The sequence below is a fragment of the Alligator mississippiensis genome, chromosome 7, assembly GCF_030867095.1.
Source record: "Alligator mississippiensis isolate rAllMis1 chromosome 7, rAllMis1, whole genome shotgun sequence".
NCBI lineage: Eukaryota > Metazoa > Chordata > Crocodylia > Alligatoridae > Alligator > Alligator mississippiensis.
Window position 1 is genome coordinate 79926912 of NC_081830.1, and position 261093 is coordinate 80188004.

Consider the following 261093-nt stretch of genomic DNA (forward strand, 5'->3'; position numbering starts at 1 on the left):
TTTATATACTTCAAGAGCAGGGGAGGAAAGGAAGGGAAATCTCATGTACAATTCTAAATAATGTCACAAAGGAGATGAAATGCTTAGCCCTCTGCAAATCAATCTCGGGGATTTCAGGTTGGCAGTTCGAATACTGAGGCCTCCAGCTACAGAGGCCCTTTTTGAAAACATGGTGCTGAACTACCTTGCATTTCTTTTCGCTCCTCTCCATTACGTGTCCTAATGCTTGCCGCCTTTACTGTGCTATTGTGAGCCTGTATTCACGAATTAATGCTTCTAAGGTCCTTTTATATCCTAGGATGAAAAATGCTAGACAGGTGCAAAGCATTACCATTGCCCTTCAAAATGCAATCCTTTGGGCCCTGACATTTGTGGGATTCAGTTTCAGGTGCTGAGTCCTTGGAACTGCGGCTCCCCGGAGCAGGGATACTTTGCACCGGTCTTGGAGAATGCAATGTCTGTCTTTGTAAAGAGTGGGGACAACTCTGCTGGGCTCTAGTAGGACCTGAATCTAACATCTACCAAAAAGACAGTTGGTCCATTCGGGGTCAGACAAGGTCAAGTCCAGTAGAAAGGTAAAGCAAAAAACCAAAACTGGGTGTGCATTTATCTGGGGATGTTAACTCGTGAGTTAACACAACTTATATAAAATTTAAGGCTGTAAGAACTTACATTCATCTTATGAGGAAAGGAGAGCTTCAAACCACTGCTAACAATGACACTGAGCAGAGGTCAAATCCTTTGCCAAATTTCTTGTGCTAAATCAAAGCCCTTTTTAATTAAATAAGCCTATAAAAGTCCTACATCCAACAAACTACTATTTTTATACTCGTGCTATTGAAAAATGGCCAGGCACATTCTAATCTGTTTCAGTTGGCAAAAAAAATACCAACCAAAAAAAAAAACCCTTGCTCTTGGCCTGAGATCTTGCCTGCCAAGTTTCAGAGCTAAAGGCAAATTTATGCCTGAAGGCTTAATACACACAAAGCCCTGAATTAAAAAAAAAAGTGGAGGAGGGTTGACCTGGGCTCAATGACTGGCAAAGCTGGAAAATGCCTCAGATTTGGAGGCAGTAGGGAAAGAAGAGAGTTCGGCAAGGCGCCACCAGAGCAGTGAAGCAGTAAGGAATGAATAAAGAGGTGGAAGTCGACTAGATGGGCCACTTTAAAGGCAGGAAGAACACAAAAGTGTGCGGATGGCGAACAGTGGTAGATAGGATAGAGACTGATAGTCATTGGCAGTGGCAGCAGCTGTATCTCAATACGAGGATGACAATCTTCTAGTATATGGGGAAGCCATCAATGAGTTGGAACAACGCATTGCTCCTCAGGGACTGTTTTGTGTATCCATGAAGATCTTGTCCCATGCAGGGAAGAACAGGGGAACGATCTATATTAACAAACATCCCCTAACACGGTACGGTACAAGCAGAACAACATGAAACAATGCAATTTGGGCATCACCGTCTGCTGACAGAGTGCAGAAAATGCATACAGATACTCAAGGCAGGCAAGGTTCTTTGAGTAGGACCAGCAGAGACTCCCTATGCCTGAAGAAGGGTGACTACACCCAAAAACTTGCCTAGAACTTTTTTCTAACTACTCAGTTGGTCTAATAAAAGATATCACATCTACTCAAAGAACCTTGCCTGCCTGTGTCCTTAGACCAACATGGCTACAACCCAAAACCCAACTACAGATACTCAACGCACAGACTAGAAGGCAGTGCATCCAGTGGATTCTCTTGGAGGTTTGAGTCCAGGCCACTCAAACTTCATTGGGACCCCACGTCTGTGCATCTTCCCCCACAACCACCTCAGTTCCCAACAAACATTGAAAATCCTAATTCCTCAAACTCATTGCTGACATGGTATATGGTAAGGAAAGAGGAATATTCAGTTGGCTCCCAGCTCTTCAGATATCCTTAGCTCATATTCACCTGCATTTCATGAACCTGGGCCGAGGTACAAGGAACTCGTGGAATTTCAGACCCAAGGTTTATATCTAGCAGTTCCAAGTGCTTGATGGGACTCTTTCCTACTAGTCAGGGTAGTTTGCTGTACTAGTTAGAAATAGCTGGTTTGGTGGTTAAGTTAATTCCCAGGAACAAAAGGGGAGGGCCTCTCAGATACCAGAAATACCAGAAGATTAACAGAGTATGGCGGATAAAACAAAAACAGTGTCCTTTATGGAAGAATATTTGGCATACTTCCAGATCTTAGTAAATACAAAACCCCATCAGCCTGAAGAAGTATTAGGAGTTTATGATGCAGAAATAACTGGCTAGTGCGTGACGCATTTCCAGCTTATGGTAAGCTATTTATTAGGAGAGAATGTTTCAGACATTATGTGGCTGGATTCGACCTCCTTACAGCAAGCCAAATGCCACGAACATGAGACAAGAAGCAGGATAGTCTCGTACATGAAAGCAATCAGTAAGCATTATGAGTAATTACCTCTCAGCCATTTGCTACTCAAATGGGGTGATGGAAAAAATACCTGCTGGAATAGCTGACTTTGGGGCACGAACGTCCCCTGCCGGTGTCATCTCTGCAGTTTTCATCTAGTTCCAAGGTGTCTCCCAAATTAATGCAATCCTTTTATGATTTGACCTTTTGACTTGAAATCAGCTCTCAGAGTTAAAGCGAGTGACTTGAAAAGGCAAGAGAGGGTGAAACGATTTCACCGGTGTTAACAGAAGGAGAAGGAGGCTGTGTTCTCTGACAAACAAGGCTGGCAGCCTTGGTTTGGCGTGGCAGCATTTTACCCAGTATGAGACAGGTGTTCCTCACAGTCAAGGATGCATGGTGGGTGCACAAGTGACTGCCAGCAAACCTTCGTGACGGCAAGCAACAAGTGATGGCAAGCAACCTTCATTTCTACATATCCTGTAACCCAGACTACTGCTGGTGTCATTCTTTTTGCTTTACACACTTCTGCAGCTTGTTGACTTATCACTGTTGTTCAACATGCACCATGCCTTCATTTGCCTTGGCCTTGATAACCATCTGTAGTGAAAGGCTCAAGTGGTCTGCTGCTATGTTTCTTCGTGCCAGGTGCCACTTAAAAATGTCCATAAACTACTTACTCTTGCCAAGCTCTGGCTCACTGTACTGCAACGGCATGGCCATTCACATATCAGCCAGCCCCGTACAGCTGAGCCCTCACAATAAATGCCTCACTACTCAAGCAATCCATCCACTACAAAACTTCAGCATTCATCACTATCATACTAGTTAATACAGAGCAAGACAGGCAAGAATCTTTGGCGCAGTCTTTCTAGCTATTGGAGGTATATATCAAACAAGGCTCACATTCTTCTAGCAGTGTCGTATTATGGATCTGTAGACCTTCAACTTACATGGAGTTTGATATCCACTGACTCCTTACTCATTTAATGAGCCTGTCAAAGACCATACTAACTTTCTGGATATGAGAGCTCATCTTTGCATGGGAACAAGCAGAGTCAGGATACTCCCGAGATGGTAGAGTTCATTAATACCAAGCTGTCCCTTTCTGCCTATGGTTACAGAAGACTCAGCATAGCTTTTTTCAGGAGATGGCCCGTTTTCTTCAAGTTTGGTTGTTTTTTGAGACATTAAACTCTGCTTGAAGTTCAGATTTTTTTTTTTGAGAGGTTTGCTAGTGGCACAGGAACTTATTCCAGCACCTGCTTGGAGAGCACTCCTCACCCAGTCAGAAACAAGCTCGTAGACCAGTTGTGAAGAATGCTGATCCAAGAATGCATCCCTGCTTAACTCTGTTTATAAGGAGAGGATCGTTCAGATGGGTGGTGACAGTCGGTTCTGATCCTGCCAATGAAGGCCAAATAACCATCTTAGTTTTGTTCTCAGTCCTTTTCCAGGATTTGCGGGCAACGAAAACCATATCTGTTTTTCTGGGGGAAGCCCTGAGGGCACGCTAACTCAAGAATTTTCCTGTCCACTGTGCACAATAGCAAACAGTTGAGTCCAAGCCGAAATCTTGCAGGTCCCAGCCAGGAGAGGCATCCCCCAATAATTATTACAAAACTATTAATATATTATAAATACATTTTTGCTGTTGCTGATTCTAGGCATGGTTGTATTTTAAGACCCTGAAAACAAGGATGCAATTCTATAAGGGCAAGGATCTCAAAGCTGTTCCAGACACTTATTAATTTCCCCATAATCTTCTGAACTATAAATACACTTATTTTTAATGGACATATCGGGGCATAGTGAAGTTAGATGGCTTGTCCATGCAGAAATACTAATGATTTGCACCAGAGGTACTAATGGATTCAGTGAAAAACAACCAAGAACCTTGATTCCTGGGTCCTTATTTTAACCATGAGCAACGCTCCCCTCCCCAAGTTAAAACATGAAGGAAAATCTCATTCCGCATTTACATATATAGCACAGTGATGAAAGAGGACAAAGCATAACTAAGCTGTGGGGCTGCCGCCGTATAGCTTTTGTTCACAAGATCATCAGTCAGTTATATTGTGGCACAGTGGTAACTCTTCTTAATCAGAGTGTAAAGATGTCTCTGTAAATGGATGACATACCAGATTATTTCAAAACAGCAAGCACACTTACTCCTTGCAAGGCTGGAACTTCCAAAAAAAACCCATTTTATTCAGGTTGGCTTGAAAAAACAACTATAGTCTCTATTTCTAAAATGTCCTAGCATATATCAAGACAATGCAGTTGTACAAGGCAAAAAAAGCTAGTCAAAGTGAATAATAGCCCAAGTTCCTTAAGTACTGACTCTCCCATCTTCTAGGTCCCTTTCATTCTGCTATTTACTATTTTTGGTCAAAGTGAAGTTTCATGCACTTATTTGGCACAGGCTTTTAGATTCCTCGGACAAAGCAAATAAGCAGCTTTATCTGGGGTCCTGGGAACCAGGGAAACTGTAGTCATGCTTCTCCCACAGCTGGGAGCCTGTCCGGCAGCCAGAGTGTGGCTCCAGCCAGCCAGGCTCAGGTTTTGGACGGCGCACGCTGTTCTCATTTCACCACCCCGCTTTTTTTCTGTGCAGGTATTTTTTGTGCAGGATCTCCAGGGGTCAAAAATAAAACCCCGCGTTGCAAGGTAGCAGCGTGGGAAACGTCTGAATGTGTGGTATGTGGCGCTGCATGGCCATGCTCATCTGGACATGGCCTTTTGTTCCAGCAGGCAGGATCTGTTGCAAACTAAATTGGAGAGGCTCGTGTTCAAATAAGGACAGGTCCTCACTGAGTGGCACCTTTCATACTGCAGTTTTTCCCACCAAAAGTCAAGAGGTACTGCAGCAGGATCGCCCGATAATGTGGCATTTCAACCCAGCTATTTGCTGGGATTTCTTGCATGACATAATCCAAAAGGGCTCTTTATGCCCGTGGAATCGGGAAGCTCCTTTGCTTCACTTCAAGAAAATGATGCTTCATTCTTGTAACGCACTGGCCTCTGCCACCAACATTCATTTTAGGCAGCTCCTGGAGCTCTTCACCCCTGGATTGTCTGCACATTAATGCCTGAAACTACTTTGCAATACAGTTTAGGTGACTTAAAGTTACATGACTCCAGAGCAGGTTTTTTTGATCTGTGTTACCTAGCTTGTGTTCCACTAATGTGTGGCCACTCCCTACAGAAAAGCCACCCAGGATGCAGGCCTCCAGCATCCCAGGATGCAATGTCCCTCCCCCCCCCGCCCTGTTCTGTGTGGACAAACTTTCCACCCCCTGAAATCTACTGTCCCTGGAGAAGGGGGGGTTGGTACCAAGCCAACTCCCTCTCCTGCCCCCAAGGATGCAACCTTCCCTCCCCCAGGGGTGGACCCCCCTGCATGCAGCCTCCAGAGCACATGCCAGCTAGCCAGGGCACAAGACATGAACAGGTCTGGCAGTGGGGTCTAGGGAGGAGGGAACTGGTAGGGGGCTGGATCAGGTCCCCATGAGCTGGGGCTTTCTTCTCAGGACAGGGGCAGTAGCTCCCCCAAAAGTGCTTTCCCTCACCTCCCCCCAGCTCCTAGCCACCCCAGGGAGCATGACCAGCACCCCCCACCCTCCAATCCCCACTTATTAAAACATGAGACCTTCTTTCATCGACTTCCTCTATTTCTTTTTCCATTCTTTTCTTTTTACCTCTTTTAATTGTATCCTTCAGTGGCTGACAGCCTTCATTCACCACCTGTCCCCCACCCCCATTTCATTACTTACCCCTATCTCATTAACGCTCCAGCTCCCAGCTTCATGTTCCTGCCCCCCACCCCATCTCTCACACCCCCCCACCTACAGCAAGGAGAGAAGTCTGTCCTGGCTCACCAGCTCTCTAGTGCAAACTCACAGCTACAGCCCCTGCTCACCAGCCCGCTAGTGGCAAGGCACAGCTGTGCAGGTGTGGGACCACTGGAGAAGTTTTTTAGCTTGAAGGTGTGACTGCTGCATACTCAAGCTAGCATGAACACCAATTAACATTTGTGAGACTCAAAATTCAACGTGTAACAAGGCCCGGAGAAGAGCAATGGCAAGGGCTTTAGACTGCAGCAAAAGTATACCCAGGACTGCAGCTGCTCTGGAACATCGGTGTCTCTCTAATTAATACCCAGGTTTTTTCACTGCTGTCTCATCAGCAAAGGCCAGGGAAGCACTGTTTGGCTGGTGGTAAAGTACTGTCATGTAACTAAAGACAAGAGATTGGGAAGCAAGGAGGAAAAATGTGCTGCTACTGCTGAGGTTAAGCTCATTCCCAGCTGCTGCTGTGTGTTCCCTCCATGCCTGGTGCTACTGTTTTCCTAGGCACCCGCTTCAGATCAATCATATTTTATGGGACTTGGAGAAAAGAGCTTGTTGTTCACAGGTTATCAATCCCTCAATGGCAAAGAAGCCAGGCCTTTTTTATTCCTACAGTGCAGGGCACAATACAACAGCTTTTCTGCTGTGCCTGCCAAGGTGAATGCTGTTGGCTGGACTGCCAGACTGAAAAAGCTGATTCTTTCATCCTGAGGTCACAAAGTTGCTGACACTTACTAACATGCTCACCAGGGATATTCATACACAGACGTATAGAGCTGGGCCGGATTTGATGTTTTCTGTAGTCCTGTGTGACTTCCGCGCTGAGATCTCCTCAGCCACGAGGGGGAAATTTTACAAAACCACTGTTAATCCTGAAGGTTGCATTAAGGGAACACAAACACAAGACTGGGAGAGAGGTCCTGGGTCCTCCAGTGCCAGTGCCCTGCTCTCACAAGTCACCATATCCTACGCGCTTCCATTTAAAAAATGATTAAGCTCCATCTCTTTCATTTACCCACACCACTCCTACCGAAATACTTTGCCAAAACCTCATTCCTCTGATGCATAGGACCTTCCTTCTATTCCCAGCCAAATCTTATTCACATCCAGTTCATACTCAGTTTGTTTTGTGCCAGTGTTGCTCTTTAGCTTAAAATAGCTCTTTACCCTCCCTGGTATTTGTACACCAGATGTATTTATAGGCAGCAATCAGATAGATCTCCGCTCAGCCTTTGTTTTCCTAGGCTAAGGAAGCTGCACTCCTTTTGTAGCAGTGTGCAAGGCATAGATGGCCCCCGTTTCTCTCCTACTCCCTATCTGTGCCACCGTGTAGGGTTTGGGGGTGTTCTTGGAGGATGCATTATGGACACTAGTAAACTTCTCCCTGTCCAACACAATCTGTTGCCATCTTCACCTGAAGCATTCAGGTATCTACCTCTCATTTCTTGTACTACTCACCATCCACCCACCGGTCTGCCTGCCTTGTTCCTGGGCAGCAGCAGCACTATCTGCCCACCGGCTCACCTGGCGCACCTGCCACTCTGCCTCCCCACCGGACTGTGCCCTGCACCCCTGCCTACTCTGCCTCTGCATGCAGCGGTGCTGCTGACTTGAGGGGGAAAGAGGGGACAGTGCTCTGGATTTCCTTAAAAATGATATGGTCACACTAGCTATGCTGCTTCTGGTTTGGGAGCTTACTCAGCCTGTTTCAGCATGGCACTGCCTTGCCCCATACAACGACTTTTAGGTGTGCCTGCCTGAGAGATCATCTCTCCCTGCAATGGCTGTGTTCCACTGAAATGCCCAAGAGGGTTCATGAGCATGAGTTATAGGTCTCTTATAGAGGGTGGATGTAGTTGTTATTCTTCCTGCAAGAGGCAAGGAAGTTTATGGGCTTCACCACATTCAGACTTAAGTGTAAATCTCTCTGCCTTAGCTCTCCCTTGTTAGGCCCTTTGCATAAAGAGAAACAGCTATAAACTCAGACCGCTATTTCTCCTGTAGACTGAGAAGAGCGAGAACTTGTCTTTAAAGGGGAGGCAAAGTAGTCTAGTACACTGGGCACTGGCTGCAGAAGTCTCTTCCCAGCTTCGCCACTGTCTAGCGGTGTAACCTTATGCAAATCATTTCACTTCTCTGTACTTCTGTTACCCTTCCTTATGTCTGTCTGGGCTTTTTCAATTGTCTATTCCTCAGAGCAGGTTCTGTCTCTTCGTATGCATTTGTACTATGGCTAAAGCAATGAGATTCTAATGTGGTTGAGGCCTCCAAGTGCTAGCGCAATAAAAATAATGATTTCTGTTTGTACATCTTAAGACACATGCATGACTACCGTAGAAATGGGTCTATTTAATAGTAATTAAATAGATCTCCAAACTGTATCTTACAGGCGTTTACTATGGCATTTTACTACTGTTTATAATCCACGCCATGTTTAAAATTGATGAAATTATGGAAATTAAGACAAACAAGGAAACTACTTCTCCCCTGCTTTGGGATTCTCTCTAACAACATTGCATGGGCAATTAATCTCCTACTGCTCTTGTACAAAGCAAATGAATAATCAGCAACAACTTGAATTAGAAAAGAAAGCAAGAAAATAGAGAAATGATTATTACAAAAAAAACATACTCTAAAAGAACACACTTCTGGCTGAAAGTAAAGCTGAACTTGAAACAAAGCTGCCATACCCCCAATTCCTTTTTTGTTCTCATAGAAGGTTGTTATGAACCTAGCAGCCAAATTGATAGCAAATCTGATTAAGCAGAAAAAGGCTCTTGTCAGAATTAATCCAATTTAGAAATCAGATGGCAATGACGGATCAAGTTCTCCTCCCATCACCCCACTGAATCCAGGAGAGCCGCGTGACTTTTAAAAAACTTTTTTTATTTACATTTAAGACTTGTCATTTAAAGGGGTGGTACTAATGCTTTGTTTTAGCTTTCCATCCTACTCAAAACATAACCTGAAGTTAAATACCAAATAGCCAAAAGAAGTGGAAAGCAGTAACACATTTAAGGAGTCTGGATTTTAGCTGTGAACAAAACCTGTGCATTTCTAAACCGCGCCACTTACAGACAACGGTATAACTAGACTGATTCCACCTTGTGCTTTTTGAATGTCTGTGCCTAGCCGTACAGTTCAGAGGGATCTCAGGAAAGTGTAACAATACAGTCCTGAATATCTCTTGATATTTTACTAAAGATGTAGGTGTAGAATCATGAGCTACCTCTTTAATTCATTCGAGATGGCCAGCCTTCAAAACTCATAACACCTGGAAAGAAATTTGCCCCATTGCTTCCCAAATGTTTCCATCTATTCCCTGTGAGTCCAAATGGTTCTATGAATTAATTTAACTACAATTTATAAGCATTTGGGGCCAAAGCGGACCTCTTTGTTTTGTGTTTGTGCAGCACCTAAACCAACAGAGTCCTGGTCCACGACTAGAGCTCCTAGGCTCTACCATAAGAAACCGTGCTAATTAAAAGCGCCCAGCACTGCATCGGATGCAGCTGTATAAGTGGCGCCGTGCCAAAGTGTGCTGAGAAAATGGCGACGGTGCACTTTGAACTAAAGCACACTGAATGTGTTTTAGTTCAAAGCACGCTGCCCACCATTTTCTCAGTGCTGACGCGCGCAGCACCATGTATACACGTGTAATTGACGCAGCACCAGGCGCGTCAATTACGTGCGCCAGCAGACTCGATTAATCGAGTCCAGCTCCAACACCCTGGATTTGCCAGACCAGACTCACCGCATGTGTGTAAGTGCCCATAAATAATATTTAAAGCACAATACATCTGTGGACCAAGTAGCAATCAGGCTTTTGGATACACAGCTGGGTTGCCTCACTTAATAACTGATATTTTTCCCTTGGACTATCCATGCAATCAAATGGTTTGTTGGGCCTGTTAGCTAAGAAGGCTGAGGTGTGGCATAGCAGGCCAGGATTGGAAAGCTGACTGAAAAGAGCAAGTCTTGAAAAGGCATGAGCTTCCACTTCCTGAGCTGCTAGAAAGTCATTCTTCCATTCTCTTTATTAGTGGAAGATTACGATGACTTCTGGTACCCCGGCTTTACTAAGAGGGGGAAGAAGGAATCATAATTAGCGTCTTCCACAAAAACTCTCACAGGACGGATTCGGAGAACAAGTTCTGCCGGGTTCTTCCATGTGAATTTTCCCCCCTGGGGGCTATCTCAGAGCTAAGGTCAGCAGCAACTTCCAATTGCCACGGCACCTCCAGCGTGATTACACATCTTTGGCTGCAGCCAGTTTTTTCTGTGCTGTCCTCCTCCTCCCCCACCAGTAATAGCCCCTGTGCACCCCACACTAGTTATTCCCCTGCTCAGAGTCCCCAAGACTGAGCTCCCTGCTGGAGTTTCTGGGCAGACCTCTCCATACTGGTTGTGAGGCACTTTCCACTCCTCTTCCCACTCCATCTTCTGGGCAGCCACTTCCGTTCCACGGAGCTGCATCACCTGGACACTCCTGACTTGGATCATGCCTGGGATATTTTGCCCAGGGTCTTGAAAAGCCAGGACCGGTGGAACAAAGGCATCTGTCTCCCTTCTATCCTACTCCATACCACTGAAGACCATCCCATCACAAATCTTTTACTTTACATCTCCAGTTGGTTCATCTGGTTTGAGCACTGCCTGAGTATTTGTTCTGTGTGCCACTACTAAAAATGCACAGAAGTGGAAAAGGCAAAGCACCTTTCTGAAAAGAAGTACGTTTAACTACTCAGGAGAGATTTTGTGAGCACTATCTGTGTGGGCATAAATCTAACACTGCCTATTTCAGTGTTAACAGCAACCAAAAAAAAGCCCAGCTGCAGGATTTAAGTCATGGACTGTGATGATTGGCAGGGAGTGACTGGTCATACATATCACTTTAGTAAAACATTGTGTAGAGATGCAATATGTCCTTAGAAAATCAACTGCTTCTCTCTGAATTGGCTCCAGTCCCTGGTTCTTCATCTTACACCAGGTACAACAGGGCCAAGGTCTGTGCAGCTATGCCAGTGGAGTAATTCCACTTATGTCGGTGAAATTATTCCAGATTGATGCTGCTGTAATAGAGAGCAGAGTTTGAGCTCTGCTGTCTTTATCCATTTGAGGGATGCAATCTGGATTTCCCCTACCTTGAGAGTCTCTCTTGACAAATATGCTTGAGATTCTCATTACTAACCTCATCTAAGAAAATTAACCTTTTGGCTCCACCCTGGGTTTTTCCTGAAAGAGGAAAAAAGGATGGCAGCTACAGGTTGTGTATTCATTTCAGAAAAAGCCACGGCAAACACTCTCTGCTATTCATCTTTTTTGCAACGAGCAGCCAAACCGCTACACACTAGGGGCCGAATTCTGCCACCAGCTGGGAGACATGCTGGCTCTTTCCAAACCAGCTGACTAATCTCTACATGCAGGTATTTGTAAAAACTGCAGTTGGTGTGTCAAGCATGCACATGGTGATTATCCAGGAATTTAAGCCTTAAACACAGCTCTGATGTTAGAGGGAAGGTTTTAGTGCATTGTCGCTTTAAGTGTAAGTTCAGTGATGGGATGCTGCTTGCCTGTCGGAGAGTATTGGAGGCACAGAGCAGCAGCAGTGAAAAAGGCAAGTGTTTGAGTCTGTTTGATTCTGTATTCTGCCCTAGATGTTTTTAACAGTGCAGCCCAGCAGTCTCAAGAAGACAAACTTCAACAGCAAACTTATACACAGCCCTAGGCTGTCTTTCCCGCCGTATGTTAAAGGTGAGCGAGTTTTCCTTAATAAGCTAGTTAAATTGTGGACTAAATTAGCTCCTACCTGGGAAAGGGCCAGCTGGCAACCTGGAAAATCAAGGACCCTCTGTGTGCCTCTTCAGAGAGAGCTCCACGTACCCGGTCTAGGGCAGCAGTCACTTAATTCCCTTCCCTCTCCAAACAGCAGTCCCCTTCTACATTGATTGTGTCTTGTGAGTGATGTCGTGGCATCTACGATGCACAGCTGCAGTGAGACAGGAGAGGATACAACTTGATGTGATTTGATACCCGGTAGCACCTTCCTGCGCTGACAGATCCCCGAGCACTTCACAGACGGAGACTTTGTCAGCTACTTTAATGCAGGCCAGCAATTAAACCTGATTACAGTATAGCTTTGTATTTGGCCAAGAGGGACGGAGAGCTTGTATTTGTCTGAATCACTACTGCTAATATTAGTGAGACAGACGAATGCCAGTGATTCTATTACAGCTATTTACTTCCGTGGTCTGCAGAGAGAGGGATATGTCTAGGGAGTCTAGCAATAGCTGTGATGAGTCGCATTTTCTTTGCTGAGGGATTACTTTGCACGCACTAGTGTTAGTGGGGGAGAGTTGTTTCAGCACACTGGGCCATTAAGGGTTAATGAGCTGTTTGACTGTGCTGCCTGTCAAGGAGGGTGAAGGGGGAGGCAGTGGGCAGCGGTGGAAGGATGGGAAACAAGCATTTTAGTCCTCTGTGCAAAAATAATAATGGCAACGCTGTCTGGAAAAAAAATAAGTAAATAGACGTGCTGTGCGAGATAAATGGTACCCTGGGGATATTTGTTCCTGCACTATCAGATCCGTCATGCGTCCCCTAGAGGGTATAGCATTGGGGTTTTTTTACTAGCTTACTATACCAAGAGCTATATAGAACATAAACAAGAAAACTAAGTCAAGAAAATACCTCTTTCTTTTGGTGTCCAGTGACTGGGAGAGGGTGGGTGAGAGGAGTGACTCAAGGCTTTGAAATGGAGTGTGTCTGTATCTGGAGGCATAGATGCATGTATTTATATCATAGAGCATAGACAGCTGTGTACCTGAGACCAGAATCCCTTCCACGGAGCCTGGTCCTAGAAACACTACCTAATCTTCCTGATGTCAGGGGGATGACTTGTTGTGTGAAGGATTATTTGCAGTGATAATGGTTTTGCAGGATTGAATTCTTGGATTGTTTTATTTATTCACCATTAAAAGATTTTTAAGGACTGATGCACCATCCTGAAAACCTTCACAATGGGGAGACAATTATCTGTGAACTACGGGACTGTGTTCATGAGCAACGATTTCCAGGGGTCAGGCCTTTAATTCAGATGTCCTCCTTAAATTGTAGATGTACTTTTTAAATGCTGTGTATATCTTTAAGTCCAGAAATCAGTTTAGCATGGACATTAAGACAAAGAAACAATTATAAACAGCTCAGAACAAAGGGAAGTTTAGATTGTACAGACAAATCCACTGATATAGTTTATTTTTTTTCCCCTCCTTTCCATATTAGAAATAAAATACTTTTCAATAACTTGCCCTCTTAAGTGGAAAAATAAGCCTCTTTGGCAACAAAGATCAAGATACAGAATTAAAATGATTAGAAATAAATAACAACAAACAAGATAATGCAATGTAAAACCTAGCTAATTACTTAGATACGTACTTTCATAGTTCATTTCACTGCATCATCTGCAGTGAATTTTATATTGTCATGCATATCAAGTTTGGAAATGTAGTAGTGAAAATGGAAGCAAAAATGTGTTTTGTCAACAGGAACTGTATGTGTGCGCCCCGGGGCAGCATATCTAGTCTGGACTAAGGGCAGTGCTTTATCATGCTGCCTTCTGTGACAATTTCTCTTTGAGAATATTTGCCAATGTTGAGTTGCACGTCGACTGTTTCCAAATACCTAATTACTTTTTGCTTAAGTCTTTTTACTCATAACCACTTTCCAGGCACTCTCTCACACTGTGTGGTAAAGGAGGGGCTGGCATTTTGTACCTGGACTCTTGGAACAAGTTTTTAATCAATTAACATCTGAGAGTTTTGTATTTGGATATAGGTGCTTCTCAAAATTTAGTAGGATTAGAGTGTTGTTGTAACCAGGATGGTCCAGGAAATGTACAAAAAGCAAGGTTTACTTGTGATATCTTTTATTGGACCAACTGTATAGTTGGGAGAGCTGTTGGACAAGCTCAGAACTGGCTAAGTTCCAAGGTCACTTGAGCCATAGAGACCTCTAACTTCCTCATTACCAGGCAGCTATGAGTAACATATTGTCATCAGTGAATGAGACAGAAAACTGGCTTAATTCTAAAAACAAAATGAAACAGAAGAGTTAAGATAGTGTTGGATGGTGGTAGGGAAACAGTATCGGTATGTCAAACTGAGCTATGCCAACATAGTCTACACTTGGTGGTTCAGCTCTTTTTCCACTTCAAGAGCCCTCTGCTGCAGTCTTTAATCATAATTCCTGTGACTTCAGTAGGAATTTTGCCTGAGTGATTTATATGTATAAATATAGAACCGTTGCTCTGGTCCTAAAGACACGTCAGTGTTCAGTACAAGTGCAGAGCCCCCCTCTCTGGTGTAAAAGTGGTACAGAAGGCTACATGTCTGGTTACTACAGCTCCACTTCATCCCATTCCTCCCCCCTACGCAATGTTACCACCAGGGGAATCTTCCTAGAGGTGCAAACAAACCAGGGAAGCAAATTAATATCAGGCACAATCCCATCTGAAACGCTGTGGGCACAACACCATTCCTTATTTTAGACTACTAACAATTTTCCTCCAACCTTCCATATAACCTTTATAACTCCTTGTGCCTATAAACTATGGTTTGTCCACCTCATCTTGTAGGCATTGGATTTATGACCCAGATACCTTATTCCAGACAGACCCTCAGACGACCACAACTTCTTCCATTTGATAATAGGTAAATTTTATTGATACACAATGATAGCAGATAAGAATATTGCAGGCAAGGCAAACAAAATAACCCTCCAATTCTGTATCTACCAGTCCTTGGTTTCACAGACGGTACTGGTACATCTGGCCAGTACGTGAGCTTCACCCTGTGGTTCTTTCTTGAATATCAGATGTCAGCAGCCTGGAAGTTGAGGGCTGAGTCCCCCTTCCCACTCCCAGTTGGTGGATGAGACAGGCTGTTGGTGCATCCTCGGTCCATGGTGGCCTTGGGTCCCCCACTCGGGGACCCTTTGCTGCTCTTAAATCCCTCATTTTGTATTCTTTTTCTCCTCTGATGAGTTTTCATCACTGGGTACCACTGATGGTTTCCCTGTGGTCATTATACTGTCCACATTCTGTTCTGTCAGCATATTCCTTTGTTTCCCAAACCCATCACATACACACATTTTAATGTGGTCATTTACTGGTGTCTTAATTTGGGTATGCCACAACCTCCTAATTTGGTCTGTCCACCAAAACTGGAAATCCCAAAGGCTCTGCAGTTGGTCACTGTGATGTAGCCAACACAACAAGCCTATCTCATGTGGTAAGTGTCTTCAGTTTCCCAGCCTGTGGGTCTGCTGGTTCGAGCCACAAGGGCATTGAAGGAAATTTTGTCACAAACAGACTTTTAGAAACCAATTAACCCATAGGCAGATTAACACATGGGCCAGCTAGGCCTGGGCCCAGGAGCACCCCTTCTCCCCCAGTTGCCTGAGGGGCACAGTGGTGCCAGGTATATGATAGTTATTCATTTCTCATTCACTCACCGGCCAGCCATGGTCAGCAATGCAAAGCAAACAAGACGGCCTATTTGCGTAGGCCCCAAAACATCTTAATCTGCCTCTGAATTAACCCTTGCTGCTGCTCTGGACCACTGTTCTATTCTACCTACAAGCAATTATTTAAACAAAATTGCTAAATATAATTTTCTAACCATCAATCTCACTCAAGTATTAGTTTTAATAACAATTTTCTTTCTTATGTAGCGCTTGGAGACCAACCAAGAAAAGAGTTGTTTTGTGTTGGGCACTGCACAAAGGCAGAGCAGCAGACAGTTCTTGTTCCAAAGAGCTGACAGGCTAAATAGATGTGGCAGAAAAGTGAGACTTAAAAGTACCCACTGTCTAAACATCCATATTAACAATTAATTTCCATATAGATGGTGAAAAACTAGGAAAATAGTGAGTATATTATGGTCGGATTGGACCCATGAAATCCAAAAGAAGCAAAATTAGTAATAAACTGCATGTGTTCCAATTCAGTGAACATGAATTCAGTGAAAATGGTGGGTTTGAGAAGAGAACTAAAATTGGAATCCATCTCTAAACGCGGGATCTGATCCTTTCAGGTACTGACCACCTCTAGCTGCCTTCAGCAAGTTTGACAGCAGCTCCTCCCCCTTACCCTTGCATGTTTACAGATGGCTCCATGGTCCTAAGTCTCATTGTCCAGGGCACTGTCTCCAGCAGCCATGGGACAGAAGGAGCACATCAGAGCACACCAGTGAGACAGCTTGCACCATCTACCTGTAGAGGTTCAGAGAGAAGTCAAGACATTGAGTGGCCCAGAGAATAGTGTTTTGTCTTTGCTACGGATCTAATTACTGTGAGGTGCAGAACGTGATTCGGCTCCTATTGTGGTAGTGCTTCCTGGTCTTTTAAAATCTCCTTGGTATTTAAGGAGAGGCAGCTGCTTGGGCATCTGCATTATCAAATATCAAGAAACTCAGGCTGCTAAAGCAGTTTGTTTATAAGGCCATGATTTTATAAGGCCCACGTCAGGGCATCTCAAGTGATCTTATAAACTCCAGACTGTTAAAACATAGTGCAGTGTCCTGAACTGATGTGTTGCTGCTGAGTTTTACCACTCGGGGTCGCGGAAACGCAGTCACCATAGTTTGGGTATGTGTTTAAACACCTAGCTATGTTGAATAGGTCTCTGTGCTTAAATAGCCTATTGGACTGCCTTACCCACTTTTGTGCTGTCTTTCAATGCTTGATCATTTTAGGCTTCTATTCTCTTTTCCTGTTCGTTCACCTGCAGAATAGCACAATGTACATACCTACTCATTGTCACACTGCCAGAGTAGCAAAGCAACATCTTTTTGAAGATTTAGCTCCAAATGGTCAGATATGAATGCTAGCTCTGTCTGAGCAGGGCATCCCCACCAGATAGAAGCCTTTACCACCACCCCCACTTCACAATGAAGTATCATCATTGTGATAAAAATTGTAGCCCATGAGGTGAAGTAATGTCCCAGGACCAGGTGTTTGGCCACTGGATCTGTTTTGTTATGGGCTATAGACAAGTCCCCAGCCCTTCTTTGGCCTGTATATTGTGGAAGGCAAGTCCTCAGCTTATATAACTTGGCATAGGTCCAGTAGAACCAATGGAGGTGAAGATCTGACCTGTTCAGCTTTTTGTACAAATCCCAGAAACTTGCCCTTTCTATCAAACATCCTTTATTTTAGAATAAGAAAAATGGCTGTATTAACAAAAAAAAATCCAAAGGTGAGGTCTGTGAGCATGAGCGCATGCATGCACACACTCAGTAACATGCTCCATGAAGTCTGCCTTACAAAGCCTCATATTCTGCAGATTGCCTGACATCTATACTACTGTATGTACAAACCACAATAAAAGTTATGGTCAGGCCATAGTTCAGATTTGTATGGTACTTTTTATTTATACATCTTAAAGCAGTTCCAGAAGTAGATACATGTCATTTTTCCCATTTTACAGAAGGGAATCTAAGGCACAGATGTGAGGCATCGCGTAGTCTTGAAAATATGCCTTGCTTTTCCTCTCTGAGTCATTCAGAGTCTCCAATCCAAATGTATTGACTCCTTTAATCCAGTCGGCTCCCCAAGGCACATCACCTTATCTAAATTCCCACCCTCTGAGCTAGCTCTGGAGCAGGGCTGGCATAACTGAGCAGGCAGCATAGGAAGCTTCCTAGGGTGGCAAATTGTAGTGGGTGGCAAAAGCAATGCCTTGGGCAGACAAGCATCTCATACATTCAGCCAGGCCTTAGCTCAGCATGACACTGCCTAGGGCAGCAAAAATCCTTGCACTGGCCATGCTTGGGAGGTCCCTGCAGTGCTGTGTACTCCATCATGGAGCCTCTTCCTTCCTTTTTGCTCCCTGACTTTTCCACATCCTAGTCTTTCATATCCAGCATCACCATGCCAGCAGCTCTAAAGCATTTCTTTGGGCCCATATCTGGGTGGGAGGCATTAGCCCAGGCCCATGACCAAGCTTCCAGATCCCCCAAAAACAGACCACGCACTTTAGCTATGCAAAATCCCTTGGAAAATATGAGAACAGGAAGCAAGAGTGAGCTTCAGCAAAGGAAGAGGATTCCACTAAGGCCAAGCAGTAGCTGAGTAAAGAGGCAGAATAGATTAAAGGCGATACTTGAGCACTGAAGAAAAAGCATTGTACTTCAAGTGATTTGGGGTGGGGAGGGGAGAAGATAAGGACAGAATTAGCTAGTAGTATCTTGATAAGGGTTGCTAGGTGAAGTTAAATTAATGTAAGAATAAGTGCAAGGGCTTGAAATAGCTGTCAGGCCTGATGGAGAAAACAACTAAGACACTGTATACAAAATCAGAAAGCATCTAAATGGCCAATTTACCTTCTGCAGAAGGTGAATAGCAAAATGCATTACCCATCACAAAGAAAGGAAATCACAGTAGCAATGATTGGGGCAGCGCTTCAGAAAATTATTGAACAAGCAAGAAGCACCTCTGATCACGGCTCTGTAAGAGGATAGTAAATTTGGAGAATTGCATGCAGAGATTAGGCTAACCTGGGCTGAGAATGTTTGAACAGTAATCCATTGCTTAACAAATGGGAAAGCAGCAGGCAGCAATTGCAGCTCGGCAGAAATGTTCAGAGTGGGAAACAGAAGTCTCTGCACTGTGGCCACACAAAATCAGGCTTTCAAAGCACCAGTACTGAGACCCAGCCCAAGAAAAGTAGAAGCATGGAAGCACGAAATCCTGGCAGAGTCTTCTCTGGTAACATATTTTGCACGCTCCCCGAACAGAAACATGGAGAGGAGCTGGCACCAAGCAATTGTGCGAGCAGTTTTGTTTGCCCGGTTTTCTTTTTCTGTTGTTCCAATGTATCTTCAGCCTTCAAGGATTTACTAAGCAGTGTCTGTCACACCAGAAATCATTTAATTTCATCATTGCTGCCAGAGAATTCAGAGTTTACACTACCCGTCACTGTGAAAGATGCTGCGTGAGGCTGGATTTCCCCTCCAGCTAATCAAAAATAATTCACATCTTCAATCCAAGATGATGATATTACGAAGTCAGTGGAGTGGCACTTGCTTATGCCATCAGTGTGTATTTGAGCAAATGAACAGAAATAGTTTGGGGGCTCACTTGAATCGCTGTTGATATCTATCTGGGATATTTCCTGTCATTGCTGTTCTTCAGTGCAATTTAGGGCCAGACATTGTTGTAATATGTGGAAGGCCTGATGTTTCTGGAAATTAGCTGTTCTTGGTGATGTATATGCTTCTGTGAAACAATGCAAGTGGCAGTCATTAATTAACTGAGGCATCCGTAAGTGCAGCAAAACAGTAAGAACCTGGAAACTGAGTGCAAGGAGCAAAAAGCGTTAATTGATCATCTTTACTTTTGCTGGAAAGTGTACATATTCTCTTTCCCATCCACCCCCATAAAGTACAAAATGTAGCAGATGTTTTGAAAACAGCTAGCCAAATCCATTAGACTCTATATAAATAAAGGTTGAGTTAGTGAAGAAGAAGGCAGAATAATGTTTACAAGAGAAGAGCAAGAAGATTTCCGACACCTGGGCAACTTAATGATGGCAGATGGCAAAAGCTGAGGGAAAAGAGAAGGAGCAATGTATACCAGCAGCTGTTGAACAAATGGGGTAGTAGAAAGACCTCCATTGAAACTCTATGGGAGGAATTTAATGTAGACATTTCTAGAGAAACAGTAGCTTAAATATGCAAGAGCGAGAAGACTGCTTTTTAACTCTACAGACAAATATTGTCAAAAGTACCCAATGGGTTGTCAACCAAGAAGATTTTCACAGCAAGCAACCATCCATTTGCATCAGATACCATTGGTGTGGGAGACTCCAGTTTCTGGGTCACTTAACAAGGCTCCTAACACAGCTGTTTTTTCTTAGACAAATGATTCAAAAAGGACTAAGTGAAGAAAAGGCAGGCAAGTGACATAATGGAGGACAATTGAGCAGGATGTGGAAGTGATGAGTAACTCACATGCAATACAAATCAGTTAAATGAACAGATTTCCCAGCATTCTGCTGTCCAAAGTCAGAGGACTAAAAAGATTCTGAAATGAAGTCCATCAATTCAGGGGTGACTTTTGGACCAGATAACTTCCATTAGTGTTAATGAGAGCTTTATATGTAAATCTCCTTCTTCATGGAACACAGACCACTAAAGATGTAGGTCATAACCATTCACCCATGAGATTATGGCTTCGTCTTTGCTGCTAAAAAAGTGGGTTTTTACTAATGCCCACTACCTCTCACACTATAAAATCCTAGTGGATACAAGGCACACCTCAGAACAAACTAGGGAAGGTAAACCATGGGTAAAGGGTTGACCTCACCCCCTATTAAGAGCTGGTCTAAGGACAGACATTACACACAAACTAGTTTAAGTGATCAGAAACTAATTCAAACCTGTAACAGAACAGAAGTTCAGTGCACATAAACCAGTTTCAAAATGACTGGAACTGGTTTCAGACAAACCTGGTTGAATGTAGTATCAGACTTAACTGATTTGGGTGAAACCATTTTATGCAATGTCTGTCCCAGACCCCTTCCTGGTTTAAATTAAACCAGAGTCCCCCAGCATCCCAGATACTTTGCAGCCCTGAGCTGGGATGTCTGCTCAGAGAACAGGGCTGACCCCGCCCATCTGCTTCCTAGCCAGAGCTTCCACAGAGACTGCAGGCACAGAAGGATCTGCCTGGCTTCCCCCTGCCTTCTCCCCACCCACCACCTCCCTCCTCGCTGCTCAAGCAGGAATCTCCTCCCTCCCTCCAATCTCCCACAGCATGGACCCCAACCCCATGGACCGTAGGCACGTGGTATGCTAGCTAATGCTGAGAGGTGTCTGTGTGTGTGTCTCCGCTTTCACTGGGACAGGCAGACAGAACAGTGTCTGCTCAGGGCTTTTTGGAACTAATCAACAGGTCAGCTGCTAATGCCCCTCCTTTCCTTCCTTGGAAAAACCTGTTTAGGAAGAGCTTGAATGAGAGAGGCTAGAGAGACAGGCTTTTGTTCTGTTGATGGGCTGATAAACACTGTGTTATAAGCCTCCTGCTGGATCCCTCTCCTGTAAGGTTTGCAGACAGTATGAAGAAGCAGGGAGAGGGAGATTGAAAAGCTCTTTATCATCAACAGATGCACCCCCTGTTTGCCTCAGAGTGCTAGCCAGGGGCTGAGGTCTGGCAACGTTCCTGCCCCTTGGGCAGTAAGCGAGGAAAAGCCTGGGACAGTGCAGGCAGAATGGGGGTTTACACCCCTCCCTAATCAGAGCATCCTCTGGACACCACCGCCCCCCCCAGCTCAGCACTACGGAAGGGAAGGGAGAGCTGGTCTAGTGCCTCCCGGCTTCTAGCCTGAGCCACTGCAGGCATGTGCCTGAATTTCCTTAGTCCAGAGGGAATGTCTTTGCAGTTGCAAACCAGTTCAACAGAGACAGATTAAACTAACCAGCAAAGATTGAATCAATTCAGGCTTAGTCTTTTTGAATGTCTGTCCCTAGCCCTGCAGATGGGCCCAAAGCACCAAAGCACATCATTGAGATATGCCTCAGGATTTAAAGATCCCCAAAGTTGAAGAATACAAAGTTTCATGTATTCTTGTTCCCCCGGCTGGTTCCCTAAAAAGCACAGACTCCAGTCTGAATTTAGGTTCAAACTACCACAAATTTCAAGAGTGTTCAGGTTGGAGTTCAGATTTTGATCTCTCTCATTTTAAGCAGCACATTCATTATTTAAACTTACTTCTCCTTCTACAACTTATTTTATGTTCACAGTGCAATCTGTGCTGGTGCTACCCAGACTTTGGGTACTTTGACAACGGAGACTGACATTATATAAAAAAAACCTAACCTTGATTGGCCATCAGTGGATTATTTCTGTGCTTCTTCCATAGCTGATCATACCAGACCATCTACTGGATTAGTGAAAAGCTTCCTGCTGCTGGTTCAGATGTGGATATCCTTTGAAAGTGACTCAGCATGGGGCTAAAAAGAATAGTACCTAATAAATATGCAACTTCAAACCAAATTCATATGGTTCTTAGGAAATTTTATCACTGCAGGAGAAGAAGAGGTTGCTGCATTTGTAACCTGCAATATTAATTATATTGTGAACTTCCTTATGTAATTAGAAATATGTATTTGTAACAGATAGTTACACTTTCTAGTTATGTATTTATCAAATCTTTATAATTAGGATGACTCATAATGAAATTATGCATTAGTTGTTCTATTCATTATGCTGCTTGACTTACAGTCAGCATGCAGACTACAAATCCTCTGAATTCCTTATCTCCTTCATCTCTCCTTGTCCATTTCAGAAGCTAATGTTGGTCAAAAATGGAAAAAAGAGTGCAAGCTAGTTTATGTGGGATTTCTCACAAAGGATCAACTCTTGCAAACTGCAAAGCATCATCAGCTCCTAGTAGTGTTGATTTGATTTTTGCATGTAATTTAAATTAAGAACACATATGAACTGTCTATTTTTTAGGACATTTATGCTCTGGATTATTCAGAAAGTACATACTTTACCTAGTCATATAGGAATTATCATATTAAATCAGGTTAGTGGTTCATTTAGTGTTGAAGGGTAGTGGCCAGACCAGATGCTTCTGAAGAAGATAAAACACATCTTCGGTAGACAATTATGAACTAACCTGTCTTTGAAGATTCTTATCAACCCCAGTCAGCTAGCATCTAAACTTAATGCACGTTTGTCTAATGTGCATTAAGGTGATTTAGTCACACATCTGCATGTGCACACACTAGAGTGTATTAACATGGTGTGCGGACTGACTTGGGACTAAAGTTAGTCCCAAGCAGGGTTGACATACACAGCGTTAATGCGCTTTATTGTTTCTGCATGTGCGTTAAGGCACTTTAGCTATTCATGCCTAAATTTGATACGTGCTTTTGCAGGTATCAAATTTAGGTGTCAATAGCCTAAAATTTCCATTTTAAGGCACGTTAAGGGCACACACTTGTAAACCCACACCCTTAATACACCTTAAAAATGGCTAATGCTCTTTACATTGGCACATGTAGACACATCCACTGTTACTTAACTCTTACAGATAGTTTTAACTATGCATCTCATAGTACTAATATTTTACCATTTTCCAACCGTGTCTAAGCTTTTGGTCTCAATGGTGCTTTGTGGCAAGGAGTCCCATGGATTACTTATGCATTGTAAAGAAAAAACTAATGCTTCTGCCTTTCAAACTGGGTGTTTTTCACTTACAAGTAGCATCCCTCTAAAGCTGTATCGTGAGGAAAGAGAAATGGAAACTAATTATTTCTCATTAGGGCTTCATTTTTCTTAATTTGTAGCAAAAACAAAACCATGTCGATAGAGTTCTGACTTCCTGTGGCTTTCACCTGCAAAATCTTGGGATGATTAGCATGTGAAGATGGGAAGATTTGTTCCCTTCCCCATCCTATTAATTCCCTTCTGTCTCCTTTCAGCTGAAGCTCTTCTTCAAGCCTGTTTCCTCCTGTTCTGTGACCAAAGGGGATACTACACATCTCCTTGCTGGTTTCTCACTCCGAGAGCTGGAGAATAGTATCTGCCATCCTCGCTTTCTTCACATGCCTGTCAGCCCAACTGCCAGGCCCGGGGTGGTCTTCCCCTCTTTTCCAGTCCTTCTCCCATTCTTCCTGGGAATGTGTGCCACTGTCCTCAAAGGCCATGGTGTTGATCTGAAAGCCATCAGTGAAGGAGTGTCTCATCAAGGGTGGATCCAGAGGGGTGCAGTAGGCTGGCTGCAATGATGGACCAGATCCTGTGTTTGATCTACCCTGGAATGACTCCCATCAGGTTTCAGGGATGTACACTGAGTCAAAGAGCTCAGAATTTCTCCCTGAGGATGTGAGAGGCCAGTCTTTGGGCAGTAAAAGTAATTTGTTCTAAATGGCCACTCAGATCTTGGCTGTTTGGGAAAACTCTCAGCAAAGTATTCAGCTGGGGCTCATTGTGGGATGGGGTTTTGTGACATGGCTATTTTCCCTTAGGAAGTGGACACAAACCAGAAAGGCTACCAAACTCCTTCTCAGCATTTCAGATGCTTGGCTGAAGTCTGTAGACCGGTAGAATGGCCCAGATTCAAGCCAATGATGTACACTGAGGAAAAGGCTTGTCCCGTTTCCTGTGCCATTAGGTTCCTACACATGATAAAGCTAAAACATATTCTTTTTTCTTAGCATGCTGATAACCTTCTTTTCCAAATTATTTTCAGGAATGAAGGTGAAGGGTTATGCCAGTACATCCCCACAAGTCTAGTTTTTAGCATTCTTGCAAATGCTGTAATGATCTGCTTTCCTGCCTGATCTCTCTAATCATTATTTGTTTCCCTGCTTGCTCGCTGTCATTTTTATTTTGAGGCAGTGGTTATGAAATGTGAGAGACAGTTTGCCTGTTCATACTCTTAACCATTGAACAGATACAACGTGAGCAGCTAGGGTTCTAGCTTCCCAACAGATCTCTACCAATGTGCCTTCACAATGGTAGGCTCCTTCAGGCCTTCAGCCAATTTCTTGCTACTGGTAGCAAGATGGTGCTTTGTGTTGGTGAGTTTTGAAAACTGAGTGTTCATCTGCTAGGGACGAAACTAGGACCTGCAACACTAAACAACAAGCCGATGTTAAAAGTCTTTGACCTGCTTTAACCAGGGCTGGCTTTGAGAGATGAAAGGTTCCATGGTCCAATAAGTTAAATGAGATCATAAAACTGGACACTTGGGATTTAGGTTTGCATATAAAAGTTTTATAAAACAGAGATCTACAAGCGCACAACCCAGAAAGCCCACCTTTCCCACGAATCTTTGGCACTACAAACACCAGGCAGCACTGTTTCTTTCTGCTCATTACCATTCTGCATTGTATCAGCTTGTAAACATAGGTTTAGAGCCGAGACATCCTTATCTGGGAACCACAGTTGCTTTTTGTAAAGATTCCCTTGCCTGGGTAGCATTGTATGTGTAATTAATAACATGGTAGAAATGTTTCATTGTTATCCCCATAATATCACGCCTTCCTCCATGAGTTTCAGAAAGTTTTAGATGTTGATCAGTGTTTTGGCCGGTTCGTTAGACAGCCTGAGACTGGGGTGGGTAAAAATGCTGTTGTGTTCATTTTTCTATCTACATTAGCCTGAAGAACCGACAGCGCCTTCCACTCCAAGGAGTTATTTTTCCCCCTTACTTTTGAACCCGTGCGTGAAATCCCGTGCTGCAGAAACAGTAGTCTGAATCTCTCTCCTCTAATGTGAAGGTTCAAACGCTGTGCGGGGGAGAGAAGGAGTTAGACCTATCGCTGCTTTTCTAACAAATACCCTATTACAACACTTAATAAAAACAGAAGCAGCATGCCTATCATAGGTTAATAAATCCTACCTAATGCATGCTTTGAAAACAGTACGAAACAGCCTTAACAGAGCTTCAGATAACTAATTTCAAGCATGGCTGTCTAGTGTGCCTGTCATTCCTATTGTCCTTCCAAACTATTTCAGACATTTTGAGCAGGGAGTATTAAGCTATGAGTTAGCCGGGGTTGTGACATGAATGGTCCAAAAAGGTTTAAGCACCAGGAGGTAATGATGACAGCGTTTAACAACTGGTGGCAGTTTGGAGGATTCCACTGGATCCCTGTTTATTAATAATTAGGCTTTGCATCGGAAGAAGATGTGACAACTAGCAGAGGTAGGATTTGCATGTGAAACAAAGGAATCTGTTGCTGTTTGATGCTTATTGTTGATGCTTTTGCTCTGTGGGCTTCCAAATGCAGGCAGGTGCAGAGTCAGAAACAGTAAGGGGAAGGGGGTGGGGGTAGGGGAAGCCAGGACCGCTTATAATAAAAATACTGTTGATAGTACTGTGTGTTTTGTGGCAGAAATGCCTCGAGGACAAACTGGTTCCAATCTCCTAGCCTGCTGAGTGTGCATTCCACGTTGCTTTTCCCATGGAGTAAAAATGCATAGAGGTCATGTAGAAAACCCTTCACCTCTTATCTTCCATGCCAGCTGGGTTGTTTCGGAGGTGGGGAGGGGGGAGGCAGGGGAGAGGGTGTCCTAAAAAGAGATGGGGAACGGGCATGTTAGAGTCCTGAAGCCGGTTAGATAAGGAATATATATGCTATTAACATGGAAAATGTGCCTTGAGTGTCACTGCTGTCATTTAAATAGGGGGAGTGAAGCATTAAGAGGTGATTTCCCCGATTTAAAAAAAAAAAAAATAGTTCGACTATAACCTATTGCAAAGGAAAGCATAAGGTATCCGTCCATTTTGCATAACGAAAGCTTCCTCTGCCCTGTTTACATTCATTATTTTGGGAGACAAGAATTGTAGTTTCAGACAGTCGAAGGTTAGCTTTCTCTCCCCCCCGCCACCCCCCGCCACCTCTTTCTCTGAAACAACTCTTGTGGCTGAGATGTAAATGATGCTTAGTTGATGGCTGAAAGGGCTGGGAGAAGGGCAATGCAGGGATTAAAACTAAGTAGCATCAAAGGAAATATTCCCCTTGAAAAGAGCTGGTTTTCTTTGAGAGAGAGAGAGAGTCCAGAGGAAATATGAGGTGATATGCAAAGTTATAAGCCTCATACCCTTTATGATGTGCTTGGTTTAGCATCAGACAAGGAAATATCAGAAAAATCACAGGCTGGGTTTCTTGAGGCACAACAGGGCAATGTAGATTGTACGTGTTCTTCTTTGGAGCAGGGCTGTAAGTTTGAATATTTGTCATTGAACGTGACCCTCATCAAGATAAGTAGCGGGAACTTAATGAGCAAATACCTTATATACGTGCATATGCAGCATCATTATCATTGGACCTTTTAGTCTCTTTGAACTAAACATGTTGCTTCTTATTTTGATAAACTGTTCCTGCTGATGCATTAAAGCTTCATTTCTATACAATGATGGAGAGACTTTGATTGTTAGTAAATGCTTCTTATTCTAATATTCTGCTTCTGGTAATTCCTCTCAAAGGGGCAATTAAAAATATGGACTTACAGGAACAGAGACTTGCATCTGGTAGGGAGAGGTGCAGTATCTCTTGGTTTGCTAAATATTAACATTAAGGTTACAATACCACTTTAAATCTACTTTAATGTGGTTGTCATTAACATACTTTATGATACTGTTGTCAGAAGTTCACAACTTGGAGAACTCTGTTCGACGGATTGTTTTCATTAAATCTTCATTTGGAAAAACATTCCTATACAATAGAGACTTGCCAAGTAATTTGATTTCACTTATCATCTCAAACGTTTCCTTTAAGGGAAATTTCATTACATTAGAGTACATTATAAGTGGCTTGTGATGGAATTCATTTGATAATGATATACGGATGACATTTTAACAACAAAAGTACTAAAACTTGTTCGGCGATAGCAAATGCAGCGTGTGCAAAGGCGATGCAACATCAGACCCGGCATATTAAGAATTCCTCCTCTCTATCTGTATCACCTTTAAAGAAATATAAATCATGAATATTTGTCATCTGTACTAGACAGTCATATATTCATTTAATTGCTTTGCTTTAAGTTAAAATTGGGACAAATATTGCTTTCACTTATATCCTGTACATAACTCAATAAATAAGAATGAGAGCAATGAAAACTTTCCTCCAAGAACTATTTTCCAGTACTTTTTGATAGGCATCCGAGGCCTCATTAGCCAATTTAAAAATCACCACATAAATGTTAGAGACTGGACAATGCTTACGGAAATCAATTGTGTTTAGTTCCTTCCCTACCTGACTGTTGTCCATTGCTAGAATCAGTTTCTTGCCCTGCCACAAACTGGTGGCGTGATGCTGGACCAGTTCCCTAGTCGCTCTGTCCCCCAGTTCTACACCTGTAAAGTGGGTATAGTAGCACTGCCTTCCCTCATAGGGGAACTCTGAAGATAAATGCATTAAAGACTATGAGGAGCTCAGATGCTATGGGAATGAGTGCAATAGAAGTACCCAAGATAAATTTGTGGTTCAGGTTGGGAAACAGAAGTGAAATATTGCAGGGGAAGAAAGCTTCCAATTTTGGCATTTCCAAACTTAAGCAAGAGTCACTGAAAATCTCGTGAGCCAGTTTGCTTTTGGAAATCTTCCAGGCAAATTCTACACTATCAAAAGGTCAATCTGGCAATAATTAACTATATGTCTGAGTACTTGTCAGAACTCATTCCCCAGCCTCTAAGCTTCCCCTCTCATTAATGTAAAGCAGATAATCAGGTAAATCGCATCAGATTGACTTCCAGTTATGGGGCACAGTCTCGTTTCATAACTTGGCCAGAGGCTGACTGAATAACTGGTTTCATGAATTTCATCTGCTTTTCTGTTTGTGAATTGTCCATGCCGAGTTCATCATGCAGTTTGCTAATTTATATATTATTTGTTCATTTCTCCTGTAAATAATTCTTGGCTTGCAGATCATTCAGGAATTGTAAATATTTGCACATTCACGCTGTTTTGCTCAGTTACATCATGTGATATTTCTTATTTAGTGATCTGTTCAAGTAACCTTCCCAAAGTGAATGGCAAGTTTCACAACCAAATGCACAGTTTAATATTAGACCATTTGAGCCAGATTTAAAATTTGCTAGAAACACAGAAGCACTGATGTGTTCATAGGAGGCAAAGACAAAGGCTTGTAAATAGGTTTACATCAGAATAGCTGTCAGACTGCTATGAATATTTATGGGAAACTATTTTAATTCTTTCTGCTCTATTATACCTAATAGTCAACATCACATCTTGCATGAAATGCTCCTTCCAGCCAAGTTCTCCCTACCACCAACCTCTTTCCATTAAGACCAGCTTATAAATTCCCCAAGACCTGCAAGAAGTCATTTAAAAGAAAAGACTCATCCCACCTTCCAGATTTCCCATTTCATCTCCTCTCCTTTATGACTAACTTGCACGCTGTAAGACTATAAGAAGGAAAGTGTGGAACTGGGAGGAGTTCCCAATGTCTTTAATCTGGGATAAAAGTGGTTACAGAAATTACATTTTTCACGCAACAAGTCCCCTGAAAGCACCCTGCAGGGATAACAAAGCACACATTCACGGCTGCAGAACGCTTTTAAAATGGCCAATCACATGAAAATGTAACCCTCATATGATGAAGTATAGGACAGGGGCACCCTAAGGCAGATCGCCTTAGGAAACCTGTACACAGAGGGTTAATTTAGGGTGATTCTGCCTACATCCCATGTGGCTTTACAGGCTGGACTTGGGGTTCATGTGGGCAAGCACCAGCCCAGTCCCACCCTCAGGGCTCTCACAGAGAGGAAACAGTAAATCTTGGTGTCCTTCCTATGCAGTGGGGGAAGGGAACCCCCCCACACACACATGTGCCCCCCGCCCCCCCCGCTACCCCTGCTTGAGGTCTTGCAGGGAGTCGGGTCTGGCCCACAAGCTGGGGGGAGGGGAGGTTCCTTTCTCCCCCACCCCAGCAAGCATTTTAATAGCAGCAGCATCATGGCTACCATGCCTAGAGCTGGGGAGGCTGGGAGTTGGGGGGGAATGGAGCCCCCTCCTGCCTTATGGACCTGGCCCAGCTACCCATGCTGGGGTCCTGGGGAAGCCAGGATGGGCCCATGAGGTGGGGGGCTCTATTCCCCTCTCCCACCCCAGCTCTAGGCATGGTAGCCATGAAGCTGCCACTGTCAAGATGCTTGCATGGGGGGCAGAAGTGGGGGAAGGAATTCCCCCCGCCACAAGTGCTTCCCCACCCCAGCTATCCCTGCTAGGAGGGAGCCAAGCCAGGCTGTTCTTCCCCTTACCCCACTCTAGTCACTGCTGACAGTGCTACGCTGGCTAGCACTACGGATGAAAGGGACTTGGGGGTCATCATTGACCACAAGATGAACATGAGCCTGCAGTGCGATGCTGCGGCTAGTAAAGCAACCAAAATGCTGGCTTACAGCCACAGATGCTTCTCAAGCAAATCCCAGGACGTCATTCTCCCATTGTACTCGGCCTTGGTGAGGCCGCAGCTGGAATACTGCGTCCAGTTTTAGGCTCCACAATTCAAAAAAGATGTGGAGAAGCTTGAGAGAGTCCAGAGAAGAGCCACGTGCATGATCAGAGGTCAGGGAAGCAGACCTTACGATGAGAGACTGAGAGCTATGGTACTCTTCAGCCTGGAAAAGCGCAGGCTCAGGGGTGATCTGGTTGCCACCTGTAAGTTTATCAGGGGTGCTCACCAGGATCTGGGGGAACGTTTGTTCACCAGAGCACCCCAAGGGATGACAAGGTCAAATGGTTATAAGCTCCTGCAAGACCGTTTGAGGCTGGACATAAGGAAGAATTTCTTTACTGTCCGAGCCCCCAAGGTCTGGAATAGCCTGTCATCAGAGATGGTTCAAGCACCTACTCTGAATGCCTTCGAGAAAAAATTGGAAGTTTATCTTGCTGGGATCCTGTGACCCCAGCTGACTTCCTGCCCCTGGGGCAGGGGGCTGGACTCGATGATCTTCCAAGGTCCCTTCCAGCCCTAATGTCTGTAAATCTGTGACAGTTGCCAGCTGTTGGGGGAACAGTGCCCCCGCCTGTTGGCCAGGGCTGATGCAGGCAGGCTTCAAGCCCCGCCCCCCCATAGGTGAATACCTATTGGGCTTAGTGATGCTCTAACTCATGATGCTTTGTGTAAAGTGCCATGAGTTAGTGCACTTCTCCAACAGGCTGCCTGCACTTGTGTACATTCCCCAAGATTGAGTATCAGCAACAGTACAGAGCAGGGTGTGGGCACAGGGCTGCAGTGGTAGTTAGAAGGAGGAGTGGCAATAACAGCAATGTATAGTGAGAACTGGAAGGAAATGGCACTTGAAGGGTTCATGGATCAAAAGTCAAGGGTCAACATACTATATGAAATAAAACTGCAGGACCATCTTGAATCATTGACTTATGGTTCTGATGTTGAGAGTCTGGTAACTTTGGAGGGGGGGGTTTCTGATGGTCTGTAATATTACCAGATTTTTTCAAAGCAAATAAACCTTCATAATTCATCATTCCCTGTTCCTTACTCTCTAAGCAATCATGGATATTTGTTTTAATTACAGTGCAAGCAGAGATATAATATGCTTCAGCCTTCATAATCCATGGAACTAATATCATCTTTTAGGAAGCATGTGACAATAACAGAGTAAGCAGGAGAAGAAAATCTTGCATGTGGTTAAAAGGCAGCAAAAGCAGGTCTGAGTAAAGATTTTTGTCAAATGGCTTCTCTCAAGGAAGAAATTCAGCTGTCAAAATGTCAAGCTGTTTTGACTTTGTAACAAATGAGGAGAAAAAGTTTGTGAAACAAGCAGACAGGAACACGTTTGATTTTGATTTATATTTGCACAATGCTTATGTCAAATTGGAAGGAAACAAATCTCCTACCAAATGAATTTCCTTGTCCAACCCACTCTCTGCTTTACATAAATATGCAACAAGTGGGTCATGAATCAACAGGATTCCTGTGGCTATGCAGAACAGCAGAGCTCTGCTCTCACAGTTAACAGTCACCCCAAACCCTCACGATGGCATTTCTGGATGCCTTTTTATTGATCCCATTGCCTAAAAATGTCAAAGGGCACTGCCACAAGTGCATGTGCAGTATATGCCAGTGGCAAACATGCAAATTTGCATGCGCATTTGCTGCAGGCAGTTGTCACATGTATGCAAACACATTTTGCCAAGGTGTTCTTTGTACTGGATCTACAGGTGTCCTAGTGGAAGAATGAAAAAACCTAGATGGATGAGAGGAACTACACAAATATAAAAGGATTTTGCTAGAGCAAAGACTGATTCACTTGAGATGGGTTTGAAATCCTGGACTCAAATGTCCCCGTACATTAGTGAGACTTAGATCCTGTAGGGCTTTTCTGCCAAAACCATCTATATAAAGCGTTCCCCAGATGTGATTGACTCCTAAGTCACCACCCTGGCAATACCATTTGGGCTAACATGGCTTGAGCTATATATTCTTAATAGTTAATTTTTTTTTTTAACTGGAAGACACAGAAAAGGTCAAGCAATAGACTCAGATAACTCACACTGTCCGCTTCAGTGGCGGGCCATCTGCTCAATGCTTTGCTGCCTCTGGTGCCTGGAATAAAGCAGACAGACTTACAGGAGTGAACGCCCATTGGCAAGCTCAGCAAAAAACACCCAGAAGCATTTTGGAGCTCCGGAGCCTCCTTCTGCCCAGGTGGGAGGCCATGGCAAGGTTGCTAAACTGCTTAGGGATCTTGGTCCCATTTATTAATTTAGATTTTAACAGCTCTCGTCATATCCAGCCAAAGCTCAGGGAGTCCACAGCAACCTCTTAAAAGTACAATACCAAACAGACCCATCACTCACTCTCAAGATCAAGCAACCTACCAACTATGTAGGTCATTCTCACCATAGTCCTACATCATAAGTACCCAGGCCTGAAGGACAGTTGTCAGATCTGTGTCCAAAGGGACTGGAAACAGACTTCCGGCCATTCAGAGTAGCTGCCCAGCAGGAAGTGAACTGCTAATTTGTTTTTGGAGTCACAACGGAGAGTCTAACCAAAATCCTGGATTCTGTGCATGCAGAAATCATCCCTGCCACCTCCCAGGGCCCAGCATTTCCAGTAGCTTACTCAAGTTCAGTGTTGATCACTCCTTGGCTTAGAGCAAGTCTGCACCCAAACCAGCTGATGCTTTTGTGAATTTTATCCAAATCCGTTGGCTTCACAAATCCCTGGAAGAGTTCTTATGAGTGGGTGCTCTTCCTCTTCCTCCTCTTCTAAATGGATGAAGGTTCAAATTTGGAGTGACCGTTCTGGTTTTAGTCACCTGGCTCCCCTCATCCCAGGTCAGTATTCTCGAACGTAAAGACCCAAAATGGACCCTTTGCTGGCACAGCTCTCCTTGGGCTGAGATACCTCACCAGTAAAGGGAGAAGTGACAAAATCACTTAGCCTGAAGAATGTTTTGCATTGTCCTATATATTTTCCACCTGTCCTTGCTAGTGTGCAAATTATTTTCTGCATCAGTGGAGTGGCACCCCTTGTTAACAATAGTTTCTTGCTTGGAAGTGTAGGTTTTAAAATGGTACACCTCAAATAAACTGGTTGGGGAGGGGGGGTCCTCAAAAGAAATATATAATGTTTTACTAGAATAAGCCAAACTGAGAAGGGAGAAGAGGCCTTTTTGGGCACTGCTAGCTCCAACCTATGGTATTCACAACAACCAAGTAGAGTCAAATCAAGACAGGAGGAAGGGAGAAAGCAATGTAACATGCTTGCTGAGCATGCTATGTTCTTCTGCATGCATAGAAGAACTTTCTATTGAGCTAAAATGAAAACTGATTGACTGTTAGCTCAGTTGTGCTCTGAATGCTGAAGGTATAAAGTTCACGACCTGTCGTGGGGTTGTTATAGAAACACACTTTGAAAAATTCAGTTCTGGGACTGGGAAAGGCTTTTGGAGTTGAAGAAGTGAGCAGGGATGAAGGAAAAAGAAGGCACGAACGTTTGTGATCATTGGTTTTCAGTTTTGCCTTGACCTCTGGGCAGTTTTCATGTCTGTTCCTTAAGTGGGAGAGCTGCCGGTGGTGTTGTAGAGAACAATAGGAAACCTGATGCGGCTGTGAAAACTAGTCCCCATGGCACAGGCTGTCACAAAAGGTGCATGAATATTTGTTGTGATTCACTAAAGATTGCTGATGTCGGGAGTTAGCATTTCAGGAAAGAATACAGGATGGAAAACATCAGGGAAACTAGGCAACCTTTCAATCCATTTAATAAAATGCATGCCCTTCAAGGCTTGGGAAACAATAATCTCCACGTCAACAAAGAAAATTCATCTGTAACCATAGCATTTAATTGACGAAAGAGTCAGCAAATGGAAAGCATAGGACTTTGGGTTTTTCCAGGCCCCTGTTAATAATACATCTGGGTACAGCCAACTTCTGACAACTTCTCAGTCTGCATTTACCGATTTATCTTGCGTTGATCTGGCTGACATCCTGCTCTTTGAAAGTAGTTCATGCTTTCTTAATTAATAGATAATCTTTTATATTTCTACCCCCTTCATTCAAAGAGTGTCACCTTGATCTGTCAGCGTGAGCAGGCAGTTTCCCAAGACATTCATGACAAAATCTTTTTTTGGTAAATCTATCTATTGGTAGGCAGCTAATTTGAAGCAATTTGTGTTGCCGGTGAATGATGTTTGAAGGAATTGCTTTTATCTTTTCTTGGTTCCTGTTTTAAGCCTATTTCAAGCAGTTGCGTGTAACACTTCCAACACCCCCGAAGTCTAGATTGATGTGGTATAACAAAAGGAAAATGACTAAACAATTAATTAAACCTCTTTGAAGAAATACATGTGGTTGTATCTACTCAGTGAGTGCTCACAGAATAAACCTGCTATTTGAGAACAATGTATCCAGTTTCTCTGTCAGGCATTGTGTGCCTTTATCAGTTACTCTGAATGAATACTTCCGATATGTATATGCATATATATTTAGAGTGACCCACGTCACGCAGAGCAGATCTCACATTTAAATCACGTTTGAGTTTCCATGTCTCTCCCCTCTCTCTCTCTTGCTATGTGCTGGCATATTTAATGGATTATGAATGAGGAGGCTATCCCGGCTGGGGCTGGATCTAGAAAATGTCTTCCCAAAACTTAGAAAACTCTGTCAAAAAATCAAGCCCTAATAAAAACATAGAAAACTCGAATTGGTCTAAAAAAAGATATCATCTCTACTACAAGTCCTGTTTGCCTTTTCCTCGAGACCAATACGGCTACAACCTGGACACCAAGCCCTAATTCTGCATTTTAGTCATTTGAGTTGAAGGAATATCTCCATCAATTGACAACAGCAGCATGAGTAGCACATTTTGACAAGCCAGGGCATCCTCTTATGGTTTTAGCCCCTCTGTAGTTTAGCCCCTCCATCTTTTTATAGTTTTAGCCCCTGGATTCCTGTTGTATGGGACTTCCACTTTAGCACCAGATCTGAAGTACTCAGCAACAGTCCACTGATACCAATGGAGTTGGATTTAATCAAGAATATGTACTTATAGACATGTCCAAAATAAACACCTGGACAATATCTTTCATGAGCTTTAGGACCACTTAAAATCCAGACCCAGATGTTGATTAATGCTGCTCTAAACCACCCCCACCCCATTTCTGAACACTCAAAATTGGGGGTCTGAAATTCAAATCTGGATCCAATCGTTATGACTCATGCCAACCCCTAATATAATTCAAGCAGCTGCATACTAAGGATGCAGTGTACAGCCAGTGACTTTCATAACTGAATGCATTTTTCTAGCTGTTTTCCGTCAGATGCCAGCAGTGCCACCAAGAGCCTTTTCATAGCTTGAGATGCCACCCTCCCCTGCCTTCTGCCTGACTTCAGACTAACATGACTGATTACCTCTATAGCTTAAAGAGCAAGACCGTAGCTATGTTTTTTGCACAGTACCCAACCCTACTACATAAGCACATTTCCCACTTAAATCATATCTGGATAAAAAAATCCCTAAAAAACTTAGATTAATCTGCTCTTCTCCATTCCTTGACTGGAAAGCCTCCCAGCTTGCCAGGAACAAGCAGATCAGTGGCCTTCTTGAGTCCACATTGTCAGAGAGTAGCATGTGTTATCTTCAGACCACACACAAATTGGTAATTTTCTAACATTTTTCCCATTATCCAGAATCTCAGCTATGAGGACCTATATATAAAGTCTCACGTATGAACCTGTTGGTCACTTGCCAAATAACCAGATGGCACTAATGTACTACGGTGATAGGTGCCTTAGAAATAGTAGAAAGACAGCAAGGAGTACCACAGCACACTTGAAGATTTCATATGTTCCTTTTGATGAACAGCAATTGTGGCCAGCTAATTAGTCTGTTCTTTCCCATGGCAGTCCTGTAGGGCTGAATTAGAAGAGGCAATAGGATCTACCTCAGAAGCAGACTCAAAACAGGCAACCCACTAAGAGTGAGCCCTGTAAAGACAAAAATATCAGTAAGCAACTGCCTACAGCAGCGGTTCTGAACTGGGGGTACATGTACCCCCAAGGGGGTACATGAAGCCTCATCAGGGGGTACACAAGATGTGTTTCATACATTGTCTAACACAGGTTGAAGGGGTTGTGTTAATTAATTTCCCATTGAAAGGGGCTACGTGAAGTCTCACTCTGAGACCAAGGGATAGCTCGACTGAAAAAGGTTCAGAACCGCTGGCCTAAAGGTAGGCAGCAGGAAATGCCATAGATGGGGGTGCATCTATATGAGACGCTAACTGTGCAGTAGCCTAATAACAGTGTGCAGTAGCGTGCTGGGCAAAACCCATGCTAATATGCTACTGGGCAGTGCTATTAGGCTGCTGCACAGTTAGCATCACTAAAAAGCCATGTGCCACAGCCCCTGCACAGTTGTGCCAGTCACTGTGCATTGATTTAGTACTTGACTTTGCAAGCACTAAACGTAATGCACAGTAACTACAGCAATCAGAACTCATGGTAGAGGTGATATCTTTTATTAGACCAACTAGATGTTGGCAAAAAAAAAATGCTTGAATTGCAAGCTTTCGGAGGCAAGCACCCTTCTTCAGGCATAGGAGACAAGATTGTAACAGTTCTCCTGGGTAGAAATGACAGTTCATATTTCATAGGAGAGTTAAAGGTGTGATAAAATCTCCTGTTTGAAACAGTTCATTTTATGCAGGTTAGGCTCAGAGAGAAATTGTAATAGTCTGTTGACCCTGATACCAGGAGCTACAGCACATTAATGAAAGTGTAGATGCACCCAGGGTATATCAGAAATCCTACCTGTAAAGCCCTTTCTTGAGTCTAGCCTCTTCTCTCAGTAACCCCAGTGAGTTACAGTCTCTGTTCTTACAGAAGTCACCACACAGGTCCAATCATGTTCGCTGTCAATCTCTTCACCCCTTTTATTTCTGGTATAGCCTTTATGAGATAAGGTGACCAGAAATGAGCACAGAATTCCAGGTGAGGGCATGCCATTGATTTATATAGTAGCTTTATGATATTTTTTTCAATGTTGTTTCCTTTTCCATTTGAACACAGCCAAATGTTTTGATTGCCTTTTTTTTTTTTGGCTTGTTGCTGAGTAGAGGTTTGCATTGAGCTCCATACATGTACGCTCAGGGTTTTTTCTGAGTGATTATAGTACAATTAATTTAGAGCCCAATCATGCATCTGAGAAGTTGAAACGCTTCCTTCCAATAAACCTTACCTAGCTTTTGTCATCAATGAATTTCATCTGTTGACATACTGCCCCATTCATCTATCTTTGCTAAGTCTCTCTGAAGTTCCCTACAGCTTCTCTAGGTTGGACATAATTTAGTGATTCTAATACTAAAAAAAAAAAAATCCCCATAATTTGAGTTGCATTGTCAGCCTCAGCAGGCTCCTAGATGTGTGTGAATAACTATCACAGTCACCTCTGACAGTATCCTTAATGATTTTTACATTTCTCTCCTCTGATAAGTTCCATCACTTATGTGTGTTAGAGATGCAATAAAAACTAAATGTGCCAAGATGTGTTAGTACTTATAAAGATAATCAGGGAATAAAATTTACTGCTTTAAATATTGGCCGTTATGATGTACCCTGGCTTGAATTCTACATCATGTTAAATTGCCTCAACTGAGAAGGAACTTCTGTAAGTGAAGTGTCCTTCAACTCTGAGACCAAGGGACCTAACTACTTTTAACATGGAAACTTGATCAGTTTACGAGAGGAAGGATATGAAGTCACACCTGCAATTGCCATGAATTTGGAGACCCATGAAGTGCCTTCCAGTTCTGTGTTTCTTTACATAAGGAAGAGCAAACTGGTTTGGATAAAAAAAAATCTGAGTTTTTGTCTAAATTGCAAACTAAATCAGCTCTGAGAGTTTTATTGGAACTGTGTAGGAGCTTGGTTGGCTTTCTCTCTCTCTTTTTTTATTATTTTTTACATGTATGTATCTTTGTACTGCATTATTTGGTGGGGGGGGTGGCAAGCAGAACATACTTTAAATAATGCCTTTTTATTTTCAAAGTGCCTTGCAGATGTGACAAACTTGATTCTTCAAAGGCACTTAGTACCTTCATCCCTATGAGGACTTAGTAGGAGCTGGCTAGCACAGAATATCTGAAAATCAGGCGTTAAAACATTAATCCTCCCAACAGCCCTGTTAAGGAGGCATTTTCCCCATTTTACAAGTTAGACAGCTAATGTTAAGGGACTGGTAGCTTCTAACTCTCCACTAAGTTAAGACATCTCTTCCCTACATTGGTCACCTAAACCCATGTTTTTCAAAAATGTCCCCTAATTTGGGATATTTCCATTCTTTTAAATTGAAACAACCAAATTTATCAGACATGATTTTTTTTTTAAAAAGCACAGGCTTAAATGATAGAGGAGGTCCATTATATCATGCACATGGCTTCCTAAATGTAATTTAGTTCCAAGTATGAGCCATTATGCAAAGTAGTTGATGGCTGGTTTGCATAGATGGACCCAATTGTAATATTTACTGATGCTATTAACAGTTATACAGCAGTCTCGGGCAGGTTTGACGCTGCTAGGTTCTGGATAAATATATCCAGATACATTTTTAATTGAAGTTTGTCGTTTCCATAGCATGAAAGTTGTTGGGCTAATGTAAGGTTTCCCTAAACCATGAGGGCAGGTGTGGAAGCACAGAATGGTCATTCCTGTGAAGACAGTGGGAGGGTTTGTTTGAAAGCCAGGGGAGTTGACTAGCTGAATAGAAAGGGGCCTGCTACAGCATGACGTACTCCACTAGCCCCACAACAGTTTCTGTTCCCTCCCTACTCCATCAGTTCCATCTTTGCCTTTAAGAGATCCTTGCCCCCCCACCTTCAAGTGACACCTTCTCAGCTGCTCCATGTAGCTGTACAATGGGTACAGTGGAGAACAGCCAGAGAGGGAAACCAAAAGCTATCTGTCTGCTTGCTCTTGAGGCCCCACAGCCACTTTTGGTGGTAGCCAGGATGTATTACTGCCTCCTGCTTCTCAGTGCCCACCTGAATATGTGGTGTTCAGTCTAGCAGTGACAATGTAGGAAGGGGCAGGGCCTGCATGCATGGCACTTGGCTGACAGGCATGTTGCTACTCAGAGACCTATGAATACCAAATGAAGATGGTCATTTCCATTGTGATCCTTTACTGAAGAAAGAACTCTCCCCCACATGGCCACACAAGCTGCTCTTGACTATACTCAAGAGCACTTTTGTCCCCTTTGTTTTCTATTCCCCAGTCCCTTTCCAGCTCCATCATCCTGTGCCCCAATGAGTGGGAAAGGGGACTCACATTGTAATATTACGCTATAGAAGCCAGGAAGTTTGATGACTCCATAGGATCTGTGGTGGGCCAGTAAGGGGTGCTCTTGCACTGAGCCACTCACCCCACTGCGCCCAACCACCTTCCAGGCTGTGAATGCCTCCGTGCGGGCGCCTCACATCTGGCCGACCCCCTTCCTGGAGCACACCCGCTAACCTGGGGGTTACAGGTAACACTGCCACCACCCAGAGTCTGGACTGATCCTGGACCTATGCCCTCTGGGAAACACAGGCCTATTAGCCCTTGAGGGTGCTTCATCCACTACAATAACTTGGGCTGCTTCCCTCAGTCTGAAGCACAAATAGTGGTCTCCCCTAGTTAGCCAAGCCAAGAGGACCCCGAGGCATTAATCTAGACCCTCTCCCAACAAGTCTCCCACGCTAGGTACAAAGGAGAACTTTATTGGTTTCAAGGAATAGGTTTGGAATAGGGTACAGGGTACAGCAATATCAGAGAAATCCCATAGAGCAACAGGATGGCTGGGTAGCCTTTGATCACACATCTGAGTTACTGCAAGCTATATATCTAGCTAGATCTCAGGAAGCTCACTCACGAGTATCATCCAGAGGCAGGTGGAGATTCTCTCTGGAGGCAGGCAGTTCATTGAGCATGAGTTTCAAGAGAGAGCAAGTTTCAGATGGTCTAGCTTCTGTCTATGAGTTTTCATCATGGCTACTGCCCCTCCTCCTGGGCAGTACTTCACTTGTATAGCCCTTATGGCCTCATTTACCTGGTCCAATTAAGGCCAGCAACTGTTGGCTGCCACCCAACCAATTTGAAATGCATCACTGGTTGCCAGGTAGACTGGCAGGGTCTCTAGCCCCCTCCCAGTCAGGTTGGCATTGCTAAGAACAATAGGGATCTTAAGCCCTGACCCAGGTGTGTGAGGCCAGTCACATAGGCAGAGGGAGCAGGTTTCCCCCCTCCCTCAGGAATGTATCCAGCTCAGGTTACAACTCAGGGTTACCTGAAGAGATGGGGCAAAGGAGTCTGTCCTTTGCAGTGACCATGGAAACCAAATTGTCAGATAGCAGAGTTTGGGGAGAGACAGAGATGATATTCTGCCACAGGGTCAAGCCACAAAAGGAGTGTCAGAGCCATAAGACTTGGACTGCTGTACCCATGACATAATCACTGTCTAGCCCTATCCAGTTTGCTGACCAAAGAGATCTGGAAACATTAGCATAAAGCATTGTGCCTTGGACAGTGGGAGACGACTAGGTAGACAGGGTGTCTATTTATTTATTTGTATTATATGACCATTTATTCCTTATTCATTTACTTATTAACTTTTTTCTCCCAGGGAGTCTTCCTCCCTTCTGCTAGAATCCAGAGCTTCCTTCTCATATTTATACCATGATTGTTCCTCACCCCCAGCAGAGTCCCACATCTCAGCTGGAGAAAGGTAGGTGTGGAGAACTAAACGGGAGTGCAGATCACTATGGGCTAGACTCCAACTTGAGGCTGTGGCCTGGGGAAGGACTGATACCTAAACTGACCTTTCTCTCTGGATTTAGCCCTAAAAAGCCTTGTACCTCAGAGAGACCCCACAGGCTATTTCCCTCCATGTTTTAAAGGATAGCAATTTTCTTCTAGGTTATTCATCCAGCCATTTGTACTGCTATGTGTGCTAGTGTGCATACTGGAGGGGTGGAGTAAGGATTTGCCCATATCCTTCCCACCCCTGCTTCTCCCTGCCCATGTTCTCCTACAAGAAATATGAAAATGCCTGACTCCTGCTCTCACCTGTGCACCCAGCTTTGCCTTCAGGTAGCCCAAAGGAATTAGGGGAGTTCTTAATCTCTCTGGCTCCCCTGAGCAAGCATGGATACAATTCAATCTTAGGCTGATGGACTCAATTCTATATTTTAATGCAAGAACTGTAACTTCAGTAGGTGTTCGTTCTTGCAGTGCAAAATAGGAGTGGTGTATTTGAAATACCTAAGGCAGAAAATGTGGTGGGATCAGTCTTACTGTGCAGTCTTTGGTGAATTGTTGCTAACACCTCCAGGATTTCTGAGAAAATGTACCTAAATGGGAAGAGTTGATGGAACCATACAGATCTCGCACTGTGCTGTTCATGAACAACTAAGAGCTATAAATGAAATACTTTATGCAGTTATGAAGCAATAACCTCCTAGCCACCACCTTCCTTAGTCCTTTGCTCTAGGTAGACTGTTGTTTAGCTTGCAGAGTCAAGTGCTTTGACCCAGCACCATGTATATCCTAAGAGTGTGTGTGCTGACCAATGTGCAGTTTTTGTGCCTTTACCCAAAAGGTTGCATTGTCCCCAGCACACTCTCACACATGCTCTCTGGCAATTTCTCTTTCCTAGAGGGCCGTTTCCATATTTTTAAATGGTTTTAGATTGAACAGCAAGAAGTGATGAAAGGAGTGGGGCATCAGCTGCCTAAGAATTGACATATCGCAGGTATTGAATGCTTATCTTGCAGCAATCTGATAGCGATCATACAGACAACCTAATTGACTCTAGATAAAGAAAAGCCAAATATTTCCCTGGCTAGGTAACTGAAAGGGTAGAAGGGGCAAATAAGAACTGTGCAATTTTTTTCTAGCTCTTTCATTGTCACAGTCTTTCAGTGGTGTGGGGGGGTATATTTACAGTGTCACTGGAATCAGACTATAAACTGTTCTTTCAGAGTTTATTACTTGCAATTAGGATTCTGTGTATTACAATATAAATCCTGAAGCATGACAATTTCATTCAGAACATTTCATGCAAATTACTGAAAAATCTTCATTCCCTTAAGTAGTCTGCGCCTTACAGACTCTCAGACATATATTTCCCAAGATAGATCTTCATTCCCCTGGTATGTAGTATTATATTTTACATTTCTAACACTTACACATGCACGGATAGAAGTCATTGTTTAGGCAAATAGAGTTCTGCTCAAATAGAGTTTTCCTCATCTTTTTTCCTCCAATACCTGCTTTATTTTCAGACTTCAGAAAACAGTCACAAATTAGATCTGACAGCAACTCACCAACTCCTGAGATTTCAGATGTGTGCTGTTTCATGCTGTATCGTCTCTGCCAAATCTTTGTGCATAAGAGGAGCGCATAGTTCATGAAAGCAGCGGTTCATCGTTAATTAACCCTAATTTACTCTTTTGGGTTAGGCCGACATCGTGAAAAGATCTTGCCTTATGGTAATTCCACATTCTCCCCTGTGGTTTAAAAAAAAACTACCAAGGCATGAAGATGAATTATTTAAAAGGAATGAATATGAAACTTAAATACACAGAAACCAACAGCCAGAAAATGCAAAGTAGTAGAAATTCTGATCAGTTCAGCCTAGATCCCTCAGCTAAGATCAGGGCTCTGTGGGGTTAGTCACTATGCAAAATGTGTACAAAGAGAAAGTCCCTGCTAAGAAATATTCATGAGCTGGTGGGAACAACATTCTCTTCAGATCATAGATGGGTACAAGGACACACAAACTAAGCAACTTGCCTGAGGTCTCATTGGCAGGTCGTAGCAAAGGCAGGAATTTAGGTTGCCTAAATTCCACCATAATCCACATCATCCTTCCTCTTACATTCACCCAGTTCTTACAATTTCTACCCTGCCATAGTCCACCAGGCTGCAAACCATTCTTGTTGAGAAGTTGCTATCTATGATCAAACAAAGGATCCTAAACTAGATGGACTATATCTTCCACATTGGCCAGTATCAACCTCAATAGAAGGATGCTAGTAATCCCACAATTGCCAAATCCAGGATCACCTGCCCTTGTTCCTAACATCCAGGGATTAGCTTCAACCCTGAAGCATGTGGTTTTACATATCCCTTCCAAAATCTAATTTGTTAGCATGAAATATTATTCAGAATATTCATGTTGCCCGTGTAAATCTCCACTCCCTCTCTGAAATGCGAGCCCTGTGTAAAAACCTTCTGTCGTTGCTCTACTTAACGCAGTTTTTGGTGAGGGTGATAACGTGCCGATAGCATTTGGCAGGTGTGTTTTAAAGTGGCAACTGAAGGGGAAGATGGTAGGAAAGTGGTACATGCGTTTGTGAATAATACTGATGTTTGCATGCAAATCATTAGGCCTGTGAAAATCTTTCCAGACTTGTTTTTCTGGTTTGTTCTTCTGGATTTTGTCTCCACATTGGTCATTACCCTGCCATTTTTATATTCACTTTGACATTATCCTTATGTAGTCAGAGTCACTTGTATGAAAACTAGGACAAAGTCTGTCTTCCCTGGTACGGGTAAAAATTGAACTTCAGGTTTTCAGGCATGACTACTTAGCATTAAAACTGCCTCCATGCTCATCTAGCTGGGAAACAGGCATAGTGACATGGAGTTTGTCTGAGTAATTACAACTAAGCAAAGCAACACACTTGGAAGAGTAGATACTATACAGGGCAAGAACCGTAACTCAGATTTGTTTTTTAATGTGCAATAAGGAAAGTAGAGCTTTTCATTTTAAGGAATACACTTAGCTCCCTTTTCAAGACCCATTTATGCTGGGGGTAGTAGGGCAGGTGAGAATTTATTTTTTTTAAGTACTAATGTAACTACTAGGCTAAAGCTGGAGGGGGAGTATGTGTCCGTGTGCATGTACATGCATGTGTGTGTACTTACACAAAATTAAAAATGCACATATGTAATTTTCTTCTTCTTTCGACTGTAAGCACTTCAGAACAGGCACTGTGTTTGCCTCTATATTTTTAGACCAGCCAGTACAATGACATCCTGTTTTTGACAGGGACCTTCAGATACTGTTGATATATAAATATTAGATGATGATAATAAGGAAAGCAGGGTCAGCCCATGGACAATCTGTGAACAGCAAATGGCAAATTCTTCACATAAATTATTGATTCATAACTAAATTTACAAATTAAACAGCACAAAAATTAGCTACGCGTAAGTGGAAAAAGCAGGTCCGTTAGGTAAAAGTGAGTGCAATGCCTTGTATAGGAAACAGCCCTTGGAAGCCAGGATGGGCTGACCAAAGGGTTAAAACACATACCCCTTCCATCCCTTGCTGCAGCCTTCCTAAGCCGTCATCAATCATTTCTGCCCTGTGTTGCTCTCTATATTCTACCTTTTTAAATCTGACCCTTCCTTCAATAGGGAGTAACTTCATCAGCAATATTTCTGCTCACCCTGTCTTTTATTGAAATATAGTAAACCAGAGTTTCAGAGAAAAGCATCTGCTTCCACAAAAAAGTTGTCTTCCCCCCCGCATCTGCTTCCACAAAAAAGTTGTCTTCCCCCCCACCCAAAAAAAATCCAAACACCTGAAATGTATATTTTATGGCCCCAAACTGAAAAAGTTCCTTGTGGAGATGCTGTTGTGTTGCCTTCTTGATTTGCAGTTTGGCAACCTCATACAAGTCTCCTGTCTGGGCTGGATTCCCCACAGATGACATCTCTTCTGCTGCAAACGGCCAGGGTCTCTGTGCAATGCACCACAGCACCTCAGCAAGAGGGAGGCAACTATGGTGCACCCCAGGAGGTTTCGTTGATCTAGAAAGCTTGGTCCACAGAGGAATAAATGTACCAGATGCTGAAATTATTGCATCTGTGAGACACGGTAACAGCATTTCTGAATCTAAAGCAAATATTCATTTGTAAAGAATATGAAAAGTGCCAGACTGGTTCAGAGCAATAACCAAGGAGCCCAATATCATGTCTCTGACAGCGGCAGGAATAGTAGATGCTGTGGAGGAAGAAGATATGAACCCAGCATTTTTCTATTCAGTAGTTTTGGTCTTCAAAAAAGTCAAAGTTTTCTCCAGGAGAGAACTCGTTTTCTAGGAACAGCCAGATTTCAATGGAAGTGAGGTGACTTGTCTCCCTCCTCCTGCACTGCTAGAAAGAGCATGCAAAACCTAGCCGGATGCTCATCCACCTCCCTCAGGGCATGTCCTCGCCTCTCCCTGCAGGCCCCTGTCCAGCGCCTCTCAGGGACCAGCCTGCTTCCAAACAGCTGTGACCCACCACCTTTGAGCTACTTGCCACAATCTCTCTCTGATCTCTGCCGCTGTGTCCAGCTTGCCCCTGGCTGAGAGAGGGCCTGGACCATCCTGGCCAGGGAGAGCGCCAGCATGCAGAAAACAGGGGCCATGGTGCAAAGGCAGGACTGCACTTCTTCCTGAGCAAGCTGCATCAAAACAGAAGTCAGCTCAGCTCCTCGCTCTTGGGCACAAAGCTCTGGCACGACTGACAGTCTGTCACTTTTATAAACACTAATAGCCCTCCTCTCTCATGTTCCTAAACAAGAAACAGAGGGGAACAAAACAATCGTCATATATTATTTACCCAAATGACTGCTACAGCTCATTTGGAGGCAGCCCAGTGTTTTCAGCTTTAACCCATATTTACACTCATGCAAATGCACATTTAGCCTTTTTATAAACACGCCAGTAAAAGCGAGGAACGGACCCAGCCAGCATCCTTCGCTGCTGCTCAGGTGAAACACCTGCTGGTTGCTGTGTTGCTGGCAATAGGAGTGTGGCCTTGATAAGGACTTCAGGATTCACCCACCAGACTCTTTCCAACTCTCCTTGACTTCCCTCTGACCCCCCCTGAGCACCGGACCTTGCTGCCACTGTGTGATCTAGGCAGAGGCATACCTGTTTTGTTACTTGGAGGGGAAGGTTGGGGGATATTGGTGGGGGGGTGGAGAGAAGGAGGGGTTCAGAGCAAGTCTTACCTTACCTGGAGCCCCACTGCTGCTACTGCTAGTGACAGGGTCACTGTCTCCTGCCCTAGCAGGGACTCAGGGATGGCGGTGCTTGGGCTGCTGCTCCTGCTTGCTGCAGCACAGATCCCCCCGCAACAGCTTCAGCAACCCCCGACCGTGTCCACCAATGCAGGCTCCCAGAGGCCTTTTCTCAATCTGCTCCCTCTTTGCCCACCTCTAGTTACAGCAGTATCAGAAGCCGCGTAGCCATGTTAGCACAGCCCTCTACTGGGACTAATTTACCCTGAAAAGCTCGTTGTGCCACATAGACATGTCTTAGCATAGAAACCACTACATTTCTTCTGTAAAAATATAATGTCTTATAAATGTACCACTCAAGTGGTAATGGGAACATAAACTCGCCTGGCCCCCGGGCAGTTCTGCTCAGGTGAAGGCAGTGTTCCCATTTCTAATCACACCCTGTGATATGCGCTATGCAGAAAGGTCCCAGTAAGTTTACAGCCTGGATTTCACAGGCGATTCGGACACAGACAAGGCATCGCTTGGTGGCACTATAGCTAGGGACAGAAATTACACAAAAACTGGTATGAGTGATTGAAAATCGGTTTGAATCTGTAATGTAACAGAAGTTCAGTGCATGTAAACCATTTTCAAAGTGGCCAAAACCGGTTTAAGATAAACCTGGATGGATGTAGTATCAGACTTAACTGATTTAGGTTAATTCAGTTTATTGCACTTCTGTCCCAGATCCTGCTCCAGATTCACTGTCTCTCAGCATCCCAGGATGCATTGTACCTCTGCTCCAGCCGAGCAGGGAGGCACGCTCTAGTAGCCCCCAGTTTCTGGCCTGGGCCACTGCAGGCATATGGCTGCATGTCCAGTGTCAAAAGTAAAGGTCTGTTCACTTGCCTATTGGTTCAATCTACGCAGCTTAGGCTAAGCTGTGAAGGCTGAATCGATTCTTCCTCTGGCTTTTTGACTGTCTGTACTTAGCCTATGTCAGCATGTCATGCCAGGATGCTCCACAACACATGGGGGGGAGTTCATAATCATTTTAAACTATCCCAGCCTTGCTCACAGGCATACTGTTCATTGCCAGAGGACATCTGATTGACCCAAAAGTAAGCCAGGGTCATTTTCTAGTGCCTGTGCATGTATCTATGCAATATGGACTGGGAATCAGGAGATTTGGGGTGTCTTCCAAACTCTGCTACTTTCCTGCTCCATGGTCTTATGCTCTCTCTTCTGTCTTTAAAATGGGGATACTGAAACATACCTTCCTGTCCCAGGCACTATGAGATCTGAGTGCCATGTAAAACTATTCTTTCACCGCAAATGTCCTTTCAACTTCACGGACACTATGAGAAAGACAATACTGGGCTAGCTGGACCCCAGGTCTGACCCAGTATAGCATTTCTTAGATAGGCCGTGAGAGCTGAAATCTGTCAGCTGGTCTGCTGCGGCTGGGCAAAACATCATTAAAAACAGCTCAGCGACCATTATTTTTATTTAAAATAAGAAAGGTAGCGCCGCTCCATTTCACACGGGCAGGGGCCTGACCTTGCTCATTCAGAGCACGCCAAACAGCACTTCTTTAAAAAAAAAAGAAGAAGAAGAAAAAAACCCAAAACCTCGCCTGCTCTTTGCAGCTTTCATGTCAGTGTCCGGCATCCTGGCAGGAAGAGCCGGTCGCCAGTGAAGCCTGACTGAGATTTCTACCCACAGCTGAGCTAGTCAGCGAGGCGGCACTTTGGATTTGGTTCATGGCTCTTGTTCTGCCTGTTCACTTTGAAGTCCAGGTGTGAGGCAATCAGCACTGTGATCCAAACTCGCCGCAGCACATTTTCTCCTGCTCCAGGACGTCTATTTTATACCTCCTGCTTTGGGGGCTATCATTAGGGTTTATTTCCAGATAGCACAGGGTTGCAGTTGCAAATATTCCCTTTTTCCTCCCATATCTAATCAAGACTTTTTAAATGAAATATTTAGAACAAAAACTGCGAGGTCATTTGCAAAGAGAACTAGCCAAGGGAGTGTGTTTTCTTTCTGGTTCTTCCTCCAGCTGGTGATGTTTACTGAGCCTGGTCATGTTTGCAATTTTTTTTAATTCTGCCATTTAATGCTCTACCCCCCTGGTGGATCTTGTGGCCAAGTCTACCCAAGCCAAATCGTGGGATGTAAGGATGGTTGAATACAGCTGCCCCAAGGTGCTCTTCACTGATATGCTAATCAGTTATATATGATTCTGCCATAGTAATTGCTCAGCAGTTCAAGAGATAATGAGAAATGACTGGAGCTGCAGATAGTTGTTCGCCAGAGTTGCAAGTAGTACATGCAGTGCATCCACTGCAATGTGCATCCAGACTGCCAGGCAGAGGAAAACAATGGCATTGTTGGAATCAGCCCTTTGTTCAACCCCCTGGCTGAGCAGGATTGTTTGCTGCTTTGTCGGCCTTAATTATAAATGACTTACACTTTCCCACCACATGCCTTGAAAGATGTTCCCATTGAGGAACATGTCAGATATTCCAATGAAATTATCTTTCGGTCACTTTCAACGTGTTCTTCCTTCTTACACCCCTCCCCTGATGACTTCAAGCAGCTAGTTCTCAGTTTTTAGTGGTCATATCCTTTAGGCATTTGTAGATAGATATCCCTTCCATAATGATGGTCAGGTTAAGTATGTTCCACTCTTTTTGTCTTTGTTCACACCGTGGCCACACCAGAGATCAGCTGTCTTTGTCGCCCTTCTCTGAATTCCCCCCAGTGTGTCCTGATTCTCTGGCACTAAAGTGTCCAGAAATGAGTAGTACCTAAAATCCGGTCTCTCACATCTCAACCATTCCTGTATTGCAGTGAGGTACCCTTACCTATACAGACATAAATTCTTTGTTCAAAAAGACAGGGCCACGAGTCATGGAAGATAGTCCAACCTTCAAAAGAGATACAGCAGATGATGCACACAGAAGGCAGAAGGCCTGAATATATGAGAATAGCTAGCTGCTTCTGACTTCCTGCAGAAAAGCAATTGCTCCCAAGTTTCAGAGAAGTTTGGAAACTCCTATGATGGCTCAGGAGTTGTGAGAGTTGTAAATTTATGGTAGAAGAGAGTCCTAGAGACAATTGGGAAACATAAAATTTTCAAACTGCTCCACAGAAAAATGGAGGTGGCATGAAGGGATTCAGTGAAATATTTTAGGCTTCATTGCCACCCACTTATTTTTCAATAGGCTCTGAAATTACCCTGGATTTCTACCAGTTTGAGAAGAGAGAGGGAAAGCCACATGCACATACTTGTGATTAGTTTGTTGAGGGTTTTGTTCTATAAAAGCTATGTTTGTGACTGGCTAAATAGCAGCTCTTGGGACAAATATAGGCCTTGAAACAGTAATTTATACAGGCTTTTGCACCTAAATAGAGAAGCCCTAGAAGTCTGTGTATACAGATTGGGGTTGCATTGTTGTATTTCCATATGTGTGCTATTGTTGGCTCAGCTGAAAATCAAATCAGTCAAGTCAGTCAGCCTGCTGCGACTGTTGGGGCACTGCCCAAAGAATCACCGCTGATGTACAGCATCTACAAAGTGACCTGATGATGCCCATCTCCTCTCCAGGTAAGGGTGGCTGTTGGTTTGCCAGGAGCTCATACACCTTTTGACAGGTCTTGTTTTCAGTCCTGCTAGGTCTCCGCACACCATCCTCACCCAAGCTAGCCCAGGCAGCGGTACCAGTTTAGTTGCCAGCAACCCAACCATGGAAACAGGCTGAACTGGTTTACATGGTAGCAGATAGCAGACCAAGAGAGGCCTGGCCTGCCAAGATCAACTGTAAACAAGGCAACATATCAACTCCATTTTTATTCAGGAAGCAACAGGAAGAAAATCTCAGACAACAATCCAGTGAAAAAGCTAAGCATGTACTTTAAGCATTTGAATTGTCCTGGTAAGTTATGCATTGGAAGTGCATCTTTGAATGCATCTCTGGACCACAGTATCTGGTTGGTCAGTTAGCCCATCCTTTTCAAAGGATGGATTTATTACTCCATATTGTATATTTTCTATTGCCTTATACAACTCACTGTAGGACAGGGTCCCATTACAGAAAAATCCTCAGTCCAGTTTAGAACCATGTTATTTTCATCCTCGCGGTTGTCTTTTCATCTCCTCTTGCTAGGGAGATGTAGTTGTTAGCTTCACTTCTTTACAGTATTCATTTCTCCATTAGCTTTAAGGAAACTGTCGCTTAGCTTAGCCTTTGGTTTGGTCATGATTTAAAAACTTCATCTCAGTAACTTTATTATCTCCCTGGCAATATTTCATAGATATTGCCCTCCCAGCTAGGCATTGTTTATATTGATATCTTAACTAGTGCCTGGCTGGCAAGACAATCACGGTAAAATATTGCCAGAGATATAAGACAGTTATTAAAGTACAAGATAAATAGGGGGCTTTCGCATTTAACTGGTTGTTTCCATTTGCTGGAATCATAGTGATGTTTTCTGTGCATGGAGCATCCACTTCCACAACAAATGATGAGATGGAAAGTGCCCCTAAATGTAGGAAATAAATCCTATAGAGAGTGGCTGAATAACCGCTTCATTCTGATCTGAAGTTTTTCATGTGCTGCTCTGAATTACCTAGTTTGCCAGAAGTGAGTGACTGCTTCTGGGACTGTGGGATAACTGATAATGCACTCTGGAGTCGTTAAAGTTTATCATGTAAATCTTTATCTGAGCATTTTTTTAAATGCATATTACTTCGTGATAAACTGTGATGGCTCCTCTGGAGCCGTTAATACGAATTAGGGTGCGTACTAGGCATAGTAGAAGGCATTGTGAAAAGTAGTTATTACGCACGCAGAGTAATCGGCTTTTGAAAATGATTTAATACCGCGGCTACAATTTTCTTCCCAACACCATCAGTGATCAGATTACTTTGATAAACTAATCAGTTGGTAAATTTCATTTTCTTACATAAAAGCCGGCTTTGAGTTAAAGAACCCAGAGCAAAAAAAAAAAAAAAGGCTGAGACTGAAAAGAATTTATAAAAAGCAATTTGGAGATTTTAAATTTGGTATAAAGGAAAGAAGAACCAATGTCAAAATAAAAGTCCTTGTAAGTGTGGGGTAAGTTTGAGCCTTCTGCTTACTATACTAATACCTCTTCTTCCACACACTCTTCTCCCCGCACCCAGCACACACACGCTCTCATCGGTGTCTTGCACCTGTTGTGCCTTGTCTTTATCCTCGATTGCTTGCAAACCATCAGGACCACGCGAGACTTCAGAAACTACAGGGAAATTCTGGACAAGCTGAACTTTTCCACCCAGGGGAACTTATAACATCCTTCAATTCCTCTGTGCAATATGAAGTTTCATTTCTACCTAGGAGAAATTTTACAATCTTTGCATTCTCCTATGCCTGAGGAAGGGCACATGAGCCTGAAAGCTTGCAAAAAAATAATACTTTTTTTTTGCAACTATCTAGTTGGTCTAATAATAGATATCGCCTCTAACAAGAGTTCTGTTTTGGGCAAGCTGAATGCATTTACCCACCTGGGATTTGACACAGTCAGTGCCATTAGCCAAGGATTTTTACTTGCCACAAGTCAGCAAGGCTTGTTTATACCTGATCCAAAGAATGGATTAAGTTAATGCAGTGATCTCAAGCTGGATCTTAGTGTTATCATCACAAAACCACAGGCTGGATCTTACTGTTATCATCACAAAAGCATCACCTTTCCAGGTGATTGTGAGAGATGCCCAGGATCAAGCTAGTTGTGAGGGGATGAAAGGGGAAGGAGCACTAAAGGGATCCTACAGATTAGGAGAGCTGTAAACTCACAGAGCTCTTGTCTCTTCCCAGCACGGTCAGCTTCTCTTTCTGTAAAGCTAAATGAACTAAAGCTAAATGAACTAAACAGGTTTGTAACACCGTGGATACAAAAAAGAAAAAGCTCGCTCACTGCCTCAGTAAGTACGGTTTTCCAATCATCACTTACATTTCTCTGCCCTTTTCTGTTAACTTAGTACCATCCATGCAACTGCAGGTGCCCTGCTGACAAAAGGCCATTTGTTTCCGTACCCGTTATTTTTTTCTTTGTTGAAAGATTATACCAGGCAGAAATAAACTGGAAGAAATAATAAGTTTTGTTCGTGCGTTATGCCCACGTGGATCTACCTACAAAGCTCTTTCTTCGCTGGTGCTGTGTCTCTCTGCCGATACTCTTTGCATCAGGCATATATATTTTATTGACAGACCAAGACGGAGGGAGGATTCAGGTAGAGACATTGTTTTTCAAAACCACATTAAGTAAACAGCAAACTCCCCAGATACGATCCACTTTCAGTCACTTGTGGTTTTTCTGAGCAGACAATGGATGATCCACCCCTGCGTTATTCTAACGTTTAAAAAGGAAGCTTGTGGATTTTAAACTTTGGCAAGATCTGTTGACTCCTAACTGAGTTGTGTTAAACCCTTTTTCAATGGCTCTTTTGTCCCACATGACGCATGATGAAATTTCTGAAGGAGTGTTTTCCTCCCCTGCGGTGCTTACCATTTATTCATATAGCCAATCTACTTGTTTGTAAGAACAAACTTTTACCTTCTCACCCCCTTTCCATGGGAGAAGTTTGTTTTTACTATGGCGACCATACATCAAAGGTAGGCACGCTTTTTTTCCCCCGCTCTTTCTTCTAAACAAAGATTTCAATATCTGTCTCGGGGATGCCTGTAAAAACTTGTTTCTGCAGATGTCAGTCTGAAACGTTTCTTTATTTATGAGCGACATCGGACGTAGAATAGACAGATGCACAGTTAGATTAGGTCTGCTCATCTCGCAGGTGCAGGCTAGAGTGCCTTGGATGTATTCCAAGCATCGGGGCATCAAACGGAAAGGCTGTCAGAATAACGTTGCACTTTTATTATATGAAAAGCAATGTGTAGGACTGGGTTTCACAATGTTCCAGCAATCTTACGCACACAGCCAGGAACAGCTTTATTAAGCATGATAGGACCGTTGGGAGGTATAGCAAAAGTGATAATTTATATGATAATGTAAGATGATAATGTATGGGGTATTCATTTACATAAATGAACGGTATAGTTTATTGCTGTCTGTTCAGTGCTAGTCTCTATACAATTTCACATAGTACAGCCTTCAATATTCTGCATTTATTTAATAATAAAGAATCAGCAAGCTTCTGTATGATATCCTACTAACCCAAGCTAAATAGGAGGCTTTAGCATGCTATGCTCTTGTTGCTGCCCTTTCCAGTCTATCTGGTCATACACTTTGCACCTACATTTCATGTGACATGGACATGGGGTTGAGACAGTCAGTCACAGGCAGACAAATTAGGGGGCATAAATTAACACCTCTGATGTCCAAGAGAGTATTACAACTGAAGCTACCAGCCATGCACATATTGCTCAGCACATCACTTGGCTTTCAGACAACATTTAATGTTAGCTCAGGGCCAGCTCCTGCACAGCATCAACAAAGTCCGCTTGGCCCTGGGGGGTGCTCATCCCCCAACTTTCTTAGATGACAGTTCCAGTTCGTTCTTCCTTGTGCTGCTGTCCAGCTGTTCATGAAAATCATTTGCTACTGCTACAACATTAGTGCAGCCCTATAGGTGCTCGGGAGAATAAGTACTTGAGCATTTCTGCAAGCTCTCATCTAGATGCAATGATGGTGTAAAATTAGTCTGTACCACTATACCACTACGCTACTCCTGTTACAGTTCCTATCACTGGTAGAGCTGCACCAGAGCTAGAGCAGATAGCTGTGATTTACCCCAAAAGATGTCTATGATGGAGAACTGACTTTAAGAAACTGTGCCAGTAGGATCTACGGGGTATAACGCACAACAAGCGTCCCAGTGGGCTACAGCTTTCTGAGAATACTTTCTTACCACGTTTGTGACAGATTTTTGTATCCACGTAAAGTGTTGAGGCAAATATATCACAACTGTTCTGGGCTGCGACTGCGTTTGAAAACAGCTTTGGAGAGGACTGTAAGCTCGTCTAGTTGGCATTTCAAAGTAAACTTTGCTGCAGTCCGGTGGTATTCATAGGAAGAGCGTGCACGTCCAGGTTTGGCAGGGCAGAGTTTTGGTTCTCCTTTCTGCAAAGGGGAACCGCTGTGACTTTCATTTGAAGTTGTTGAGGCAAAGAGTGAATTTTACCAGCAGCAAGGGCAAAGGAAAAGTTGCTAGTAGCCTCAAGCTCATGCTATAGGGATACACTATGCCAGTAATTGAATTGAATTGAATTGTCTTCCATTAGAGAAGCTGATAGCAATGCAGCATGCTTGAGTTAACCTGCCAATGCTGGAATTTCCCACCCCGCACTCAACTTGTGCCCCATACTAATGAACTCTGCATTAGGACTTGTCAGCAGAAAATCCCTATCCCGGTGCCAAGGCATTCACTTCCTTGAACAGTGAAACAGTTATATGTGCTAGATGCAGTGTTCCCCTCCCGCTGAGCATTGTGGTGACCACAGGGTCCCAAGGGAGTCTGATGGGATCCTGGGGCCGCTGTCAAGAGATTTTCCTCTCTGTCTCAAAGCTCTTAGGAACGTCCCCAAGGTACCGGAGACTTTCTCAGCACTCCCATGGGATCTGGTAGTCAAGGTGGTGCCCAGCAGCCTGGAACTTGATTTCCCTGGGCTGAGTGACTCTACTTCCAGAAGTACATAAACAAATAGGGCTGTCAGGAGACTAAGCCCCTTATGCAATTATCTCTCTTTGGGGAAGAAAAATCTAGGCGCTGTGTGCTGCAGTCTGTTTTTATCTTCTCTATCTGAAAATACTCTGTTCCCTAAATTCAACTGAGATTCTGCCTAAAAAAAAAAAAATTGGGGCCTGCTACCAACTTCACTTGAGGAATTTCACCCTTTCTGACCGATTAAGCAATCAATTAATGGTTAAGAGGCTTTCCCTGAAGCAAAAAAAAAAAAAAAAAAAATCAAATGTTAAATAATTATTGGGGGTTTTAAAAAAAAATAAAACTTACACAACCTTATAAATCTTTACCTAGGCTTCAAAAAAAACCTTGTTTAAAACTAAATGTCATTAGGAATACTATTTAACAGGCTTTGAAGGACTCTTTCCTAACAGTAGTGACTTATCCTTCATCATCAAGTACAAAGGAGAAAAGTGCTTAGCCCAGATCTCAGACACACGCATGCATGCACAACTGCATAGTTGTAGAATTAGCTGCTGCATGTGCTGGGGTGAGACTGGGGATGGGATGAGTTCCTCTCACCCAGATTGCTGTATCACAGCTGGAGCTAAAGATGCAAAGTGGGGATCTCCTCCAAGCTTTCAAAACACATCTCCATCCTCTAAGTAACAGAGTGTGTGTGTGGCAACCAAGATTTTGGTTTGGGAGATTGTTTCCTCCATGTTCTTGTCTAACAACATTCATGTGCAATAGAATCTGGGATAGGATTCAGGTTCTCTCTTATAGCGATCAAAATCCTCAACAGCTGATGGCACTCCAGTAACAAAAACTCAGGATCTTTAGTTTTTGATGAACAAGCCTCTCCCTCACAAAACAATTACTAGCGCTGGTTTTTATTAGCACCTGGGCTGACAGTCTATATGAACATGTTAAGGACTCAATGGGATGGGAAAGAATCTATTGTCGTGAGATACTCCTTCAAAAATGGAATGAATGAACATTGATAGAGCAAAACATTTGCATTGACCTTTGTGGGGGGAAAAACCCAACAGATAATGGGAGTACAGCAAGTAGAAAGACCATGTGGTCAAACCAGTATCTAAATTAAGCTTGTAGAACCAGTCTAACTTTGGGTGCAAGTATGCTTTCTTGGGGGAGGCCATTAATCTGTCACCTCTATCTGCTTTGCTTCCCATCCAGTTAGACAAAAAACATCTATTTTCAAGCAGGGTTTGTATCATCTCTGTTAGGTGTAAATCTTTTGTTGTTTCTAGGGTCCTGTGGAAGAGTTGTCAGTGGTTAAGTGTATCGTAAGCAGCTGTTAGGTCGATGAACACAGCTCTGGTGATTTGGCCTCTTTCAAAACTGTTCTCCATATGTTTAGTTAGATTGAGCATCTGGCTCATTGTTGATTTTCCAAGGCAAAAGCCACCCTGTTCAGGGATTCAATGTATGGGGCAGCTAGTTCAATATCAGCCATTCATACAATTTATATATGTGTGGCATAGCAGAGAGAGAGGTCTGAAACTCTTTGGGTCAGATGGATCTTTCCCTGGCTTCAGGAGCACCACTATGGCTAAGTACAGACAGTCAAAAAGCCCGAGGGTGAATCAATTCAGTCTTTGCAGGTTAATCTAAAATGCAGAGATTAAACTGAGAAACACCTGGACTTGTGATTCAAGAAATGCAATCACAAACCTACAGTGGCTCAGGAGAGAAGCCAGGGGGGCTCACAGGGTGCTATAGCATGGCTGTCTGGCACATAGCCAGCATGGGCTGTGTGTTTGCTTCCACTTCCTGTTGCCCTCAAGGGATTTGCAGTCCACAATCACAGCAGCAGGACTCTGCAGGGTTGGTCATCATTTCTTCTTCCTGCTTCCAGGGGCCTCTGAGATTTGTAATCCACATCCGCAGCCAGCAGTAAGTTTTTAGCAGGGCAGAACAGCTCTCTACTCAGGGGAAGGGAAGTCTAACCCCACTCCCTGGCCCCAGACATTAGCCAGAATTTGCTGGGAGGGCAGTCCTTGCCTGACCACTTCCCTCCCCCCAGCCCCTCTCTGCTGAAGCAAACAGCACAGCACAGCACAGCCCAGGGACAGACAGCATGCTGGGATGCTGGGAGACTGTGATTTAACTTGAACCAGGAAGGGGTCTGGGATAGAAGTTTCATAAACCAGTTTGACCCTAATCAGTTCAGTCTGATACTACATTCATCCAGGTTGATCTTAAACCACCTTCAGCCATTTTGAAACTGGTATATGTGCATTGAACTTCTGTTCTATTCCAGGTTTAAACCAGTTTCTGATAACTTAAACTGGTTTATGTGCAATTTCTGTCCCTACCCTACCTGAGCATGTTGCCATATCTTTGGATTTTTTGACTGGCTGCGGATGAGCTGTATAGGCAGCAGAGGCATTATTAGTCTGGGGTCTGAATTGTTTGGTTTGTCCAGTAAGTATGTTGTCAAGGCCAGCTGCTTTCCTGGCCTTCAGTGCGTTAATACCAGTGTTCAACTCGGTGATTAAGAAGGGGCTTGTAAAACCCAGGCATTTAAAGTACTTGTACATTTCCAGTCTGGTTTTTTTGGTTTGTTTGTTTTTTTGGCTTTGGGGCTTTTTCCATTGAGAAGCATCTGGGAAGCAATTTGGTTAGCAGAGACACTATGATATTGATCTCCCTTTCATGGATTGTCGCTTAGTTTACATATTGGTATCCATGCCTTTTTATTATTATGTGTCATATCAGTTGACTCAATCCGGGTCTGCCAGGATTTCCTGCATTCTTCTGTGATGGCTAACATGAGCTCCTCACCTGTAGTGATGGTGTTTGAGGAAAAAAGGGTCTAGCTCATACCATCGCCTGTAGATTGTATATATGCCATTGGTTTGTGGAGTGAGGCCTGGGAGGTAATTCATATGGCAGCCCCATGGGATATTCTTCCTTGTAGATTTTTGTACAGCTTTTATGAATTGGTCATAGTTCTCATGTAATGCTTTGATGGTGTTGACTGCAGCATTGAAGTACTCTGAAAAATCCTTCCAGTTTGCCTTTTTAAGGTTGAAACATCTGCAAAATGGCACTGTTATAGGTGTTACTCCATTATAGACCATTTTGATCTGAATGCCAATCTGTCACTGTTGGGAATATGGGATAGGATCTAAGACCATTTTGTTACTTAGCCCAGAGATGGTGTTGCTGGTGAATATAAGGTCTGGGACCACATAGTCTCTAGGCTCTGGGGTCTCTTCCCATAGCTTAACAATCTTGGTGTGCATATAGCTAAAGGTCCATTGATGGGAAATCCCTGGACCTGGCTGTCCACACAAAAAGCAGACCAAGAGTCCCCCTTTCTCTTAGCACTACCTCCCAAAGGAGTTCCTCTTCTATTCCTGCATCAGTGGCCCAGTACTGTTGAGTCCCCCCTTGTCTCCTATGGGATCAGGGCAGGATTCCCAGGTTGGGTGTAGGACCTTCTTAAAGGGACAGAGCATCCCATTACAACCCTCTTTTGTGCATCTCACCAGGGATCTAGGTATGAATGGGCACACTGATTGGCTTACCCTCCCATCCACAGGAAAGAGTTCTTCCAGAACATGGTTGTGCAGTGGTAAAGGAGCCGATACAGTTGTTTTTCTGTGCTGTAGTCAGTAGTTAATAGTCATGAATACTTAATGAATAAATAATATATTTGTCTCAAAGTACGCCATGGTCTTCGGGCATCTCAACAGAAAATAATTAAAACAATAGATTACGACTAAAATGGCAAGTCTCCAGGCAAGTGGAGGTAAATAAAAGCACAATGGTGCTAAAACAGTGCAAAGGAAATTGCCTGATTCTGAAGCTAAAAGATTTGGATTTGGAAACTAAAGGATCTTGAGCAATGCCTTGCAGGACACAAAAGCTAGCTCTTGGGGGCTCCCATCAATTTGGAGGAGCTAGAAATGAATAAGAGGTATCCACTCTATTTCTAAAAGGGTTTCTAGATCTTTTCCTTCCAAAAATAGCCCAAAGAAATTTAAGTGGTGAAAACGTGAGTTCGGTGCTGGAAAAGAATGAGTATGTGTTGCAATTGCAAGAAGAGGTAGGATAAAAGGTAATCCCTTGGTCAAATGAGTCTTACTATTTAACGGTGTAAATACTAAATCTAAACATCACCCATATGATAAATACATGAATTGCACACATGCCTAGTGTAACTGGTCTTCAAACCCTTGATGAGTAGCCTGCAGCTCTTGTACATGTAGATTCCCAGCACCTTCCAGGCTAAAGGTCACAGCAGCACGATCGCTCTGACAAAGTATCCGTCTGAAGGAAAGTTGCACAGTGCAACTTCTGCAATGTGTAGCAATACAAAAAGCCATTCCTGAGCATTTCCGGACCTGGGTATCATAAACAAAAGTAGCTACATCATCCAGCTACTAACAATAGATAATATCTGGCAGCCAAACGGCAGGTGAAGTGGAAGACTTTGATCTTCATGGCAGCCAAGCACCATTCCCAATTAAAACATTTATTCACAATGATAGCAGTGAAACTGGGTAAAGCCTGCTTACCTGAACCAACCACACACACGTGCACTATAAACTGTTCAGCAAATATCTTCCAGACATACTTGGTCTTGGATAATTCAGTCTCCTTAGCCAAAAAAAAAAAAAATGGATTAGGGACCTCTCTTGAAAATAACTTGTTTCTTCCTGCAGTTTAAGCAGCCAAGGAATTACATTTGAAATAAAAGAAGTGGCAATTCAAGCATTTATAGAAAAACATCTTAGAAAAATAGCACTGAAAGGGACATCAAGTCCAAGGGACATCTAGTCCAATTCCTAGGTGTAGACAAGATACTTTAGACAAAAACAATCTCAGTCAAACTGTATAAGCAGGAATACAGATTTGTTCTTAGAGTTGTAAGTACTTTCCCAATTCCTTCCATGGAACAGAATTGGGTAGTGGTTATATATAGTCTGGGATGTTTCCATTCTTACTATACAGATGCACAGAGAAACCTTAACTCTAAGTTTCTTGCTTGATAGTGCACTATATTGGTGTTTGAAAAATAATGCCTTTATAATCCATTCCTTCAGTTGCTTGAAAACATGACAAACTTGATTCTATCAAAAGTACAGTATAAGTGCGGCACACAGACACAGATGCCAGTAGGAGCTATTAAAACTGAGGTGGAGATTTAAACTCTTAAGAAGGTGAAGAGGGGTTTCAAAATAGGGCTGGGACTTCCTGCATGTTATACCAACAAGGACTTTCTGATAGATGCATTGAATCAGTTTGTCCCTGAACCCCTGACTATATCCAATACTTGACCATCAACACCTATCTCTGCCTGTCTCTTGGATTTTTGTCACTGAAAGCCACACATCCTTGCCATAGGGCTAAGTACAGACAGTTAAAAAGCCTGAGGCTGAATCCATTCAGTCTTTGCAGTTTAGTCTAAGCTGTAGAGATTAAACTGAGAAGCAAGTGAACAGACATTCACTTTTGATTCAGGAAATGTAGCCACATGCCTGCAGTGACTCAGGCCAGAAGCCGGGGAGCACTAGAGCATACCTCCCAGCCTGCCAGCCACTGCCAAAAGGAAGGGACTGAAGCTCCAAGGTTTTTCCCCCTTCCCTGCTTAAGTGGAGGGGGTATGGCCAGGCCCCAGCTGGGGCTAGCATGCTAGAGGGTGGGGGTTTAAATCCCCTCCCTGGCACACATGGGACCCCAGTTCAGGTCTGCCTAAGTTGGGGGGCAGTGCCTGCAAGGCTTCTCCCCCTCCCCTACCCCTACTCCCCACTGTCGGGGAGGGGGAAGGGCAGCCTCTGCCAGGTTGAGGAGGGGATGGGTGCGGGAAAAGGTAGTGGCACTGAATTCATAAAAGCTTGAATAAGAATAGTTCTTTCTCTGAAGTGAGCATGTATTGAACACAGCAATTTGCAACCTTAAGCACACAACAAAGAACAACCAAAAATCTTTGCCTAAGCTAAGATACAGCCCAGTAAAACACAGTGAGAGCACACACAGCTTAGTCTAACCTAAAATGGAGTGTAACAAACCAAAAAGAGAAAGCCTGCATAAGTCTTATGTAATCCTTGGGGGCAGAGTGTCTCCTTGCAGCCAGGTATTCAGAAAGTCCTTCTTGAGGAATCAGTAGGTGGTCTTAGGTGTTGGAGAGAAGATCCACAGGCCTCCCCATTGGGTGCCTTGACTTTAGTATCACTTGTCACCTATAGCACCTTTGGCAGGACTCTCATGCATTCATTGTATTTTGTCTCAGTTTAGGTATTCCAGTCTCCCACCTTTTACAAGTTCTGCTATGTAATGCAAATGTAGTTCTCTGCTTTCTTTGGTCACACCAGTCCAAGCAGTCTGGGACCCTCTCCTGTTCCCTTAGCTCTGTGTCCAACACATATATGTGATGATTGTGCCAGGTCTTTGCCAACACCTCACATCTCTGGTCCTGCAGGTCTTGGCCCTGTGCTCACAGGTGGCAGGGGACCAGTCCCTCTAGCCCCAGTTTCCCAGCCTTTTCTCTCTTCCCCCATGGCCTGGGATTGCTGAGGGGAAATATACCCCCTTCCTTTATCAACTGCTTACCTCAGTCTGTGCTAGAGGTGGGAGGGAGTGGAGTCTGCTGGTCTCCTGCCAGCCCCCTGCCAAGCAGACCCTGGATCAGTCCCATGCTGGTGGACGAGGGGATTTCATAGAATCATAGATGTAGGGTCGGAGGGGACCTGAGCAGATCATCAAGTCTGACCCCCTGCCCTGGGCAGGAATGAATATAGGGCTCATATGACCCCTGGTAAGTTTAAGCTCAAACGACCCCGGCTACGTAGTGATCAAGCCTCCTTTTAAAGACCTCCTAAGGTAGGAGCCAGCACCACTTCCCTTGGAAGTTGGTTCCAGATCCTAGCCGCCCTGACTGTGAAGTAGTGCCTCCTGATATCTAGCCTGAACCTACTCTCAATCAACTTGTGGCCATTATTCCTTGTTACTCCGGGAGGCGCTCGGGGGAACAGTGTCTTACTCATTCCCCTCTGGTCCCCCCGGTAAGTTTATAGACAGCCCCTAGATCCCCTCTCAGCCTTCTCTTGTGAAGGCTGAACAGGTTCATGTCCCATAGCCTCTACTCGTAGGGCCTGTCCTGCTGCCCTCTGATCATGTAAGTGGCCCTCCTCTGTACCCTCTCGATGCTGTGCACATCCCTCCTGAAGTGCAGCGCCCAGAACTAGATGCAGTACTCCAACTGCGGCCTGACCAGTGTTGCATAGAGGGGGAGGATCACCTCCTTGGATCTGCTCATGATGCATCTGTGGATGCGTGACAAGGTGCGGTTAGCCTTGCTGACCGCATCCTCACATTGGCGGTCCATGTTCATTTTAGAATCAATAATGACTCCAAGATCTCTTTCTGCCTCTGTACTTTCAAGAAGGGATTTCCCCTGCCTATAGGTATGCTGCTGGTTCTTTCTGCCCAAGTGCAGTACCCTGCACTTGTTAGTTTTGAATCCCATCCTATTCACATTCGCCCACCCCTGTAACCTGTCCAGGTCCAGTTGTATCCTGTCCCTCCCTTCTAGCATGCTCACCTCACCCCAAATCTTGGTGTTGTCAGTGAATTTGAACAGGGTGCTTTTCACCCCCTCATCCAAGTCACTAATAAAGAAATTGAACAGTGTGGGCCCGAGGACCGAGCCCTGGGGGACTCCACTGCCCACTTCTCTCCAAGTCAAATATGACCCATCCACCACCACTCTCTGGGTGTGGCCCCCTAGCAAATTTGTGACCCATCTGGCTGTGTAGGCATCAATGCCAGAGTCATCTAGCTTTTTAATGAGAATGGGATGGGAGACAGTGTCAAAGCCTTCCTGAAGTCCAGAAAGACTACATCCACCGCGACACCTGCATCCAATGATTTTGTGACCTGATTGTAGAAGGCTACCTTAAACCTCCCTCCCTCCCTTCCATCTATGCCTGTCTGCCCACACCCTGTGCCCCCTCTTGTCCAGTGGGGAAAAGTTTGGCAGGGGCTGCCCACACCCCAGCAGACCTGGCTGTGGTTCCCAGCCAGGTTTCTCACCCCTACCCCTTTGTGAGCCAGCCCTCACTACTCCAGCTAAGAAGCAGAGGGGCAGGGCCAGCCCTGCTCTCTGGAGCAGACAGCACAGATCAGGGCTGCACAGCATCCTGGGATGCTGGAGGACTGTGAGTTAACTCGAACCAGGAAAGAGTCTGAGACAGAAGTTTCATAAACTGGTTTGACCTAAATCAGTTAAGTCTGATACTACATTCAAACAGGTTTATCTAAAACTAGTTTCAGCCATTTTTAAACTGCTTTATGTGCACTGAACTTCTGTTACAGGTTTAAACCAGTTTCTGATCACTTAAGTGGGTGACAGGTATCATGCAATGAGAGATTTCACATTTCACTCTATTGTTCCTTCTCAAATTGAAAGGATGTATCAAATGAGGTTCTCCTGGGGTTGTTCTAAATCTGGTATTAGTCCATATTTTTATTAATGACTTGGATAGTGGACCAGAAAGTATATTTATCAAATGTGCAGCTGATACCAAGCTAGAAGGAGTTGCAAGTACTTTAGAGCAGTGGTTCTCCACCTTTTTCGTACTAGGACCCATTTGTAAACATCAATGGCCAGCCCCAACCCAGCACCTCTCACTCTTGACCTGCTTGACCCATTTGTAAACATCAATGGCCAGCCCCAACCCAGCACCTCTCACTCTTGACCTGCTTCCCCACAGTGTGTGGGGTGGGGGGTGGGTGTATGGGGCATGGACAGGCCCCAAACACCCCTTGTAGGCTGGAATTCCTAACAGCTTGCAAGGAAAAAGCCACGGTTTCCCACGTTTTTCTCCTGTAAAGGAGAATCCATTTTTAAAGTTTGTTCGCAACCCTATTCATATTCACTGAGAATTTGCAACCCTATTTATAGGTTTGTTCATGACCCTACTACTCAGTTTCATATATTCTTGTGACCCACTTTTGGGTCACAATCCATGGGTTGAAAAATGCTGCTTTAGACGATGAAATTAAAATTTTTGACCACTTGGAGAAATAGCATGAAATAGGAATAGGAGGCAATTAAATAAGGGCAAATGCAAAATACTGTGCTTCAGTTAGAATAATCAACTGCACAAAAACAGAATGGGGAACAAGTGGCTAGACAGTTCTGCAGAAGAGGATTTGGGGGCTACAGTGGGCCACAAATTTAACATCAGCCAATAACATCATACTACGCTTAAAAAAAGCATACACTATGCTGAGACGTGCAAACAGGAGTGCCATGTGGAGGATATAAAATAATCACTCACCTCTTTTCAGTCCTCAACAAGATCCCAGCTGGAAACATGTGTCCAGTTTGGAGCACCTCACTTCAAGAAAGACTTATACCAACCAACCAGAGTACAATAGAAAGCAACAAAAATAATTAAAGGTCTGGAAGACATGACTTTGAGACAAACCCTTAAAAGAATTTGAGACAAGAAGAGATATATGATATGATAACTGTGTTCAAATAAGCAACAGGTTACTGGCAAAAAGAAAGTTATAAACTGTTGTACAGGTCTCCTGGGGATACCACAAGATAGAAAGGTTTTCTTAATGTCTAACCTAAATCTTTCTTACTACAATTTAAGACCATTACAACTGTAAAGATAGTTCATTGCTGGCATAGATTATCCACAGAGGGTGCAGATTCTGCATCACTAAGAATTAGACAAGCATCTGCCAGCAATGGTTTAAGTATAATTAACTGTGTCTTGGGGTAGAGGGTAAATTAAATTTTCTTTCAACACATCTATGTCTATGGTCCCTAGAATTTATGTGCACAGCAAAACCTATTTGTAACGGCCACTATAGGAACAGTATATTTTTTCTGGCCTTTATAACAGAAGGGCAGCATGAGGATAAAACCAACTCTCCACACTCCTTCCCCTTTGGTTGTGTTACTACTTTCAATTAAATTTAAATAATTTTCACTAACATTTGAAAAACCTGTACTTACCAAGGTGGAAATTGTCAGGAGAGGATCAGACAGATACAAGTTTCCCTTGCTTTATGCTGTACATATGTTCCTAGAAAACGGAGCATAACCCGAATTCGCATAAAGGGAACCCATTTTGCAATGTAACAAATACAGATATGTTCCAAGACCTCAACTGTACTGACCTCCAGACCTATTTCTACCACTCTTACAAGACAATTTTGGTACTCGCCAACAGCAGACAGTACACACAAGCACTGGACAGTGGTGAACGTTACCATAATGGGGATGGCAACTACAGAAATATGTCACAGACAACGAGCAAGGAGCACAGATCCATGCAGGGGTCTATATTTTGGTGCGCGTCACTCCCACAATGCACGGCACAAAGCAGCAGACTGCGGGCTTCCACCACACCAATCACATATGAGTGAATTTACCTCACGTATAATTACTTTTTGGTACAAAAAGAGTCATCACATAAGGGTGAATTTGCACATATAAAAGCAAGGGAAACCTGTATTATGCAGGTCACCAAAAAGCTATTGTGTGGGGTAACACAGGAAAATGGGAATTGAGACCATGCCAGCCATTTTGAAGTGCTAGTAGGCCTCACTCATGAAGGATTTTGTTGCCTAGAGTTTAGGGACCAATTGACTCAACTTTGAACCCTATACTCCAAGGTGCAGAAGGTCTATACATATGTTCTGCCAACAGCCACATGGCAACAGAAGCCTTACTCCGCCGAGCAGAGGTGGTCTAACTCAATAGTATAAGTAAGGGGAGGGCACATGACTAGGGCATCAACCCCAAGTGGTGACTCAGAAGAGACACAAACATGGCAGCCACTGCCTGCCCAGCCGCCACAGCCAATATGGCACCTGCTGCCCGGGGCACAGAACCTGCTTCTTACGTTTCCAGTGTTAACTGTGTTCTGCCACTTCAGTGGATCTCTGAGGATGAGCACACTCAAAGTTTTACTGTAGTTATATTAGGCCCAAGATGCATCAGACTTAGCACTGGTGTGCTAGTGTCACATCATTGGGTCAAATTGTATCTTCAATCACCCGACTCAATTAAAGTAATCGAATCACAGCAGATAGGCACCATTTTAAATGAGGACAGCAATCAGCCCATTGACTTCAGTGGAGCTGCTGCTGATTTTTGCCACCATAAGTATCCGTCAAGATGACTGCAGACTGCATTCCCTTTCCCACTAAACTTGTAATTGCCTTGAAGAAGCTTATCATTAGGTTTCGCTGTTGTGTCTGAGATCACTCCCCTGGGCTCAATGCAGTAACACAAGCATGTGTGAACTTTCTCATTCATTAGTGTAATGGAGTGTCAACAACACAACCTATCTGTGTCTTCTGAAATGGTAACACTTTTTAAAGGGAAAATGCAAATGCCCCGGCTGAACCAATGTATCTCTAATTGTTAAGACAGACCAATATAAGTTTCAGGTCCCACCAACCCAGGAGTAGATCCGGGGGGGGGGGGGGGGGTGCAGTGTTTCCTGCTCCATCCAAACATTAAAACTAACTACCTGAGAGGGGCAGTGGCATTTCTATTCAGGAAGTGCTGAGATAATCAATTGACTTCAAGGCTCATTATCATCTCCTTGATTCCTGTTAATCTCTCTCTACTCCGAAGTCCTAAGAACCCTCTATTCTTTTTAATTGTCTTGATGCTTCACTATTCAAACTATCCCTTCTTCTGCTATACTGCTGTTGGTAAGCCAGTCCCTGGTAATGTCCCTCCTCTATTTCATAACCCTGTAGACTGTTTTGAGCTCTAGCTAAAAAAATTCACCAGTGGTAATATTAACTCAGGTGTCGAGATGACTGACAGTGAAGTATTGGAGGCACTTTCAAGATTTTCAAGAAGGCTAGATTTTGTTTTATGAATCTGAAGAAGAGATGTACATTTAACTATAATGACAGCAGGACTGATGATACAATACCCTTTGACTATTTCTGTCTAGCTTGTTGTGTTTTTTTTAAGCTGCATATATATTCTAGCATATTAGTGCACATTCCAATAGTTATATTTGTTTTTCCCTGTGATCTTCAACTGAATAATATAATGCTAGCTCCCTACCATTTTAGTTTCTCTTCAAGTGGAAAAAAACATGTGTTGTGTTATATATTATGATGTACCACACCATCTGGACCCTCCTTTTCAAAATCCTAGATCCACCCATGCACCAACCCAAGAGAGAAAGTAGGATTTAGACACCTTGTCTTTTTATCTACATTAGAGTCAGAAGTTCTATGTGGGTAAACTGTCACTCTCCAGGGAGGTAAGGGCTCCCTTTTCCCTCATTGTACCTATACAAGAACATGTTCACTCATTCTTCTTATCTGCAGATCCATTGTAGGAAATACAGCAGGGGCCAGGGAAGATAAATTCAATCTCCAGAAGTGACAAAGAAACAGCTCTAGGGATAATGCTGTTTTTCTTGGTCTAATAAAAGTATGTTCACTGTTAGAAGATGTAACCTTTTTTGGGCTGGACCTTAGAGTAATGGAACTAGGTAGGTGCCAGGAAGCGTTGTATCATATGCTTTCCACATACCTTTGATTTCCAGAATTGTTGGTGCAAACACATCACGCAGTTGATAGGAGAAATTGCGGGTGCCCGGCACTATGGAAAATCAGTCCCTATAATCCTATTTTGCTCTCAACTGTCCAGGGCATTTAAAATCCACAACTGGTGGATAATGGAGTTGCTTTCTCATTGACACTATCTGAAGCTCACCAAAATCAACTGAAAGATGCTCATTGAGGTCAAAAAGGCCATTGGCCAGATTTCCAGAGCTGTATTCTTATATTTGTACTTAGGTAGCATTTTGTTGCTAGCTATTAACTCCCCCCAGTCTACTGTGGAGTTTGATACTACCCATCATGAACAAGAATATGGGAATCCATCCCACTGTATTGCTTCATACAGTTTGTTTCTGAATGCAATACAAGCTCATTGTTCTAATGGCCCCTTTAAGATTTGGGCCAAAGTACCTAGGTATCACTTACTGTGTCTTATCTTGAATATAGCCTTCAAATGGCATATCCACATTGACAGTCTCCCAGCTAGACCAGGGCAGTCACAGCAGGCTTGGGGACCTTCCAGACAAGTTGCAAAGTCCATGCATTCCTTCAGGCTAAGGGAATGAGTTGGATCTGAAGCATTTCACTGCGTCAGGAAGTTCTTTTGCTATAAATCTGTCATGTGAGATTGTTAGGACCTGTGTTTCATTGTCTGTGTATCTAGAGAATGGAGAAGGGGTCATATTATAAATGCAAGTTACTTTACCAATGCTACTTTACCAATACATGCAAATTACTTTATCAATACATATACCAATAACGCATAAACGTTACTTTACCAATATTGTTAAGCCAATTTGTCTCAAATGACATTTTCTTTACATGTAGCAGATTGAGGGGTTCTTTCCATGGGAAGGAGTCATCTCTGTAATAATCAAAAGAGTGTCCTAAATGTATGCCGAACAATGCATTTCATGCACTGCAACGATACTCATCATTCATGCTACTGAATGATGAATGAACAACAATATCACAGATACATCTGACATTATATTTGTTTAGGTTCCTTATAGATTAAGTAAATCAGAGATGTATTTAGTTAGTTATTATTTAGTTAGTATATAAGGTGCAAAGCTACCCTGCCTGCTGCTTGACTTCAGACTAACACAGATAACTACCTCTTCTGTCAGAACTGAATTACTATAAATATAATAATAAAATACTATATAATAATAAATTACTATTAATATATAATAAAATATATGACAGGAGAAGGATTCAGAGAAACACAGTCGAGAAAAAAGAAATCAAATGATTTTGTCTCTCAAAAAGCACTGAAATCTTCCCTCCTCCTGTTCAGGGGCATATCCTTACATAGGTTTTTACTAAAAGTGTGGGCCACATCTGAATGTTTGGACACAGATGTTGAACAGAACATCCTGGAGAGACTGGAGGGGATTGGACTTTGGTTTTTGTTCAGGCTCATCACTAAGGCTTGCACCAAGCCGTCACCAATTTCATTGGAACTTTTGCATGGGAAATGATGGCAGTGCATTGTACTCAGTGCCTGATACGCCTTTCACAAGGTCAGTGGGAATTAGGCTAGCACCAGTCAGAGGAATAAATTGTTCCTGGCATCCAGTTGCACCCTTCCATCCCATGCTATTTACTATTTAGCCCACAGATATTTATCCATTGAGCTGTTATTACCTGCCATACCCTAGTTATACTAGGCACTGTACCAAGGTATAGTAAGGCAGTGTTCCAAAGAGCTTGCAGTAGACAAAACAAGCAGCAGATACGAAGAGAAACAGGACTGGCATGAATTGCCAACTACAGTGAGTGACAGAATCAGAAATATCACCCAGGTCCCCTGAGTCCCTAGCTACTCCCTTGCCCTATTCAGTGGACTGTGGATGGTGCTTTTTGTTAGATAACTACTTTTGGCATAAGAAACATCTTTTCCAGTGGTGTCCCACCACAGACATAACTAGCAATTTTGGTGCCACAGGGAGAGATGCTGTTAAGCACCAGTGTCAGGGTAGAGGCCTGTTGAGCTCTGGCAAGTGGGGTCGTAGAGCACTGAAGGAAACTGCTGATGCCCCCTCCACTTTATTTACCTTGCCCCAGTTAGATTACTGTCCTACCATTACAGTATCCTTGCCATAAATGAAAGCTTGCAGTACGGTGGGCATTATTAATGCTATATACTTTAAACTGTATATAAGTAACTATATATAACTAACTATATATAACTTTAAACTATGTATAACTAACTATATATAACTAACTAGATGCTTTCTGGGAAGCCTGGCGAGGTCTGGAATGACTCCTGAAATCAAGACACATCTGAGTGACTAATCTGAGTGGAGTCTAGGTTTGAGCATGAAACATTATGTTAGGGAATCAATTGTTCAGCCCTAATGTAGTACGTCTCTATTGACATGTGACATCCTCTCGCCTGCAACAAAAGCTAGAGCTGAGTATTGGTGAAGCCCAGAATGAATGTTAGTCAGAGCACTATGCTCATGTTGGCTATTTCCTTTAAATGGATTTGTGAATACTTCTGGAGGGGCTGGATTAAAGTTACAGGGAGACACTGTTCACCTTGCTAATTGTCAGCCTATTTATTTTTTTTATTATTTACTTGTCATTTCCAGGCCAACCTTCTTCCAGAGCAGAGTTACATTAGACAACATCCATTTCACACAGGAAAGCAAAAGGACCTGTAACAGGGCTCCATCTCCAGGGGTGGCTGGAGGATGAGCAAATTTCTCTCACCTTGCTCTCAGGGCAGTCCATCCTTCTTTTTCCTGCTGTGCCTTGATGTAAATTGTTATTAAAATATGGGAGGCTGCCCTGATCTTACACTAATGATCCCCAGGTGTCAGGGGTCAACACCATAAGGGCTAATTGCATGGCTCCATTCCAACCCTACACCATGCCCCATGCCTCACAGGTGTTTTGAGTCACCAGTTGGGTGGGATACTTGTCCCTATGTCTCCAGGCCTTGTTGGGATTTTAGCCTTCCTGGCTTCTGCTCTGCTTCTCTGGCTGGGTCTGTAGCCAAGGCCCACTATTCTAGACCAGTCTGTGGCCCCCAGCCCTGATCTTGCCCTCTCAGGCACCAGGCTCCTGACCCCTGTCCCCACCCTGCGTCAGGCTGTGGGCTATGTGTCCCCATGCTCTGCCCTGCTCTAGGCTCTGGGCTCAAGGCAATCACATGCCTCTAGAATACTAATGGGACCTCCAAACCACCCCTTTAGTCCCAAACTCAAGCCACCAGTGTAACTTAAATCAAAACTAGGCACTGCTAGGCACTCATACCCTCGCTGGGCTTCACAAAAAGTAAAGGCCACTTGCCTGCATAATGAGTCTCTCACTCTCTGCCCCAGGTAACTCTTCCTTGCTCCCAGGTCTGCAGAACTGCTTCTTCCCAGTCCTACTGTCAGTGACCTACCATGGGTCTCCAGCACCCAGGTGCCAGTGCTTGCATTTGTGCTCCTCCCCACCCTCATCCTTCTTGTAGCAATACTTTAAGTCACATCACATGATAAAAACTTAGAAGGGCCTGGCCAGTGCCCCCTGTCAGGCCAGCACCCAGGGGCCATGGTCCCCTCTCGCTCCCCCTCGCCCGGCAGTCCTACTGGCCTACTGTAGATTCAGGGGCCCCACTGTGCTGTCTGCCCTTAAAGGGGCCATGCCAGTCTTCAGTAACACAGCCAAAGTTCCTTGTTACAGGACCCCCAAAATTCTAGCTGAAAATAAAGTTGGTTTTTCATTATTGTTGTTTTAGCCCTGGGGCTTTTTCCTAACATTGGCCTAAAGAAAAAGTGAGGGTACTCTGCAACCCATGCAAGTGACCCAACATCTTTCTTGATCTTCAATGGTATGCTCTGCGTGTTATGAAGAACGTAGTGATCACCATCATCTGCCTGGTGTTCTTTCCTTCTAAGGCCACGTCTCTACTAGGGAATTTTAGCCCTCATCCTCCTAAAAAAAGCATAATGGAAACAGCAATAGGAAGACTAATATAGACAAGGTCCTGGCATTTATATTGTGATGGCTGAGAATCTCAAAAGAGTCAAAAGAGAAAATGAGTTGTCCAGATGCCATTCACATTCAGTGGGAGTCAGGCATCTACCCTCCTTGAAAATCCAAGCCAATAATTAATTAAATCTACTCCTTACTTATTTTCTTTTGGCAAATCAGTTGGCAGTAAATAAGTGAAACATGGTGGGGATTTATAGCAAGAGCAGTCATTAGAATTAAGGTTGAAATGCAAGTTCCATTATAACCCTCTTATTTCAGTTGCTTATAACTTAGTCTCCCTAGCCAAGTCACTTGAGTAAGAGATATTTCCCATCTCTAATTTTTATGACTGAATTTATTTCTTGTAATGTACAACCGAGATTACTCTCTCAGATATTTCCCCCAAGAAAAGTGGTATTTCCAGAAATTAAGACTTAGCATCTGCTAATTGGGTACATACTCCATTCTTGACAAACCACCCTTCACTGCCGTAATGACCTCTTTATGCTTGATATATTGCATCACCATTATTTTATTATACTGTTTTAACTCAAGTCCAGACCGCATATTGCGGGGAAATCTTTCTGGGATAAAAGAGCAATGATTATTTTAATTGCCTGATAAATTATTAAGAATGTGCCTTTAATGGAGTAATGCAATGTTTACTTCTTTGCAGCAGATACTTATGGAAGCTGTGTGGGTGCAGAGAATTTGGCTCAACACAGCTACAAGGAGTAATTTTCCTCTTGAGGACATTAATTCTTTTCAGGTTGTTAAGAGTAAATGTTGCACAGGATAAACTGTACCTGGCATTGGGTCTGATCCTCAGCTGGAATGAATGGGAGCATGACCAGGGCTGGATTAACCCTGTAGTGGGCCCTAGGCAAACTCGTGGGCCTCTACTTAACACTGTATATTTATATTACTTTTTTTCACTCAGTAATTATAATATGTAAAAGAAGCACAATTGGTCCATTCTTCACTTAGGGCCCTAGTCATGTGCTTAGTTTGCCTATGCATTAATCCAGCCCTGAGCATGACTCCACTGAAGTCAATAAAGGTGCATTGATTTCCTCAGCTGAGGTACCGGTTATTGGTATCCAAAGAATTGTCAGCATTTAACTATTTCTCTTAGTATTAAAATTTTCATTGCTTGTCAAAGAGAACAAGATGAATGTCAAGCGCACATCGTACAAGACCAAAAACTGCCATAATAATGTTGAGTAGTAACTTCCTTAGAAAGGAGGCCTATTGATTACAATGGACACATTCCCTGAGTAAATTATTACCTATCGTAAGGTTGGGAGAATTCGACCCATGACCGTTAGCTATACGGCAATCAAGCAAATAATAGAGACAGGCATTAAAACGTAAGTCTTAAAAGATAAATTGACACACACTGAAGAGTGGCTTTAGTGGCAACTGTCACAGTAATGAGACTGCAGAGAGGCTTCGCACCAGATAGGGGTTTAGAAACCCTCTGCTTACAAAAATGGTACAAATAAAAAATACTGCTGGATGCACTGAGAAAATGCATCAGGAGTGACAAGGCAGACAAGGTTCTTTGGGTAAATCCAATATCTTTTATTAGACCAACTCAAATGGTTGGAAAAATTCTTCTTAGCAAGCTTTTGGGCACAAACAGAAGCGTGTGAGTCAGGCTAAGGAAGGAGTGACGACTGGCATGTTACGTTTGTACAGCACTTCGCACACATTCAGAATATGGCCCTTGCCGTACCCCTGCTGTAATTTTGCTGCTTGCTTGTCTACGTGATCCAGCAACTGAAGTGTCTTGAAATGTTGCAAGGCAGCTTGTTTCTTGAGCCTGTGAATCTGGAAGTATTTGTCACATACTTTGTTCATTATTTTCCATCTATTATGGGATATTTTTTGCTTGTTAAGAAGTAAAAGGAAGAAGCCTGTCTGGCAAACAGCTTTGTGTTGCTTAGAGGTATTCTGTAAACAGACTTCCAGGGATAAATTAGCATACCAGAGGTTGCTTGGCTAGTAGTTACTGCCTATTTCCAACACATCTTTTTTTTTCCCTGGGCATTAATCCCATATTCCTTGAGAACCCCACTTTCCTTGAATTGCATTCTTATCCCATTCTCACTTGGCCCTTGTGTGCTATTCAGGGTTGCATGCAAACTAAAGCAATGCTACAACTAACTGCCACCAAGCTAGAGATGGCAATCACACAGCAGGAAAAGGCAAGTGCCCCTATACTTGGGTACATATCTCAAGGTCCTGTTCCAGATGGTATATGACATATTCTCATTCTGATTCAAGGAACATTTTCATGGCAATAATAGGGGTGAATATGAACAGGAGAATGAGGACGGCAGCAGAATCCACAGAGCATGAAGAGAAGAACTGAGAATGTATTACTATAAATATTGGCCTGGTGGTTATGGATGCCTGCTCCTTCATGAGCTGGGCATGGTGGTGGAGGCAGAGTGATCAAGGTACAGTGGCAGCAAAATTAGATTAGCTGGAAGTTGGGCAGCGCCGTCACAGGAATAGGCATATGCATATATCAGAGGATTTATTCTCATTTGTTGTTTCTTGCCCTGGATCCCCAAAGTCTCACACACCAGAACGGTATTGTCTGAGAGATCCTGGCTTTCCCACCACATTGTCTGCTACTTCCCACCACATTGCCTGGAGCCAGAACACACAGGACCAATTTGTAGAGGAACTTCACATATGTACAGAAACAGATGGAAATGTGACTGCCTCTGAGAGTAGCAAAAGGCTCCCAGTCACTTCCAAAATGAGTGAGGATGACTCAGTCTCCTATACCATAAAATCATCCCATGATTGACTGAACTACAAGTGTAATGTTTGGGAAAGTCCTTCCACTTTCTCATCCCTGGAGTGTCCGGTTGCAATGGTCTCTACTGTTCAGCTCTAAGCTCAACCACCGAGGGCTACGTGCACTGTGCAGCAATGAATAATTTGCAGCACGGAGAGGATCCACATGCACTTTGCTGTGAAGCATCCAGGCCCTGTATGCAAAACATCCCTGTGATAAGCAGAAATGGCTTAATTTTACAGAAGGATAACTGGGGCACAAAGAAATTGCCCAAACGCACAGAGGGAAACTAGGGCTGAGCCCAGAACAAAATTTAGCTCTCCTGATTTCCAGATCTGTCCCATAACTAGAGGACTATCGTTCCTCATAGAAATATAGAGCTAGAAGAGACATCAGGAGGGGATCTCTAGTCCTGCCCCCTCCTCAGGACAGGGTCTTCTCTGTCTTAACATTCCTTGATAAATGTAATCTCACCTACACTTAAAAACATCCAGTAACAGAGACTGCACAACTTTTTCTGGTAATCTGTTCCCTGATGCATATATTGCGATCCACTGATCTGCTCCTGGGAAGCAGTCAGGCAGCAGAGCACTGAGCTCCTGATAGATCCCTCCTTGCTATCCAGCCACATAAAAATTACTTACCATGTACTCCAAAGTCTTTATCACTAGTTAGTGTGATTGGATTCAAAACATCAACTGTTTTTTACAGGTTGCAGGGTTCAGCCCACTGTCATGCCAGTGCAGTCCTGCCGAGCCAACGAGTTTGCCCAAATACAAATGAAGGTCAAATCTGACCCATCCTGCATAATATTGTTAGAGTCAGAATATGGTAAACCTGGTTATGCAGCTCCCTTTGAGAGAGGACCTCCCTGCCTTTCATGCTGAATGTCCTCCCCGTGAAGGCTCTCTGGGATCAGGACAGCCACAAACCTATGGCTTCTGCCGGTGAATCTTAATAACAAAGTCAAATTAGGTGAAATCCCAACTGATATCTTTTTACAAGAGCCAAGGCTGAAGGAATGCGCAAAATGTATCCACAACACATCTAACTCAATGTACAGCGCTGAAAAATCGATCCCTGGGAACGTCCGTCCAAATCAAAACAAGTGCAGATGCAGAAATTCCTCAGGTTAATGCCTCCAAAACAAATCAATTCTCTTGAATGACTGGGGATTGATTTCTTGGACATACACATTAACCCTTAGGCCCCCAAGGATGGTTATAATCAGCCAGGGGTCTATAAGGTGAGGAAGTGGTGACAAATTAGCTTACCTCCCGTCTCTCTCCTTCTCCTTCTGCCTGCCTCCTAGACCCGTCATCACCTCCTTTGCTCCTGCTCCTTTCCTCCTCCCTCCCACCTAAGTGGGCCAAGCATAGTTTTCTCCTTGTTCATGTTATGTCTCCCTTCACTCTGGCCTCCAGCACAGAGCTGCTTCCACTGCTTTTCAAAGTGTTACTATCCCTCAAAACAGCTGTTGCCATGTGTGTTGGCACTGGATTTATGACCCAGATACCCTGTTCTGGGTGGACCCAAACCCTCAGACCAACCACGACCCCTCCATTTGATAATAGGCAAATTTTACTGATACATAGTGATAGCAAATAAGAATAATGCAAACAGTTCTATATCTACCAGTCCCAGGGCTGTCATCAGAGGGAAAGTACATCTGACCTCTTTACTCTGAGGTTCTCTCTTGAATATCAGATGTTAGCAGCCTGGAGGTCAGAAGCCAAGGCTCTCCCCCCGCTCCTCAGTGGGGTGGATGAGATGGGCTGGTGGTATGCCCTTGGTCCAGGGTGGCCTTGGGTTTGCCTCTCTGGGACCCTTTTTTGCTCTGAAATCTCTCTTTTTGTATTCTTTTCCCCTCCTAGTGACTCTTCATCTCTGGACATGGCTGATTGGCCTTCCTGTGGTCATCATACTGTCCACATTCTGCCTTGTCAGCATATTCCTTTGTTTCACAAGCCCATCGTGTGCATACATTCTAATTTGGTTCTTTCTGGTTTCTCCTCATTTGGTCCATCTACCAGTGCTGGAAATCCCAAGGGCCCTGCAGTTGGGCACTGTGATCTTGTGCCACCTTATTTCATGTTATGAAACAGTATGGTACATGTCTTCAATTTCTCAGCCTGTGTGTCTGCTTGCTGCTTGCCTGTGTCAGACACAGTGAGCCTTGAAGAAACTGTTAGAAACAGGCTTTTAGAAATCAATTAACACTTGCCATTGCCCTGGACCATTGTTCTAATACATATTTACTTTATCTATAAGCCAGTTCTCAAAAACAAACATCTAAATACCATTTTCTGGACATCAAAAAGCTGTCAGCATTTTGCAAGGGGCAAGAGACAGCTCTGGAAGGAGCACTATCCTAATGGTTCCAGTAAAGGGAATGAAGAAGACAAAGGTCAAAACGTCTAAGGCTGGTCCTGCATTTCAGGCTGGTAGAAAAAATAATATCCTGCCTGGGTGTGACATGGCAACACACAAGTCTATTGCCTGAGCCTGAGCCATACCATGGAAATAGTTCATGGAAGGAACTCAACCCGATTGTGCCTTTGTGTCCATCAGAAACAGCCCCATTCTGCCTTTCACTGATAACCTGTTTTTATTACATTTTGAAAGGCTCTTCTGCCAGTGAAAACATCATTGTCTTGCCGAATCAATTATAATTGCAGGGCAGCTTAGCAGCGTTATGTTGATTATGTTGTTAATGGCTGTAAAGATACTCTGTGTACAGCTCAATAACCATTACATTAATGTCTAGTTAAAGTTTACCTCCAATACCTTCACTATCAAAGGAGAATATGGTCCAGAGAACACAGTAATGAAGAAAAATAAAGCAGCTTTACATGTGGGTATTGGGTTGTTGTTTTTTTCAAGTGACTTCAGAGCCTTGGTATTGTTTCCCATGTGAAATTGAGAAGTAAAACCCTGGACACACATAGCTCAACCAACACCATAATCATCAAGCAGGGGGTGCAGCATCATGCAAAGCAATCTAAAGAAAGAACAAAACTGCCTTACACTCATGCAGTATTATGGCAAACAGCGTCTCCTGCTAGTCACATCATGACTCCTGCAGCAGAAAATATTGTAGATACCTGAATACCTCTCATGGCAGCAGCTTCAAATGAACACACTCTGGTGATTCACCACTTCCTTTCATCAGTCTCCTGACAGTAGTCTCCGTATTGTAGGGACATTACTTTTTACGACACTTGCCAAACATCCTGTGTCTCATACCCCATTTAGATAGACGCATGCAGCTGCCTAAGCCTACACTGGGTAGAATTTGACCCTCCATAGATGTTTTATGCTCTCCATGGCCGCAATCCTTGTTTAGGTATTAGCGAGTGGATTTCCCACTATTCCCTCTTATTCTGTACCCAAAAATCAATTCAGCAAGGTTCTTCTAGCATTGTGCTCTCTTATTTGAAGTCCGAAACAACAGTAGAAAAAACAATAAATGAATAATGACCCCCTCGGTGGATCTGTAAACAAGGCTATATATAAGTTACAAAGTACAGTAACTCTCTGAGCAAGGTACAGCATGATGTTTGCATTGATTCCCTGATTTCTAATCCTGGCTATCTGTATCCAAGTAGTTCTTGAGGCTATTCTCAAGTACAGAGGTAACTGCGCGTGAAAAATAACTGCATGGTCAATAGAATTAATGGTGCCAATCCTCTGACAGACAGCAAAATATGACAGGATCCATTGCTGGGTTCTGCTCCCACCAGTCCAAGGGCCTACAAAAGTGGAAAGCCAAGTCGTCAACGATGCAAGCTGCCTGCAAATCTTGATTGACCAGCACAGCATCATTGGTCAGGAAGTGACATCTCTTTGGCACTCAAGCAGGCTCCATCAGTGGATTCATATGGAGGCCAGCTGTATGTTAAAGCCGCCTTCTCCTAGCAAAACCCCTTGCGGAAGCCAAAAGTGCAACTATCCCTCATTTCCTCACAAGTGAGTACCCTTGGAAGGCAGCTGTGCCATCTGGCACAGAGGGGTGCAATTTTCATTCCTGCTGCAGCCTCATCTGCCCTAATTGCACACTTTACTGCAGCATCTATAGACAATGCTGTGATAATGATCAATCTGGGATGCTTTGTTTTATGCATGTTATTTTAGCAGATTCACAGCAGTGAAGTCAAACCTAACATCTGGGCCAGCTCCCAGACTCTGGGGCTTTCCAGGCTTCCAGCCCCACATTGTTAGGCACCACAATGTCTCTACAGTAATATCACATTTCTACGCAAGGGAAATACACAGGGTTGTTGAGCAGCAGGATTTCAGCACTTTCACTGCAACGATGGTATTTGTCACCCAAAACCATATTCCTTTTGACCAAGGTTGATATTGTGAAGCAAACAAGGTGTTAGTCCCAGCTCTGTACAATCGTTGTGTCTTTCTAGCCCTCTTCTTTTTTTCTTTTTCTTTTTTTCATTTGCTTGTGCTTGTGTCAGGAGTCTTGGTTATAATCACAGGTAATCAAAGATCTTGTTCTAATTGTATTTTATTACAATCTCCAAACAGCTGTTGTTTTCATTTCCAAAGTGTCCTTAGCGCTCTGTACAGATGCTTAGGGCTCTAAAAAAAAGATATAAATGCAATTCCAACCACAAAGCCTTTTTCAGACGCACATTCTGAAAAACTAGACTTTGCTATTGTCTTTAAGACGCACAGTTGTGCGGACTAGTTGCAAATCTACCTCCGAGGCACTTCCGCAAAACACTGTGCTTCAGCGTGAGTCTCTTAACACTAAGCTATTGGGGAAAGGGTGAATGGCCACCAGCGGCAAGAGCAGTGGTGTTTTGTGGTGAGCTGCATGCCTGCCCCCAGCATCAACTAGCCTTTTGGTGCACTCTGACTTCACATGAAGTATCCACCTGGCCAGTTTGGATCAATTTTGAGTGTGGGCAGTCCCCCCAGTCTAGTGCCTGTGGAATCCAGGCATCTAAGCAGTTGTACGGATGCTGAGTGGGCAGAATTTGGGCACATCAGTCACAAGGAATGACCGAGTTGTGTTTGGATGCCTTGGAGGTTGGTTGACAAGTTTCTTTGGGTATATCTGATATCTTTTATTAGACAGACTCCAACAGTTGGAAAAATTCATTTTTTGCAAGCTTTCGGGTACAAGTTCCCTTCGTCGGGGTGAGGAAGCATCTGTAGAATCAGCCCTCTCTCCTGGTTGCACCACACTGCACCAGGGGCCAGCCAGAGGAAGGAGGGGGAGCCTAGGGACTGCAGCAGAGAAGTGGGAGGAGTGACACCTGAGCAGAAACCTGGGATGGGGCACAAATTAACCCCTTGTGAGCCACCAGTTGGACAGTCCTGATTTAGTGCATTAATACCCAGACTTTTTTTTTTCTTTTTAGCATTCTTAACCATCTTTTAAAGTCTTGCAAAGATTTTAACTGCATTAATCTTCCTACTGGCTAAAGCAACTAAAACACATGTTTGTATGTGCATATGATGTGTACACAGACATAGGTTGATATGTGCATAAATAATATGCTGGGTTATGACTGAGGCTGTGATGCTTGCTGTTAGCTCTGTGGGATGAAACATGTATATAAGCCTTTGAATCTTGTCAGAAAACCCCTATGCTCTCTTGCACTATCAGCTCCAATCTCACTAGAGTTTACTCACCTTTCTTTCTTCTCAGTTAGATTCGGTGGGACACAGAAACTTTCCAAATGGAAATCCCCCCTGGACACTACGGGCATTTTTATGTGTGCTGTGGGACACAGCACTGAGTGCTTTAATTAGTTCGCAGCACAAATTAAAAGTGCCTGCATGTCACGTTTATCAGCGTCGCCACATATCCCCACGTTGAAAAAGTGGCAACGGGACACTATGAACTAAAGCTCATCAAACATGTTTTATTTCAAAGCTCCCCATCGCCATATCTTTCAGCATGGAGATGCGCGGTGACGCTGATACACGTGACATGGAAAGCTTCCACAGCACATCCATTTTCATGCTCCAGCAGACTTGATTAATCGAGTCTGCTCTGACCCACTGGATTTCCAGCGTGTCAGAGCAGGCTCTGCATACATGTATAGGAGCCCTAAGGATCTGATTGCATTTGTCACAAGTTGGCTGTGGCCCAAAATGTATATTTTCTCACTGTCACTAGGCCGCCCCGCACGCAGTGACAGCTGCACTTCCATGGTATTGCCTGATGTCTATACAGGCGAAGTGATCTGGAGTGAAAGGCACTGTAGAAATGCAAAATATCAATCAGCAGCATTTACACCAAGTGCAGTAATAAGTGCTCTAGGCAAGTGGTAAAGTAGGCTGAAAACCGTAAGGGTGAAGTAGTTATATAGCACTCTTAGCATACCACTATGAAACTGGGAGTGGGAAATCCTTTCTTATTTTCTTCCCTTTCCTTTAAGGCATTTCTTATCTGCCTTTCCCATGGTGACCATCTATCAGATCTCTTTAAAGGGCGGGTAAGGGGGGATGTTCTGCCATTTTTAAACCAGTCTATGCATGCCAAACTTTTATTCTGTTAGGGGTATATGCCAGTTTCTGATCACTTCTACCAATAAAAGTGTAATGTCTGTACCTGGCCAGACAAGGGAGACTAGTTTATCTTGGTGGCTGGCTAATACATTAACCCCCAGTTACTATAATGTGCCTCTTTGTTAACAGAACTTCTTTTTATACTGCTTAAAAATGTTGTGCTCTGCCAGATGGGGCTATAATGGGAGTAAGAGTGTAGTCTGCTTTTTGCATGCAGGAGTCTTTGCTCTTAAGCAAATTAATTTCTTTTCAAATAAACATCTTGGAGGCTGAAAGTGTGTGTTTGAGGGAGGGTGGGGGAGAAAGAAAACCGAGGAAAACCAAGATAATGGCTCTGATTTCCCCTACGAAAGTGCCTTTAATTTGGCATTACGGTTCCTATAATTCAGAGCATGAACTGGAGAATTGATGTACTCAGAATGCAGGGCAGTGCGGCGCGGGGAACATTTTCAGAATGCAGAGCAGGTTGTGAGAGAGACAGTCTTGCAATGCTCTTGCTGCAAGGGAAGCTAAAAATGACTAAAAGTCTAAGGAAGCTGCATTAAAGTAATTAGGAGTGTCCGTTTACCCAGCAAAAGCAAGAAAATGCAAGGAAATATCCCTCTGTGTCAATACTGCAGCCTATGAGGCTCATCCTATTTGAGCTCTACTACATGGGCTTTAAAGCTGCTATGCAAATAAATATGTGTAATGTAATTATACCTCTGAAACATCCAGCCTTCGTCTCCAAAACAACCTACTGGGGAATGCTTTGTTCCAAAAATTATGACGAAACATAACCATCCAGCGAATTGGTGATATGACTGAAATAATGGTGCTTTCTGTTGTGTCAAGGTCACGTTAGAGACTTTTTCTAAAGTGCTGGTGAAAGGTTCCAGATAGGCCACACTGGAGAATGAATTTCTCTCTTTAAACACAGAACAGATGCCAGCTGGTTTTTTCAACGTGGATTTTGTGTCCCTTCCCACCATGTTCAAGGCCAGTGATTCTCAACCAGAGAGCTAGGGCACCCTGAGGTGCCTTGTGATCCTTGAAACGGTGTCATGGGGTGCAATGCTGTTAACACTGCTAGGTGTGCAGCCATAATTCACAAGACCTGGAGATTTCAAATAGGAATCCATATTGCTAAAAATATTCTGACCTGTTGTGGTCTCACTGAGTAATTTGCAGTAGAAATACTGCTATATTATTTTTTCATAGTCAAAAAATGAGTGAAAACTATGAGCATTTTCCAAGGGGTGCTTTTAGTCTAAAAAGATGGTGAATAATTGTTCTAAGTTAACTCCTGCAGTAGGTGACCAGGTAACTCAGCATTTTGCCTGCTCAGCATCTGAGATCCCTATCTGGGCTGAGCAAATAATGGAGTTTTTGGTTGCAGGATGGGACTGAAAAATCAAGGGAACAGGCTGGTTTGAGCCAAAACAATTTCTTCCAGTTTTTTGACAACATGGAAAAAAGCAAAAAAAACCCCATCCCTCCCCCCCCAAAAAATAACCACCCCCCCCAACCATTTGATGCAAAACAAATTCTTTTTTTAACCCTTTTAAACCTTTCTTAATAACTTAAATGTAGGTCAGTTAAAAAAAAAAAAGAATATCATTTTGAAGTGTAATTGAAAGGATTGTTCCCAAAAAACCCAGAAACAAACGTTACAGCATTTGTGAAAGGAAGGATTTTGTCTGAAAAGATCAAGAAAATGTTTTGTCCTTTCAAATCTTCCCCCACACACCTTTGTGCCAAACCTCTATTTTACTAGTCATTGAAGAGGCAAAAATTTCTTAAGGTGATACTGTAACATGACTAGTCCCTGGAGCATTTCAGTCTCTTCTGAGACTGCCATTGAAGGTGTCCTTTGCAATGACAGTTTTGAAGGCCTGAACATAAGTATCCCAAATCATATAGGCCAAGAAATGAGCTGAAAGCGAATGGTTTTTGGGCATTATGTTGGCTTACAACTATTTACTTATAATGACTATCAGCTACAGCAGGGGCGGGTAATTATTTTGAGCAGAGGGCCGCTTATTGAGTTTTGGCAAGCCATCGAGGGCCACATGACAGGCAGCCAGGGGCAGATAAATATTAATTTTCTAAATTTGGGGGGGGCCCGCAGTCTGGATAGAATGGTCTGGTTGGCCGCATCCAGCCCGTGGGCTGCATTTTGGCCACCCCTGAGCTACAGCTTCACATTGTTACTCTTTCAGTCTAAATGCATACAAGGGATCCTTGCGTTACTTAAAGATCAGCGGACACAAGGCTTCTGTGGTTGAGTTGAAGCAGAACTAAAGGCATTTCAGAGAGATTGCCTTATTGCAAGTAAGCTCATAAACTGGAGCTGAAAAGCTCCATATCTCCTTACTAGACATCCTTGCAGGTAGATTCCGCAGTGGCTTAATTCCCCATCATAGGATAGGATAGGATAGGATAGGATAGGATAGGATATACTGGTAACGGCATGTTATTTAAAAAGGTACAGACTGTACCAGTAGATGGTTTGGGGGCTCAGAAGGAGTTGGCATCATACGCAGCAACTCTAGAGGAGCCAGAGAAGCCTCTCATTGTGGATGCTGTGACTGGCAGTGGATTTGGCACACCAAATGTTCTCCGAAAGAAAAGCCGCTCGTAGATTTGCAGATAGAAGTGGCCAGGAAATTTTAGAAAAACTCTCTCGCAACCTTTCTGCCCCCTGTACTCTAACCATCTGTCACATGTATGGCTTGTTTCAACAAGGAAGAACCACACCACCAAAATTTTTACTTGTATCAGTAGTATCTTGATAGAATGCCATGGCCTTGTGGAAAGCTACTATGCAGTCTCCCCTCCACTAGTTATTTGTCCATACTCCCTTCTCAACAATACATAGACCTTGAGAGTCCAAACCTGGGACCTGGCTTTATTGTTAACTCATAAACCTTAATTCAGCATAAACCACCTTAATTCAGCATAAACCTCAGAGTACCTCATCTTCCTGTGGAGGTTTCTGTTCTATCTCCGTAGTTCCTACCCTGTAGAGCTTGTCCCATCCCCCTTGGATCATAGCTAGAGTTGATACTTTCCACAGTGACTCAACCAAACCTCAACAGCTTTATTTCAGATTCCAGTTCCTGAGGAGTGAATGGGCCAACTGAACATCCCTTCTCCTCTTCTGTAGAACTATTATTTGCTGCATTCTTAAAAAAATGCTATAATAGACCGAAACGAGGGAAACTAGATGGGATCAAAATGCCCCAGGTGTGCACTTCATGAGTAAAACTTTGCAAGAACACAACTGTGCATTTTAACTTCTCATTGAGACTAAATAGCAACAGAAGACCTTAAAAATGCAGTGAAAAAGAGGCTGGTATTAGGAATGACCCCAGGCAAACTCAGAGGGATAGAGGAAATATGACTTTTTTATATATAAAATCAATTTTTCATCCTAAACTCAATTGTAACTTACCTACAATAACAGAATTAACATTCAATTAGATATGATAAATAATTCATGGCAATACATTTGATGTGGTGGTGAATTTTGGAAGTGCGTGATCAGTACTATAATTCTGCCAGCGCTGAGGATTATCACTAGAGCTAAGCATCGCTCCATTGGTTCCACTGTCCCCACCCAGATTATTCTGGTTTGAAGCCTCACCATCTCAAATTGCCAAAAGCCAAAATTTGAAGCAAGCCAAGAGATCACTGGAGATCACTAGTTTTTAATTTAAAGCTGTATAACACTACATAGCAATTTGACTGGCCGTCTCTTTACTGAAGAAATAAAACACAATCCCGACGGCAAGCCCCTCATTGGAGTACGCTCGTTCCCCAGCCAGCTACTCCACAGCACGTTGAGCTGGGTCGAAGCAGTCCTGGGCTGGTAGGCTGACCCCCAGTCCCTCTGCCAGCTGGGGCTGCTCCGACACAGCTCAACGTGTTTCGATCATGGGTGCATGTGTAAACACAGCACCCAGGAGCAAAAAACTTCAGTGCAAACTGCACCAGATTTTATTCGGTCAGATTAATTTGACATGTAGATGTGCCCACCGAGAATATATTTTTTTACTCATGACTTCACTTACGGGCACACGCACTGATATTTTAAGCGAAATGTAGCACAGCATTAGTGCAACTAGGTCCCGTTTTGAATCTGGGACACCTTGGCCCAACTGCACCATTTTCTGAGCGTACATCTATAGTCGCTCCCTGGGAGCCCGTGCAATTTATCCAGATTTACAGCACTGTGGCCGAGCGCAGAACGGCCCCAGGTGTGAATTCTCCTGGACCTGTTAGTTCGAGAGCTCTCTTACTAATTTAATGCTTTTCACATAACTTACAACTATGTAGCAGGGAGGGGGAAGGGGGAGGGTTTTTTTTAACTCAGGAAAATCAAAAATAATCACATCTAGGTTTGGGAATCAAGAGACTTTATATCTGACTGTATCTCTTGCTAGCTAGATATTTCTTTTCCTGTTTTTGTTTATTTGTCCATTCGATTTTTTACTCTGGATTGCAAAAAAGGTGTAATTAAAGCCCATCTGGGAGTTTTGAATGGCTTTTACTAAACAGATAGCTTTTTACCTGAAGGTAAAGTCAATTACTACAATCACAGAGGATAATGCACAGTAACTTGCTCTAAGTTGCTTGAACATTTATTTGACAAAAACATGTTTGGCTCAGTCTTTTCTCCCCAAGGATATGTGATTCAATGAATGAATGATGTTCTTTAGGGTTCCACTGGTTGCTCTGAAAATATTAAGCATCCAGCCTGGCAGCAGGATGAGTGCTCCTGCCTCCCACAGAGCTGCTCAGTTCCTGAAGCTCTCAGAACCTGGCAGGATCAGGCCTGGATGGCAGGGAGCACGTATATTTAAAAGTGCAAAGAAAGAGGAACAATAAAAGAGAGATTAAAGAGTCTCAAAAGGATAGCAAAGTACACTCACAAAGAGCTGCACTTAGGTAGTAGTGTATAGCCTGCCCTGTTGCCAGCATTCATATTAGGTAAACTTTTACGGACTCTGGCTTTGAAAAGTTTACGTTTCCCTGTGCTCCAGGTACCAAGAACGCCCCTGGGTATGCCAAAGGCTGAACCTGACTCTGTGAATCTGTTCTATCAACTACCTTTTTCCCCCTCCCTCACTGCAGTAGCTAAGCTCCTCACAATCGGTATGTATTTATCCTCAAAACAGCCCCGGGAAGTTGAAGTGCTACTGTTCCCATTTTCCAGATGGAGAAACAAGTTGCAGAGAGACTGACTCACCTACAATCACATAGCTGGTGACAGAGTAAGGAATGGGACTGGGGTCTCCTATGCTAACTTCCTAACCCGGGGGTTAGCAATTTACAGCTGGGAGCACCCCCCTTGTGCTCTGTAGAGACAAGTGGCAGTAGCAGCTGGGTCCTCGCACCCACCCTTCCACCTGCTTCTCACCCAGGGTGGGTCATTCCAGCCCACAGGCAGAAAAGGTTGCCTACCCCTGCCCTAATCAATGGTTAGCATCCTTCTTTTTCTCCTCATCCATCACTAATGAAGGGATGCTGTAAGGAGAGAATAAAGACCTTGGTCTCCCAAGTTCTTGTGAGATATTCAAAGCTATTCTACTCCAGCACAAGTGTAGTGGAAGCCAAACAGAGGAACAAATTTACTAGGTTAACTGCTAGTCATAGTTCTCGAGTTCAGGCACCGAGGCATCAACACCAATGGCTGGGAGGAGAAAGCTGCTGACCATTCAGCATGGTGCCACCTGGTCCACCAAGGTGCACACCACTTCAAGGCCCAACGACTTAATACCGAGGCGGTATAGCGGCAGCAGAGGAAGGAGAAGGAGACCAGCCCAGGGCTGCAAATCTCACTCCCCCATGCAAAAACATGTCCCCATGTTATCCCCCCAATGACTCAATAGTGAGGCAGTACGGCGGCAGCAGAGGAAGGAGAAGGACACCAACCCAGGGCTGTGAATCCCATTCCCCCATGCAATAACATGCCCCCATTGCCAAAGAATGTGTGCATCTAGAAACGAGCTGCTCAGTCACCTGAGGACCCATCAAGCCTGACGGACGTCATCCTCTATTTCGAGGGACCACCAACTACGAGTTCAATAGTAGGTAGTTCTCAGGTTCCTTCTCCTAACTTGCAAATATACAACACTACCAAGAGGAAGTCAGGGACCATACATGTGCATGTCTGCATCTAAAGAGCCGGGCTGGACACTAGTTTTCTTCATGCTCAGGAAGCACATTATTCTGTATTTTCACATGTGCTACTAAGCAGAAGCGACATGGTGTCTGTACAGTGCTCCCATCGGTGAAGAACTGCAATGGTAGTGCTGTTTTTCACTTTGCACTGATAAATGCAGCTTGCTACACTTGTACAGTAAAAGATCAAGACCAAAGGGCTTGGTAACATAAATAACATCCCCAAGCTAGAAAACTGCCAGTATTGTATATGCAAAAAATAGCAGTCAGATGTGCCAATTAGAGCACTTGGGGATAAACTTGGGATTTATATGTACAGTTACCCACATACAAAAGTCCACCTGAGCCTAAACATTTTGCAAACATAGCTTAGCCACCCACAGCTAAAACTTTGTCTCTGAGACCTTAGCATACAAGATCAGTGCATGTAGCAAGGAACACAGCCAAGATGTAGGTACATTTTTGTATAAGCTGCCACAGCAGGGCTGGCAATGTTAGATATGTTAGGTGCCCAGCTGGTATAAAACTGCCTTATCTTCATTTTCTTCATGGCACTTTGCCAGTTTACAGTGTCTGAGGATCTAGCCCAAAGTCTGTCCTAAACAGACCCATGGCTCAGATTTAATAATATTCATTACTTATTCAGAAATCTATAACTGCATAGTTCTCTACAAAGCTTAAATAATTCATGCAAATATTTCCCTGTTTCAGACATATTAGAATCTGGTTTGTATGTAACAACCCCTATAAAAATAGATATAAAAAGCCATCAGTTTCTGGATGCAGTGTCTCATACAGTGATTATGGGCATGGACGTTTCCTCCCACAGTGCGGAGCTGTGGCAGAAGGCCATCTCTGTTTCTCCCCATAAACTCTGCTCTGTGATGATTTGGTTCGGATGGGCCCAGCAGAGGATACACACCTTACCCTGTCTCTTTAGGTAACTTGAGCTGGATACATTCCTGAGCGAGGGGGGAAACCTGCTCCCTCTGCCTACGTGACTGGCATCACATACCTGGGTGGGGGGCTTGCTCCCTGGGGAGCTAGGAACTGCCAGTCTGCCCAGCAACTAGCGATGCATTTCAAATTGGTTGGCTGACAGCCACCGGGTGCTGGCCTCCATTGGACCAGGTAAATAAGGTCACAAGGGCTATATAAGTTAAGGACTGCCCAGGAGGAGGGGGCAGCAGCCATGAGGAAAACTCAGAGAGAGAGAAGAGTTGAACCATCTGAAACTTGCTCACTGTCTCAAAACTCATGATCAAGGAACCACCTACCTCTGGATGATGCGTGTGAGTAAGCTACCTGAGATCTAACTAGATATATAGCTTGCAGTAACTCAGATGCGTGATCAAAGGCTACCCAGCCAGAGGAGTTTGCTTTATGGGATTTCTCTGATATTGCTCTACCCTGCACCCTATTTCAACCCTACGCCTTGTAACCAATAAAGTTCTCCTTTGTACCTAGTGTAGGAGACTTATTGGGGGTGGGTCTAGATTATGCCTTGGGGTCCCCTTGGTTCGGCTGACTAAGGGAGACCACTACTTGTGCTTCTGACTGAGGGAACCATCCCAAGTTCTTGAAGTGAATCAAGTACCCTCGAGGGCTACTAGGCCTGTGTTTCCCAGGGTGCACAGAGCCAGAATCAAGCCCAGCCCTGGGTGGTGGCAGTGGAACACCCAGGCTACTGGGTGTGCTCCAGGAAGGGGGTTGGCCAGACGTGAAGCGCCCCCAGGGAGGCACTTGGAGCCTGGAAGGTGGTCAGGCTCAGTGAGGTGGGTGGCTCAATGCATAAGCGCCCACTATTCGCCTGCCACATGAGCAGCATAGATACCCAAGCTCGGAACAAGCAGTGTAGACATATCCTATGAATTCAGGTTCAAAAGAAAGCAACTTAGACATTACCACAGCAGTTGCTGTGTTTGCTGCAAGAACACCAGGAGATACAAGATTGTCATCATCTTGACAAATCTTGCAGCCATGGGTTCATAGCCCATGGGCTATTGGCTTCTTGATGAGAAAGTGCACTGTGATCATCATACTGGGAAGATCTAAAAATGCCTGGCAGTGGCTTAACTAGCAGTGACATCCTTGGTAATGAATTATCTGGTAATGCTAGCGTGTTCAAAAAGTTACAAAGCACAGTTTATTTCTAGACTTTAATTTGACCCAAGGCTACAGCAACCTGGCTGTCAAAGCCAGAAAGGATGTCTGATTCAGAACTGTTTGAAAAGGTATGGCATCTGGCCTGCTGGTTTGAGATTTAAAAAAAAAATCTTATAACCACTATAAAACTAAAGTGTCAGAGCTGTGTATGGAGAAGCTTCTGTTTCTCTGAGAAATTCACTTATCCAGCTAGGTAAACTGGAGTGTGTTATTTATGTTTCACAGGAAAAATAGGTAGCATCAATCATAAGAAGGTGAACAGTAGGGGTCAGGAAAAGCACTGGGGGGAACCCCTTATCACTTTATAAAAAGGTTTGTGAATTAGTCAAAGGCATATTAGCAAGCGACAGGAAAGGTTGGAGAAAACTGGTACACGATGCCAAAACCCACACGCCATTGAATAGCTCCACTGTTTAGTAATCTAAGTGGCTATTCATGCCATTAAGACTGGAACTGACAGCATTGACAAAATTTATTATAGGACATTTACTCTGGACTCAATAAAAATTGCTCCAATATAAACCGTGCCAGATCCACTGACATATATATTATCTTTATTAGAAAGGCATCTTGGAAAGCAAAAATTCATTATGTATTTTAGCAATTAATTTCTCTGTACAAACTTCTTAGTATGAATTTAGTGTGGACAGATGCAAAGGAGCTTCGCAGCAATATCACATTAAGCAATGCTGTAGTTGCTTGTGAGTGGAAGGTTAAAACAATATTTGTTTTGTTCTGCAAAGCCCATTTATAATCCATGCGTTGGCTTACTCACTTTAACATTTACACTGCCTTTGAAGCATATATGTCCTGAGCACTAATGAGAGTTACACACACAATTTGGGCAGGCTACACCCCTTCGGCAGATGGCATTAGTTATTCCTACTTCTCTTCATTGTTCTTGTTTGACTTTAGAAATACATGGTAGATTTTTTATCTTAACATGGAAAGAAATAGACACCAGAAACTCAGCTGGATCAAGATTGCAGCATTGGGTTCCACTGATCCTCAGACTGGATTCAGGAGCGGGATCTACCGAGCCTCATCCTTTCTTGCAATACAGCAAATTTCACTACTGAACCTTAAAAGGTGGCATGCTACATAATAGGGATAAAGTGGGTCTCTCTGCTTAACTCTGAAGAACAAATGGGAAGTGCAGCAATGAATATCACTTTCCATTCACTGGGCGTGTCTACATGTGCGCATTTACCACCCAGTACAAGCACACATCTATATGCGCATGCCTGTACTGCACAGTAAATATAGCAACTTACACCAATTTGAGCGTAAATTTGATACCTACATCATGCAGGTATCAAATTTATGCCTGATTAGTTACTGCACAGTAATGCATGTGTAGATGCCTTACTGTGTAGTAACACTGTGAGTGTGGACTGACTTGGGACTAACTTCAGTCCTAAGTCAGTCCACACACAGTGTTAATGCACTTCAATGCCTGTGTGTGTAGACACTGGCTATTCCCACTTTACTGCACAGTAACTTACTGCACAGTAAATTTAAGCTGGCATAAATGCACATGTAGACATGCCCACTGTAATGGTTTGAAGGAGTGAGAGGAGGATTTTGAGCCCTTTTGTCCTCCAAGAATAAAGTTTGGTGTCTCCTGATGGCTCTTTATTGTAGTAATAGTTAATATTGGAAAAATATTGCCCGTCACCTACTCATGACTTTCTGAAACTTTGACCTTTTGGGTTGTTATATCCAGATTCACTATCCTCTATCTGCTTGAAGGTGAAGGTGATATTTGCTGGAAAGTAAAATAAAAACAAAAACAAACAAACAAAAACCTCAGCTATTTTTCTTTAATTCAAAGAGAGTAGGAAGAAAATATACCTTATTATTAAAATAAAATACTGTTTTGGTTTTCAAAAGCTCCCACTTGAAAGCAGTGGGGTATTAGGTTGGAACTGGGCAGGAAAACAGTCTTCACTGAGGGGGTAGACTCAGGGTGTCTGGTTCAGTGATGGGCTCAGTTTTGAGTTGAGCAAGCTAATTCTCTGCCCAGGTTGTAAGTATGCACCAGAGTCTACACGCTTTGGTGTGTGCATTGTGGGAGTGCAATAAGGCATACCTGGCACAGAGTCCTGCCTTATTCAGTGCACATGTTTTACAGTACATGCAAAATAATAACATGCCATGCTTCAGGCATTGGGCAGCCAGTTACAGTAAAATCTGTCCTGACCCAAAGGAGTCCAGGTTCCTTCCTCAGACTGCACAAATCACATGGGATTCTAGCAATATCTACCTGTTATCATAGATTTCCTAGATGTTAAGGACAGAAGGGAGATTCTTATGATAATCCAGTCTGATCTCTTGCAAAACAAAGGCCACTTAATTTTCTCTTCTAAAAAAATGAAGGAAGACATTGCATCTAAATGTTTCACAAATGAGTACTCAGCAGTCAGGAAATGCCAAACTGAAGGTTGCTCACATGCAGTTAGCTGTGTTCCCTTGTGCACATGCCTTAAAAGGAAGTTTCTATTTCCATGGTGACACACTGGTTCCCAAATAATGTCATGTCATAGTATTCTGTTTTCATAAAAACCTTGCAAAGTCCTCAGGGAATGTTGCAGAAGCTTTGCTGTTAACGAGTGTGCATTATCATTTGTTAATGAATGGCATGGGGTTCCCCTGTCTACTATACAGTACCATGTTCACAACAGAGGATCCTTAATAGTAGGATGGTAGCCTACTACAGTGCCAGATAATAGAGGCTAATTATGGAGCCCAACTCACTGCTGCCTCCCACTGTGGCAGCACGGCTCCCCGCCCCCCTCCCTCTCCTGGCAAACTCATCGTGCTGGGCAAAGGTGAAGCATCTGTCACCTGTTGCCTGCTCAGGGCAGTGCCAGGCACTTGGGTTGGGCTGCTGCAGGCCGGCAGCATGGGCAGTGGCAGGGAAGGCGATGGAGGACTGCCGAGGCCCAGTCCAGCCCAGCCCTGCAGCCCAGGGGCATAGGCAGCAACTGGCCCGTGGCAGCCCATCCCTCCCTCTCCTGGCAGCAATGCGAACCATCACAGTGGGTGGAGGTAAGGCACCTCTCACCCACCACCTGCTTGCAGTGGCACCGGGTGCTCGGGGTAGGCTGCCGTGGTCCAGTTGCTGCCTATGCCCCTGGACTATAAATCCAGGCCAGACCAGGCTGTGGCGGTCCGCTGCCTTCCCCCACTGCTGCCCGTGACCTTGGCCGGCAGCAGCCCGCCCTGAGCGCCCAGTGCCACTGTGAGCAGGTGGCGGGTGACAGGTGCTTCACATCTACCCACTGTGGTAAGTTTACACTGCCGCCACCAGGAGAAGGAGGGGGATGGGGATCCATAGTGCAGCTGCAGCCTGCCAGAACACCACAGTCCCCTTCCGCTCAGGCTATTGGCATCTGGCCACTGTGGGCCCGGGTGCACAGTCCTGGATGCATGAATGGAGCCTATCAATACCCGCACACACACACCCCTGCAATGGGGGGATTAAACCCTCACTTCCAATCAGACTATAAGGGGGTCTGGCCCTGCCCCGGCTCCTGCCACCAGCCAGTGCATGAGTGGGCAGGTGAAGGGGCTGGGGACCCCTGACAAGGGCTGCTTCCTCTCTCTCCCTCCAGGCAGACCCCAGCTGGGGTCCCTGCAGGCTACGGTGAGGGTTTAAACCCCTCCCCAATCATATTCAGGCCTGCCCGGGCCCTGCCATGCCCCTTCCCTTCACTTAGTTTCCCTCCAGCCAAGGGCTCGTTCTAGCGCCCCCCGGCTTCTGGCCTGAGCCACAGCAGGCACACACCTGCATTTCCGGAGTCAAAAGTGAATGTCTATTCACTTGCAAATTGGTTCAATTTATGCAGGTTAAACTAACCTGCAAAGATTGAATCAATTCAGACTCCAGCTTTTTGAATGTCTGTCCCTAGCCCGAGGCACTCCTTTCTCATGAGAGAACCCATAAATGTGGGGCCTGGACATATTGAAAACTTGCAGATTAGACTACTAAATCCATGCCTTCCAGCAATAAAGAGATGGGTTTAACGCAATGAGGAAGTTGAGAGAAGCTGCTTTTGCTACATTGAAAAAAGTGACTTGAATGAAAATGTATTTATCCCTAGGACCTGATAGCCTGTTGTGTCAGAGGATGCGAGGCCAGTAGAACTAGCAGTAAGTTCTTATTGCAACGGACAGCTACAGAAAAACACCTTACAGACCTTGACTTTCAAAAACTGCCTTAGGAATAGGATTTCTTCCAACATTACAAAAGGAAAAAAGAAGTATAAATGGTGCAACTGATGCAGTACATTTAAGTAAACCTCTGCCAAAATAAGACGAATGAGGATTGACAGACCTGTTGTTCTAACAAAAAGTTTATCATGGTCTCTATGGAAATGAGGTGTCCTTTTCTACATAGACTTGCAAACTTGAAGAGACAAGAAGAATAGACTGACTAGAATCTCAATTATAGGGAGTACAGTAGGATAACACGGGCACTATGTATAATTTCTGCCGACACTTCAAAACCCTCGCGACACAGTTTTGACTAAAAGTCTAAAATGCAAATGGCACTGCACTTCTGACAACTCACAGGCTCCAAAAGAATAAAAGAAAAGACTTTCCCACAATGGTCTCTGAAAGATTAGACGTGTTATTGTTAATGCTATGTAAGAAGTGGACACTAATTAATGCTAAATTGCAATGGAATTCCTATAGTTTCCCATATTTTACCTTCACAGCTGCACTAAGGAATTCATAATGAATAAAGGAATTAAAAATGTATATCAAAAGGCAAAGGGAATGATTTTCTACTTATTATTCCACATGAGCAAACTATTTCACTAGACTAAATACATATTGTTGGATCTGTTATAGAAGGAGACCACAGCTTCAGAGAGTGCTGTTTGCAGAGAACGAAGCACTTATCAAGGGATTAGGAGACTCAGGTTGCTTCCTTGAGCAAGTCATTTCAACTCTCTGTTGGTCCTGAGTTTTCCTATCTGCAAAATGGGAATAACCACACTTTCTCATCTCCCAGAGACTTAAGTTGTAAACTGTTTGGTGCAGAAATTGCCTTTTTGTCCTGGGTTTATTCAGCCCTAGCACAGTGGAATTCTGGCCCAGGATCAGGGCTGCCAAGTGCTGTAGCAACAAGAATAATAATAATGGGGATTAATTAATGTTAGATAAGTATTAGGGACATAAAGCACCAAAGTTAGATACTAAGTCTGCTAAGTGGAGCTGCTACTGCAACCTATCATTAAGATTGCCGACCTGTTTGCATTCTAAGGCCTGTTCTTGCCAGCGTCAAAAATTCGGATGACATTTACTTTGAACCATGTTAGCATCCCCTGTGCTTTGGAGCTAAATCAAGGAATGCTAAATTTGGCAGGTGGGGGACTTTTGGTCAGAGATGGGCCTTTTTGATGCTTTTAAAAGCCACAGTTTGCACATGCTCAGTAAAGGCCCTCTAGATTTTAATAGCTAAATTCCACAAAATTTCTGTCTGTATTGAGCAGGGCTTTCCCAGCAACTATAGCTCTGGGATGCTGCAGCCATGCCATACCTAGATTAGGACCTGAGAGCTTGTCTCTCCTGTGCTTTCAATAGGCCCTTTACTGGGCTTCAGCAGGGTAGAAAAAACCAGCTGCTAAAATTAAATATAGAGACCCCAGGATACAAGGTGGTGGGGACAGATAGGAAGTGCAGGTTGACCATGGGGAGAACATGGACTGAGACTTGAGGTGATATTGTGACGGGCAAGGAGATTGGGACTGAGACAGAGAGAAAGGGTTTTGCAGGAAAGTGTCTAGTTCTAGGAGTAGGCAATGGTAAAAAAGGTTCAATGAACCACAAAAGAAACTAATATTTTCCTTGCCTTTGGATAGCGGTGAATTTTTGTGCCTCTCTGTGGGGATGTAGTTTAGGTGAATAAATTATTCATAATACTGCTCATAATACCTGCATCCCAGACTCACACTGATAAAACCTATAGACTAAAGTGCACCAGGGTATATCTTTATATCTTTATCTGTCTTTTATACATAAGTGTGTGTGTGTGTGTGTGTGTGTGTGTGTGTGTGTGTGTGTGTGTGTGTGTGTGTGTGTGTGTGTGAAGGTGGCTATTGTCCGAGCAATAGAAATCAGAAAGCACTGCACGCAAGAATAGGGTGATGATCCTTTGGGACAGAAATATACAGGTCTGAATAGAATGAATTTACATTATGTTTGCTCTTGTGTCGGTATATGGGATGGCAAAGCAGAGGACTACTTCAGTCTCATAGGCGTTGCATATTTTCTTCAAGCAAAGCAGATCTGTGTTCAAATCCCCAACCAGGTACATTCTCAGCAAGCCGTCCTATTGCTCTGCCACCCTCCTGTCTTTAACCTCCACCCCAGACATCATAATGAGGAGAGCTGTCAAAAGTGCTCCGTCTTGCTCTGTCTTCCCGTTGAAGTCAAAAATGCAACTTCCAGTAACGTTCGTGGGGGCAGGGTGAGGCCAGCGCTAAGCACTTTCACACCTTAGGTCCTGGATGCCGCAGGGAGCCTGTGTATCCGCATTTGTCCTCAGAATGGACAAATCCAGTTTGTTTGCCTTGCAAACAGATATTTATTAGGAGTTTTGAGTTGATCCATCTCAACACAGGAGGCCGAAGCTCTGATGCAGAGAATCGGTGACTTACACCAACTGAGAACCTGGCCCAGGGACTTGAGTGTCTTTTCCTATTCATTTGTCTGCTTCAGAGACATCTGTTGCCCTTGCAAATTAACCCAACTTGACACTCGCCGAGGTGTTATCAGCGGTGGCAGTGTACTTTTTCTGCAAGTTCTCATCTCAGATATTTATTCCAGCAGTTCTCACTTTCATCTCTTTACCACTTCTACTACGCTGTATAAAGCTTCAATTTGTCTTCTCAGCTTGGATTGAACAATCCACCCTCGCATTACTCTGTCATTGCCCTGCACGTATATGTATCACTGAGGAAAAACGCCACGTGGCCAAGATAAACCCAGGTTGTCTTGTAAATAAGAACGGGAGTTCCCTGCTCAAGGAAAATACTGAGGGGTTAACTAATGTGGCATCAGATGAATTTCCCTTTTTATAATTACTCACTGCATTTTTTTTTTAAAAGATGTCATGCAGGCAGTCCTGATAGTCATAATGGGCAATCTGTACAAAAGAACAAAGGGAAATAATGTTAATAAAACATTGTGCCCTGAGAGAGAAATATGCTTCATGTATCATACATGAGAAAAGATAGTTATTTGATGTAAAATGGAATTGTGACCTTGCTGCGGGAACGTTCATTACTTTGCACCATTTGGAAGCCCATTAATTTGGCGGCTGTGGTGTTAAGTCGGAAAAAAATCACTCATCTCTGTGGCATTTGTTTGCGAATAGCCAGGCTTAGTAAGGAACATTTGGTACCATTATTTAGAAGAAGGATTGTGAAAGGAATTCCATATGACCTTAACGGGGTTACGGGAACATATTTCTTGTGAAAAATGAGGTAAATATTGGGAGTCAAGCCTTTGGAAATGTAGGCCAAGTACAGGTGGGCCAAGAAGCAATCACTCGGTGGTTTGATCTAAGAGTAGATTCATAGATTCATAGATGTTAGGGTCGGAAGGGACCTCAATAGATCATCGAGTCCGACCCCCTGCATAGGCAGGAAAGAGTGCTGGGTCTAGATGACCCCAGCTAGATGCATATCCAACCTCCTCTTGAAGACCCACAGGGTAGGGGAGAGCACCACCTCCCTTGGGAGCCCGTTCCAGACCTTGGCCACTCGAACTGTGAAGAAGTTCTTCCTAATGTCCAATCTAAATCTGCTCTCTGCTAGCTTGTGGCCTTTATTTCTTGTAACCCCCGGGGGCGCCTTGGTGAATAAAACCTCACCAATTCCCTTCTGTGCCCCTGTGATGAACTTATAGACAGCCACAAGGTCGCCTCTCAGCCTTCTCTTGTGGAGGCTGAAAAGGTCCAGGTTCTTTAGTCTCTCCTCATAGGGCTTGGTCTGCAGGCCCTTGACCATACGAGTGGCCCTTCTCTGGACCCTCTCCAGGTTAACCACATCCCTCTTGAAGTGCGGTGCCCAGAATTGCACGCAGTACTCCAACTGTGGTCTGACCAGCACCCGAAAGAGGGGAAGTATCACCTCTTTGGATCTATTCGTCATGCATCTACTGATGCACGATAAAGTGCCATTGCCTTTTCTGATGGCTTCGTCACACTACCGACTCATGTTCATCTTGGAGTCCACTAGGATCCATTTCCACTTCCATGCCACCCAGCAGGTCATTCCCTAGGCTGTAGGTGTGCTGGACATTTTTCCTCCCTAGGTGCAGCACTTTGCACTTCTCCTTGTTGAACTGCATCCTGTTGTTTTCTGCCCACTTGTCCAACCTATCCAGGTCTGCCTGCAGCTGTTCCCTGCCCTCCGGTGTGTCCACTTCTCCCCACAGTTTTGTGTCATCCGCAAACTTGGGCAGAGTACACTTCACTCCCTCGTCCAAGTCGCTGATGAAGACATTGAAGAGTATCGGTCCAAGGACCGAGCCCTGCGGGACCCCACTGCCCACACCCTTCCAGGTCGAAGCCGACCCATCTACCACGACTCTCTGGTTGTGACCCTCTAGCCAATTTGCCACCCACCGGACTGTGTAGTCATCCAAGTCACAGCCTCTTAACTTGTTCACCAGTATGGGGTGGGATACCGTATTGAAGGTCTTCCTGAAGTCTAAGTATACGACATCCACCCCTCCTCCTGTGTCCAGGCATTTCGTAACCTGGTCATAAAAAGAGACTAGATTGGTCAGGCACGATCTGCCTGCCACGAACCCGTGCTGGTTTCCCCTCAGCATAATTTGTCCTGCCGGGCTCTCGCAAATGTGAGCCTTGATAATTTTTTCAAAGACTTTGCCAAGGATGGAGGTGAGACTGACTGGCCTATAGTTGCCCGGGTCCTCCTTCCTCCCCTTCTTGAAAATGGGGACCACACTGGCCCTTTTCCAGTCCTCCGGGACTTGGCCAGTGTGCCACGAGCGTTCAAATATTCCTGCCAGTGGCTCTGCAATGATGTCAGCCAGTGCCTTCAGCACCCTCGGATGGAGCTCATCCCGGCCTGCCGACTTAAAGGCATCCAGTTCTTCCAAGTGACTCTGCACCACCTCAGGGTCTACGCATGAAAGTCTGGCGCCCTGCTGCTGCCTCTCTACAACCCCAGTGAGAGACTTGTCGTGCCCCTCACTTAGGAACACCGAGGCAAAGAACTCGTTGAGGAGTTCAGCCCTGTCCCCCCGTCCATCACCAATTGCTTCTGCCCATTTAGCAGGGGTCCTGTTCCTCCCTGGGCCTTCCTTTTACTCCCTATATATCTAAAAAACAATTTCTTGTTGTCCTTTACTTGGGATGCCATCCTCAGCTCCATGGTAGCTTTGGCCCGTCTAACTGCCTCCCTACAAGCACGAGCAGAGGAGGTATATTCGTCTTTGGTGATCTGTCCCTGTTTCCACTTTTTATGTGCCCCCCTTTTGGCCCTTAGGCTGCCCTGGATTTCTCTGGTCAACCAGGGAAGCCTCCTGGCCCCTTTCCCTCTTTTACCTCGCACAGGGATCGTCTCGCTTTGTGCCCGAAGGATCGTTTCCTTAAGGCACAGCCACCCTTCCTGGGCTCCCATCACTTCAGAACTCCTACTCTGCAGTGCATCCTTGACTAATTGCCTGAGTTCATTGAAATCAGCTTTCCTAAAGTCTAGCACTTTCACCCTACTAGTTACCTTACCCACTCGACGTCTTATGGTGAATTACATTACATTAGATGCCTTACATTTTGGTGTGTGTATTTGTGATGGTGTGTAGGTGTGTATGTGTTTGTATCAATAGCCAGCAGTGTCAAACTCACCCTGAGCCCTGGCCTGCATCTAGACCATGGGTGTCCTCCAAAGCCAGATGTGTAGGGCCACTGGCAGCTGTGGTGCACCCAGGGGTAGCAGTGAGGGGTGACGGGGCAGCAGTGGTACGGGGATGGTGGCGAGGATCCAGCAGTGGCAGTGCAGCAGCTTGGGTCCAGCAGGCACAAGGTAAGCCAGGGCTGTATCTGCACACCCCTCGTCTACCTCACTGCTACCAACAGCCATGTCCATCAGGACCCAGGGGCTCCAAATTCTCTGCCGCACCCCCAATTTCCTGTAGCTCAATGGCCTGGATGGGCTCGCTCCGCAGGCCACCCCTGAATTAAGCAGCTAGCTGGCATGTGCATAGGTGCAAGCTGTAGAAGAAATGTGAGGCCACTGAAAAGTTGACAGCCCTACGAACTGAAGCCCTCTCTATTCATTGAACAGTTTCAGCATGGGCAGCAGCAGAGAAAGCCAATGAATAAAGGCTGCCTGAAACGATCCTCCTTTGTTCAATTTCCATGGCCCATTCAGTCCTTGACCTTTCTTGCTGAGCCTGCTAACAAGAGTGTCAATTGTGGTGGTAGATTTTGTGATAGATACGGGGACTTCTCTAGCAGCTGGACTGGAACCACTACATTTTCTTCCTCAGGGACCAGTGAACAGCTCTTTGATAGTAGGGATTTTTTTTTTTCTTTGAACAAGCTAGCAGACTTTATGCAGCTGCAGAGAGTATTCCACCTGGAGATTGATCTCTTGAGGCCCAATCTTGCAAGGTACCAGCAACATCAACTCCTGCTTTCTCTGATGCGAGATGGCATAGCACAGGCCGTTCACAATCATAGTGGGCCTCATCCAAAATCCATTGAATCAAATTTAGAATCAGTAAGCAGATGTAAAGTTCCCACAGTTGCCATCCTGTCCTCTGTCGGTGTTCATTGGCATAGCCCCGCTGAAGTCAACATGTGCATGAGCAGAGAATTTGGCCCTTCCATTCTGAAGTTGGAAGAAAAAAATGGAGTTCAAGCATCTTCATCCTGACCTCATCCACTAGCCTGTCCACAGAGCAACGGAGACAGCCTGCAAAAATGATGCATGGTTCCCTTCGGAAGAAAATTTACTGCAGGAGTGGCTGCTTCTCCTGGAGGGGGTAGATTGATAGGAAAGGAGTTGATGGTCTCACAGAGACAGAGAATGCAACAGTTTACTCTCCTGCAGATGAAAGATCAGCTGCCAAACATTAAAGGTGTGTATGTGTGTGTGTGTGCGCACGTATATGAGATTTTGTTTTGCACAGATTTAACTGGATGATGGCTACCAGTGATGATGCAACAGAGTGTAGGTTTTCTTGATGGAATTTGTTGCTTTTTTTGTAACAAAGATGACAAGTGGAAGGGTTGTAAAACAGTACGCATGTTTAAAATGTGAACGTTATTAGTCAGGGAGGTGCAGTAAAGAAAACCTTTTTGCAAATGGAGAACTCCGGGCACCTCTGCTTTCAAACTGTTATTGGAATTTTAAACTATGATAATTGCTTCATAATGTATGCAATTTCATTATGAGTATGAACATTGCAGACAATATCCCATGTATCATCTTAGCTGTAGATTCAACTTTGACTTTAGCAATTTGCCAGAGCCAAATAAATTATGATTGCAGTATGCTTAAATGTAATTTATAACATAACTGACTGCATACTTTTAAATGAGTTCTTTTAATGGTCAAACACAAGTTCTACGTAGTTAGATAGGTACAGCTTGGAATAGCTGCAAGTGGAGACGTAAATATAGAGAGCCGGATTCTGGTCTCATGCTGGAGCTAATGCAATAGTGTAAAAATGGGAATAGAATAGAGATCTGATTTCTGTGTCAATAGAACGATGATTAGCACTTCTGAAAATAAGGCCCTCAATCCCAGTGACTGCATGCAGCTGGGTGAGGATTACTGGTAGCGCTGTCTTCAGTTAAGGTCACCTGACATCTCCCATGATAAGACCCCATTTTCCATTTTCAGTTTCAGAATGGTACCATTCAGGCTGAAGATGTCCATGATGTGTATCTCCCTTCGGCTGAAATTTTGGGAGTAGTTTCAGCTAACAATGATTCAGGTTTTTCAAGGGGAAGATGAGGGGAGATCGATTATTTTACCCATATTAAAAACTCTTACAACCATTTTGCTGAAAATATTTAGTAACTCCATGCTTTGGAGCAGAGAGTTGACATTTGGCAGGGAGGTTAGCCTGGCATCAAGAAAGAGCCTTTTGCTGTTTCCATGAAAAGCTCTCCATATTTGGCCAAGTGATAAGGCTTTGAAGGTCTGTTTGCATATGCTCAGTAGAGACTTGTTAAGAGTTTGGCAGCTAAAGTGTTTGCAGATTCCAAATTGAGCAGGATTTTCCCTGCAATTGTTGCAGCTGGCTGGTGTCAAGCACAGGAGACTTTCCGCTGCCCCCTCCCAGCATCCATTTCTGGTAGAGGAGGTGGTAGTTGGGTTCCTTCACCCCAGAAGCGTAGGATGAGAGATTTGAAGCAAAAAGCCTTAGAGGGAGACGGAGTGGAAACAGGGTGGAAGAGTGAAAGATCAGGCCTTGATTGGCAAGGGAACTGTAGCTGGAAGCCAGGAAAGGGAAATGGAGGGGCAGGGAAACAAAGACTGGATGCAAAGTATTTCAGAGACTGAATGGGCAAAGAGTCTCGGATAGGGAACTAGGAGGATTGGGACAATGAGCTGGTGGGGTATAGCTAGGCATCCTGAAAGGAGAGACTGTGATTTGGCTAAGGAGCCTGTGTTTGGACAATACGTGCAATAAATGCAAGATCAGCACTTAGCAGGTCCTAGTTTGGACCCCTAGTCCAAACTAGGACTTGCTAAGCACTGATACTGAAACTGGAACAAGGGACCAGAAGACAGAGGAGAGGAAAAGACAGGATCGGTTGACAGACTGAAGGGGGAAAGGGAAGGAGGGAACTGAATTCTGTCATTCCTGCACTCCTGGGCTATCGGCAAATCTCTGTAATATCTGACAGTGTGTGCACTTCATCCCACTCTTGGCTTAGGTCTGCATAACAACCTGCTATTGCTGCCCATTGCTCCCTGTGGCAGAAATGTGTGCAGTGGGTCTAAATGTCCCAGCCCTGCTGTGGGGCCGTGTGTTAGGTTCAGACTAGCTGAGCTTGAGGCTAACAGCAGAACCCAGAGGGCTTCAGGCTTGCCCAGGTCTGGCCATGCAAGTTATTCAAAACCATGAATGCTCTGCCCTGAGAAAAGATATCCATGTCCTCTAGTACTAGGGTGACCATATGTCCCATGGAAACTGGGTCATTTATAGCTTCTGTAGCTCAGTCCCGGCCAGCTGGTCAAAAGTCCCAGAGCGGAGTCTGGTGGGAATGCAGAGCCGCATGGTGCACCAGGCACTGCTGCTCGGTGGGAGCAAGGTGGTCAGACTGGAGTGGGGTGGCACCTTCTCCGGTCTACCTGCCTTTCTCTAGCCTAGCAGCAGTGGTGTCTGCCTGGCCGCCTGCACTGTGCACCATGCCACTCTACATCCCCCTCAGACTCTGCTGTGGGACTTTTCACCAACCGGCCAGGACCAGGCTACAGCAGTCATGAGTGTCCTGGTTTGCCCAGGACATATGGTCACTCTACTGAGAACCCAAGAAGCCGCAAACTCTGCCTGTTCTAACTAACAGAAAAGAGTAGAGAAGACCTTTGCAACTTAAAGAGCTCTTATGGAAGGTAAGTATCTAGTAATCACAACCCTGGTCCCATATGCAATTTTGAAGAAGTAGGTCACCTCCCTGTTCAATAGGGCTAACACTTTACAGTTTGGAGGAAGAGTGCACTGGGAAACAGCTGAGGGGGGATCCACACCCACCCAGGGAAAGGGCACAACATAGAAACAGCTATTATAATCCCTCCTTTTCTGATGACTTAAGATAGAGAGCTATGTTCAGAGGAATACAGTAACTACACCCACCTACAGCCCCTGGCACTCAAGACCCTACAAGATGGTGAGGTGGATAGAGCACTGCATCTGCTTCATATCATCCTGAAGATGTGGCCATGTATGCTGAGATGGGATAAAAGGCTGCGTCATCTATTGAAATTGGTGGAACTTGCATGCTTTTGGGCGCTGCACACCACCCTGCCTCAGGCAGTGCCTAGGAAGCTGAATGCAGCCCATAGTACGGATGGGGGTGGGTATATGGACTAGAATGATTTTTACAGTCTTTGGCAGTTAAATTAGTGGGGTAGATCCTGGGGCTGTGTAATTTATACCCACTGCGGATGTGGAGCAGTGGTTTGGAAGGAGGCATTCAATTTTGTATTAGACACTTTAATCATTGCAATGTGACTCAGGGCTTAGAACTGGCGCAGGGAGGGATCAAAATAAGTAATGAAACCTGCTCTTTCCCATGTTCAACACCTGATACATGCTGCTTTTCATTTGTTAACTCAGAGGTGGCATCGAAACTCAAAACTTCCTCTACTTTCTTCCCCTAGGGCCTTTTTGGGTAAAAGTTCATATTTTTAATAAAAACAAGTTTCAGCACAACTTCATCTCTCCACTTCATTCTCTTCCAGCAGCATGTTGCTATTTTGGGAAATCAAGCAAAAGTAAATGACTGCTGCTGGAGAAGATGTATGAATCCCTGCCAGTGACCAGGTGGTCATCAATCGTGTATGTTAAATGATGGAAAGGGGTTTTCCCTGCCATCATACTTGATTCCCTGCATTTTCGTCTGGTCCTTCCCCTAACTTTATGCGACGTGCAGCCACGTTCCTCCATTTTATTTCAATCTGGGATCTAATCTTCAATTTGATTTGAACTTAAAGGAATGTCGGAGCAAAGGGAAATGTGCATGGCTTGCTGTAAGTGTTTTTATGAATTGGACCTTTTGATATGGAGAGTTTCATTACAGCTAGAAAATGAGCTCACCATGTTCTCAATATTACAAATGAAAACGTTCCATTTGTGTTATGAAGATACAAGCTTATTATTTTTAGCCTGTTCCTTTAACGCAAGAAATGTTTAATGTGATAATCAATGTAATTGAAGAACTGAAAGTATAGAAAATTGCAACAAGCTAATGGGTGATAATGACTACAAATATAATACTGATGAATGGTTTGAAGGCCTCATATAGTGTAGTTAGGGGTATAGATACAGATATAAATAGATGTGCACATCGGGCTAATTTCTCCCATCCATAATCAGTTCTTAGTCAGTTATGATTCCCACTGAGTTCAATGGGAGTTATAAACTGCTATACTTGTGCAGGCTGAGTCATAATTGGCATAAGCCTGATCCACGCTCCCAAATATGAACCTGTGGGGTCCTCCCCTCCCCTGCTTCCCTCTTGGATATGGGTCCAGGGTTCTGATTCCCAGACTCTTACCTGCCATAAGAGCGCTTTAAGTTGCAAAGGTCTTCTCCCCTCTGTTCTGTCACTTGAAGCAGGCAGATTGGGGCTGGTTGGGTACAAGAGGACATGGATGCCTTGTCTCAGGATGGAGCAAGTTGTGTGGCATTCACAGTTCTGAAGAACTTGAATGGCCAGACCTGGGCAAGCCTGAAGCTCTCAAGGGTCTACCTTTAACCTCAAGCTCAGCCACTCTGAACCTAATCCCCTCGCATACTGCATTGTTATGGTGTCCAAGAAAGCATCAATGCCAGGCTAGAAGAGCCAGCCTGCAGAACCAGAAAAAAGGAAAAAATGCTATTTAAGATCTAGGCCTCTCCCTCCACCTGTATTCTAGGGCAGGGGAAATGTTCTGTTATTTTGGCATTATGTCACCCCTATCCAAACCGTCCTATACAAATCCGTTGTCTAACCTCTTAGCAAAACTATACAATCAACCCTGACACAACCACCAGATGTAATACCTTAATCTGCTATAGATAAAGCAGGGGACCGCAGCAGCTAATGTCCTGATGGTGCAAAGGTTGTTAAAATACCCTCAAGAGATCCAAGGAACAGGGCCACACACCCTGCTACAGAGAAAAGAAAAACTCCCACAGTCCATACAAATCAGACCTTGCAGCATAGGTGATGCGTAGGAGGGGCATGGAGGGGCACATGCCCCCCGCCCCGAGATTGGCTCCACCAGTTTCTGTGGGCAGCCACCACTTGCAACCCACCCCTCCTCACCGGCAACGCAGCTGGCGGCATCAGCAGGCGGTCCCCACTCACTGCTCACCATCCCCTCCCTGCACCACTGACATCACCACCAGCATGTGCAGACAGTCCCCACTCGCCACTTGCCGACACCGATGCTGGCAGCTCTAGGCAGTCCTCGCTCACCGACACCAGCGGCTGCAGGTGGCCCCCACTCACTGACACCAATGCCAGCAGCTGCAGGTAGTCCCCGCTCGCCACCATGGTGCCCCTCCAGTTTTGGGAGGCACCAGGAGGTCATGCCATGCAGCAAAATTATTTTCTGACCCCAAATATGGTCATGATTTAACCCTAAGTGGAGTGGCTAGACCTTCTAGCCAGGAACCTCTGGGTTTAAGTTCCAGCAGGAGCATTGGCACACCCCAGTCAAATCCCCAGCCTTGGCTGCACCCAACACCAAGTGCTTCTGAGAAAGACCTAAATTCCTGACACATGGAACAGCAAGAACACTTAGCAGACCCCATTCCTGCCACTGCACACCGGCTCAGATTATTACATTATAAACCCTTTGTTCAGCCTAAGGGATAAATATTCTTCCTTGGACACCTCTGCCTGACACTATCAGAGTGCTCCTGACCAACTTGTGCCTTTTGAGGGAACTTCCATCCTGATTTTTGGAATGATAAAGAGGTTGATTTATAAAGCAGGTACGGTGGCCATCATAGAGGACGCTCCAGTTGTCCTCTGTCTTCTATTGATATGAAATTGGATACCTTTATGTCTTTAAGAGAAATATAGAGGACGTAAAGGCATTGGGTTTCATATCAACAGAGGACAGAGTAGCAGAAAATTGGACTGTCCTCTATGACGGCCACCCTAAACATAGGACAACTTTGGAAGCAGTGCAGAGGCACCACTATTCAAAAGCTATCATGCCCCAGTATAGTAAAAGAATATCTGTGGTAATTTCTGGCAACTACAGCTCTTTAGCAAGTCAAAATTTGCACTGGGCAACTCTTTCCCACCCCACTCCCTCCCCCTCCACCCCAATCAGTTGCCCGTGTGCTAAGAAGGAAGGTGCTTTTTAAAATGCCCATTGTTCTTAGCTGGGTTGCTGACTGTGTATTCACTGGAGTGTGTATGATCCTGTTCACTGTATAGGTTTTTGAGCCCTTGTCTGAAAAGTTGCCCCGTTAAAACAGGTCAGGTGTTCTTTGTTGTTTTTTTTAAATAGCGCCCTATTTCATAGATTCATAGTCTGGGAGGGGCTTGTATAAACAGAGCTGCTGTTGAGGGCTTGGTAAAAGAATAACCCTCCATGGCTAGAGCAGGTGCATAAGACACTACTTGGCTCCTTGTGAATCATTTTTTTTGGCTGGTGAATTAAATATCATTTGCTTTTCAGTTCTTCCCCTCTGGTCCGTGGAAGGGTTCATAGCCTGAAAAGTGCTCTTATCATGCACTAGATTATCCTAGATTATGCCTTGAGTGATAAATTAGCCAGATGTACCAAGAACTATCCCATGGCTTTCAGTGTGAAGTAAAGAAGCTCATCTCTGCCTAGGGTATGTATGGCCCATGGTCCGATAGATTTGTTTGTCTACTCTGGTACATCTTGCAAGGCCGTACTAATGAGGATATGCACAACTCACTGAACTTGTGTCAGCAGAAGTGTATTGTTTCCTATTCCCTTGCAAAAGTTTTCTAAGCACATTACAAATGCAATAGGAAAAGGGCAGGGTGTCTGATCTGATGAAGGTAGAGGTTTGCTGACCGAACACCACCACTCCATCAGAACAGGGCCCTTTTCCTGTCACTGACTCCTCCTTTTTATTCTCTCAAACTGCCATTTAACATATCCCAGCAAAGAGCTGAGGAAAAGTCAGACAAACAAGCAGGTGCACTGCCCACTGGAAGCAGGTTGTGGGAGAGGTTAATTCACACAGAGATGAGCAAAGCATAATAGGGATGACATGGGCTCGTGGAGGGCAGAGGGGGCAGTGAACACATGCCCAAGGTATCCACAGTTAGCCCAAGGGGCATTGGCACTCTAAGCATCATCATTGTTTCACCTCCCTCCTCTCTCCCACATATTGAAAACTGCAGGGGGCAAACAGCATAGAGAAATCAAATAAAAACTCGGTTCTTTCTCCTGTGGTCAGGAGGGTCAGTCTCATCCATCCCCTCTGCAAAGAAGCCATGCAACCATCTCCCCTTTCCTTCTCCTCAGCGAAGCATCTACTCTTCTTCACCTGCCCCACTGCTCCATGGTGGGACAGAGACACAGAAAGCTGGTGTAAACAAAAGCCTCAAAATTGATTTTAAGCTCCAGAAAGGTCAAATAAGAATCAAGAAGATAGATGGGGCAGGTTTCCCTTTTGTCCCACTTCAGTGGAGGCCCCTGGCAACAGGACAAGATCAGGTGGCAGGGAATGTCTCTTCAGGGTTAGGTACAGACATTCAAAAAGCCTAAGGCAGAATCAGTCAAACCTACACCGATTTCTCTAAGATGCGTAGGTTGGATCAGGAGTAAATGGGGCAGATGTTCGCCCTTCAGTGGGGGAGGCACGCAGATGCCTGCACTGGCTGACATGGGCGACTGGTACCACCTTACTCAGAGGGGGCATGTGCCCCCCCAGCGACCAGTCAGCAACCAGGGGGTGCTCCCTCCACAGCTGATCTCACTGACTGCGGGGGGTGGGGGGAAGTCCCTGCAGCCAATCTTACTCTCTGGCTTCCAGGAGTGGCCACAGCACTCCCACTCCCTGTCCAGCGCTCGTACAGGGAGCACCGGTGCTCCCGCCAGCCCCCCTGCTTGTTGCCTAAGCGGGGAGCGTGGCCTGTCAGGGGATGCACCAGCGCTCTCAGGGAGTGCATGTACACCTCTGTGCACTGCCTATGTGTCGCCACTGCTGGATGAGGCCAGAGAGCAGGGGATGCTTCCACATGCCTCCCAGTGCAGCTTCTCTCCCCAGCCCTGCCCCACCCCAGCATCCGGCTGTCAGCAGCAGCAGAGGAGTGCCACCCCCCCAGCTGTCCTTGTTCAGCTGGCACAGGCAGGCAGGAACCAGAGCTGAGAGCCACATGGAGCTGTCAGCCAAAACAGGCAGCACGATGGAGAGCAGAGGTTTCCAACAATGTACCCCCCGCCCCCAGCCATGCTCGCCCTCAGTCCCAGCTCCTGCCATCTCTATAATAGCCAAGGGGTAGGGGCAGCCTGGCATTTGACTGGAGAAGATTGAGTGACGCTGAGGTTAGCATCTGCAAGGGGGTGGGGGCAGGGGAGCCAACAAAGGTGCCTGGGATGCCAGCAGACTATGACCTAAATTGAGTTGGGAGGGGATGTGGTATTGAAGGTCAATAAGCAGGCCTAACCTAAACTGATTAAGTCTACATCCATCCAGGTCTATCTTAGACTGAGTTCCATCCATACGCGAAAGAAGAAATAATTTGGGGGGGCTGAGCACATGTCCAGATGCGCGCACATGCACCCAGCCCCACCCCCCAGCAGGTAAGTCTGTCATTGGAAAGGGGTGTGGGGAAGGGCGCAGATTGACACCTCCACGATGAGGGAGGGAGTGGGGTGAATGAGGCCCTGGGCCAGGTCATGTGACGCTCAGAGCCTGGGCAAATAGTCCAAGCACAGCGGTGGGGGGGGGGCTTCCCACATCTGTGCGCACCCCGGTGGAGGCCTCCAGATCTGTGCACGGGGCAGAGGAAGGCTGCTGTTGCGCACTGGGCTCTGCACCCCGCCTTTGCCCACAGAGCTGCACAATGCTATGTGCCTGCTACTGCCAGACAGGCAGGAGACACACCGCTCCTGGGGTGGCAGCAGCAGTGGGGTGCAGAGCCTGGCACACAGCAGAAGCCCACCTCCACCCTGTGCACAGACTGGGGGGCATATGCCCCCCCAGGCCTCTCTGGGGTGTGCACAGTAACAGGAGCCCCCTCCCCACCTCATGCCCCTGGACAAACTGCCCAGGCTCCAACCATCCCACAACCTGGCTTAGGGCCCCATTCACCCCAGCCCCTGCCCCTGCCTCTGCCCCACTCCCTCCCACACTGTGGGGGCATTGATCTGCCCCTGCCCAGTCCTTTTCCCTTCACAGAGTAGACTGAAACTTGCCTGGCTGCCATGGCGGGCAGTAATCCACATGCCAGGCCTGCAATCCTGGCTGGCTATGATCCTGGCTGTGTGTCTGAGTGTATGTGCCCTCCCCACTGCTGCAGCAGCCTGGAGCCCATGGCTGGGCAGCCCTGTGGCCCTGTTCACTACCGTGCATTTAGGGGGGCTAAGCCCCATTACCCCCAGCTTCCGCCACCTATGGTTCTGCCATTTTTAAACCAATCTATATGCACTGAACTTCTATTCTGTTCCATGTTTAGTTTGGTTTTAGATTGGTTTCCAACCACTTATACCAGTAATGTGTAATGTCTATACCTAGCCTAGGTGTCTCTCTGGGCCGACATGTCTTGGTTCACATGCAGTCACAGAAGGCTGCCCATCTGCACCCACAGCAGCACCAAACAACACAGCGCAGAGAAAGCAGGAAAGAGAAAAGATAATTATCTTTCCTCCAGCTCTCCCTCCCCCACTCTCTGGCTGTGGTGTGCTGAGCGGGATTCTACATCCATCTGGGAGTCCGGTCAGACCTAGATTATCCCAAATGTGCTTCTCCAACAACCTCAGTTATCCAAAATGAGGTTGTGTCCCTAGTGTGTATTAATTGCATTGGAAATTAGCTCGATTATCTGAGGTTGTGTCCCTAGTGTGTATTAATTGCATTGGAAATTGGCTCGATTATATGAACTCCCGTTCATCAGAATCAATTCCATGTCCCTTGTGCTACTCGGTAAATCAAGGTTCAAGTGCATATAGTGCCTGTTGGAGGGGTTGACAATTGTCTATGCTTCTGGATTGCAATACCTCACCTCTCTGAAGCCACAGGTTTGATTCCTGGCAAGCCCTTCTCAGGATCTTTATATGGTCCTGGTTATCCTGCCTGGATGTTAAAAGTTTCATAAGCACAGAATTTTCCCTATCTCCCTCCCCCAAATACCCATTCTCTGTACCATGAAACATGCTGTCCTTCCTACCTGTTCGTTGGACTCCGCCCCAGAAGTGGTAGGCTAACCGACTCCTGTTTGTAAAGCAACTTGGCTTCTCTTAGCATAAAAGTCAGTATATGAGTTGCTCCTACTGTTTGTTTTATGTATTTGTAGGACCCTGGACACAGTGCAGAAAATGAGGTGAGATGTGAGCAGACAGTCCCTCAATTGAACACCTGACTCAGTATTTTAAGCTTCCTTTGATTGCTTATTTGTCAGAAGGCCCATGAAGTTTGCTATGGGGCTTTCTTATGTGAGAGTGATGCTCTTATGTGATACTTTTCTGCTTCTTATTAGCAAAAAGCAGAGTGGAAACAGCTTGCACTTGCATGTGCTTAAAGTTAGCAGCCTCCTCCTTCCAACCCCAACCCCAAGTAGGGTGCTAAGCCTTTTGTAACTAGGAAGACCCTGTAGATGTCCCATGTCAGATGAAGTAGGTACCAGAAGGCCCTTGCCACTATGCATAAGGCATGATTTTGCCACCAAAATCCTCCGTAACCCTGGGCAAAATTCTTCAGCCACATTTTTCAAAGTTGCTGAAAACACAGCTCTGTATTTGTAGTGCATCATAGATTTAGGTGCTTAATTTTAGGTGCCCGAATCTGCAAATATTGACTTCAGCCTATGACTCAGTGTTCCCACCTGTAGGATGTTTACCTGCCTTATCTCAATGGCTCTAAAGCACTTTGAGATCCTCAGACGGAAGCTGCTAGAGAACTGCAAGCTGTGCTGTTGCCACCCAACGTTTTTCCTGCTTGGCTGGGGGGGGGGGGGGTTGTGGGGGGGGAGATGTGTGCATGCTGACTGGTTTTGATTAAATCCTTAACTACAAACACACCATTATCATCCACTTCAAAAACAAAGCATTCTTAACCTCACCTTGAACTAACTTTCTCCTCTGACACTAGCTCTCAAAGAAAAATAGTCTTCAAAGGGCAGCATCCTTTCAACTTGAGCAACCTGAAAGAAATAATGATGGCTTATTATGCAGCAAAGAGAGGTCAGTCCATGCTCTAATTACTAAAGCAAGGGTTACTCAGTAGCCACCAATAACCTGGCTATTATTCCAGCTGTAAATTGCTTTGTTTCTGAATCTTTCTAATTGGTAATCAGTCTCATGCAAAACTGAAAACCTGGCTCGCTAAAGCATAAACTGCTGAGCCTCTCATTAAACACTAGTAGCAAAAACATCCCCCCTCCCCTGAGATTATTTACATTGCAAATACAGTGACCAACATTGTGATGCGAACAAGGAATACTAGCAAAGAGGCAATAGTTTGTCTAGATATTTTGCCCTCTTGCAAATACCAAGTCGTTGTTTCCCTGGGCACATGTCCCCATACATATGTCCCTAGGAAATACACAATATAGCACTATAAACATGATACATGTGTCTGTGTTCAGCCCATATACATATACAGTATACTTCCTCATTCTCCTTTCCCTGTATTTTATCTTTAAATTGAGAGAGCTTTTTTATAACACGAATCATCAGAGAGGAACAGCTAGTTACCAAGGAGACTCCCTGATGAATCAGAGAGACTGACTGGTATAAGATCTGGACATACTGTATCTTCTTAATTCATGAGATCTTACATTTTAAACAGGGGAAAAAAGATCCTATCGCAACCAACTGTGGACCATGCATTTCTCCTGCCAGCAAGAACAGCTTTTATTTTTGCCATAGAAGCAAATTAGCAAGAGCATCTTGTGTGGAATCAGTTAGCAGATTTAGACGAATGGGGGAATTTCTCTGGAGCACTCTGGATTCAGAAAAACAAATACCAGCCAAGGACAAAGTGGTCCAGATGGAGGTGACTGAAGAAAAGACTGAAAAGCTCTTATTTCCACACAGGAACGAACAAGAAGATGCAGTGTCAAGTGAGCTTTGGAGAAGCATCTGCATATCTGCTTTGCTCCAGCCGTGGCATTTCTCAAAGTAAAGGCTGTGTCACAAGGAAAGGTGTTTTCCTCCTGTTTGTTGCTGCGTGGCTGACACAGGACTGAATGGATCGGGTTTCTGACGTCCGTAAAACCAGTTCCAAACTGGCTGGTTGCAAAAACTAGACTGTATTCAGCACGGAGAGCTTTCGTCATTCATCCTAAAGCTTTGCTATGGCTCTTCGAAAGAATGGCAATAAGCCCGGTTACGTCTGATTTCTGCACAGTTTTCTTCCCGAGTACCGGGCAAAAGTGAGGAATTTTGCAAAGTGACAGCAAAGGCACTTTTTTTTCCGGCACAAATCTGAAGTGTCCTGCCACTAATGGGAATTATGATAATGTCCATGAAACATGTGAACAGTTTAGCCAGCCGAAGGTGGGTAAACACAGCAGATGGGAAGAGGAGTTTTAAAAAACGTGGAGAGAACAAGGAGCTTTGTCAAATAAAGTTGACATGTGGGAAGCCCTGCTTTTGTCAACTGATTTTATTCAACAGAGGGTCTCCTCACCCAGTGGCTTCTGACTGCTCATTTCAGGAAAATTACTGAACACTCGGGTATTTTTCCTCTCCGTTAAACCATAAGAATAATAGTTAAAACACCCTTAAAACTGCAAGAAAAGTGAAAAAAATAGACAAGAGAAACATCGAGGGACAGGATTGATGGAAACCTCCCACTTGCAAATAGGCTTTTTTTTCTTCTCCCAAAGGTGAAAACTACAGAAGTATGTAGATTAAAGGAAAAATCTTTCTGTCACATCCAATTGAAATCTCCATATTGGGAACAGCTGGTCCACCGTTGCTAAGGTAACCGGATCAATTAAAGGTTGGGCAATAATGCAGGACATATTGAAATGTATGAAATAAGGAGAGAGTTAGACGGGCTGGGATGAAGTGCGCGAATGAAGATTAAAGTGTGGCAGGAGAAATGTAGGCTTTACTGTGAAGTGTGTTTGGGAAGAGGAATTCCTAGAGCGTTACCATTCGACAAGAAACTAACGCTAACCAGGTTGTTAGTCGAGGATTCAAATGAAGGGCATTTTACAGGCAAATCATTTCAACCACTGTTTTCTGCTATGAATTGCATTCTTTCTCATCTCAAGGATGAAATTAGCTGTTAGTAGCATTTATGGGCTGAAGCTAAAGGTTTAAGGGAATAATATTTTAGTGATGCATATTGTAAGGTTTATCACCACTCCAAAAAAACCAAAAAAAAGTCATATTACTGGAATCCTCTGTAGGCCTCCCATTTGGAAAGCCAAATAATCCGAAATGTTTAGATTGGCGGGGACTGGAAATAGCAGATGGAATAATAAAGTGGTATAAGAAACGCTCGCAGACAAAAAGCTTGATACCAAGAGACGAAAGCAAGGAATTCCAAGCTGTGACTGAACATCCATCATTAATTTATTGTCACTCTGTTCTTAACTTGATATATTGTGTCTAGGGATACTGAAAGGCTTTCAGATCAGTGCGGGGATTATATACCCTTATTTGCTGCACTTCTCAGGTATATCAAGGCTAGTTAAGAGGCACAGCAGCAGGCAGCTAAGACAGGTTTTCAGCATTTCATTTTCAGGGATTTTCCTGGAGATTGGGTCATATATATCTCCGGGGTTTTTTATGTCTATGATCATTTTTAATGGGTGGAGGCTGCTGTGAATCTTGGCACTTGTGAAAAATTGTGAGGGGAGGGCTGAGACGGCAGGAGCTCTACTGACTTTTTCTGAACAGAGTACAAACTTCCCTTTACACATCTGCTAATAAACCTCCGTCCTATCTAGCAATAGCTTTGCTCTTCCAGATGTTGCTCTGTCATGGAGACTGGTTATTCTAGCAAAGGGGTTCGGTTCTCATTTCGGTGTGGATAATCATGTCTTAGAGGCATCAGTAATACAATGGACCTGTACAGTGTTTTTTATCTGAAAGTGCTAATGCATATTGGGTGGGTTATGCTGAATTTGCATCTGGAGGATCTGAGGCACAGAGAGGTTAAGTGTCATGTCTAAGGACACATCACTGGTCCCAGGCAGGGTCAGGACTAGAATTCAGGTCTCTTGAATTCCAGTGTCAGGCTTTAAATACTCCCCCAGACAGCCTGGCAAACTCCCTGGCTCTTGGGACCTTTACTAGGTTTCAAGGGCTGAAAGACCAGTGGTTAATACCGCTGTGCTTTGCGTTCTGTGTGCTTTACCATTATCCGGACACCGACTTGGATTGAGACTTGTGGATGCTGAATGGAGTTGAGGGGAGTGGTCATCAGTGGTCTAATGTTGTTTCTAATATTAATGAAAGTCAATGGTGCTAAAGTCTAGTTTTATTACCTAGGATTGTGTTCATGAAAACGGTGGTTTTGTTTTTCTTTTCTTTTTTTTAAGAATTAGCTGTCAGTCAAAGGAAGAAGCTGCTTCCGAGCCATAATGGCCTGTCGTTGAAATGTGTGTTGTTAGAAAGCATACTGATGTTGGAATGGGGGATTATGATAGTTTTCGAGTGGTAGGATGTTACCGCACTACCAATGATCTCTATTAGAGCATGTTCTGTACACCTAAATGTGTCTCATGTTTGAAAAATGAAATGAATGAGAAGCATGGCTTTTCCATGCACCTGTGGCTGCTGTTGCTCTGCAGAGTCCAACTGCTGGAGAAACTTATGAAACGGGCATAGAAACGAGCGCTCTCAGTCATGTGCAGGCAGTTCAGCATCACACACAAAAATCCCCCATCCTGCCCAAAACCCACAGGAACTCTGCTATTCAGTGGCAGTCAGCTAACAGGGCTTGTGGCCTTGCTAGGACTGGGGAGATCAGCTTCAGTGACTTCAGCTGTCAGGACATTTTTCCTGTCCTGAAGAGTGTTTAAATTTACCTTACTAGTTATTTACTCTGTGCTTATCACTATGGTACCCGAACACCTTACACATCCCTCCGGCTTCACCAGACTCGGGAACAGATCAGTCACCTGGCACATTTTGGTCTGTGTTAAAGTTAACCCAGATCAGCTAACCCAGATCAAAAAACCACCTTAGCCTGGCCAAGTGGCAGAGGCACCCCCATTAGTTCAGGGGCTGTGGCACGTTGAATAACTGAGCTGGGGATCAGACATCTGGGTCTCATTTCCCCCGGAAGAATAAAACATTCAGAGCCTGGCATAGTTAGGAGGAGCAAGTCCATTCCCATGCAAGCTTGCCCGGCTGACCCAGGACGTGCGTCACTGGGCTTAGGAGGGAGCCCACAGCCAGTGCTCTTCAGATGAAGGCATGGGTAGTGGCAACATGGGGCTCACAAGAAAAAGGGCACGAGGAAATGGGAAGGACGGCGAGCAGGCCCCAATGCCTTTGCCATCCAGAACCTGGTAACTCTTTTCTTTTATAGCTTTTCTTATCTGGACAGAGATTAATTGTTCCCTCTCTGCATGACTTTGAATGCCAAGGCTCAGGACAACGGAGAGAATCTGGGAGCTCAGTACTAAACTTTGCCTGGCAGGTTTATACGTAGAAGCCCCAGTACACCCTACTTGGCCAAAATGCTGAGCACTGCTGGGATATCCCATGCAAAAATACTCAGTGGATGTTGTCTAGCTAGTGTAATTATCCCTCCGGTTTTTTACCAAATAGCTGACAGACAGACATGCTAAAAGCCAGATTTCACTGGGCTCCATCAAAGAGATGCCGGCAAGGAGGTTGAGGAAGGGAGCAGAAAGGAGCCGTCTCTGCCCTGCACTCCAGCCCAGAGACCAGGCACAAATGAATGCAAGGACTGCACGGTTGTTATGCAGGCTTGATCGCTAGCCTCCCCGAGAGAGATGGGGAGGGGCAGGATAGAGGTGGGACACACCAAGCAGCTAAGAGGGCAGCGTGATGAACTAACTCCCTGAAGGACTGCGCGGTGCAGAGCTCCAGGAGTAGCCGTCCTGGCACGCAGCTTCTCCCAGCACTCCCAGTGGAACTGCGTGTCACCTCCCCGGGACATGCCTGTCTGGTTGAATTGTGCTCTTTGGCTTGTAAATCTTTTTTAAATGCATCTAGCATTCTCCATGGTGCAGGTGCAAACACTGAAAGCTATTAATCAACGGAGATGAACCACTTTCAGCAACCTCACTTCACACTTTACCGTCAGAACCAGAAAACTCAAAGTACATTGTTGCTGCTACACAGTGGACCATTAATTTACTGCCTGCTAAGTAGATTGGCCTTTACTATGCATTAAATTCAGGTTCAACAGCAGAGATACTATTACAGTGATTGTAATGGTAGAAATGCATTTTTACAGGAATATCTTTAGTTTCACATAGGAAGCTTGGATATCCTGGCTCCATTTCAGTCAGCTGCACAGCTCTTATTTGCCTCCGGTGACCAGAGTTTCACCTGCAAGTGTCCGTTTATGTCCAAGTGCTTCAGTATTTGCTGTGTTTAGTATTAGGTGGATTAAGAGGTTGTTTCAGCTACCATAGGTAGAAGTAGGCTTTAGTACGTGACTGTAAACAAGACACTAACCCAGGAAACAGTTAAGGTGGTACACTGTAAATGTGTATTTGTGGGGCTAGGCAGATAGCATCTGTTCATTTGCACTGAATAATTCCTCCACTTCAATGAAATGCAGAAGTCTGAAAACCTGCAAGGCTCCAATCCAGCAAAACACTTTAGTGTATGCTTAACTTTAAGCACAAGTGTTATGGCATTGACTTTAGCAGGACTGATTACAAGCTTTAAGTTAAACAACTGTTTAAGTGCTTTGCTGGCTCAGAATTGAAATGAACACCAAAAGGAAGTGGCCATTTCACTTGGTCCTTGGCCTCACTGTCGTCCCATGTGGATCAGTCCCTCCCCACCAGGCCTTAATGTGCCATCGTCGTCCCCCACACCTTACTCCACTCGTGCTCTAAAATAAGACTGCATTATTGATGGATCCACACAGAAGAAAATAACAAGTAGAGCATTCATCTGAAGTGGACTGATATAGATATCTCTGTTGACTTCATTGGAGTGTCTGTGCCAGCTTACATCAACTGAGGATCAGGCCTAAGGCATGTCACCAGGCCTGATCTAATCATGGATTCTCCTTAATTGCCAGTCTTGGTCATGCTCTGAGTGGGATTAAATGGGTAGGGGTTATTTCTTCTATGATAGTCCCAGACTTGTCAGAGACACAATAGAGATGTATCTTTTCTAGTCATTGGGTGGTCTCCAGTGGCCCACAAACTGGACACCGTGGTCTGGAAAATGCCCATGCAATTTCATAAGTCTCTTTACCCCTTGCTGCATCGAGGTCTGCCTTCTGCTGCTCATACCAGGCCTATACGTGGCATTGTTATCAGGCCTTTAGGAGAAGGTAGAGGTTATATCTGCATGGAATAGAGATGAAAAGATCCATGTGGGACACTAGAAAAGCACTCTGGCCCCTTCTGTGTCTCACCAGGACCCTAAACCTAACTCTATGCCCTCTTTCCCCTGCCTCCATTACATGCTTCATCCTTCCTCCACCCCTCTGTGCTCCTGCAATCCCACATCTCACCTCCCCATTCTCTCTTGCCTCCCCAAAACTTCCCCATTCTGAAACCAGCTGCCCAGGTTTCATGATCATCATGATTAATCAACAGCACTTAGACCATGGAGTAACGATCACCACCCCCTAATCCAATCCGAATTAGTATTAGAGGTAAAAGTCTTACAAAATGATTAAATTCTCCATTAGCTGCAGATGAAACAGACCTCCTTTTAATCACGAAGACATGGCCTCATGTGTATTATAGGACATTAGCACCCCTTTAAGTGTAATAATAGACACAAGGACAAGGGCTAAATTATAAAAGTTCTCACGGGCCCATAAATTAATAATTTTGTACTTCTAGGGTAGCTCTTGCTGCTGCACAAGCTTAACGTCACAGAACGGTGCTGTTATCAGTTATTCCTACTGTGGGGGGGAGGAGAATGAGGATGAGAGTGTGTGATTTGTCCCCAGTCATACAGTAAGCTCATAGAAGATCTGCGACAAGAGCTCAGAAATCCCAGTTTGTCATCCTCTACTGCAGAGGTAGGCAACCTTTTCTGGCTGCAGGCCCAAGTGACCCAGCTACCATCACCACTTGTCTCTATGACAGCCCAGGGAGAGTGCTGAAGCTCAGCCAAAGCCCCTCACTGCCATATACTGCCAAAGCCCCACATTCATGGGCTAGATTAATGATTCCCTGGCCCGGATCAGGCCTGAGGACTGTAGGTTGTCAACCCCTGCTCTACTGCAACCTGTAGCAAATAGTTCCTCTTCCTTGCATGCATTGTGTTGTACAAAAGACAGGGCAAGGTGGCACCTTAGACTGCATCCACACGAGCGTGCACGTGCATTTTGTGGCACCTCAAAGTCTTTGGAGGCACTGTAAAGCTCACCCTGCGCATGTGATTTGGTTCTCCGTGCTGCATATTTCCAATGCAAAGTCAAATTTAGATACTGGGAAATCCCAGTATCAAAAAACGCATGAAAAAAAAGCAGGGTGGCACACGTGGCAGCAGCGTGCACCACCCGAAATTGGAGCCACACTCTGGCTGCAGGCCAGGCTCCGTGCGCCTGGATCGTGGCCCCTGGAGCCCTGGGAGGCCCCCAAGACCCCAGGTAAGGCTGCTGAGGCCAGCCCACGTGCTGGCCCCAGGCTCCCCTACCCCACCCAGAGCATTTTTCCCCACTTTAACTTCACATGCAGAGCATGTGCCAGGGCAAAAAGCAGCACGAATTTGTGCCACTTTTTTTTTTCACATGGCAACTGCACACCCCTGCTCAGAGGAACACAGCCTTAGAGGGAGGGAGGCTTGAGCTTTCATGTGCAACTGGTTCAGGGAGGCATGAGCTTTCATATGCAACAACCTACTTCTTCAGATGCTGTGAATGGACCCTGCCCTACTTTCTGCCTGACTTCAGAGCTAACCACCTGTCTACATCATGTTGTAGGAAGGCTGTAACATAGATACTTATTTTTAAAGGCTTTTTTTTTTAAAAAAGGTTCAATTCGAAGTATCCATCCAAGTATCAATTTAACTAAGAGGCTAAAAATAACAGAAGTAAAATCACCTGATCCATAAACACTGCTGTCCACCCCAGCAAAGCAAGAGTTTCAACGCTGTTGAAATGGCAAGTGCTTCTGAAGAGCAGAAGCTGCAGGAACTGACCCAATGCATAGAGTAACTATGGGAGCACAATGGTATCATGTTGTGTATGCTTGCACTGTCCCATACTGCGAGACAGAGTGGCTTCCATTCAAGGATTTAAACAGATGGTAATGTAGCTCTCAGAAGTATAGACATGCCTAATTTCATGTGTAATAAGTACTGAGGACTTAGGTTTGTCAGTAAAAACGATGCTGCTTTTGGTACCAACATAAGCAGACCAAATTTGCTCAGGTTTCTGACACGCAGACTTTGAGGGACATGCTCAGCAGCTTAAAGCAGCATTGTCAGTCCCACAATAGCATTACATCTTCTTATATGAATAGCCAATCCCACACCAGTAACTTGATTTCCGTCTTTATTCCCATAAGAGTTTGGTTTAATTTTGGCCCAGTTGATCTGGAATACCAACATGTAACAGGTGCTGACATGGGGCATTGTATTACAAAGTATCTCTGCAGGCAGGATTGTCCATTATCCAACACAAAAATATAAATCAGTTTTTTTCAGATAAGGTTGTCTCCTTCCTATACACAAAAACAGGCCCACAACCTAACCACAGCAACTTCTACCTAAAATCTCTCTCTGGCTATCTATGAATAATATTCCTTCGAGAATGGCTGGCCACTAGAAATCTCTCACATCTGGAGAAGCTGGCAAATAATCATGCTTTTGCAGTTACCAATTTTGTGGACACTTGGTCAAGGTCCCTTGTCCCAAGTAATGTAAATTGCCTGCAGCTTTTACATATATGCTCATCACATGGGACAAATATGTATGTTGTTATTATCATCACAGTTTCTGACTAAGTGTGTGAATGCTGAAATTTCAGTTCCCTATATGGATTATGGCAGTCTGCAGCAAATCTGATCTACAACTAACCAGAGAAGTTAGGACCCGTACATTGGGCAAATGATGAAAAGGAGGAAGCCTGTCAATCATTTCAAGCTGGTTTATAATCTCTTTGGAGCTAGCAAAATTGGTTCCCATTGCATGATATTTAATAACCTACTGATATAGTCCAGGCCAGAACTCAACTAGTGGTATTCCATCGTATCTTCTATCTAGTCCTGTGAAGACCAGCTCTGTTTCAATCAAACTGATTAGAAAACATACCCACCCAAGTGGAAGAGTTGGAGTAGTAGTTTGAGCATCCCACTGAGAACAACTGAAGTCTTGGGTGTACATCTGGTACACTGGGTCACATCCTGATAGCCTCGGGTTACCTCTTTGGATAAACCCAAAATCAAGTAGTTTGCTCTCAGGAGTTTTTTGGAAGCTCGATGCTTCTCGTGCTAATGTTGCCCAGGAAAAAAATACTGCCCGTCAATGGTGTTAATTTTATGGATTGCAAACCACTTTTGGGAGGCAAGTGTTATGAAAGCATAGAATAGTATTCCTCGTTACTGCTGAAAAAATAAAATGTGAGATGTTCTGGTAGGACAAGATTCAGCACCATTTCCAGCCCTGGGAGCCATGCTCCTGAGTCCTGACGAGCTAGATCTGCTTTACCAGCTCTGTCCTTTCCTCTCCATCCCCACCACTGAGGGACAGGGGTGACTTAGTTATCTCCTGCCCCAGCAGCTGAAATGTCTTTGTTTCTGCCAGTCACGCATTTCACCCATGCACCCACTGCTCCCCTACAGAATGCTGCCCAAAAACCTTTTCCTACCTGCCGCTCCAAACTCACTCTGCCTTTGAACCTCTTCATGCCCGCGCATCCCTTCCCCTGGTGCATCTCTGCCCCCATTCTGTCCCATTCCCTGCCCCCCAAACTTCCCGACTGTCTTCTTGTTTCCAAGGCAGGGAGTTTTCTTTCTGGCCTCTCTGCTCCCCGTTGTAGTGCCTCGCCAAGGAGGGCTCTGGCTCTGTCTCACTCCGCTGAAAAGTTCTCCATTTTCCCTCTGCTCAAATAGCGTTTCTTTTTCTAATGTTCCAACTCATTATAATCAGCCAGGGTCATCCCCCACAGGCAAGGTCTCATCGCTATCTTTGAGATATTCCAAATATTGCCTTATTTTAGCCCAAACATCATCACCTCCTCATAGTGTCATTACTGACTAGGAAAACTGGCTCAGCTTCAGTTACTGGTAGTACTTCAGACTTCATTTAGCAGGGTCAGCTGCAGAGATAATATACCTGCCACTGCCAACAGAACTGGGAGGCTTTTAATAAGGCCCAGCAGGTGAACTGAAATATCTAAAGGTCTGGGCCCCCTCAACTGTTCTCATGAAATGCTGATATATGTAAATCAGTAGCATCCTGTTTTGCACAATTCTTCCATGGCCTTACGCATCCACAAAAGGGAAAGCATAGACATTCAGCCTAACTGACTTTGCGTTTAGAGTGAAGCAAATAGCAGTAAGGAGCACAGTGCTGTCTTCTTGGAAAGCATGGCATCTGTGATTATGGAAAGTAGTCTGCAGTGTTGGTGGACAAAGATGTTTAAAGGTGCAATGTGTAGATAAAAAGAGAATGAGCCTTTCAAGATACAGCACACCGGATCTTACGTGTTCACGTCATGCTTTCCCTGATGCTTAAAAAAGTGTGCCCTTCTTTTCATGTGAAGACCCCCCATGACTTCTATGTTGAGATGCTTTAACAATGAACGTTGCAAGGCTGCCCCATCATGCCAAGCCTGTGCCACACCAAGCCTGGGCTAGATTCCCATGCAGTCTAGACCAGGGGAGCCCAACCAGTCTAGACCAGGGGTGCCCAACAGGCCAGATGTGTGGTGGGGTTCAGTCCACAGGCCACAATCCTCATGGGGTTGGTCCATGGGTGCAACCCAGTGCATCAGATCTGACCCCACATATGGCCTGACGCCATGTGCCACCATGATCTACGGCACAGGGACACATTATCTGGACCATGGGTCTGGAAATCTATCAGCAGGGCAGCAGCAATAAACACTACCACCTCTCCCCTACTGCCGAACTTCCAGACCCACGTGGAGCCCTGTGGGCCAGAGGACACAGCTCCATGGGCCAGATCTGGCCTGTGGGCTAGATGTTGAGCATCACTGGTCTGGACTGTAAGTACTTTGAGAGAGACCATGAGCTGATGCAAGTCACTGCCGCTCTATTGGCAGCTGAAGATCTGTCCTGGTTCTTCATCTAGGAGAGCAGTCAGGGCTCCATTAAAGTGCAGCTCAGTGTCTTCATTTCAGCAAATTAGACCAGAGGTGGCAGCAGGTAACTAGTTTGCAAACAAAAGGAGACTTGCGTGATTCACTACACCACACTGGGCCTTAAAAATATAAGCAGGAGGCTTAACAGCTGCTTCGTGTAAGCAGCAACTGCAAAGACAGCAAGCAGGAGGCAGAAGATGTTCTGGATGTTTTCATCTGGTTCCTGTTGCTAGGGAAACTGCCTCCTTGATATCCGTGTGTTCGCCACATCTGGGTCACTTGGGCTTTGGCTCATAGAAAGTAAAGAATAAGTTAAGGTTAGGGAGTAATGGGGAAAAGAGAAATGGCTAAAAACACCAGAATACTCTCTCTCTCTCTCTCTCTCTCTCTCTCTCACACACACACATACACACACACACACACACACACACACACACACACACACACACACACTCTCTCACACACACACACACACAGTAATACATGTATACAGTTAGTGGTACAGACCATATCATTATTAGCACATATATGTACTGTTATACTTCTATTAAACTGTATAGGACATTCTGATAGATAGATAGATAGATAGATAGATAGATAGATAGATAGATAGATAGATAGAAAACAAATTTAATTTTTATTACAAGGATACGATCTACAGGATCATAGAAGGGACCTCAAAAGGTCATCTAAACCAACCCCCTGCTCAGGGGAGGAATATCCCTGCCTAAACCATTCCCAACATGTCTGTCTAACCTCCCCTTGAAAACTTCCAGGGCTGGAGAATCCACCATGGGACATGGCCACTTCATGACACAGCATGTCAAAAACACACCAAAGAGAAACGCATAAACCAAGGAGTGTATAGCCTCGATCTTATAGCCTTGATCTGACACCTGTTTAGAACCCTATTGAAATCACATGGATCCACAGAGGCACCAAGGGATCACTGTTGGATCAAGGCACAGATTAAGAAAAGATGCAACCTGTAAATAACAAAAAATGCAATGGAAGGAGGAAGGGGAATAAGAGTGAGTGCAAGGAGATCAACGTGCCCCAGTTAAGGCTGCCACGTTACTACTGGATTTGGGGAGGGATGAGAATGTGGGATATAAAAATATCAAATCCTAATTCTACTCCTACGTGAAGTTCAAGTTGACCTTACGACAAGACCACTGGCAACTTAAACCACTTTTCATTGGAAACTCTGGTGTGTTTCTAAATATGGCCCCTATTTTATTCTCTTGACCTTGCTGCAAATCTGGAGTAAGATTCTTGAAGCTGTCAGAGTTTCTTACTTTCACAATTTGTATTATGTAAACTTGGTGTCAATGAAAGCCGAATTTGGCCCTAGGAGTTGGGAGTTTAAATGTCTTGCTTCACTCTCTGCACCTCCTTGGAATGTATTTTCCATGTGAATTTAGGTTTTAAGGTTTCTAAGAAAATCTGGCATAAACAGAAGAAACTTTCTATGTGTTTGGTGTTTTAAGTAGTGGAGTCATTTCTCATGCCTGCTGCCCTATAACACTGAGCAGGCTGAACATGTAGGAAACCTCTTCCTCTCTACCCCAACCACCACCCTTTCTGGGAGCGTATTTATTTGGAGTGTTTTTTGCTGTTGTACCTGGTCTGGTGCATGCCTGCTTCTCTGGTTTGCTGGCAGCAGATTTTGCAGGTGTCAGAAAAAGAGCAAATAAGGTCCGAGGCCGCTCCGGGAGCCAGGATGCAGGTAGAAAGAACTGCAAATTGGTAAGCCGGTGCCTGACACGAGCACTCAGCATCGAACTTTGCGTGGGGACCCCCCAAATGCTGTGCAGACCTGGCTCAGAAATGCTGTCCTCCTGCCGTGGCATTGCGAGGACTTTTGTCAGAGACACTGGCTGATTTGTGTGCTGCGAGGATAAATCACAGTGGAGGAATCCGGCGTCCGGACGGCGCTGCCAGACTTCTCTGCTGAGTTCTCGAGCAGTCAGGGTTGATTTTCCCCAGTCCGACTGCTCAATTCCTGCCTTTTTCTTTTGTGGAGCTTTTGTGCTGTGGTAAGCAATACTGACTGATTATTGCATCGTGATTTTCGGAAGCAGCTGTCGGTTTCTTTCTATAGCCTTCATTAGAGAGGTCTGAAAGTACCAAAAGGAAGTTGTTAACCCTTGAGATCTTGTGCACTAGTTGAAAGCACCAGCAGAGCATCTGTGGAGTATGCTGCAGTTGCATAGTAATGCTGTTTATCCTGACAGGTAATGATGATGCCTGAGCCTTGGACACAACCTTTTGTGCTGTTTCTGAGTGACTTTAAATGGCAGCTTTGTGTGTTGTTCCTCTGGCCTACAGTTTCTTGGGCATTTTGCTATGTCTGGATGTTTCTTTGAGGCAGCCTGCCTTTCAGCAAGTCTTCAGCATTTATTCCAAAGGGGACATGTCAGGACCTGCATTATCTGCAGGATTTCAGTGTCCTCTGGGCCCTAGTGCTGATCTAGTTTGTTGTATCCCCCCCTGCTCCTGGCTTTGCAGCAGCATCCCGGGCATGGCTGTTATCACAATTGGATATTATTTTAGAATGTGGATGCTGATGGATTATTATTCATGTAGCACCAAAAATGTGCCAGGTTCTTTGAAGGTGCATAAGCAGACCTGGCTTCTGCCCCAAATGAACTGCTAAGGATTCATTTAATTAATAAACCTGCTGTTTTCATATTTGCCACTTCCACAGCCCACCTTATGATACAGTACTAGACTGAGAGTGAACCAGTTCAACCCAGCTACCATGATCTGCCATGGTTTCTTGGCCCCCAGCTATTTTGTTCCCAGCACAGGTTGCATGCATAGTATGGTGCAGTGCTTCATACCTCAACATAAGGTGCCGTTTATCCCCATGATTAGCTAGGGTTTCAAAAATATTAATGGATGCCCCTATGAATGTCTCAGTGACACGGAGGCATGAGATTTAGCATGGTTTCTTCCCTGATCTCATAGGTGGCACATTTGTTTTGCAGCAACATCATCACTGTTGCAGTTTATCAGCCATGTGCATGTAATAGGATTACTATGGTGAGGGTAACAGATCTATTTGCCAGCCTCACTATTAAAGTTTAATAAATATATTGACACCATCTTTGGGAACAGAGAGCTTTTCTTGCACTCATACTTACTTCTCAGCATATTCAGGATGAAGCCTTGTTGTCATTTCTCTATTGAAAGCCATCACCTTCTTGCCTTTAAAATGTCACTGAACTTTTCTCCACATCTATAAACTCTCAGATGGGCTATGGTTTGCCTATTCAAGAATAGCAGCTCATCAGAACTGGTGATTCCTGTGTCCTCGCCCTACATCTGTTGCTTTGAGATGAGCTTACGCCACTGGATTCAGATCTAGACATAGGATCAAGGATTCCAAGTTTCAGGTTCAGCAATTTGGAATCAAATTCCCAAGTTTCTTGATCTCCCACTAGCCAAAAGTTTGAGAGGTCTCGACTTAATACACCTAGAGCTTGTTTTGGATCCTAGCTCTACTATTGATGCTACAGCCGGTCAACTAAGTTCTGTGCATGTTAAGAGATGTCACTCGGGACTATATGAATGGGCACCATGTTTAAGATAAAAGATATTCACATTTAGAAAACACTTGTCCCTTCCAATACAGACTCTCCTAAGTCATTGAAAACCACAGGATTGAGCCAGGGAGGTGGGGTTATGTCTAGATTTGGATACGTTTTAGGCAGCTGTAGGTATGTTTCCAGGGATATCAACCCCATCTGCTACATCTGTTTTAAAATATCATCTCACTATGTGCAGTTTCTCCAGCCGACCAAAGTCAAGAACCAGTGAGGCCAGTTAAGTCTCTGAAATAACTGGCCAGCTGCTTGCCGCCATTCTCTATACCTAGACACATCTCCTGAAGGAGTCTCATTGAGTCCTACAGCACATCTAGCTTTAAGTTGTGTCATTTTAATGAAGTCTGCCTCCAAACTGTCTAACAAACCCTTAACCTACCTTCCATCTCAAATCTCCATGCCCTAGCCAAGGGCTGGGGAGTGCTGTGTCTTTAGATTTCAACATTACTTCATTCTTTAAAAGAGATTACGTAAATCTCTTAAACAAATTGTAGTCTAGTTGTTCCACATGGAAGCATTCCCACTGAGATGAAGTGGTTGAATAAAGCAGTGGGAGCTAATTTCACAGCAGGGAGTTGTGTTTCTATTCTAAACCCAGTGTACATGACCACAGTAAAGTCACTTAACTGCTCTGTCCCCCAGTGTACCCATCTGTAAATAAGTTTAGCAATATGTAACCACCGATATAAAACTCTGCGAGACCCTTGGATGTTGGCAGTAGCGTAACCAAGAGAGGGCGGAGGGGGTGGCGGGGTGAGCAGGGCACAAGCCCCTAAGCACAATGCACAAAACTGCCATTGAAAGTCACTCAAAAGCAGCACAAAAGGTTGTGCCCAAGGCTCAGTCATCACACCTGTCAAGATAAACGGTGATTACTATGCAACTGTGGCATACCCCACAGATGGTCTGATCGTGGTGGGTGTAAAAATAGCCACTGCCTCTGACTCTGCCACTGCCCCATACTCTGCTGCTGCCCAAAGAGCAAAACTGCCTAGCTACAGCTGTGGCTGTAGGATGATATCAGTGCAAAGTCCTGTGCCGGCTGCGTGTGACCTGTTGTTTTCTTTTACTGATGCTTGGTATCCTTATTGCTTTCTGTGTTTCCTGTATGTGATCTTTCAGATTCGTTCAATGTCAACAGCAGACTGGTTTTGTGAGCGTGCCGAGTCCTACATCATCAAACTGTCATTGTTAAAGATTGGCTTTAGCCTTATGCAGCTTAATGATTTTGGCTCTGGGCCCCTCTGATATTGGGGCTTGTGCATTTTAGTATACTGCCTAGGCTCCATTTTGGGCCATTCTCTTCAATGTACTGCTGTTGGGTGATTGCCCTGTTTTGCAGTTAATATCCAGTTAATATCCAGTTCTTCCTCTCTTTCTCCCTTTCTCTTTTCTCCCTCCCTTTTTCTTTCCCACTTCCTTTCTCCCCCACCACTGGATGTGGTCATCTTCACTTGCGAAGGACGAACAGCTATCCAGTTTATGTATGTCTTAAATATGTCAGTAATGTAAAAATGATATTATGGCTATGATAGTCTAGAAATTATGCAAGAGTCAGGATTTCTTAGGGTGATATCTTTTATTGGACCAACTGCATAGCATTAGACAAGCTTTTGAATGCAAGATAGTCTTCAGCAGGCCTGACCAGTAGAAGCCAAATACAGCATAGTAATAAACAGGTATGGGTCAGGGGGAAAGAAATGACCAGACATAGCAGATGAACAGCAGGAAAAAAGAAGCTGATTTCTGGGAGATCAAGGCCTTTCAAAAGGAAAGAAGGTCATCCTCATCTTTCTTGTGTGGAAAGAATTCAGGAGCCAGGTAGATTATAACCTGTCATAAACCAGTGTTAAGTCCTTCATTCGTATTGCCCAGGCAGCTGATGCATTTTTGTTTGCAAGTTCACCTTTTAAAGGTGTTGGGTAGATTTCCACTGAGTATGTGAATAGTGAGGTCAGACTGGGAATGGTTGGTCTGTGAAAAATGTGCTCCTAATGCAGAGGTGGGCAAAATGCAGCCCGTGGGCCAAATGCAGCCTGCTAAGCCATTCTATCTGGCCCACCGGGCCCCTAAAAATTTTCAAAAATGTATATTTATCTGCCCCTGGCTGCCTGTCATGCAGCCCTTAATGGCTTGCCAAAACTCAATAAGTGGCCCTCCACCCAAAATAATTGCCCACCCGTGTCCTAATGGTTTATGTGGCTGTCTGTAGATGTGCTCATTCATGTTCTCATTAGAACACCCCAGCATCGCTTCACTGTCATGTGTATTAAGCCCCCCACACATTTCAAAATGGCCACAGGGGCGTTTTAACTAAACCTCATCAAATGAGCTTTAGTTAAAGCACCCCCATGGCCATTTTGAAATGTGTGGGGGAGGGGAGGGGGTTAATACACATGACAGTGAGCTGTTTTAATTAAATGTGTGTCTGCCCTTTATATTTTTCCTGTGAGAGTTCATTCTGGTGCATAGCTGCTGTTTAGTTGCCATGATGGCATTTGGTGCTTTGGATCACATTTTGTGAAAGGCATGCATAGGATCCATAGATATAGCAATAAGACTTTCTGTGTGGCTCTTTAATGCTTCAGAAATTAACCCTGTTAAGCGGAGGTGATTAGCATTGGTTAAATCGCAGCAGTGTCCTTCAGAGCTGGGAGAGAGCAGCACAAACAATTTTGCAGAGTGTTGTTTATAAGACTTGTCATCATTTTATTATTTTGGACAAGCTGTCCATCCAAACGGTGCCAAATTCAGAATCCTCCCCCTTTTTTGACATGATTTCCTTACAAGGTTTCTAGGTTCTCCCAGGAGAACAGAGCCATTTTGCAGTCCAATTTCATGGATGATTTTCAAAAAATGATAACAAGGAAACTGTCTTTTCGCATTCATTTTAGTGCCGCCTGCTTATATTACAGTGGAGATATCTAGTTGGAATATTTTCCACTTGGTACCAACTTTATACCAGTATCAGAAAAGACTTCTGTGATTGCATCTTATGCTTCTCTACCTTTAACCTGCTGGGGTCCTTTTGCCTGCTTGTGCTGTAAACTTTATTACCGTAGGTTTCTTCGTCCTTGTAGTATATTGTGCTCCAGTTCCCTCTTACTGCTGTTCATTATGGTAAACTTCTACAAAACTTCAAGCACACTTGAATGAAATGGAGGGCCATAGCTTTTGCTTGCTTCAAGTATACTACAGATCTCTTCAAGCTATATTAGCTTTTGCTATCCTCTTAACAATGTGCTATGTTTAAAGAAGAATTTTAACACTGCAGCATTTTCCACATACATTTTCCAAGTCAAAAAATATTAAGTGTAATGAAGTGCCTAGTAGCTCTGAGTACACTGCTGTCTGTGGGATCCAATCAGAATTGCCCGATTGTGTGCACAACTAACACGCAGGTGAGACTATTTCTAGTTCAAATAGAGGCAGCTGGCCTTTTGGAAGAGGATGCTCTGAAGTGCACCTGCTTAACATCACTGTAACTTTCCCAGTACTGGTGCTGTACAGTAGCAACCCTAAAGGTCTAGCTTTCTTCCCATCTCCCAATATCAGTGTCTTTTCTACCCTTTCTGGCAGCATTTTACAGCCTAAGAGCCCCTTTCCATCTCAGTTTTACTAAATTATAAAAGAACAGACCCCTGAGTACTGTGGACTATATATTACAGGCCACAGCTGCATCAGTAAAGGCAATGGGGATTTTTTTATTGGCTTTAATTAGGCAGGACTGGGCCTCATCTCTGCGCACAAAACACCTGTCGACTCGCTGGGAGTTCCATGAACGGAGGGACGGCGGTCAGATTGTCTGTGATCCTAAGCTAGAAAGCGAGTTGAAAGTGGCTGCGAGGGCCACAGACTGAGGTTGAAAGGACATCTCTTGATGGAGCAATTTAAATTATCTCTCTCTATTCTATCACTCCTGCTTCCCTACCCCTCAGTCCTGCAGAGCACTGTATTTCTGTGAGCTAATTTAAAAGAGAAAATCCCTCTTAATCCGACTTACTCCTGCAGTCAAAATAGGAGAATGTTTTATTTTCAATCAAATACGAATATTAAGCTCTTGGAGGCAGCGCCGTTCCATCCTCCATCTCTGTAAAGCACATAGTGTAGTAGTAGTTTTTTTAAATAATAAATAATACACCTAATTTAATATACTTGTGTTCTTAGAAATCCACTTCGTTCCATGTTTTTCCCCAAAGTACCGCCCTGTGCGATCACATGGCAGTTTCCGTTTCAGGCTTGAGGAAGGATGGTGGAGTGGTTAGAGCCGTGTCCTGGAGAGCCCTAGGTTTTTCTCTGTGTGATCTTGGTGAAGTCGTTTGCCTCATTTCTGTCCCTCCTCTCCGAATTGAGGGCAGTGGCGCTTTCATACCTCACAGGGGTGTTGCAAGAATAAACTCACTAAGCATTTGGGAAGTGCTTAAATACTGTGTTACAGGGACCATAGAAGTACGTAGGTGAAATGAAAGGTTTCCCAGGACAAAAAACGAATGGTTATTTAGTAAGTCAAGTCACATCTTAATAATCACTTCCATTTATATGGTGCCGTACAGAGCAGCCTCTTAAAGTGTGCCCCCAAAGCATGAGTACTTGTATCCAGAATATGCATCTGCAGGTGGGTTTTGGGGACAGATCCACCACTGATTTCACTCATGCGGGGCCCAATTACACCAGCCCCATATTCGTAGCATCTTATTCTGCATGGGCATATGCTGATTTGGGGGCGCACAGTTCCAGGCCTAAATAGGTTAGGGTTACATGGTCTGTGAGGACTGTTTAAGTTTCTCCTTTGAAATTGTAGCTCTGTATATACAGGAATAATTTCACCCAGCCACCCCCAAACTATCACCTTCACTGAGCTATAGCCCAGTCTATAAGGTAGAGGTAGGCATCAGCAACACTATGCAGCAGTTCAAGACAAGGTCAAGATGAATTCTCTATCTAGTTGAATGCAAGCAGTAACAGGGCTTAAGAACAAATCCTTGTAGAAAGTATGATATGATTAGCATAAGTAATTTAATAGAATAGCAATGTTCTAATACTCCCAAGCAAATCGAATACCAACTCTGCAACTCTAATACCATCCACGCAAAAACAGAGCAGTACAACCAGTAACACCTTTTTTGGTAAATGCAGATCAGCTTCCATTAAGTTCAAAGGAAACATTCCTTCGTTTCAATGAAAATAGAATCACATCCTCTAATGTTTTCAGTTTATCCACTGCTTTTATCATTACATTACTGTTTCCACAAAATATGTCTCCCTCCCTTGATATGGTGATTAAGCTCATTTGTTCATTCCCAGAATAATACGAGCAGCTTCCCAACACATACAGCGTTTCAGTTCTGTAAAGCAGAACATGAAATACGTGGCTGCGTTCGTGTCGGACTCGTTCCCTTCTGCAATATGTTGAGCTCTAATCGAATTGGCCAAAAAATCAGGAGACTGTAGGAAGAAACCTTCATGTTTTCTCAGAGTAGGTGTGATTGGCATCCCGCACATCACATGGGGATGCCAAGCTGTTCAGGAAATCCCAGGCCCCTTATCTAAGGGCCCCCTGATTAGCAGACTTCAGATGTGCACATTAAACGGATGATGCCATTGTGTTGCCAGCCATCGTACTCCCCATTTCACTAATGGCCAGTTCCTTGTACTTCATCTACTTGTTTATTGCGCATATCAGATGGGAATGATCAGCTTCATTACCCATGGCTCCTGAAGTCCCAGTGAAGTCCCAGTGCCATAATCCACGTGGAATTCAGTAGGCTTTAATATATACGTGGTCGACTAGGCCTATAATGTGACTTCATAGGGAACAACTGACGTGCACTGAGCTATCATTCTCTGCAGGTCCTAGCAATGTCTCCCAGTCAAGTATTCTATTAACTTTTTCACCTCCTATTTCTTATAAGGCCATATATAATCTTAAACTTTCTTATCTTGCTAAACTATTATCTTGTACTATGCCTGGTGGTCTAGTACTGAGATTACACAGAACTGAATTTTTCACTTCGTCCAAAATTGGGTTTGAAAAAGCCAGTGCTAAAGGGTCTTTTACTGAGCAGGCTGGAAGAAACAGTCCAGTCTAAAACTACATCTTCCTGGGTAGCTACTTTTAATTTGCTGTCAGTTTAGAAGGCAGCTTGCTTTACTGCAAGACAAAAACAATGAATATCAACTGCATGCCTATACAATAGTACCTTAGTCTTAGGGAGCCAGATCATAGTCCATCATCTGCACCTGCATAAGGTCCTAAGGAGGAACTAAAACTCTCCTATACCCCTATACAGTATCCCAAGACCTCAGGGCCAAGCAGAACATACCCACCTTTTTTTTAGATACCAGGATTTCCTGGTATTTATTTTTGGCCCCACACTGCAAATATGCAGTGTGGAGAACCTTTTGACGTGCCTTGTGTGCATTTTGCGGCACCTCAAAAGCCATTGAGGCACTGCAAAGCACACATTCTTGCCTGTCTGGATGTGGCCCTGTGTGAGCCAGCAAGGTCCTAGCATAGGTTAGTGGTTTCTTACTCGAAACAATTACTGGAGCAAGGAAAGCACTGTTCAGGAAAAAAGAAAAAAATACTTTTCAGCGCCACAGTGGGCAAAGCGGCTATGCACCAGTTCTTAGAGGGCAGTTGCACAGAGTACTTGCATGCAGTCCCATTCATCATGAGTAACAATGTCAAATCAGGCCCAAAATGATTGTGTCATCCTAAAATCCCCTACTCCACTAGGATCAATCACCAGTATCATCCTCTTTTCCATCCAAGCCTTGGCTGCCTGCCCCAAAATGCCTTATCTGGGAGGACAGGCTATTAGCACAACTCATTGTCAACTTCTGGAAAGTATTTCTTTGTTAAGCCAAGAGCCTCCTTGCCATTTCTGAATCAAGCATTTCAGTAAATAAAAAAGGAAGGCAGAAATGTCCAACTACTAAAAACCACTGACCAAAAAAGGCTTGAAATTAATTTACTTTTAAGCAGGATTAAAGTCATTTCATAGATCATACATTTTCATTGGCCTGCTGTATTAATAAATTAGGGACATGAGCTTTCAAGTCTAAAGCAAGCCTCTTAGGCTACTTCTTCAGAAGGTTGGAATCCAAAAGCTATCAACCTATTTATGTAGATAAGCACCCTATAGAATTATCAGAATCATTGCAAACACCCAAGAGAAGATTAAATAAAATAATATAATAAAAGTAAACCGCTAGGAAATGGAAATGCACAATTTTAAATTAATTGAAATGCTGATCCCAAACAATAGATGTTTATGTGCATCTCCAAGAATGGCAGTTCAGAGAGAGAACATGCATGATGGTTCAGAGAAGCAGAATAAGCAAATAGGCGAGTAGCCTCCATCTCAAAGGAGACAGAGCCAAGAGGTAGTAAGCAGAATAAATGATATGAGGTGGTTTTTAAAAATCATTCCTTAAAACATTTTAGAGCAAAACAATTGGTACCAGAGGTTCCCAGAGGCTGGCCACTGCCACAAAAATAAAGCCAAAGGGGAGTGTGCAGCATCAGGATGAGGACATCCTGTCCATAGGGGGGCAACCTAAACCTATGTCCAGTAGGATTTTTGACATGAGCATAAATGGGACCTTGACTAAGCACCAAGGATAAAAGTCACCACTGTAAAGAGGCCTGAAACAAAATCCCTGGATAACTTAAATCCATCCCCAGTTCTGTATTGAAGGCTCATAGGCCTTCATAGGACCCTGGTAAGAGAAGAAGTTTGAATAATTCTTCAGGGAAATCAAGTCTTGGCTTACATGGTTCATACTAATTGTAACAGGTCCCCACCTGGAAAGGCCACCAACTGTCGATGGACATTTCCTATCCACCTGATCCCAACTCACCTACCTCATCTCACCCACCACGACTTTGCTGTTTCTCTTAGATGAATGTTTAATTATGGGGAAGTGGTACCTTGAGATTGAGTCTGCATTGACCTTCTGTGGGGCTCCTCCTCTCCTACACCCACCCCTTTCTAGTCAAGTATTATTGTCGAGCCTCTATGATGAGTCTAGTTTCCACTGGTTCTTTTCCTTTCTAGGTGCTTGGTGAAGTGTGAACCTGCTTGGAAAGATGCCTGCACTCTGGCTTCAAGAATTACAACATAACAGATAACTAAATTTAAAATTGCTCATTCCAGTTGGCCGGACAGGGCATTGATGCCACAGCATAAGATGATCAACCTCCTCACTACAGTACAGATTTTTAGTCTGGGGTGCCATGGGGCAACACTTCTGACCGCCTCGCTCTGAGCTCCCTGTGCCTCCTGGCCAGTTGCTCCTGATTTGTGGGCTTCACTTGCTTGCATCTTTCACAGGTTGTTTTGCGGCTCAAGGTGGTTCAGGATGGGCTTGCATGGGTCCGGCACTCCAGATTACCATTTGCTGGGATGCTCCTGGTCCATGGATTGCCCTGCCAGTCCTGCCACATTGGCAAGCTTTCTTGGCATGGCTCCTCCAGCTCCTCCATGCTGCCCACTTCCTTCCCCACCTAACCTGCTTGGTTCCCTGTGCAGACGTCAGCATGGGAAATGTCCTGGTGGCATCTGCAATGGCACATTCCTTGGCTCCGGTGGTGGGGGAATGAGCTGCGTCCCTTTCTGGCATCCCAGTGCCTTCCATTTCCTTTTCCTCTGGCCCTTCTTCCTTCAGTCTCCAGTCCAATCATCATTTTACTTATGACCAGTGTAATGCTAGCTGACCAGATTACAGCCCAGCCACCTGGGTCTGGGCTAATCCAGGGCACCTGAGTGGCAGGGGCACATGCACTTCTCTTCCCTGCCAGTCTCACATCGACCACCTGCTATCTGGCAAGTCAACAGCTTGGGTGGGAGCCTGTCACACTAATATTTGCAGATGTTGGTTCAGACTTATTCTATATTGTATTCTTAGCACAAATGGATCAGGGCTCAAGTCTCTTTGGCAGACCCCCCTATTACTTGTATCATACTTCTGGTCCTTGATGTACAACAAAAGTGGCTTTTAGATTTTCATGCATCTCACATAACTTGAGCACTCTGATGAGCCAGGAGTGAGGATCAGACTCCAACAACTTTGCACCCTCTACCCAGGCCACAGAGAGGTTCCTTTGCCTTTTACGTATTTGATTTGAGTTTACGCTGTCAATTTATGGCAGCTCCCTACATCCTCTTGAGACCTACTTCCAACTATTTTGCACCAGTGTCAAAATATTATGGGTGATCAAACAATGATTCACCATCTTGTCTAAGGCAGCAGTGAAATTTTGTTGGCAGTAGAGAGGCACATTCTAGGTCTGCAGTCCTAGGTGCTTAAGTCAGAAGGTTTGTTTTCATAAATGTGATCCTTTGCATCATAATTTTCAGCACCACTTGCTTTCCTTTCAAAACTACTTGGTATTGTCATGTTGGCACATGATGGCTGCACTTCAGATACTTCCACCAGTAGCTGTAAGCCTGATCGGGCCCTGAAGCATTGCAATTTTGCTGCTTTATGACAGTTTCAGTGACATCCTTCTTTGAGATAATTGGCTTCGCCATAGCGAGGAAGGTCATCTGTCAACTTACAGAATCAACAAAAATGAGAGCTATAAGCAACCTCAAGAGGTCATCAAGGCTAACCCTTGTTTAAGGAAGGATCTTCTCAGTCTCAGACATTCCAGACAAATATTTATCTAAACTGCACTTAAAAACTTGCAGGGACAGGTATTCCACAACCTCTAGGCAATTTGTTCCAATACTTAGTCACCCCCACAAAAGTCCAGTAGTAATTTAAAAGATGAAACAACAGTTGTTCGTCTTGTGTAAGCCAGCATAGAGCCATTATAATCAATGGAGAGCCCCTGAGCCAGACAGTCTAATGGAAAATAGAGAAGTGGTCAGTTTAGGGAAGGAAAAGGAAGAAAGAGATAGACTGATGGGGAAGGAGATGGGCAGATCAGAAGAAAAAAGAGGGTCAGAAAAAAGAGGGTCAGATCACAAGCAGGGGTAACTCAGCCAAGCTCCCTTGAATCAAAAATACAATTAATAAACAAATCAAAGGATTTATGAATATTTTAGTGACACCATAAAAGCCATATTGCTTAAAACTTGTGGATCTAGCCCAGCACGTGCAGAGGGGAGAGGTACAGTTTTAATGAATGTTCATGATTTAAACAAGTGAATCTAGATTCAGCCGGTTCCTTTCTGATTTAACCCGTGTATGGTATTGACTTGCAGACTTTCTATTCTAGGTAACAATTGACTAATGTAATATAACGAGGTATTACTAAACAAGTGCCCAGCTCTTGAGCTCATGGTAATATGGGGAAGAATTAATGGAGATTTTAACATGCCCATATTTTCTAATTATGGTAGATGCTTTATTTATAGACATAATAGGGGGCATGAAAATCATTACTGACACCAAGTCAATAATAATAACGAAATGTAATCATTTAATTTCATTCCACTTGGCTAAAGAATCATGTCAACAAAAGGCTCAAACTCTTTAGTAAGGGCAATTCAGCTGCTGCTATGTACCCCATGTAAGACAACTATTAAGATGAATAATTTTACAACAAATCAATAGGAAAATAAAGCACATCCAGTTTGCTACACCCAAGCACCTCCCACACATTTATTTAGATCTTGAATGTGCCAGCTCAGCCTTTCCTGCCTGAGCTAAGATTTGCCAAGAGACAGCTAGTATAAGGCCAAGGAACTCAGGCTAGTCCTTAAGTTGTAGGTGTGTGTTGCAAAGGAATTGCCCAACTGTCCATGGAGAAGTCAGTTTGGCCCTTTGGATAGTACTTGCCACCAACGGGTGAGATAAGCCCCTGAGAGGATAGTCAGAACAAGCTGCATATACCACTCAAGTAGTGTTTTCAAAGGAACTTCAGTGTGACTTTTGCCATCATCTACTGATTGAGGTCTTGTTTGCACTGGAATAGTGTGTCACTTCTACTACAGGTGGAAGAGTCCAAGTGGGACACCTTCAGCCCTTACCACACACAATCATACCAACAGAAATGTATTTTATTTCAGTATATCTATTCCCAGATTGGACAAGGAATAAGTTATACTGGTATCTAATACCCTTTTACTGATATTACTGCATTCATAGTAGGAATTACATTGGAATAATGATATCAGAAGGGGGAGAAAAACACATCCCTAACTGACGTAGTTACACCACTACGAAGACTGTATGCAGGCCAAGCTTCAGGTAGTAAGAATCTGGTCCATAAGCTTGACTGAAGCTGTTTAGTATTCACATTAACGTCTTGCTTTTCCAGATGTACTTCACATCCATGCACCGAAGTAGCCATGATCATACAATGCGTCTAACCTGAGGTTTGCGCTATGTTTTGGCTGTTGTTAGCTGTAGCAAAACCAGCCCATGCCCTAAGCTTTGCTTCATGTGGATTCCCAGCTTATTCCTACCTCTTGCTATAAAATGCCGTTAGTGCTTCTCTGGGAATAATATGATCTTATGCCAGAGAGATAAATAAAACAAAATTTGAAACCTTTGCTATGTTTACTCCTCCTAAGAGAGGGGGGGATGCCTATAAAATTCCCATTAAAGCAGACAAGTCTGCTCTAGTCATTAGCAGCTTGTTGGCTAAACTCTGAAGCCAGTTATTACTCTACTCCTTACTAGCTGGTTCCAGGGCTGTCATTACAGAACTGTTGGGGCTTAAGCAATCATGGGAATAACTGTGGCTCTTTTAAGAGGTCTTTAAAATATGACTCATAATGTTCACATGAAGCCAGCAGTTAGTGAAGCAAAGCTCAGTTCAGCACTCTCAAGAGTATGGAAAGAAATTAAGCTAAGATCAGAGTGAAAGAGAGACCTGGGGACCCAGGCAGGTCACGGCTGAAGATTTAGCTTCCTGTGGATTGAAGGGGGAGATCAGAACGGAGGTTAAATAGCAAAGAACCTCCTCTGGCTTCATCTCTACTCCCCTGAAAAATGTATCTCTTAATCCAGCCAGGCTCTCCAGTGTTTCCCCTTTGAAGAAATGTACATAGTTAAGCAAGTAATTGTTATTTTTTGAATAAATGATGATAATGCAATGTCCTGTGCAATAACAGGATCTGAATCAGGCCAATGCATCCCCATGGCTCTGCCTAAAAAACTGTAAGTCAGCTGTTTAAAATATAAAAACGGCATCTTCTTCATATCTAGGCTTGCAAATTAGCAAAGATGAATTCAGTTTGCAACGTGCAATGACATTTAGTTTCAAACACTTTGGACTTGATTCAGTTCCCACCAAGATCAGTGGGGAGCCTTTCAATTGACTTCATTAGGTCTTGATCATATCTTTAAATGCTACTTTTCTACTACTTGCTGGATCCTCTGAACTAGGTACGTTTGGACCTGGTCAGTATTTTTTTATGGGAGGCCTCAGAGCATAGTGAAAATGTGGATATGATGGAAAGTAAAACTGGTGCTTCTTTCATTGAGTCTGAGTCATTGATGAGCTAATGCCCCAGTGGAGTGCTAAGGGATAGCTGCCAGTTTGATAATGGAATATAAATCTAATCTAGGGTCCTGACTGTGGATTTTCCTCAAAAACAGACCTGTTAGCCCCAGTCTTATGGCCAAATTACATGTATGCTTTAATTTGATTCTGAGTTTTTGTTGTGATGCCTTCTGCCTCACCCATGTTAAGAAAAAAAACTGCTTTCTATTCCCGAGGGTGCTTCACTTCAGTAGCAAGTGAAGCTGTTCTTTGCTTTGTACATAATGAGCCGGTTTGGTCCTCCAGTATCCTCGGCAGGAAGACTCTCGGTGCAGAAACGTCCTCTGTTTTCTTGGATGAAGAGAGCCAAGGGGCAGGAGAGAGGTGAAGTAACTCACCCAAAGTCACACAACTTGTCAATGGCAGACTCAAGGACTAGGATCCTAGTTTAGCATCTTATTGATTATATCTCATTGCCTTTAATGCCTGCATTTTGTGCCCTTATTCTTCAGGACTGAGAGCACTGCAGAGTGCCGTGGATAAAAACGGCATTTTCCATCTCCCTGTGGTTTTCTTGCCATCATTGCAGGGGAAATTGCCCCTTGCTTCCTATCTGAGAGAAGGATTGTGGCTACTGTGGAAAGGGAGGTGAAAGGGAGTTTTCAAGGCTCTGGTAGGGTAGATGGATGGCTCTGGGCGGTACAGAGAAAAGCTAAAAGGTGCGGGGATCATTGTTTTCATTCTAAGTTCAGCTTTATAATTCCCAGCTTAAAATGAACCTTGTCTTTCAATGGATGAAAAAGAAAGGAAACAAAATATAGATTCCTAATTGGCAAATGTGATTGGTAGCAAGCCCCAGACTCCTGCTGTGAACTTGGACACTTGCAACAGCAAGCTAGCCTGATAGAAGAGTGCTCGGATAGCCGTAATACTCAAGTAGCAACATTTTCCAATAGCTGTAATGTGTTGATAGAAAACCAATTTGATAGCAGCATATTCTGATAGTAAACAGCTCCAGTGGGCAAAAGAAAAAAGGAAAAACTTCTCTGGGACATGGTGCAAGGGGTTGATTTTTCATTTACTTATATATATGATACTCATGGAGCTACTGGTGTTAAATTTTAAACATCTGGCTTAGGCAGTTGAGTAGAAAAGCAATACATGCTCAGCTTTGATTGAATATGGGACTTGAATTTCCATCATAGCAAGAGGTTAAAAAGAAATACAAACATTGTGAAGAAACAACATGCCTCTATGGGCAAAATTCTCCGGATTGATTTTTATATCTTTATGGAATGATAGCATTTACAGATAGGAAAGAGATCATTTTAGCTCCTGTCTGCACTCTTACTATGTGAAGGTCAAATCATGGCTTTCACAAGCTCTCTTTCTCCAAAGATCAGATTCAGATTTTGGGACCCTAGTTTAACAAGAGGAAATTTTAAAAGTTATTATTGGATAATCATCCAAGCATTAACATTTCCCAAGGTGTTAAAGTACAGAAGAGTAATATTTTGGTCTGTCGATGCACAGTATTATGACAGACACAAGGGTTTGATTCTTTTATCACCAACTCCAGTTCTACATTGGTGTATGTAACAGGGAACCCCAACCTTGTTAGCTTTAATAAAAGGGGGAGAAGGACTTTTGTAGCCCACAACAGCCAGCCCCAACAAGAAAACAGACCCCAAGGCTGGGGTGTGTTATGGACCCAGGGGGAGTGCAGGGCAGGAACAGCTTAGGCTCATTAGGCCAAGTAGAGGCAGCTGATCTGAGTGGCAGCAGGCAGGGATAGGCTAATTAGCAGCCAGAAAGGATTTTTTTCTGCAACTGCATTAGCTCAATCAAGTTAGCATAACAGGGCTAAATAGCTCTTTGAACACTTAGGGTTCCAGCTACTAAACACATAAATGAACTTGGCTGTCTGGATCAACCAGCCATGGGTGGTCACTCAGTGAATTACTGTAAGCAGGTCAGGGTCACACCAGGTATCAGTCGAGGTCTAGGGCTTCAGGCCAAGGTGGAGGTGGTAGTATCACAATCAGGGAGGAAAGTAGATCAGAGCTGGGAGACCCAAACAGAGCAGGGGCAGGGACTGTGGAGAGGCTGGGATCAGGCAGGAACAGGACAGAGGTCCAAAGAGCATTCACACTGGAAATAGAAGGGGTTTATAGTCCTCCTATCAGAGACTCATGGTGCCTATAGGTTCACCCTGGTTTATAGTCCTCCCATCAGAGACTCTTCATTAATATCCTTATGGGAGGAGCCAGGGGACTGGTGCCTGTGGCCTCCATGTCCTGGCCCAGCCGCCCCGGGTTTGAATTCCCTGCAGTCCTAACATTAGGTGCCTGCGTTCAATTCCATTCCACTCGGCTTGAATCCCTGAAAAACTATTGGAACAAAAGACAGTTGGGTCCTCCCCCTTTTTGTGACTCAAATGTAAGAGTTAGATCAGGTGGTTGAGTTTTTGGTTGTAGCCGTGTTGGTCTAAGGACATAGGCAGGCAAGGCTCTTTGGTTACATGTGATATCTTTTATTAGACCAACTAAATAGTTGGAACAAAGTTCTTAGCAAGCTGTGGTAGTGCGCTGGGTGTGCCTGTCACTTGCAACCAGTGGGTTGCGTGTGGGGTGCATGGACCCCGGCCCCATTGAAAGGGGGACAGTGACGAGAGGAGCCCGAGAGGGGCCGTACATCAAGCCTGGTGGTAGGCGAGCACAGCAATAGGCCTCAAGGGGGGCAGGGTCCTGCGGTGGTCAGCCCGAAAGAGAGAGTACCCTCGATTGGCCCAAACTGGGGCCAGGACCACGAAGGTCAAAAGGGCCAGGGGCCCACCGCGAGGGACAAAGAGCCAGGGGCCTGGGGTCCCGACTGGCCTGGAGGTGGGCCAGGGCAAGAGGCTGAAGGTTCCAGGGGAACCACACCTGAGAGGGGAAGGTAGCTTCAGGAGAAGGAATAGCAGGACGGTGAGCCCAGTTAAGAGAGGGTAGCAGTCTGTGGGGCCTAGAAGACCGGAGGCTCGATAAGAAGAGAAGCCCCAAGAGAGGGGGCAGTGATGAGCGCAACCAGTGGGTTGCTGGCAGGGAACATAGACCCCGGGTTGTGTGCAGGGTACGGAGACCCCGGCCCAAGGGAGGGGGCGGCCCCAGAGAGAGGGGGCAGTGATGAGAGCAACCAGTGGGTTGCGGGGCCCCAGTGTGAGGGGGCAGTAGGATGAGCGACGAGAAGCCCCATTGAAAGGGGGCGGTGAAGTGTCCCCAGCGAGGGGGCGGTGATGAGAGTCCCCAGCATGGGGGTGGTAGTGAGGCCCCAAAAGAAGGGGCAGTGGTAAGGAGCAACCAGTGCATTGCGTAGCCCCAGAGTGAGGGGGCAGTGATGATCTAAGGGGAGAGGTGTGTGGCAGTGCACTGGGTGTGCCTGCCACTTTAAGGGCCTGAGGCTGGCAGCCTCCAGGTGCCTGATTAGGGCAGCCATTTTAGAGGCAAGGGCTGCCTATATAAGCAGGGCAGTTTGGCTGCTGGAGGTCAGGCAGTAATATTGCCTGGCCGGAAAGCTGCTGAGAACAACCCGGAGGTAAGGGGGAGCCGCAAGGGGTTGGTAAGGAGGCTCCTGGTCCTGGGCATGACCTGAAACTGCTCCCTGCTGGGAGTGGGTGGTCTGGTGGGGCTCTCAGTGGTGTGGAAGCCCCCAGGAAATGCCAGGCCAGTTATCACCCCGGTGAAAGGTGGGTTGGGGCACCTTAACCCCTAGCTCCCACCACCACTGGGTGGGTTACCTTTGTGTTTGTTGGGGGACCCAGAGGGCCAGTGTTGTGAGGGGCCCAGAGAGGGTGGACCCCGAGAGCATGATTGAGTACAGGGTGTGGTGCCGCGGTTGCCCCTAGGAGAAAGGGAGTAGTGGCACGGTGAGGCCCAAGGATGCGAGTGAGAGGCTAGAGACCCAGCCTGAAGGGGAGAGTACTCTTGACTGGCCCAAGCTGGGGCCAGGACTATGAGAGTCAAAAGGGCCAGGGGCCCACCGTGAGGGATGCCCAAGAGCCGGGGGCCTGGGGTCCCGACTGGCCTGGAGGTGGGCCAGGGCAAGTGGCCGAAGGTCCCGGGGGGACCACACCTGAGAGGGGAAGGTAGCTTCGGGGGGGCGAGGTAGCCTGAATGATGGCGGAGAGGCCGCCTGAGAGGAGGGGATCATAGAGGGGTCCTGTATGGATAATTCTGGGGCCCAGTGTGGGGCCGGTGATTATATGAACACCATGATGCCATCTGTGAGGCTTGGGCTGCGGTATTGGGGAGGTAGGAGCTGCAGAGAGCGCCCCCTGGCATCGGTGCACTAGATGGGCAGCCTCCCACTTAATTGACAACTGATTGAATCAATTATCATCAAAGGCGTGGTGGGAGAGATAGGCGGGTGGTTGCCCACAAGACAGGGGGCGGGCCATGGAGATCGGCCCCGAGTGGCCCCCTGTCACACAAGCTTTCGGATGCAATCACCCTTCATCAGGCAGAGACTGCCTATGCCTGACGAAGGGCGAGTGTGCCCAAAAACTTGCTAAGACCTTTTTTCCAACTACTCAATTGGTCTGATAGAAGATACCACATCTAACCAAAGAGCCTTGCCTGCCAGGGTTAGATCAGGGCTGTCTAGCTGGCGGCCCACCAAACACATCCAGCCTGTGAGGCATTAACATGTAGCCCACAGGTTTCCCATCCCATTGCTCATGTTGCCAGTGTCTCTTGGGCAGGGCACTATGGTAGGAGGGGGCTTGGTGAGCCCGCTGCAGCAGCAGAGGTTCACACTGCCCATGTAGTGACAGAGGGGCTCACACTGTCCCTGAGGTGAGAGTCTCAAGGAGCCCTTGTGATGTGTAACCCAGGGCCCACCACCAGTGCAACGTGTAGTCCCCCAGCCACTCAGAAGTTGGACAGCCCTGTGGACCACATATTCTAAAAAATGCCACAGGCAAATCACCACAGATGCCCCTGCTTTCTATGTCCATCTCCTTCCAGCCTCAAGGTCAACCACAAATTACTTGTAAAACCTCTCATTAGTGGGGAAAAAGATAAGGGATGGCAAAAACAGGGACCATGGGAAGTGGACAAAACAAAAGGTTAAAAAAGTGAGATCAAGAGGAAAGCTCCCTGGACAACCTCCAGGTGAATCCTCAAGGTCAAGAGCAGGCCCCCTGGGTGCAGGAGACGTGTTTCAGCAGCTCCGAGTTGGTTATAATTTCCCACGTGACATTTGGTAGTTTTGAATGGCAAACTTGCCTTGATCCTGATAGTTTCTGGCATTCAGCAACTGTTGGATGGCAGCTGGCCTACACGATATTTCAGGACTCAGTAAGCGAGCTATTCTGATCCACTCTCACAGCCTGAAGGGCTGTGGGATACTCCCTGCAGCACGACCCGCGCACACATGTGACATCCGAGTCAGTGGAAACAAAAACACAATAAATCCTCTTGAACACCGGCATCAATGGTGCAATGCTGCAGTCTAGTATGAAGCCAGCCGACCACTGAGATCATCAAGTCCAATGAGGCACCATATGGCTTTTCATCTCGGAAGTCCCCTCTAAGAGACATTTAACTGAGTGTCCTTCCTTGATCAGGAGTATGCTTTTGCCTACAGCAGATTCACAAAAGCAGCAGCTAGTTACTTCCCCTATACCTCAAGAAGAAAGTGTCAGGCACAAGTCTCCCTGATGCCAGTCAATAAAGCATGGCAGCTTTTATTGCCTTGAATGTGTAAGAAAAGTGCATGAAGCATGGTATATGGTCAGGAAAGGTTTAAAGCTGGTTCCCAAATGGAAAATTGTGCAGGTGTGTTTTCTCTCCGGAGACATTCATGCGAGGGGGTGGACTAGCAAGTGGTGCTTCCTCATTAGAAAGAAAGGCACTCCATAAAGCAGAAGAGCCGGTGGACTCCCTGGCTTGGACAATTGAACTGAGAGGGATCTGCACTGATTGCAGAACACATTTTGGAACTGTTTCAGAAAGTTTTATAAAGCCCAGGAGCACCGAGCTTATTAGCCATGTTAATCAGAGGTCAGGCAGAAGGCAGGGCAGCAAACGTCATTAAGTGCATCATCCGCTGTCCATTCGTAGCATCTGAGAAAGTAGGTTGTTGCCTATGAAAGCACATGCCTCTCTGAACCAGTTAGTCTCCCAGATGTCAAAAATCCAAGTGGAAAGACATCTCGTTTCCTGCCGACACTTGGGACACAGAGGGCCTTTTGCTTATCATGACTCGGTAAGGTAAAGATCTCTACAGAGGAAGCCATTGTATACTCTACACGTTTTACTGGTCCCAGAAAGGCCAGAAATCATGCTGGAGTGCCATCTCCTGGTCCCTTACCTAATAACTCTTTCCCTGTTTACAAACATAAAGCATAACCCTTGTAGCAGTGAATCATGAACTGGCCAATTCCCACCGCAGGCAGTTAGTACATCGTATATATGCACAAGATGGGCTTCGGTTTGGAGGAGCGGGTGGATTTTAGATTACAGCTCTTACATTACAGAGATACTGGTCGGCACCAGGCTGAATCTGGATCTCGGGTTCCCCAGAATCGGTTCATATTAGGATTTGGCTTTGACCTATTGTAGAGATAAAGGTGAGATGTGAAGTGGAGTGGAGCCTGGAAGGGGTGATGGCCCTTAGGGTAGGCATGATCCAGCACACTTGTGGTGATGCTTTATGGCCCAGAAGCTAGGGGCTGTAATTTCCAAAAGGGCCACGTGACTGCACCTGTGACTCTCTCTGGAGTGATGTCTGCTGGTAGAAGAAGGTAATAAAAAGCAGTGGGCTTCCCCATTGGAGGGGCTTTGGTTGATGGGCCTCCGTGGGAAAAGTCCTGGCAAGGGAGCAAGCATGGCGTCATGGCTGGGGCTATAGTCCTGTAGCCCAGAAGGATAGAAAGCCTGTCCACAACCTACAGGAGGAGGGCTGTGGGAAGCCCCTGCTGCTGCAGGAGGAGAGGGCAGTAGTGAACTCTAATACAAGGGAAGGAGATCTCTGCAGTTCCTATGGATGGGCCTAAAGAAGCCTGAGAAAGGGAAGGTGGGAGGGAATTTCTGCTGCAAGCGAGGGAATTGAATTAATTTATTTATAAAACCACATCTCAGGAGGAGCGACTCTGTTGAGGAGCTTCAGCTCTAGAGACAGCCCCTGTGGGTGTTCGGAGCTGGGCAGGGGGGCATTCCCCCCCAGTCCCTCCGCTGGCCAAGGAGGGGGCATGGCCAGGTGACTGGTTCAGCTCCTGGCCCTGGGGGGTGAGGGGCAGGAGAGTCACCCTGCTGGGGGTTCCCCCATACACACTGGGGAGACCCTAGCTGGGGGTCCAGTGCCAGGCAGAGGGGAGGGTTCCCCCCACACCCCCTCCTCAGTCAGCCCAAACTGAGGAGGGGGCATGGGGTGAGAGGAAGAAGCGCCCTGCTGAGGGCTTCCCCCTGCGTGGGGGAGACCCTGGCTGGGGCTCTGGTGCGGGCAAAGGTGGGGGTTCCCCCAGGCCCCATACTCAGCCAGCTGAGACTGAGGGGGTATGTGGCTAGGGGCACAGGGAGAGAGGGAGAAACACCCCACCGGGGGCTTCCCTCCTCCCCCTTCCCCAGCAGACCCCGGATGGGGGTCTGGTGGGGGGGGGGGTTCCCCCACACCCCTTCTCAGCTGACTGGAGGCTAAAGAGGGGGCATGGTTGGGGAAATTGCCCATCTCGGGCTCTCTGCACTGGCTGGCAGGCCTGCTCCAGCGCCCAATGGCTCCTGGTATGGACCACTGCAGGGGTCTGGCATGTCAGTTCATTTTCTTATGGGTTCAATCTAAGCGGTCTACAGAAACCTGCAAAGACTGAACCAGTTCAGCCTCAGGCTTTTGGACTGTCTGTACGTAGCTCAGTTGTGTAACATGAGTTCTCCCCTTCTGTGCCTCTGGGGTAGCCAAGTCCAGGCGTGCATCGGATGAAGGACTGGGTAACTGCAACCAGCAACAGGCTCGCACCAAAACCCTGGATCCAGGCTTTCAACCCACACAGCCATTCCATTTTAAACAGAGATTACCCTTCGATTGAGGCCGTAGACTATTCTGCCCCATTCTCTACTTGGGCGTAACCAAGTGGCAAACTTTCCACTTGAGATTCTCCCCTCGCTAACAAGGGCACCATGTGGGTCATGATCTGTTCCTAAAGACAAGCCACACCATAGAACTGCACGCTCATGTATTGCTACAGCTGCTAGCGTGGCCCAAACTGTATGCTGACACACAGCCTGTACAAGCGTCTTGATGCTGGGTGGGTGTTACACCAGCACAGATTGATTGAAATGGGCAAGTGAAAAGCTGTGATAAGAATCATTGATTTCAATCAATCTTCTATTTGCACTCCCTTTCTTTTCTATAGAAAGGGGTAGTCTCATTAGTTGATAAGACCATTAAAAAATGTAAATCTACAGCTGAAGAGAGCTTTTATGCTAGACAACTTATTACTGAGATCTAGCGTTAGTGCTATACGTATTTAGTTTAGCAATTATATTGTTAATATTTTCCGACTCATATTTACTCTGCCAGAAAATGCTGATTGACATGTTGCTTATGAATTCCCTCCCCCCCACCATGAAGATCAAGCCCTTAATACTGTATGTGACCTGTCACACCATATTTATAAAGGTTGACCTCAAGCTTTCCCCTGATCCTTTACTTACGCAGAAAAAGCACCCTGCTTGTAACTCCAGTTCTTGATAGAGGCTTCAGCCTATTTATTTTGTATTTAAATTTTTGGAAGGAGAAATTTAGGCTGTAGCCTATTTCAGATTAATTTTTATACTATTTCAATTAATCAGGTTTTGTTTTTCCTGTAAAACTAACTCTGTTTAAAACAAAATCTGAATTTGATCTGGGGGGGGAAATTCTTGGTTTTGACTAAATCTGTTTACAGAGGGGGAAGTGGGGGGATGGCACTCTGCAGCTCCGTGCTGTGTGTCTGTCACAGTCATCCTCTGGAACTTGGGATGATCAATCTTGCTGTGCTTCAACCCCCAACCTGGTAATGGTGCAGAGAAAGTAAATAACAATTTATTATTTGCTGTCTCTCACACAGTACTGGAACTAGGGGACATAAAATGAACCTGTCAGGCTGCAGGTTTAAAACTAACAGAAGGAAGTTTTTGTTTTTTTCATACCGCAAGGAATTAACTTGTGGGACGTACTGCCACAAGCAGATGCGAAGACCAGTAACTTAACCTAGCTCAAAGGGGAGTTGGACCAGTTCTCGAAGGAAAGGTCCATTAGTAGGTATTGAACATGGTGGGCGGGCGGCCTCTAAATCAGAACGTCCTAAACCTCTGAATGCTGGAAGCAGAAATGAGAGAGGGATGAGGAGCAGGAAATTCTGCACTCAGCCACTGGGCGAGACTCCTGGGCTCAGTGGGCCTATGGCTTGATCCATAAATGCCAGCTCCTATGTTTTGATGAGGACACAGCAGAGTTCAGATACTAGAAATAAGGCAATCTTATTGATCAGCATGACCCCCAAATCCCATTGCTTTACATTTCTTCTGCTCAACCTGCCCTTCCCATCAAATGTTTGTCAGAATTGTGAAGCAAGATCTCAAACGTGGCACCATCTCGTCCGTCTTCCCACTGTACTTCTTTGCCCCTGCATCATTGCAGTGCAGAATAGCGCTTGGCAAAGGCAACATTGCAGTGCAGAATAGTGCTTGGCAAAGGCAACAACCTCCGGTCACACAGTGGAGTTCCTGGCCAGCCTTTAAAGAGCTAATGACTTTGCACAGGTCCAGGCATGTGCCATATGGGGACAATTTAAATGTTCATCTCATTGGCAGTGTCTGGTTCAGGCAGTACAGAGACGAACCAGGCTGCTTTACATTCATAGCTCTTACAAAATAGGATGGTCTGTACAGCGAGAGCCACTATAGTCTTTGTGTATCCCAATCGCCATCAGTTTGTCCAGCTACCAGATGAAAGCAGGGTGCATACAACAAGCCCGTAGCCCCTTTCTTACTGGGATGCACTTATCCACCATTATCAGAAGTGATAAACTCATGGAAAGGACAGACACAACCCTCCCCAGCTCATTCAGTGATCGTACCAGGCAACTTTGTTGCACATGCACGACAGCAAGGGCGTTCACGCATTTACTGCGTGGAGTTTACACCAGGCAGAGGGAGTGAGAAGTCTGACCACCTCCTAACTCGTGCAGCTTGCAGAGTTAGGCACACCGGCAAATCTCACTTCTGCCTGCATCGTCTCCACTGTGGTCAGATGCAACTCTTTTTTTTCACTTCTGAACACAGCTGCTTGTGGGGGGGAAATTATTCAGCTCCCAGGTTTCTCACTCCCTTTGATAAAAGGCAGTTTCTTTTGGCCATTTTGCACTTGACTTTCTGCACCTTGACATGCATCTTCCGTGAATGACTAGAAAATAATCTCCTACAAACGAAAGAGGAACGGAGAGTCCATTCCTGCATCTGGATTCTCGCGATGTGCTTCCATTGTATGCTGTTTTGCCGCCCCGCATCCCTTAAGGCACTTTTGTTCGGCACTGTTTAAAAGGAAAACATTCAGCATGCCCTGCGGGAAATGAAGCATGGAAGTCCTGTTATCACTGACAGAAGTTTTGCCTCTAATTCCCTGTGTGCTGTGCTGAATTTTAACCTCTGAGATTGGGCGTACGCTTACCTGATAAATAGGGGTTCTGAATCAAATGAAAGAAATATTAGGCAGTCAGGCTGTTGGGCTGTGCTGGGCTTCAGTCTGAAAGAATTTAGTGCAGACATTCAGGTATCTGCCGAGTGTAAATATAGAAGGAAATTATGTTATTACCTATGCTGATCCAGGAGGAATGTGTGCACAGAACAGGACTAAATAATGGGTCAAACCAATACCTGTTATCCTTAACCCCTGTCAATGTGGGACCTTGCATATAGCACAGGCTGGCTTGGACTTCACTCTGGTTTTAATTTGGCAAAATCACCCCCAGCTTTGCCCCTCCCTGAAGGATTCTGTATGAATCCATCCTAGGGGTTGAGGGAGGGAGAGAAAAAATTAGGTTTATTCATATTTAGCAGCAATGGAGGCAAGAAAACATGGGATGGGGATAGTTGTGTAGCACTTAATTTCAACTATGTTAGTCCAATGCAGGGTTTTGGAAATGGCTGTTTATCTTGGTTAAATTAAAAATAAAGACAGTTTCTAAACCAAGTAATCATGATTAAGGGGAGGAAAAAAGACATCCACCTCCTTAGCAAAACGTGACACCAGTCAGTGCTAAGAGCGCTGCAGTGACGTTGTCCTAAACTGGGCATTTCCTGTAATTAATATGGATCATTGCCCTGTAAGAAATGGAAGCAGCAGCAGTGCCAGCCTCTAGCATTGTTGGCATCTCTGTGCCAAGGTATGAAGATGGTAAGGGTTGTGCTTTTTGTTCTGTGTCCCGTCCATGCGTTTCTTCTGCTCTGGTAGGACAGCAAGCATCTTCCTTGTTGCTGCCACCTTGCACGAAGAGGCACGCACATTGTGGTTTCTTATGGAGCCTTGACCTTTGTTCTTTCACGTCACTGGCTTCTCATAACCTCAAGTTATTTTTAGACTAAAAGTTGCAGAACTGAACTACCTAAAATGTTCCAGAAATGAGGTATAAAGAAGTGTGGCTCGCCAGCAAACAGGCAGTTCCACGTAATGGATTACGAGGCAGATTTTTCCAGGACCCTACAATTTTACCCAATCTTTTTCTGCTTTCATGAAACATTACAATAAATAGATATTGAAAAGCATCCTTGATGCTTTGTTACTCGCCTTTTTTTTTTTTTTTTTAACCAAAGTATGTGTGTTTTGTGAAGCTGACATAACAGCTGCTAAATTCCAGATAGCCAAGTGCTGTATGAGGGGAGGCTTTAAGCTTGGCATGTTAATCAGCCACCACCACTTACTTTTTGATGTTACAAGATGTACTCTTCTACATAATATGACAAAGAGAAAGGTTGGGCTTGAAGTTTAAGCGGTGGCCTAGGATTCGGGAGGTCCAAGCTCAAATCTTAGTTGTGCCACAACCCACCTGTGCTAGCTTAGACAACTTAGCCTCTCTGGGTTTCAGTTCCTTATCTGCAGGATGGGGTAGTAATACTTCCTTTCATCTGCCTGCTTTCTTGAGATAGAAAATTCTTTGAAGCAGGAGGTTTCTCCTATATGCATGTATACAGCGCCTAGCGCAATGTAGGTCACTTGGAGACTGTTGTAATACAAATAAATAATAACAGTTTGGTCTCGCAAGCATGAATAAGGCCACATTGTGTTACAGAGTCCTTATTATAACCCATGACTTAATGTAAAAATCATATCATTTTGTACCATTTTTATACTACAGTTTGATCCCAGGCTCTGGTGCACAGGGCCCCAGCAAAGCTTGAAGTGTACCCATTAGAGTCTCTCTGAATCCTTAGACACAGGATTTCACTGAGTGAAAACTGAAAGCAGAGACCTTTGTCCCACTTCTAACTGGCTATTTGTGAATGAATGAATGCCCCGGATCTGGTCCATCCACTCTCCACCAGCCTGGCTTGTGTTTCTGTCACCAGATAATGTCATTCAAGTCCACCCATTTCTTAGTTCCAAGTGGGACAAATAATTCCCACTCAAATGCCCTTGATAGTCAGGTTTCAAAGCAGATATAATTGGGACTATTCATAGCTCACATGTGTGGCTAGCCCTCCTGAAAGCAGAAAGGGAGGGCTAATTCTCTCTAGCAGGGACAAAGAGACGGCTGATCTCTGATGGCGACGTGCAGAAGAAGCAGCAAGTTTGCACTAGGATGCTTCTTTTTATCTGAGGATCTTGGCCTTTTGCAAACGTCGGCTCACCACGCTAGGCTGGTGTGTTAAGAAACAACCATATGTTCCAGGGGGGAAACTGAGGCACAGAGTGGGTAGGTGACTTGCCTGCACCCAGTGAGGTAGTGGCAGAGCTTGAAGTAAAACCTGGAGGTCCCAGCTCCCTCCTCTGAGACTGAGCATGCATTATGTCACTCCTCTTCCAGCCCTCCAGCAGAGCCCTGGCACAGATACCAGTTGTCTGCCATGATGATACAGATTTAGCCCAAGGGGAAGTCAGAAATCCACCTGCTTCCTAGGGAGGCTGCATAGCCTAGGAGTGGGCTGAGAACTTATTGAGGTTGGGGTCCATGCCTGATGGCTGCCAGTGACCTTGGCCTTGTCCCCTCACTTCCCTGCTCCTGGCTTTCCTCAGCTATAAAATAGCTCTAATAGCAGTGACCTTTTCTAACGGGCCTTGAGAACTACTGATGATTAACCTTTGTTAAGAGGGAAGTGGCATTTTTGGTTGCTCTCATATGACTGGATCCCAAAAAAATTGAGACATCCAGTGTAATTGTTTGCCCAGCTGTGTGTTCCCAGGTCTGCGTACAAGTCACTGGGGGATTAAAAAGTGAACCATAGCATTGCACCGAACAAAAAGAAACGGGACAACAAAAATTAGAAGAGAAGAAAGCAGGCTGAAGGCAACACAGAGGCGTTTGGAGAGGGGGGGTTCGGTTCCATCTCTGTTAGTATCCATGATGAATGGCATGACAAAAGGGACTCAGCTGAATTAGAATTTCAATATGCCCTACGTAGACGGTAGCCTTTCCCATTCATAAACAGCACGTCCGAGCTGTAATTGCCTGTTTGCTTATCCACGCGTCTCTTTAGAGCTAATCCAAAGGCAGATTCAAAAATAAATCATTCCTGAGTATTGAGGCCCTGCTGCGCGGTTGCTTCCACATTGCCTCTGCCTTTGGTTTGTTCCCAGTCCTGGTCTGTGCAGCGTGAGAGCTCACTCGCAGGTGATGAGAAATGAGTGACCCCCAGAAGGGATGAGGTGAGTGCAGTGGGAGAAAGAGCCAAGTCTGCCATGTCATCCTTGCTGTTGGCACTTTTCCCTTGGGTGTTGCTTCGCGGCTTCCCCTTTGTCACTTCCAGAGGAGCGGTGGGGACCTTCATTTGTAGGACACCCTCCTGGTCCCATCACAAATTCTCCCGCTTTCCCCATCCACAGACACAGCCACCATCAAGCTTTTATGACGGCTTTCCTAAAAGCTTGCCTTTCCGTGATTTTTTTGTTTTGTAAAGGCAGGTATTTCTCAATATAAATCTCCCTTTGGTGATTCTATAAGCGCCCTTCTGAATGTATATAAAACTTGGTAATGGGCACATGAGACCCACTGCCATGTGTAGGGCTGAAGCCTGCTCCCCTGGAACTCATTACAGAATTGTCACTGATGCCTTTCAGCCGGGACTGGACACACTGTTAACCTCATCAGAGGCTAAGAAGGGGTCCAAAACCAGCAGTTCACTCCAAGCAGGGGCAAACAGCATACTCTAGGCCTTTCCCTCCTCCCTAGCTGGTCTTCCCTCCTCGTATGTCTGTCTGTTTTAATCACCGAACCTAATCCTTGTTAATTATAATCTCATTTCTACCTTTTCAATCATAGTCTGAGAGGAAGGATGGCCCAGTGGTTAGGGTACTAACCTAGGATTTAAGAGACATGGCTAGAAGCCACTCTGTCAGAGACTCCCTGACCAAGTCACTTAACCTTGAGAGTCTAGAGGAGAGCCATGTGCATGATTAGAGATCAAGAGAGCAGGCCTTATAAGAGAGGCTGGGAGCCATGGGACTCTTCAGCCTGGAGAAGAGAGGGCTCAGGGGGGACTTGGTGGCAGCCTATAAGTATATCAGGGGTGTGCATCAGGATCTGGGGGAACATCTGTTCCCCAGGGCACCCCGAGGGAAGACAAGGTTTAACAGTCACAGGTTGCTGGAAGACTGTTTCAGACTGGACATAAGGAAAAAATTCTTTACCGTCTGAGGCTCCAGAGTCGAACAGACTCCCCTGAGAAGTGGTGCAAGCACCTACTCTGGATACATTCAAGAAACACCTAGATGCTCGCCTTGCTTCCTGCCTTTTGGGCAGGGGAGTGGACCCGATGATCTCGCAAGGTCCCTTCCAGCCCTAACGTCTATGAAATCTGTTAAACCTCTCTGTACCTCAGTTTCTTCATCTGTAAAATGGAGCAGGCCTCTTGGGAAAATAAACTGATCGTGAGGTGCTCATGTACTCAGTAACAGGGATCAAAAGTAAGAAACACCTGTCCAGCTGTATGCACCTGTATATGGTAAAGCACTTTTGTAAAGTCAAGCAGAGCTTCCTTAGCTTATTCAGTAGTTCCCAGTACCTGACTCTTTTGAAAATCTGGCCATTTATTTTTGGTGCCTAAATGGAAACAAAGCTTTTCTGAAAACCTGGCCCCTGGTGTGTCCACAAAGGTAAGGCTGGGTGAGAATGCTGTTGTGCACCGAGTGGGATGAAAACTGATCCAAGCATGGAGCGGAGGTGGCAATGGGCGCTGACTCCAGTTCTGTTTCAGCAGGAAATTAAGGAGCATAGTTGTAGTGAGCCATTTTTTTTTTTTCAGATCCCTTCAGTCCTTAACTTCCTTTCCATGTTATCCTGTTTTGATGCAACAATCCTATAACTAAGATAGCAAGGGGAGGGTGGACCGTGTGGCATAAATGCTTAGATCCGAACTTTGACCACCGTGTCCTTCAACATCCTTCATTTTCTGGAGTCTTGTGAAATCTGTTAGGACTAGCTACTAATCCACTCACTCCTCTGCTCAAGGCCAGCCTGGGGCAGTGTGCTATGAAGCCAGTGCAGACATACACCATTTGCTGATGCTGATGCCACAACATAAAAAGCTGACCCATTTTACATACAGCCTCTGCCCTTCCTGACACCCTGAGAGCATTTGAAATGATGAATATAGTACTTGTCCGACATGTCACATCCTATGTAAATGCAAATTCGTTTACAACTGGCAAAGCACAGAAAGCTAAAATGTTAGCTGAGTTTTGACAGGCAGAGGTGACAATTATCCCCGGCTGTTCCCCAGGGACAATGATCCCTGTTGGCTGTAATGTGCCAAAGGAAACAATGGCCACGTGCTGGGACTGCAAACTCATCATCACCAGATGATGATGACAATGAGGGGAAGGGCTGGCTTTTTCCTTTAGTCATTCAACTATATCAAAGTGCCTTTAAATATGAGCTGTAAGGTGTGGTAGGAGACTAGCATTCCCATTCTACAGATGAGTACATTGAAGCATGGTGAAATTCAGCAACAAGCTCAAGGTCACTCAGCAAATCAGTGGCAAGGGCATGGCTGGGGACCAGGACTCCTTGGTTTCCAGTCCCAGGCATCAGGTGGCAGTCACTCCCCTGTAGGTAACATGAAAGCACATATAAAAGTTGGTTCAAGAAGTCACTATTACCTACAGTGACCAGGGTATAATTAATATCAGCATCTGTAGGACGTGACATCATATAAAAAAACAAGTACAGTGGTGCTAACATTTGGAAAGAAGAATTGCGTTGAAAGTGAGGAAGGTAGTTTATAAACCCTGGAGACTTCGGTGAGGAATTTAAGATCTGCAGACTCAGCATAGAGGCTGCTTAAACACAGTCAAGGTGGGCATGTATCCCTTAAGCAGGAGAGGGACCAGGAAGACAAGGAATTAAAAAGCCTACTTAAGGGCTTTTTAAAGCTGCAACAAAAATCTAGCCCTAAGGAGGTGGTAAGGAGACAGCAAAGTGAAGAGGACTTCTTTCTAAGTGTGAAACACCTGGGCACAAGCTGTGTGCTGGTTTGCTGCTCAGGACTGTAAATGTGTCACCCTTCCTGTTAGTTTGGAGAGGCCATGAAAATATAATAAGGGTGATATATTTGTGATTAAAAAAAAATCACAGAAAGTAGCCTCAAGTCCAAAAACTCCTACGTCTGTAGATTACTCTATTTTTATGATGATGGATCTTACTATGACTGTAGGTCATTCCCTAACCTGTACTCAAAGGCAGAGGGTCCAGTCAATGCCTGCTTGAAGGGAGCAGACCGAGGGAATGCTGCTTCCCTGGTCCTATGAAAACCAGTAGAAGATCAATGCTGCACGATAGGATGACAAAGAAGGAGGAGCAGGAGCAGGAGGTGGTCAGGATGGCAGCATTATTGCCCATCAACTCATTTACACTCTTGTCAGCAAGTTAATGGTAGCTCTGTTGGCAGCACCCGCCTTTTTCTACTGCATTTGGGGTCACTGCCAATAGTCAGCCTTCAATATAGCTGGAGCTCCTCAGATAGACCAAGCAAATGTACGTAGATCACTGTCTTGCATTATGATGCATGGTTATTCCTACTCTAGAGTTTACTTGCTGTACAGCAAATGCTGGCATTGAAGCAGAGTCACACCATCTGATACTGCCTTTGCCATCGCACGATTTAATGTGGCTGCTACCGGGGCGTTAAATATTCCCTAAGTGGTAGCTGTCTTCCACTAATGCAGATGCATTTCTTTTAGCTAGTTACTTTATAGCTGTTCTTCTTCAGTCATTGCCGGATTTTCCTTGGCATCCCAGGTTTGCTGTAGTATTTATTTCCAGTTATGGCCACACATAAGTAGGACCAAGTCAGCTAATGTTGGTATTTGTGTGGAAAGCTGCAGGATGAGCAGGTATTTTGATTTGTGTAATTTGATGATTTTTACCTTTTATCATCAGAAATGTCACCTTCTGAAGGTCTTCTCTGTAAACAGTATCATGATAGAGTAATCGCCGTTGCTTTTATGTTCTTATAGGCTGGTGGGTAGTTTGTTCTATCTGCTTGACAGTTGTATCTTCTCTATTATAACAAGAATAATACTGCTTTATCTTTCACCTTCAGAGTGCCTTGTACATAGCAAAGCCCAATCCTGCAAGTCCTCCACAGCCCAAACTGCTGTTGACTCCAAGAGGAGGCCCAATCTTGTGTTGAAGTAACAGGTCAAGGAGTTGGAGGAGTTGGGTTCGGTTCTCAGTTCTGTCACTGATCCACTAAGTCACCTTGAAATGTTTAGTACTAGTATTAGAAAGCTCCTTTTAAGTTATCCCCTGAATCAGACAGGCAGGGTCTTATTTTATTAATCCCATCATTGTGCTTGGGAGACTGGTCCACACTTTAGCAAACCTCATTGCTAGGAAACTTCTTCATATTCAGCCTATGTCTTCTCCTGTTGAATGTCATCTAGTTATCATTCTTATGTATACCTCATTGTACCAGTACACATCCCTGGCTGGTCTTCTTATCACTCAGTCAAGTCAAAGGAAAACCACGGAAGCACAGGACATGGGGCTTGAAAAGACTTCCTGAGTCACTGAGTTCAGCTCTCTGGTCCCTTCCAACAATACATCTCAAACTTTACCCACCCTGTCTTGTGGGGAAACTAAATTTAATGTCCAGTTCTAGCACCGTGTCTTTTTTTTCCCAGGCCAGCTGTGGCTAGAAAACTGCAAAAGCAGTTTGCAAAGCCACTAAAAAGACTGACTACCTCATAAGGGGTGTGCATCAGGATTTAGGGAAATGCCTGTACACCAGAACGCCCCAAGGAATGACAAGGTCAAACGGTCACAAACTCCTCCATGACCATTTTAGGCTGGACGTAAGGAAAAACTTCTTTACTGTCCAAGTCCTTGGGGCCTGGAATAGACTCCCTCCAGAGGTGGTGCAAGCACCTACTCTGGACTCTTTTAAGAAACTTTTGGACGCTTATCTTGCTGGGATCCTTTGACCCCAGCTGACTTCCTGCCCCTGGGGCAGAGGGCTAGACTCGATGATTTTCCGAGGTCCCTTCCAGCCCTAATGTCTATGAGAGCTATGAGATGTCACTCAGCAGAAACAATCCTGTGTAAGAGTGGTGTTGATGGACTCTTCAGTTGGATGGACTGTTGTGGCAATGTCCAGATTGCAAGGCAGGGTAGAAGAGAGGGGTAAAGTGAAGCCTAGAGGGGAATCTCAAGGCTGCACCAGAGCCCAAAGAAGACTTACCTTGGATGCATTATGTGATTTGGGGACCACAGTATTAAGACAGGCCATTTGGATTCACAGTCTCCTTCTGTTACCTCCTGGTAAACAGCCTGCTTTTGTCTCTGCAACTTCTCTACATCTGCGTTTTTGCAGAACAGCTTTCTAAAGACTGGCTTTTTTCATACCTGCGAGATTTCTGATCATCTTTAAGTTCTCTCACTGTTTTCAATTTCCTTTTTTTTTTTTTTGCCTGAAGAAGGACACGTATGTCCGAACGCTTGCAAAGAACAACTTTTTTGCAACTATTTAGTTGGTCTAATAAAAGAGATTACCTCTACCCAAAAAAGAGCTAGTCTGTCTTTGTGCTTAGACCAATATGGCTACAGCCTAGATCCTCCAAATGCCTAAACATCCTGGATAATGCAGGGAGTCCTTTCCCGAAATGAATTGCTCAGTATTATTTCTTTGTATGGATGGATGTATTTCACCATTTATTTATTTTAATGCCCCAAGGAGCCTTTTATGGGGTCGAATTAAAACAAGTGCTGATCCTTTTTACAGATTTCCCATTATCTAGGAAGTGAAATGCCAGGAGGAGAATTGAGCTCATTATTTTTGGTGCCATAAATGGCCTATCGAGGTCTCAACAGACTCATGATTAACGTAAGCATGAACAGAGGCCTTTATAAATAAATGCAAATACCTCAAATATATAGACCAGTCTCCCACACCTTCCTGAAATATTGCCTGTGCTTTCTGTCTCCAGTTGTACACAGATGTGAGGATTTAGAGGGAACAGACCTCTGATGGCCATCCAGGCACTTAAATCTAACCTTGAGAAGGGAAAAGCAGTCATCCCAGAAGCAATGTGAAGTGAATGTAGGACGCTGTGTAACACACCACGATTAAGTAATGATCTTTAAGACTGCTTCCCAGAATGACAGTGGGAAGGGCAACAAAACTAATCATGAGGAAAATTCAAATGTGAGGATTTTCTTTGATCAACTGTGTGGCAGGAGAGAGGCACAGGCCTCTTTGTACGGACTCCTGTCCCAACCACCTTCCCAGCCTACCGTGCGTTTCAAAAGGGCCCTCTTAACCTCGAGGTAGGGCTGTAATACCAATAAATAACATTATAGACCCAGACCCTCAGCAGTGCCTGCGAAGTATTCACTGCAGCTAAAGGGAGATAGCACACAAATGTTTGGTATCTCCCTGATCCTAATATTCTCCAGGTGCTGGGACAATCCTCAATGGAAATGAGAGTATCCATGAGGCTGCTGTTACTTATGCCAGCTGCCTATGGTACTATTCAATCTTTGCCACAGTGGAGAGGCACCCTAGTTGCATCTCCCAACCTACTAGGGTTCATCCATTAATAAAAGGGTCTTCAGCCATCTGTGTCGCTTTTGGAGCAACGCAGAACAGCCTTAACACAGGGTGAAACCAAACCGCTTCCTCTGCCAAGCACAGTTTCCTCTCTTCTTTGTGAACCCACACTTACACGATGGTGGTTGATCCTGAAGGCAGGATTTCGTGAAGTGGTTCAGATGGGAGCCAGTTCTTTTTCCGTCTTCATCACTGGGAAAGCTGAGTTATGAGAGACATGCACCCAGGTGACTGTGCAGGAAACAATGCTGAGCAGGATGGGACAGCCCCAGAAGCCCACTGGGTCTTTCCTCATACAAGTCCCCCATGGAGGACAGGACAGAGAAGGGGCTGAACATTGCATGCTACTTGCCAGACGGGTCAGCACAAATGTGTGCATGGACCTTTGCACCTTTATGTTCCAGCGTTTCAGAAACGTTAGGAAACAAAAGACCTCCACTGCTTTTCTGTGTCATACTATGTCAGATTCAACCTTCACGTGCCTACTTTCAGGGGTCACCCTATTCTTGTCCCACTCACCTCTCTGATATCATTTCCTCCTTTACTCCCTATATTCTTTCCTTTCCCTTCAGCTCAATAACCAAGGGGTGGCTGAAGTCTTTTCCCATCTCCTTTCTTCTAAACATGTCCTTCCCTCCTTCTCCAAACTTCTCCCAAGACTTTTTCCTTGCATTTTTCTCTGGGACGCCCCTTTGCTTGAACTGTGATCCCTTGTCTTTCCCTGTCTTTGACTGCCTCTGATTAAGCTCTGATCATCAAAAGGCCTATATAAATTTACAGTGCTATATTCATGATTATCAGTCATAGTGATGAACGGCATACTGTTCAAGGGATCAGGGCTGAAATGAGAAAGTGTTTCCAGTTGCTGTGAGAGAAATACTGGCACTTTTAGGATTTAATCGTGCACAGCTGAAGGCAACAGAAGTTTCACCACTGACTTCAACAGGATGTCTCTGATGAGCTGCCTAGCACGTCTGTCCCTTTCCTTCTAATGGATGAAGTTGGAGCTGCTCATGTGCATTCACAGACCCTTTGCTGGAAGCAGAAATTCTCCTTTATTTCCTTTCCTTTGCTTCTGGGGCAGGAAAAGCTCAGCTCCATCCTAGCTGTCACCAGGAGGTCCCACGGGACCGTCAGATGTAGTGAAGTCACAACCACAACGTGCAGGGCAGCCATGGATATTTTACTCTTTTTAGATGAAAAGGTGCTAAATATTCACTGTAGCAATTTTCCATTTTGGAGGGATGCCACCAAGGAGGAGGTAAAACTTGTGAACTCAACCTCACGTTTCCCTTGAAATGCAATGAGATAATCGGAACGGACTGTGACCTCACAGTTGTGAGGATAATACCCACAGGATGCGTGCAATTGTTGGTACTGCATCCCCGGGGTCAGCAACAGCCAGCTTCCCCATGGACGCTTGGCACATCACTAGGACAACAGCCAGAGATCTGAAAGACCCAAACAGGAAAGTTAATGATCTCAGTGACCATCACTGCACAGAAAGAGCACCGTACCTAGACTCCTGGTGGCCCCAGGCAAACGTTTAGTATAGGGCCCCCCTTTGCCAGAGATAATGATAATAATAATTCAAAAATTACCATTTTCGGGCCACTTTCTTGTTAGACCCCGGGTGACCGACTGGTTCGCCCATGCCTGTATCTGGCCCTGCAGAGAAAGCAAATGTCACTCACCTATGCTTCATTTTCTCTTTCAAAAGGAGCTAACAACACATACTACTTTGTTTCACAGTTCAATTTGCAGTGAGGCATCATCTTCATTTACATAGTTCAAACCTGAATCCTTTTATATGAAATACTGTAACCACGGCTGACTGCACAACAGAGGGGCAAGTCACATTGTGCCATTGCTCGCATTGTGCAGCACCTTACCACCTAGCGTGCTCCCAGATAAAGATGCTGTCAGCAGACCAGAGACTGCTGCTCAGGCAATGCAGCACAGTAAAGCAAGGAAATGAGAGTGGGAGTTGGGGTCCACTTTAATCCCCATTGCCCACTTCAAGACACTTGGACCTCCCCCTTACCCCCAGCCCAGCCCCTGCCCACAAACATTACTAATTCAAATACAATGGGACCCTGATTGATTGAGGTTTGCATAAACCAAAGCATGGCCTCCTTTGCCCTTTTCTGTAGTAACTGTATTTATTGACAAAGGAGCCTAGGAAATGCCTGTTGTCACAAACCCACCCATCCATGGGGCACCCTTGGAGCCCTAAGTTTCTCCCGCCTTTATCACTGCTTGTCCCTAGAATAACTCCCAGGTGTGCCCTGGAATAACTACTTCTCCCCACCCTGCCCCCACAAGCCCCAGCTGTGCTGCCTTCATACTGGACCCCACAGTCACAGCAGGTGAATATTTGCCAGCTCTAGGCGATTCCCACTTAGGCTGTGAAAGAACTGTAGGCTCCCCCCACCATGAATGACATGTGCCTCTGGAGGCTGGGGGGGCACAGCGACTGCCCACAGGCAGTGGTGGTGGCAGCGGTGGGTGCATGCAGTATCAGCGCGGGGGGGGGGGGGGGGGGCATCGAAATACCTGCACACTGCCAACCACTCCCCCACCAGCCTCGTTCACTGTTTTGAAAAGTCTCAAAATTCTCCAGAAAATCCTTCCTTCCTGGGGCGCCTGGATGGATGGCCCAGTTCCCTGAGTTGCCTTCATTATTGTGGGGCTGATTTTTCCCATTACAAGCAGACAATACCTTGGGGGCCCATCCCAAAAATAGCTCTTTCAGTCTGTGACTTAGTGGGGCTTGATCTGTCCCTACTAACACAACTGGTAAGAGATACTTAACAGTTCCTTAGGCAGGTTTTCCTCAGTCCCTTTGACATAACAACTCTTAATTAAAGATCGGATCATAAACTTTTGACTAATCTATGTCCCAAATTTGTAAAGGTAGACACAGGCAATATAACATAATCCATACAATGATAAAAATTACATAAATAAATTCAGCTTACATTGCCTTTTGAACAAGACCAAAAACGAGGTTACTCATATCAACCTTGGGACAGATGTCTCTGTGAAAGCTACTCTAAACCCCAGAATCATTCTTGTTTTTGAGGTAGGTTTGTGATGTCTCTACTCAAGCAGAGCCAAAGATTTGTGATTCAAACCCAGGATCTGTCTCATCTACTCTCCTGTCTCCTAATGGTAGTAGGCACTAGATACTTCAGAGAAAAGTACAAGATGCTGCTGGCAGTGAGTAAGTAAATAGATATTAGACAACCTGCACCAAAGAAAAGTCTCCTCCTCACTCCTTGTACTCAGAGCTTGGCTTCAACCCTGAGCAGAAGGATTGATATTCCTTCCAAATCCCTTTTTGTAACATTGTTTTCTTGTTCAAATAAATGTCCATTCCTTCTCTGAATCCTATTAAATCCCAGGTCTCCATGACATCCTGTGGCAATGAGTTCCACAGTCTCAACATGTCATGTGAAAAGAAAGGATGCCTTTTTATCGAGTGGTTGGTACTCAAAAGGCTGTGGGTAATTTTGTTAAATATTTTTTGCTAAGTGCAGAGAGTCAAAAAGCCAGAGGCTGAATCGATTCAGTCTTTGCAGGTTAGTCTAAGATACACAAATTAAATTGAAACAAAAGTGATCAGACATCTGATTCAGGAAATGCAGCCACATGCCTGCAGTGGCTCAGGCCAAAAGCCGGGAGGTGCTAAACCACAGCTCTCTGGCTGTGTGTTCACTTCCTCTTTCTGATGCCCCAAGGTCTCTGGGATTTGCAGTCCACAATCAGAGTAGCAGGACTCTGCAGGGTTGCTCATCACTTCCTCTTCCTGCTTCCAGGTTCCTCTGAGATTTGTGGTCCACAGTTGCAGCCAGCAGTAAGTTTGAGCAGGGGAAGGGGTGTTTAACACCCCCTCACCCCCACCCCTGGACCCCAGCCAGGGCTTGCCTGGGAAGGGCAGTCCCCACCTGTAGACTGGGCTGCATCCCCAGCCATGCTTGCCCCCCTCCACCCCCTTGCCAGCCAGCCCTCACTGTTCCAACTAGGGAGTAGAGGGGCGGGGCCAGCCCCACTGTCTGTAGCAGACAGCCCAGCCCAGGGCTGAAAAGCATGCTGGGAAGCTGGGGGACTGTGATTTAACTTGAACCAGGAAGGGGTTTGTGACAGAAATTTCATAAACTGGTTTGACCCAACTCAGTTAAGTCTGATACTACATTCAACCAAGTTTATCTTAAACCACTTTCAGCCATCTTGAAACTGGTTTATGTGCAGTGAGCTTCTATTCTGTTACAAGTTTAAACCAGTTTCAGATCACTTAAACTGGTGTATGTGTAACTTCTGTCCCTAGCCTTTAAGAGGTTGGAGAGAAAGGGGGCTGGGATTCACAGTCCAATCAGGTTTCTTATCAAACTACTGAACCAACAGCTTTTGACTTAGTTTCTAATTCCTCCTCATGAGATGTTTTTTTCCCAAAGGGCACTCAGAGTAGGATATTAAAGAAGTCACACCTTACTGACTCTATGAGAAGTTTGTAACTTATAGCTGACCCTTCCAGTTAAAGAAAACACTGAATTAAGTTGCTTACATCTGACCTTTGGAGTGGCTGCTGTGATGTCATTAGTGTTACAATTTTATGCAAGATTAGGCATGTAATTATGTGTTAAATAGTGAAGGTTGGCTTAGATTGCCCAGCTAATGAAGCAGATAGCATTAATGATATCACATATGGACTGCTCCAAGGCACTGGCATTATGAAAAAAATCTGAAATCAGCCTAATTCGTATGCAAAGAAAGACCTCTTCCTCCTCCTCTTGCACCTCCTCTGTGTTGAACCCTCCTCTCCATTCTGGTGGCTGCCATCACTGTGCTTCCACTCTGTTGAGAAGCATCCAGAATTGCCCAACTCCCTGTGGTTATGCTGCTATTGGCCATCCAGTGCTGTATAATTAACACAGGCAGCACAAGATTTTTCTATTTGATCACTTAAGCCCCCAGTGTTAGAGGCCAGTAAGGCTAAAAACAGACAACCAGTCTGATGTGGCCCTGATTAGGACTGGATATGACCAGCACCAAAACAGGCAGGGCCCAGTCATTTATGCACTAAGCTTAAATGGAAATTAATTTGAATGAGCTGTGACTGTTCTGAAGCAAAGTGTTAATTCAGACTATTCAGAGGCTTGTCAGTCTGTAAAGTCTAAGGTTTGGTGTAAGACAAGATGTCCAAATGCAAACCAAGCCAGTTACCTGTTTTCAGCCCAAGTGGCCAAACCCTGTCTGCTCAGCAAGTCCAAGGCAGAGCCAGCAGCAAGAGTCAGAAAGCCTCGATCCCCAATTGTCTGTTTTCATCACTAGAAAGCACTCCTTTGTAGGTAGTCGTATTGATTAAATGCTGGCAGCCACTATTTCATCCTCCAAACCATAGCTATTTCAGTGAGAAATGCCTTACCTTATACTTAGTTCCCCTAAGATGAAAGTGATATGCTTAGAGGAAAAGATTTCTAGGCATTCAGATCCCAATCTGATGAGCCCCAGGAGTTAAGGAAGGGGTAGCCAAGCAAAGCACAGGCCCTTGCTTCCCCCAGGTTTGTTGTAAGGAGAGATCTCCTTTTTCCTTTGGCTGGTGTGCTAAGAATGCCTCATCCTGTGTAATCTGCTTCCGCTGATAAGTGCAGTACAAATGCCAAGGCAAATATTATTAACTGTTTGTATTACAGAACTGCTGAGTGGTCCCATCACGGGCCAGAATGTGAAAGTGCTTGCTGCTCTACAAACAGGGAACAAAAAGTGGACCATGCCCCAAAATGCATGCAGTGAATAGATTTTATTCATTTCAGTGTGAACATGAGGGTGCCAGATGCTAACAGCTGAGGACTGAGAATTTGCAAAAAGAGCAGTTCAGTGGCATGCATTGTGGCATGTGGTGGTATGCCCTCAAGGCCTGGACAGCAAGAGAAGGGCCCAGTTAATGTCAAGCATCCTTCCCATTTCCCTGCAATTTTGGTTAGAAAAATCCAGGCTGCTGATTCTGCTCCCTGCTGAGAGAGAGAACCAGCTGTGACATTGTGAATCCAGATGTGTATCCCCACCCTCTCAGCCACCAAGCTGTGTTCGCAGCTGGAAATTGGCCCAGATCCACCTCCATTTTATTTTCTTCATAAACCCCTCAGACTCAGGTCTGAATATTCGCCCAGGTTCCCAATTATGCTAATATGTAAATCAGCCCAGTGTGTGATTTTTATTGATGGCCTCATTACAACTTTTTCCAGACAAGCAGTGCTCTGGAAGGCATGTGCATCTTCCAGGGGCAGCATAAATGGCCATGATTTCTCAGTGGGGTGGGGAATGGCCGCCAAGCTACAAACAACTTCAGCATTAAGACATTTAGAATCCAAATTATTTCATTTTTATTCCTGAGCTCTTTTCTGTGCAGGGCACTAAATGCACTTAGTTCTGTACAATGCACACAGTGAGATATGGCTCCTGCCCAGAAGGAGTTTACAATGTAAGGCCCCAGCCTGTGAGATGCTGAGCAGCAATAAGCTACACCAGAGGTGTCAAACAGGGGTACACATACCCCTGGGGGTACTTGGGAAGGTCCCAGGGGGTACACGGCGATGGCATGGAGAAGCGGGTCTACTTAGGAAGCAGTGGTGCAGGGGGCAGGGCCACTGCTGCCATCCAGCACTTCACATCAACAACCACTCCCCTGAGCCCAAGTCCATCCAGTCGGGGAACCCCCCTCCTTGCTTGTCGACTGCCTACTGGGGGACCCCCACTTCTCAACCAGCCGCTGGGGGTACACTGACCAAAAAAGGTTGAGAACCCTTGAGCTACACTGAAGTCCCCTCTTTGAAAGGATGAAGGTTCAGAACTGGTTGAGATGTAACTGGTTTAGAAATGGGGAGAGAGGCATGTCCTAAGCAGTTCCCTGTATCCGCCACCTCTTCCCCTTGAATTTCTCCCCACTTCAGACTTCAAGATCGGAGTGAAATGGTTCAAGTCCTGCCACAAAAATAAGAGGGAACACAGGGCAGCAGTTGTGCTGCGGGAGTATTTAGGGAAGTCTCTGGGTAGGAGATGGTAAGAAGGAAATACAGAAAAAGGAGTGAGCACGTGCTCAGCAGGAATGAAGTGGGAGGTTATACTGGGCAGAGGAGAAGGGGAACACATAAGGAAGTATAAAGCCACAAGGATGGGAGGGAGCTGGAAGCAAAGTAGATGAAGGAGAACAGTACCATAGCAAGGGAAGGGTGAGCGAGGCGACCGCCTTGGGTGCCAAAGCAAAGGGGCGCCAACAGGTGCTGCCCAGCTGGGGCAGGGTGTGGGATGAAGCAGCGAGTGGCTTGGTTGGGGGGGTCCCACCGCTCTATGCACTCCCAGGCAAGCATGGGGGGGCATGTGCCCCCTGGATTTGTGCACAGGGCAAGGGCTGGCTGCTACCCAGGCATCACACTTCCTTGCTATGGCACTGAAGGAGAAGGTAGGAGGAAATTAACTGGTAGCCAATTTAAAAAACAAAGTGCTTTTTCTGCTTCTGCAACAACTGCACACCCTTCAGCTCAGCAGGTGTGGACCATGAATTTTGCTCGTGTGAAAAGGGATCCTTTTAAATTGATATCAGAAACATTTCCAAAACAAGTTAATCAATCAAGGAAAGCCTGAATTGCAGCATTGGGAATGGTCTCTGGGAGTTTTGCCTGCTTTAGGGACTCAGAACTGAGACTAATAAAAAACATCCAGCCTTGTCATTTATATTTCGCCCTGAGAAATGGTGGGGGAACGGTAGAATCCAGTGTCAGAAAGATCAGCCTATGCCTGATGGTACCGAGGAGCAATTTCCTGGAGATCAAAGAGTTAATCCATTATATGAACAACAGAGAAAGAAAAACAACCTGTCCTGAACATTTACTCTGCATGCATCAATGGCCACAAGTAGCGATGGAGCACCTGGTCAAGTTGCTATGATTCTCTTGAGAGGCGCCAATCAGTGTGGCAGCTGGGAGAGGGATTTTACTGCAGTTCGATTTAACCACAGGTTTGGTAACAGATTGGAGCATTCTTGAAACGCCATGGGCTCACATAATTATTTCAAATCCATTTCTACTTAGAATAAATGGATAAAGAGAGCCTGGGTGGGTAGGAACACATGCAAAAAGTGATGGGAATAGAACAGGTTTCCATAGTCGTGTTTAGCTAGTGCTGCGTACACTCAAACGTGAAGTTTTTCACTCTCCAAAGCGCATGCAAGCGCTACTGTGAATCCAGCACAAGCGTCTGTAGAAGCAGCAAATACAGGCAACAAAATGCTGTCTTATCTCTGACAGGAGCTAGTACTAGCTTAAAAAGAGAGAGAGGGAGAGAGAAGTAGAGGATAATTTAATCTCAATTAAAGTTCCTGGAAGAGAAAAGAAAGGTCATCTCCATTATTTTACATATCACCTTGAATAATCAGAAGGCCCATCTCCACGGATCAGAGCCCACTGAGCACTCCCAGCGCTGATCAGAGCCCAGACCGGGGGGACTTGGCGTGATGGATGCAGCGTGGTCTGGCATGTTTCAGACAAACCGTGATAAAGACTTTCCATCTACTCCTAGGTCCTTCCGTCGTCCCTCCACAGTAGGCAAAGGCACCAACGGGCAATCCTCTAAGATGTTTATTTGGACCAGTGGCCGGGGCTCCACCTCTTACAGACATGATGAAAAAAGGTAAATTGCATCGATGTCTATTTGGGGTTTGGGGTGGTTTCTTAATCTGTTTTATATGAAAAGTCAAATCCTGGTTGCCCTGGTATGGTAGTGCAGGGTGGGAGGGAGAGCCACAGATTATATGTCCCCAGAGAATAGGTCGCCTTGATAAATATAGGTGATCTCTGGTGCAGTCTAACTAAAAATGGAGCGATCTGATGTACTGGAGGTGTGGCCCAGGTGTGTCTTGTCCCTAGCAAGACCACTTGCATGGTGAGCACCTCTGAGGCTGGCACACCTTTTTAAAAGTGTACTCATTACAACTCATGAGCACAACCCACACCAGCTACTGGAGACATAGTACCTTCTGCAAAGCATCAGGCTTCCAGCTCCTATTCCTCAGCTGAGGAGCATGCTGCCACTCAGATGACCCTCTCCATGCCATCTTCAATGAGAACATCACCCTATCACCCTTCCTAGTCTGGACTGAATTAGAGAGTTCTTGAGCGTGTGTGTACGTGTGTGTGGGTAAGTGAATCATTGAACAATTGTAAGCTGAAGACAAAGAGGATGAAGGGATTTCTATGAAATGGCCAGTTCATTTAATCAGTACCGCTGGAGAGGATTGGTTTGAAGGAGACAGGAGTAACACAAGTTAACTAGATCTCCCTTGGGAAGGGGGGAATTACACAGAGGAGAGTGAAAGGGAGGGAGAGGTTTAAAGTGCACAGACAAAGGGAGCACTCAGTTGGGAATGAAAGAAGTTAAATCTCACTGATGAAAGAACAATAGCCTGGTAATGCTCAGCTTCGTCCTTCCAAAATATCTCCCCTTTGTAGAGAGATTCGCCAGACAGCCTGTCTTGTCACAACCTGGGCACATTTCCCTTTCTTTTCTCTTCCTCTTTTCTCTCCTCTGTTGCCCTTGCAGACACTAGTAAATGTAATCACAAAAACTCAGACCTCGGTGAAACAAAAACAGAGGAAAATGCCTCCACGCCGCCAATTAGCAGAGCACACTGTTAATTCTAATGAGAGATTACTTCTGGCATCTGCTTTAGAAAATATGCTTGTGGCCTTCAGTGCCCGACATGGACTCGACATGGAAAATCTGCCTGCTCATTCTGATGTGGAAAGGGGAGCGGGGCTCTTCTGCAAATCTGGTTCGCGTGTGGGCATTGCACCCTTTGAAAATCTGGTCCTAACAAACCTGTATTTTTTGTGAAGTATTTAGTGGGAGATTTGCAAAGGTCACTTTGGTGGCTAACTCCTATAAACTGCCCCTAGAAACTGGGCACTTCGCTGGTTCCTGTGCCCTCACAAATCTCCCTCGTCATTGATTTGTGCTCTGAGAAAATACATCCCTCTGCCTTGATACGGAGATACGGATTAAACCTGGGATAGATATTTACTAAAATGTGGTTCAGAGAGGTAATGAGCACCCCATGCTACTGAGGCTGTCAGCACTCAGTGCCTTTGACAGTCAACCCCCTCGTATCATGCCACACAAACAGATACAGCAAGTAGTCAGCTCTTCCTAGCACATGGCAGCCCACTTGCATTGGGTACCCATCAGCAGCCCTCCTCAGCCAGGAGGTTGAGGATGTCAGGCAGCGTCTACACTGTGCATTATCCATTACATTCTTCTACATGAAGGAAGTTACAGCAATGCGGGCCTGATTTTACTCTGATTCATCTCAATCAGAATTTGGCCATTGCCTTCCATGTTGCCCTTCTAGGTTGCAGTACCATACAGCAGCTAGCATTATACACCCAGAAGAAGTCTCAGCACCGCTTCCTGCAGTGACACTATAGTACAGGGGTAGGCAACAGTTTTGGGCAGAGTGCCCAAAACACCCGCAGCCTCGACTTGTTAGATGTTGACATGCCAGGGGTGGGTGGTGGGGGAAGCTGCGAGGGCCTGATCCTTGTTGTGGCAGCGCAGCCCTGGCCTCTTCCCCTCTGTCTGCCCTGAGGCCAAGCAAAATGTTTTTGCCTGCCGCGCTCTGGCACATGTGCCAAGGGTTGCCTACCCCTGCTATAGTAGACATGGCTGTAGTGGGTTTTTTCGCAGTCAGTTGTGAGCACCCATGTATCAGACGCTATAAGTGCCATAGAAGTAATAGATACCACAGCAGAGTGAACAGAATGGAACAGAAAACTGTAATCAGAGCATCTCAACTAAAGTCTCAGAAATACAAAAGGAGAGGAGTTAACAAAGGAAGTATTTTGCCAATGGGATGAACTCTACTGCTAACATGTTCAGTGATTTCTAGCACCTACAAAATCACCGTTTCAAATAAGGAATGAATTACAGAGAATTACCTTCCTCCCTTCTTCCCCCCCCCCACCCATACCGCTCGCTAGGGCTGTGCAAAATTTCACCAGCTGTTTCATTTTGCTGTTGTTTCAACTCATTTCGAACTCGAGTTTTACTTGTTAGCAGCTTGAGGTTCAGTTTCCAAGAAACCCCTGAACCTGTCTCCTTGAAACTTAGCAGGCTTTGTGGCCTCTGCAGGGACTGCCATCCGGACAGTTTTCACCCTGCTGTGCCTTCACACACACACAACGCAAGTTTTGTTTTCAAGAATTTGAGGTGCAGTTTCCCAGAAACCCTTGCACGTATGTCCTTGAAACTTGGCAGGCTTCATGGCCTCAGAAGGAGCTACTGTCTCTGCAAGTTCCATCCTAAGCAGGCAAGAACTGACAAAGTTATAGGCAGTTTTGTGGTTCCCCATTATAGCCTATGGGTGAAACGTCAGAACAGTGTTGAAACAGCAAAACAGTTTCAAAATGGAACAGTGGTTTCGAAACAAAACAAAACTCAAAACGAAACATTGTCCTGTTGAAACATCAAAATGGAAGTCAAAATGAAACAATTTCTTCACCCCCCTACCCTCCTCTCATAATGATCCCTTCAGCAGAATTTTTGTTCGTCAACCATCAGACTAGAAAATTATGGCCTGAAACACCAAGATGGAGGTATAACTGGCTCTGCAAATGTAGCTTTTTGAGGGGACACACATGAACAGATAAGCACTACATGGCTTTAATCCTGAAAACACTTTTATATACCTGAGTGGCTTTACACAAATGAGCAAGCTACTTTCCCTGTAGGAAGCAATACACAGGCCTGTGTTGGCACGATTGAAGCCTAAATGTGTGTATTTTATCTACTCATCTTAAACATTGACTGGTTTGGGGTTTTTTCAGGCAGTTTTGGGACTCCTGAGTGAAGTCATTTTACAAGGGTGCAAACAGAAGTGCAGCTCCCAGGTCTAACTCATGGCAATTCATAGGAATTGCCATGAATTAGACCAGGGGTGGGCAAAATATGGCATGAGGACCAGATCCAACCCGGCCATTCTGCCCAACCTGCAGGGCCCCTAAAAAATTTAGAAAATTAATATTTATCTTCCCTGGCTGCCTGTCAAAGTTGACAGGAGCCAGGGGCAGTAGGACCCAAAAGAAGCCGCTGGCAGAACCAAGCAACCACAGGCAGGGAAGCACTGAAAGCTGCAGCAGGTGGAGGGAAAGGGACAGTGAGTGGTGTGTGGGAGTGCAGAGGGAGCATAGGGTCTGCACCAGTGCACTGGGACCAGGGCCAGCAGGGGCCCAGAACGGGGTGGCAGAAGTGTGGGGCAGGGGTCAGCAGGGGATCTGGAGACAAACCAGCTCCTCCTCTCCCTGCTGGTGCAGCCCAACCCAGCTCCAGAGCCCTTGGCAGCCCCCACCCTGTGCTTCTGCCACCCCACTCTGGGCCCTGCTGGCACTGGCCCCAGGACACTGGCACAGCCCTGTGCTCTCACCCAGCTGTTGCTGCACTCCTCCTGCCTGCTCACTCCCACTCCCCTCACCTGCCACAGTCACTTGCCCACCGTTGCCACTGCTCCCCTCCACCCCTTCACCGGTCGCTCCAGCACCATGTGGTTCCCAGCTGCAGTGCTAGGACTGCAGGATGCAGCAGGAGCTGGCCTGGCCACTGTGATTCTTGGCCAGCTCCGTGCAGTGCCAGCTGGGCTGATCCAGCTCCTCCTGTGTCCTGCAGTCTCGGCCGTGCAGCTGGGACATGGTACCAGAGTAGCAAGCTGGGGAGGGGAATGGGGAAGTGGCAGAAGGGCAGTGGTGGCAGATGGAGGGGGAAGTGGCTGTGAATGGGAGCAAGGGGCCATGTTGGTGCCCCAAGGCCAGGAGCATCAAGAGTACAGAGCCTGGGTTTGGAGGAGTGTTGAGGGGTCTCTGCCTACCATGGGGAGCTCCAGCCACCCTCCCCCCCACATACTCCCACATACCCACCCACACCACATATCCACACACACACCCACATGCTCCCCTACCCCACATACACACACATCCCCCATGCCTATCCACCCCCCACAAACTCCCCCCACACACCCCACATACCCACAAGCCTACCCCCCCACCACAATATACAAGAGTAAGACTTCATTTTAAGCTATTGTGCAATCACCTCTAGGTACAGTACACAAACACATCAGGACAAAAATATTTTTCTCAAATTAAACTAATGAATGTTGTAGTAGATGTTTGATTTTTAGAACATAATTTGGTATTTTTCTGGTTCAGAGATGGCAAACCCTTGCTGAAAGGAGTATTTCTGGGGGTGACAAAGGGAGGGACTTTTGGTGTCAAAGGTCAGGGGTAGGGAGTGGGATTTCCAGTCCCAAGATGGTGACCAGGGAGTGGGGCACCTGTCAAGGGGCAGGGCTACCCTTGCAGCCCTAAACGGCTTGCCAAAACTTGGTAAGTGGCCCTCTGCCTGAAATAATTGCCTGCTTAAGTTAGTCTGATCCTCCTGACCCAACAGATGTTAGGTGTTGAATCAGAAGGGTGGAGAATCAGCTCCAATTTGGAGCTGATCCATGGAGAGAGGCTGCATCTTTGCCTGACTTTGCCCCTCGCTAGCTCTGTTACTGTCTCTGGATGGGAGTGGGGAGAAGGCAGGAGAGAGAGGTCTTCAGGAGTTTTCTTAGCCCCACTGGAGTTGGGGGGCAGGTAGATTGAAGCCACTCCAAGGTGAGGCCACCTCTGTTTTAGATAGGATTTAGATAGTCCTGTTTGGCCTGCTCCAAAGCATATTCACATCAGGGAGCCTCCTTCCACAGATTTCACTGGGGTTTGGATCAGGCACCACGGTGAGTTTTCTTGTGTCGCTGCAGATCTCATAACAACAAAACTTGATTCAACCAGACATATTGTATAAAAAATAATAGAAAGAAATCAGCTGCAGAGCACAGAAAGTCCCTGAGCACTTAGCACCGGGATTTCTGCAGGTAACATCCAGGTTTTTATTTGACCTCTACATTCAAGGATTTCCTGCAAACCCTTAGCATGAGGCAGTTTGACTGGCATCTGCATAATAATTGTGATATCAGAGAACTGAATCAGGTTTCAAAGTCATTCCGAATAATTCAGGCAGATGTGTATCCCTACCTGATTCCCACATGACTCTGCTGTCAGGGTAGCCAGCGTCTCAATTAGCCAGTTCATTTAGGCTTCGTAGATGAGTTTGTGGGGGTTTTTTAAATCCAATATATCCTGGTCACTTGGGTAGTAGATGATTGTAGATATTTCATGTGGGATGTCTGAAATAGGGAGCAACCCTGAGATCCCCGTTCATCACATCTGCTTCATTCCCAGATCCTGCCAATACAAAATCTAACCCTGAGAGAGAATGAGCATCTGAAGTACTAATGAACATGCTGGGTGTTGCAGAAGGCAACATCTCTTCAGATGGGACCTGTAGCTCGTAGTTGCAAAGGAGAGGGTAGAAATTGGTTTGTACATCTACATACAGGGTGCAGACAGAAGTGACAATTTTCGCCAGTCTGGTCACAGAAAGTGGTTTATAGCCTTGATCAAACACAAGTGCATGGCTGCAAACTGCTTCAAAAATGGCTGATCGGATGAAAATCTGAACCCTCATTGCATGAGTGTTCATATGAAGATGTTTCAAAACATAGCATCTTCTGTAACTTGTGTCTGCACTGCCTGACAGCCTTTCACTGTTTTCAGAATGAGAAAGGGAGCAGAGAGAGTTTGGTCTCGAGTTTTTTCAGCCTCCACTGGCTGGTGGGGTGGGTGTACTCTTCCCTCTAGCACTGGCTGGGGAACCCCTAGAATGAGCTTCTCCTGCTCCTCTTCCCCCCTCCCATTCTGAAACAGGGACAGCCGGGGAGAGAGGAGGGGCCATTGCTAGGGGAAACTGGCTGCAGGCCATAGCCAGCAGCTAGATTCCCCTTCCCCCTAGGACCAATAGTGAATTTCTGTTTGGTCTGGGGGATGGTTGTAATTCAAAGCACTTCCTGCAAAGCATTCTCAGTTACAGCGGGGAGCTGCATTTCTGTCTGCACCCACCTAATCCTGGAGCAGCTTCCCTGCCTTGCTTCTGCGTTTGGTAAGTGCAAACAGGAGTGGGTCAGCAGGGCATGCTCAAAAACAGCTTCCCTGGAAGCACCAGTGTAGACTAGCCATTGTGGCCAAGTATGATGGGTGAAGATGACCCAAGTTGGTGGTGTAGAGGTTTTGAGAGCTCTGTAGTTCACCGTACTGTTCCTTTAAACACATGCAGTATGCAATTCCCCCTAATGTATCTTAACCACTTTAGCATCTTGAAGGAGTTCTGGTCTGACCCTACATCAACAGACCAGGTCCTCAAGACCGTGCATTTACCAGGCCCCTTCCCATCAGCCAAGCTATTACAAAGTGAAGGCAATGTTCCTCATCTTAGAGCAGAAATAGTTCTTGGCTGTGAAGAGTATAAATGGATTTCTTTGTGAAAGCTACTGGACTCTGACAGACCCTGTAGTTCTCTCTGCCTCTGCAGGTCTCAGGATGACTAAATATAGTCTGTGCTGCCTACTGTCCTCACATAAGGTCTTCCTGAACCCTCACCTGGACTTAGGTGTGCAAGGTACTGTTCTCAACACTGCTGGAGGGCCCTGCCCTGCTGCTGTAGAGAGCGCAGAGAGGAAGAGTCTATGTGCCCTTCACCACTACCTCATCCCACACAACAGCCAAGTTGCTTCAGAGCTTGTGGGGAGCCATGCTGTACCACAGGACCAACCTGATAAGGGGAAGCTGGATGGGTAGCAGGGCAAATGGCAGCAGAAGCAATTTGGAGAGCAAGGAATTGTGTCTTCTTGGGCTCATTGACATATTGAGGGCCACATCCCATTTACTTTTAGGTGCCTCGGTGGCACAAGCATTTGCTTACCTGCAGGCTTTGGCAAGCTGGGATTCTGCTTCACCCAGCAGTGGCAGCAGTGGGGGGAAGAGGGCCTTCCTGCCTTCTCGCCCAGTAGCCAAGTGGTTAGGGCACTGGCCCAGAGAGAGGGACACCCAGGTTGGAGGCTCCCCTCACTCAGAGGGTGTTTGAACCAACATCTGCTTCCCATTGAAAGTGCTCCAACCATTAGGCCAGAGGGGAGGCATTAACCAGACTCTTTTCCAGCTCTTCTCTGGACACTCTTCCTCCAACCTAAAAGGCATGAGGGCCATTTTCTTTCTCTTCCTCCAGTCCTGCTAGTTATGGTTTCTCATTACCCAGGCTTACACAAGTACCTGGGTGATCCTGTTGCACCGTGCACCTACCCAGCCATAGCACAGCCCTACTAAGCATGCTCAATGGGCACCTGCACACTTGCACACCCAGAGCTGAATCTCCAACTGTACGTAAGTGCCAAAGACAGCAGTTAACATGACTCCATCTGTGCCATTTTGGTGCACAGTGAAATAGGATTTAGCCATTAATTCCTTTATATAAATGGCAGAAAGATGATCATGTTCTCACACCTTGGATTCTGTTATTAAAAGAAAAAAGCACTAGACATTTGGGGGAGTTTTTAACTGTTATCACATTTTTTAGACATAGTCACCAAGCTGTAATGTCCAGGCTGGAGTGATCTGTGGCTCCATCAATACACACCACTGGAGTCAGCTCGTTGTGGCTATGCAGCAGTGAGACCAGAGATCAGCTGCCTAACACAGCACTTGTGCTCAGCAAGCAAGAGCAGCAACTTGACTGTGCCAATAACTCACCCTTATGACCAATTTTATCCAGCAAAGAAGCACAGGCATGCACAAGCCACTGTGCCACAAAGCCATGTAGAGTGGCTTGGACTTTAGCAGGGGCATGAAGGATAACCCACAGAAAGACTTTGCTGCCACAAGTGAGCTGAGGTTATGGTGCTTTGCTGAATGCACTGCACATAGGTTAGCTTGTGACTTGAACCAGCTGTGGGAGTGAGGCAGAGTAGGAACCCCCCTATCTTTGCAGCACAGGCTATTCAAGCACTGGGTGAGCGTTCATCAAAGTAAGCAAGTGCCACGTGTCATCCTCCTCCTCCCCACTGAGAGGCAGGAAAGGCAAGAACGATGCAAAGCCCTGGCTTCCAGCCCTTTGGCTCTCCGGCTGGCACAGGGACAGCATCAGAATAGTCAGGTCTTAGCGGGTATCGGTAAGCAGCAAGTTACATATCCATAAGACCCAGCTTGGTCAAGAACAAAGAAGGGGAGGAATTGTGACTTAAAGCACATGTGCACTCTCATGCCATGAAAACGTGCCCTACCCCTCATTCAACCTGTATCCAACACTGAAATAGCGTCACGCAGCTTCTTGTGTGGGCCACCCCAGCCAGTTCTCAGCACTTATTGGAGGAACTGCACTTACGTGACAGTTACTGATCTTTCCTGAGAACTGAATGCTGCACAAATGTGCTGGGTATGTTTCCATGTGGCACTAGCTGGCACAGTTCAATGAGGTACAGACACCATGGGTCCTGACAGACATGCAAGTCCCCGCTCTAACTCATGGTGCTTTGCATAAAGTGACCCCCTCCCCTGACCCACCAGAAATTCACCTGTTGTGGCGGGGAGGAGCGGAGGAGGATCGAGCCTGCCTGTTTGTCCTGTGATCAGAGCTGGACTCATGCAGCACCCCCCACCCCCAGTTCAGGCCGGAAAAACCCCATCCCTCGGCTCCCCTCCCGCGGCCCTTCCTGCAGACAGCACCAGGGGCAGGACTGGGCTGTATCAGCTCAGCCCCAATTGCATTGACAGATTGACCCCAGGGAACACAAGTTTCCTAAGGTGCTTCACTTTGGAGCACCTTCATTTGATCCCTCATTAAGTAAGGCTTAATTTGTTGCACGAATGGCCACTTTTAAAGCAGTCTTCAGCCATGCACACATGTCACAGTGCAGCTGTAGAGCACTTTCAAGGGGCCAATTGCATGACAGATATAACTTCTGCCTATGCCCCGTTAGTAGTATCTTCTGGGGCAGCTTCTGAATTGATACATCTGGACTGAAAGCACCCCTTTCTTAGGGCTGTTGCACCAAAACCATTTAGCCCTGTACTTGCAATATTCATAGCAACTTACTTATTGCAGTGTTTCAAGGAAAAAGCCATTAGATCAAATATATTAAGGACCATGACCCCATCAACAGATACTTATTTGCCATGGCTGATGAGTCTTAAACTGAATCAGCAGATTTTTACTATCCAATGCTCATAGACTGTTTCTACAACATACCTTGTAGTCCATCTTTTTACCTTTCACTGCACATTTCTTGGCTTCAGGCCATGTGGGAAACATTAGTAACCATATTCAATTAGCTATTTGTTTTTAAATCGTCCATTTGAATCACTTTTATGTTCCAGTTGTTCTGGTGACATTAATGACTGATTGCACCATGTCTATTTTATGTCTACAGACTGACATAAGATATGCTGGGTGACTGGCTAATGTTCTGGAACTGTATGACTATTGCTACCTTTCTGCCTGCTTTCATTTGGGAACAAAGCAAATCTTAATAGCAGCTATCAGAGTTAAATACATTTTGATAAATAATAGGAAAGTAGCATTTGATTATTATTTTACATCACTTCTTTGAAGGCAAGAGTCCAAGAAGTCACAAAATATTTCTGACAACACTGAAGAAAACCTCAATGGGATGAATTACCCTTTTGTTTCCAAGTAGGAAAATATTATCAAGTTTTTAAGGAACTGGCTTTTGAAGAGAAACTAAGGGAATCAAAGAAAGTAAATTTGAAGGGAATTTAGAAACTTCAGAAGGAAAATTATCTGGAGAAAGTAATGACAAGAAAAGTTCAAAGAAAAGTAGATGAGTCATAAACATAATAAAGAAACATCAATACATTTTCATCAATAGTATTATGAAGGCTGAAGAACGTCTTGATAAACCTTTTTCCCCATTGGAAGCGGGCCCAGTCCCGTCTATGATTTTGCATCAAAAACAATGCTTATAAATGTGACTACATTACTATGCCTGTAGGATGCAGTAACACTACTTAAAAGTCATTGTGTTGATCTATTATTGTAGATGATATTATCCTTTTTATAAGGGCAAGTGAAACTTTACAGTTTCAGCATAGATGAGTTGTGGGTTTGTCAGAACCCAAAATAATGCTCATGTTGATGCTGCTCACCTGCCATTTTACAGACAGTAGAAGAGGAACTACTCCTGCGTGTGCTACTATGGCCATTTTATGGTGGTGCCAGGGCTCAGAGGTATGCAGTTCACATACATCGCGTGCTGCCTGGATGAGTCAAAAGAGTCGTAACAGAAAACACAGGAGCTTTTGACCAGCCTCAGGTCTGTAAGTACATTTTAAACCCACAAAGTTTGAGTGTGTTTGAAATGTACTCAAATACTTTCCTATTTCATCGCTATGTCCCTATGACCTCTGATCATCAAACGCCTGGAGAGGAAGCATTTACACATAAGAAAATGACTCTCTCAGCTACAGGGAGGAATAACCTGTTGTGGTTTTTTAATAGCAGAACAAAACGGCTCCCTTAAAAATCTGTTGGTGGATGTCCTCCTCAGGCTCAGACTTATGGCACATAGAGCGCCACAAGTCTTGCCTTTATGGCAAGATCTTATGGTGTTGTGAGACACTGGCCTGGGTAGCAGAACTAATGTGGACCCAAGGACAATATCCACCAAAAGTACCTAGTATTATTTGCGGGAATGGGGCAGGAGTTGATGGGTCAACTCAACAGCGGTACAACTCCAAAAAGTCAACCAAGTTCCATGAGGGATAGATTTACCAAGTTGGCACAGTGAAGTCTCTAAATGTTTATCTTTGCAGTAAGAGGTTTTTACCTTTTCAGAAATGGCTGTAATTTATTTTGGAGGTGAATAAGTTCCCTGCCAGGTCAGAGTGAAGCCAATGAAAAGGACCACTGAGGAACCTTAAGCCTTTCTCTCCCACGAGATGGGTATGGAGGTGGAACTACCCACCCGTTAGAGGGTTCGTTGATTAAATGTGAACTTCACATAAGAATGTATTATTTTCAACCTCAGAAATATTTACCAAAAAATCAGGGATCATGATCTACTGGACAAAAGGAAAACAGTCACGGCTCTGAAAGCTGGAGAAGACCGGGCCATACTCCTAGGACTGGCTATGATGGCATGCTCCATTATGATGTACTTCCTCCTGGGAATCACACTGCTGCGTTCATATATGCAGAGGTAAATTTATATTGTTACCCTGTTTCCAGTCTCTCTGCTTCTGCTCACTTCACGTGGGTTCCCACTTTGACCTTTTTTTTTTTTTTTATGGTTTTCCCTCTAGTCAAGCAAGACCTGATTCTGCTCCTAGTTACACCAGTATAAGTCAGGAATCTCCCCACCAAAACCAAGGGAGTTATGCTAGTATAAGCATCATGTCCGTGTATGCTGATTATTGGCTTTACATTTTAACCTCAGTTTAATTAGAGTTGGAGGGAAACGCACAGTTCTGAATTCTCAATACCCCCTTTCCCTCACCGTATGGCTTTCATGTAATATCCAGGGCAGTTCATCTGTGGCCTATTGAAGCCCATAAACTACTCCATGGCTATCTCTGTGAAACACAGCCGCTGCCTAATCCAGGAGGGAGCAACGATCATATTTAGCAGCCTAGAGAAACAATACACATTGCAATGAAAAATGGAGTTTTAATTTGGGAAAGGGATCAAGCTGTTTTATAGCAGGTAGCTTGCCATGTTGGCTAATGCCTTCATTTTAACAAGTAAAATCCTAGTTGACATATAGTGAGATGTTGGGAAGTGAGACATCATTTTTCATAGTTATTATACCACCCTTAATTTTTCTCTAGTCATTCCACAGCTGCCCTTAGGTAAGAAACAGAAACTTGGCCTATGATTCATTAGCTATGTTTCAAAGCAGCTTTCAAGCATCAGCCCGACTCCCAACCCACCCTAGATTTGTAACAGTTTTGCTGGTAACACTTTTCTCTTCTGATCAGTGAAGACGTAGGAATGAAAAATGTGTCATTCTGGATCAGACCATGAGTCCATCAAACCCACCACCCTGCCTCTGGCAGCATCCAATGATCCTTCAGAGGAGCAGGGGGAGGCATATGTTTTGTTATAGTGTATCTGTAAGAAGATTTTCCTTCCTGACCCCTGCAATGATCAGGATGAAGCCTGATGCACGAGGGTTAATTGCCCTTATCTTCAGTATCTTTATTCTCTGTCATGGGATTATTCTGCTCTTTTTAAAACACAGGCAAAATTTAGTTTTGGAGATAGAGATAAAGGCTAGTTAAACAGCCAAGAGTATTTACATTTTAAAATCCCTCTGTCTGCAAGACCATCTTAGCAATATCATTGCCAATTATAAAGGCTATTAAGGTCAGCCCCACTCCTTTGAGTTATGCCGTCAACGATGTGAAAAATTGTCCAAAGGTATCGAAGCAAAAATATTAATTAATTTCAAAATATTAATTAAGCAAGCCTCACAACTCGGCTATGAGGTAGGCGGTGCAGAGGTATGACAAAGCAGAGGGAAATGACAGGGAAGGAGCCAAGACCAGAACCCAAGAGGCTTTGCTGTCAGTTCTTCTCCTGTCACCACTAGCTCGCCCTCCCACGGATAGAGCAGCTCCCCACCATATTGGCTTGAGGGGCAAGTATCCAAGAGGTTAATATTTTCATAAAAGGATTATTAACAGATCATTTTAACAGAGTGATCGTAACCAAATTGAACATAGGTATTAACGGATAGAGTGCCAGGTGCAAAGACTCTGAAAGCTAGGAAGCATTCATGTTGGTCCAGGAGTTGAGTAGAAATGTGGTGTGGATCAGAGTATGCCCATGATGGGATGCTATACTATACCAAGAAGTGGGTTGGCATACTCTGAAGGAAGCTACAACCCAGCTTTTCTGTGCCAGGAAGGGAGGACCCTTTCTATAACAAAAGCAGTAAAATGGGAAAGAATTCGAACATGCTGGAGGATAGAGGAACCCCTCTGGACACCACCAGACCTTTTTAAAAAACAGCTTGTTGTGTCATTCCAGTAACTCTTGCCCCTAAGAAACATCTAGACTTGGACTGTGTATTTTCATTTCTATCTCACTGCAGAAATAGGGTGCACCAGCAGGTACATAACTGGGACTTCAAATGGGTAACTACTCCACTTTTCATCTCCTATAAATGGAAAGTATGCCAGAAATTCTCAGCAGTGATTTCACCAGGTGATTTAGCTACTGAAAATTTGAACTAGAAAAATCTTCCCCACGGCAGAGTTTCATATAGAGCTAAGCGAGACACTACATCTATGTAAGTGTGAGGTTATTTTCTAAGTTGCAAGCCTTTTAAGGTGAATTGGACCCTGCAGCCTGAAAGTTAGTTCAAAATGGTTACTCTCACAGAGTGAATCATACATACTTTGTGGTCTCCTGCACACATTTTGCATTTGTTCTTAGATGCCTTTGTTGCCTTTATTCTCATGGAAATGCCCTCCACACTTAAAGTCCCCTTTGCTTTTCACCTCTGGAGGGAAGTACTGCATATCAAGCCACCGGATTTGTACTTCTGACATACAGTCTTCATGTGCCACAGAACTATCGACTCACCCTGTGATGTATGGGGCGTACTTGGAAAGCAAGACCAATGCAGGCAACAACTATAGGGTCTCCCTGTTGTAGCCTGGAGTGAAAGGCAAAGGTGTCCGTAGTGCACACTGCCCATTCTTGCTGGGTGTTGTCTAACCTCTCTCTTTTCTACCTAGTGTTTGGACAGAAGAGGCTCAGTGCACACTCCTCAACGCATCCGTCACAGAAACATTTAACTGCTCGTTTAGCTGCGGTCCGGACTGCTGGAAAAACTCTCAGTACCCCTGCCTACAGGTGTATGTGAACTTAACTTCTTCTGGACAAAAGCTCCTACTTTACCACACAGAAGAGACGATGAAAATTAATTCTGAGGTAGGACAATGGAACAAATCCCATCTCAGATGGATTTCCAGAGGGCTATTGACTTTGCTGGAGCTATTGTCTGTGTTAATGTGTGCAAGGCTTCCAGCTCCTGACCTACTTCCGCCCCCACCCCCCTCCGCCCTCATCAGACAGATCCTTCTTGGTAAATGTTCAGCCAGGGAAGTAGAATCAGACTATTAATGGAAATCATTTAATTGTCATGGCCTCAAAGTGTCTCAGTGCCCCAGAAGAGAGAGAGGACTCAACATTCCTCCCTTTCCCTACCTGCCCCTGCACCCCAACCCCTCACCTTCCCCCCCCCCCAAACATGCAGCTTCTGCTTAGGAGTGAGACACAGCCTCAGTCTTTGCACTCCTGAGGTACCAGGTTCAAGGGGTTCACGCACAGATGCAGTTCTTTAAACCTGACAGGGGAAGTAAAGGGGGGCAGTTGTTCCAATAGAGTGTGAGGCACGTGGACTCTTTTGGGCTAAGTACAGATAGTCAAAAACCTCAAGGCTGAATTGATTCAATCTTTGCAAGTTAGTCTAAGCCAGGGGTGGGCAAAATACATACCAGGGGCTAGATCCAGCCTGCCAGGCCATTCTCTCTGGCCCATGAGGCCCCTAAAAAATTTAGAAAATTAGTATTTATTTGCTCCTGGCTGCCTGTTAAAGATGACAGGAGCCAGGGGCAGTAGGACCCAGGGGAAGCCAGTGGCAGGACCCAGCAGCAAGGCCTGCTCAGCCCCACCCCACTCCCAACCAGAATCCCCTGCCTAGCACCAGAGAGGAAAATGCAGCCCTTGACAGCTTGCCAAAACTCGGTAAGCAGCCCTCCGCCCAAAATAATTGCCCACCCCTGGTCTAAGCTGCATGGATTGAACCAATAAGCAACTGAACAGACATTCACTTTTGATTACAGAAATGCAGCCACATGCCTGCCGTGGTCCAGGCCAGAAGCTGGGGGGTGCTAGAGCACACCTCCCTATCAGCTGGAGCAGACAGCTTGGGCCAAGGCTAGTCTGCCCACCCTGTGAGGGGGGGGGCGTTGTGGGGGAGATGCAAAGCATCCTGGGATGCTGGACAACTATGAGTTAACTTGAATCTGGAGGGGATCTGGGACAGAAGTTCAATAAACCGATTTAACCTAAATCAGCTAAGTCTGATACTACATCCATCCAGGTTTATCTTAAACTGGTTTGGGCCATTTTGAAAGTAGTTTGTGTGCACTGAACTTTGGTTGTGTTACAAATTTGAACTGGGTTCCAATCACTTATACTGGTTTATGTGCAATTTCTGTCCTTAGTCTTGAAGTGAGTCTATCATGAATAAAAAGGGAATAGATTTTACTGAGGCTGCTGGACTCAGACATACCCTATTGTTCTTCCTAGTGGTCTAGCTGCCAAGCTAATACCACAAGTCCTGCTTAAAGGCACCATACATCCTGGCTTAGAGCAGCTAGCTCTGAAATTAGTTGCTGATAGCTGTATGGAGTAAGTGCTCCCATGCTCCAGTTAGTCTGGCACAGACCACAGCTGAGGGCCTTTGCTGGAGACTTTAGGTCTGCCCCCATGGCAGGGCCTGCTGGGATTTCCTACTGATCTGATGTTATTCCTCCCTTTCCTCTGCCAATGCCCCCTGTGACTTAAAAGTACAATCTTGTCCTGAGTGCCTATAACATTTATATTCTGTGGACAGGTCACTTCACCCATGCATTGCATTCAAACACCTTTACAGATATGCATGCAATATCAGGACAGCAGGAAGACCTACGTCTGTCTTGGACACGGCAGCCAGATTCCACCCTCTGTTACACCAGTACAGTCCACTGGGGTCTGTGGGGTTGTACCTGGCTGCCCAGGGAACACAGTTTGGTCCTCTTGCTGGCAAAAGGATGCTGAAAGTTTATCAGAGATACTGTCCAGATTAAAATTTTACTCCCAGTATGTGTAAATCATTGTAGCTCCATTTGCACCCACTCAGAATTTGGCCTACTCCTTGTTTGTTTCCTAAAATGATTAACAGGGAATTTTTTTTTTGGTTTCTAAATAGACCAAAAACAGTTTTATGGCTGCACCACTGAAAATGCAGACTAAACTTCGTTCCCTGTGGGACTGAGGCAGCTCACTTATCTGCTTCCTTTATGCAGAAGCCTGTAATGTCTGTAGTGAATGCCTCTTCCTTCCAGACTGCAAGTGCATCTGTGCTGGTGACTCATTACCTTATGTATCTGGGCTCGTTACTGTGTGTGTCATGACTGCCGCAACTGCTTTTCTTTCTGCAGATGGCTGTTTGTGTTTCTCTGTGTAGCAAGGCACAGAAGGCATGTCTGTCTACACCATCAAAAGACGGTGCTTAGGAGTGCTGCAAGGGAACACGGTGCCCATGTTACACCCCAAAATGGATGTAGTATAATGTAATGCCTTAATGTGGACTTGAGTACACACGAATAAGCTCACTCCCGCAGGTGTGCTAACTGGCAGGTACCCAGTGCCATAGTGAGACAGGCAATATTACAGCCACCTGGGGTATAGCGTGTGTGGTACGTTCACTCCCTATTGCAGTCCTCTGATAGTATAAACATGGCCTAAATGTCAGAGTTTAGGCATTTTTGCCCCTATAAATTTCCATCTCTACCTTCCATCTTTGCCCCTATAATTTTCAGGTATAAATTACTGCAAGCCCAATGTTGCGCCTGTAAGTACATGCAAATGCCATTAAAACAACTTTGTCTCCAAGGTGCTGGTTTGAAGGCACTCTCAGGCACTTGGATATCCTGGGGACCTTTACACCACCCTGAATGTAGACATAACAACAAAGGCCCAGTTCAGGCTGGGTTAAGAATATTTCCCAAGCAGTTACACCCCAGGGGGGATTTAACCTATTGTGTTTCTATTTCTGGTAGCAGTTCAGCAGACCAAATTACTTTCACATATTAAGATGAAGTGATATTAAAACTAGTCCAAGCCTTTAATGGTTTTGCAAGGCCAGTTATTCCACTGCCTAATTAACTCTTGTGGCTGGGATACAAGTCCTCTGAATCAAATTGTAAAACAGAAACTAGCACCCCTGCCTTCTTACCAAGGTGGGGTTCAGCAGCTTCCAATTCTGTGTCCAATATCCCTCTGTAAATGTGGTTCTTAGAGACTGTTATAGCCAGTAAACAGCAAAAGCCTGATTTTTTTTTTGGAAGGGGAGGGATTGTTGATTTTTGGGGGGTTTTTTGATGGTATATAAGCAAAACCCACTGAAATCCAAGCTACAGTTTGATTAAAACAGCTCAAATCAATCTTGGTCCTGCAACAGATACAAATAAATCAAAGGATTCACTATAAATCTCCAAACTCTGTTGTTTGAAGATTTTTTGTTTATCTAAACATGCCCTTAAATTCTCCCGACCACAGCTTCCCCCCCCCCCCCCCAATGGAAAGCAGGCGTAGTTAATGCTTCCCAAGTCCAAGGTTGTTTCACAGGTTAAGCTTTGCTTTCAGGAGAGCTTCTACTTTTTTCCCCGATACGCTGCTGGCTATGTGATCTGAATCCAAATTCCATTTTAAGTGGGACTTGGCCCTGGATAGTAGTGTCTATGAAATACCTGAACTTGGATGGAATTAACATAGACTCCAGGTTGCAATGTACTCACATCCACACAGCAAATCCCACCTCCTGCCTCTGTGGCCACATCCTAGGCAGGTTCCCCTCCCTACACTGCCTCATCCCCATCATGCTGACAGCTCGGCAGCAATAGCTGCTCCAGCTGAGGTCGGGATCACACTGATATATGCTGCTAGTACACAACTGTGGCTCGTCACTGTGTATCAGAAGCCACTCATTTTCATCCTTCCTTTGCCATCAGCCTATGGTGGAAAGCTAAAAGAAAGGTCCCAAACAGCAGTGAGAACAAACCCAAGTTCCTGGTCCTGACATGGCCACACTGGTCCACTTTGGAGGGACTGAATCAGGGGTGCTGTCAGACAGACTCAGGGAGGATCCTGGGTCACAAGGCATGATGCTATGCTATACCCACAAGCAGCACTTACCATCTTCCTTTTGCTACAAGTGTATAAGTCTTTTTCTTTGCGTGCGCAAGCACAGTGCAGGAAGAAACCTGTTGCAAGTAATGACTCCTTAGCCCTGCATCCATAGTTCCCACGGCATCATTATCCCCATGTTGCAGCTGGAGTTTAGAGGAGCTCAATGACTTGCTCGAGACTACACAGGAAATCAGTACCTTAGCCCTCTAATTCGAGACTGGAGCCCTGGCTATTGGAATAGCAGTCCTCCTCTGAGCTGGCCCTGGGTTCGGGACGGCCTAATGGAAACCCATTGTATTATGAACAGTTGAGGACAGAAGGGGCCGGTATGCTTTGCAACAGAGACGAAAAGACCAGCTTCCCAGTGGCAAAGAGCTTTAATTTCCATCCCTGGCAGTTCATGATAATCACCATTTTAACTGGGTACTGGTCCCTTGGACTAGGCAAAAATATAGGTCATTTAGCAGACAAACCAACATGCTTTCAGCATCTCAGGCAGCCTATGGCAGTCCACCCCCTGTGCAGTGATCACAGTGTTGGTCTGAAATGAAGGGGCATGCTCTGATCCTGTTATCTCTAGTTCTTTGTGAGCCCCATCACACCTTCTCACTGGTTTGCTATTTATAACCGGCTCTTCAGACACCTGGCCAGAAACAAGGCACACTGCTGCTCTGAGAGGCAGGCAGGGATAACTGATGGGAATTCCCTGCTGCGAGCCCTGACAAGCTGCCGGATCCGCTCAACAGGTTGGAGAGTGGCCCTGTGCACCAAGCAGGGGAAGCACGCAGGAGTGACTGATTGTGTATGCTCCACCTGGGTGCGAGTTGCCACTTCCTTTCCACCTCCTCGCGTATTGGAGATGCACCTCCCCTCCTCTCCCCCCTTAAAAATGCCTAGCTGTCTCACTGATCCAAACACTGCTGACAACACGGCGGAAGGCGCTGCGCTTGCGTTCCAGCAGGTCAGCGCAGGCGACCTTCGAAAGGTCAGCAGAAACCGTCCTAACCTTTCCATCTCAATGAATATCACATGCACGCGCACACGCACACGTGGACATGCAGAGCGGCATCTGCACCTGATCTCCCCTCTCTCTCTCTCTCTCTCACTCAGATTGAGGAAAACAGGCTTTGATTCTAAATAACGATTAATCCATAAGACCTGCTATCTAAAATAGCTGCCTTCCCGAAAGGTTAGGAATGGAATAGCTGCAATTTATATTGAGATATATAATGCGCTCCTGTCAGCGTCTGATCAGAATCAACAGGAAGCAAATGGGTGTCAATTGGAGCTATTTTAATCCCCCCAGAAAAGCACAGAGCTGCTTTTTTTATGCCTTTTTGTGGCTCTCCCATGCATATTTTATCTTTAGCCTTTTAAGACTATTGCCCAACCCCATGTCAGTACTACAACCAAAGCAGCTTAAATGCCTTAGCTGCTGCACTGCCTTTCCTCAGCTGTCGACTGCCAGCAGCCTCTCGGGAGAGTAAATAGGATCAACAGCCTCTTGTATTCAAATGATTGAGGGATTCTGTTATGCCGTGGAGCAGCAATATTTAAAGTAGTTGCAAGAGCCTGATTTGAGGCTCACGTTCCACGAGTTAAATTGTTTTTATTCCAAGGTGGTTACCAATTTCTACTTATAAATACCGTACGGATCAGGCCCTGTCTGTCAGTCGCCCCGTTATATGCCGTAGGCTCGGCTGTTATTCAGAAATGGTAACGAGAACTGGTGGATACCCTCCAAAAGTTCAGTTACCTCCACATACTGGAGAGGGAAACATTAATAGGACAGATGAGCCACCAGTACAGGATGCCGCTCTCTTCAGAGTTGACCCACACGAGGGGCAGTATTTTCTCAATTTCCCTGGCATGTTTGAAAATGTATAGCCCGGGCAGCTGACCTTTTTAGCAGGCATAGCACAGATTAGCCCTGCACCCTCCCGATGAGTGCCACTCAAACCCCCTTCCCTTGCCCGAACGGCTGCTCTGCTTTCTGCTCCCTGCCCTGTGCTCCCTTTCAATCTGAACATTTGGACTGGAAACCTGCAGGTTTTCTCCGTAGACATCCAGCGCGCACATTTTGCAGCCAAGTTGCCAAGATCACAAGAACTGCTTTTTTTAATGCTATGTCAAGATGTCTGGCCTCCGACGCGCTCCATAAGTCAGATGCACAACCATTCAAAATAAAAAAAGAAGGAACGGTCAACCCTAATATATTTTTCTCAATTTGAAAAAAACAGTTTAGATTTATTTTGGGGCCACTTCATATTATGTTTGAGAGACTAGCATAAGTGTCTCCGGCCAAGCCTGCATGATAAACTCATGACCCAGAAGGATGCCACTAGCCTGTCACTGCAACAGTTTAAAACTTAACCCAGACAGATGCTTTAGGAATTTGGCATTTGATTGGAGATTATAAACCACCCAGGGACTCTGAGATAATGGGCACTGGTAACTATCTAGCTGCCAGGAGTTTAGGATTGGTGATTGTAGCGGGCAGACAAGGTTCTTCGGGTAGATGTGATATCTTTTATTAGGCCAACTAAATAGATGGAAAAAATGTTCTTTGCAAGCTTTCAGGCACAAACACCCTTCTCCAGAAGTTTAAAATAACTGCCATTGCAAGCCACTTAGCACTTGGATAACAGACCCAAATGACTCAGCTGTTGTGTAAAGAGCCCTGGCATAGGTCAAGGTTTTCTTAGTATGAGGAGCCTGAGCTGATTGGCAGCATATCTCACTGCCTTACAGGATGGGATTAGAATCATCTTGCCACTGGTAGTTTAGTCCACATTGGTAGTACTCAAAGTTTTGGTCCCACGGGCCAGATGACTGGCACAGGGCTGGTCCCTGGGCTAGATTGGGTCCCATGCACCAGGATCAGGCCCCACCTGGACTCAGCTAGCCCCATGTATCAGGATCAAGCTCTGTGCTACCCCCATGTGCAAGGATTGGGCCCCATATGCTGAGATCTTACCCTGGGGCCCTTCATCACCCCCAGCCAGTCTCAAGTGCCACGGTCAGGCCCCGCACTGCCCCAAGCACCAGGATCAGGCCCCACACTGTCCTGTGTACCCGATCCAGTATGCAGCCCATGCTAACCAGTCCACAACTTCGGAAATTTGGCAGCAGATAAGTGATCTCACCATTCTCCTGCAGCCAAATTTTCAGATCCTTTTTCAGCTGGGATGGATGACATGGCTCTGGGGGCTGGATCTGGCCCAGCTGCCAGGGGTTGAGCACCCCTTATCTAGGTTCGTAGATTTGGTGACCCTGGTACCAACAGACTTAACAGACTTGGCCCACAAAGTCTGACTGTCACACTATAGACTGGAACAGCTAATCACTTAGGCATTATTTAACAGCTCGATCCATAACAGAGGTAATATATTTTCTTTAAAAAGAAGGGAAATGTTTTCTATTTACTGAGCAACAATCAAACGCAACTCAACCCAGACCCTCTCCTCCCCTTCCATAACCAGAATCCAGCCCAGCAACTTCAGTTCATTCATTCCCAGGCAGCTCATTTACCCTGCGTTCATCTGGGAGAGCCGGGACAGCTACAGTTGAGCCCTAACTGAGAACAGAGAATTGGCCTTTGAATGATGTGACTGTTAACTTTTAAGGGGATAAATAGGTACCATATGGTTTGGCTCCATTTCTAGGCAGGAGGAGGGGAGGAGGATGTTTTAGCACAATATTGGAAGTGTGTGAACACCCAATATCGAGAAACATTATTGTGAGTGATCCAAAGGACTCATGGCATTATCAAAAACCATGAGACAGGTATAAAAATCACATTTTTTTTTGAAAAGCAATGAAGTCAGGGCTCTTTGGTCTTTGCCTTCTGTGTTTTGAGCCTTTACACTGTATTCCGACCAAATTTTCCATCTTTTCTCTGCATCCATGACAGCACAAACTTGCTACTTCTTGAAATGAATGCAGATATTCTTACCCAATCCCAGCAGTCCAGCAGCTGAGACTTGAAGGGGAAAAATGTGCAGGGCTTGCAACAAAATTAGAAACACTGGGATGTGATTGCCACTTAAAACACTGGAATATAATTCAGAAAAAAGAAAATTTAGGATGAACCTTATGGAAAAGCTTCCTTAAAGTGCAATCAGATCAGAATTCTGCTAGGATCGGTTAGGAACTGGAAGAAGCCTCATGGCTTTGAACATTTACAACAGGGATGGACGAAGTGCTAGAGAATATACGGGAGGGAACAATCCTGCACCAGCAGGAAGATGGCTGAGATATGACCTTCTTGGTATTTTCCATCTGTAATTTCTATAGCTCTATGAAATATTCATAATGGAAATGCTGACATGCTGTACCCTTAGTGCTCCAGTCTGCTAATGCCATCCAATCTCTCTGCTGCACATGAAATCATAATCTTAGCTAATAAACGCCCCAATGAATCAATCAAATCTTGTTACAAGGTTCATCTTTTGATCATTATTAGGGCTACAACTCTGCAGCAGTATGCTATGAAAAGGCACAGCCAGGCCATGAAAAGGAACAGAAGTTTATAAAATATATACTGTCAAAAATATGAAAAGTCATGGGTCACCTTATTTTAATCAAAACATTGTCATCTTTTGTAAAACTCATTTGCTATCAATAAATTACCCAAAACTACAACTTCTCTCCCAGTGCAGGGTCAGCTATGCAGCAATGCAACAGTGAGAGCAGAGCAATGAGGGGTACTATGATTTATGATTGCCTTCAGATTTTGGCCAACCACTGATTCTATAGGATGTAATCCAGCACAGTTTCCTCCTGATCTCTATCAGTGCTCACATAGAGGGCTTAGATTCCCACCTGGCAATGTAATGCCTGCTCATTCCTTTCTAATGTCCCCATTGTGCCTAAGTATCTGAAATGGGGAAGAGCAAAAGAGCCCTAATAATGATCAAAAGATTAACCTGTGCAAGGGTAGCAGATTCCCACCCAGGAGAATTCTGTGGGTGAAGTTACACAGTACACTCCAACCATACAAAGGACGCATAAAATGCGAGCATCTGCATGATAAAGCTCGTTAAATCATTCTAAGTGCCCTCTGAGCGTCTCAAAATTACGCCACTTCAGGTGAGGGTTATGCTACTTAGGTTGCGTGAAGGTAACTTCAGTCCGCTCCATGGAGATAAACAGTGGCGACGTGTAGGGGCGTGCACTTGCACCCCCTGAGAGCGCTGGTGCACCCCCTGACCAGCCACGCTTGCTGCTTAGGCGATGGGCAGGGGGCGCAGGCAGGAGCACCGGTACCCCCCCCTCAAGGGCTGGCTAGGGAGTGGAAGTGGCTGCAGCATTTGGCCACAGTGATCAGCTGTCTTATGATCGGCTGCGAGGGACCCGCCCCTTCCTCCCCCCCCGATCACTGGGGGGGCACATGCCCCCCCGACTAAGGCGGCACTAGTCGCCCACGGAGATAAAACAAGCAATTTACAGTCCTTCAGAATTGAGGATACACTGTTCCCAGCCCCCACTGCTTTTGTCTCCAGAGCAAAGACAGAACCCAGGTATCCTGGCCCCTAGGCCTGCCCTTGTTCACCAGCCCTTCAGTGGCAAGTCAAAGCTGTGCAGGCAAGAAATGGTACTAATCCTTAATATGCAACTGCTCACAGCTTGTTCAAACTTGAACACCCCTTAACATTGCCCAGATTTAGTATGATCTAAGTGCAATGTGTAGCTTCACCCTATTTGAAGCTTTGTCCATGACACGGCTATGCTACCTACCATCGAGCCAGCCAGCTCCTAGCGCACAGGAACAAACATAGTCTGGGATTTTCAAAATGTAAGCAGATTAGGTACGCAACTTCTGTTAAGAAAACCTGGTCTGTGGAGGGCAGCAAAAACTGAGCTAAGCAACAACACAGGAAAGCAATCTAGTTCGGTGATCATTAACAGACAGCTGAACCGATTCTACAGAAAATCTTGGGGATTCTTCAAAGTAGGCCCTGAAATCAAATGGCAGCTTGTTGTAGGCGGCTGCTCCAAAGACAGATCAGCTAGCCTTGTGCTTAAAGCAGAGGACTGGGAATCGAAAAATCGGTATTCTAATCCCAGACTACCTGTGTGGCCTTAGGCCAGTCATTCAAAGGCAAGGTTATAAAAGGAATATAAATAAAAAGAGGAAAATTGGAGGCAAAATTTTGTGGGCAGCATCATCCAGCCAGAATTATTAGCTCCATTAATTACAAGGAAAATCTGACTGCTGGTTTGCCTATACAGTGAGGCAGTTCGCTATCTAAATGCTAGAATATTCACCCACATTTGACTGCGGGTTCAAAACCGAGGTACTCTGTCTCTTTGTTTCAGTTTCTCCATGTGTAAAATGACAATAATATAATACACTTACTAACCTCAAAAGATTTCCAAATTAATCAATTCATGTCTATCCTGCACTTTGAGGTCCTCAGATGGAAGGCGCTATAAAGATATAAAGTACCGAGCGTGATTTTAATTGGGACTATGACGGTTATATTAGTCTAACCATTTGCATCATTGAATTGTAAAGGCACAAGCAGCAAGAAATTGTCCTGTGTGCCATCTGCAATAGCGAAGATGATATGTGGCTGGAGATATATAATTTTTCCTTTTCATTTCTTTCCAGTGCTCCTACATACCTAAGTGTGGCAAGAATTATGAAGAGTCCATGTCACTCGTGAACGTTGTAATGGAAAACTTCAGGAAGTACCAACGCTTCTCGTGTTTTTATGACCCAGATGGCGTTCAAAAGAACGTGATATTAACCAAACTTTACAGTTCCAATGTGCTGTTCCACTCACTTTTCTGGCCTACGTGCATGATGATTGGCGGGATTGCTATCGTTGCCATGGTAAAGCTGACTCAATACCTTTCTCTCCTCTGTGAAAGAATCCAAAGGATCAATAGATAAAAGCAAAAACTTCTCTGAGATTTATTTACAGCTAAAATACTGTTTTTTCATTCTTCACCAAAGAACCTTAAGTTTGTAATGTGCAAGTCTGTTATAAGTTCCTTAATATATTCTTATAAGTAGAGCAATAATGCAAAAGCTGTTCTATATGCAAACATGATGTTATTATTATGCAGACAAGAGAAAAAAAAATTACCATTTGTGTTGATGGTCTTTATGATTTGATTTTATGCTGGAGCTAGTATTTTCTTTTCTACAGCCAAAATAGGGCTCGGTGTCACCATTTGCCAAGTTTTATGAACATGTCAGCATTTCAGTGTAAACTCATTCTGGGGAAAAATTCACCTTTCTAGGCCAGGTAGCAAAAGGCCTATGCATCAGATAAGTCCCACTTAAACCTTACGACATGCAGTGGATGGATCCTTTGTTTGGGGGGCATACAAAGGTATAGAATTGACTAAAGGAGGAGGGTTTAGGGTAAGTGTAGTTGGAGGAAAGACTACAGTATTAACAGCATAAATGGGACTTAATGGTGTGTTGTGCTGGCTTTCCCCTTTGGGAAGTAAGTATCTCCCTCTGGTGTTTTAGATCTTTTGCAAAATCAAAATGGATAGTCTTTTTTTGGTTGGTTGGTTTGCAATATGTTTTCCTCATGCCTTAGCATCATCTACAGAAGCTACAGCCAAAAAAAAATCAAATTCAACCAATTTCATTTTTTAAACCAAGCTGAGCCCTATTGGTGGAGATGGGACCAGAACACCTTATGTAAAGGTTTATTACGCATTTGTCTTGCATTTGCTACCATATCACTGTAAAGGGGGAAAAAAGACAAAACACAATCAGCTATTTTTTCATTTTTTACTTCCAACTATTTTAGATTTTTTTACTTGATATATATATAAATATATATATATATATATATAAAAGACAAAAGCTATATACTATATAGTTGTGTATTGTAACTTCATTAGGTTACTTTTCGTTCCGTTGTTTGTTTTTACTGACTGGAAAGTGAGCAGTATAACTCCTGTATTCATCAAAAGCCTGGATAAAATCATAATATTGAAGAGCTGGAACATAGGATGTTATCCCACATTCATGATGTTGTTTCAGTCAAAGGTCTCTATTGCTGTGACACTTGGTTTGAAAAGTATCTTGTCCACTTCGCTAGATTGACTAATTGAATTGTTAGATGATAATCGTAACGCTTCTGGAAATCTTTTCTGATCTTTACTCAGAATGCAGTGGCGGCTGAAGTGACTGTCATTTTAAGAGGTCCCGCTGTAGTATGAGTTATTCAAGACATTGAAATTCAGACAAATATGTTGTCCTATCTGTCATGTGTTTACCATGGGGATGTCACCGGTATAATTCTGCGCGCACGGTGTCAGTGTCCTCTGCATAACTGATTTCTATTTCCCTAGTCACAACTTTCTCTCTTATGTTACACTTTCAAGACGGTGTCAAAGCTTCCTACTTTGCACTTAACCTGAAGGACAAATTTGACGCGATCTCTGTGATCAACCCGTGGACTTCACAGCAGGATATTTGTTGAAAAATTAATTGCAGGTCTATTCCAAACAAAAAAAAGTCTCCTTCCCCACCCACCAAAAAGAACAAAATTAAGTCTTCTGTCCAGATCATTCATATATAAGTATCTTTTCCCATGATATCATTTTAAAGTATTACAAAAAATTGCAAATCATACCAATATAATCTGAGCTGTACCTGAATCCGCAGCCGAGGAATTAACCTGCAATCTTGTATTCCATAATATGAATTTTCTTAGGCAAATAGACTTCTGGGGGTGGGGGAGGGGCTGCAATCAGGGCTCCAGAAATGTATAATAAAAACGATTCAATTAAATCTTCCAGATTTCAATACCTTTTGCATTCAGAACTGATTTGCTTCAGCAAATTTTGCTTTGTAGCTTTTTTTGCTTTTTTTTTTTTTTTTTGGTCAGAACACCAGGTTTGCCAACCATCTGTAATCTAACAGACAGTCTGTAAAAGTCTCTTTGTAAATTCAGTGTATTTATCTATCTGAGAGTTTTGTACAGTCCTTCATCATTTGTACCCGAGTAAGTTCCCCATTAATTAGGCTGGCAATAACAAAGTCCCTCGCGAACTTCAAGAAGATTCTGCTTATATTTAAAAGAGCCTGCCACCCCCGCAATTTTCTATATGCATAGAAAACATGATTGATGCCTCGTTCTCTCTTGCTAGAAAGTTTCCCTCTAAGATGGATAGAGATTGCAGTCTGTTGCCAAGAGGAATATGCAGAGATGTAACTGGATGTTTGAGCATCCAGGGTGATGGAGGTGCACACAGCATCAATGATGTGCTGGCAGCGCCCGGGCTGGCAGCACGTCTGCTTCTCTTTCTGGGTCACCACCAGGGTCGGTGCTTGGCACTGGTGCCCCATTTGCCCCCCTTTGTTACAGTACTGGTAATCCTAAATGATCTTAAGGAGCCTATGGAAAAACAGGCAGAGGAATGTTTATGTCTGTGCATTATCTTGCTTTTATTGTGGACACCCCAAGAGAGGGCAAGGAGAAGCATGTACTCCTGAAGTGGAGGCAACTCCTCGGTTATACCAGCTTGTAAGCAGGAGAGCTGCAAGAGTCGCCAGAGAGAGCTCCATTGCATCTGAGCAAAAGGAGCATTGACATTGCTACAGGCAAGAGCAGGCAGAACCCAACAATACTCAACAGTTGAGGAACCTGAGCAGAGCTGCTACTCTGAGTGAGTGTAAGGACATTTGGTGGGAGGCAGACAAATCTACAGGACATAGAAAAGGTAAGGAATGGATACTTTCAGGTTCAGACAATGCTGAGACAGCTTGTTCGGTCCAAACTGGAAGGAAGGGCCATATTAGGGAGATGGTCGGTCAAGAAAAGAGCCCAAGATTGGGAGCCAAGAGAACTAGGTTCTCCTTACAGCTCTGCTAAAGATAGCCCAAGCAAGTCCCTTTTCCATTTCACTACAGGTTCCTGAGATAAGGTACACCACTTGCTTTCCCTAGTGTACAGAGAAGTGCTTGCGCACTTGTACGAATACGCAGAAGACTATATAGTATAACTGCAAACGGTTATTATTATGCAAGTATAATATGAAAGGGTTTGTAACCCATGAAGGAAACTAGGCCAAAGCCCTGGCTGCATATAAAGGAAAGGCATCATGACACATTTTAAAATGTAGCATGGCCGGGCAGAGTCACGTGGCATATTCATCCATCAGAAGGTTGATGCTTTCCTCCTAAGTAAAAAGGGTCGATCTGTAATGAGCCACTTAAGCAGTCCCCTGTGTCACTGAATACCTTCAGTGGGGCTCTATATACCATAGGATGAATCCACCTGTCCAGATTTCAATCGTCACAAATTAAAAAAATAAAAAATGATGGAAGACCTTATCTACCAAAGAGCTGTAATAACAGAGATGGTTCATCAAGAAATTCCTGACACTAATGTTGGCTGTGTACGTGCTGATTTACGTGGCCAGTGATCAAACAGCTCCTCGGTTGCACGCGTGACATTTTAGGGGCTGTGTTTGTGCATTTTCTTTCGAGTGACAGGAAAGCTGATTATGCTTGACATTTGCACATCAAACGCTGTTTTCGACATGTTGTGCCATAAACATTTTACCGGCATTCCTGTGGGTGAAACATCTTGACTCTGTTGCAGTCTATAATCATTGTTGTTGACATTAGCGGAGAGATCTGTGGGATAGCAAAATAACTGGAGTAATTGGATGGAGTGTAGTAAAACAATAATTTAAAGGGAATACTCAGTCTGATCACTAGTACAGTTAACCCCCTACTGTAGCGTTAGCATTTCAAATTCAGTGTAGACAGCTCCAGCTGTCCCAGGAAGGAGCTGGATTTTAAATGGGATGGTTGCCTAAGCAATAGCTCAGAAATATTCATTTCTTTCTCTACCACCACTTCTATACCTCATATCCTTCTCTCATTCCTTTCACATGAAGAGAGAGAGGAATCTCTGTGGGCAGATCCGATCAGCTGGGGAGAAACATCCCCAGTGACCTTCTATGTAGCTTCATCATAATGATCAAGCTAAGGATACGCTTCCTGCAGAGCTAGGACTCTGAACTTCTCTCCCAGGTCCTTCCCCGGCTTCAAACAAATCACTTAACCTCTGTGTGTGTGGGGACAGAGCTGGGGTGAACACTGGATGCTCATAAAGCTCTTTGACCTTGAACTGAAGAGTGCAATATCAAGACAAAAAGGACGGATTTACAAGAATATTGAGGTGCCCAAAGATGCAGGTTGACATCTAGTGGGATTCACAAATCGCCTGGGTGAGTTAGGAACCTAACTCCCATTGGCTTTCAATGTTCTTTATTACGTTTTTTATTTCTACACTTGAACCTGAGCCCATCTTCAGTAATTTTTCAGATCACCTTCACTTCCCCTCGGCGTGCTATAGCGTTACTGGTCACTACGGTAGACAACTGGAGTATACAGTGACCCGCCACTCCCTTACATGCTGCTGGCTACCAAAACAGGCATGCTTGTTCTACAGATCACCCAGACACAGACAGAATGTCCTTATTTCTTTGCTTGTTGGATGCATGTGCCCTGAAGTAAAGAGTGCAGCAATCAAGCTCTTGAAAGTAAGGCACATCCGCAAACAGCTTACATACAGCGGGGACTAAAAACGCTCCTGCCCTGCTAAAAAAAATGTGAGTGCCATCCTCCACGTATCTAGTGGTATGGAGAAGTTCACAGACCTGGAAACACTAATGGTTAGCAAAGCTCTTAGAAGTAACGAAAAGCCAGCATTACTTTTTGGTATGCAGTCTGGAGACCAAACGCCTACAGTCAAATGTGCAAAAGTCTAACACCCTCCCAACCCTTGCAGTAAACAAGAGGAAACAAGCTCATGACACTGCAGACTCGGTACTGCAAAGTGTTATACTGAAAATGAAGGGCTTGCTATCAAAGGTCAGCTACAGACATTAGATTTTTATAAGGGCTTCTATACACGTGCAGGGAGGCTGCTCTGACACGCTCTAATTACACTACGTCTAATTACCACACTCCAGCAGACTCCAGCATCACGTGCATCAGTGTCCCTGTGCTGAAAAATAGCAGCGGGGTGCTTTTCAAGCTTTAGTTCAAAGTGCCCCGCCACTGTTTTTCAGCATGGGGACACTGATACACGTAGCACTCCAGGTGCTTTTAATTGGTGAGGCTCTCAGAGCTGAACCAATTAAAGCCCTCCCCCTCCCCACCTCCTGGAACATGTCTATAAATGCCCTAAGTGATCGGAAACTGGTCTATACCTGTAACAGAGGTTTAGCACACAAACCCATAACAAAACAGACATTTGGCACATGTAGACTTGTTTAAAAATGACAGAACCCAGTCTAAGATTTGTCCCCTGCCATCACCAAAGGGCAAATGTGCGTTCTGTTCACTACTGATCTAAACTACGCTGCTTACAGAAAACTGCCTAACTTAGATCGACTCCACCTCTGGCTTTTTGAATGTCTGTACCAAGCCATAGTCCATAAGAACTTCAGTACATGCAGAATTGTTTCCTTACTGATATTCCAGCTGTATAATGCAATATTAAGTCAGGCTGGCTCAGGCTCCTCTGGGGAATACGTAGTCCTAATTATTTCAAAATGTAGGCTGATCTAGTAAGGTAAATTCCTAAGTTCCAATGGGCTTTTTTGGTGTCTCTTCCCTGAGGATCACAAACTGTTTTTAAATGTAAGCTAAAAAGCTTCACGACCCCATGAGAGCAGAAATGTCACATGGGTAAGTGGAGGCTCTGAGCACTTTACCCATATGAACAAGATCACCAAGAGAAGGGCAGTTGCTCCTCAGTCCTTGCGTCAAGCCTGCAGTATCTTTGCAAGTGAGAAGCTAGGGTTGACACCAAGACAATGAGCTCAGTGCAGGATTTACTGGGTGAAGTCCTCTGGCTTGCATAAGTAGATTTCAGCCAATGATCAAAATAGTCCCTTCGGGACTTAAAATCTGTGACTTGGTGACAGAGAAGGGAAAGCTCTGCTTTCCTAGTTTCCCCACTCTAGACACCAGATCGTACTCCTGGCTGCTATGTTCAGTGGTGGATTAAGATTTATTGGGGTCCTGGGAAAGCAGAAAATTGGAGGCCCCCCCCACCCCACCCATTATAAACATGATACATTCATGAATGTATAGTGCCACTCCTCCCCCACAGTCGGGCCCCAGGCGCTGAACTCCAGCGGCGCAGAGGGGCCCCTTCCCCTTCTGGTGCTGCCACTTCCAAAGGCAGGGCAGGCCGCCGTGCCCCGCAGAGGAGGCTGAATGGACACAGCTGGACCGGAGGTGGGGTGGCACATGCCCCCCCCATGCCTCCCCTGGGGGGGTGCGCACAGCAGTGGGGAGCCACCGGCCCTCCTCCTCCACACCCCCCGGACAAGCTGCTCCTGGTTCCATCGCACTGCCCACCCCAGGGCTGGATCCCATGCACCACCCTGGCTGCCCCTGCCACACTCGCTCCCTCAACGTGGGGGCCTCAATCTGCCCCCCCCCATGCCTCTTCCCCTCCAAAGACTTACTTGCAGGGAGCTGCTCTCCACACTGCCCAGCTGTGCTCCTGGCCACATGCATGCATGCGGCCGTGCACATGCACGCGGCACCCGCTGTCTCTCACTCCCAGCAGCCTCAAGCAGGACCTCTTGCAGGCTAGACTGCTGCCCGCTGCAAGGGGGAAATCTGCCATTTCCCGAGGGAACCCAAGCACCCAGGGCCCGTACGTTAATCATAGGCATTAATAGATGCCACCCTTGACAAACAACTTAAAACAGTGTCCTACCTGAATTTCCCAGTTTCTTTTCACCTCCTTCGAGTTCAAGAGCAGCTCTTAGACACTGTGTATCCAACATATTCAAAATCCAGCAGCTAATATTAGGCAGCTGAGACTTCCCCTCTTGGATGCCGAGCAAACACAGCGGAGAGGGTTCCCACTCCCAGGCAGCGCTGAAGCCATTTTGTCACAATTAAGCACATCTCCCCGAGATGAAAACTCTTATTAGCTGCTGCTGGTGTACAAGCAACAGAGGAAGATGAACCAAATGTCAGAGGAAGGAGAGAAAAGCAATGCATCCTCTAAGGCCTGGTCTAAACCAATTTTTGTACCAGTAATGAATGCTCTTACCATGTGGAAAAGCAATTTTGCACAAATCTATGCCTCTTGCATTGAGGGCTAGGTTGCTACAGGTTAGCTTCTACTTATCACAGGGTAAGAGCATATAGACACTTAATGTGGAGCAGTACTGCAGTAAATCCCCATCTCCCTTATACTTCCTAGGTTGTTCACATTCATAAGCCTTTATTTAGACCAATATAGTTATATCAGCACAATGCCTAGTAGGAGCACAATATCAACAGTATAAAGGTGCCTTATAAGCACAGTTTATTTCCCTTCTTATAGTATACCACTATAAAGCACATTAATACTATTGTAAGTGCATCTAGCCCAGGGTATGGTACCACTGTAGTTAAAGCAGCACAGCTTTTGCATGTCAATAAAGCCTATATAAATCTAAGCGAGACAATGTTGATTTTTCCATTACCTGTTGCGTTCCTTCCTTGTGTACTATGCACACGGTACAAAACACTCTCGGCTTTGTGAGAAAAGATCCATGGAACAGTCAAGGTAGCGCCACCCCTGGAGACGGGCAATATTTTTAGCCAAAAACTCTCTTTCTCGCTCTAAAATATACAGATTTGGGTTCACAAAACATTTTAGTAGCTTTTTTGTGAATGTTACCAAGCACTTTTGGTTGAAAAAAATAAACATTTGGAACAACTGAAATGGTTTGTGTTGATATTTTCAGCATGATTTTTTTTTTTTTTTGGATTAAACCATGTACTTCTTGTTTGTTTTTGAAAAATGAGAATCCAAGCAATGCTTGGAAATTAAACTCAATGCTAAGCTTGACCCAAAATGAAAAAAATTGCAATTTTTCAGTGCACCAGAAGTTTTGAAAAACTGTTTGCTTCAAAATAATCCAAACCAAATATCTGATTCAGATGGGAAAGGAATTGCTTCTGATCAAGCCAACCAATCGAGGGGGGGTTTCCTGCAGATCTAATTACTATTGACCCAGGCAGGACTGCTCCAAGATGCCAGCGATTAGCATTTCAAAGCACATCACCAGTTGTTATTATTTAAAGAAGACAGTGCCCGCCCTGAAGACTGCACATTAGATACAGACCAAATAGACAAAGGAAGGAAAGAGGAAGTCATTTATCATCATCTACTTACACTGTAGTAATGTCCCGGAGACATGGTCAGGAGCCAGGACCCACTGTGCCAAGCACTCTGCAAACACTGAACACAGTTTCAGCCCAAAGAATCTGTAAGTTGTGTACTATTATCCTCATTTTCTACATGGCTGAGTACTCAAGAGAGGTTGATTGACATACTTAAGGTCATACAAGTTATGAGTATGGCAAAGCAGGGAGCTGGTTCCTCTGGATCCAATCAAGTCCCTAGCCCATCCTTCCTCCTGCTGCAATCATCTGCAAAGGGCCTTAAGTCCTGATATTTGTAATAGATCCACAGCTTTGATTGATTGTTGCTTTTCATTGGACCTAGTCAGGAATTATACCAAGACAACAATTTGAAAACTAAAATATGCACTAAAATCTTTCCCAGGAACATATTACTTTCAACAAAACAAAAAATTGCCAGGTTAGACTAAGCCAAACCAGAGTGAGAGAGCCCAACACGAGCACAGCCTGGGGACTCTGCTTTCAATTCTTAATTTAATATATATTTGCAATTCTTAATTTAATATATCTTTAATATATATTTGCCATTCTTAATTTAATAGTTAATATTTAATTTGATTCTTTTTAATTTCATTCTTAAATATTTATGCAGGGTAGAACAGCTGCAATTAAGAAGGATGAAAGACTCTCATCACAGGATAGTCCATAGCTTGGTGCTTGAGCTACTCCAGTCAGATGCAGGGAGCTCAGGTTTTAAGCCCTAAGCAGAGCAGAGAGCTGATGGTTGTGTTTCTACATCCCATGTGGCTGTTCAGACCTTTTCTAGACGATGTTCTTTCTCTCGGTATAGTTTCAAAAAAACCTTTGAAAGATCTCGGTTTCATCTGACGACAGACCTTTCAAAAAGTTTCATGGGGGCTGGGATAACCCTTTTCCCCACAACTCTGCCCTTCAGTTCATACTAATGTTCTCGGAAATGTATTCACCACTCTTCAGGAACAGGAGGCCTCACAGCCTGCTTGGTACTAAACAGAAGTAGCAACCTTTCTGTATCATTAATGCCTTGATCATCATGATAACAAGCCCTTAATTAATCCACTAAGTCTCTGGTGCAATGCAAAGCACTCCAATATGTGCCCGTAGCGGGGTGTGCGTTGATTAAAAGCAAACACAGCAAAACAGAAACCCTTCCCTGCCTCTTTGGAGGCAGCTCAGTTTTGACAGCTCTTCAGCCTCCCTTTAAGTGGCTCCTCAGCCAGCATCCAAGGTTGCTGAATTGTAAAACCCAGCTAATTTCAGGGGGGGGGGAAAATCTTCTATGGAGTGACTCGCTTAGAAGAACAGCAATATGTAGGCAGTTTGATACACCAAGTAATACATAAAATTCAATCCTTATATGCTTGTTCATTTTTTTTTTTTTTTATCTTGCATTTCTGCATTTTCATGGATGGAGTAGGGAGCTAAGTATATAATTTTATTTGTCCCACTCGATTCCAAGGAGGTTTTCACTGGCCAGTTTTAAATGTATGTGAAGCTTATCGCGCCAAAATATTTTGCAAATCAAACGCACTGAAAAGCTCTGAAATGCAAAGTACCGTTAGAATCAAGAGCAACTGGAAAGCCACGTGCAACATTTTACTTTTTTTTAATCAAACCTTCATTTATAAGGAAGGAGTCTTAAAGTTGCAAAGCAAAGAGGTGACAAGGAGGACTATCCATGCAACATAAAAGACCAGAGAGGAGTATCTGTAGGAGCACCAGCTTCACACTAACAGACAGATTATTAGCAGCTTGCTAATACTTGCAATACTGCAGTTGGTGAGGAATTTTTTGGTGACATACTTTTTTTTAATTGGACAGTTCTGATGCATCAAAACAGAAAGCTCATTGGAACAGGTCAGTTTTGATGAACTTCCTGTTTCCAAAACATTTTATAAAAAACGTTGAGAAATGATTGAATCATTCCATTTTGACATTACCTTTTCATAACAAAATGTTCCATATTTTTTTAGTTCTCAACAATTTTGGTTTCAAAATTAAATTGTGGGGGAAAGATTAGCAATAATAACAACAAATAAAAGTTGAAACAGAAACAAAATGATTTGAAATCATCTCAATGAGAAGTTTCAGTTAGCCCAAGTTGAATTATTTTTCAGACTTTCACAAACACCCAAGAATTTCATTTATTTTTATTTTTTTTGGACCAATTCAAGATAAAAACATTTTCAAAATCTTAAAATTTCTGGTGGGATGGAAATCATTTTTCTACTCAGCACTAACTAACATGTTCAAAGGAAAGAGAAGAGAAGATATTATTATTATAAGATATCCCAAAAGATATTCACTAATGTATTGTGTGATATTGTATATGAGGAAGATGTCAAATGCAATCATTTCACTTCCAGTGCTCAAGACTTGATTATTTTTATGCTCAAGATTTGATTATTCTTAGTTATAACTACATATATTATTCTTCATCAAACTACGGAGCACTTTTTCAATTCCAGACCCCTGCACATTCAAATCTAGATTGAAAAACTCACTATAGCTATGAACCAATGAGGCCTGAGAAGCAGCTGAGACTTGAAATGGAACGGGAAAGAAGAAAGAGCCCTTTGAAATATCTCCATGTGGAAGGCATTCATAGTTTTAATCATCATGTACATAAGTGCCTTAATATTCATCACAGATTAAGCAGGGAAAGCAAAGTCTGATGATTAAGCAGGAACACCTTTATTCAGTTCCAGAACAAACACAAGTTCAAAGTCATTAATATACCAAGACAGCTGAGCAATACTCTGGGAATTTCTTAAAACTGCAGAAGGCTGCAAAACACAACATCCAGGGTGTCCTGCTGTAATTTGATGTGGCTGCCACTGCACCACTTCACCATATGCTTGAAGACGGGTGGGAAAACAAGTTAGCATCAGCAACAGCGCATTTCCCAGCACCAGCTGTATTTACTCCACCTCCATCCATTCCAGCTGCTGCCCCAGAACTGTGGCGTCCCCTTCTCTCAGTTTCAAAGTATTAGATGTCCTCTCCCTTTGCCATATAGGATAAAATAAGCTGCCAGTCACGTGATAAAATGTGTCCTTGTGTGCCAGGTAAAGTAATGTTGCAAAATCCTAGGAAAATGCAGGCTTATGAGGAAAAGGATTGAAAATAAAGGTTAATAACTGAGATGCTTCCTGTGGAAGAGATGAGGCTTGTCTTTTTCAGGTCGGTTTCTTCCTGTGCATAAATCGGAGTACTGCTAGTGGGAAACTCTTTCTAGAGATCGCAGCTGATCAGTAGAGAACATTACAACATAAAGCCAAATACAGACTTATTCGCAGATATTCAGGCAGCCGGACTAAAGGATCAGGCCCCTGGAGACAGATCTTCGAAGAAGACTCCATAGCTAAGGCATCGTTGTGCAGCCAACTTGTCCATTCACAGAATGAGCCACAGGATCCTATTTTGTATCCACAGTGGTGTGTTCATATTTTTCACATTTCGGGGGTATCTGCTCACCCTGAGGACCAGCTATATAGCCAACCCGCTGAAGTGGAAACTGGGAATTCCAAGTATTCGACACCAGAATACAGCACAGAGAAAGAGGGAGGAATGTATTAAGGAGGAGACCCCCCGATCCTGGTCTCACTGAGATCAGTATCCAACCCCCGCACAGTGCAGGCTCACTAATGAACCCGCCCATAGGGCATGAAAAGTGCAACTGGCCTGGTGTACGCTGAGGATGTACAATATTCTGAGGTCATAGTCACCTTCCCTCAGTTTTAAGTGCATAATGAATTGATTGACCGATGCCATGGCAAAGGGGTTAGTGCTCTGTCAACCTGTGATCAAAAATAAGCTGCATAAAACAGCAAAGAGAAGGTTTTCAGGACAGTTCTCCAGACAAAAAGGCCCTGCATTTTCCAAAGCAAGGAGTCACTTTGGCTGCCTATACACGTGCTGGTTCGCTTCTAATTAGAAAACTCCAGTGTGGCCTCACTGTCATGCGTATAAGCCCCCGCGCCCTTAAAAATGGCGGTGGGGGTGATTTATCTAAACCTCGTCAAATCAGATTTAGATAAAGCACCCTGCAGCCATTTTTAAACCCATGGGGTCTTAATACACGTGACAGTGAGGTGTTTTAATTAAAGCAGCTCTCCAGGAACCACTTTAATTAAAACACCCCACCCCCGAGCACATGTATAGGCAGCCCATCAGTTCACCATTTTGGGGTCCCATTTTGAAAGCTCTGCAATGGAGCTGGCATTCAGGCAGCCTGAGCATATCCCCCTTCAGAAACCAATCCTGTGTCCATACCTTATGTTGGGCAAGCACAGGCATGAGTCATGGGAGAACAGTGAGGTCAAGAAGATGAGATAACACTGCGGTAGCTCTCCAATAGATGAGGCACTGTAAAGGAGCTCTAAGTTGTGTGTCTAGGGTGAGCTTGAACGCACCTAGTTCAGGTGCTACTTGCAGCATAGCTGCAATTTTACAGACTCAGAAGGAGCTTCAAAACCAGTCAAAAAAAGCAACTTAAATACTTAAGCAGGTTTTGCAGGCTGCACTGCAGTCTGAACTGCCCACGAAGTCTGTACTGCCACAGTACCAGAGCTAGCTAATTTAAAGGCATGCCCTGAGAATGGTGTTCAATGCAATGGGGTTTATCAGGTGATCTGGGGATCAAGTTAGAGATGACAAAGCTAACTGCTGGCATGTGATTGGGCAAGCCTCTCTGAAAAGATGTATTTTCTGCTTACAATCCACTACACTTCATTTTTCACTCTCCCAACACAGACACATCCTATTAAGGACACTGGACAGAGTTACTCAATGGGCTTTTCCTGCACAAAGGAGCATGATAATTAGAACTGCCATTAGAGGGGATTCGCGTGCCACTTGTCAAACCTGAAAAGTCATGACTCAGTCAATATTCCAACTGAAGATAAGAGAACATTGCTGGAGCGAAGACCTCAGGATCTGGCAATAAGTGCATCTTGCAGTCTTGTCCAGAGAGGGTTAAGTACCTTTATAAAATCATGCCAGGAACTACCTGGTTCCTATCCCCATGGTGGATGAGTGCTACCAGAAATTTTCAGCTCCCAACCTCACCTGTCTCTCTGCAAACTAGTTGTTCCATCGCTACCCTTCGTCCTTTCTCATTCTACTGTGATTGTGCATTGACACAGGGCAAAGAGCAGCAAGGCTCAATGGTGATGCATGATGTGGGATGTAATGTAACAGAGAGACATTGCTGGGCAGAAAGCATGCCATTTGCAAATCACACGCGATCTGTCAGCGTCCAAGCTGCACTTATTGTGATGGATGAACGAAAATGAACAAGTGTTACCTCTATGAACTGGCAGGTATCATAATGCACACAGGAATCACATGTAGGCAGCTCAACACACGGTGAACAGGAGTCAAATTGGATTCGCTTGTAGCACTTCATTGAGCCGGTCCTATTATTTGGAAGATCCTCTTGCTTTGGAAGCTGTTATTATAAGTCTGTCCACCTTATGATCCAAAGCTGTCTCAATGTGAGACAACTGTAAAGTGCCACAGCAAAATCTGCCTGAGTCTGCAGAAAGCCTGCCAGAAGCACTCTAAATGTTGAGTATGGATCATATTCACGTCAGTGGTTAACTCTGGAGGCTAATAATGTCCACCATGGTGAATAATTTCATTGCAGCTCAGACATGTAAGGAAGTGGATGCTAAAGAGCTATGCAGAGTACATAGGAAAGAAGAGGGCTAATTGTTGTAAAGATCTGTGCACATTGCTCTGAGCAGCGTCTCGTCCTGGCCCCGCTGTTCTCAAGCAGGCAGACTCCAATGCATAAACAGAATTTGGGAAAGGCCTGCTGTTTTCTACTTTCCTTTTTTCCTGCCATTTACCTGATGCTATCAAGTGTTTACCTTAAGAAGTAAGACATTTGAGCCTTTCTGAAGTCACCGATTTCTGCTGCCAAAGCTGAAATTCTTTTATCTTATGCAAATGAATCTCTGATTAGGAGCTGCAAAATAAGCACTAATCTGTCCTGGTTCCTGCTTTGCTAAGCAAGGTGGCTGAGATGTGTTAGAAGGCAGGGTAGCATACTTATTATTATTATTATTATTACACCTTATAGAATAGCTAAATCAGAGATGTATATCATAAACTTCATGAGCCCAAGCTCACTTCATTAGATGCTCATATGTGTAGTTAGTATGTGAAGTGGAAGAGGAGTAAGTCCAAGGCGTAATGATCATTGGGTTCAACGAAGACCGTCAGGCATCTATGAGACGAACTAAACAATAAGTCTGTTTGTGGAGCAGTAAGCAAGCTTCTGCAGCCCTTTAGGCTCTCCAAGTACCAGCTACTCCCTAACTGAGGGACCATTTCCCAATTACCAACTTCCTCAGTCTCCTTAGTTGGGGAGCATCCCTCAATTATCATTTCTGTCACTCTACCAGGCCTCACCCACTTTCTGTTCCTGCACCCCAGTTCCCCTCCTCCTGCACAGGAGATGTATAGGAACCCTTTGGCAGCTGATCTCCCATTGTGGAGAACCCCCAAAAGGGGGCTAGGGGTATTTGACAGCACCCTGTTGTCTTACCTGAGCACATGAGGTGGCTCACAATTGCTCCTAAATGAATAGCTATATTGTCTGATTTCAGCGCAGCCACTCTGGAGCTACGCTGGCTGTAACAGAGCAGTTGTTAACTTGTCCGTAACAGAAGTGCAGTGGCCTATGTTAATAAAGCCTGGACCGTCCCCAAAGTAGAACTGAACAAAGAACAGCTTCAGGGCCCTGATATTCTCAAGTTGTTGCCCATTACTCTCGTTGCTAGAGAAGGCCATACAATTTCCCTCCAGGCACTGCCAGCCTATTCCTTGGATTATCTGCACAGACCTAGCCTTTTTGTGATCTTTTTACCCATTGCATGGGAGCCTCACAGAGACAGTAAGATGGGAGAACACGTGTTGACCCACCTGTCCACCACAAAGCACTAAACACAATTCACTGGGGCCAGAAATGTCGTTGCAGCCACAAAATCAGATTTTCCCTAGTCTATTTTGGGCGATTCATCTTGCCAGGAGCTGGGATGTAAATAGGATATCCTTGTAACCGTAGGCAGTTCACCTCAGGGCAGACAGACTGAACATTTCTGGCTGTGATACTTGTCCACAATGAATGCGTTTGACACTCATGCAGCCTCTTGGCTGCTTGCACTCCCACTGTATAGCCATGTGTTCGAATGGCACTCTGCCAGCAGTGCCACAGGAAACCTGGGCGTCCTTTGGTTTCCAGGAAAGGTGAAGCTACTATAGATAACCTCTCTGCCAGGGAGGATTCACAAGGATTCCTGTTAAAGAAGAAAGCAGTGTTGCTTCTGCAAGGAGAGCACTGCCATTCTAGTATCCAGCCCAGCAACAGCAATTTGCATTTATTCCAACCTGTCTTCCAACATAAAGGGCAGCAGGTCAGCTCCTGGGGCTGACCCTCAATAAACTGACTCTTTATTAAGCATTTGCATCCCAAACAGCTTCCCAGGACATGCAACTTTCCTGACTCCGAACTTTCTGAAACAAAAATACTTCTCATGTACTGGGGGCTCTTCCCTCTCCAGCTTCCCTCCTTAGGAAGCTGATTGACAGCCCAGTTGACTAGTGACCGGCAAACCAGTTAGCGTGACTACAGATTGTGGCACCTCTAGCTAAACCTATCCTGTTATCCTGGGTTTACAAGCAGTTCCCTCCACTGCAGAGGATATGTGTGTGTATGCATGTGCATGTGCGTGTGTGTGAGCTAAGGCAAGCTCACATGTCGCTCACATCTGTGCGTGAAAATGTGCACAGAAAACATTTCCCTTTCTTTGCAATGTCTCAGCTGTGCTATGTCACTACTGAAAGAGCAGCCTTTTCCAACCAACACTTGCTCCCTGTCAATGGACACTAGAGAGGCAACATCTGATATCCTTAGCCAGAAGGATGATCCCAGAGTGATGAGGAAGAGGCAACGGGGGGATCATGGAGATTCCTGCCCCACCCCCAGTACCATTTATTGAATGATTGGAGAGGCCTGATCCTCCACACGTACTATAGAGGACTAGAAGGCAATGCAAGGAGGGCAATAATAAAGACCCCTTGTGATGGCTGCATGTCTCACTTTCCCCCTAACACTACACCATTTACCTACATGAAGACAGGTGAGAACATGGTGCTGGCAAAGACAAGGGATAGGTCAGAGCAATGCTGAGCAATTAGACAGCAGGCCTAGCCCCTCAGCCAATGCAGGTCAGCTCCCTGCTGAGCCAAGCTCCAATTAGATGTCTGGGCTTTGCCAAATTAAACACATTCAGAGTGTTCTGCTCTGTGAAAAATGTCAAAAGACCAGAATTCCCCAGGGGAGAAAAAGTCTGACCTTTTCAGGCACTTGGGGCTGGCTTCATCAATACAACGTGACCCCTTTGTGTTGGGTCCCTCCTGATGGGTCAGAGAGGCCCTGTGGCCACCATACCAGCGCACCAGGCACGTTCTCCGGGGGAGAAGATGTGCTTACCGGATGCAGAGTCATCATAGCCAGCCCCACTTCAAGCTTTATTGAGGGAGGGGTTCTGCATGATTGGATTATCCTTACACTTGTGGGATTTCTGGTTGAACAAACAGTCTCCTGGGGTATCTGCAGCTGGTGCACAAGTTAGAGCCGACTTCATGGCTGCCTCTTGCTGCAAAAGAACCTGAACATGCCCCAGGAGCTGTACAAGAGGGGAGCCACACAACCATGGTAGTCCTTCCACCCTGACCCCTGGACAAAACTCGGCTCAGGTACCTCTCTGTTACAACAGTGATGTGACAAGGGCCAGCACACCAGCTGGCCCTGCTCACTCCAGCTCACTCCGGTCCTGAATCTCTTTTGAGAGGTGCTTGCCAAACTCTGCAACTGGTTCGAGGACAGGGATAAACAGAGGAAAGGGAGACCACTGAGCAGATTCGCACTGAGCCACTTAGCCCTAGAACAGACTTGCCCCATGTATGCCCCTAAATGCCTGGATACTAAAGCTAGGAGGAACTACTATAATCACCCCATAACATAGGCCAAAGCTCCTAGTGCTGAAGTACTAGCACAAGATGTACCTGATGAAATCCAGCAACAGCACTGAAAACCAATTTAATCCTTTTTTTCCCCCCTTCAGATAAGAAATTTGTCTCCAGAAAGTGGAAAATTCCTTAAAACAAGACCCAAATGTCCACTCAGGATTTAGAGAGCCAGTTCTGTGCTAATGGTAACCTTAGTCTGAACCTCCATTTTCTAGCAAAAGGTGGTGAGACATGATAAGGTAAAGCGACATTCAAAAGGAAATGAAGCAAAGCTAATTGACTTACCTGGATTATTTCGAAAGCGGTTTTTCCCCCCCCTCCCTGTGGTGACTGTCTGCTTTGCTGGGGCTGGAAATGCAACTGTGCGAGTCTCTCTCACTCTTCTCTTGTTTTCAGTGTCTCCACCTTATTTTTTAAACATATGGTTTGAAACTGGGGAGTTCGTGCTTAGCGATTCAAAAATATATTAAGCACATGAAAAATAGGAAACGAGTGCAATCTCCATGCAAACCACGTTGTCACTGCGTAGGATCTCCTGTTCGGCCCTGGTGATATTCGAGATGCAAAACTTCAATGAATAAAGTGTAAATAAATATATCACAAATATATGATATGCATCACAACTATGTATAACTAAATATATATATATTTTATATATATCTCACAAATATATGCATCACAAGTATATATATGTGTGTGTGTGTGTGTGTGTGTGTGTGTGTGTGTGTGTGTGTATGTATATCACAAATTACATTTACCAATTAAATTTTACAAAGTGTTACAAACGTACAAACTTTGGAAGACAAGATAAAAGCTGTCAGTGGGAGGAGACCCACGTGGGCGCAGTTTATCTTTGCAAAAGCCATCTCCACTTCCTTCTGGCAATAAATTTCACATCAGGCCTGAGCCAGCTACAGGGATTTTAGTTGGGGACCATCCTCTAGCGTAAAAATCAAAACAAAACACAGTTATACCAGCAGTTCAGAGGCCGATGCATAAGAAGAAAACAAGGAGAGAAGAAAGGAGAACCCCAAAACCATAAAGCAGACGTGAGCTGGACAGCCCAAGGGGGATGCAGAGTTCTTGGCCATTTGTCCAATGGTTCTATTAGCAGCATTTATTCCAGCATCTGGTAACATGGGGATGTAAAGCAAACAGATGGAGGAACGCAGGACTTTTTAGGCTAATGGCTGGTGCAGGAAGGAGCCAGCCCACTGGGCTGGCAGTAGGACTATACACTGAGACCTGAGCTAGAGATTCAGCCAGGCAGTTTATTACATGGGGAATTGCTATGGTCCCTAGGGCCAAAAGGTGAATGGAAGCATCTACAGTGAACTGTAGAGAAGGGAGGTCATTGCAGGCCTGGAGTAAACCAGGCCCAGATTGCATTGCTAGGGAGATACTCAGCCCCAACACTTAGCATTGCCTGTGTGCTGTCATGCCTCCATGGATTTACCACGCTGGCCCTTCTTTCCTTCTGCTCCCATGTCTGCCGGTCTCCATCTCTTGCCTCATGTAAGCTTTCTGTGGCAGGGGCTGCCCGTGTCCTGATTTTGAACAGGAGCAGCAGAGTGGGAACCTGGTCCTTGACTGGGGCTCTAGTGTAGTATGGTAGTACATGTACACAGTGATTAAGATAGAAATGAGGAAGCACGAAGAAACCTTTTTTTTTTTCTTTTCTCATTCAAACAAAGCTCCCCTATGTCACTGAGGGATGAAGGGATGGATCGATACTCTGCTGGGTCAGATATGACAATACCATACAACATTCATTAAGCTATTTATTCAGTTCTTGCAACTCACCCTATTAATTTTCCATTGCAGAATTGTTTCCATAATGAGGAGCCAGCATTTGTTGTGGATGGCTAGCAGCTCAGTCTCGGGATGCTTTCGACTCAGGGCTGAATCCCTGCTGCAGAGCACTGTGTTCAGAAATGTTTTTATGATGCACCAGCAATAAGAAAAGCACCCTGATTAATTGGACAAGGGCACCTAAATTATTGCCAATGAAGCCTGCCTGACAAATATTTTAAGGTGGCTGAGGTAAGAGGCAGGAAAGAGTTGAATATGTATTTGGCTCCCTTATTCTGCCTTTTCTTTTTTCTCTCATCCATCCTCTTTTATTTGCAGTTGCAAGAGTCTTATCTTCACAACAAATTTGTATAGCATGCATCTTCTTCTCAGTGATAAAGTTCATCTTCCAAATTTGCTTTAAGGTTTTTCAAATAATGAATTCAATGATCAAATCAAATCAAAGAACTCTAACTAGAAATAAACCGGGATCATCTCCTCAACCACAACGAAAAGCTTCAGAGCTGAGTCTCACCTTTGCGTTCATCACTGATTACATTTCTGCCTGGTTAATATTTCTGACTGGCAGTCATTGTAAATATTATGCTTGGCCTGAACCAAATTTCTAGGGAAATGTGAAACCAGACTTGATTTTTTTGGCTGAGCTAAAGTGAAACTGCAAGTTAAGAAGGAGCACTTAAAGGGTATAACATGCATGATAATGCATATATAGCTTGGATGTGCATCTTTGCATGCGAGTGTGAATGTGTGGATAAGAGAGAGAAAAGAAGAAAGAGGCAAAATAGTATCTGTGGAATAGGCTCAAAGGAATACTAGAATTATATTTCCCCATTGGTTCTGGAAGTGGTATGAAGCAGTTTGGTGAGAAGGATGGAGTCACAACTGAAGGTGATGCTGCCCAGAGCCAGCGTTTTGGAGGCTGTTTATCAAGCTTTGGCAAAAAATATTAATAAAATGCTTCAGTTTAAACCAGAGCCCTGGTTTTGGAATGTAACACACAGGCTAGATATAGACACTGAAAAAGCCCAAGGGGGAATCAATCTAACTTACACGGTTGTCTGTAAGCAGTGTAGTTTAGATCAGTAACAGCCAGAGTATCAAGGTCTCCCCTGTCAATAAGTCTGGATCCAAACTTTGCAGCAAAGGCCTGATATAACATCCATTAACAGCCCTTCCACTGACTTTTGTGGGCACTAAATCAGGTCATTTGACTTTGGGACACTCCCTGGACAAACTGCTCTAACTAGAGCTGGGTAAATACTCTAGTAAATACTGTCTAGTAAATACCGTCAGTGAACTATGAAGAGTGTTCACCTTGCAGAAACTACAGTTTAGGCTGTAAGCTCCTCAGTCAGTTCATCTCTTTGGTGTTTGTACAGCTCCTGACACCAGAGACTCCAGAACAGTCACTCCTAGGCATTTCAGTGAATAAAGACTAATCACTTCAGTGAGTATTGAGTGCTCTCCCTCCGTTCCCAGCAAATTGCAATGTTTTTGCAGGATTAGTCCTGATCAAGAAGTTCATAAAACTACTTCCATCCTTTCTTCTTCTTCAGCCTGCATCTAGCTATAGTCCATATGTTTTTAAGCATGCTCCTGCTTGGACTAAATCCCGGAGCAGTGGCAACACATAGGGGGTGCACAGGGGTGAACGTGCACCCCCTGAGTGCACCAGTGCCCCCCTTGACGGCCATGCTCACTGCTTAAGCAATGGCCAGGAGTGGGTGCAGGCAGGAACTCCAGTGCCCCCCCTGCAAACGCTGACCTATCACTGCACTTGCTGCAGCTGCTTTCAGGAGTGGCTGCAGCAATCAGGCAGTGCTTGATCCCAGAAGCGGTGATAAGCTGGCACGGGATCACCCAAGGGGACCACCCTCCCATCCTCAGGATCGTCCATGGGGGACCCTCCCAGTCAGTGGGATTGGCCGTGGGGGGACCTCCCCCCCCCCCGGGTCAGCAGAACTGGTTGCAGGGGGGGTATGTGCCCCTCCTGACTAAGGAGGCACCAGTCACCCATACCCTGGAGGTTCCTGGCTAGAGGGTCTTGCTTCTCCCTCAGTGTTAAACCAATCACCACATTTGGGGTCAGGAAGGAATTTTACCCCGTGATCATATTGATACAGATTGTGGAGGGGTTTGCCTTCCCCTGTAGTGGGGGGTATGGCCCTTTTCCTTGGATCTCTCAAGCATTTTTAAAAACCTCAAAAAGCATTTTTAAAAACCTTGCAGTAGCAGAACTCTACCATTGTTCCCCTGCTTTACCAGCGGCAGATTAGGGTGCTATGTATTGTGGTTGTGTGACAGCATTTCATAGATTTCATGGACATTAGCGGCTGGAAGGGACCTCCTGAGATCATCGAGTCCAGCCCCCTGGCATAGGCAGGAAGTCTGCTGGGGTCAAATGATCCCAGCAAGATATGCATCCAAACGCCTTCTGAATGAGTCCAGAGTAGGTGTATTGACAGTGTAGTTTTAGTAACAGGTTAGACAAAGATCTGTATGGGGTTGTTTGCATAGGAATGATCCTGCTTCTGGCAGGGGGGTGGGCTAAGCGACCTCCAGAGGTTCCTTCCAGCCATATTTTTCTATGATCCTATGATTATCTAAAGTGAAGCAAGTCTGTTCTAGCTTATAAGATTAGAAGAAATCCCTCAAATTTGGGCTGGTGTCTGTTGTTATATTACTGCAAATTAAATAACTGTATGACTTGGCAGAAGATAGACTAGAGAAGGGACGGCATTGCCAGTCTGTGGTGGCAAGTGTCCAGCTCTACAACATGTTGGGTTTTTCATTCACACCTTTCTCTCTGCTTCTTTTTGTCACTTTCTCCTGGATTGTGTCCTCCTGTCCTTTCTCCTCGCTTGTTCTTCCACGTTCACCCTTACGGCAAATTGAGAATTCAACCATAGCTCAGATCAAGTCAAATTTCCAAATGAATTTTGACTTCTGTGGCACGACACTGATTTACATCAGCCGAGAATCCAGCCCTTTACATTCAGCTCAGACACTAGACGGTTGATTGGTATTCACAGACTTAAAATATTTTACAGCTCCCTTGTCAGCTTAAAGTAGGAAATGAATTCCTGTGGGAGCAGAATGGTTCCCACAAAGGAGAGCTGCTGATTAGCAAGGTTAATTGTACATCAGCTGACTGTGCTCGGCATGTTCAGATGAATTCACCTGTTCCTCATACTTATCAGGCTCCAGTAATAGTGTTGCCTTGTACCTTACAACCTTGGGTCTCTCCAAAGCACCTGCAGGCAGCTGCAAGCTTTAACTCTGCCAGATTGGACTTGGATTCCTGAGAAGGATGAACGTCCACAGCAGGGATCAGACAACTCATTTTATTGATCACCTATGCTTGATCTGTGCCTTTGGAGGTAATTAACTGGTAGGCTGCCCTCTCCATGGAGTCAAACAGTAGGGACCTGTAAGGTTACTAGTATGTCACAAACGTAGACTTGTGCAAGTGCCATATTGGACTGGGCTTTTATTGGATTAACTGAAACCCCTGAATATTAAAAATTATTCTGTATAGCTACAGAAAAAATAGCTTTACACTATCTAGTGTTTCAGAGCCGCATTTTGGTACTAGAAAAAATTGTGTCCTGTTCATGTCTTGTGATAGGGTTTGTAAAGGTGCTTTGGCCCAAAGAATTAGTTTTTCTGGTATTGAATAGATGAGACTTTTCCTGGGAACAAAATGATGGTGGGAGGGAGGATGGAGAATGGTAATAACAACTCAAACTCTTCCCTTACTCAATGACACTAATAGTCAGGGTCAACATATGGGAACGTCCACATGAGCTGGCTGTCTCTTCCTATATCTTACCCTGTAGTCTTCACCAAAACTATTTAACCTATGTTTCCTGCCCCTCAGATGGATAAGCCATTCTGGGAGTCAGCCTACAGTCTCTTTATCTCTCCTTTTGGGCTTGCCCCAAACTACAGGCAGAGGAGATGGAAAGTGAGATGCAAAGTGAGGGCTGGCAGTCAGGAACAGGGAGTTGTGGGATTGTGTTGCTGAAGGACTTATTGCATCTGCAGCCTGCAGTGACCAGGGAAGTTCTGAACACACTGTAGGGATGATCAGACTAAAAAGTTCAGCCTAATTCACCCTGAGCCAAGAAATGCAGGTAGGAGTGGGTGGGTATTTCTCTTTAATGTAACACTTAGGGTCTTTAATTGAGAACAAGAATTAGGACTGTTTGAAACAGCACCATTTCATTTTGACTTCTGTTTCACCATTTCAACAGAACAGTGTTTTGTTTTCAGTTTTGTTTCATTTTGAAAGCCCTGTTCTGTTTCGTTTTGTCGAAGCCGTTTCGCTGTTTCGACATTTTGCCCATAGTCTATAATGGGGAAACACAAAACTGCCTATAACTTTGTCATATTTTGGCAGATTTTGATAAAAAGAGCAGGGATGGTAGATCCTTCTGAGGGCATGAATCCTGCTAAGTTTCCAGGAGATAGGTGCAGGGGTCTCTGGGAAACTGCACCTCAAAATCTTGAAAGCAAAACCCATGTCACTTGTAAGTGTGAACGTGCAGCGGGGTGAAAACTGCAGGGATGGTAGCCTCTGCTGAGGCCATAAAGCATGCCATGTTTCAAGGAGATAGGTGCAGGGGTTTCTCAGAAACTGCACCTCAAGCTGCTGACAATCAAAACTTGTGACGTGTGACTTTGGGTGTGTTAAGGCATGCCCTCACTGGTGCTGGGACCTCTACATGACACGGTAGTGTGCCCCAATGAGGTCTCCTCCTCCCCTACAGCCTCAGTCTGGTCCTTCACTTTAAATGACAACAATTATAAAATAACTTAGTGAGCACTAGCACAGTAGCACCAGCAGTATCTCAAGCAGCCAAACTATGACAGAGCCTTTCTTTCCTATCTGCAGGAGCTTCTTCTCCAGCATGTGTGTTAAGGCTGGGTTCCCTGTGTCCTTCCCCCCTCTTCCCCCTCCCTCTCCTTACCTTGTTTCCCTGCAAGCAAACCCAGCTTCAGCTTCGAAACTCAAAACATTTCAAAACTTTCAAAATGTTTTGACTGCCTTCATTTTGTTTCGAGGCTGTTTTAAAGCCCTTCGTTTCATTTTGATTTCGCTGTTTCAAGCTTGAAACGAGTCGAAACAGCATCAAAATGAAACAGCGGGCAAAATTTCACACAGCCCAAGCAATAATTCCTAGAGTGCTGCCATCCTATTCTACTGGCTGTGGGGAATCTCCTTGGATATTGATTATCCTGGAAAAGGAGGAATTTACTTTGATTTGACCAAGGTTAAACTCATCTATTCAGGAGAAGAGAAACTGAGCCAGTGGCTGCCTCCAATGAAGAAGCAAGTCACTGTGATGGGGACTCATTATCAAGAGTTGTCTAAACTTGTGCACTCAAAAGGATACACCAATGCAATTTTGGAAAGATGCATAATATGAGTGTTTGGAAATGTGGACTGACATGTGCAATGAATGTGTCACTGCAAAATTAGGAAATGCAGTACCCACTTTGCCCTACTGAGAGATTAGCTACATGACTGAGACAGAACATCCTAGCCAGGAGGGGTCTGAACAAACCTCCCCACACCTCACCTGCCTACAGGCATCAGCATACTCCAAAACGGTACATGATCAGAAATGTATATTCCAGGTTTATCTCCAGCAGCTGGTCTTACACATGCTGGAGAGGGAAAACTCAAGAGTAGCCTCAAAGGGATGTCCTAGTGTACGTCACATATGAAGGTAGGGCTGTTCTGGGCCTATCTTGACTAATACATATCACTTCGATGATACAGGTAAACCGTGAAAGACCATTGACAGTCCTGCACATAAAACAGATTCCTCTGAATAGTGTGGACAAGTATTTGAGCCTGCAACTTCAGAGAGTGGGCTGAAGCCACTCTGCTGTTCTGGTCACGCATGTTTTATAGGTGCTTCAGACCTAGAGTCGGCTCATTGCAGTGGAACAGCCAGTTGCTGGTTGGAAGCCACGACAGTCCTAACAAACCAACCATTCTGGAAATGTTTCTCTAGTTGGCTATGGTAAAGCAAAGCAAAAGCCGAGTCTTGCTGATTAAAAAAGAAAGTAGACAAAGAAACGGAGTGACAGAAGGCACAGAGGACACCCTGAGAGAACAGATTTTGTCGGGTATCTGACAAAGGAGAAGTTGCAGCAACGCATAAATGAAGTAAACCAGGTGCTTCTCTGAGGCTGGGACAGAAGCTTCCTGCTGCAAGAAAAAAGATCATAACTTTGGGAGGAGAAACTACAGAACCAGCCTCAATGAACTGCAAATGGACAGTAAAATACAACCACGGATAGTAGAGGTAACATATGGAACTCCAGGTGTACAAGGAAACCCCATTTCTACCTGTGTACCTGCTTATCGCATAAAACAATTGTAACTGAATAGGCCACTGAATGCAAAGGCTTACAAGCTCAGGCTATTTTTGGAAGGACCTCAACAACCACAGTGCCTTATGCTGTGTTTCATTTGTGTTTAGCAAAAAGCTAGCCTTTCCTCACCCAGGTAAGCCATTCTACAGCCATCAATGCTTTTGACGCCACTAAACTGGATTTTGGCAGTGTGGACTATGTCCAAAAACCACTCTGATGCTTTCTTGTGGAGCAAATTGCCATGAACGCATCGTGCCTGTTCTCCACAACCAGAATTGGTTTCCAATCTCCTTCTAGGTGCAATTCAAGGAGGTAGTTTTAATCTTATGGGGACTTTTACATGTGCTCCAACGTGTTCTGATTAGACCGCATCAGAGCAGACTCAATTAGTCAAGTTTGCCAGAGTGTCTAATCCAAGAGTGGGCAATTATTTTGGGCAGAGGGCCGCTTACTGAGTTTTGGCAACCCATCAAGGGCTGCATGACAGGCAGCCCAGGACAGATAAATATTAATTTTTTTAATTTTTAAATTCTTTAAGGGCCCTGCAGGCCAGATAGAATGGCCTGGAGGGCCGCATTTTGCCCACCCCTAGCTAATCAGAACGCGCCAGCGTGCTGCAAAGTCCCATGTATTCAGCGTCCACCATGTTTCACAATGTCAGCAGGGGAGCTTTAACTAAAGCTTGTCCAACCAGCTTTAGTTAAAGCATCCCCGCTGCTATTTTGAAATGTGAGATGGTAAATACACAAGACACTGCAGCATTTTAATTGGAGTCACTCCCAAGAGCCACTCTAATTAAAACACCACCCCCCACAAATACCCAGGAGCACATGTATAGACACCGGGCACATCTTGTCTGGGACCTGGCCATCTTGGAAACGATCTCTTTTCCTGCAAGCAACTGAGACGCTTTAGCTGATTGTCCATGGATATGCAAAGTGGTGAGGCTGAGAGAAGGATCCTCCAGATGTAAGACCCTAGTCCTAGAATTATTTCCTCAGCTCCATCTGCTTCCATCTGAGCCAATATTTGTTAGCCTTCAGGGCATGACGCAAGGCTTATTTTAACAGGCTTCCTTCTGGCTAATCCAAGTCAACTGTGTCATCTTTCTCCTCCGCTCTATTTTGACGTTTGCTCCAGATGCTAAGGCAATGGGCTCCCTCTGAGCTATTACATGAGAAATCTTTAGCCGTGTTCATGAAGCAGAACTTCTTCCACATGATATGCCCTTTGGTTTGTTCCCCATTTTGCTGCAATTCATCCGAGCACTGAAAACTGCAGATTAGCTGCGTCACTGCTCATCACTAAGAGCCCTTCGCTGAAGAAACCCGAGAAATTAAATCAATACACCTCAGCCAACTTATCAAAAGTGTTCAAGATGTTTAGGTCATTAAGCAGCAATAGAGAGTAATGAAAAAACAAGATCACACGTCATTAGTATTAACTGCGGTATGCTGTATAGTTTCAGTTTCCAAATGAAAAGCCGCATAGCAAACAGGCAAGCTGAGAGAGGCGTAAAAAGTGAAGCTACGAAGGTCACAGAGAAGGCAAGGAGAGAACAAAAGCCTGGAATCTGTCACTCAGAGGAAAATGCGTGTGTGCAAATTCTGCTTCAGCCTCCCCATTCACTAATTTAACCAACTGTCATGGGTGAATTTAGTGCTCATGAACACATGGGTCTTCATTGAACTGGATGGAGCCAGACCACTGCTGGGTAGGAACTGGGCAGGCTTCCCAGACTTGGCTGTTTCAATGTATCTTGGCCCTGACCTGCTGTGGCCTGAGCTCAGGTTGCCAATCTTACCCTGTGTATAGGTGGAGATGCTCTCAAGAGGCCATCAAACTCATTATTATTTGCTTCTTAAACCCAGGACTCAAGCAGTAAAAAGTGGGTATACTAACTCTCTGCATTGTTCAGTTCCTGGCCATATGCCACCCAGTATGAAGACGCCTGACTTCTTTAATAATAACTAGTATCTCTAAAATATTGGGCAAAGTGATTAGTTTACAATACCACTGAGTTAAGAACCCTTATTCCTTTCTGATTTGTACCTCTGCTTTCGGCAAGTCCATTCATAACATCTGACAAAGTGGGCTGTAGCCTACAAAAGCTTATACCTCTCTGAACAGGTTGTTCTTTAAGGTGCCACCCTGCTTTGCCTTCTGCTTAATCCCCCTGAGTGTAAGGCAATGGTTGTGATTCTCCATTCTACAACTGCAGAAACTGAAATGTGGGGAGAAGATGCCATTATGGAAGAAGAGTTCCTGATTCACCCAGAACATACTGCTGTTGATCATGACATGAGGATCTAGGGTTCCTCCTATAGTAGTCCGTGGAAAAGCTATCATTGATGTAAGAATAGAAATACATACTAGAGCTGTGATTCTCAACCCTTGAGATTCTTTCAAGGGTGTCATGGGATGCTACACAATGTTAGCGCTGTTAGGTGCGCAAACAAAATTCACAAGATAAATCCACAGATTTCAAATGGGAATTCTTAGTATTAAAACCATAGGTGATGCACAACGGGGCATGGGGGGGAGGAGGGAGGCACGTGCCCCCCCACCAAGAGCGCTGGTGCCCCCCCTGACAGCGAGCACTTCAGCTGCTAGGGGGGCACGGAGAGTGCTTGTGCCCCATGAAATCGGCTCCACCGGCGGGATGTTGGCAGCAGAAATGTCAGCTGGCGTGCTTGGTGTCTAGCCTCTGGGGGACCACCTCCCACCCTGAGCGCCAGCTGGCTGCTGGGGAAAACCACCTCGATCACCAGCTGGCCAGTGGGGGACCACCACTCCCCGGTCATGTCCTGCTGGTGCCCCCTAGACCCAGGAGGCACCAGTCGCCCGTGATTAAAAACATCCTGACCTATTGTGGTCTTTCTGAGTTCTTTGCAACAGAAGAATTACTCTATTATTTTTCTGTAGTCAAAAAACAAATGAAAATTAAGAGCTGGCATTTTCCAAGAAGAGCCTTGAGTCTAACAAGAGGTGCCTTAAATCTAAAAACATTGAGAATCACTGGACTAGGGGAACATAGTCCAGCTATAGGTTTGGACTGCAACTAAATCTCTCTCCTGTTTTCTCACCCTGGAAATCCTGCGTACCTGTAAGTGTGCAGGATGCCTGCTCTGTTGCACTGTAATTACAGCGAGCTGGAGCAGATTTGATCAATCAAGTTTTGTGCATTCAGTGTCCCTGTGCTTTAAAATGGTGGCAGGGGTGCTTTAACTAAAGTTCATTGAATGACCTTTGGTTAAAGTGCCCCTGCCACCATTTTGAAGCATAGGGATGCTGAACACACCAGATGCTGCAGGTGCTTTAATTAGTGTGGCTCCCAAGAGCCACTTTAATTAAAGCACCCCCCACCACAACCCCCGGAGCACATGTAAAGATGTCTCCTGAGACCAGCTGGTTTAAAAATGGAGACCTATTGGTGAAAAATTGTCCCTTTTTTGTTAAAAAAAAAAAAGCTTGACATTTTTTGACCAGTTCTACATCCATATCTAGGAAAGAACGTAGGGCTGCTGCAGTTCATCAGGGTCTAGATGTGTAAGACATCTAAAGAACTTCCCATCTCTTCCGTGATACCATCTGCCTTTTTCCCTTATGTTAAAGCTCTTAAATTGTTTTCTGCACAGCTTGCTTGCCTAGGCATTGGTGATGAGATCCAGTTTCCAACCCAGATCTGTAGATGACTGCAGATCACTTTAGTATGACACCACTAATCTGATTATCCGTGTGACTAAGATCTTGGATTGCATTTCAGCCAAACCAGGCAAATTTAATTAGACATACAGGATCCGTTCTGTTTGTCAATCAAAATATGCTAAAAAGGAAGGATGGTTTAATAATGGGATAAGCACATGGAAGCTGTGAAGCTTGGTTTCTGTTCCCTATTCTGCCACAGCCCTCCCATATGACTTCAGTTGCTTCAGCCCAGATTTTATAGGTAAAATTCATTGATTTAAATCAAAATTAGGTACCTAAGTATCTTTTAAAATTTGGGCTTTGGTCTCTATAACTCAGTTCTCCATCTAAAACAATAATAATAGCACTTCCCTGCCTCAGGAGGTGTTAGGAGGTTAAAGACTGAGATGCTCACATAGTGCAATATTGGGGACTATATCAGAAAAGAGAATACACAAAAGGGGCAGTTTCTACTACCCAATGCATTTCTGGAGTAATTTAATGAATAATAGCAGCAGCAGGTCTGGATGGTGGATCCTTTTGGGTTTCATTAATACTGAATGGACCAGGGATGGGAAGAGCAAGCAGCACACTGGACCCCAACAGGACTCCTTCCAGACTGGACAGAACTGATTCTCAAAGGTCACAAGACGGGGTAGGAGCCAGCTGGTTGCCTTCCCCACTTAGCATATGAGCATGCCACACACTGCAAGAAGGGCAGTGTCTTCAGGTATGTACACATGGCACAGTACAATGTCATGCAGGGATGTCTGAGCTGGTTCTCAGTGAACTCTGTTAGCTTCTCAGCAGGGCTAATTAGTCTGGGCAGAGAGCCACATTAACACAGCTATGCTGCTTCTGATACCCACACCTGCTCATTCAGAGCTAGCTCTGGTTTCTCTGCCCAGCACAGCACTGTGTTGTATAGACATGTTCGCAAAGCCTCCAGGGAGGGAATGATGAAATTTATGCTTATCACTGATTAATGGATATAGAAATTGAATTAACTATCCTGATGTTCCTAGAAACAGCCCATCAGGCCAGGATTGAAATATCAGTAGGATGGAGAAGGTTGCATCGATGCTCTTCTTTCTGAACCTGCTCTGTGTGCAGGGAGTGTGCCCATTGTTCATGACCTTAGCAGCTCCCAATGCAATGGCAAAACCTATCTGAACTGAAAATGCATATTATCAGCTAGCACTTATTACAAAAGTCAGGATTATGCTGGTCAGCATTTTCCACTTCCCTCTTTCAGGGAAAAAATAAAGATAAAATAAAACCAAGAGTATATAAGAGGTGTAAATCAGGATCTGGGGGAACACCTGTTCACCAGAGCGCCCCATGGGATGACAAGGTCAAACGGTCACAAACTTCTGCAAGACCATTTCAGGCTGGACATAAGGAAGAACTTCTTTACTGTCCGAGCCCACAAGACCTGGAACCGACTGCCGCCAGAGGTGGTACAAGCACGTACTCTGGATTCCTTTAAGAGTCAATTGGACATTTATCTTGCTGGGATCCTGTGACCCCAGATGACTTCCTCCCTCTGGGGCAGGGGGCTGGACAAAATGATCAGATGTCAGACAGGTTATAATGTGTCATAAATCCAATGTCTATATTTAGTCCATGATTTTTTATATCCAGTAGGTTGATGAAGTGAAGTTCGTAGGCTCATCTGTGAAGGTGTTTTGTAAATTCCCTTTGAGGATTCAAAGTGAGAGACTGGAAAGAGGGTGGTTGCCTTGTGAGAAATGTGCCTCCACAGGTAATCTGGCATTCTTGTCTTTGATGGATTTTCGGTGTGCATTCATTCTGGTACACAGTTGTTGTTTGGTCTCTCCTACATATTTTCCATCAGGACATTAAGTGCACTGGATGAGATGTATTACATTTCTGGAGGTGCAGGTGTAAGATCCAGGAAGGGTGATGGTTCTGTTGTGGGGTGTAGTTATGGTAGGAGTGATGGAGATATTTTGGCAGGTTTTACATTTCTTGTCATGGCATGGTCTGGATCCATTCAGTGTGTTTTGGGCTGTTGTAAGTTTGCTTCTGATGATTAGGTTGGCGAGGTTCAGTGCTGTTTAAAGGCTAGGATGGGTGGTTCTGGGAAGATCTCTTTAAAAACTGGACCTTCTTCTAGTATGGGCTGCAACTGTTTGAGGATTTTCTGTATAGATTCCAGGAAGGGATGATATGTCATAACTAGTGGTGTGCAATTCATGGGGGTTTCCTTTCTGTACTACAGCAATTCTTCACGTGGTATCTAGGTGGCTCTTTCAAAAGTGGGATCTATCTCTCTGGAGGAGTGTCCTTGTTGAGTGAAGGCCCTTTTGAGATTTGTGGACTCACCTCCCACACCCCACTACTTGTCTCTCATCCATTGACTGCCTCAATTTACATTTTCACTGAGGAAGATCATGGACCAACTGCAGATGCTTCCTCAACATGACAAAGAGTGTTTTCACCCAAAATCTTGCAAAGAAGATTTTTTTTCGATTATTTTAGTTGGTCTAATGAAAGATATCAGATCTACCCAAAGAACCTTGTCAGGGGAGATGGAGAGTTCCATAGAGTATATTTCATAGTTTCATAGTTTGAGGGGTTGGAAGGGACCTTGAAAGATCATCAAGTCCGACCCCCTGCCATGGGCAGGAAAGAGCACTGGGGTCAAACAACCCCAGCAAGGTGTTCATCTAGCTTCCTCTTAAAGACCCCCAGGGTAGGAGCCAGCACCACTTCTTTTGGAAGTTGGTTCCAGATCCTAGCTGCCCTGACTGTGAAGTAGGGCCCCTGATGTCTAGTCTGAATCTACCCTCTGCCAGCTTGTGACTGTTATTTCTAGTCACTCCTGGTAGTGCTTGGGGGAACACGGACTCCTCCAATGCCTGCTGGTCCCCCCTGACTAGTTTGTAAACGGTCACTAGATCCCCCTCAGCCTTCTCTTGTGGAGGCTGAACAGGTTCAGGTCTCTTAGCCTCTCCTCGTAGGGCCTGCCCTGCTGCCCCCTGATCATGCGGGTGGCCCTCCTCTGTACCCTCTCCATGCTGTCCACATCCCTCCTGAAGTGCAGCACCCAGAACTGGATGCAGTACTCCAACTGCGGCCTGACCAGTGTCACATAGAGGGGGAGGATCACCTCCTTCGACCTGCTTGAGATGCATCTGTGGATGCACGACAAGGTATGGTTGGCCTTCCTGACCACGTCCCCACACTGTCGGCCCATGTTCATTTTGGCATCAATGATGACTCCAAGATCCTTTTCTGCCTCTGCACTGACGAGAAGGGAGTTCCCCAGTCTGTAGGTCTGCTGCTGGTTCTTCCTCCCCAGGTGCAGCACCTTGCACTTGTCAGTGCTGAAACCCATCCTGTTCTCATCTGCCCACCCCTGTAACCTGTCTAGGTCCAATTGCAGCCTACTCCTCCCTTCTAGCATGCCCACTTCCCCCTACATCTTAGTGTCATCAACAGATTTGACTAGGGTGCTTTTTACCCCCTCGTCCAAGTCACTGAGTCACTATTATACCTGTAGAGCCTACGGTAACCCCTCATCTGACCTGGAAGGGAAGATGTTAAATTATAACTGGTTGTTTGAGCATAGTCAGTGTTCCTGAGGGCTAATCCTAGTTTTGACATGACCACCATTTGTAGTTCTGGGCAAGTGACTTCACCTCTCTATCCCTCCTTCATTTGCGAAGGGAGGAATGCATTCCTTCTCTACCCCACCAGTTACCACACTCACAAGGGTCTGAAGGGGTTAAATTCAGCGCCTGAATGTTTATTTTAAGATGAGCATAAAAACCTGACAGGCAATAATTGCAGTGTTGATAACCGGGGAAGGAATATTTGATGTTTCAAAGATCACATGACTAATTGGCCCTGCAACAGCTGTGCATGTAATTTCAGTGATGTATACTGTGTGTGGCATACTAAAAAATAACCCTGAAAGGGTAGGAGGGGGGATTTTCTATCAGAGCTGGAGAAACAGCCCTTCCTGGAGCACAGTTTTCTTCTGCAGCCATGCATCACCCTGACATCACAAGAATGTGGGGGTGACCTTTCTGTTATTATACTGTCAAGCAGAATGAATTGGAAAGTAAAGAAATAAATGCCCATCTCTCTTCTTTAATCATTTGCTTACGCCAGAATTTTTAACCACTGCATTATTGCTACCCAACATAAAGGGATGCTGATACTTATCAGCCATTGAAAATGGGCAGGCCCTGTTCAGATCTGCACAGAAAGGAGCCCTTGGTTCTGCCAGGGGAAGGGGGAGAATGCAGGTGTCAGGCTTCTCTTCCGACTGAATCCAGCTTTGTTTCTTCTTTCCGCACAGCTGCCTTTACTCGGCACTGAAAAATGGTAACTGAGGATGTCAGTTCGAGGGCCCGCTGCTCCCTTTCATGGCTGTCTGGAAAGGAGTCTTAGAAAAATATCAGCCGTCAGTTCTAAACGGATGCGAGTGCTTCCTCCTCCAAACAGAGGTCTCAGTGAGGCTGCTTTTCTTTCCCAGCTCTTTGGAGTGGGTTCCTGCTAGTAATCAAAATGAGACCTCATTCCCCAGTCATTCGGCCTGTCAGTGCCGCTTTATAGCCAGGTTCCTTTCTCCCTTGTTCTGCGGGTGTCTTCTTATTTAGAGCCAACTGGAAGGGTGACTAAGGATAAAAGGAAACAATTTTTTTTTTTTCCAGGGAGAGGATTACTTTGCTGGTCAGGGAATTTGTTTCTTTTCCCTTTTTGCACACTCTCAGTCTGTTTTCCTGGCACTTTTTCTCTTCGGTCCTTCTCTGCGCTTTCAATAGAAGAATCCTCTACCTTGCCTTAAGAAGCAGGTAAGATACATAAGCCTCCCTTCAAAATAGTCTACAAGCCTCCACCACCCACACCAGAGAAAAGCAGTAGCTTTCCTTAAATATGTACTATTTTAAAGTAGAGAGTAAAGGAGAAGAGGCTTTCATTCCAAGAGAAAGTGCATGTATATGCATGAGCAAGGGTGAGCCTCTTTTTAAAGGCTCTTACAGAGCAGTGCATTCTGGGATTACTGCACTGAGGGTATAAAAGCTTCAGGCTTCCAGTAGTCAAAGGCATATGTTCCATGGCAGAGAGATAGGAAGGGAGTGCAGAGGGTGCAAGATGAGTCAAATTGATGCGGGCACAGGGCATGCTGATTATGGAAATATTAAAGGGTCAGGGATCAGGCTCAAGGGAACTGCATTTCCTGCGGATTGCCTTAGAGGAATAGAGAAGGCACAGGGTTCCTCACACAGTGTTTTCTTTGATCTGTCCTGTGCAGGAGGAGCTTGGCCCCAACAGGATCAGGGCCCCATTGTACTAAGCACCAGAAAAACAAGAAGTACAGTTTCTGTACAGTTGTACAGAAGTACAGTTGCTGCCCCAAAGAGCTTACAGGCAAGGCAGCATAGGCGACTGGTGCCACCTTAGTCAGGGGGGGCATGTGCCCCCCCACAGCGACCATTCAGTCCCCCTCAGTGACGGAGGGGAGGATTAGGCCAATCTCGCCGACTGGAGTGGGGGGGTCCCCTTGCAGCCAATCTTACCAACCGGCGAAAACTTACCATCCAGTGGGTGGCCATGCTCCACCCAGAAGCGCTCCAGCGTTCCCACTCCCCGGCCGGTGCTCACAAGGGGGGCACCGCCACTCCTGCCTGCTCCCCGTGCCCATCGCCTAAGCAGGGAGCATGGCCAGTCAAGGGGTGCACCAGCACTCTCAGGTAGTGCACCTCCTATGCCCCATGCACCCCCTACGCGTCACTACTGCAAGGCAGAACATAGTTGGGAGAGAAGTCAGAGCAGGTCTGTGGCAGAGCCAGAAGCAGGACCCAGGACCCAGGTCTCCTGATCCTGAGCTACTGAAAAAGCTGAATTTCAAGGGATCTGCCCAAGGCATGACCTTATCTGCACAGAGGATCTGTACCTCCACATTGGTTCTGGGTCCCACTGGTCCCTACACACATCCAGGCTCCTAGAGATTCCTCGGCCTGCCTCTCCCCCAAGGACATTACTGAAATGGATAGCAGCCCACAGCAGAGCACCTATGTACCCGCAAGATAGTGCTGTTCTTGGTAGATCTACCTCTCGGGGCTGGAAGAGAACACCAGGCCTGCTCCTGTCCCTCCCAAAATGCGAGAGTCTCTTTTAGCAGTTGGAGACATCGCACTTTTCCTTATGTTAAAGCACTTTCAGATCTACTCTAATTTACCCCAGAGCAGAGTGAGAGGGATAAATGTTTAATGAAGACAAGGGTGGGGGAAAAATGAATGTCTTACTAATACTAGTAAAGAGTATGGAACTCGTGAGCATTCGCCCTCATGCATCTGCCACTGGCCGTGTCTGGCAAATGTTTAGGTCCCTTTCAGCTACTAGCCCAGTCTCAGTCGTACGGGGTTGTATAGAGAAACCCTTCTAGACCCTTTCATTCAGGCAGAAGCTGCCCCTAGCTATGTTGGAAGCTATCTTTTGTGCAAGTATTGGTGACTCTCCATGAATGAGCAGGGCGAAGTAACACGTGGAACAAGAAGAGTTGCTGAACTCTCATATCCCAAGTCCCCATGCTGCCCACAGCTAATAGTTAAACAGGGACCTCATAGGGCTCAAGGGAATGTATTTGGTATTTGATGAACAAACAAAGTTAAAAAAAAATCTGGAAAAGCCAAAACATTTTATTTAGCTATTTCCTGGACAAAACATTTTTCACTTTCTTGTTTCAAGATGAGTTTTTAATTTTTTTTTTTTAAACTGACATTTCATTTTTAAAAAGAGAGCAGGGTTAAGCAAGGTTAAAATGCCAACAGGAATGCAATGTTTCACCTGGCCTGAAATGAAATTTTTTTTCCAGATTTTTCATTTCACTGGAAAAACCAAAAAAATGCTTTTGATTATCTTGGTGAGCGCTTGTGGTTGTTCAGTTTGGCCAGCAATTATCCACACAACTCTCTCCTGCCCTAATGTAAAAGGTAGTTCTACTGATACTGGCAATGAGCAATTACGGTGCTTGATACCTCTAGTTCTCAAAAATGAATGAAATAATAAGCTGCACCTCCTCAGTACTTTTTATGCATGGGAATCTGAAAGCTTTTTTCAAGACTAGGCATAGATTCTCAGGTGACATAAGGTAGCGTCACCAAAACAGCAATAAGCTATATCAGCTGAGGATGCCTCCTAACTGGACCCATGTGAGAAGCAGAGGAATGAATTGTGCCTATTTTATCAATGGAGGAAATAAAGGCAGAGAGAATTTAAGGGATAAAATCCTCTCCAGCCATAAGGTCACATTTTAGTCCCCTCACTCACAAGGGCATGGTACTACTGAGGGATTTCAAGGAGTAGTCTCACATCTTTAGCGTCCCAGTCTATCATCAGGTTTTAAAGGAAGTTGTATCCAAGCCATTTTTAGTACGTCTTGCAAGAGTTTAGAGTGTACTTGCAAAATGAAATGCTTAGGGGATAATATTGATCATCCTTCTGTATGAGAGGTCTGTACCTTTAATTAGCATTGCTTGTAACAATGGACAAATCAATGAGGAATACAGGGAAGGAATAGGTTCTGTCTCTCTCTAAAAGGCACCCCAAAGCATACAATTTACCTGGAAAAGCTTATGCTTGCCTAACTTAAAGGGTCTGTGAGGTTCTGAGCACTTAAAACTCCTACTGATATTATGGTTGAAGGGTAGCAGGCTCTAGGACTATAATGAACTCATGGCTTCCATTCAGTCAACTAAATGCAGGGGAACGAAACAAGAGAGGGGGAATGTTACAGCAGCAAACACAAGAAATTAACTTTGCCGGGTAATCAAGTTATGTGGGTAAGAGCTAGCAGAGGAGAACAAGGCATGTCTATGGTATTAAGCTATATGCCAGTCTACCCTGAACAGAAAAGAGGTAGTTAGTTAAAAAATAATTAAACAAACAAGAAGTTTGCAGCTGCAAATGAGTTTCCTCACAGTCTGAATTCCAGTTTTGTATGTGCTATTTACCAGGAGCCTTCTCCAGAATTTTACTGAGCACACAAGGACAGCAGTGGGCTGAAAATACGCTGCAAGCAGATACAAGTGGATGTAAGGTCAAATAAGTGAGTACTCAGAGTAAGCACCGCAGTACTTCCTGGCTTGGGTTAATTTCTGGAATCTCATGCTAAATTGAGGAGGAAATCTGTGGATGATCAAAGAGGCAATTAGATCAGTGGTGACTCCAAAAACACACACCTTAAAAGAAGAATCAATTAACGGCAGCTGTTGTCCTGATGAGTCAGGAGGTCAGGCACTTAGCAGAGAGCCTAGTTCAACAAAACTCCTCTCTCCTTCTCTTTCCTGATGCCAAGACTGTTCCACTTAGCATTAATGTCATTTGTGGTTGTGTAATTCTTTTCAATTACAAGAAGCTAACAACTCAATAAATTCCAATTTTTATTAAGACTGTTCAGCTTAAATGAATGTGCACAATAGTTGGTCCATTTATTTCCAAGAACATTTCAGCCCGAGTTGTTTCACAGGTTCACTGCCAAATCCTGAGTGCAAGAATCAATAGAAAGCACCCAATTTTTATACTTTTTTTTTCTTTTTTCTTTCTTGATGCTGTATTCATTTCACCGTGACACCGTTTTCTTTGTTGACCTTGATTGGACTCATTTTATATGGGCATACATGGGCTTTTTCAACCAGTTTGGCAGACAGTTCTATTCTTTAAGCCATAGTGACCTCTACAGTTTTGTAGGGACTTCAGAAATCCCAAAGCTGAAATTAATCTTTATAAAGTCCTGGTGACATGTTTTTGCACTTGTTTCTTAAAGGTAATGGATGTTACTTTGATTTGCCTCCGATGTTCCAGATTGCTGCGCTGGGGGAGGGGGCTAGCAACCTGTACTGTACTCCACCCAAAGCCCACCCTACATACAAATGTGCACAAATCCGGAAACAGTGATATTGTCAGACATCATCCAGAGCCTTCAATCTACTAGGTAATCTTTCGGACTGAGGGAGGCCTTCTCTCTACATGGTTCCAGGGGACCTATTCAGAGTTAAGCATCCAAGGCACTTAACTATACATTCAAGAAGCAGAGACTAAAATAATCTCTCTGTACCCACTTAAGTTTTTTTTTACTTAAATGCTTCTCTTTTATTAAGCAAAATAAAAAGTCACCCCATTTTCTAAAGCCTGTATCGGTTCAGCAATATTAGAGATTTGGTACACGGACTGTTCTTTGAAGCCTAAGCAAATGAGTTCTCTGCAGCTTTGGGGCCTGGATGAGAAAATTAGTTGAAAAGCAAAAGATTGCACTGGCTTCTCCTTTCCATTCAGGTGCTAACCTAGCTCAGCCACAAGTTATTAGCCTCTATAAGTACTGACCAGATCGCACCTCAGCACTGCGCAGCGTCAGGAGAGTGGGTTTGTTGTTCTGTTCACTAAATCTCTCAGAAACAGCAGGATAAGATCACAGGAATCTCAGTGCATTAACTCTAAGCCACCATTATTATCCTGGATCTGCGGCTCCATACAAAGGGTCACGTGTGCCATCGATATGACATGACACCGTGCAGAACAAATTCAGAGTACAGCGTGCAATTTTCCCTTACGGTAGCTGGAGGACTTGACAGAATAGAAGCAAAATATCAGCCTGGGTATCTGATGTGTAAAATCTTTGCGCGTTGTAGGCCTGATTCTCCCTGCCTTTGTACTGATGAGTCACTTACATGTGTGCAGCAAAGGGTATAAAGCACAAGTCATTCTAATTTGGTATTTTTTACACTCACTTCACACAGATGTAAATGGTGACTTGAGGTGTGGTGCAGTGGAAAACTGGAACAGTATCTCCCTGCCTAACCAGCCTTATTACAGAAGACTAACAAGCATAAAAGTCCAGTTTTCTGAAGTAGCTGAGACCTGCTCAGCTATGAAAATTAGGTAAGATCAGAGCTGTGCCTGCCTGTAAGGCCATATATTTTCACTCAAGCATTCCATCCCAGAATGCATTTATCCATCCATAATATCGTTAGCAGAGTCTGGAGCATGAATAACTTTAATACTAAATGAACTGCAGCAGAAAAAAAGCTGAAACTCAAAAGAGGATGGCAGCTACTAGTAAAAGATACTGCTGAGCAGCATTGCTCTCAAAGAGAGAAATACAAACTACTGAGTTGATGGATAAACTTGTTTCTCTTGCTATTTAGGCCTTTCAAAGGTTCACAGACCTTACAGAGAGAAAGATTTCCCTGAAAAGGGATATTATGACCTGAACACTACCAGGTAATGATTAGCCCTGAAAATCAATGGGGAGGGGAGGAAGCCACCATGGGGTTTTTTTTTTAATTTATGAGAAAAGAAGTAAAAAAAAAAGGATATGAGGCAAACTAAAATATGTTGCATCTTCATGTTTTCTTTATTCCTTTAATGAAAAGTGAAGTACTTTTGACAAAAAAAAATCAAAGCATTTACATTTTAAAAATAAAAAGATTTAATTTTTGAAAATGGCAAATTATGACCTTTTTTCTACAGTTTTTTCATAGATTTCATAGACATTAGGGCTGGAAGGGACCTTGAAGATCATCAAGTCCAGCCCTCTGCCCCAGGGGCAGGAAGTCAGCTGGGTTCAAAGGATCCCAGCAAGATAAGCATCCAAATGTTTCTTGAATGAGTCCAGAGTAGGTGCTTGGACTCTGGCGGCAGTCTATTCCAGGCCTTGGGGACTCAGATAGTAAAGAAGTTTTTCCTTATGTCCAGCCTAAAACGGTCATGGAGGAGTTAATGACCATTGGTCCTTGTTTTCCATTGGGGCACTCTGGTGAACAGGTGTTCCCCCAGATCCTGGTGTACACCCCTTATGTACTGATAGGTAGCCACCAGGTCCCCCCTGAGCCTGAGCTTTTCTAGGCTGAAGAGTCCTATGGCTCTCAGCCTTTCTTCATAAGGCCTATTCTCTTGTCCTCTGATCATGTGCGTGACTCTCCTCTGGACTTTCTCAAGCTTCTCCACATCTTTCTTGAATTGCAAAGCCCAGAATTGGACGCAGTACTCCAGCTGCGGCCTCACCAAGGCCGAGTACAGCGGGAGGATGACATCCTGGGATTTACTTGAGAAGCATCTATGGATGTAAGCCAGAGTTTTATTTGCTTTACCAGCTGCGGTCTCACATTCGTGGCTCATGTTCATCTTGTGCTCAATCATGACCCCCAAGTCTCTTTTAGCCATGGTGCTAGCGAGCATAGCATTGCCAAGCCTATAAGCGTGCTGCGGGGTTTTTTTCCTCAGGTTGCATACCTTGCATTTTTCAGTATTGAACGTCATCAGGTTTATATCCGCCCACTTACTAAGCTTATCCAAGTTAGCCTAGATAACTAGCCTATCCTCAGGTGTGGACGCTATGCCCCAAAGTTTAGTGTCATCAGTGAACTTGGCAAATGTGCTTCTGACACTAATGTCCACATTGTTGATAAAGACGTTAAAGAGAACCGGTCCAAGGACAGAGCCTTGGGGAACACCACTGGTCATGGAGCGCCATGATGATTTGCTACCATCTACCACTACTCTCTGGATCCAACCTCAGAGCCAGTTTCACAGCCATCAGACTGTGGTGTAGCTGAGGCCACAATTGGCCAGTTTTTCCATGAGGAGCTCATGGGACACCAGATCAAAGGCTTTTTTAAAGTCTAGATATATGATGTCAATCTCTTCCCTCTTGTCCAGGTGATAGGTCACCTGATCATAGAAGGAGATGAGATTGGTCAGGCAAGACCTACTGGCGACAAACCCGTGATGGCTGTCCCTCAGGATGTTGCCATCAGCCAGCTTATCCAGAAGGGTCTCTTTGATAATTTTATCCAAAATCTTACTGGGGATTGAGGTCAAGCTGATTGGCTTTGAAGACTGAAACCGTTCACCTAAGTCAGTGGTGCCCAGATTGTCCAGTTCTGCAGCCAGATGAATGGTGTAGGATTGGTCAGCGGGCCTGATCCAGCACCAGGAGATGAATCATCTTTCTCACAGGGGTCCCTACATGTCAGGAAATGTGGTGGCAGGATGCACAGGTCAGCGTTACTTGTTATGGCTCTGGAAGCTGCAGTGGTTAACGCTGCCAGTGCTCCCCTGCTCCTATGTCTCAGTCCAGGGCATTAATTACTAAGCCATACTAAATGGTGTGGCCATTATAGCTACCCACATTCACACTTTTTTACAGAAGAGGTAGACAGGCTTGAGCAGATACACTTTAGTGTGTCTGATATTTCTAAACTAACATGTTTTTCCTTTCTTTTTCTTATCTCAAGGTAATCGATTGCCAGTTAACTTGCGGCAATTAATATTGAGAAGTGTCCACACAAGCTTTTCCAAACATAAAACTACCCTGAGTTAATTGGCAATCAGTTCATTTGAAGTAAAAAAAATGTTTAAACTGGACAAACCCTGAGGAAATGAATCTACCGTGTGTATTGAATATGCTCATTTAAAATGGCTACAACTTTATAATTTCAGAACCAAGCTCTTTCCAACATGACTGAGGATTAATCTTCATTCACAGTCACTTTTGCTAAGTACATAGGTACTAAACAAAGCCATTTTTCACTTTTCCAAGTTAAAAAAAAATATTATAATATGTAGGTTTTTTGGCAGAAGATATTTCATAATTTTATTTTCAAAATAACTGTTCTTTCAGCTTCTCCCTCAAAGGCTTTCTACCATCCTTTCTGATGTAACTGGTTTTATAGAGTATCCATAACCAGTGGTGTCCCCCTCAATTTTCAGGGCAAATCATTACCTGGTAGTGTTCAGGTCATAATATCCCTTTTCAGGGAAATCTTTCTCTCTGTAAGGTCTGTGAAACTTCGAAAGGCCTAACGTTTTACCTTTCAATTAGCTGGAAAATTACATTCAATATGTGGATCCTTCCCTCCCTCCCCACCTCCACCCCAATACCTGTGAGAGGCAGATGGTATCTAGCCTAAGGTAATTCATACAAACTCCTCTCTGCTAAGTCAGACTGCTGCTGTTTCCAAGCATGAAGCAAAGAGATTTCATTTTCCCATTTTGTTCAGAAAATTGAAAAAGTCAATGGATAAAAAGTGTGAAATAAGAATTAACAGCCAAAGAGAGGGAAGGGCATATTTTTTATCACAGGAGCCTTCATTGGGTCATTAAGGATATTTGCTTCATTGCAAATTGTTATTATGTACACTGCCTAGATTTCTTTTAGAAACTTTATCACCCTGCCTCAAAAAAGAGAAAATTAACAATGCTTAACTATTAAGGAATCACTCTTTGGTGCCTGAAATTAATGTAAATTGAAATCTGCACCTCAGATGCTAAGGTGAACTTGTAGAACTTGCTAGGAGGGGGGGTGATACATAAAAGAGGAGGGAAAGAGCTGATGCATCTCCATCCAAAAAGGTCCATTTTTAGCTATGAGGTTACATTAAAAAAAGTTGTGGGTGAAAGATCATCTCCAGTGGTTAAGAGCAGCACTGACACTATGTTGGATTCTGGCTCATGTAGTTAAATTAAACCCAACTACAAGGTTTGAATGAAAAAGCTGAGACAGTAACGCAGGCAGTCCTCGACTTTGAACGTTTTGAATGACAATGTTTTGCACTTACAACATTTATAAATTGACACCATTTCAACTTTCTGACATCAGTTTCAACTTTACAATGCTTGATCTAATGCCACGCCATGCCAACGAACAAGTTTGCTATAGTTTCATAGTTTCATAGTAGTTAGGGGTCAGAAGGGACCTGAATGGGTCATCTAGTCTAACCCCCCACCACTGGTTGGAGCACATGCTGGGATCACACAACCCCAGACAGATGTTCATCCAACCTCTTTTTGAATTTACCCAAGGTAGGAGCGAGGACCACTTCCCTAGGAAGTTGGTTCCAGATCCTAGCTACCCTGACAGTGAAACAGTGCCTCCTGATCTCTAACCTGAACCTATTCTCCAGCAGCTTCTGGCCATTGTTCCTCGTCACCCCAGGTGCTGCTGGGGAGAATAGGACTCTTCCTATTTGCTGCTGATCTCCCCTAACGAGTTTGTAGGTAGCCACCAAATCCCACCTCAGCCTCCACTTGCTGAGGCTGAACAGGTTCAGGTCCCTCAGCCTCTCCTCATAGGGCCTGCCCTTTTGCCCTCCAACCAAGCGGGTGGCCCTCCTCTGAACCCTCTCAAGGCAGGCCACATCCTTCTTCAAGTGCGGTGCCCAGAACTGGATGCAGTACTCCAGTTGAGGCCGGACCAATGTCGCGTAGAGGGGAAGTATCACCTCTCTGGACCGGCTTGAGATGCACCTTTGGATGCTATGTCACCCATCTCACTGGAGAACATCTGTCCAAACTTCCTTGGGCACTTTCTTTAGGAAAGCAGACAAGAGTCCAGAAAAACCTGCAGCCGAGACTCCTGAGAAGTCTCCAGCCAAGAGCCCTTCAAAATGTCCAGCAAAGTCTCTTCAAAGAAGACTTTTGAAATCAGTATGATTGCTATTTACAATATAAATACATTAATGTAGCTATATTACTCATCTATAATTGATTGAGTACAAAATTCTGGGTTATTTCTAGTGAAAATAGGGTATCAGGCCTTGGTTCAGGAACCAATCCCCCATTTATAGCTTTGTTTCCTATGGGAAAACTGGTTCCAAGTTACAATGTTTCGACTTAAGATGCGGTTTTCAGGAACCAATTGCATCGTACGTCTGCTTGTAGAGGCACTACATACTAAACGAAAGGCCTGTTGAAATCAAAATAGCCTCCATTCACTTTTGTGCAGAAAACAAGAATAGAGAATAGGGAGTTGTTATTGCTGTCAGCCATCTTGCTGTAGCCAAGAACCAATTTTTCAAGCTTTGTAATAATTACAGTCACTTAGTACCATAAATGTGTATGGAAAAGCTTGCAAAGAAGAATTTTCCCAACTATTTTAGTTGGTCTAATAAAAGATATTGGATTTACCCAAAGAACCTTGTTTGCTTATGTCCTTAGACCAACATGGGTACATGTACTAATACCTATGGAAAAGGACAAAACTTATAAAAGAATCTGATCAAATCTGTTTAATGGAAATTTCTCCATAAATCCCTGACATGAAGAAGAAGTGGGAATGGATGAGTGAGAACAGGGATTGCCAACCTGCAGTACACATGAAATGAGCAGCCTCTGTCTGTAGCACGCAGAAGATCAGAGAGGGGACAGGCATCCTAGTGGCAGATAGACAGGGAGCAGAAAGCAGAGCAGCCAGGGAGCACAGTGCAGAGAGCTGAAAGAGTTGCTGATCGGGCAGGGGGAGGGGGATTGGAGTAGCAATCAAGGAGATGCGAAGCTAATTTGTGGCACACCTGCCCAAAAGGTTGGCCCCCAGTGAGCTAGAACTAAAACCTATCAAAACCTGCACTGTGTGGGAGGTTAAAGCTACATTTCAGCTTTAGTACTCAAGCTCAAGAGCCAACTCTTGGAGGGGGGGCGAATTGCAGGGAGCACCCCAGGCCCTGTGCTTTGGAGCACCCCACGGACAGTGCTGTACAGGCCCCATGGACAGTGCCATTGGCACCTGCCAAGGGAGCCACCACTCGGCGCAGCTGCCATGCGCCGCTGGCTCCATGCTCCAGCCACTTGCCTCTACCCCCAATTTCCCCCCACACACCCCTAGGGTTGTCTCTGCTCTAATGTATAGGAGCCCACCTGCACTGAATACCAGATTGCAGCCTCTTTATTTTGGCAGACACCAACTGTAAAGCCAAGTGACAGGGCATATCACATAATCTGTTGAAAGGAAAACAGCCTATTCCCACACTAGCAGTTGATTTGCCTTTGTGTGTGTGTTGTTTGTGTGAGTGCAGTAGCACCAAGGCATGAAACTTTCCTCTCCATAATATACCAGGTACCATGTCATCAGAAATAGCCTCTGGACCAGCTGTGGTCAGGTAGCCCAAAGTGTGTGTAACAGCCACACACACTTTGCCTGGACTGGGCAGCAAAAACCTAGCCAGGTCTACACTACACTAAGGCCTGGATAAACAACAAGTAGTGCCAGGTCTCACACAGGCTGAAACCCTGCCAGGCTTCAGCCTGGCTCAAATCTGCCAGCCAAACATCTGGCTGGGGTTCAGCCACACACAGCTAGGCTGAAATGCAATAGTTGTGAAACAGCAAAAAATGCCCAGGCCTATGGCTGCAGCCTAGACATCTAATCTCACCTATACCACAATGCTGAGACACTGCAGTTCTTAACATGGGGCCAGTAACTACCAGGACCCCATTCCTAGTCAGTCTGCTTCAAGGATTAATGCAGTCACAGTATCATCCCACACATGGCCTGCATGGCCAGTAACTGCCAGCAAGACATGCAGCCGGGGTTCAGCCACACATCTGGGTTGGAACAAAAAGAAGTTGCAACTAAAACATGCCAGGTTCTCAGCCCTGGCCCAGAGCGCACCAGCAAAACTGCCAGGCTTCAACCCTAGGTAGTTTGCTGCAGGGATTGATACTTCCCGTAAAGTTATCATCTCACTCAAAACCCAGAAAAACAAAAGTGGAAAGAAGAGGGAGAGAACAGGGTCTCAAGCCCTGAGACAGACTTTCTCTCCCTGTATCTGAGGCTTTCCCATTACATAGCTTTTGCTTCCCTCTCCAGTGAAGAGTGGGGGGGACACTCCCCCCCCCACACACACACATTGGGGAGCAGGTTTTCTGGCTCCCAATTCAGCTGTGCAGCTCTTAGCAGCCCCAAGAGAACAAGACCCCAGCCCTGGTGGTCTGAACCTTAAATGACATTTTCACATCATTACAGGGTCCCAATCAAGAAACAGCATCATTTGAACACTCCTAATAGAGACTAATCAATCCAAAGGTGGCCAGCATTCCCAGATTTGCTCCGGAATCACTAAACTGGTTTTACAGGTTCTTTTAAGGGATCTTAAGACAATGGTCTGGATACAAGGAGGGGGAGGAAAAGTGGACCTTTTCCAGTCCCAACCCTCCCCATGCAACAACTAAAAGCACACACTTTACCACCCAAAACCCCAAGTGTATGTGGGTGTTATATTCTCCCCCCAACCCAGAATTTGACATTCTGGCATATTAATACCAACACTACTTAACATTTCCGCAATTTAAAATAATGCTTATTTACTATCATATACTGTTGGCAAGGAATCATAAACGTTTTCTTTTATCTTGGGGTACAACTAGCAACCTTTGAAAAAAATGAATATAAGGGACTCCCCAAATGTATGGACGTAAATGCCCAAATTGAATGGATCCCAGATGAGCCCCCAGAATGTAACCCTTGTTGCTGCTAACAGGTGCTCAGCAGAAGGTTTACATGTGGTTTGGTTAATCCCAGGAGAACAGGCTGATGTAACGACTAAGAAATGGTAGGGTTTTGATATGCTCGGATTGGTACTTGTATTACTAGTGATTTATCGTTTCTCTGGTGCTTTCATGGTTCAAGGACAGTGTTTCACTTTTCCCTTGCTCTGTTTCCCTCAGAAGCTGGAACCTTGAGAAGAAATGTGAACACATTTTTTTCTTCTTACATCCTTCAATGAGAGAGGGAAAGCCATCCCCTCCAAAGTCATTCAGGCCGATGTAAAAAAATTAACTGAGCTCAGTTACCCAGGAACACTGTCTAATAGCTCCATTAGAGGCTCAGCTAGTACATGCTAGCATAGCTCCACTGACTTCAGTAAAACTATGCCGATTTACAGGAGCTGAGAATCCCACTCATGACTTCCCTGACATACAATGTTTTAAATCTGTATTGGTTAGTGTCAGTACAGGCAACATTGCATGAAGAGTGAGGAGGGAGCAGCTAACATTTTCCACCGCACAGGGAATGCCTTGGTCATGCAGTTATGCTTCTATTTTGCACACCCAGTACCACTAGGTCCAGGCATTGTCTCTCTTCTTTCTGCCAGCTTCTGAGTTGCACTAAAAGAAGAAAAAATACAACTTCTAGTGTTACTTCTGCATGCAAACAGTTAATACGGTTGCTGCAGGGATGCTGTAGTGTTGCAAATGGGAAGAACAGGAGGAGGGTCCAGTGGTCAGGGCCCCAACTAGAGAGCTGAGTTCAATGCCCTGCACTGACACTGACTTCCTGTGCGACCTTGGGCACATTACTTATCCCCCTGTATCTCAGTTTCCCACATGCAAAATGCAGCTAGTAGTACTGCAGTGTTGTGAAGCTAAATGATTAAAAATTACAACATGCTCGGGTATTGCAATGATAATAGAGGGCCCATAAGCACCTTCAGTAAATAGAGTGGGACTTGGGTTTTCAAGAACGTAAACATGAGGCAAACTCTATGTTAGGAGAAAAGTCATACACTGAATAAATCTATGCACTCTTGTTCTATAACCTTCCTCACAGTGACCTGGGAGGATTATAACAGACCCATGTGCAGATTTTGATTTCGATTTTATTTTATTTTTATTTTACATCTTTTAACCTGTCCTGCTAGCAAGTATCACCATGTGCTGATAGGCTGAATTTCAAACAATGCTCCTGTGCAGTCAGCAGGGACCAAGGCTTGCTCTGATACTTTGACTTCATCCAAGCGCATTCTTTATTTCCTTTTAATCTAAAGCATGACAAATATTCCAGATCAAGATCTGGAGTTATCATCTTGCACAGCAAACACAAGGTACAGCACCAGCTACTTGCACTGCACCATCCTGTGTCCTGCGTGTCAGGTCATTCGATGAAGCGCTGAAGACACATCAGTCACTGCACAGGTCAAAGTCTCTTAGCATCACCTTGGTGTTTACATCAATTCCTTGATGGCCTGTATGGGGAAAAATGTAAATCCAGCAGTATTGTATACCAGTATGTAGCTGTTTGAGCCAGTTATCATTCACTTCAGTGTGCTGCACTTGGCCTTAGAACCTGTACATCTTAATTTCTGGGCCTGGGCCCAGCTCTTGGCAAGTGTTTCCTGGCTTTCCAAGGTCACTACAGCTATTGGCAATCCAGCACTAAAGGAATAAGGAGGAAGGCCTCCCCCACCACCCCCAGGGTAACTTGCCACACACCACAGCGCACATGGCACAGGTTTTCCCAGGGGACACCTAGCGGCAGTACAAGATGCACCGCCACTAGCTGTCCCCAAGGTACCAAACAGCCACATCACGTCTGGATGCAGCCTCGGGGTGTGTCTATATGTGCAATTAGCACATACCAGTAAATTCTGGGGCAGTTCACGCTAGTCAGCTGCTCCTGGGCACAGCGTCTTCATGTGCACCCAGGACCACTGCTGTCTGAGCCAGGGTGGAGCAACCCCAGACTGGCAGGGGGCCCAGAGGCTCAGGCCTCACGCCCCAGCCAGCTCCAGGCACCATCTACACATAGATTCATAGACGTTAGGGCCTGGAGGGGACCTCACGAGATCATCAGGTCCAGCCCCCCGCTCTAAGGCAGAAAAGACTGCTGAGGTCAGATGACCCCCACAAGGTGTGCATCCAGTCGTCTTTTGAAGATCCCGGGGCAGGTGACTGTACCGCCTCTGGGGGAGTCTGTTCCAGACTCTGGACACACGAACCACGAATAAGTTTTTCCTTATGTCTAATTTGAAGCGATCTTCTATCAGTTTATAACCATTATTCCAAGTCTTCCCCTGGGGTGCCTTGGTGAACAGATGTTCTCCTAACCCCTGATGTTCGCCCCTTATATACTTAAAGGCTGCTATTAAGTCGTTCCCCTCTCCTCCCCCCTGAGTCTTCTCTTTTCCAGGCTGAACAGTCCCATATCCTTCAGCCTCTGCTCGTATGGTCTATTCTCCAGACCTCTAATCATCTGCGTGGCCCTCTTTTGGGCTCTTTTCCAGCTTCTCCACATCCCTCTTGAAGTGGTGCCCAGAACTGGACACAGTACTCCAGCTGTGGCCTCACAAGTGCTGAGTAGAGTGGGAGGATGACCTCCTTAGACTTGCTTGTGATGCATCAGTTGATGCACGCCAGAGTGTTGTTCGCTTTGCCGGCTATAGCATCGCATTGGTAGCTCATGTTCACATGAGGCATGCTAAAGGACTCTGCTGTAGAATGATAGTTGTCCTTGACAGTGCTATCCTACAGTAGTTAATTAATTTACTGCACCCAAAAACAGGCGCACATTAAACAATAACTCTTTACTGCGGAGCGAATTAGTCAGCTCTGCAGCATAATACACATGTAGCTGCATCCTGTGAGTGATAGGCAGCCAGTTCATATGCATAGCACAGCTGCACAATGCTTCTTAGTTTTAAAAGGGCTGCCACAGTGAAAAGAAAAGCCAAATGCCTTATTGACCAAAAGAAAAAAATGACCCAGGGTTCAAGATGGACCCAAACTACTGAATTCCCAAATTCCCAAAGCAGAGGAAACTCAAGCCAGTATTCTCAGGCCCCCTGTTTGAGGGCTGGGGGGCAGATGCTGGCAGACGCCATCCAAAATCTGCGCTCCAGGCTTCCCTTGACATACTAAAAGGAAAGAAAAACTGATAGCGGTACAAGAATGTGTCCATTCTGCACTTAATTGATAGTAACATTAAGAGACTGATAGTAATTTGAATGCTAATTAAAGGAGTCTCTTATTGACTTTAACGGGCAATGGATCAAGCTCTTACTCATCTACTGAGTAATGAGAAAGTACTAAAAATGCAGTTGGTGTGTTAAAAAAAATAACTATAGCTATGTATTGGAAACATGCAATTCCTCTTTAGTAAATACAAAGGCTCTGGGGGGTCAGATAATGGTACAATAAAATAAGAGTGTAAAAGGGGACAAGGACTGAGTTGTGGAGGATGTTAAAAGTAAAGACAAGAAACTTGTATTGGATGAGGTGGAAAAAGAGAACCTATGGGGTGACATGGTCAAAAAAGCATCAGTGTCTTTAATGAACTAGAGAGAAATCAATTATCAGCAAAGCTGGAGAGGAGAAGGTGGTAGTAAAAGTGAGTAGTAATAAAGGGCTAGCTAAGAGGTTTGGCTGTATAGAGCAGGTCTGACAGGAAAGCCCAATCTCCCAACAATTCCTATGATGATTTTCAAGTCTTCTGAAAAATTGTCACTCTTTATCAGGACAAAACCCACAAAACTCACATTTTCATTGAACTGTAAGTCCGTCATTTTTCATTATGGCAACACCGAAGTATGATGTTTCTGAAAAGAGATATGCTTCTTGCTATACAGAATAAGGCAGCACTGAAATGAATAGGATTTATCTCCCTTTTTAATGTCAATCAGCGGCTAGGGTTTCCTGGGTCTATGGTTCTAGGGCAGCTCTACCCTGTTGATTTCCTCAAGGTCAGGGATCCCACAGCTTTCAGGCTCCTGGGACAGCTGGCTTCCTGGATCCCTGACTCTCAGGGCAGTGGAGTCAGGCACCCGGTCAGGGAAGGTGGGTTGCCCTACATCTATGGACTCTGGAAACCATGGGGTCCCAGCCTTGGGGCAGTCCACATGCATAGGCGTGCCCTGGCACCATGGACCCAGGAAACCACTCCCAATTTTCCAGGCTCCTGACTTCAGGACTGGGAGCCCAGAAGCCCAGAAGGCCCCAATTCAAGCAAAGGCTCAAAAAGTTGCCAATCTTCTGGCTTCAAAGTAGGAAGCTAGGAAGCCTTCCCATGATTGCAGAAATGGAAACTCAGAGACCTTCAATTCTCTTAGGGCTTCATGCTCCCTATTGTGGGGCTAGGAGCTGAACCCCAGCCAGGGGATGTTAGACTCCTAGCTCCTTGCTCCTGGCTCCGTGTCAGGAAACTAGCCAGAGGCCCTGTAAGCCCTTGGATCTCCAACTCTGAAACAGCCTGCATGAGGACTTACCACAGTACATGTGTCCTTCTGAGTGGGCTAGCAGGACGCCTACCTATGCTTCATTAGCAGTTTTTTTTAAACCAAAATGTTTTCTCAAAATATTTGGGAATCAGCAAGTCAACATAGGTTTTTCATTTAAATATTCCTGACCAGCTGCAGACGAAGAGAAGGAATGTTTTAGAGACACTACAGAGGTGGAAAAAAGGAACCCAAAATGTATGGGCTGAGATCAAGGGCACATTCAAAATAATATGCATATTATAGGCCTGAATGTCAGGGAGGATAGCTATATTGTCCACATTGATGATGAGAGTGAAGCAGGGAAAGCTGGAAGGGTTTGGGAAGGGAGATACAGGAGTTCGGTTTTGGCTATGTTAGGATACTGGATAGCCATCCAGAATCACATGGGTAGGAACCAGGCCTAAAGGATCAACGTAAGACAGGTGTGCTAAGCATATCAGGAAGGCATTAACACAGGATTTCTCATATATTTGTCTTAATTATTAACTCACTTGTTGTAGGCATAAGAGAAAAAAAAATCCTCTCTGAGGGAAGGTTCCTCCTGAGTAATGTGTTAATTTGGTTCATTTATTTTCATCCTGCAGGAAAGTAGGTTTCATTCTGGTCCCAAACTCTGCTTTCAGATGTGCTAGGTCAACAACGTCACTGTAATTGTATAAGTATGGAATAATAAGTGTGTGTGTGTGTGTGTGTGTGTGTGTGTGTGTGTGTGTGTGTGTGTGCACGTATGTGTGCGTGTATAAAACAGCATAGTTTGGTTCTAAAAGCCCAGACTCCTTCACTTTCAGCTTGCTACGTGGTATATAATGCAGCTTTTAAACAGGTATATTTTTGTAATCTGGTAGCACCTAGAGGCTGTCACCATGGTCCCAAACCCCAGTAGGTTGGACTTTGCGCAACTAATGAATAGAAATATAATCCCTGCCCACAGACTTTGCAATTCAAGTGTAAGAGGAGACCATAGGCAGACACAGAAAAATGAAGACAAACCCACTAATGTCATTAGCTCTGACTCTCTGTTGCCCTAGGCAATGCAATAATCGCTCACACCAGGACAGAATGAATGCCAAATATGTTTAAAATGCTAACTGTCAGCATCTGTGCCTATTTTTGAACTGGTATAAATGATCAAGTTGGCATAGCTAAGGGCACAAGGAATGTGCCCTCTTAAAACATGCTCAGAGCATTTGCAAAGCATGGTATCTGGTCTGTGGAAAACACGGAGTGGAGAGAATTCTCAAAATATTATTGGGAACTGAGTGTTGAATGCAACAAAATGCCTCTTTTTCTCCCCATAAAATTCAAGCTATAGGGTACCTTCTGAGTGTTTTAATTTCTCTTTTATTCACATATTTGGTCAATTGGCCAGCTGCCTCAACACCAGAGGAAAGCAATGGGAGGTTCGAGCTTCTGTATATCAAGACCCATCATGACGAAATAAGAGTTCAAACCCAGGCATAAAATAGGTTATCATCTTTCAGTCGCAAAATCAATATTGCATGCCCAATCTCACTCTGTATAGAATAGTAAAAAGTTTTCCATCATTATCGTCATGGAGCATATTAATTCATTTTCAATATTTCCTAGAAACATTTTTAGCCTCATGCATATGAATCTATAAACATGGAGCAGATACCATGGAAAATCTCCAAGCCATCTAGCTGTCTGAATAAGATTTTCAGCCAGATCACTGAGACTGACCCTTCAAGCTGTAATGCTAGTGGGCAAAAATAGAGGGATGCCATTTTTATTAGATTGACATCTTGGTTGTTAACACATTATAAAGGAACCATCTCTCATGCTTGCTGGGTTTTTTCCCCCTGCTTCTTCCATCTGTCATTCTGAGAGACTTTGATTTCCCTTAGTATAAAGGGGTCCAGTCAATGCGTAGGGAACAGATGCAAGACTGAGTGGTTTTGATTGTATACATCAAACTGAGAGCAAGGTAAGAATTGGAGGCTGTCCATATGTGAAGACTATATTATGAAGTACTATGGAAGAATACTGGGGTCAAATGATGCTCTGTATCTACTACAGCTGTAGCTAGTAGAGGTGTGCAAAGCTTTGGTAGCTGATTCAGTTCAGAGGAGATTCGGCCCCATTCAGGGACCGAATCTCCAAATCAAATCAGGAGACCAATTAAAAGCTTCAAATCAATTCAAAGCATCCAAATCGATTCAGAAAAGCTTCTGAAAAAGATTTGGCTGATTCGGAGATTCGGCCATAGACTAAACAGGCAGGTGACAGTTGCCTCCAGCTGGTAAGTCTGTTGGGGTTGGGGGAGGGGGGAGAGAAGGGGCATGAGGGAGGGATGAATTGGGGCTGGGGCTGGGGCTGGGACAAGTTTCCCAACCAACTCGGGGAGGGAAAACCTGAAGCCATCCGGCTGTGCCTGCCTCTCCCCGGCCAATCTGAATCACCGAATCTCTCCGAATCAGTGCCAAATCTTCCAAAACCGATTTAGTCGAATCGATTCAAGACAGTGATCTAAATCTCCAAATCAAATCACTGTCCTCCAAATTGGCTAAATCCAAATCTGAATCAAATACTTCCCTATTCACACAGGGCTAGTAGCTAGGCCTCTGGGGCTATAAACAGAAGAGCATATTTGTCCTTGGATAAACCATTTGATCCCAGGACAAAATGCAATCATTTAAATATTTGTGTCCGTTGTTCCAGGACATTTGCTTGGCCACTTCTTAGGGGTGCAAAGGGCCTCTTTCATAGACTACTGAAATCCAAGGGAGTCTTTCCATTGAGCCTGATCTAAAGCCTATTGAAATCCAAGGTACAAAAAACACATTCTTTTGCTTGCAGTGGACCAGAAGCTGGGTACAAGCAGATTCAGTGTTAATGGCAAGTCTCTCTTCCATATAAGACCTATCAGTCCTGGGACCTGGCTGCATTACAGAGCCTCTGCCACTAGAGCTGTGCCAGCAAAGCAATGTCAGCAGAGTCCTCTGATGGTGGCCAAGCCTGTGCCAAAAGAACGCATGGCCTACACCATGCCAGCTTAGCTACACCATCTTCCTGACCAACACAAGCTAAGCCAACAAAATTCCTTTTTGGTCAGTATTACTGTGTCCACACCAGGGGTTTTGCTGATATGGCCATGCTAGCAAAACCTGGTCATGCAAATTATGCCTTAAAGCACAGATCCAAGTCTGACAGTCCAGTGTGTTACAGACAATATTGATCAGGAAAGCAAGGGAGAGAGTCCCCATTTTGGCCTTGATTCTTGGCAGGGTATTGAACAGCTTCCATACCCCCTGATCTCCATGGGAGAGTTGGATGTATGGCTCTTTGGAGGACAAGCTTTGTAACTGGCTTGTAAAGCCAGGGTCACCTTTTCACAGGCAGCTTCAAAGAAATTAGATGACAGCCCATCCGTACTAGGAGTTTCTCCACATCACAGGTTTTGAATTGCAGCTGAATAATTCTGGCATCTGTAATTAGTGTTTCCATTAAAGTCTCATTGCTCTTGTTTTAATTTAGGGAGCTCTACACTGTCAGGATTGTCATTAAGGGATGCCATACTTGGCTAGAGCTGCAAATAAAAGTTAAACACCAATTAAAAAACTGGGGGGCAACCCTCATTATTTTCTGCATCAGTACAGTTGTCCAGTTCTGCTTAGCTCTTCCACCATTGTTGTTTCACTGAAGGGCTCTAATTGAATCTGTCTATAATGTAGAAAAAAGTATGCTCACTTCTACTGTGTCCTTCCTTGGGAGCACCTTACAAGAATGTTCCTGCCCTTGGGTAGGACCACAATGGCCCTAGCACAGTGGTTCCCAAACTGTGGTATGCATACCACCAGTGGCACGCGGGTGACCTGTGAGTGGTACATGGAAGGCTGGAGGGAGGGGCAGGGTGTGCGCACACACAGACACCCAGCCCAGCCTGCTGCAGGGGCCAGGAATGCAACCCAGCCATGTGTGCAGCACTGCCCAACAGCACCCAGCAAGTAAGTGTGTTGGGGGGAAGGGTCATGGGGGGAGGCAGAATGAGACCCCCCATAGTGAGGGAGGGAGCGGGACAGAGGTGAATGGGGAAGGGGGGAAGGTGGGAGCCCTGGGTGGCTCATCTAGGGGCATGGAGCGGGGGGCTCCTGCACCTGTATGCACTCTGGGGTAGGCATGGGGGGCATCTGCCCCACAGGATTGTGCATGACACAGGGGCAGACTGCCATTGCCTCGTGGCCGTGCGCAGTGCCATGTGCCTTCTGTGCGCTGGCTGCCCAGTGGCAGAAGACACGTGGCGCCACATACAGCTCCCAAGCACAGAGCTCAGCAGCAGCGCCTCCGCCCTGCACATAAATCCAGGGTACAGGTGGCCCCCATGCCTACCCTGGAGTGCGCACAGCGGTGGGGCCAAGTGCCCCTAGAAAGGTCCAGGTCATCCCGGGAAGGGCTGTGGCGGGCTCACGAGGGTGCACAGCAGCACGCGAGATGGGTCTACGCAACTCCATGAGGGGATGCCACCTGGCAGAGGCAGGATGCCAGGCTGGTGGGGGCTTTCAGCTCTGGATTCGGCCTCCCTGCATGCCAGGCACAGATTGAGTGGGGCAGAGCTCCCTCCGCTGCAAGAGCCTGGCCATGAGAGGTCCAAGGAACCGTTCCAGAGAGCTCCCAGGAGCCATCCCTGCTCCTGGGGCCTGGCCACCCAAGCTGGGCCACTGCAGCTGCCCCAGCCTGCCCAAGCCCCAGCCTTGACCACCCACAGCTCCCCTCAAGGGGCCAGGGCCAGGGCAGGTGCTGCACAGGGCTGCTGCGCTGTGGGCTACCGGCCAGCTCAGCTCTGAGCACCGCCTGCAGCGGCAATTCCCAGAGCCCAGGGAGTCTCTTCTCGCACTGCGCTCAGCGTGCACATGCTGAGCAGGGAGCCCCCCAAGCTCAGCATCCTGCCCCAGCCAGGCGGCATTCCCCTGAGGGCCACCCCCCCGTGTTGCTGTGCAGCCCAAGACAGGCCCCACCTCCAGTGCCGGTGAGCACCCCCACTGCAGCCCTAGTCTGCAGAGCCCCGGGGCAGCTCCTGCTCCCCACCCACCCACCCCCCTCCTCCGGTTGCTGCCTTCCCAAGGGCCCGGCCAGGCCAGCCCGCCCGCAGCACCTCCCTCGCGTCTGCTTCTCCACGCACCTCTCTCCCTCTCTGTCTTCCCTCCCTTCTCTCTCTCTCTCTTCTCTCTCTCCCCCACCCCCATCACAACGTGCTTAACAAAAAAGAATACACAAGAACAAAGGTAGTATATGAAGTTTTATTTCTTGTCACCAGATTTAAAATGTTTAGAAAACCTAGTATTTACTGTAAAAAAAAAAAAGCAAGATTTATGATTATGAACCATATTAATATGCAGTGTGTCCTGCCATGTACCCTCCATCCCACTTTTGTTTTTCTGGTGTGCCCATGCTCTGGCACCTTACGGGCTACACATTGAGGTTTTTTCGGTAATCTGGCCAAAAATGTTGCCTACCCCTAGTTTACACTGGGGTTTTTTTCAATTTTACAATTGTTTTATATGGCTACCATAACTGATAAAACAACGTTTTCTGATTACTAAATGTTTTGATGTTATTTTAATACATAGTCTGTTACCTGTGTATATAAAACATTTGCTGGTGGTACTTAAGGCGGTATCATTTTAAATTGGTGGCGCTCAGTCTGTCAGAGTTTGGGAACCGCTGCCCAAGAAAGTAGTTGAAGGGAATCAATGTAACATTTTCCAAAAAAATGAAGCCCCCATTCACACACATGTGTTATGCTGTTTCACATGTACTGGTACAATGAATGTACTGGTACAATACAGTCATAGTTTCATAGCTGGTAGGGTTGGAAGGGACCTGAGCAGATCATCAAGTCCGACCCCCTGCCATGGCAGGAAAGAGTACTGAGGTCAAACGACCATGGCTAGGTGTTCATCTAGCCTCTTCGTCCCATCTCTCCTCCCCCCCCCCAACACACTCACACACACATCCCCCCACAAACCAAGAAACAACATAGCTTCTTCTCATATGGGAAGATGAGTTAGGTGCATTGACATGTATCAGTAGCATTTTGGCTCCAACGTGGCTTTGGCGCAGCTCCACAGGGGTATTTAGGCTCGGTAAGAGTTCTGTGTCTACATACCTTTGTGGATCTAACCCTTAGGGACTTTTGCAAATGTTGCCCTTTGTCTCTCTGGTGTATTTTAGAATCCTAGAAATATGACACAGGCCCAAACACATACAGCAGAAATCCCGCTATCTTCTGGCAAAGAGGAGGCCTCCATGTGACACGTACTTTTAGATACATGCAGTCTTGAAACTCCACCCTTGTTTAATTTGAGGTGCCAAGAAATCAGATTCCTTCAAAGGATTACAATGAAATGAATCAGATACTATGCCATTTAAGATAAAGATTAACTCTTGACTGGAATTGAGCACTTCTTCAGCATCCCAAATTACATAGAAGAAGAGGCATTGTGTATTCATTCATACTGACATTTCCTGGATGTTCTGGGTCAATAACATCCTGTTTTCACCTAGGGAGAAGACTAAAATGTAACTTTTTCCACCAGTCCACTGACTCGCCAGATCAAATTCAGAGATTATGGATAAAGAGTAGGATTTAATTTTGGCCAGAGTGTGTGAGATTAGGTAATTCTGGAAGAATTTGGGGGAATGATATTGAATTGGGAACGGGTGAGATATGCCAGTTTATGCCCCAGTGAGTCTGCACAAATCTTTATCTGTAGAAGACATGGGCGATCTCTAGCTCATTCTGAACATTTTCACACATCCTACACACTTTTCCCACCTAGGATTGATGGGCACCTGAGAAGGAAATGCCCCGCTTGCTGGTGTCGTAATGGTAGTGAAATACCAAAACACAACAACCCACTCTACACACAGCTCTTCCCCCTGGTGAGAAGGAACAAATGTCCTGGCAGGAAGGAGTCCTTCACTTAATACACTTCTGGAAGACACTCAGCATAGAAACAGACATTGCTAAATGAAGCAGCATCATGCCAGGCTGTATCATGGCACAGCTGATCCACTTCAGTGGGCAAAATCCATGTTGCCTGTTGTCCCACAACATAAACAAGTGGGTCAACTGGTGATGTGTCCTCCCAGGACTTCGGAGGCCCCATCCAGCACACCATGAGAATTCCCCATAGAATCAGGCCCTCAAGCCTGCCTGGCTTTTCCCACTTACTGAGAAGAGCCCCCAGGATCTCCAGGATGCATCTCAGTAAGGTGAAGAAACCCAGCTTTCCTTGCTCACCAATATACATCCTGGAGATTCAAGGGCTGCATCTCAGTAAGTGGGGAAACCCCACATTTTTCCACTTACCAAGACATGTCTCAGATATCCTGGGGTCACGTCTTAAAACTTAAGGAAACCCCAACTTTCCCCACTTCCAAAGATGCACCCCAGAAATTGCTAGGGACATGCTTCTGGAAGCAAGGAAAGCCACACAGGCTTTCCCTGCCCTCCCAGCCCTGCGCAGGAACTCCCTTTTTGTGCAGGACTGGGGCCTTCCATCCAGGGAGCGCCTGCCTGGCATGGCAGGAGTGTGTGGGTAGCTCTGGCCTGTCCCCAGTCTCCTGCTATAAAGCAAATAGATGTCTGCTGCAATAAAGCAGCACAATTAATTTTGTCACAGGAGCACTGTGGTGCAACTAAAGGTATGGATGTCTGTTGGCTGTTGCTTTGCATCGCCATAAGAAATGTTACAGTGGCACAAAGGTGACAGAAGGAAACTACTGTAATTGCCCTCAGATCTGAGGCTAGAAACAGATGAGCGGGTGCATCTACAAGAGATGCTAAATGCGCAGCAGACTAGTTCTACTATGCATTAGTGCATCATGGCAAAAGCTATGCTAATGCGCAGTAGAATTAATCTACTGCACTTTAGCATCACTAAAAAGGCATGTGCCAGTGCTAGTGCGCAGTAGCACTGATTGCTGCACATTGAGTTAGTACCTATTATTACAGGGCATTTTTGCACATGCCCTGGGAGTGTGTGTTGGGGCTGCACTCTGAGAGCCACTCTAATTAAAGTGCCTGGAACATCTCATGTATCAGCATCCCTGCACTTCAAAATGGTGGCAGGGTGCTTTATTTAAAGCTCGTTGAATGAGCTTTAGCTAAAGCACCCCCACCACCATTTTGAAATGCAGAGATGCTAATTCACGCTATGCAGAGGCTGGCTGCAGCACGATAATTACAGTGCTCCAACCAACTTGATTAATCGAGTCTGTGCTGACATGCTTTATTACAGTGTGTCAGAGCAGCCTCCAGGCTCTTGTACAAGCACCCACGGGTACTAAAGTTAATGTGCAATAACAGTGCATTAATGCACGTGTAGAGGTGCCCTATAAGAACATAAAAGCTACAGAACAGAATAGAGGCCCACTGGCAGGGGAATATATGGAACAACCTGCTGCTGTCCACATTGTGGCTATACTGTGACTAAAGAATGGGTCTCAATTTACTGTTCTGTTAATTCACCAGCTGTTATCACCCCTAGATAAAGTTTTTGGTTCAATATTTTATTAATTTTAAATGTCCTTTCAGGTCAATCAAACCTATTCACAAACCCAAATTGAAACCATTGCATCATTTTTGCCAGAAAATACATAGAAACATTGAAGAGGTCAAAATGTTCCATAGTTACACTCTAACAAAATTACTTAAATTTTCACTTCCATGTGCCATTTCATTGAGGGATTGACCTAAATTCAATTTTTAGAAAATTAACAAGTAAAAATATTCAAAACCCAAAGCATCCCAAGTTGTTTGGGGTTGACTAACGTGGTTTTTTTTCAATCTACAATTAATTATTTTCTGTGTTACCAAAGAAAACTAATCGTTTTCATTGCAGGTAGACCTAAAGCAATTATGTTTTATTTTTCGGTTTGGATAAAAAAACCAAAAAATCAGTGATTAATCCTGTATGGTATTGAGTGCCCTTCACTGAAGCTCAACAGCTCAGGGGAACAGGCCCCAACTTTCCTTGATTATTTTAATGACATTGCAGTAAAACTGCAAGAAATCTAATTTCGCCAGCTGAAGCTCAGGGATTCTGTGGTGGGGTCTAACCTATTTTCTATACTAATTACACTAATACTGGTTCTGGATACTGTGTTATTTTTATTCATTCATAAAAAGTCCTTCCATCTGAATCTGGGCTGCTAAAGTTTCATTCTCAAAAACACAGAGTCGGTACAGTTTTCTTCTTAAAAAACAACTGCCCTCTTCTGTTGCTATTAGGATACTGCTAGTTAATGGTATAAAAACTGGAATAAAATTCCATTTCTTTACCTACCCTGCAATATTAATACTAAACTGAGGGCAGTATAACACTATCACCACTTTAATCCCACTGAAAAAATGAGGTAGGAACCTAAATACAGATTTAGAAAACATTTTAACCATTCCTAAGTGTGCATCTATATAGCAATCAGGGATGTGAATGCAGTAGATGTAGGCATACCTGAGAAAGAGCATTAATTAAGTAGCATAGTGGATCCCCAAGTGCATGCCCAAGGTTTCTGGTGGGTTTATACAGACCATATTGAAGCCTGTGCTGCCACAGCTGAACTGGGCTAAGGAAGTTAAAAGTCATTGAATATGTCTATACCTGCAACCACACTTCCAATTGCAGTCTCAGAAATACTGTTCCTCTAAGGGACACAACAGGGAAACTATTTGAAGCAGGCCTTAAAGCACAAAGATGATGTAGCTAGAGACTAAGCCCTTCCGTGATTTGTTTTTTTAAGGAAACAGTTTATTTCCATCCAACAAGTCCATACAGACATGTCTGCCCATCAGTCCCCTTCCCTACCTCTCCCCTTTTTCTTCCCAGGGCACTGAAGGAGCTTGCTGCACCTCTGAGCAGTATTTAAGTGGTGCAAACTCTTTAGGATGGGGACCTGCTCTATTTTAAAAGTGTGCTATACTTTTGGGCACAATTAACTAATAATAGGTTCATGCACTTACGCAGGGGAGCCTACTGAGACAAGTCTACCAGAGCTTAGATTTTAAAGGCAATCTAATGGAGTCCAAGAGGGTCTCAAGAACCAGCCAGTTTTGCCTCTGGGATGCATTGGTTATTTTCTCTTTTAAGTGTCCTGGCCTGTCATTTGGATGCAGGAGCTCTTTTTGGGTCCCACTGCTTGGGGAAGGTAAGCTTTCTATTCTGAAGCTCTGTGCTTTGGACTCTGTGGTAGGATTGTGATTTTTTCTGTGCTGCCAATTATAAATGTTGACTGGCACTTGATGTGACCCAGGCACTCTTGTGAACCATTTCTGAGAGCTTGGTTGCTCATCCATTTACCATTCAGATTGTTAAGTGGGCAGCCTGACAGTTCCCCCTACTATGGCTTTGCTTTTTTTTCAAAACAAGTGATTTAAGAATGCTCTTCCCTAAATCGGGCTAATGCCTTTCAATTTGGCTGAAAGCAGAACACAAAGCAAAGCTGGCCTCAATATTGCATTCAGAACTTCAGGTTCATAGTGTGCCTACTAATTGTCAAAGCTATTACTGTGTCATAAAAACTTTGCCATATAGAATTAGCATGTGTGCTCTGTGTCAGATTAAAATGATTGCCACAGGAACTCTTTCAGGGCCTTTAATTTTCTAACATAGCCCTATTATGTATATGTGTAACTATGGCCCGATCCTTCACTGACCTCCACTTCAGAATCTGTTTTCTATATGGTGTGCTAGTTAATACATGAAAGGGTTTCATGGTTGTTCAGCTTAAGTGGCTCTTTATCAGTAGACCTATTGACAAGAGGTGCTATTACTCCATCTTCTAGCCATGGACATGCAGACTGGGCTCCTTAGAAATCAGGGAAATCCATTGATTGCTTCGTTCCTGCAAGCTGTATTCCTCCCACCGAGTTCAAAACAGATTACTAAAGAGTCCTAAGCCTCAGCTACAAGACTGCATTCCTTGTGCTCCCAAAACTCCTCCTGAAATGGATGGTCTTTGGGCTGTGTTAGCAATTTAACTGGGCCCATTGTGTTTACAGAACTCCTTCTAATAAAGTTGATTTCAGCGATGGCAGTCCCTCGGAGTTGAGGATGATGTCCATCAGGCTTGATGGGTCCTCAGGTGACTGAGGAGCCCGATTCTGGATACACACATTCTTCGGCAATGGGGACATGTTATTGCACGGGGGAGTGGGACTTGCAGCCCTGGGCTGGTCTTGTTCTCCTTCCTCTGCCACAGCCTTTCCACCCCAGTATCAAGTCGTTGGGCCTCAAGGTGATGCATGCCTTGGTGGATCAGGGGGCACCACACTGAATGGTCAGCAGCTTGCTTCACCTAGCCATTGGTGTTGATGCCTCCATGCTTGAGGGTGACCTTGAGTGTGTCTTTGTACTGTTTGCTTTGGCCGCCCTTTACAGATTGACCAACGGAGAGCTGGGAAAAGAGAATCTGGTGAGGGAGGCAGTTTTTGGACATCCGGACAGAGTGGCCCAAAGTGGAAGAATTTGATTTCTCAAGAGGAAGGTTCTGATGCCAGTGGACGCAGCTTCATGGAGGACGCTCACACTGGTCCAGTGGTCCTCCCATTTGATCCCCAGGATTTGAAGAAAGTACCGCTGGTGAAAGCCCTTGAGGGTCTTAATGTGACATCGGTAGATGGTCCAAGTTTCACAGCAGTAGAGGAGGGTGGTCAGCACAACAGCCTTGTAAACCAGGACCTTTGTTGACTTCTGAAGGTCTCAATTTTTGAAGACATGTTGTTGCAGCTTGCAGAAGGCAGCACTGGCACAGTTGACCCAGTGCTCGACTTCTTCATCGATGGTAACCTGTTGAGAGAGGTGGCTGCCGAGATACGGAAAGTGCTCCATGTCCTCCAGAGCCTCCCTGTCTATGTAGATAGCGCAAGGGATGTTCAGCTGGCCTAGGAACAGGTGGTGGAGAACCTTAATCTTCTCAACATTCAAGGACAGGCCAAGTCTTTTATACAAAGCGTTGAAGAGATCTAAGGTCGCTTGCACATCCTATGTAGAGTGAGTCATCATGCAGCAATCGTCTGCAAACTAAAGGTCGTGGATGTCCTTGGTGGTGAGTTTCATTTTTGCCCAGAAGTGCCCAAGATTGAAAAGCTTCCCATCCAGCCGATACTGGATACTGATGCCGGATGGTAGATCATCTCGGATGAGGTGGATGATGACAGTCAGGTAGATGGTGAACAGGGTGGGGGCAATTACACAACTTTGTCCGGATGCGGAAGGCATCGGTTTCAGATCTTCCACTCAGGACAGTGGTGGTCATATCATCTGTAAGTGCTTAGACATACATTCACTCAAGCAGTGGTAGTTTCTGCCTGTGCAGGCCCTGCTAGAGAGATCCCAAGTCCTCTCCCCTGGACTCGACATTTTTAGCCTTTCTTCCACCAGGTTGCCCACTCTGGCAGCTTAGCTAAAGGACAGCAGTGCTGGCCATTTAAAAAGTGAGACTGTAGTGACTGATTCAGGCAGGGTGGAATCCACATAGACCATAACTGGGAATAAAGCTACTCTCTTCCAACAGAACACCTTCCATACAATTGGGTTCCCTCTGCTTTCCCCTTCTCCCAGCATTTATCATTTTTATAATAGCAATTTTCACTAGCAGGCCTGAACCTACCCATTGCATCAAAGAGACTGTTAAAAAACTTGAATACAAAAAGGCCACATTGTGACTAATAACAAAAATGGAAGGTGGGCAGAAAATTACAACTGACTTTTTGAGTATAGTGTCAAACTTGTACCTAGGGTTTTAGCCACAGAGTCATAATATTCCTCTAAGACTGCACATTTTGTCATTCATTTATTCTCTTTGTCTCCAAATTGCTAAAAATGAGGGTGAACTACATACTTTAAGTAAGTATCCTTTTTTTCTCCTGACTTTGGTCATTTTTCCTCTTCGTATTTTTAAATAATATTCATTATAACTGATTTTCTTTTTTATCTAATAACCACTTAGGTCTCTCCTAAGTAAACAGACTTTAAACAGCAATTTTCAGACTTTTTGAGCTGAGCCCCGCTTTGACTTACAATTTTGTTTGTGCCCCCCCTCACCCCAGAGGAGCACTGCAGCCAGACACAGGGCACCCCTCATCCTACCAGCTCTGCTCAGCTCAGCTCAGCGGGGCCGGCTCCATCCACTGTGGCTCAAGCACCATCTGCCTTGGCCCTGGTGCGGCTCTAGGCTGTGTGCCTACCGTGCCAGGCTCCCGGAGGTGCAGGCTGCCTGGGGCTCCCTGCCCCCGCATATCCCCAGAGGGCTGCAGCGGAGCCAGCTCCTTGCAAACTTCTTGCCTGCGCCCCTCTGCACTGTGCCCCGCTCAACGTTTCTTCACAACCCCCTGGGGGCATGCTCCAGAGTTTGAAAACTGCTGCTTTAAAACAATCAACTAGGAAGTTGGACAAATGTCATAAAAACTATCTTATTCATTGTCAATCAGTGTTACAATTCCTGATCCTAATGTAAACCTAAAATAAATCCTTAAATGAGAGTAAAGTGAGCTCTTCAGAGGAATAGTCACAGGTGTTAGTTAAAGGAGAGTGTCCATTGAACAGGCCATTTTTCTGGCCATTGGATGCCAAGGTGACAGGCACTAGGTTGATAAAGAGAAAGCACAAAGGGCCATATTCAAATCTGGTATAGCCAAGTACAACCTCAAAGAAACAAATGGATATGCACCCCTTTACACCAGGTCTGAACTGGGAAAGCCACAGTCGCATAGCTGATCCTGCAAGGTTTTGAGTACTATTCACTGCTATGGGATCTGAAGATGCTTGACATCTTTCCCCAACAAAATCCATTTGTCTTTTAACACTCAAGAATGTCATACTTTGGCCATTACCTAGTTGTAGCCCATGGGAAACTGGTAATAATCACTTAGATGGTTTTTATTAAACAGCAACTTGCAAATGGCCTTTTACCATAACTGTTACCAACTTCCTACTTTTGCAATATCTCAATCAACTCTAAAAGGCTACATTCATTTAGTACAGTCAATTTTAACTCCAAGATTTAAAAAAATATCCCCACCTCATTAGTATTTAACAACCTCCCACAAATGCCAGACATTAATGCTTAATTTTCCACAGTTCTGAAAACACAGAAATTTTCCCATGTGAGTTCCTAGTGACCCCTAGACCAGTGTTTCTGCAGGAGGGTACCAGGGCACCCTGGGGTGCTGCCAGATACTTTGAAGGGTGCTACAAGGTGTTATGAGATAAGTGAGGTGTGAGGAGATAAAATAAGCTGATAAGCCAGGCTCAGGCTTGTCCCAGCCTGGAAAACCTGCTGTCCAGTCCCTGTGTAAGAGTGTAAGCGCTGTAATATATATATTGAGCAGCACTCAGTTTCAAAAACCAATTCCCAGAAGTCATGGTTGGGTACCTTGAGTCCCCTGAGGGGTGCCTCAAGTCCAGAAAGGTTGCAAACCACTGTCATAGACTTTATCTTTTAAAATCTAGAGGCAAGACACAGGCTGATGTAAAATTATGAATGCTGTTGGTCTGATTCAGTTAGGTGAATGTGTGTCTGGTTTTTTTAGATAAATGCATTATTCCTCTATCAACTGATTCTGCAGACACCGTGATGACAGTATATGAAGTTTATTTTGCTACCGGATTCGTTTTTCTAAAACAAACCAACCTCTAAATCCTTCTCTTGTCAACCTAGCTTTTGTTCTTCCATTCAAAATATCCCTGTGTGAAAAAGGAGCTCCTGATGAAAAGCAACATTTGATTTAACATGTTTAGGTCCTTGGTAGGCGCAGCAAACACCTGCCAATAGAGACCCATATGATATACTGGGAATAACGTCTGTTTCTCCGTTTTTACTGATGTAATTAGGCTGACTTTAGGTGGATCTGCTCCTGTTTTATATCAGTATAAGTGAATTAGGCACAAAACAGTTACGCAATTTAAAAGAGGTATAATTCTAGCATGGATTAGGCCCCCTGAATAATACGTTATGTGGTTATAATAATTTTTAACTTACAAATCAGTTGAGTGATATTTAAATCTAATAGCTTAGAACAAAGAATAACAGAGGTAGGGACAATATATATTTGTACATAAAGTGGATATAAACTACAGAAGAACCTCCAGAGTCTGCATCTTGCTAACCTGCATACTCCATAACACTGGCAGACCCTCTGCACTTCTCAGCAGTGATTTAACAGCAGAGATGGCATCGTGGTTAGGTCTCGGCCTATACATGCCACAGTCGATTTACCAACATATTATAAAGTAATATAAATCATAGAAATCAGAGGATTGTTGAAATCAATTATATTGTTGAAGGAACAGAGGTGCAGGATGGTCCAGGAATTAGAGCACTAAACTGGCATTTCGGAGACCTGCTACAGACTTCTTGTGATCTTGCACAACTAAAGACACTCTTAGGAGTGTCATCAAGAAGGACCCCTTTCCCACCTGTTCTACTCCATATGTGTCAAACCCTGAAATAAGGTGATAAAGCTATGCTGAGCACTCCCCCAACTGCTCTCAAGCATGCTGGGAGGTGCAGTGACGTATGCCCCAAAGGTGCCTTCACTGCTTCTCCCCTAGATTAGACAATGCAGAGCTTCCCCAGTAGCCAGGTGAGGCGCCCTTCTCAGAAGCCCAGCACAAGTTGTGTAGGCACCCCGAGTCTCTGTGCTGCACTTCTGCATCTATAACATGTTGTGGGGAGAAATGCCCAGGCATCACGAGAGGGGGGCCATATTAAGTGTCAAAGGCATAAAAATTAGCCTACATCTTTGATCCGTTTCTCTTTCACCAACTCAATATTTTACAAAACTCTGTGACTTTGCACTGAGTTGCCTAGGTAGGCACGCAAGTGAGGAAGACTAAACTGAATTGCCCTGGAATTTGGATAAAAATGCAATTACTGGCATGCAAGGGCTAGAGGAAAGCCTTATGATTCATCTGACTGCAGTGACTGTTAATAGCAGGTAATGAGGACTCGCTGCTCTTTGAAGAGTTTTGTCCTAATTGGTGCTTTGAATTAAAGGAAAAACTTCCTGCCTGAATTGAAGTCACTGAGGAATTTGTGCTTGGATGATAACGTTATCTTGGAGCCAAGATGCTTCAGAATTTTATTTTCTATCAAGAATATACACAAATCCAGTTGTACTATGTCATTAGCACTAATGAAAAGGAGTTATTTAGCCTGTTCGGGGGCAGTACCGCCACTGTTTCACTGCCCGCTCTAGATGGACAGCTGGATGCAAAGAAGCCCAAGAGGCATTCAGCAGTTGACTGCATATGACACAGGTGGACTTCACAGCAGCCTCTCCAGCAGGAACAGTGTTGGGGGGTCTTTGTCAGGTCAAAGGCAAGTCCAGTGAGTCCATGATAATCCACTGGCTACAAAGGAGAGGTGCACAGTAGGCTGTGTGCCCTAAATGTATGCTCCATATCTTACCCCAAGAATATGGACAAAAGGAATCTATCCCCGGCAACCTCCATGTTGATTGCTGTGAAGCCCATTCACCCAAGTTTTGTGCATTGGAATGAACTCCAGAAAGCCCTCTTTAGATCAGCAAAGCCCTCCAGAAAAGTGGGGGCTGCATTATAATTCAGTCTCTAGACAAACTTTGGAATGAGCGTCAGTGTATGGTTTCAGCAAGCAACAACGCAGGGTGGTTTTGCACAGTTCTCACCAGAAATGACCCTGAACCAAAAGCCAAGATTCGGGTGCCATGAATTTTCCCATTTGGGTTGGTCTAATAAAAGATATCAAATTCACCCAAGGAACCTTGTCTGATGAATTTCCCTACACTCAGGAAATTGCTGCCTTGTCACAGAAGAAATCTTAGAGCACACAGATTAGCCTAATATATACATACATACCACATGAGATTGCACAGAGGAATGGTATGCGTGCAGTTACAGCTGTGATCGTTCATGTTGACAATGACCAGGCTTACTTGCATTTAGTTCAGCGACAAAATTCCTATCGACTTCAGTGGAAGCATGATTGGCCAATCGCAGGCAGTAGTTTTTTGGTGAGACTACATGAACAATGCATTTTTAGATAATAGATAAACACAGGATCATAATGCTAAAATGAAACCACACAAGCCCACATCTGTTGTCTTTGTTATTAACCCTTCTTTGCAATTCCCACCTTGTTTGGTAAAATGCATGAAAAGTGAATTCTGAGCATTTAGCCAGGGTTGGAAAATGGCCAACAGGTGTAGCCCAGTCAATGGTGAGAGCTGCCCACCGCAATGCCTTCCTGAGCCCAGGGGTTGTCTCATTAATTCTCCATACTGAGTCACT

At 44.9% G+C, this 261093-nt stretch overlaps 1 protein-coding gene and 2 long non-coding RNA genes across 10 annotated transcripts; 1 reads left to right on the forward strand and 2 right to left on the reverse strand.

The window, feature by feature from the left end:
* The first annotated feature begins 11566 nt into the window (after positions 1 to 11566).
* On the forward strand, positions 11567 to 194657 carry LOC102572400 (calcium-activated potassium channel subunit beta-2). 8 transcript variants are annotated; one of them, XM_059731169.1, is made up of 6 exons: positions 11800 to 12012; positions 40930 to 41031; positions 167495 to 167605; positions 178938 to 179108; positions 181654 to 181849; positions 192492 to 194657. In XM_059731169.1, the coding sequence occupies exons 3-6, from the start codon at positions 167550 to 167552 to the stop codon at positions 192774 to 192776; spliced, it is 708 nt and encodes a 235-aa protein (XP_059587152.1). In that variant the 5' UTR covers positions 11800 to 12012; positions 40930 to 41031; positions 167495 to 167549; the 3' UTR covers positions 192777 to 194657. The 8 variants fall into 8 exon arrangements, with proteins under 8 accessions (XP_019334061.1, XP_019334060.1, XP_059587152.1 ...); XM_019478510.2 differs by lacking the exon at positions 11800 to 12012 and adding an exon at positions 25504 to 25978 and having other exon boundaries at positions 178959 to 179108; XM_019478513.2 differs by lacking the exon at positions 11800 to 12012 and adding an exon at positions 25510 to 25978.
* Positions 17662 to 44586, reverse strand: LOC109280923 (uncharacterized). Its single transcript, XR_002087411.2, has 3 exons — positions 42632 to 44586; positions 32315 to 32367; positions 17662 to 19533 (listed from the first exon to the last, which is right to left on the reverse strand). It is a non-coding gene; the product is annotated as an uncharacterized LOC109280923 (long non-coding RNA).
* Positions 160086 to 164432, reverse strand: LOC109280922 (uncharacterized). Its single transcript, XR_002087410.2, has 3 exons — positions 164346 to 164432; positions 160519 to 160585; positions 160086 to 160368 (listed from the first exon to the last, which is right to left on the reverse strand). It is a non-coding gene; the product is annotated as an uncharacterized LOC109280922 (long non-coding RNA).
* Positions 194658 to 261093: the final 66436 nt, after the last annotated feature.

Excerpts from the sequence above, each read along its gene's own strand:
- LOC102572400 (XM_019478516.2), top strand. The coding sequence starts at position 167,550 with ATGTTTATTTGGACCAGTGGCCGGGGCTCCACCTCTTACAGACATGAT. Across the intron at positions 179,109-181,653 it reads CTGCGTTCATATATGCAGAG|TGTTTGGACAGAAGAGGCTC; the intron begins GTAAATTTATAT and ends TTTTCTACCTAG. Across the intron at positions 181,850-192,491 it reads CGATGAAAATTAATTCTGAG|TGCTCCTACATACCTAAGTG; the intron begins GTAGGACAATGG and ends ATTTCTTTCCAG.